The sequence below is a fragment of the Emydura macquarii genome, unplaced genomic scaffold, assembly GCF_026122565.2.
Source record: "Emydura macquarii macquarii isolate MOO-44397 ecotype Brisbane River unplaced genomic scaffold, CSIRO-AGI_Emac_v2 contig_2422, whole genome shotgun sequence".
Taxonomy (NCBI): Eukaryota; Metazoa; Chordata; order Testudines; family Chelidae; genus Emydura; species Emydura macquarii.
In genome coordinates, this window is record NW_027132559.1 from 7,801,565 (window position 1) to 8,089,922 (window position 288,358).

Sequence of the window (288,358 nt, forward strand, 5' to 3'; positions counted from 1 at the left end):
ACTAACAAACTCCAACAATGTTTCATATTGGAAAAAGGCAATATAGTTAAGATTATAAGATTGAAATGCAGTTTCTGACTACTGAATGATTTACTTAAATCACTTCCTTCTGAACATCTAAAGATTCACCATCTTGTCAGAATGCCTCAAATTCAAGATGTGTTCAGAATCACAACACCAAGCTGCTTTTATTTTTAAAACTAGTTTTCAGTTATTTACAATTTGTTTCAAGCTTTGATAAAATATTCTACATAAATAACAACAAAATTATAAATGGGTATTTACTTTTAAATCTCTCCTATCAACTTGAAAATATATTTTTGTTTTGTTAGCAATGTTATCAGTTAACATTTAACATTCAATTAAAAGAACTCTGACTTTATAACTTTATAACTTTACAAATTATTCATTTAAGAGTCTGAATAAATGGAAAAGTGGACAGAGAGGTTCCTTTTTTTTTTTTAAGTGCTACAAGCTATTTGGAATTCAGCCATTAAAGATTCTATTTCTTTAAACTTGTCTGTTATGTTTTCAATACACTCCCCAGCCCTGAAAGCTATCCCATCAATAATAATACAATCCTCGTGGGTGTAGTTTTCCATTGGACTTCCTTCCATACTCTCTATGCTGCATTTAGTTACCTGAAAAGCAAATACGCATTCTCTAGCTGCATTACATTAAAATTTAAAAACAACAATATTAACCAATATGCTTTGTTATCAAGTTCAGTCAACATATCAATAATCCATAGTTCAAATCTATGTAAAACTCTTATCACAAGCAATCAAAGTGTGAATTTGCCTGGACATACTTTTCTGAAAATGGAAAGCATCTGGAAGAATATAGTGGCATATCTACATACACACTTAGTGAGCAGCAAGTTGGGGTATAAATCTACAGCACTGCCATGCACTAACTATCTGTGTGGGCCCTGCTGATGCATAGTAAAAGTCCCCTAGTGCACGTTAATGTACTGCTGTTTCAAACCACAGCACGTCAGTGCTTGAGGAAACTTTTAGTGCGCATGTATACTTAGTGTGTGACATGCTGGAGCACTGTAGATTTACACTGCAGCCTACTGCACAATAAGTCCTCCTGTAGACATGCCTTAATATAGCAAAATCTCTTCTATTATATTGTCATTTTACTAAGACCTTAATATATGAACGCTTAAATGTAAGAACCACTTTCTATAAAGAATACTGTGAAACATATTTCAAATCAAAGGGAAACAATGTTACTCTGCATTATGCTACCTGGAGATTATCAAACTATAGATAAAGATCCCCAAATGAATGTTATGTGTCAGGGCACTGGCTCTACATCATTCTCCTCAACTCCAGATACCAAAGAGGCCTTTCTAAGTCTTAAGCACTATGGTTCTTAAGAAAGAATTAAAGAGGTAGAATAGCGAAGTGAGAAAATTTGTCTCACCTGGAAAATTTTGTTCTGTGTAGAGGGATGGGTCCATAAATTCAATAGTAATGGGTTCTGCAGTCTCCATGCTATAGGATGTGGAGTCAGGTGTTTCGATTGGCTGGCCTGACTCTAGATAATTCCTCCCGTTGAATAGCCCCTCCAGAGAGTTGCTTCCAAATCTGCTAACTATCATATGTGAATAAAACACTTTTCACATATGAAGAGTAGCAGAAAATCTGCCCAATAACTAAGAAGTAGAACTGTCTAACCTGACAAAAACACACAAACTGGGATAACCCCAAGGATCATTGATTAAATGTAAAAATACTGTTACTCATCATCTTTCCCTAAAAAAGGGGAAAAAAACCAATGTAACATTAGTGAGCAATCCTCTCCTGGAAGAAGGAGATGAAAAAGTATAGAGTGGGATGAATTCATGAGCCCATCCCTCATCCAGAACAAAAATTTCCAGATAAGTGAGACAAATTTTCTCATTCTGACTTTGAGGGATAGATTCATAAATTCAGTAGTCAGGGATTTTTTTTGTAGCAGTACTATTCTCTCACGACCATCACTATCAATTATTGGGTTGGCTAAGGGTGAGCTATAGCTTAGAAAACCCACCTGCCAAAGTCTTCTTCACCCAACTGAAGTCTATTAATCATACAGAAATTAGCAGTACACCCAAGATTGCTGCCAAAACTGTCCATATGGTGGACTGAACCCAATGACCTATGAAGCTGCCATTGCCTTCTTGAAATGGGCTTTAAACTAGAATGAGATTATTCTTAGCTTTACATTGCTTGGAAAATCTCCCCCCTTCCAATATACCTTGCTATGGAAGACCTGGAAGCTTTCTGTTCCCAGCTATGTGGTTTATTACAAAGAACGAAGTGGAGGTTTACTGACGGATTTTGTACTGTAAACATAAATTTTAATTTGCCCTCTAAATGTCTACAGTGTGCCAAACCCTTCTTTTTGGATGGCCTGGATTTGGGCAAAAAGAGGGGAGTGAAATCTCCTAGGATCGAGGGAAGAAGGAAATTATTTTAGGAATGGATGATGGGTCTGTCTGTTAAATCACCATTTCATTATGGAAAAACCATAATTTTGAGGGAGGATAGAGAGGGCTCTCAATTCTGTTACTCTTTGTGTGGATGTTATGGCCACTAGAAAAGCGACCTTAAGTGTCAGGAAATATAGTGACACTTCAGAGAGGAGTTCAAAAAGAGACCCGCCCGCAAAAAAGCATTTAATATTAGAAAAGATCCCATGGAGCTACCCTTGAACGGAAGGACTGATTAGGGCAGGACTATACATGATTTATTATTTATTTTGTTTTTTGTGGTGATGATGGGTGTGCCAGAACTGAGGCTATAACCAATGCTTGAGATGTGAGTGAATTTTAGAGTAGCCCCAGAGTCAGGCCTGCCTGTAAGAATTCTATGAGCAATTTAACCAGTGCTGATCCTGTGGTATATCCTTTCGCTGAGCACCAGAAATCAAATCTCTCCATATTACTGCATGTCAAGAGCTGGTGGAATGCTTTCTGGACTTCAGTATGACTGAAACCATGTCTCTGGACTGTCTTAGTTTGAGGATTTGTTGTATTTTGTTTGTTTTGTTTTGTTTTAAAGTGATCTCTCAATAAGCAGGCAATCAGATTGAGATGCCAGGTTGTGATGGAACAGATGGTCTTGTAACAGTGGATCTGGCATGGATCATAATGTTAGTGGAGGGGTCACAGACCTCTCCACTGTGGTCTGTGTACCTGTTAGATGGTGCATATTATGGCGACAAGAGATAATCCATATAGCAGAGCCCTTTGCCATACCCTGGAGAAACGTCAATTTCCCTGGGCTGACAATCTCCCCTCCTGGCATAGAAGTTTTTCTTCTTGGAACTGGATGCAAAGAGATCCCATGTTGGTTTTCCAAAGGTCTGGGATATGTGGTCAACCCCCCTTTGGTGGAGACATGATTCCCTTTTTGTGGCTGAGCCAATCCGTTGTGGAATCGTTTCCCTTTGATATGAATGGCTAGAACAGACAAAGTTTCTCACCCAAAGAAAGTTGTGGCTTCTGCCTGTAATCAGCTCAACTGTGTACCTCCTGTCAATTTATATATGCTATGGCAGTTGTGCTCACTATGAATACAAACATGTGTCTGGAATTTAAGCAGGGTAGGAGTGCCTGAAGGACTAGGTGAATCGCCTGCAGTTTGAAACAGTTTATGATGTAGTAAGATTCCATCTGTGACCACTGATCTTGTATCATGTTGAGATGTGTAAGCTCCCCATCCCTCCAAACTGGCATCCATCATTATAGTGTCTCTCAGTGGTTCTGCCAAGTGGACACAGTCTGTGAATCTTGCAAGTGTAACCACCGTCTGAGAACCTTTTACTGTGGAGGGAAATCTTACAGTGTGCAAGATAGAATTGTGAATGTGAGTAGGGAAGCTCAGTAAGTAGTACTGCTGGCATCTCAGATGAAATTTTGCTCACAAAAGTAGGCATATGTATGAAATGAAGATGACTAGGGGTTGTAGTAAAACTTTCATGTGGGGAGCATGGACTAGTAAGAATGTTTAATATTTGCTCCAGAATCCATGTTTGTCTTTTTCTGGAGAGAAGGGCTCTGCAAAGTGTGGTGTCCAGTCAAACCCACAGTTGTTCTACTGTCTATGTAGGGACGAGCTGGCTCTTCAAATTGAATATAAACCCATGTTGTTTAAGGATGTGTACTGTCAGTTGGGTGTCTCTGATTGACTTCAATAGGAAGGGAGCTCTTATCAGAATGTCATTGAGAAAAAAGGTACAGATGTATCCTTTCGAATATAGGGAATACCCCTAGGACCCTCAGCACCCATGACTACCCTGAGGGCAGTGGCACTACCAAAGAGAAGGGCTTTCGTACTGTGTGTGGAGTATCATAAACAAACCTAAGGTACTGTCTGTGGCCATAAGGAAAGGAATGTGGAGATAGGATATCCCCTTAGGTGATAGCTGCCAGGGTGGGCATGAACATGTAGAACTGAATCAACTTGTTAAGAGTTGTTAAGAGGGTTTAATGGGCCTGGTTTTCTCCCACCTATTCTTTGAAAATATCTTCTTTCTTCCACCACATAAATGAAACAACATAACACGAAAACAGCTGCTTAGAGTAGAAAAACTCTTTAAAATTTTTCTATTGGGCTTTAACAGAGAATGGCAGAGGACCTGAAAGCATCAAGTGAGGCATCTGAAACTAGAGCAGATGTTAGGGAAATTCTTTTTAAGGAGAATTCCAATTCCTTGGCCCTTTTCAGGAATGTCAGAGAGTAGGGACTCGGTATAAGCAAGTATGAATTTGCTTAGAAAAGTGGCCTCCACTGAGGCTTTAAGGGTTGCTGAGGCTGCTTTATAGTCTTTGCAGATAGCTGATTCTGTCAATGCAAGCTTTGAACAGGATTCTTTTAAAAATCAAATGCTTTGTCTTCACTGAGTTTACCATTCTGTCCTTGCAGCCCTAAGCAGATCTGCCAGGATGGAATTGTACAGGTCAGTTTTTAGCTTATTGGAAAAATATTTGCAGGTATTTTCTGTCTCTTTAACCTTATCCTTGTCCCCTTTTTAATCTCTTACAGCTGAATGCTCATGGGAGATACCCCAACAACAGCAACAGTCTTACACAGAATAGACTTGAAAACTGTGCAGTGAACAGTAGTTCCTGGGGATCTCTTGGATTTCTTTGCTTTATATCTGCATTTGTGACCCTTACTCCACTTATAGGGAGGAGTAGCAAGAGAGAGGGCTGAGGATCCGGAGCCATAGGAGTCCACAGAGGACAGCCTAACACTATCTTTTCCACTGGAAAGACTCTAAGATGACTGCTGAGAAGGCAGGCCCAGAGCTTATTCTAAAATGGAAGCCTGTGGCACATGAGCTCCTGACTCCAAAATGGCCACCGCAACCACTCTACAAAAGGAAGTGGGAGCAGAGTTGGGAATGCTAATTTATCTGTGCTGCCAGTGTTTCATGGGACCTCTCAGGAGCAGAGGGGATGTCCTGACCACAGCACACCCACTGGCAAAGAGAGAGGGAGGTCCTTGCAACACTCAAAGTCCCCCTGTCATGATCCCTTGGGTGGTGGAGGGGAGGGATGGAGAGAACTGGGAACAGAAAGTGGCTAGGGCCTTGCGGTTTTACCATGCACCAGTTCCATTGACTGGAGCTCTTAGGGGCTCCATAGGTTCACCTGGTGATGGGGCCTAGTTTGCATCAGTGGCTACAGATTGGGCCCCAGTGTCCTTGGCTGCTTGTTCAGCTCCTGGTGACTTCCTCAGCACATGTTCCTGGGGTGAGATACCCAGCAATGTGGCCTGGTTCGTGTCAGTAGCCTTTTGTTCCGGGGCACATTCTTCCGTGCCTTGTCTTACTGGGGCCCTCATTTGCCTGAAGCTACCCCATACTATCCTATGAGGCGAGCCAGAAGCCTGCTTTCCAATCCTGGTAGCACCAAGTTTGGGAGAGCAAAAGAAACTTTCCCCCTTCGATACACTCAACTGAGGGTGCTGAGCACAGGATTCAACTCCTGATCCTTCTTTCATGCTTTTTCAGCCAATATCAGGGCTAATTTTTGGGGAGAGCCTGGAGGTCTGCGAGGTAAAATTTAAGTCTTTAAAAGGTCAGTAACTCTATACAAAGAAAAAAAAAAGGTGGAGAGCTGAGGCAAAAAGAACCTAGAAAAACAGGAAAAAGAATTTTAAAATAATCATGTTATGGACAGACTACAGAGGTCCTGACTCTTAACCTGCTTCACTTGTGGAGGCACAGAAAATTCTGGAGGGGCTCTTAAATGGAAGAAGTTATCTGGAGAGTCAGCCCTGGCAATCAAACCATCTGGCTCTGCTACAGATAGAATGAAGACTGAAGAACCCATCACTATTGAACTTATGGACCCATCCCCCAAAGAGAGAACAACTATTTTTGTCTGAGCCCTGGTCTACATTTACCTGCAAATTTGACGGCAGTCGATGGGAGTTACGCAAGCTATGCAGAGTAGCTTGCGTAACTCCCATCGACTGCTGGGCTTCCCTTCTGTGCGCTGTCTTCACTGCACTGTGTCGATGGGAACCATGTTCCCATTGACACAATGCTATGCCACTTGAGGGGGTAGATTTACTGCGTCAACTTCCTGATCGATTGAGCGGGTCTACACTGATCGCTCAATTGATCCAGAAAGATTGATCTGACGGCGGCAACTTTGCCACCGTCACTATAGACATACCCTGACATACTTCTTAGGAATCAGATGGATTTAAAATAGAAATTGGCTCCTTCCTCATACTCCTAAGTTGGGTGACAGGCCACTGCGAAGGAGTGGAACTGCCATTGGGAAGGGGAAGCCAAAGGAACAAGAGACAAGCTCAGATGCTCCTGGCCCCTGAGGATACGCTGAGATCTATGTGGATTTCAAGGCATCTGTTATGTTAAGGGGTTGGAGACTTTGCTCCACAAGTAAAAGCTATCCTCCCTCACCTTCCCCATTTCTAACTGAACGATTTGGAAAGCACTCATGTCATTTCCAAAATTATAACTGGCATATCTGAGTTCACTCTCAGTAATTTTCATCTTGCTACAAAGTGACAAATTTGTAGTACAGACAGGATAACTTTTCAATTAAATCAAGTTTTTGCCTTGTTTTAATATTAAACAATCCTACAAATAATTTTAATACTTATCATATAATTTTAAGCCATTGCTTTTTAAGATTTTTCAACTACTGTTAAAGCAGAATGGAAATTTGTTTTGTTTACAGCCCCAATTCAGCTCTTCCAGAATTCCAGTGAGATTTAAGCTATGCACAAATGCTAATTGTAATAAAAAATGTTTAAATACTTTCAAACTCTTTATTCAGGATAATTATTTCTTACATTTTAAACTTGTAGACTAGGAAGCTAAACAGAATGTACAATTTTATGGTATGCTACACATACTGATATCACAAAACCAAAGCAGGAACAGAATGAGATAAAACATTCTTGGATGAGAGATTCAGGAATGTGCAAGAACAAGAGAGGCCACTGATTTGTGGAATATAATACATTTACAATGCTGGACAGAATTCTGTAGAATGCTGAAGGTCACTAAATAAAACGTTGATAATTTTACAGCCCATTTTTCATTTTAAGAGAATATTAAAACATTGGATAAATGCGTGTAGAACATGAGAGGCAGGTTGCAGAGCCTTCTACTAATGCTGACCTATTCCAGTTTTGTTACAGAGGCATTTAAGCAGCGGCCAACTTTCTAAACAAATTTTAAGTGACCTTTCCTTGTGTTGTTGCATAGCACATTCATTCTCAGGAAGCATGAACATAGCCTGAGGTATGTATCTTATTTTTTAATAATAGAATTTTAAGTAATATGAATAGGATGCATTACACTACTCTTGAAGACTTATGCCAAAAGCTGAGTTCTACATTATCATCTACTGGAGAATATAGTTTCAATACTTTATCAGATACTTATTTGACAGGCTCATCATATAACTAATCACCTTTTTCCTTTTAGGTACAAATTTTGTATTCAGTAAAAAGCCTTTCAGGAAAAACTGGAAAAAAGAGAACATTTATATAGGAAGCAATGTATTTAGTCAATATTTTTCTCTTCTTTTTGTTATTAAAATTTTGAGGGAGCTTTCCATGTTGAAAAATGAGGGGTTAAATGAAAATGTCTCCTTCTCAGTTCAGTTTACTTTGTGCTAGATGCTCCAATGAAGTCAGTTTTGTTTGTCATAACACAATCTGCTGCCACAGAAATGATTGTGATATCACAAATTCAGCATTTTAGATCGAATCCTTTCACCTGTATCCTGTATGTGAGTAAGTATAGCATGAAAGACTCCTCTTTCCTTGGCTTTATTTTCTGAGTTTTGGTCCCATATGCTAGACAATGCTCTAAGTCAAAATGCCTTCAGAACTACTGGTTTCACATAGGTATTGTGTACTTGTTTGTGCTCAGAAAAATGAACTATATATTTAGTGCCCTACATGACTTTCATTTTGTCCATATTTTGAAGGAGAAAATTTGAGATAAGGCTCTGTTGAGGCAATGCATTAGATCTAACTGCCTTTCATCAAAACATGTTGGCACTAATAGGCAGTGCACTGTATCTGTCATTTCTCTTGTAGAAGGCAGAAAAGAAGACATTCCAGTAACTTTAGAAAGTGCACTGACTAATCCATGGTATCTTTTGTGCACGTGCACACACAATTACTGTGTTGTGTGTTTGGGCAAGGACCAAGCAAGGCTGGCAGTTCAGAGATTTCCTAAATGCTATCAGGTCCTGGAGCATGCTTAAAGACCCCCTGGCCTTTTTCAGTAATTCAACTGAGCAGATGGCCCAGGAATCTCCAAAAACTGAATAAAAAGAAAGGCCTGTCCACGAAAGTATCCATATTCTCGCAAAAGAGAGCAGGCAATGGAGAATCTATCCATTGGGATGGGAGCTGAAGGCACATCCTGTGCATCCAAGTTATAAACAATGTAGGAAAGATAGACTAGAGCAAAGAGGTGTGGGAATAGCACTACACATAAAGCATTCCATAGAATCCAGTGAGATAAAAGTTTGGAACGGAGAAGACTCTTTCAGTTTCACTAATACTTCAGGGGGATGTCATATAGCAGCTATTAAAATCAGATATTTTAAAATCAGGGGGGCCAGATAACTTGTTTCCAAGACTTTTAAAAGAATTGGCTGAGGAGCTCACAAGACCTTTAAAGTTGATTTTCAATAAGTCTTGGAATACTGGGGAAGTTCCACAAGAAGCTAATACTGTGTCTAAAAGAGAGTAATTATAGGCCTGTCAGTCTGACATTCATCAAGGGAAATATGTGAAGTGGCTGACATAGGATTCAATTTATAAAGAATTAAAGGAGAATAATATAATTCAGGGGTTTTCAACCTTTTTTAGAAACTGTACCCCTACAGTCTCAAGGTTTCACCTGAAGTATCCCTTCATGGTTTTCCTGCACAGCTCCAGTGGCATACCCTGGGTCTCTGGCATGCAGGGGTCATGAGTGCATTTGGGCCCTAACCCAGGCCTCGTGCTCACTCCTCCTCCACACAGGGCAGGAGGGTTCCCCGGTTCCCACAAGACAGCGCTGCCCCCAAGCTGCCCCGAGGCAGGAGTGTCTGTACCTGAAGGGGCGGAGGGAACATGCCACTTACCTCCTCCTGCACTTATCTCCTCCTGAATCCCCAGCCCCCCTGGCACTTACCCACCACACGGCGCCTGGGTTTTACCGCTCCAGCCCCGCAGCCTGGCGCCGGCTTGGACGGGGCGACCCAACCCCCCAGCCTGGGTGTGCACCAGAGGGGCGCCAGGCTGCCCTTCATATCACGCAGTGGGGATGGGGGCACAGGAGAGTCCCAGTTGTGCATCATGAAGGGCTGGCCCAGCACCCCCTGCAGGCCAGTGCCTGGGGGCCTTGCCCCCTCAGTACATGACTGCCTACCTCCCACCTGGTCCGGGGCACAGCCAGGAGGCAGGCTGCAGCCACCCGCCTCCTGCTTAGTCCCTGTTCCAGCCGGGAGGCGGACTGCTGCCGCTCACCTCCTGCCAGGTCTGGAGCTGGGCTCCCCAAAGCATGGGGCCCGGGGTGGGCGCCCCGATCCTCTTATGTACCCCCTTCAATACTCTGAAGTACCCCCAGGGGTACGCGTACCCCCGGTTGAAAACCTCCATACCAATTAACATGGATTTATGGAAAATAGATCCTAACTTGATTATCTTTTTTTGATGAGATTACATTTTTGTTGATAAAGGTAACAGTTTTGATGTAATAGACTTCTGTACAGTAATGAACTTGGTACCATACAACATTATGATTAAAAAACAGAAAGGTATAAAATTAACAAGGCTCATGTTAAATGGATTAAAAGCTGGCTAACTGATACCTCTCAAAATGTAATTCTAAATGGGGAATCATCATTGAATGGGAGTGGTCTAGTGGGGAACTACAAGGATCTGTTCTTGGTCCTACATTATCTAACATTTTTATAAATTACCTGGAAAAAAATATAAATAAAATTATCATTGATAATGTTTGCAGGTGACACAAAAATTGGGGGAGTGCTAAATAATGAAGGGAACAGGTCTCTAATACAGAACAATCTGGTTTGCTTGGTAAACGAGGCACAAGCAAACAATACGTGATTTAATATGGCTAAATATAAATGTATACAACTATGAACGAAGAATGTAGGCCATACTTCCAGGATGGAGGACTCTATCCTAGAGATTCTGAACAAGATTTGAGGATCATTGTGGATAATCAACTTAACATGAGCTTCCAGTGCAATGCTATAGCCAAAAGGATAAATGCAGTCCTGGGGTATGTAAACTAGGGAATCTTAAATAGGAGTAGAGAAGTTATTTTACCTCTGTAGTGTGCACTGGTGTGACTGGTACTGGAATACTCTGTCCAGTTCTGGTGTCCACAGTTCAAGAAGGATATTGAAAAATTGGAGAGGGTTCAGAAAGCCACAACAATGACTAAGGGATTAGAAAACTAGAGTCAAGGAGCTCAATCTATTTCATTTAACAAAGAGAAGATTAAGAGGTGGTGACTTGATTATAGTCTATAGGTACCTACAAGGGGAACAATATTTAATAATGAGTTCATCAATCTCGCAGAGAAAGGTATAACATGATCCAGTGGCTGGAAGTTGAAGCTAGACAAATTCAGACAGGAAATAAGGCATACATTTTTAACAGTGAGAATAATTAATCAATGGAACAATTTCCGAAGTGTCTTCTCCGTCACTGAAAATTTTAAAATAAAAATTGGACTGTGATGCTGTATGATTGAATATGACTATTTATATAATTAATATTATCACTATTATATAATTGCAACAACTCATGTACAAAGTATGTCATATAAGGTGTCAATGGAAAAGTTATGACATGCTAAGTATGATTGTTCTGCTTATCTGCATGTATCATCTTTGTATCTTAAGTTATGAATATTGGTTACGTACTGGCATCATACACGTGTTGTACTCCTCAACACGTAATCAAATAGAATTTACATTCAATCCTGGCAGCTATGTGTTGATAGCTCATTAAAGACACTTAGCTCTCACAATGGGCCATAGAAGAAACTCATCTGGCCCAATAAGCCTCCTGAGGACACCTCAGCAAGAATATGGGCAATAGCTGCCTCTGTGAGCGTGTAAGGACATGTGATATGCTCATGTGACCCTGGACTCCAGTAACTTTCCACAAACAGAGGCTGTGAGCTGTGTTTGAGACAGTAAAATTCCATGCACATGACAGAAGCTATAAAAGACCCCCAAGAGATCTCCACTTTGCCTCTTTCCTGCCCCGATTCTCTGGATTGTGAATTTACAACTAAAAGGAGAATTTAGAACTATGGACTGAGGACCTTCCAGTCTTTTGGAAGTTACCATAGAGACTTTACAAGCCAGCAATTTATCCCATCACTACTACAAACCAGATATTAGAACTTTGCAACTATTTGTACGTATATGATCTATTCACCATTATTAATGCTCTTCTTCTTTTCTTCTGTTATTAAGCCTTTGGTGTTTAGTTACTAAAGGATTTGTATCAACATGATTATAGGGTAAGATCTGAGTTGCATATTGACCTGGCTAAGTGGCTGAGCTCTTGGGATTAAAGAACCCTATATTTGATTAAATTGGTTTTCAGTAATCACTCATCATAGAGTCCGATGTCTGGGTGTTGACACCAGGGTTGGAATGCCTAAGGAGACTGCATTTTTTACTTCTTGTGAATGAATGTGGTAAAACAAGTTTATTTTTGTTACTGGTTTGGTATAATCTAATGATAGAATAACCACTACTTTAGGGTGAATCTGCCCTATTTCTCAGCAGTTTGCTCTGAACTTGTCATTCTCAGTTGTGACCCAGTGAGACACAGTTACATGGATATTTTACTAAAAGATCTTCTCTACAAATTATTTTGGGGAAGTTCTATGGCCTGTGTTATACAAGAGGTCATACTAGATTATCACAGTGGTCCCTTCTCACCTTTCAATCTATGAATCTAAAACCAGGCAGTTTAATCTATAGGAATACAAATGCAAAACTACAACAACATAAATATAATATATTAGTAGAAAAACAAGAAGTCAATGTGACTAAATAGCAAGGTTTGAGGTTTTTGATCGAAACAAAAATCCTTCAAACTTTGGAAATCTGACCCTAGTGAAGCCAGAAGAAGCATAAACTACAACAGGCAACAAATTTGAAGGAAATTAGTAGGGCCAGACTGAATTTTGAAGAGCAAATAGCTAAAAGGTATAAAAACAAAAACAGGAAGAGACTCTTTCATTATATGAGAAGCAGGAAACTGGTGAAAGAATTGGTGGGTGTGCAATTAAGGGAGCAATTCAGGAAGATACAGGCATTGTTGAAAATCTCAATGATTCTTGCAGTCTTCATTGCTGAGAACTGTGGGGAGATATCAACCCCTTACTGCTTTTTTCTGGTATTAAAGATGAGGTACTCTCAGGCTTTATCTACACTACAAAGGTAAGTCAACCTGTTAGGTCAACTTATAGCCACCGCATTAATGACTGAGACTATCCACACTACCCTCCTTCTGTCAGTGGTGCGCATCCTCACCAGGAATGCTTACACCAACTGAAGAGGGACACCAGGATCCCAGGTGCCCCCTGGGGCTTCTCGCCTCCCTGCGCCTAGCCGGGAATGGGGGCGGGGAGAGCAGCCACCGAAGCTTCTCGCCTCTACACAAACACTGCATCGCCCTAACTACACTGACATAAGCCTTATGCCTTTTGTTGTGGTGGTTTTATTATAATCAGGAAAGCAGGGGGAGTTACTTCAGCGGGAGGAGCATTTCATTGTGTACCTCTCCACTCTTTTGTTGACAAAAGTGGACTTTTGTCGACAAAGCTGTGTAGTGTAGACAAGCCCTCAGAGACTGAGATATCAGAAGAGGAAATGGAGTACACTGATAATTTAAAATGTGTTAAGTCACTAGGCCCACTGGAGTAAATCCAGGAGTTCTGAAGAATTTAAGTGTGAAGTAGATGAGCTGTTAAAAACAGACAATGTCCTAGAGGATTGGAGGGTAGCAAATGATTTACCTATATTTTAAAAGACTACCGGTTTCTTGAAAGGAAAATAGTGTATTTCACTAAATGCTTAGAATGTCAATAAAATAGTGGATAAAGGAGAACCACTTGACATAGTTCATTTAAACTTCCAAAAAGCATTTGACAAGGTCCCTCAAAAGAAGTTACTCAAGAAGCTAAGTAGTTATGGAATGAGACACAAAGTACTGTCAAGGATCAAAATATGGCTAGGAGACAGAAAGCAAAAAGAAGGATTACATGGTCAATTTTCATTATGGCAAAAATTTAACAGTGAGTGCCTCAAGGTTCTGTACAAGGTTCTGTGTTGTTGAATATATTTATTAATGATTTGGAAAGTGGGGATGGGCAGTGAGGTAGCAAAATTTGCAGATGACACAAAGTTTGACCAGGACCAGATGGAACTGTTGGCAACTTAAGAGAGATCTAAACAAGCCATATGAATGAGCAACACATTGAAATTAAAGTCAATGTTGATAAATGCAAAATAATGCATATTAGAGGGGAAAATTTAAAGTATTGATACATCTGCAGGGTTCTAAGTTAACTGGGCAAGTCAAGAAAGTGTCAGTGTAGACAGCTCAATGAAGACTTCTGCTCAGCATGCATCTGTGGTCAATAAAGATAACAAGATGTTAGAATAAGGATCAGAATGGTGAAAAACACAAAGAATATTATAATGCCTTTATATAAATCTATGGTGTAGCCTTATCCATTTCAAAAAGGATATTGCAGTATTAGAGGAGTCTCAGATAATTGAAAAGATTGTGATTGTTTATCTTAGACAGGAGACAAATGATCAGAGACATGATAAAAGTATGTAAAATAATGAATGGTCTAAAGAACGCAGATCAGAAATTTCTGTTCTCCTTGTTTCATAACAAAAGAACAATGGAGATAGTCAATGAAATTAAAAGGTGGAAATTCAAAATAAAGAAAAGGAAGTACTTTATAAAACTAACCTCTAGACAGAGGAAGAAGTTGAAGTCAAGAACATAAGATTGAAAAAAACTCAATATTTACATGGCTATCAAGAATATCCAGAGTTTTCATGAATGATAAAAAGTTTGGAAAGGATATTAAACTTTGTGCTTCAGGAATTAAATCAATCTCCAGGATCAGGATGAGACCTGGGGCCTGAATCCCAAAGGTATTTAGGTACCTAAAGATGCAGGTAGGCACCATAGTGGGATTTATAAAAGTACCTAAGGAGCTAAGGTGGGAGTTAGGTGCCTAACCTACTTATGTGATTTTGTAAACACCACTAGGCAGCTATGCTTAGGTGCCTAAATACATTTGTAATTAGCCACTGTCAGAAGACAGGATACTGGGCTAGATGAACCATTGGTCTGACCCAGTATGGTCATTCTTATGGTTCTTATGTAATCTGGTCTCCAATGCAGGGGGCAGATTATCCCACATCGACCCACTACAGGGTTCTTACACCTTTCTCTGAAGCATCTGGGATAGGCCACTATCAATGGTCAGGATATTGGACTAGACCTCTGGTCAACTCCTATGTTCCTAAGAAACAGTTCTCCGGTGGGGAGTAATTGGGAGATTCCATCTTCCATCTGCAGTAGTCTGGCAGAGGGTTGGGGAGAGAGAGCTGCACGGATATCACCAGTGAACCCAAAATTGTATATAGCCAACCAGGCAAATTCCGCCCCACTATTATCAGGAAGAACTGTGACCATGAAGCAATTCTGTTGAGTGTCTATAAACAGGAAAGAGGGAACTGGAGGAGGGAGGCAACTCCATCCTTCCAGATTCCATGTGCAACTCCTATTTATTTTGCTCTCACAAAGGGGAACGCCTTTGGCCCTACACTATGAATTTATTGCAAGAATGAATAGGAGAATTGCTGTAAAGGAAAAAGCCCTTGTTTGTAAACAAATGATTTTGTAATTGGCAAGAATAATTAAAACAGACAATTTAGAGAGATGCTCAGTTTATGTCTCAACTGAATAGATTCGAAAGTTTTCCTATCATAGCAGTTCTTCTTTGAAGCTTTTATTCCATACACATTGCAAATTCTCACAAGGATCAACAGATAATTGTATACCATATCCCTATGAAGTACAAAGTTTCTAAAGAAAAAAAAGGATGTAATGAAGCTAAACTAATAATTTTTGCCTCAGTGCAACCCCATCCCAACTCCTCACTTCCAAAATTTGGCCAAAATAAAAGGTGTGAGGCGCTAGGCATATCCCATCATTCTAAGTACAAAGAGGTGCACAACTCTTTTCCCAGAAGAGAAGCCAATTAACAAGGCCTTACCAGTTCTGAAACGATTTTGACATAAATCATCATCTTACCTTGCACATGGAATCAAAACTCAGAAAATAATGGGGAGTTAAGCAGCCCAGAGTCCAAGAGAGTCAAAGGAACAGTGTTTTTTTGAGAAACAACCTTAGAATTAAAAAAGAGGGCTTTAAAGAAGACTTAATTAAAGCACTGTGTTCATTGGAGTACAAGATACTGTTGCAAGGAGAAGTGGGCAGAAGGGCTTTAACCTTAAATGCAGTGGCAATACAGATGACTAATGTTCCAAAGGCTATGAAGGGAATGAAGTACCAGGGATAAAACTTCAAAGGGCTGCAGGCTGAAGAAGAGACAGTATGCAAATAAAACATCCTGCAAAAATGTTTCCTTTTCAAATAAAAGAGATTAACACAAGGCATAACTAACAGTAAAGAATGAAGAAGTATAAAGGCTGTGATTTAAGAATATGTTGCTATAAATTGAGACAATCCTCCTGTAGGCAGGTGGCAGTTTTCCAAAAAGGGCCATATTTTTGGAGATTAATGTACCCACACTACACACACCAACATAATATATCAATTGAAAGGTTATTTTATACATGTTTAGATGAGATATGATGTGGAACTGTCTAGTTGTGCTGTAAGCCTGTGGGCAAGGTGAAACAATGAGAGCAAACCCACTGAGAGCATATCATTTTTTGCAGTTCCAGAAAGACAAGGTTACTTACCAGTAACTGAAGTTCTTCAAGATGTGTTGCTCATGTCCATTCCACTATAGGTGAGTGCACGCCACCGTACATGGTTCCCGGAACTTTTTTCCCCTTAGCAGACCTCATAGGGCCACCTCTGGTGCCCCCTGGAGTCCTGCATGCATACCACAGTATATGAGGCACTGCCGGCCCTACGGCCCCTCAGTCCCTTCTTTCTGCCAACTCTGGCAGCAGAGAGGGGGGGTGGGTTGTGGCATGGACATGAGCAACATATCTTGAAGAACAACATGTTCTGGTAAGTAACCTTGTTTACAGTACTTACTTACTGGTAAGTAACCTTGTTTTCTTCTTCGAGTGATTGCTCATGTCCATTCCACTATAGGTGACTAACAAGCAATACCTTGGAGGTGGGTCGGAGTTACCAGTGAGCTGCCCTCAGCACGGCTCTGCCGAATCCCACGTCCTCTCTCGCCTGCTGGATGATGGTGTAGTGGGATGTGAAGGTATGCACCGACAACCAGGTGGCGGCTTTGCAGATGTCCTGCAGGGGCACTCTCTCCAGGAAGGCTGTAGACGAGGCTTGAGCGCTGGTTGAGTGCACTGTGATGGTTCCCGGAAGCGGCACCCTTGCCTGCTCGTAGCAGAACTTGATACACGATGTAATCCATGAGGAGATGCGCTGGGTGGAGACAGGTGAGCCTTTCATCCGGTCAGCCACTGCAACGAAGGACTCATCGATTTCCAGAATGGCTTTGTACGCTCGATGTAGAAGGCCAGGGCTCGTCTCACGTCCAGCGAATGCCATCTCCTCTTCTATTCCGAACCATGCGGTTTGGGAAAAAACACAGGGAGAAGAATATCTTTGTTACAATGAAATTGGGAAACCACCTGAGGCAGGAAATCTGGGTGCGGCCTCAACTGCATTTTATCCTTATAGAATACTGTATAAGGGGGCTCCAAGGTCAAGGCCCTAGCTGAGGTAATGGCCACCAGGAAGGCTACCTTCCATGAAAGCATGAGCAGAGGGCATGAAGCCATGGGTTCAAAGGGGAGCCCCATGAGTCTGGAGAGGACCAGGTTAACATCCCAGGTAGGCACCTGCGGATACAGCCTCTCCACCCCTTGAGGAACCTAAGCAGCATGGGATGGGAGAACAGGGATCTCCCCTCCAGCAGCTGATGGAAGACCGAAATGGCCATTAAGTGAACCTTCAATGAGGCAGCGCCAGACCCTGGAGCTTTAGCTGGAGCAGGTACTCTAGGATTGCCTGCAGAGGCAAGAGGCTGGGCGGAATGCCCCAGGACTCCGCCCAAGAGGTAAACCGTTTCTACTTAGCCCAATACATAACCTGTGTAGAAGGTCTCCTGCTGCCCAGCAGGACTTGTTGAACTTGCACTGAGCAGGCTCTCTCTTCCTCCGTCAGCCACAGAACCTTCAGGTCATGAGGTGCAGGGAGTCCAAGTCCGGGTGCAGAAGGCGACCATGGTCCTGGGAGAGAAGGTCGTGTCGCCTCAGGAGCTCCATAGGCAGGGTGATTGAAAGGTCCAGCAGCATGTTGAACCAGTGCTATCTCGGCCAGGCCGCAGTGATGAGTATGACGTCCGCCCTGTCCCTATTTATTTTCAGTAGGACCTTGGACAGGAGCGGAATGGGCGGGAACGCGTACATGAGGGTACCCATCTAGTTGATGAGGAACACATCGGAAATCGACCCAGTCTCGAGACCCCAGAGCGAGCAGAACTTTGGGCACTTTGCGTTCCAGGTCAACACGAATAGGTCCAGTTGTGGAACACCCCACTTTCGGAAGACCATAGTCACCACCTCTGGCTGCAGCGACCAGTCGTGGTGGGGTAGAAATGACCTGCTGAGGCGATCCGCCTCGTCATTCCTCACTCCCGGGAGGTGAAAGGCAGTCAAGTGGAAGTCATGCCTCACGGCAAAGTCCCACAGACAGGTAGCTTCCTCGCAGACAGCCGAGAAGCGCACCCCTCCCTACCTGTTTATATAAAACATAGCTGCGGTGTTGTCCGTCAGCACCTGCACCACTCTGCCTGTCAGGGATTGGAGGAACACCCTGCACGCTAGGCGAATAGCCCTCAGCTCCTTCACGTTGATGTGAGGTGCCTGTCCTCCCCCGACCAGAGCCCCTGGGTGCTCAGGTTGGCGCTGATGTGGGCTCCCCATCCCACATCTGAGGCGTCAGAGATTAAGGTGACCGAAGGGACCAGTTCCCTGAATGGAACACACTTCACCACTGCCCTGGGAGACCTCCACCAGTCTAGGGAGGCTAGGATGGGTGGGGGAACTGTGACCACCCAATTCAGTGGGTGTCTGCTCGGCCCATACACCGAGGCCAACCACGCCTGAAGCGGCCTAAGCCTCAGGCAAGCTAGTCTCCCAACATACGTGCAGGCTGCCATGTGGCCTTACAGCTATTGGCAGTGCCTGGCTGTTGTCATTGGGCATCACTGCAGCTCAGAGATGATAGAGACCATTGCCTTGAAACGTGGCTGAGGCAGGAAGACTCTGGCCTGGGAAGCATCCAGGGTGGCCCCAATGAATTCTGTGTGTTGCACTGGGGTTAGTGTGGACTTCTGCTCGTTTATGAGCAGTCACAGTCTGCTGCACGTGGGGCAAGTGAGGGTCACACCCTCCTGCACCTGGGACCTGGACTTGCCCCTGATCAGTCAATCGTCCAGGTAAGGGAAGATTTGCATACCCTTTCGCCACAGGTGGGCCGCCACTACCGCCATACATTTGGTGAACACCCTTGGAGCCAAAGATAGGCCAGAGGGCAGGGCTGTAAATGGGTAGTGGGAGCCAGCCACCGTGAAGCGGAGGAAGCGGCTGTGGCTGGGGAGGATGGACACGTGAAAGTATGCATTCTTGAGGTTGAGGGCGGCATACCAGTCTCCTGGATCCAGGGAAGGGATTATGGAGGCTAGGGAAACCATGTGAAACCTGAGTCGTTTGCCATATTTGTTTAGATGACGCAGGTCTAATATGGGTCTCAGACCCCCCTTCGCCTTGGGGATGAGGAAGTACCTCGAATAGAACTCCTTCCGCCTTCTGCCTTGAAGAAGAAGAAGAACCACTGCTCCCACGTTGAGGAGGGTGTCCACCTCCTGCAAGAGGAGTTGCTTGTGAGAGGGGTCCCTGAAGAGGGATGGAGTGGGAGGGTTGTTGGGGAGAGGGAGGGGGGGATAGAGGTAAATTGTATGGTGTAGCCCCCAGAGACTATCCTGAAGACCCAACGTGATCTTTGCCCATTCGGGATAGAAGGGTCTTAACCCGTTTAGGAAGGGGCGGGGCGGATGCAGGAAAGCAATAGGGGCGCCACCCTCAGGCGCACCATCAAAATTGTCTCCTCTGGTTGCCTGACCTCTTGGGGGGTGCTTGCTGGAGAGCTGAGGATGAGCTGGGGGGCTGATTTCTCCTTCTAAACCTCCTATTCCTATCCCTATCCCTATAGGATTGAAAGGGCCTAGGCGGGGGCCTTGGCTGCTGCTGCGCCTGGGGCCGTGACTGACACCTGGAAAACTGGGGCGTGTACAGGCCCAGGGAGCAAAGTGTGGCCCTGGAGTCCTTCAGCCCATGCAACTTCGCATCAGTCTGGTTGGAGAATAGGGCCGACCCATCGAAGGGGAGGTCCTGGATTTATTGCTGTACCTCCTGGGACAGGCCCAAGGATTGCAGCCATGAGCACCTCCTCATGGAAATGGTGGAGGCTATGGCCCTACCCGCCGAGTCAGCAGCGTCACTGGACGTTTGGAGAGCTGCCATAGACACCGTGATTCCTTCATCCAGGATGGTGGTGAAGTCTGCGGCCTGGTCCAGGGGCAGGGCCTCAGCAAACCACCTGAGGGAGTCCCACAAATTAAAATTATATCTCCCCAGGAGGGCCTGATGCTTGGCAATCCTGAATTGCCGGGCTGTTGTGGAATAAATTTTTCTCCCAAACAAATCCAACTTTTTGTTATCTTCGTTCTTGGGAGTGGAACCAGGCTGAGCTTGCCTGTCCCACTGGTTGGCTGTGTCTACCACCACGGTTCCCGGGGCCAGGTGAATGAACAGATACTCGAACCCTTCGGCCAGGACATAATACTTTTTCTCAACTACCTTTGACGTAGGGGCAACCGAGGAAGGGGTTTGCCACAGGGCCTTAACAAATTTGAGGACCCTGTCATGGACTGGTAGGGCCACTCTCACTGGGGCAGCCGCCGCCAGCACATTGAAGAGGATATCATCAACCTCCACTAACTCTTTGACCTCCAGTCCCAAGTTAGAGGCCATCCTCTTGAGCAGGTCCTGGTGCGCCCTGAAATCCTCCAGTGGTGCCAAGTGGTCCCAGGAGACTGCCTCATCAGGGAGAAGGAAGAGGACTGCCTAGACGCATCCTGCGGTTGCTCCCCAGCCTGCCGAAGGGGGTCCCTCCATGGGGTCCGACTCCTCGTCTAAGGAGCGATGTCTATGGGCCTTCTCCTGTGCCAGGGCCACGGACTGAACCCCATTAACAGGGTGGATTGGGGCCCCAGACCCATCTGGATGCCCCATGGGGCCCAATAAGGCCATTGTTGTGGCCATTGTCCCGGGGGCCAAACCGGGGCTGACTGTGCCACCTGGTATGACGCCTTGTGGGGGCTCCAGTTGTCCGGACAACTGTCCCCTCTGTGGGACCCTGAGCCACTAGATCGGCAGTGCCGTGGCCGTCCTTGGTCCCGGGTGCCGTGCCGGGGACTGTCCTCTCAATGCCTCTGATGTGGAGGATGACAAGGACTGCTTCCGTCTCTGCGAGCGGTGCCGACGGACGGAGGTGTGCTCCAAAGAGCTCTTGATACCGGAGTGCCGTTTCCGTACTGAGGACTTGCGGCGCCACTTGCCCCTTGGTGATAGAGACCAGTGCCACTCTGAACTCCGCGGTGCCGAGCCTGATTCCGGCGACCGGGTTCCGCGTCGGGGACTGCGTGGTGCGGGGGTCTTCATATGGCGACCGGGTTCTGTGCCGCCTCGATGCAGGCGAACCCCTCGATGCTGAGTCCTCCAACAGTGACCGGGTTCTGTGCTGCCTCGGTGCAGGCGAACTCCTCGGTGCCAGGGATCTGGAGCAGGAGGTGTCTGAGCACCGCCTGGTGGACCTTGATCGGTGCCGCCTCTTGGCCTGCACTGCCTCCGGTGCCGGGGACTGACATCGGCACCAAGAGGGAGACTCTGCCTCCTGAGTCGAAGCAGGCCAGCTTGACAACGCCAACCTGGAGCGACTGCTGGGAGAGTGTCCTCACTCTACCCCCGGTGGCCGTCTGGTGGGAAATCTTCCTCCCCGTACCGGGGATCTCCACCATCCTTCAGGGGGACCCAACACCGGCTTGCCCCGGGTCACCGGCCCCTTCTCCTTCGGCAGGGGGAGTGGAGGTATCGTGGGCAAGGCCAACAAGGCTCTTGCCACCTGAAAAGCCTCCAGTGTCGACGGCATCGGCAGGGGGCACTCTCCCACTTCCAGGAGTCAGGGGAGGCTCCCTGCTCAGAGATGCAGGCATCGGAGAAGACCCGACAGACCGTGGCCAGTGCATCTCCGCACTTGACCCTGCCTGTACCAATGACGTAGGGGAGTGTCCGCACCCCGTGCACCGTCTCTTCTTCTTCGGCACTGGGGATGTTGCTCGATGCCGAGTCGAGCCCAATGCCGGCAGTGCACTCTGCACTGAGGTGACACTCGGTGCCGAGGTGGAGCGGGACGGCTCAGACACCGGGCAGAGTGCTGCCTCCATGAGCAGGGCTTTTAACTGGCTCTCTTGGTCCTTCTGAGACCGCGATTTAAAAGCCCTGCATATCTTACACTTCTCTTTCCTGTGCTCTTCCTCCAAGCACTTAAGGGACTGATTGTGGGGGTCGCTGAGCGGGAAAGCCTTCTTGCAGGAGGCACATGGCTTAAATCCAGACAACCAGGGCCCATCCACTCTAAGACCCTTAGGGACTTCTTATCTAACTACACTTAACAATACTTAACTACTTAAAACTAATTAAACTACTTTGAATAACAAAGAGTTCAAAGAAGGGGAATAGTACTTGCAGAGAGCAAGGCTAGTTCCAGCAGTCATCATGGGCAGAAAGAAGGAACTGTGGGGGCATAGGGCTGGCAGTGCCTCATATACTGCGGCATGCATGTGGGACTCCAGGGGGCACCAGAGCCGGCCCTACAGGGTCAGCTAAGGGGAAAAAGTTCCGGGAACCGTGCACTCTGGCGTGCACTCACCTATAGTGGAATGGACATGAGCAAGCACTCAAAGAACAACACTGCAACATTGCTATGACTAGTTTTTACTGTTTTAAGGAAATGTTAACACCGTAAAGTGGTGTCTATTGGTCAAAGCTACCAACTGACAAAATATTTAAGGATTTTTATTGGTTTTGCATGGGCAAGTATTTTTTTCATAAATGATGACACTTGTTTAGCATTTGGCAAAAACAGTGAATATCAACCATTTGCAATATACTAACATTAAATGTTTTCACATATTCTTAATTGTCAAAGTATCTCACAAGTGATTATAATAGTTTTCTATATTTTCAATTGAAATTTGCTGATCACATCAGTCTCACATTTAAGATTGCTCACCAGTAACAATAGATTGCCCATAGTTTTTATTGCTTAGTGGATAGTTATACACGTACATGAATTCCTAATGTAATGCTTCTCCATTTGTAAGCTTTTGTACATATAATGTAGTATCTAGTCTGCTTGGTAGAAGGTTTTAAACTTGTAATTACCTATGCATGCAGTATAAGCCTTTGAAATAGTCTAGAAACTGGCTTTTTAATTTAATGACACTTATGCATAGGTCAAAATTAGTGTTAGATATGACAATACATAGCGTTTGCATATTCATAATATGAAACTAAGAGAAAAAGAAGTGATCTAACAAGAAGTAGTGAAGACAGTCCACAAAGAAGTCCTTACCCCTGCACTGAAGAGGTGTGAAAAGCATATTACAGCTCTTACCTACTATGTTATCAACAATATGACAAACTCATTTGACCTTGAATCACATCCAGTGGTGATTATCAACATATCTACTGGACTGCATGTGACATCAGATGTAAATAATCTCTTCTGAAAATAACAGATGTTGGTGAAGAACAAATGGAGAGATCTGTGAGGGGCACACTTGATTCTGATGGGACGCGTAGTTTCTTCAGCTCAGTCAAGAAATCTACCATCAAAACATTTGATGACACGGCCAAGAAGACCAAATTTAAGTCTTGCAAGGGATGGACAATCACAGTAGCTATCATTCCAGAAATTGTTTTCCCATAGAGCCCTGTCCTTAGCAAGATACAGATATGACATTTCAATGGCAACTGTTTTTAGTCTCCCAGTAAGTCTTGTGTCTATGTCCCTCTTGCATGCCGATGGAACAATGAGAACAAACAAAACTGAATTAGAACATCAGTGGAAGATCAAATTGAAAGCATCCATAAGCTAAGAGAGCATGCAAGAAAGAAACCACAATGTACATCAGAGATGCCATGCTGTCATAAAAATAATGGCTGCAGACAAATGCCAGAGATTTGAGTTGGCTGATGAGTATTTGACCTTGGTCCTGAAAGGATTTGAGAAAGCTAATACTGTAATTGAAGTCTTTCACAGATATGACAACAATAAACTGCAGAAAGACAGTGATGGATACCATCTAAAAGGTTGGATGCAAGAAATACCACGATTGGTGGATGCCCAGTGACTCCATGGAAAAAGTTTCTAAATGTGGCATCCAACAAGCAGTCATTTATAAAATTCCTTTGTGAATATATTGTTCAAAATGCACCCAAGAGTGTAGGAATACACCCAATACAAACATACCTTGTAACTGGAGTCTTTTCCAGTGGTGAAGCAGCAAAGTCCATTACTAGTAGAGGTGTTGAAGAAGTCCAAGACTTACAGAGTACTCACTAGGAAGTGGACACAAAGATGCTTTGGTCTTCTGTATGTGCCAATATGGCTTTTAGGTCTCTTGTTGTCCAAGTAACCATAATAATTAGGTCACCTGAAACAGATGGTTTGGTTCTTGCTTGTCACTATTTTCCAAAAATGGAACACACAAATACATAACACGTGGATCGAAACAGGCACCATTATCAGCACAACTGACAGGTGTCGCTTCATACCTGTGCATGCAATTTGTGATGCATTCACTCCTGACTTTTGCAACATACATCTTGCTGTACACATATTAACAGGATGGGATTCTGTATCATCCCTATTTAGTATTGGGGAAAAAATCTATGTTTAATATTGTCAAAACAAAGGGAGATTACCACTTCAGAGATCCTGCCAAATTGGGAGAGACTCATGGACAACTGCAATTTCTGCAGAAAGGAAGTTGGTAGCAGTGCTGTTTGACCAAAGCGAGAAAGAAAAGAAACCTAAATTGCTTGTGGCTCAATCTAGCCATCAAAAAGGACAAGTCACTGGTCAAACTGCTACTGTGAGGACAATTTTGAGGAGTATGTCAAAAGAGCATTTGGATGTTTTCACACATAGGAAAACCAGATAAATTGGATGAACATTGCAACATGAATGAAAAAATGTGGATGATTAACTACTTCCTGTGTTCTTCAAGGGCCCAATGGCATCTGAGCTTCTACAAGACCTTATCTGTGTCTGTACCAGTCAGGGTCACTGTACAAACAACTGTGTCTGCAGTCAGAACAATATTACATGCACAGCACTATGTACATGCTAAGGCAACGACCACTGTGTATATGCTCTAGCAATGAACCCCTGCACCCTTGACAGAGATCATAATGATGAACAAGATAATAACGATGTTGACTAGAAATATCACTAGCTCGATTATATTTCAATTATACTTGAACAAATTTATTTTTAGATTTTGTTTTACCCTTTAGATTGTTAAGACACTTTGAAGTCACAAAGAAATCTGATTTTATGTCTTGAAATAATACATAGTCATGAAACAAAAACAAATACAATTTTTTTAAAGCAGTCATCTTAATGTGTTGATGGTGTCATTGTTTATCCCCATTTCTATGGTAATGGCATCACTTGATAGTTCCACATCTTAAGGTAGACATAATATGCTTTCAAATGATGTATGATGTGTATGTGTGTAGTGAAGGTACATTAAGTCAGCCAAATCTGTGGTGCCTGCCGCTTGCCTATTGAAGTGCAAGAAGTTATGTTTCCAAGAACAATCAGAAATGAGCTGTATTATGACTGAGTAAGACACTTTGAAAGACATTAAGACTCATTATGAATTCTTAACAGCTCAAATATTTGGAAACTTCCTTCCTGGTCATAAGTTGGAAGCACAGGCACAAGAGTGGCAATCCAATAGGATAAATACCTTGGAAAACACCACTTCTCTATGTCAGACATTACATTTGCCTTTCAACTCTGGTCTGCATTACTGATAGGTAAGCATGTAACTGCCATTGGAACTATAAGGTGATAAGTGATTTCATCAGTTTGCCAACAGACCACCATTCTTCCTTGTCTCTTTTGGCTCTATACTTTAGAAGCCCAATAGATATGGAGCCTATGAAGTTTATCATTCCTCTTTATTTACAATCCCTGAGAGAGTTTTCAGTTCATGTGAAAGTGCTCATGTTCAATCCAATTTGGATTAATTTTTCAAGTAAGATTTTATAAGGAACACTGTCTAATGTTTTAACTAGCGCTCAGATATCTTACATGGAATCAATTCTCTTTTACCACTGATTCTGTAATTTGATAAAAAAGTTATCAAGTGTGTTTGGTTTTTCTTCATAAATCTTCATAATTGCACATAGTTCTGTTATCCTTTAGCTGCATTCAGATTTTTCTGTTAGACATCTCTTCCATTATTTAAGTAAGAAATTAAATTAGATTTACTGGACAGTAGCTAGAATTACATGATAAGGTATTCAGCAAATGCTTCCTTAAAAATACTACCATGGTATAATCAGCCAGGTTTCCCATTGGTGTATATTATTTTGGATTATCCCCAGAGTGGTTACCTACCTGACAATAACTGTGGTTCTTCAAGATGTGCTGTCCACATGTATTCCACTTCTGGAGTGCATGCACCTCCTCTGAATGAGATCAGAATCTTTTTAAATGGGTGCTTTACATGCCCTTTAGGACTTCATAGCTGAGAGCATAAAGGGTGAGATGAATACAACCACTCCAGTTCCTTTGCCAAAACATATTGACAAGGACTCCACAGTAGCAGGGAAAGAAGGTGCATGATGGAATATACATGGACAAAACATCTTGAAGAACCACAGTTACTATTCTTTCTTCTTCAAGTGATTGTCCACATGTATTCCACTTTTGGTGAGTCACAATTCAGTAATTCAGGTTCCATAGTTGGAGTCAACTGAAACAATGATTGTAGTACAGCTCTGCCAAAGCAGGCATCAAATCTGGAGACCTCTATCAAAAAGTCATGACAAATGAAGGTGTGAATTGAACTCCATGCAGCTGCTTTACAAATCTCTGAAACTGGAACACCCCAAGAGAAATTGCAGAGGCTGCCAAGAAACCTGACAACAGCTAAGTGTTGAGATTCCCTCCAAGAACTCTTTCTACTCAGCCTCCCAAGAATTCAGTTCAACTCCAGACTTCATCAAGCAGGTATATTCACATGGCCTACAGCAATGCTACACTGAATTGATCAGACTCAAATGCAGAGGGGTGGATGCAGGGTACATCAAAGCTCCAAAATTAAACAGAAACCCTCTCCCTTTATATACATTACACATCTCATTGCATTTACTATACACTACATCACACATTTTTGGTTTGACTTGGTTACTTTGCAGGAACCAATCCCTGTGCAGCATGCTATGTCTACACATGATTCACACACAATATACTCCTTAACTTATCTCTGCATTGATAACTTATCTTGTCCATTATCTTATTTGCAGTAAATGATTCCCTGCGTGTTCTCCCTCTTACGTTAGATGGCTCAGACATTGTCTTTTTAGCCTATTTATCTATTTACTTATCTTATTTAGCACAAATGTCCTGTTTTCAGCCTGTTGATTCATTTAGCTCCCTAATACTATCTTCCAAAGAAGGAGGCCTCCCTCCATATGTTTAATTACTCATGTCAGGCCAGGGCTACCTACACTAAAGTGTGAACTTTGGCTTTCCGTTGAGTAGTATGATGTCTGGGAAAGAAGACTGACAAGTTGAGATGAAAGTCAGAGACCACCTTAGGTAAGAATTTCAAATGAGGTCTCTATGTCACTTTGCTCTCGTGGAATACCATATAGAATGATCCTTCCATAGGGGCTTAGATCTCTCCTATCTTACAGTCTGAGGTTATAGCCTCTAAGAAGGCAATCTTCATGAACAGGTGGTGTAAAGGAGCAGGTTGTTAAAGCTTCAAAGGGAAGTTCCATCAATCCTGTTAAAATAATGCTGAAGTCCCAAGGAGGCAGAGAATGAAGACATGAATGAGAAATCTGGCCACTGTTGCATGTGACAAGATTGTGTAGTCTTCAGTGGGAGGATGATATCTGCCAGATATACTCTTATGGACCTGAAGGAAAGACCTGAATGTTTATGGGCTAGCACATAATCTAGAATGGAGGCTACTGTGAACTTCAAAGATGGTCAATGATTTTGCATAACTCAAAGAACCTTTTCCATTTAATCACATCATCCAAGTTGAGTCTTTTCTACTGCAAACTAAGATGTTCCGGTTTACAATGGAGCAGGATCTGTCTGTGGTTGTCAGCCAGCATTCAGGCTGTGAAATGGAGGGATGTAGTGTCTACATGCAGGGTTTGGCCCTTTGTCTGCATTAGGACGTCCGGTGAATCGGAAGCATGATTGGAAGCTGTGTTGACAAGTTCATCAGATTCGAATACCAAAATTGCTTGGACCATGCTGGGGATATCATCCTCACTAGTGCTGTGTCCTTGTCTGAGCCTTCTCAGTGTCCTCAGTCTCAAAGTAATGGGATGGTAGGCATACATGAGTCTGTGTCCATGAAGTCAGGAAATCATCTGACAGAGAGCCTGGACTGGCTACTATTCTGGAGCCAAATCTCTAACACTTCTTGTTCTGGACTGCAGCAACAGGTCTATTCTTGGGCATCCCCATTTGTGGAAGATGTCTTGTAGAACAGAATTCTTGATGAATCTGTGACTGTTTGAGTATTGTCCGCTGATCTCCTAGTGTATTTTGTAAAGCCACTTGTGTGATGGATTGCTTCATGGCAATGGGGCAATTAGCATGCTCTGCCTCACTTGTTGCACTGTCCATCACCAGAGTACAGGACAGACAGGACAGATTGTTGTGCATGCTGTGCATGCAGTGGGAAGAGGCGGTGAGAATGGCACTCTGCTGTACATGTCTAGAGTGTCCTTCCACCAATCTAATGAGGAAAGAACTTCCTGAGGAATTGTGATCAATGTGTATGTGGTGTCTGCTGGGGAGATACACTGATCTCAACTACTCTTGCATGGAGCACAGGTGAAGTCTCACAAATTATGCCATATGAACACAGGAGACAATGTGTCCCAGGAGCCTGAGGCATGTCCTGAGTGATGTCTTTGAGTGGGCCTGAAATTGATCAACGAGTCTTAGAATGGTGAGAAACCTATCCTGTGGTAGGTAGGCCTTTGCCACTGTGAAGTCCAGTATTTCCCCTATCAACTTGATACTTTGAGTAGGACTAAGAGTGGACTTTCCTCTGTTAAGTCTGAGGCCTAAAACAGGCCACTTCCAGGGTTACTTGGACTGAGCTGTTTACCTATTGAGAGGACTGCCCTCAAATTAGCCAATCATCTAAATATGGGTAGACTTGAATCTCTTGTCTTCTCAGGTGTGCTGCCACAACTCCTAGGTAATTGGTGAAAATCCTCGGAGCCATGGAGACACCAAAGGAGAGCACTCTCTGCTGGCAATGAGATTTTTCCTTTAAGTAACCTGAGGTGTTTCCTATGAGATGGGTGAATAGTAATATGGAAGTAGATGTCTTTTAAGTTGAAAGCTGTGAACCAATCTTAAGAATCTAAGATAGGAATTATAGATATTAGAGTCACCATCCTGAACTTGAAACAATGGATAAATTTGTTGAGTCATCAGAGATCCAGAACATAGCACCTCCCCTTTTCTTCTTCAGGACTAGGAAATAATGAGAATATAATCTCTTGTCTTGGAATTCTACAGGCACTTCTTCCACTGCCTTAAGTTCAGAAGGAAGTCCACTTCCTTTCTTAGCAATATTTCATTAAATGGAACCCTGAAGAAGGATAGGGAAGGAAGGGTGTGTGTCTGTAGAGAGGGATTAGAACTGAATGGAGTACCCTTTGTCCACTGTTTCCAGGACCCATTGGTCTGAGGTTTTCTGGTTCAAGGTCTCCCTATAAGAAAATAGTGGTTCCAAAAGAGTGTGGGGAGAGAGAAGGGGAAACTATATGTTCTAAGAGACTCTCAACTGTACCATCAAATCTGCTGGCACATCATGTATGCAGGATGTGTGGTGGAAGAGGAAGGGGCAGAGGGCCTTCATCTCTGAAAGTTCTGCCTCTTCCTCTGTGGCTTAGATGATCTGTGTTACCATAATATCATGGGGAAGCTTGTGTCTGTCATTTCTGAAGCTGATGCTGTTTCCTTCTGAGAGCCAGCATGTGCCTGCCCAGTAGTGTAAGGTGGCTCTCAAGCCCTTTAACTTGTGCAAGGCTTTGTCTGTTCCTGTTGAAAAGGCTGCAACCCTCAAAGGGAAGATGCTTGTTTGGACCTATGTCAGTATTTCCAAGGACTGCAACCAGGAGGTCCTGTGCATCATTATTGAGGTTACCATACAACAACTTGTGGTATCATAGACACATTGAGGGCAGCTTGTAATAAAATCTTTGTAGCTAGTTGCTCCTGTGCTGGTACAGTAGTGCCATAAGAGGATACCAGGAATGCTTTTCTTGAGTGTCTCTGTGCCCTCTTCAGTAAGTGTGCTCATTGGATTCTCTATCTGTGAAACTTGGTTCGTAGGGAATCGACATCCCATCCAGCCCCACCAAAGTGGAGGAGAAGGGGGTATACATCTTACATTGGTAGAGACTATCTTTCAAGAGTTCATGGGGGTCCTGGAAATTTCTGTATCAGTAGCAGGGCTGGGATCAATGTCTGAATGAGTAGTTTCTTCTAGGAGGCCAGAAACACCTAGGTAAGTCTGATTAATTAGGTACCATTAGGTATCTGGTACTACAAATGTCATGGGTACCACAAAAAGAGAGGGTGGTATTCCCTCCATCTTGAGAAGCGAGGTTGGTACCATAAAATGCAGTGCTTGGTGCTCCATTGCCGGTGCCAAGGGCTTGGTAACAGGACTGACAGCTTAGGTTGCACTGGATTCTTTGGTGCTGGCATGGGAAGCTCTACCATTGAAAATTTCAGTTCCAGTTGCTTTGGTGCTAGATGCTTTGATTCTTGTTTATCAGTATCAGGCATGCAAGTAGTTTCCCCAAGCTGCACTAAGATAATTTAGTGACACTTCAGTGTCAAAGCATCAGCACTATCCAATTGGAGCCTTGAACTTCCTCTTAAAGTGGATCTGCTCAGCGCCAGAGAGGAAGATCTGTATCTGTGGTCACCAGTAAGCTCTCTCTCTTCAGAGTGTTGAGTGGAGGAGAGTAGGGAAGTTCTGCCTGACTCCACAATAGAGGAATGGGACTTCCACAATGCCAAATGATATCTGGTGCCCGGGGTAAACACTCGACTTACTGGAGCACTCACAGAGCTGGTATGATCCAGTAAGATGGTCTTCTCTCTTTCAGGAGACAACAAGACCATCATGGACTTCTCTAAGAGGAAATGCTTCAGATGGAATTCCCTTGTTTTTGGGTTCTTTTGGAAAAGGAGCACATATAGAAACGTGCATGATATAGGTACTTCCTCAAGGCAGAAGAGGCATTTAAGGGATCCATCATTGATAGAAACAACTGCCTTCCAAGAGGGATAGGTCTTGAATCCAGGGGACTTTGACTCCACCATGTCTGGGGCAAGGTTTGGTTCCAAAGCATGCCCTTAAGATAAGGAGTTTCTTTTTTTTCTTTTTTCTCTTTTGTCAGTGGGCTAAAATTACACCAACTATAGCTAGAGCACTAATTAAGAACTAACTAGAGAAAATCAGTTGCACATTGCACAAAGACATAGATACTGCAAGTGTTCCATCTTGCAGACCTAGGCAGTAAGAAGGAACTGAAGATAGCTTTATGAACTCACCCTTTATGACCTCAGATATAAAGCACTGGAGGGTCGAGGCATGGCCCCAAAAGACACTGCTATTTAAAAAGACTGCAGTCCCACATGGGTGCATGTGCACCAATAATTGAATACATGTACAATCACTCAAAGATGATCTGATACAGTGCTTTTTTTCTGTACACTTAAGTAGAGGAGAAATAAAGTAAACATTAGTTAAATGGGACCTTGAATAAAGAAGGTAACTTATTAAGTATGCTGCAGACACAAGATTAGCTGTTTGATGATCCTGGACCATGTGCAGGAAGAATGTGGATCTCTAGAGGCCATCTCCTACCTAGATATACAACACCCAAATTTGAAATATAGCTAAAGGAGTATTTCAAATAAGATCTGCTTGTCTGCCCACATGCAGATATCTGCAGTATAATTAATAATAGGGATATCCATGGACGCCTCTCCCTGAGTCTGGGATTTCAGCCATGAATATTAATTTCACATATCTTCTATTTAAATGTAGGATATGGTGAAAATGGTTTGTATTAAATTTGCTCTTTTAACAATTTTATTCTATGTCATTTTTATAATTAGTTATTCCATATATAGCATTCAAGAAGTGGGCCGTATACATTGTTTTCAGAAGTACATTATGTACTCAATACAAATATTTCAAGGTGTCTTTCTTAAGCACTAACATAAATTCTACTAAAATTTAAAATGTTTCCAGTAACTATTAGCAGCAAAACCATGTATCATTCATACCTTTTCTCCTGTATCTTTTCCCTCTTCATTTCCATACAATCCACAAGCTGTTTTAAAAGGGTCTGCAACATGCTTGAGAATTTGTTCTAGATCTTTTAATATAACTTCTGTCTCAGAGACAACTAATAAAACAACAAAATTATTAATTTAGCTAAAATACAGATATATATTAATGCAATATTATTATTAGGTTAATTAGAAAAGCAGGTGAGATACAGAAAGTCTGTAGGGAAAAATAATTACTCCAAACATGGAAAAGAAAATGGGTTTCATGTGGTAAAACCTTATGGAGCTAAATTCTGCTATCACTGATACTGGTGTAAATCAAGAGTAACTTTATTGGCTTCAGATTGGCTTCATTAATTCATCTTTTGGTCTTTGATGATTGAAATAAACATAACTCTCAAGATTAAATGAAGAATATTAAGAGAGTTATCTTGGCAGGCAAAATTCTTGCAATTTGTACACCACTGTTATACCAGATATACAGTATATCTTATATGGACAGAAATTTAAGAACATAAGAACAGCCATACTGGGTCAGACCAATGCTCCATCTAGCCCAGTAACCTGTTTTCCAACAGTGGCCAATGCCAGGTGCCTGAAAAAAATTAAAAGCAAAAATAAAAATTAACTTTTTAACTTACTTTTAAAAATATTCCTTTTGAGATTTCTGGATAGAAAATCTGTTAAAGAAGATACATAATGCAACAAGATTCACAATGTCAGCAGGCTCTGCTTCAGCAGAGCTTTTTGGAGACAGGTGGCCTTTCTTCTCCTTTCTACATAGATAGGTGGTGGCAGCTGCAAGCAGCCCTTTCCAAAGGCAGCAGGAACATGGGGGCAGAAGGCCAGATGAGGTTATCTCCCACATTTCCATAAATGGACAGAACACAATTCTTCCATGAGAAAGCTCATGAGAAAAGTCCCTCTTGATCAGCCTTGTTTCTTTCCAGTGTGTAACAAAAATGTTTTTTTCATTGTGAATGTTGATATGAAATTAGGTAAATTCAAATTAACAATATTTGACGCAATGCATTTTTGTTTGTTTCAACATTGTAGGTTTTAGGGAAAAATATTAGAAAGCATTTTATTTAATGTAATTATTTTTAAAGAGAAGCTGGAAGAAAAAACAATACAGGAAGCTGTTCTAAAGCAAGACATTCTGTAAACAGCTTTGATAAGATTATAAAGACATTCTGTTTTTCTAATAAAGTATTAAGTGCAACCTTCAGGTTGGAGGTTAATTGAACCCATGTAATTTCTAGGTAGGACTATTTCATCTCATCTTACTGAGGCTTTAGAAGTTGCCAAAAGAAGACCTTCTCAAGTAAACTTATTACATAGTACTCTCAGAAATTACTAAATCAATAATTGGATCAACTTTTCTGGTCAAAAGGTGCAGTAAAGCCTGCATGGATGTTTGCACAACAGTACCAGCATAACAAACCATACAAATATCTTTTCATGGAAAGTCTTCCATTACTTATATATAGCAGTGTTGTAGCCATGTTGGTCCCAGGATATGAGAGATAGAGAAGGTAGGTGTGGTAATATATTTTATTGGATCAGTTTCTGTTGATGAAAGAGACAAGCTCTTCTCCATATAAGGCAGAGTGGGGAATTGAACCTGAGTCTCCGACATCCCAGGTGAATGCCCTAAGCACTAGACTAAAAGTTATAAGGATTCGACCACTGCTACCACCACCAAAAAAATTTTTACTGAAACTATTTAGTAAATTCATGTCAAATTTGTGAATAGTTTTGAGTCAACCAAAATTGCATTTTTTTGGTCAAATAAACTATTAGTCTGAAAAAATTTACCCAGCCCTAGCTGCAACTCCTATCGTTCAGGTTATCTAACACATTCTATTATAGCCCTTTGCTTTCAGTTTCTTTTTCCTTTGTCCTCCTACACAAGAAATGCACAAAGCCAAAGCTCAGGACAAGACACAGACAAAATACTTCTTGGCTTAGGTGAAAGTGTACTGACTTGGCTGGGAACCAGGCCATGATGATTTCAAGTCTCACTACTTCCACTGATCTTTGTTAAAAATTGTGTCCTTCACAGCCCCTATTCACTTAGGTCATTACCTTAAGAGGTTAGATGAGTTAACGGATAATCTGAGAGGCTGCACATGATCATTTCCGACAGATAATTTCTGACAGAGCTGGGAATAAGACTCAGGTCTCGGCTATGGTAGATCCAAGTCTCATTAATTTAGCCACATTGTCTCTCAAATAGATTAGGCTACATTTATGTATTTGGTTATTCTCTCTGATAAATGGAGCAACTTTTGCACAGCCATCTCAACAAAGCACTGTGAAAAACACAGATGAAAGATAGTCTTTAATTATATGATCAGATGCTATGAGACACTGACTGGGACCCAGGAGAATAGGTTCTGTCCCGTTCTGCCACAGGATTTCTATATCACGCTGAATATGTCATTGCATCAAAGCATTCAGATGTAGATGCTAACTATTATGATCTTTACTTGCTTTTGTAATTGCATTGTATTAAATTTATTAAAATAATAATAAAAAAGTTATTTATGTGTATAGTAACTACTGTTCTTTGAGATGTGTGGTGAACATATACATATACACATTCCAGTGTAGGTGTATGTGTGTCCAATGCACTCAAGTTGGAGACTTTTGCCAGCCTTATCAATGGGTGGCATATGTGCCCCTGCCATCCTTGTGCCTGGAGCTGAGAGTATAAAAAGGCTGTGACCCTGCCTCCCTCCCCATTCCTTCATATCACCACCCAAAAAAAGACAAAGTAGTGGGGAAGGTGGAAGAATCATGGAATGTATATGTGCACAACATATCTTGAAGAACAATAGTTAACTGTGCACGCATGTAACCATTTTTTCTCCTTTGAGTAGTTGTGCACATACACGTTCCACTGTAAGTGACTCAGCAGTAATTACCTTGAGGATGGTGGGACTCTGATTATTTGAAGAGAGTTTGCAGCACCATCTCACCAAAGTTCACATCAGCTCAGGAAGCTTGGGTAAAAGTATGATGTCTGGAGAAGGTAGATACAGATGGCCATGTTGCTGATTTGCAAATGTCTACTATAGGTATATTGTTCAAAAAGGCTGATGAATTGAAATGAATCCTAGTGGAAAGAGCTGTTATCCACAGAGGATGAGACACTTTAGCTAGATCATAACAAAGCTAGATATAGTCAGAAATCCAGTGGGATATATACTGAACTGTAAGAGGTTGCCTTTAATCCTTTCAGCCCAGGCTACAAAAAGTCTAGGAGTCGTCCTCAAAGTTTTCGTATGTCTAGGTAAAAGAATAAAGCTCTCTAGACATCCAAGGTCTGAAGCCTCTCCTCAGCTTTATTAGAGTGAGGCTTCGAAACAACACCAGAAGATCCATGGTTTGATTGAGGTGAAATGCCAAACAAGCTTTGGTATAAACTTAGGGTGCAACCTGAGAAAGACTTTGTCCTGGTGGAATATCATGAAAGGAGGGTCTACTAGTAATGCATGAAACTGTCAGACTCGCAAAAGTAATTGCTACCAAAAACACTATTTTCATAGCTAGTAATAGTAAGATCCTTACCATTACTGTTGCCAAAGGTTCAAAGGGGAATCCATTAAACATGACAATACTAAATTAATATCCCATGGTAGAACCAGATCAGACACAAATGGATAAACATGTACAAATGCCTTTCAAAATTAAGTTACCAGAGGAGGAGAAAAGATTGAAAATCCTTCCAGAGGTAGGTGTAATACTGAAATGTCTGCTAAATGTACTGTCACTGAACTAATCTAGAAACCAGAAGATTTTAAATAAAATAAGTGGTCTACTATGTGTCTGATCTTTCTTTGACATGACGATAATTGATCAGTCCAGACCAAAAATCTTTTTCATTTTGCCATGCAAGTGTCTCTGCTGTTAACCAAAATGGCCTGGACTTCTTGAGAGCCGACTTTTTCAGCATTGATCAGCTAGAGATGAAGCCACGAAATGGAGAAATTGCAGGTTGGAGTGCAGAGACTTGCACTGGATTCTAAGTTAAGAGATCCTCAACCACAGGTAGAGCTACAGGTGATCAAATTTAGAGTTGATGTTGGTCAGTGTATGAATACTGCCTTATCCAGGCAGGGCTGTGAGCATCATGGTTGCTTTGTCTCTTTTCAGCTGCCTGAATATCCTCACAATTAGTGAAATTGGAGGGATTGCATACAGTAGATGGGGCAACTGCTTCGAGCCAGCAGCTTTATAATAAAAGGTAGCCAGCTGCGAATGCTGTGAGCAGTAAACAGAGAAGCAAATAGAGGGAGTTTGCCTAGGGGAAGAGCCCACACAGGGTTTTTGTCTTTCTGGTTTTTGTGACCAGTAAATACATCATCTGAAGAGGCTCTTCATACATTACAAGATAGGAAATATGGATAGTGAGGGATCAGCTTTGTCTCTACAAAGGTATCCCTCACTATCCATATTTCCTACCTTGTACAGACTTTGTTGAAATACGAAAAGTCTGTACAAAGTCTGAACAAAGTTTTGAAGAAAGTCTGTATAAGGTAGGAAGAATGGATAGTGAGGGATCGGCTGTCTGTATGGGATGTGCCATGTGTGTCTTTCTCCTGGAGGATAGAAGTGACTTTGTCTGTATGAAACGCAAGCTGTTCTCCATACTAAAAGAAAAGCTTAAAAGACTAGAGACCCAAGTAACAACCCTGCACTGCGTCAGAGAAAATGAAGACTACCTGCATTGAAGTCAGGATTTGGTACTTTGGGCACAGCATGCCAAAGAATCGGAGAGGGCAGTGCAGGGAAGACTGAAGAACAAGGAAGAAAATTGGCAGCATGTGTCCTCCAGAAGGAGGAGGAGGAGGAGGAGGAGGAGAACCAATATATCCCCAATGCAGATAGAGGTAAGCAACCACTTTAGGCTCTCTGCACAGATATTATTGCTGAGAATGCCTTTGAAAAGTCATCTGAGGGAAGGGACCATAAGAATACCCATTGACCTGAAGCATAGGATGCATTATCCTAGGGATGGGGGTTCCACAACCACCACTCCCAAGAGGAAAAAGGTGGTGGTGGTTGGGGATTTCCTCCTAAGGGAGACAGAGTCCTCCATCCAGACTGGGAATCCCGAGAAGTGTGCTACTTGCCTGGATCTAGAATTCAGGATGTGACTGAGAGTCTACTGAGATTCATCAAGCCCTTGGACTGCTACCCCTTCATACTTAGCCACATGGACACCACCAGTACAGGCAAGAATGACCTTGAGTGAATCACTGCAGACTATGTGGCTCTGGGAAGAAGGATAAAAGAGTTTGGGGAACAAGTGGTATTCTCATCCATCCTCCCTGTTTAAGAAAAAGACCCAGGCAGGGATCATCAAATCATGGAAGTAAACGTGTGGCTACACAAGTGGTGTCGGTGAGAGGGCTTTGGCTTCTTCGACAACGAGATAATGTTCCAGGAAAAAGCATTACTGTGCTGGGATGGGCTCCATCTATCAAACATTGGGAAGAGCATCTGTGGACATCATTTGGCTAATCTGATGAGGAGAGCTTTAAACTAGGTTCTATGGGGGAGGGTGACAAAAATCCGACCAATGCACACCTAGACTCAAGTAACAAAGACAAGGAGAAGGGGCTAATTTCTGGAAAAGGGTCTAAAAATAACAACTGTGTTTAAAAGGCAAAAAGAAAAGCAACAGGGAAATCTGCAAAATATCTTTGTTTCCTGTTGTGACAGTGTCTGGATTAGGGGGACCAGTTATGATATTATTTAACATCAATATCTCAAAATTGCAATAATTTATATGAGATATTCCATGTTAGGTACCATTAGAAAGGTTACAATTTGCTAAATATGATTATATTGTTTATATGTATGTGTCATATTTGTATTGGAAGTTATGGATATATTTGATGAATCTGTATTTCAACTTGTGCTGTATTTCTGGGTGATAACGCAGACAAGATGGCAGCAGCATAATGGCCCATTAAGGGAATACAAAGATACAATAAGCCCAGGGAAAGAATCCAAGGGCTACACTTTATGAGTCACCAGGTGACTTACTCATGTGACCCTGGACTCCATCTTATTTCTGTAAATTTCCACAAGCAGAATGGCAAAGAGACATAAAAGTCAGCTGCATCATATCCATATTGTCTTTAGTCTCTCTTCAGTCATCATGCCTGCTTCCCTACCTCCGGATCAACTCATCTACAACTGAAGCTGTGAAACAAAGAACTGAGATCCATCCAGGTACTAGATGTACACCAGAGGGACCAAACAAGCTTGCAGACTCCACAATTCTAATGAAAACCTGATATATATGGACTTTCCAATCATGTGTATGTATCTGATTGCTTTAATCATTTAACATTTGTCTTATAGTTTCTTTCCTTTTATAATAAACCTTTAATTTTAGCTAATAAAGGATTGGCTGGCAGCGTGGTATATTGGGTAAGATCCAAACTTATATTGATCTGGTAATGTGGCTGACCCTTTGGGGATCAGGAGAACCTTTCTGGTAAAGGGCATAGAGTTTTAAATAACGTATCTCTTTACTGAACCTAGTGGCTCATTGGGAGCCTGAGACAGAAAGGTAGTAAAGGGGGCTCTGTACATTTTGTTTTAGCTTCTTGATAACCAATGTGGGGCATCAGAAGCTCTGTTTGTGGCTTGTTAGGAAGTCTAGCACAAGTGCTACCCACCAGTGTGGGGAGAATCTGCTCTCCTTTTGCAGCCTGCCCTGACCTTGGCATTATCAGGTGGTCTACCCAAGGTACAGATGGGTCACACCTGTATACAAATGCAAGGAGTATGGGGATAGAGGAGTATAGAGATGTGGCCACCCTCCTCATGAGACCGTAAAAAACCTTAAATGTTTTCTGGAGGCAGTGAGGAAGATTCTGGTATTACAACCTCATCAGGGGGAAGAAACATGAGGAGGTAGATCTGTAGGTTCCTCCCTGTGTTCTTCTTTATCAGTTGGTCCCAATGTTGGGGTGGCTGACAGACAGAAGGGGGTCTTCCCTAACAGGAATAGGTGCTTGAGATGCAGACTTTCTTCTGGATCACGTTGCAGCCTGGGATCTAGAAGCTCTGGGAGCAGTTCAGGGTGCCCAGTACAGCCAGAGAGGGTAATTCAATCTCTGAACTGGACACCAAACTGGACTATCCCTATAAGAGTAGTGTTCCTGTTTCATGCCACAGGTCTGAGCAGTATCCCTAGAATTTGATCTGTAAGATGACCTAAAAGTCCTTGCAGGAGAACTAGGTTGGTCATGCTTCAAATATGAGGAGAAGATGATGTGGCTCTCTTCAAGAAATGGAGGAGCTGCTCCAGTGAGTGTCAGCAGAGGCTTCAGCTTTGGTGATGTACCAGCAGTACTATCAGTGTCAAAGCAAGCTCTATTGGTCAATGTGGAGCCTGCAGCAGAGGATGAAATGCTGACTCCTATATGGATTGCATCAGCAGGGCAAGCATTACAGGCAAACAAGGTAGACAGTGTGTACAGTGCTGATGTGGATGAAATTGCTGCCATTGATACCAGACAGTGAATTGGGCACAAAAAGGCACAATAAGCCTTTTGTTGCAAAGAATGCTTGTGGCATCAATGCTATTGTAATTGATGGAAAGTGCTCCACAGACAGCACCTGATAGTGCTGGAGTAGAAGTAACTGTTGACAGAGATGATGAAGGTACCTGTCTTGATGGCCCCACCAGAGTTGCCAGTGCCATGTTGGATAATACCAATGAACATTGGTGTTTATGACCAGACTTCAACTCATTAACGAAGGACTTTTAGATGATTTGTCCCATCTGTGTCACAAAGTATGAGACCTATATGGTCTATCAGCCTCAGATAGTGAAGGAAACTTCCTCTGCTTTGAGGAGGCTGCAAGAGAAGATCTCTTTTGTCCAGATTTTGTTTTTGGGGCCAGAGCAACCAGAGGTGCACTCCTCGTAGAAGAATTCTCCCTTCTCTCGTAGTCAGGGTCAGGCTCTGAAGAGGGATGCATTGACTTCACAAGTAAATGCATATTGAAATGAAATTCTCTCAATTTCTTCTGTCCTTGCTGGGAAAGAAGTACATATGGACATTTGTCCCTAACATGTCCCTCTTCCAAGACATCTTGAGTACCTATCACTCTTAGATATTACTGCCCTGCAAGTGGCACACTGTTTAAATCCTGGGGATCTCTGCATGGTAAGAAATACCTATCACATGAAGAGTGAACTATCTAACTAATTCTAACTAACCTACAACACTAAAACTATGAAAAATATGTACAATATATTTTTAAAATATAGCAAGTAAAGAAAATCGAAGCTCCAGATTAACAGGGAGCCCTTCTGCATGTGGACAGTAAACAGGAACAGAAAGAGGCAGCAGCCATACCTCTTTCATATCCTCATCTTGGAGCACAAGGATGGCAGGGGTGCATGTGCCACCCACTACTACTGCTCTGAGTAGAGTGCATTGGGCATACATACCTGCAGTGGAATGTATACATGCACAATGACTCTAAGGAGAATTTAATGTTGCAGCAGCAGATGGATTGGGGTTTGTTTTTTGTTCTTTATGTTTATACATGTGGCTTGTGTGCTAAACTGTTATTTGTTCATCAAAGACAATCTTTTCAACACACAAGAGAATCAATACCTTAAATATATTAGTATGTTAAATGTATTTATATTTACCATATTAATAATAATATGCTAAATATATAAATATAAATGTATTAATATTAATATGATAAATGTATTAATATGCTAAATGTATGTAAATATTATATAAAGTAACTGGTGACTTGTAACTAAACAACAGTTTATACATACCCAGATTTTCTTTTGACAGGAAGTCATCTGAGTCCACTGTTTCAAGAGAGCATCTTAACATACTTTTCCTAGAAAAAAATTTCAACATATGTGATGCCAGTCACTAATGACGCATAGTTAAGGACATTTTAAAATATAATATTTATTCATTCAACATTTTTTCTAGGCTCTTTCTTACAGTAGATAGTTGCTACATATTGATTTGTGAAAAAGACCTCTCTAATTTATTTCCTGTTAGTAATACTTATTGTAGGTACAATCCTCTGCTTATCGCATAGCAATAGATCATTTATTAAGAGGGTTATGGTCCCATGGTTTGGATAAGCGGTAAGAAGAAATGTGTTATGAGATGCAATTTCTATTTATACACAAAAAAAGAGTCAAATTTAGACACAAAATGAACCAATTTTTCAAACTCTGTCCCACAAAAATTGTCCAGGCTAAATTTAGCTAATATAGATGTCTGATATAGATATATGATGGCTATAAATAGTACTTTTTGCACCCACAAATCAGGTACTTCAATATCTAAGTGACCTATTTGTGCTTCCACACAAATAAACTGTTTTTATTATTTGTATCTGCATAATGGCAGGAACAAAAATGAAAACCAGCTGAAAATCTCGCCAATCACAAACAGTAAATTATTTAACAAGGTAAGTAGCAGTAAATTTGTGAAAGAAGACTGAAATCATGCTTAACAATGTTTCGAAGCTCTGAAAAAGAGAGTGTTTGTATTCTTCCCTGATGGTCCTCTTGAATTCTCACTAATCCATTACCCTTGGTTTACACATTTTTCCTTCAGGATTCCCTGTTGCAGCCCTCCTGGCCACAGAGGGCCAAACTTTCTTTCCTTCAGCACTGCTCTTGCATGGACTTGGATATTGTTAGTGAGAGAAATTAGGTGCTCTTCCTACTCCAGCACCACATTCTCAGCAATGACGTAACAGTCTCACATAATAGCATGATATGCTAACCACACTGCTACCAAACTGTTGGAAGTTATTTAATTACATAGTAAAAACATTTTAAAAAAAACCCCTCAAATTTTACTTTCTTTTTTGTCCAATTCCACTTCTATTTTTTTTGACAACTTGCTTTTTCTGAGCTTTTATCTGAAAGACAAAAAAAAAATAACTTGGTTTGTGAGAGGTAATCTGCTTTAATATTTTAAAGCCATTTTCCCGCTATATATTAATACATTCTGTAATTAAATGAAATTTTACAGGAGACAAATTTAAACTTGTAATTACAAATATGAAAAATTTGTAAAAACATTTTTTTTTAAATCCAACAACAGTTATAACTACTCAAGTAATGTTTTGTAGATCCCATAAGTGGATTCAGGCTTTCATTATTATCCTAAATATTAGTAGACTTCTCTGACTTTTATAGTTTGGTTATAACACAGGTTGTCACATGTTCTAGGCATGTGTATACACAATTTATATAAAAATATCTTGTATTGTGTAGAGTGTATGTTTTGTGTGTATGAATAAGAAAAATATATAATAGATTAATCCATGCTAAAGTACTCGTGAGGGAATAAATAGACTGTCATCTCAAAAAGATAATATATGTTCTTCATAAAGCCTCTATTTGGGGTTGTTGTTTTTTTTAAATACTAAGGTTTAGTGATGATAAAAGGAAAGCAAACACTGTTCTCTTTTGGATAGGGCACTGGAGTGAGGGTCAGGAGATATAGGTTCTATTGCTGGCTCTACTACTGACCTACTGTGTGACTTTCGGCACGCCATTGTATCTCTCTGTGCCTGTTTCCCTTCTGACTTTTCCAATTTTTCAAGTTTTGTCTATTTATAATGTAACTAGGGACTGCCTCTCACTACATTTGTACAGTGTTTAGTCCAATGGGGCCCCAAATATTAGTTGGGGATCTTGGACACTATTGTAATAGTTTAGTAAAAATAGATTTTAAATTAGGCTTTTCTAAATAAGTATATATATTAAGGTAATGATGCAAATGTACTTTTATGTTTTCCATAACTGGCAGATAGTATCATATTCCAAAACAGCAGTACTTTTTAGGGATAATCATGTTAGGATCAGATATTAAGTAACACAAACCAAAAGATAACTTTTTATGTAAATGCTGTGCTACTACACTAAATCTAAATACCTTTGGCATTTATCCATATTTGTACAAATATATAAATTCATTCTAACTCTGAAATTATCTCAGTTACATTGGTAATATACACAAATGTGTTTGCTGGATTCACTTTGGCCCTTGAATTCTGCCATTGTATAAGAAATGATTTGTTAATCTTTTTTCTCCAATGAATTTCAGACCTTTATTACTATTGAAATGGGAAATTTGACATGATTGCCAAAAATGAAAATTTCATCCTTTCTGTATTTGACAGAAGTGATCAAAAAGGAAACTTAATACTCCATCAGACTTTCCTCCTACTGGGAAGTCAGAGGGAGAATTAAGCGAAATGCTGAAAGTACAGTTATTCTGAAAGATGATTGTGTAAAGATACTGCTTATTGTGAGTTGTCAGTCATATTCACTTATTTTAGTGGCTAAAAAAAGTTGTATTGCTTTTCACTCCTGTGACAATTTGAAGAATCTGTCTAGATACAGCTAATGAATTCTGGTTGATTTTATTAAATTGCTGTATTACTGAATGCCTCAATACACGTGGAATCCACCATCTGATATCAGGGCTTGTGTCATATCTCTCCCAGACCAGGGACTATGGAGAATCATTAACCTGAATGTCTCCCATTCCAATGGAAACACTATAGAACAATAGGATTGCTGAAGCCTCGGTGATCTAGTTTGACCTAACTTGTCTGCAGGGAGGAAGGGGACAAGCAGTGGAACTTCCCCAAAAGGAGAATAAAGAGGCTGATGTGATGCTATAGCCCTTTTAAAACACAGAAGGATTCAGAGACAGAGAGGAAAAAAAGGGACAGGCTTTATGAAGGAGATGAGTTCTGTTGACTGTGGGACCAGTCAAAATTGAAGGCAGCTGACTGCAGAGGTCATATAGACTCTCTTATTTGGAGGAGAAGTCATGAGCTGGCAAAGAGTGTCCCAGCAGATGGAACCTGGAATACTGGAATGACACTAACCCAATTCCCAAAAGAGTGGTAAAGTAACTGAGGCAGGGAATGGCACATAGATATTTATTGCTTTACCTAGATCTGTGTCTCTCTTGTGCTGTCTAAAGTAAAGAATGATTCTTTTCAGAAATCCTTTGCAAAGCCTATGCCTGTTTGTTCAATCATCAAATGTCCCCAAAAAGGTAAACTGTAAACTGAGCCCTCAAGAGTGGAACTCTGGAAAAGGATGTTCTTAAGCTACTGGAGTGTCTTGGCAGGTTCAGCACTTATCTTGTGGGCCGAGGGTAGCTGATCTCCTTCCAGAACAGGTCTCAGAGAGTTTGTGCCAAGAGTTAGAGTGCCAGAGAGGCCAGAGACAGTGTCGCAGCCTACCCAGATCAACGGAAGCTTAAAAAATGAGGTCCAAACACAGCAACCTGAAATATCAGGCAGGGAGAACTTGACCAAGGATGTGTCATATCCTGTTAATGAAGAACATCACAGCTAAGAGAGCATGAGCTGGATTTTATTCCTTCTTGTATCATCAGAATTGTTTAGTAAATTCTCATCACTCACACATATTCAGTTAACACCCCTCCCCCCCACACACACACACACAAACCCCAAAGACAATGGTTTTTTATGGGTGTTACTGAGGGAATAATTTGGCCTGCCAAACCTTTCTTTATTGATGATGATTATAGAAATGACCCAGCCTGACTTGCTGTTTCCATGTTGAGTTTAAAGGACTGGCTGTTACAAAAGTGTTTTTGTAAACTTGTAAATTGAGTGCATTTGTTAAAGAAATAATTTAGATTCCTGGTTTGTATCTCTCAATGTTATTTTATAGAATAATTTTTCAAGGTGTCCTGACCTGACCTTTAAACTGGAAAGTACAAATGTTTGCTGCCCAAGCAAAAGAATTTTTAAACTTTTTATTTTTTTCAAAGCAGGTTTTCTAAAATGATAGTGTGCCAAAAACTTGCTCGCTTTTTAATTGTAGAGTAGAAACAGCTACATTAAATTAAGGTATTTTTTCATTTTAATTACATTGTATATTGTTAATAAGGAACAGAAATAGAACAGAATGCATATATAGTTACGAGCAGCACATTGCAGGAGACTAAATAAAAAATCTTTTGAGCATATATTTTAGATACAATTAATATGAAAAATACTACTTATACATAAGTATAATGGATTTCTCTTAAGAAGTTCCTTCTTTATGGAGCTGGTAGGTACAGTGAGAGATTGCTGTAGCGTTATGCCTCTACTGACTAAGGGTTCAACATTTCAAAATGAATTTGATAGTAGAATTGTAGTCCCTAGCGGACAGTTGTCAAAAACACCAATGTGGCATGATTCAGCATAATAGGAAGATTCTGCTGTGACTTGATTAGCAACAGTGTTGCAGGTTGGGAGTAAAGGACAGATAATGTACAGAACGTAATGCATCCTGCATAGTGCCTACTTGTACTATTACTTTAATGACCATCAAATTCACATACAATTTTAAGAAAACTTTAAAGAAAAAGATCCCTTCATTGCAACACAGATCACTGAGCTTCCAAAAGTCCTGTGGCTAAAGCCTAATCTTAATCTGTAATCACACTTGGTCATCAGCTCTAACTCTAATAGCTCTTGATTTTGTCTCTTTTGCTGTAAATTCTGCTCTTACAGAATGATATTATGTGATATGTTATGATGTTTGGTCATAGCTGATTTCTAAAATGAATTTACACTAAAACACCTTTATGGCCAAACAGCTAGTCTGGCCTCTGATTCTTTCCCATCACCAATACAAACTTGCTTTAATCTCTCCCAGTTTAAAAAAAAAATTACCTTTGACCCCACTTGACTCTCCAGCTACAACCCCACCTCCCTTTCATCTCTAAAATCATTGAACACACACTATTTATAATTGCTGTCTAGACTTTTTCTCCTCCAATTCCATCCTAGGTAGTCTTCAATCTGACTTCAGCTCCTTGCATTCCACTGAAACTGTCCTCAAAGTCTACAATGACCTCTTCCTCACCAAAGCTCAGAACCGGAGCTCTAGCTCATCCTCATTGACCTGTCAATTGCCTTCGTCATCATTAATCATGCTTTTCTTGAAATCTTGTCCTCCCTTAAATTCTGTGACAATGTCCTCTCCTGGTTCCCCTCCTACCACTCTAATTCCTCGTTCAGATTACCCTTCAGAGAATCCTCCTCCTCCCCCTCAAACTCTGGAGGAATTCCACAGGGGACCATCTTTGGTACTCCTTTTTTCTCCCTCTATACCTTATCTCTGGAGTAATATCATCCATAAATTCAACTACTATCTCTATGTGGACCATTCACAAATGTACCTCTTTACTGCAGACCTGTCTCCTTCCATCCAAATTAAAATCTTGGCCTGTCTCTCTATCATCTCCTTGTGAATGTCTAGCCATCAGCTCAAGCTCAACATGGCTAAAACAGAGGTCTTAATCTCTCCCCATCCCCAATACATCTCTATTTCTTCCTTTCTCAATCGCTGTAGACAACACCATCATCACTCAGGCCCATAAACTGGGCATCATCTTCAACTCTGAACTCTCTGTAGGGCCTCATAACTAGACTATGTCTAAGTCTGGCCAATTCTGTCTGCACAATATCTCTGAGATACAGCCTTTACTATCCAGCCACACAACTAAAATTCTCATCCAAGTTTTCATCTTCTCACATCTTGATATTATTCTTTTCTCCTACCTTGACAAATGCCCCCCTCATATCAATTAAGAATATGGCTGCAAATATAATTTTCCTAGTCTGTTGCTTTTACCATGTCACCACTTTCTTTGTACCCCTCCACTGGCTCCCTCCTACTATTGTATCAAATATTTCAAGGCCCATCACAACCTATCTTCACCTTATCGATCGTCTCTCATTCTGTACTAAGAGGTCAACTCCCACTTCCAATTGACCCATGATACTATCCTGTACTACCCACTTGTTAAATATTCAAATAATGACCATCATACTTTCTTCGATACTGCTCCTCACACTTTGGAGGAACTCCTCATAAACATCCGCAAAACTAAATCATTATCTTTCTTCAAAACTCTCCTCTGCCCAGATGCTTACAAGAAAATTGACAATGGTAAGGGTGCTGGCATGCTGAGACCACTGCCTATCTTGCTGAACAATACCGTCTCATCGTTTCCTTGTTCTCCCTTATCTATAATCTGTGGTCTCTTGTCATATACTTAGCTTGTAAAGTCTTTGGGACAGGGACTGTCTTTTTGTTGTGTTTGTACAACACCTAGCACAACAGGGTCCGGGTCCATGACTAGAGCTCCTAGTCTCTATGATAATACAAATAAAATAGTATTTCCAGCATAAGTAAGTCACTGAATAGCATATGCTATTGTTAACTCCATTGATGCTCTATTACTTCCTCCATTTCCTTCTGAACTGGTTATAGGCTTTTGCAATGGAATTCTACAACATTATAATACATGAAAAAGAAACATTTTTTTATCAAATATTAGTGAGTCTGAAATTATGTAATTCAGAAACGTCATTGAACTCTTATTAAGTTTCTTCTTATCTAGTACTGAAAATCATTTCTGTCAGAATTGCATTAAGTGGTGGGGAAGTTTATTTTGTTTTTTTCAGTCTGTCCTATTTTAATGGACTGCACTTGATAATCTAAACCATCCACCTTTTATATTAATATTTCTATTTTCTTTTCTATCGATGAAATAGAATTTTTAATTAATCCATTTTATATTAAAAGTCTCCAGGGAGGCAATTTATTGACCCATCTGATAAAAATTTGTCAGGCACACAGATACCATAGTTAGCAATTGTGGTATAAATACATAGACAAAATTATTTCAGTATTTCTAGTAATAGTGATGAGAATGTTCATGGAGCTTGAAATGCAGACTGAGTCACCAGCTTCAACAGAGTGAGCCCTTTCATTTTTAGTCATCTCTTCTGGACCACAGTCCTCCATTGATTGAAGGTATAACCTTATAAAATCAACTCAGTATATTAGCATTATTTGCCATCTAGTCCAAGAGTTCTCTAAATTGGAACCTGGCTAGCTGAAGCCTCTGATTTCTGCTATTCTGCATGATGCCAAGGAATGTTACCATGGTAAAGTAATTAGTAGTTCTGTTTTTTTCAAGTGAAAATGTTCCCAAACATGAGATCCTATGTTAATCTCTTTTTTTAGATTTTTTTCAATAAATTTGTTAATTTTAGATTGTTTACCCTGGCATACAAAGTCCTAGAAGAAAAAACAAAAAGAATGAGGAAAGGAAAATGATGTACTGCTGTAATTCAAGATGCCAAGTGCAGACTACATATAGTTCTGGAAAACCTGGTACCCACAGCACCAAAAGTCTATAAGAGAGGCTGGAAAAGAAAGCCTTTTTACTGAAAAACTAGCAAACAATCAAAATATCATTGCTCTGAATCTGGTGAAACCTGACTCCATTCCAGAGGGAAAGAATAGCCACAGTCTATATCCAGGTCTTTCCTTTTGTGAGAGAGATGGACCACCCCATTTCCCAAGTGGTTGAATAGTCTGTATGTGGTGTTTCTCAAAATGGGGTCCCAGCCACAAAGGGAGTCGCAAGACTATTAAGGGGGATTGCAGTATTGTCACTCTTACCCCTGTGCTGCCTTCAGAGCTAGGTGGCCGAAGAGTAGTGGCTGCTGGTCAGGCACCCAGCTCTGAAAGTAGTGTTGCTGCCAGCAGCAGTATTGAAGTAAGGGTATCATGCTATGGGGACATCATCACTTTTTGGGGGGAGGGTTGTCACAGCCTGAAATGTTTTCAAGGGGGGGGGCCCAGCAAAAAAAGTTTGAGAACTCACGCTGTAGATGCCCCAGGGGGAGGCAGGTTGAAGAAATAAATCCCAGTGTGCTCCCAGTCTTGACTGAATTTTTGATTAATTCAAGGAAACTTAGTCATTCCCACTCCTCACAATGGTTAAACAATACGTTAGCTAAACTTTTTATTCCCCAGGAATATGCAATTTTCCCTAGCTAGCTGTGCTCTCCAGGCCTTATAGAACCAGAATATTTTAGGCCTAAAGGAATTGTGTTCTCTTTTTACTCTCATTTACTATTTCATCCAATTATTATCTATAGTCAGACCACCTTTCCTATAGGTTTGGCACTTCTGGCAGGAGTTATAGAAGAGAGCAGATTTGAGCACCTGTCTTCCAGGCTGACCGTGAATCCATTCCTAGCCTAACCAGTATAATGTTTTATACACTCCATTTCTCCACGTAAATAGGCCATGTACTCAGACAAATGTGCTCAAAAGTGATAGTGAAAAATAGAATTCTTAGCCTCAAAAAGCAACTGCACTGCTTACTACAAAATATGAGGGGGAATGATGTACAACATCCTTTTTCGGTTTGGGATACTTTCCTGTCACTCTCCAGGACTGCTCACAATCCTCTCAGAACTTGGCTCCACAAGTCCAATATCTCCATGTACTGTCTAATGGTTGGGTTCCCCCATGCAGTATAAATGCAGCGTTTTGGCTCTTAGGTGCCCACATACAGGAAATCAAGTGGTTAAATCTAATGTTTTTAGGAATGTCACACTCTTTATAATATTCAAGAAAGGTATCGTAGTGCAGAAAAAGTGAAGCAACTCATTTGATGATGGAATGAATAAGGGATTGACTCAAGCTTTAGTTATGTTGGCTAAAAGAAAGGAGACGTAACTGTTTCCATATTCTTGGCATTATAAAACATTTCTCCAAAGTAAACAGGCATTGTACTCGGACAAATGTGCTCAAAAGTGAGAGTGAGAAATAGAATTATTAGAATTCAAAAATAATTTTTTTAGCATTTCCATGTCCAACAGTCCACAACTATAAGTTGTCTTCTACATTCTGTCAAAATGGGAGAGAGATGAGATCTCTTACTCTGCAAGGCTTGTCTGTCTTTGAGAAGAAGCGGTGAGCTGAGGATCAAAATGTATGCACTGAAAATGAGGATCTGATGGGAGTGGAATTTTTCTTCTAGTTTTTGGGGAGGCTACTCTTTTTATTTTAAACCCAGAAGGGACCATCATGACCATCTAGTCTGATCTCTTGCATAATACAGGCCAAAGAATCTTACCCAATAGTTTCTGCATCAGGCCCATGACTTCTGTTTGGCTATAGCACAATCTTTTAGAAAGATACCAAGTCTTGATTTAAAGACTTCAAGTAATAGAAAATGTATCACATCTCTAGGTAAATTTCAATGGTTAATTACCCTCCCGGTTAAAAATGTGCATCCTAATTCTAATCTGAATTTATTTAGTTTCACTTTCTAACTACTGGATTGTGTTATGCCTTTTTCTGCTAGAGCCATCTCTTCCTCCTGTACATACTTATCAATATCCTTTTAACCTTCTCTTGGATATACTAAATAGATCTAGCTTTTTAAGTCTCTATTTATAAGGCTTGTTCTCCAGATCTCAAATCATTCTTGGAGTTTTTTTTCTGAGCCTGTAAAGCTTTTCAAGATCCTTTTCTTATTGTGGAAAACAGAACAGGACACTGTATTCCAGTGATGTCATCTATAGAGGTAAAACACCTCCCTCTTATAATGCTCCCAGGCTGCAGTAACTAGTTTGTTCTCCACTTCCCATGACCTGGTCTGGACACAGACCTGGGGAAGTTTCTCCTCAAGAGTTTGACAGACAGCAGCCTTATGGCTCCTTATCCCCTGCCCTACATAAACTAAAGGGACATTCCAGAAGTGTCTAGGCCACAGTGTATAACTAAGTTACCAATCACCACTCCACCAATGTCTGTCTCATCTGGAATCCTTATTAGCTTACTACTTAACTTTATTATAAGGCACCTGGAGCTTTGAGTGGATGATTTTTTAAACAGTTTATATAATCTAAACAATAAATATATAATTTCATTAAATATGGCAAAGCTACTTGTTCTCAATGAAAACTAAAGGACAGCAGATTTTCCAAAGAATTCGTCACCTGCAGTTACAGCCATAATTTCAAGACAGCTCAGCTCTCAACATTCTGGTCTTTTGGTATCTGTGGGTGTGTCTACCCTGCAGTTAGAGAGTGTGATTGCAGCACACTTAGGCTTACCCTACCTAGCTCAGGTGCTGATAGCGGTGAAATCACAGGAGCATGTGCTTCACTGCAGTCTGTACAAACCTGCCTAGGGCCCTGAGTGCTTACTTGGATGGCTAGCCCATGCTGCTGCCATTCACTACTATTGGTACTGTAAGCCGGTGGCACGGTCCAGCCGGGGCATCGTGACCCTTCCTTGGGCCCAGGCTCCAAGGAAGGCCACGGCATCTTCCTTTAGGGGAATAAACGGTGCCAGTTACAAGTCTTCAGCCCCAGCCCCCAACAGGGTGGGCTTCCTTCCTAGTCTGTAGACCTTCGGCCCTCCCGTAGGGCAGGGCTGATACGGGATCTGTAGCCCCGGCCTTCCAATAGGTGGGACTAGTGAAGCAGTCTGGTGCCCCCCACCCTCAAGCAGGCAAGCAGGGAGGGGCAGGCAAGCAGTTTACAGTCCCTGGCCCGCAAGCTGGGCAGGGCTGATGCAGCAGTCAATAGCCCCCGGCCTTCTCACAGGTGGGGCCAGTAACGCTTGATATCCTCGGTCTCCAAATCCAGAGGGTGTCAAGCACTCCAGGGGTGGTTAGGGAAGTGGGGTGGGGGACGCAGACCCTCCTGATTCCACTGCGTCCCAGCCCAGAGTCCTAGCAGTGGCAAAGCAGTTTGCCACTGATTCAGTGGGGCTCCAGCCACAACACGTTGACAGGGTTTAGCCCGACTCAGCCACTTGCTAGTCGGCTGTCCCTGGGCCACTTCCTCCCACCCTGTCCCCTGGTACCTGCAGGTAACAGTCTCCCTCCGGGTCACTGGGGTAGAAGGCAAGCGGCAGTCCCACAAGTTCCTCACCGTCGACTGGCGGCAGGTCTTGAAACTCCTATGGCTCGTCAGCAGAGGGTAGCTCCTCCAGGTCCCAGGGTCCCAGGGGGTTCCTCCAGTCTACCGGGTTCAGTCAGCTTCAAGGGGTCCCCAGCATCAGGCAGCTCCTCCAGGTCAGGGCCAGCCTCAGGGGGTATTTCCCACCAGGAGTCTCCGGCGGACCTCTCCAGTCACTCGGGCCCGTGGCTCTCTCCAGTCAATCGGGCCCAGCAATCCGGGCAGGTTTTGGATGCTCCACTTGGTGGGGTGGTTGCTCCAAACAGCCGCAGGGTCAGAGTCAGGCCGCAGCCTCCCAGAAGACACGTCTGCCTCTGGCGGCAGCTTCCCCCTTACCGAGTTGCTAAGCTGGCCTTTTATAGTTCCCCTCCCTGCCTTGGCTCCGCCCCTCTGTCTTTGGGCAGTTTGGCCTGTAGGGCCCTGTTCTGCCCAGCAGGGGCGCTGCGACCCTTCCTTGGGCCCAGGCTCTGAGGAAGGCCACAGCGCCTTCCAACAGTACTTGAGCTAGCTGGATTAAAGCTAACTCAGTTATTTCTACATGCACCACAGTCACACCTCCAACTGCATGGTAGACATACCCATAAACATCAAAATAAGTGACCAGATTTCCAAAAGACCTGAATGTTGGATGCTAACTCATTTGAAAATGGCCATTGCTTCAAGCCATAGCTAAATTAAGAAAATGGCTAAAACATGTTAGCTTAGTTTTTAAACATGACTTATTTTCCTAGTATAGACATAGCCTAAATGGGAGTTGAACTCTTTAAAAAAATCTGGCCCTTAAAGATCTGATGGTCTAAGAATTAGCAGGACTCACTATTAAGCACAGAAAAGTTCCTACACATACTAGTGTATCTAAAATCCACTCTAGATCTTAGCTTTTTTAAAAAATACTTCATCTTATATTTGACTGTACCTACTGGAGTTTTCCACAATTACTGGCCTCAAATCTCAGGCTTTAGAGGCCTACACTGGGGAGCTTGTAGCTAGGAGGTAGTGCATGTGCATAGGACACTAATTTTTTTTCCAGTGTTTTGCTTTGAACTGTTAAATTAGATATTTATTTTTCTAGCATTTGATAATCAAATTATCAATGCTTATCAAATGCTAGAAAGGCAGCCTGTAACATATAACATAACAGATTTTAACAGCTCAAACCCTAAAAAGGCAAAGTTTAAAAAAACTCTGCTACAGGGCTAGCTGACAGGCTACTATGCACATACATACATAAATAAGGTACTTTACATCCCAGTTGTTAGAACACATTCATATATAAGTTTGAGGGGTGAAATAACTCCAAATAATAAATACACAAAGGACTATGTATGTGGTCTAGATGAAATTATTGTGATGTGAGTGCATAACTGGTTGAAACTCTGCACTCAGAGTAATCATCAATGATTTGCTCTCAAACTGAGGGTCTTACCTCATGGAGTTCTGCAGGAGTCAGTACTAGATTATATTTTCATTAATGACTCATATAACAGAATGGAGAGGATTCTTATAAATCTGCAAATCATATCAATTTGGGAGGGGTTGAAAGCACTTTGGAGGACAGGATTAGAATTCAAAAGGACCTTGACAAATTAGAGAATTGGTCTGAAATCAACAAGATTATCAATAAAGACAAGCAAAAGTACTTCACTTAGGAAGGAAAATCAAATGCACAACTACAAAATGGGGAATAAATGGTTCTGATGTAGTACTGCTGAAAAGGATCTGGGGATAACAATGGATCACAAATTGAATGAGTCAATGATGTGATGCAGTTGTAGACCAGGCTAATATAATCTGTGTACAAGCACTTATGTTGTACCTAAGGATGAGAGGCAACTGTCCTGTTCTACTTGGCACTGGTGAGGCTTCAGATGGAGTACTGCATCCAATTCTGGGCACCACACTTTAGGAAAGATGTGGACAAATTGAAGACAGTCCAGAGAAGAGTAACAAAAATGATAAGGCTATGAGGAAAGATTAAAATACTGGACACGTTTCTTCTTGAGAAAAGACAGAGGAGACCTGATAACAGTTTTTAAATATATTAAGAGCTGTTATAAAGAGGATGATGATCCATTGTTCTCCACATCCACTGAAGGTAGTACAAGAAGTAATGGACTGCGGCAAGGGAGATTTAGGTTAAGTATTGGAAAGATTTTCCTAGCTATAAATGTAGTTAAGATCTGGAATAGGCTTCCAAGGGAGATTATGTAATTCCCATAATTGGAGGTTTTTAAGCACAGCTTAGACAAACACCTATCAGGAAATGTCTAAATTTACTTGGTCCTGCCTCAGAACAGGGGTCTGGACTTGATGACCTTTTGAGGCCCTTTCCAGTCCTACATTTCCATGATTCAATGAAACCTATAAAACAGATAGAAAAGTACCAAGCAGAAGCTTCAATTCCATGTTATCAGCACTAAAACACATGACTGAAATCACTGAATTTTTAAAACAATTGTATTTGTAGATTATTTAAGAACAAAACCCCTGAATCATTGCAGTAGTGTATGTGCGGCAAAGAATTTTTTTTAATCCTGCTACAAGAAAGGCATGATTCAACATTGGCAAGAAACATCAGATTTTCAAGTACGTGAAAATTTGAGGGCCTAAGAATGGTTGACAGTGGCTAAACTGACAAAGTATTTCAAATATATAAGTTTGAAAAAATGTCTTGCACATGGCTTTTTAATCAAAAAGGAAATGGGAATCGATCTATTAAGCTTATTTTTTAAAATATAAGGTCTTACACTTCTCTTGGACACCACTGTGTCATTTCTGGCTTCTGTGTTATCCTCCAGCATCCCTGCCCCTGAAAAACATTGTATAACCAATAAAAACAAATACTGAATATTATTCTTGGCAAACAGAATATTAATTATAATAGTTGTTTATAAACATTTATATTTATACCATTGAAATACAGAACAGTACTGTCATAATTGATTTAGTAGGTCACATTAACATAACAATAATCAAAAGGTTTGCATGACATCATTTTGATTCTGATTTTCAAGAAAGAGCCTCTCTTATGGACACAATTTGTATCCACAGTATATTACCCAAAAAAAGTAGGGCTCTTCACATTGTTACTACATATTTACTTCTACAAAATAGATTATACATATGAGGGTACAAACAAAGATGGATTTTTCGTAAATAAAGATATGAACCAAGATGTGAATCTGTTCACAAACATACAATATATTAAGAAACTGCCATTTGGAAACTTTCTTCATAACAATGAATGGATTATCTGTAACTATAGTTTCTTAATGGATTATTCAAATACCAATCCAATTAGGATATCTGTATGCAATCACATATAGATATTAAGCTTTCATTATGAGTACTGTTTCTCTTCCCTAAAGCAAGCATTCATTACATGAACATTCCACCTCAGTTGTAGTCATCACTGTCAGACCTCTAAGCAATTTAAAAAGTGGGCCAGTAAGTGTGTGTTACATGATAGAATATTACCTCATTAGCTTTGTTACTTAAATTATCTGTAGTTTACTCACTTATGAGTTGTTGCCTATTGAAACACTCAATTTTGAGACTGAAGAATAGTAGCTAGGGTGGAGTATCTGAATATTTTTTAAAAATCCTTTTATAAAAGGCTGCCTATACTGTGCTACAAATCCAAGTAATATTGTTCACAAAGTGCATATAAGAACTTCAGCTTATTCCATAATAGATTTCACTAATGAAAATATGTCCATCATAAAACAGTAACACTCCAGAAGTTTTGTTTACAAATTTGTTTAAAAATAAAGTGTGAGCTACAAACTTAAATTACTTAACAGTTTCAGGCAAAATATGTCTTTTTTTTTTTGGTTACTCAGCTTTTACAGCTTGCTGCCATAAGAACTGATAGACAATCTGAAATTTCCTGTAGTGGATGGAGAAGGCATACCTTGTAATACTATTTCTCTGGGCAACAGCAGAACACAGGCAACTCATTGTTCAGACAAGTAACAAGAAGGTTTACCACTTATTTCCTCTACCACAGGGAGAGCTGAACATATTCTCCCTGATCCAGACCCTCTATGAAGAACCTACAGAGAATTTTGATCTATTGTCTTTATTTTGTAATAAGTGAAGAGGGATGGCTAAAAACAGTTCGCGTGATGGTCCATTTGAATCTAGGTACGCTTTCAGATACAAAGACTAAAAGGAACTTCAGTATATTTAGGACTGCCTTTGTCTCTACTAAAGACAAAGTGGGCGAGGTAGTATCTTTTATTGGACCAACTTCTGTAGATGAAAGACACGAAGTATGTGTCTCTCACCAACAGAATTTGGTTCAATAATATATAATCTCATCCACATTGTCTCGCTAATAGCCTGGGATTGACACTGCTATAACTACATTGCATACAAATTGTCTCTAGCACATAGATGTGTGAGACTTAACTGGAGAAATCAAGTACTGTTGGTGTGAAGCTCTAATGCATGAACTACTCATACAAGTATGGACCCTCAAAGGTGCAACACTTTGAATGAGCAGTGTAAGTTGATAGAGTTCCCACCTTGCTCTAAACAGAATCAGAAACAGAATTTACTCTTGTTGGGTCTTCCACCGGCGTAAATCAATATAGTTCCATTGAAGTCATCTTCATGGAGTAGCTTTATCACTAACTCAGATGCCAATAAATATGTAAACCTCAGCCTGAGCTTTATCCCTAAAAGTTCCTGAACAGATCTCAATATACTAGACTCCAGTTGCTCCTGTCCCAAGACAAATCTGCAGCATAGACTCAATGAGCTACACTTGCCACAGTGAATCAGCAGAACTCAAAGAGCATCTCACAGCAGAGTTTCAAAACTGAACAGGGCAAGTCAACAGGAGAACTCTACTACTCTGCTAGTGTCAGTGTTGGGAATCCCTTACCAGAGAGAGATTACTAACTGGTAACTACTGTTCTTCAAGAGTCATCTCTGCCCATTTGCACTTGCGGAACTGGCAGCCCCTGGTACTGAGCTCACAGAAACTTTACCAAAGCTGTAAGCCTGCATGAATGCCCCTTGGTGACATAAGTGTTTAACATCTGAGTATATAAGAGAGTGCAGCCCCCACCAACTGCCTCAGTGCCTTCTCCTGAACTGCAGCATCATACTCTAAGAGGACAGCTCTGTGTGAATACACAGGAATAACTCTCAGAGAACAGTTACTAGCAAGTAAATTTACTTTCTTTCAGTGCATTCCCACTTGTAAGCGGGTAGTGGGCAACACTACTCAAAATGGAGCGTGGGCTGAGAAGTTCTTTAGTTAAACAAGTAATGAAGCACCGCCTGCCTGCACCTGACATCTGAGAGGAAGTGAGGTATTAGTGCTTGTTGAAGCTGTGAAATATGGCTACCATACATATTTCTCATATATTTATCTCAAACATACCATTGAGGCAGAAGTAGCTGGTGTGGAATGAGGTCAATTCCTTTTGGGAAGGAAACCTTAGTCTTAGGATAGCAAATGCAAATGCCCAAGGTAATTCATTTAGACAACCTCTGAGCATAAATAGCCCATGTCCGTTGCATCTCTCTTTCTGTATACCACAAATAATCTGTTAGAAATATGATAGGGTTTAGTCCTGCCTAAGTATAAAGAGAGAGTTCTGCTCCCATCCAATGTGTGAAGAGGGGTTCACCAAGTTGAGAGTAAAATTTGGGGAACACTGAGAAAGAGACTGATCGACTGATGTGGAAGTCCATCATCACCTTGAGTATAAACATTTAAAATGATGTGACTGAGTGTATAGGCCCCACGGAAAAGGAAGGGGCCAGGGAGGCCCTGGCAGTAGGACTAGCACCACCCTTCTGGCCCTGTCAAGCATGCATGATAGGGAGGAGGCCTTTAAAAAGGAGGAAGCTGCAGTCAGCGGGTAGAGCATATGGGAGAGGGGGTCTGGGTTGTGATCATTGAGGCTATGTCTACATTGACGGCAGCAAAGTCGCTGCCGTCAGATCGACTTATGTGGATTGACTGAGCAGTCAGTGAAGACCCGCTCAGTCGATCCAGAAGTCGATGCTATTAATCCACCCCTGCAATGGCGTAGTGCTGCGTAGATGGGAAACGCAGTTCCCATCGGCGCCATGCAGTGAAGATGGCGCGCAGAAGAGAAGCACAGAAGTCGACAGGAGTTACGCAAGTTCTTTGCGTATTTTGCTTAACTCCTGTCGACTGCCGCTGAATCGCCGAGGTAAGTGTAGACCAAGCCTAGGTGTAGCTAACTGGGTGTGGTCAGGTTCTCCCATCCCCTGAGGGAGGAACCATCAAGGACTCTGTTACTGGTGGGTTCACCATCAGAACCTGCAACTCACTAGTTTTTTTAAATTCAAGTAATAGGTATAAGGAATACAGTATTGAAAGAGAGAGAGTGTCCAGCATGTAGTCCTCAAAATCACTTGTGGGAGACAGGCTCCTTTAAGGGAAAAGATGTTTACAAGCATTTTAGGAATTGGGTAACCATGAAGTGGGAAAACATACTAGATGCAGGTTTTCTGCAGTGTGACAGGAGATTGAACATTGAGACCATCTCCCCAATGATGCCATGGCTTCATTAGGCAGGTGATGCCATTTCTTCTCTTTTTCTTCTTCTTCTTTTTAGGGCCTCAGAGTCCAAGCTAATCTTCCTCTTCTCTTGCTTTTTGTTTAAAGGCTGAGTTTTGACAAAAGATGTTCCAGAAGTCAGAGCAAAAATAAACTATGGTCAAGGACGTGCTTTCAATGGTAGTGTTTGTGGCTTGCATCCAGAAGAGGTCGAAGGAAAGTAAGGTGCTATGAGTGTCTGCTAAGCAGACCTAAGAAAGAGGGTTCCTAATGTTCTTCACTGAAGAAGAAAGAACAGTGGAGCTTGAAGACTGACATCTGAGGCTGTGAGTGCAAACACTTAAGTCAGTAGTCTCAAAAGTTAATGACTTCAGCAGAGGTTCCATGAGCGTGACTCTAGCAGCACCAAATCCGCAAATGCACAGAGATTCTGGAAGAAGAAAGAATGGTTACTTACCCTACAGTAATTGTGGTACTTTGAAATGTTAACATGTCGTCCATCTCTGGTACTCACGTGCCCGATGCAAATGAGATCAGAATCTTTTGAATGGCAGCATCCACTGGAGCTGCACCTGTGCCCTGCATGCTGTCCAGCACTCTGCAGCCAATGGCTTAAAGGGCAGGGCAGCCACAACCACTCTCCAGTTCCTTCACCAGAAGGTAATCCATATTGACAAGGACTCCACAGAAACAGGGAAGGAAGGCAGGTTGTGGAATATAGGTGAACAATACATCTCACAATTACTGTAGGGTATGTAACTTACTTTCTTCAAGTGACTATCCATGTCTATTCCACTACTGGTAGCTCACAAGCAGAAACTCGTGTCCTGGAGTTTAGTGCTCAGATTCTTCTGAAATAATGACTGCAGGACAGCTCTGCCAAAATGGGCATTGGATCTGTACCTTTTACCAAGCAGTAATGCTGAATGAAAGGGTTAGCTGAACTCCAGATAGCTCCTTTACAATTCTCTGCACTTAGAAAGCTTTGCAGAGATGCAGCAGAGGCTGTGTGAGCTCTGGTGGAATAGGTCCTAACCTGTCCAGGTGGGTCTAAATAAGCCACTGAATAGCATGGTTTAATACAGTCAGAGAACTATTTTGACAGTCATTGAGAGAAGACTAGTTCACCCTTCATTCTGTCAGCAATTCATTCTGTCAGTTCTGAAATAGCTTTGTTCTGTAAAAATATTATGAAAGACCTCTGACAATATCCAACATGTGAAGTTCAGCTTCTCCCTGAGTGGAATGAAGGGTTGGAGAAGAAGGCTGGTAGGTGGATCATCTAATTAAGATGACAGTCAGAAACCACTCCCTGTAAAAAAAAAAAAAAGCCCCAACTTGAATGAAGTCTTAAAGTCATTTTGTCCTTGTAGAACACTGGATAAGGTGGCCTCTCCCTAAGCACTTGTATCTCTCCTATCCTTCTGGCCAAGGTTATGGCCATTAAGAATGTGGTCTTCATGGAGAGGTGGTACAAATTGCAGGTCACCAAAGATTCAAAAAGAGATCCCACCAACCCTGTTAAAATAATGCTGAGGTCTCAGGAGTGCAGGGTCTCTCTGACTGGAAGGTAGACATAAATGAGTCCTTTGAGAAATCTAGCTACTGTTAGTTGAAAGAAGATGGTGTGGTCTTCCACTGCGGGATGATGAGCAGAGATAAGCATCAAATGTACTCTTAAAGAGGAGTCTTGAACAGTTTAAGGTGAGCAGGTAGTCCAGGATGGCAGTCAATGCCCAGACAGAGAACCTTTTCCATTTAGCAGCTCGAGAAAGACTAGTGGAAAGATGTTTTGCACTGTTGATTAACAGAATCTGTTATTAGATATTAGTCAGCCAGCATCTGTGCTATAGAGTTATGGTTCTCAAACTTTTTAGTACTGCAGCACTGTTACAGATATTTTAAAAACTTAGTGGCTCTCCACAACCAAATACCATTTTCTTTACCAACTCAAGACGCTAGATTCAAGAGTTTAGGACACTAGAGTTCAGATGGTTTTGCAACTTTATTCATCTACATACAGTTTAATTATATAATTCTATCTAATCTATCTAATAATGCTATATAATCTGAAAAGATGGATTTTTGGCATGCTCAGAACAAGCTTAAGACTTTAGTGAATAGAATAGGCCTGTTAAGTAAAAGTTCAACTATTATACCTGCTTTGACAAACCTCACATAACACAGAAGCTGACTATGTCTATGGAATCATCAAGCTGCAATACAAAATACTGACTCTTCTTAACATGTTCTATCAACTGGTTCTGGATGTTTTCTGTAAGGTCATCAATGTGTGGAAGGATATTATTTGACATAGGAATGGTTTTCAGTGCCATGGCTGCTTGTTCCCCAATTCTAATTCTACACGTCTATTGCTGCTGGAAGTAGAAGGGTCTCACCAATGCTGTATGCTTGTTTGCATTTTACACTTTGTATGGCCACACCATAAGGTGGTTCTAAGACTTTCTGAGGAACAGTTGCTTCCTCAGACTTGACATTTTTGCCACTTTAATTCTTCTTGTTTCCAAAGGAAAAGAGTCACAGTTCTTGTTTATGAATTCTCGAGGTGTAATCTTTTTTAAAAAAGATTAATTGAGAACTAGACAAAGCAGGTACTGACCAGTCAGTACCTCATTGATCATCATATTCAGCGATCCCAGATTAGAGCAAAATCTTACTGAAGAATCGTAAACATCTGCTCAAGATATCTGACAACTTGATCGAGACAAATGAAGTGAGAGTAAACATGCAAGTTGAAAACAATTTTCCAGCTGACCCATTATTGACCATAAACCTAAACAGTCTGTTACAGACAAGGTTGGCCTAAAGATTTGCAATACAGCTCAAGGAGATTGCTGAAATGCTCTAAGAGACTGATCAAGGCATATTAGGGTGTATGTAAGCAACCAAAAGAGTTGTCACGTTGTGTATTTGTAATAGTTTGATAGTTTAATTTAATAATGTTTTAAAAAGGAAAGATGTGCTATAGAGTAAGTCCTCCATGAAGTTTAGAGATGCCCCACTTCCTGTACACTCTAGATACCATCTTTGGTTCCCTGGAACACACCTTCTTCTGGGGCAGAAACAAAGAAGCCCAGGATGGGGCAGATGCAGGCTGCAGCTATACAGTAGTAGAAAGTTGTGTTATCTCATTTCTATACATAGTTCCTGTTTCATAATAAAGAGCTTATCTTGAAACCAGTCTGCTCATCAGTAAGTTACTACAGCATCCAGGCCACAAGTCTCAGCATCCAGGCCTAGTCCAGATGCAGGACTTGTCCTTTCCACAGAGTGATCACATCTGGGTGTATTGGAAGTATAATCAAGGGCTGGGTTGACAGGTTCATGAGATCAGATTATCAGAATTGTTTGGCCCATGCTGGGGCTGCCATCACTAGGGCTGTGTCCTCCCTAATCTTCTTGAGGACTCTCTTTATCAAGGAAATTGGAGGGTAGGCATAGATAAGCCCCGGTGTCAGAAACTCAGCTGATTCTGGTCACATCGCTTGGCAACCCAATGAGACCAGCTGGACCCCATAAGCCCTCACTAAGTGCCTGTGCACCATGATTAGACAGAAGAGCCAGCATATCATTGTTAAGCCTTGTAGCAAAAGCAACACAGTGGCTGCTCAATGAGTTCTACACCTGCAGTGGTGCCAGACCTGCTTCCTATACTGGTCCTTGCTCCAACCCACACCTCTTCCCTCTCCCACTCCTCGTCTCTCTCTACCTTCTTCCAAACCCCTGGCTTCAACCACTGGCTTGTCTACTGACCACAATTCCAGTTCTGTTCTGTCTCCTGTTCCAATTAGGAGCTCACAATGCCTATATCCTGATGTGTGACACTGTAACTGGTCAGCACAGCACAGCACAGCACAGCACTCCCCCTGCTGCTCCAGTCTTCTGCTGCAAAAACTACGCACAGACCTCAGCTTTCTACTCCCACCGGTGCTCTTTATTCACAGGCTGTGACCCACCATCATCTATTTACATACACAGTCCAGGCTCAGGGGCCACACAGTTCCAGCCACTAACACAGGGCAGCTCACCTCCAACTGTGGCTTCTCCCTCTCAGGCTGATCACTCACCCCCCTGCTCCTGTTACATCCCTGCTGTGAGTCTCTGGTGAGCCCCCTTTGAGCTGCTTCCTGTGAGTCTTTATAGGGCCTGTCTAATGAGTCTAACAGCTGCTCCCTGGTAGCCCAGTCCCCGCAGGCTCACTCAGCTGGCTCCACTTCCCCTTTGATTATGGTTCCAGGAGCAAAAAGCTGGCTTATTCTTCAGTTCTCTGCCAGCATCGTGTCACAGACACCCAGTGACCATGGGATAAGAGAAGCATCCAACAGAGAGCTGGGATTGGCTCTCCCTCATGGTAGAGAAGTGGGACTTCCACAATGGCAAATGGGCTCTGGAACCCAATGTGGACCATCAGCTTTCTGGAGCACTCTGACAGATGGTAGGGTCTGTTTAAGCAGTCGTCTCACATTCATAGCTGAAGAAGCCTTCATGGATCTCTCAAGGAGGAAGAGTTTTAGGTGAGACTCTCTGGCCAGTTGAGTTCTTTTTGAAAAGGAGAAGCATGTACAGCTTTTGCATAGTATATGTGCTTCTCCAGACAGAAGAGGCACTTAAAAATGTCCATCACTGATGTCCATATGGACCCTGAGGCTGCACACTAACAGTTCCATAGAGAGCTTTAATATATCCTACTTAATCTAGTCTAGATTAGGACTAAATTATAGTGCATATCAGCAGGATCCACATGGACACTTAGTGTGCAACAGGCTAGTGCAGCGTAGATTTACATCCCTACTTGCTGTGAACTAAATGTCTGTGTAGAGAAGCGCACAGATATAGGAAGATAAAAATAGAATGTGAATTTTAAGACTTCTGCAACAAAATCTGTATATTCCTCCTTCAAGGACAGCCAAAATCTGCTGAGTAACTGGCTAGAAAAAAACAGATGCAGGACCTTGTCACATGAGAGGACGGTTTGTCTTGTAATGTCCCTGGCAGTACTTACCAAGTCAACAGCATGTAGTTGCAAAATATTCAGAGGGGAAAATCTGAAAGATTGGATAATCCTGCTTCAGAACTTTCTTCATTTTGCTGTCCTTAAAAGGGTACTGACAATCTCTATTAGAAGTCTTTGTCCCATTGGCCCAGGAAAGATATGGGTCTAAAACACAGATTATGGCAGGCCTAATGCTTGTTACATCAAAACCTAATTTAAATGGGGAAGAGTTATTATGGCAGCGAGCCTCTAATCTGTTTCCATTAGAGTTTTGCAAAGCACCAATAGTTATCTGCATATACTTACTAAGCATTATTACTTAGGTTTGGCTTCTAAACAGGAGTCAAGATTTAATTTACTAGTGTTACAGAATCTTTTCCTGGTCTAAGGAGTACACAAGCTCCCCCTTCCCATAAAGTGATTTAATTGGCTAATATGAATCCCAAAGGAGAAAAAGATACTCAGGGAGTGTATGGAAAAGACTTGTGCAAAATTCAGTCATAGTTTTGTCTCTGCGGTTCTGAGATGTTAACATTTTAGTAATGGAAGAAAAGTTCCCATGGCAAAATAAATGGCACTATGGATATTGTTGGAGTAAATGAGTGCAGACAGATCTTGAAGTGCCAGAATAAACAGTACAAAACATAAATATTCAATGGAGTGATGCTGTGATGCATTTAATATTACACAAACTGAAACTCTGCATTTTGAGTAAAATACTTAGAGATCAAATACAAATACGGAATGTTGACTATGCCCAGTTTTGTGCAGGTATACAAGGGGATGGAGGTAGAGTACAAGGATCCTTCACCTACTAGTGTCCCCAGTCTGAGGATGAATACAAGGACTGCTCCAAGATAATGCTGTTAATAGGGCTAGCTTCCCAGAGTGGGTGGGAAGAATCTAGGTCCTCCAATGTTTTATACACTCTGCTAGCCCAATTCAGGCAGAGTGAGCATCTTGTCAAACAGTACTGCAGTGGCTGCACTCTAGGAAGTATTATATATGCCTGAAAAACAATATTACCTGAGGTCCCCACTGGGGTGGTAAATCTCCTCATAGCTGTCTAGCATGAGTTGGGGCTTAGAATTACATTTGGATAACCTCAAAATATGTTATCTATTTGTAACAGCAACAAATGTTTACATCAAAATTTTAAGTCTGTTGAGCTCCTAGGGTATTAAATAATATAGGATGCACAATATATAAATGCATCTACAATGCACAAGATTCCTATTTTTGGTGCACATGCCTCACTCTTCGTAGCTACCAACTACAAAAGAGCATATGCTTGTTTTTCATGTAATTTAACACTATACTTTAAACAAAAATTTAGACCAATTATCTAAAACAAAAACAAGCTAAAAAGATAATTTTTAAATATTGTTTTTCTCAAAAGAGTGCTAATGTGATTTGCACAGCTTTCCTAGCCAGTACAGACTAGAACTAACTGTGCTATAACAGTTTGTAAAGTGATTTATAAACTACAGCCTGGCTCTGAAAAAAAAATCAATAGTATACTTTCTTGGTCAGAGTGAGTGGCATCAGAATCACAAACATAGATAGGAAGATTATCCCATTCTAAATCCATATTTTTCACTCTTTCTTCAAAACATTTCTCCAAGATTGAAATTTATTATCCTTAATCCTAGTCCTAAAGTAAATTTGTTTAGACAGCAAAGCAAAAATTAACAGGAGCATGGAAAAATGTTTCCCTTTATATGACACCGTTTTATGCTTAGATAAAACAGGTTAGTTTTTAAACTTCAGACTTGTCATAAACTTAGCCTTACGAATGGCAATGGCCTTTTAAACAATTTTTTTTTAAATATCTTACAGACAAAAGTAATTGCACATCACTTTCTCACTAGCCATGAAAAGCATTTTAGTTTAATAATATTCAGTTATAAATTATTTGTGAACCAACATCTCTCTTCAATAGAAGAGAAAGAAACAGGGAAGAATTGGTAGGGGAAGTAGAAGTGGGTGGTAACCTGGGCAGCAGTGACCATGAGATGGTTGAGTTCAGGATCCTGACAAAAGGAAGACAGGAGAACAGCAGAATATGGACCCTGGACTTCAGAAAAGCAGACTTTGACTCCCTCAGGGAGCTAATGGGCAGGATCCCCTGGGAGAATAATATGAGGGGGAAAGGAGTCCAAGAGAACTGGCTGTATTTTAAAGAAACCTTATTGAGGGTGCAGGAACAAACCATCCTGATGTGCAGAAAGAATAGCAAATATGGCAGGCGACCAGCTTGGCTTAACACAAAAATGAAGCTTACAAGAAGTGGAAATTTGGTCAGATGATGTGGAAGGAGTATAAAAATACTGCTCGAGCATGTAGGAGTGAAATCAGGAAGGCCAAAGCACAACTGGAGTTGCAGTTAGCAAGGGACATGAAAGGTAACAAGGAGGCTTTCTGTGGGTATGTTAGTAATAAGAAGAAGGTCAGGGAAAGTGTAGGTCCCTTACTGAATGAAGGAGGCAACCTAGTGACAGAAGATGTGGAAAAAGCTGATGTACTCAGTGCTTTTTTTGCCTCTGTCTTCACACACAAGGTCAGCTCCCAGACTACTACACTGGGCAGCACAGAATGGGGAAGAGTTGAGCAGCCCTCAGTGGTGAAAAAACAGGTTCAGGACTGTTTAGAAAGGCTGGATATGCACAAGTCCATGGGGCCAGATGCAGTGCATTTGAGGGTGCTGAGGGAGTTGGCTGACGTGATTGCAGAGCCATTGGCCATTATCTTTGAAAACTCATCATAAGTGGGGGAGGTCCCAGACTGGGAAAATGGCAAATATAGTGCACATCTTCAAAATAGGGAAGAAGGAGAATCCAGGGAACTATATGTCAGTCAACCTCACCTCAGGACCCGGAAAAGTGATGAAGCAGGTCCTCCAGGAATCCATTTTGAGGCAGTTGGAAGAGAGGAAGGTGAACAGGAACAGTCAGCATGGATTCACCAAGGGCAAATCATGCCTGATCAACCTGATTGCCTCCTATGATGAGATGACTGGCTCTGTGGATGTGGGGAAAGCGGTGGACATAATGCATCTTGACTTTAGCAAAGCTTTTGATACGGTTTCCCACGGTGTTCTTGCCAGCAAGTTAAAAAAGTATGGGTTGGATGAATGGACTATAAGGTGGATAGAAATTTAGCTAGATCATCAGGTTCTATGGGTAGTGATCAACAGCTCAATGTCTAGTTGGCAGTAATCAGTAGAGTGCCCCAAGCGTTAGACCTGGGGCCAGTTTTGTTCAACATCTTCATTAATGATCTGGAGGATGGAGTGGATTGCACCCTCAGCAAGTTTGTAGATGACATTAAGCTGCAGGGAGTGGTAGATATGCTGGAGGGCAGGGATAGGATATAGAGTGACCTAGACAAATTAGAGGATTGGGCCAAAAGATATCTGATGAGGTTCAACAAGGACAAGTGCAGAGTCCTGCACTTAAGACGGAAGAATCCCATGCACTGCTACAGATTGGGGACCGACTGGCTAGGCAGCAATTCTGCAGAAAAGGATCTGGGGGTTACAATAGACAAGAAGCTGGATATAAGTCGACGTTGTGCCCTTGTTGCCAAGAAGGCTAACGGCATATTGGGCTACATTAGTAGGAGCATTGCCAGCAGATTGAGGGAAGTGATTATTCCCCTCTATTCAGCAATGGTGAGCACATTTGAAGTATTGTGTTCAGTAATGGGCCCCCCACTATACGAAGGATGTGGACAAATTGGAGAGAGCCCAGCAGAGGGCAATAAAAATTATTAGGAAGCTGGAGCACATGACTTATGAGGAAAGGCTGAGGGAACTGGGCTTGTTCTGCAGAAGAGAAGAATGAGGGGGGATTTGACAGCAGCTTTCAACTACTTGAAGGGGAGTTCCAGGGCGGATGAAGTTAGGCTGTTCTCAGTGGTGGCAGATGACAGAACAAGGTGCATTGGTCTCAAATTGCAGTGGGGGAGGTCTAGGTTGGATATTAGGAAAAAAAATTTCACTTAGAGGGTGGTGAAGCACTGGAATGGGTTACCTAATGAGGTGGTGGGATCTCCATCCTTAGTGGTTTTTAAGGCCCGGCTTGACGAAGTCCAGTTGGGGTTGGTCCTGCTTTGAGCAGGGGGTTGGACTAGTTGACCTCCTGAGGTCCCTTCCAACACTAATATTCTATGATTCTATAGAAATCCAACTGCAGGGCATAGCCCCCCGAAACTATCCCAAGGACCCAACGGTCCAAAGTGATTTTGGCCCATTTGCTGTAGAAGGGGCTCAGCCTGTTCAGGAAGGGGTGTGGCAGATCCAGGGGAGCAGTCAGGGCGCCACCCTTGGGCGCACCATCAAAACTGCCTCCTCTGGTTGCCCGACCTCTGAGGGGGCCTCTGCTGAGGAGCCGAGGAAGAGCTAGGGGACTGATTCCTCCTTCTAAACCCTCTATTTCTGTCCTGTTGTCTCTAGGACTGGAAAGGTCTGGGCTGAGGCCTTGGCTGCTGCTGCATCTGGGAGCGTGATTGATGCCTAGAAAACTGGGCGTGTAAAGGCCCAGGGAGCGAAGTGTGCAACTTTGCATCAGTCTGGTCTGAGAATAAGGCAGACCCATCAAAGGGGAGGTCCTGAATGGACTATTGCACCTCCTGGGACTGCCCCGAGGTCTGCAGCCCTGAGCACCTTTGCATACAAATGGCAGAGGCTATCGCCCTGACCACCGAGTTAGCAGCATCCCAGGACGTCTGGAACGCTGCTCTTGCTACCGCGGTTCCTTCCTCCATGATAGTGTTGAAGTCTGTGGCCTGGTCCTGGGGCAGGGCCTCAGTGAATTGTCTGAGGGAGTCCCACAGGTTAAAATTATACCTGCCCAGGAGAGCCTGCTTCTTGGCAATCCTAAACTGAAGGCTTGCCGTTGAGTAAATCTTTCTCCCAAACAAGTCCAGTTTCTTATTGTGCTTGTTCTTGGGAGTCGACCCTGGCTGACCCTGTCTATCCCGCTGGTTCATAGCGTCTACTACCAGGGTTCCCAGGGCAAAGTGGATGAACAAATACTCAAACCCCTTAGCCAAGATATAGTATTTCTTCTCGGCCTCCTTTGTCTTCAGGGCGACCTAGGAAGGGGTTTGCCACAGGGCCTGTACAATCTTAAAGACCCCTTCATGGACAGGGAGGGCCACTTGAGCTGAGGCAGGTGCTGCCAGCACATTAAAGAGGCTATCTGCAGCCTCCTTTAGCTCCTCCACCTCCAGCCCCAAGTTGGAGGCAACCCTCTTGAGCAGCTCCTGGTGTGCCCTGAAATCGTCCAGTGGCACAGCATGGTCCTAGGAGACTGCCTCATCAGGCAAGGAGGAGGAGGATTGCTGTGGTGCAGCCTGCGGGTGTGCCACCTCCTGTCGGAGGGTTGTACCCGCTGAGTTCCCTCTAGGGGGTCCGACTCCTCATCCAAGGAGTGATGCTGATGGGCCTTCTCCTGTACAGGAGGCACGGACTGCACCCCAGACGATTTAATGGATTGGGGCCTAGGTCCCACCTGGAGACCCCATGGGGCCCAATAAGGCCATTGGTGTGGCCACTGCCAGCCTGGGGCTAACTGCGTCACAGGCTCAGGAACTTTATGGGGACATTGACTAGCCCGACAACTGTCCCCCCAGGAGACCCCGAAGCATCATCGGAGTCAGAGGATCTGGACCTGCAGTACCGTGTCTGACCCTGGTCACGAGCACCCTTCCACGCCGGGGAACACCCCCTTGATGCCTCCAACCTGGAGGGCAATGAGGACTGCCTCTGTCGCCGTGAGTGGTGCCAACAAGCGGGGTTGCGCTCTGAAGAGCTCAAAGTACTGGAGCGTTGTCTCGGTACTGACGATTTACAGTGCTGCTTGCCTTGCGGCTCCGTAGTACCCTTCAGTGACCGAGGTCGGCATTGACCTAAACTCCTCGGTACCGAGCCAGACTCCGGCGACCGGGTTCTGTGCCGCCTCGGTGCGGGTGAACTCATCAGGGCCAGGTCCTCCTCCTCTGACGACCCGATTCTGCGCCGCCTGGATGCGGGCGAACTCCTCAGTGCTGGCAAGCGGCAATGGGAGTTGTCTGAGTGCCACCTGGAAGACCTCGACCGGTGCCACCTCCTGGCTTGCACTGTCTCCGGTGACAGGGGTCGACGTTGGCACCGAGAGGGAGACTCAACTTCCTGCATCGGTGCAGGTCGGCTTGACAACACCGATCTAGAGTGACTACTAGCGGCTCTGTTCTACCCTCGGTGACCATCCAGCGGGAGATCTTCCTCCCTGTACCGGGGATCTCTGCAGCCATTCAGGGGGACCCAACGTGGGTTTCCTCTGTGACACTGGCCCCTTCTTCCTTGGCAGAGGGCAGGGCGGAGGGGGCGGAGGCAAGGCCAACAAGGCTCTTGCCGCCTGAAAAGCCTACAGTGTTGACGCCGTCGGTAGAGGCACTCTCCCACTCCCACATGGCCGGGGAGGCTCCCTAACCGGAGATGCAGGCATCAGAGAAAGTCTTGATGGGCCGAGGTCGGTGCACCTCCCGTACTCAACCCCGCCCGTACTGACGGCGCAGAGGAGTGTCCACGGTCTGTGCACTGCTTCCTCTTCTTCTTTGGTACTGGTGATGTTTCACGGTGCTCAGTCGCGGGTGGTGCCAACGATGCACTCTCTACCGAAGCCACACTCGGTACCGAGGCGGAGTGGGTCAGCTTGGACGCCGGGTGGAGCGCTGCCTCCATCAGCAGGGCTATCAACCGGATTTCTTGGTCCTTTTGAGTCCTCAGTTTGAAAGCCCTGCAGATCTTGCACTTGTCCTTTCTGATGGCTTCCCCCAGGCACTTAAGGCAGCTGTTGTGGGGGTCACTGAGCGGGAAGGCCTTCCCGCAGGAGGCACACGGCTTGAAGCCTGGCGACTGGGGCATGGCCTGGCTGCTCGAAGTCCCCACAGGGACTGTCTTATCTCTAACTACATTTAACAACTCTTAACAACTACTTAAGTAAATAAAACTAAACTCAGAATACAAACAAGTCCAAATAAGGGGAATAGTACTTGCTGTGAGCAAGGCTAATGCCAGCAACCATCACGGGCAGAAAGAAGGAACTGAGGGGGCATAGGATCAGCAGCGCCTCATATACCGTGGCATGTGCGCGGGGCTCCAGGGGGCGCCGGAGCCAGCCCTACGGGATCTGCTAAGGGGAAAAAGGTTCCGGGTAACAGTGCACGGAGGCATGCACACACCTATAGTGGAATGGACATGAGCAAGCACTCGAAGAAGAACATATATTATAAAACACACACACAACACATTTTTTCTATTATATTAGCATGTTCTTAAAAAGAAAAAATTCCATCATTATGACTGAAAAAAATCTCTGCAGATGACTATAACTTTATTTACAAACAGTGCTGAAAAATATGGATTATACCATTTTCTGGTAGATGGCACATTTCAAGTCTTTGCTGAGCAGAAAATGTAAGTAATTTGTTTGCTTCTTCCAATGCACTTTTATACCATTTCTTTTTTCTCTTGCATTGTTCTGGCTATGGAAATAAAGAGAAACTTTTACTAAATACTCATCATTTCTCCATTTTTCTACACTATGCATGAGTCAAAAACCAAAACAAAAAAGTAGTACTTCAAAAATATTAAATGACTTAAAAGAATTGTAGATTACAAAGCATTTAGATTAATTCAGAGAGCTTCTGTTCAAGATTAATGCACCTATATCCATTTCTGGTAAATTACTCTGGGTGCAAAGGATACAAAAAAAAATACTATGAAATTTGTAACTGGGCTCCTTTCAACACAGAACATGAACTCCCAACGTGCTGCAGAGAGCCCAGTTCTGCAGCACTTTATTGTCTTTAACTTTCGACTTAATAAAATCAACATTTTGAGTTTATAAGAACTGCTAATTGAAACCCAAAATGATCTTCATTCACCAGAATACTTACAATATAATTCATAAACCCTTTATGAAGCACTCATATAGAAAGTTTACCCTGATCTATAACAAAATGTGACTATGTTTAATTTTATCTGAAAGACCTACCTTACTACAGTATGAATGCATGTATGTAGTGAGACACTTCCACTGAAATTTTATTACTCTAAGGAAATTGATCTCTTAGAAGAAAAAACAATTAGAAATGTTTTGATGTAAGAGTGAAAAGATATCTGTGGCATACTTTTCTCAGTCTATAATGCATATATCCAGATATGACTGAATCATGTTTACAAGGAACATTTGCTTTAAGTAGCAGAACAAAACCATCCTGAAAAAACTGGTTTTATCTTGTTGCTAGGCCCCAGTATTTAAATCTGCATCTTATCCATGCATATTCAGTTGTAGGGTTCTCTCTCTGTGACAAAGAATATAGATTATTGCTGATGAATGTCTTATCTTATTTTCTACCAACATCCAAGCTGTTTATTGGAGCTTTCCTGACTGTTTTGGGGCTTTTTATGACAACAGATTTTTCTTTATGGGAATATGCAGAAGTGATTGAGAAGACAATATTATGAGGTCTGAGAACCAAGACCCTCAAGTCTAGCAATGAGCCACTAAAGAAAAGGGTCTTCTGTCTGATATTTCTCACTGTTTTGGGCAGTATAGGAAATGGAGGGAAGGCACAGAATAGCTCTACTGCTTATGAATGAGAGTGCGCTCCCTTGTTCTTGCTTGTGCAGAATCACCTGTGAACTTCCATATTTTTTTATAATCTGTGTGTCTATTGAATGCCAAGAAAATATGGCACCAATGCAACCCTTTTCATGGCTAAGTGCAACTTAGCCACTGAAGCAGTTTATTGAAGTAGGTTCCATGGACTTCCATGTCATATCTAACTGTCCCCTGAACATTAGATGTGCTTCAACAAATCAGGATTTAGTTAGTGCTGCAGTTTGCAGATTTCTCAGAAACACTGTCACTATTATTGGCTCTGGGGAAGCTTCCCAGTTAACAAGTAATTTCTGAATGTAGAGTTAACATATACCATCATAGGGAAAGTGCACTGATTCTCTGAAAGGCTCTCCAGTGGTCCCCTTTCAACTGCAATGTTTTGGATTTCCATGAATTCAGAACTGTGTTGAAGGACTGATCCAGCCCAGACTCTTAAGATTAAGGCTTTAGACACAAAATCTTGCCTCCTGGGAAGAAAAGAATGCTGCCCTACAGGCTTGTTTAAGGCTTTCTGCATAAATTCTGTCTTATTAGCTGGAAGTTTTGGGAAAGATCTCAAAAATGACATTGAGCAGATCTAGCATTACCATAGCCTACCACAAAAAAACCCAGCATATTCTGTATGCATCCAGTGCAGAATTATAAGATGTTCAGCTGCTTTCCTTTTGCACTATACTCCCTTCAAAAAGAAAAAATTGCCTATACTCAAGAACAGAGAAAAACAACTACCCAAAAGAAAAACACAAACAAAAATAGTAACAACGCATTGGAGACTGCTCAAATGGAGTTCTCACACAGAATAAAATACTTTTTAATTAACTACAAAGTTTACAGACAAGGAACTAATGATAAAAGGATTGAAAATCTGGAAAAGCATTTAAATGTTGAGATAAAAACATTTTCCTGAGGACAATACTGGAGTTCCAAAATGGAATTTTTCACAAGTTGGTTAGAAAGAAAACATTTGATATTGTTAACCAATGTACCTTGTCAATAAATAGGTGTGTGCCAGTTAAGGGTGAGAGAGCTTACCACTTTTAAAACTCTCTGAGATGCAGCAGTTAGATCTATCATATATACTACGTGCAGAGAATCTGAAGTGGGGATCAATAGCAAACTATTTGTAATCTGGGAATGAAAGGTGTCTGTTTCAAATCAACAGTATATGTTACATTTGTGTTTTTATGCATACCAGCGGTACTTCATGTACATTTAATTTTCTTCTTCTAAAACTGCTACAGAAATGCATTAGTACAAGTATCTTCTAGGTCAGACTAGTTAAAACTGCCAACTTTCATTCATTGTCAAATTCTGGAGAGCAATCTAACAGAGGCAAAAGCATTGAGTGTTCAAGATATTGTACTAAGATCTGAAGAGACATATCTGCAGCAATGTCAAAAAAAAAACAAAAACCATTCTGTATTCCAAATGCTGATGACAATAGAGATTTACTAACTGTGGGTCTAATCTGGGCCTAATCCCATCTCAGGAGTCTACACGGAGTCCGAAGGTTATCTGCAAACTGTCTGGTTTTAGAGTCATGAAGGATAATACAGATTACACCTCCTGAACTATTTATAGTGCCTATATGACCATTTAACTTCACACTCTCCATAAGGATTAAGACAATGGCTTCACTTCAAACTGCCATAAATAGCGGCTAAGAAGTTGATGAATGTCAGGCATCCTGCCACTACAGAGGCACCTCGATATTATGGCAATGGGTACAGTAAAAGGTCTACGTGGAGATAGAATGGGGCAATCAGTGGCTCTGCAGTAGTCCAATAGGGGAGAAATGGAGTGAGTGGCAGCTGAAGAGAATCTGAATGATCAGTGTAGGTGTTCCAGTGGGCTGAGTCTGAAAGAGCTATCAGTCAGGGAGAGGGCAGACCCATTAAACAAAAGATTCTCCTTCTCCCATTGTGATTTTAATAAGACCAGTCTTCAGTTTGAAACTGCTTTCCCATATTAAGGTCTAGTGACTCAAATTGAAAAGCACTTGGGAGAATCTTTGAACTGAGTGTCTTTTCTCACTCAGAATAATTTTTCTTTGGAAAAATTTTAATCAGATAATTGTTTTATTACCAATAGTCAAATCATCATCAGTCAGAACAAAAAAAGATGGAAGTTGTATAGCAAGTCATTTTAATTGACAATTTTTCATATGATGACACTTTGGATTACAGCCTGAACTTTTTCAAGGTTTTTTAAAAGTGGCTGAAAGTCGTCTGACAAACTTCATAATTAACTGCAAAAATTTTCAAACATAGTACATAATACTGACTTGCAAAATTTGTCATGGTTCATAGATCCATTCACATTTTAAAATCTTGAGAACTTTTTTCCCCCTACAATTTCCCAGCAGGTAATTGAAATTAAGCAATAGCAATAATAAAACCATACACTTACAACACCATCTGTTCCAGGATTTCAAAGTACTTCAAACATTTTGATTAAGCTTCACAATGCCCTTGAGTGAGAAGAACGGGATAGTAACATTTTCTATTTTACAAATGAGGGAAACTGAGAAACAAGGAAGCTAATGGCTCGCCACAAAACCAAACCAAGCCAAAACGAACACCTGACAAAAATACCATTGCACATGTTCCAGAGCAAGAAGAAAAGATTCAGTTTTTGTACTTTTATTAAACTATTTTAATAGAACATTTTCAAGAGTTTATGAACCTTATAAAAGTTAGTGAATATTTTTAAAATGTCAAGTATATAACTCAAAACTTCTAAGTGAATGCTAACATAGCCTTTATTTACCAATGTTTAGGTTTCTGAGATGATTTGGCTATTCTATTTTATCATAAATACTTTCAAATATTAGCTGGACAATGCCAAAATTAATATACACATAAATAAGGTGAAATTGACAATGTTCTAGCACACATTTGAAACACCTATTTTTGCAAGTTAATTTTTTCAAATGAATCTTCTAACATGATAAAAAATTAATAGGAATATTATTTTATAACAATATTTCTGGAACAATCATATGCATCAAAATGTCAAGAGTTTTTTACAAAGGAAAGTGTTAAATGGAGTCTCAATTTTAAATTCAACATGCGAGTGTGTTCATGGTGTATTTAAATATAAAATCTCCCCAGTCTGGATGAGATGAGTGATGGCTTCCGTCATGCACCTCTGATTAGATAAAGCAAGTATTTAGGATGTCTTAGATTTCCGTAGAGCAAACCTCTTCTTAATATTTCCATGACCCACTTATTTGAGGTGGTGGATGTTCTCCAAGAAAAATAGGCATCCGTCTCCTGACTGATGATGTCAGATGAAAGGCCAGGGTCATGTGGTCTTTTGCTTGTTACAGGCAACCGTGGAAATCAGTTTCTCCTGGAAATGCTACACTAGAAGGCTTTGTTCCATCTTCTGCAAGTCTAGTTTTCTATAACTTTACTGTTATAACCACCGAAAGGTTGCTGAAATCTTTTAACAGATCATACAAATTTTTTTCTGTCACTTCGACAAAGGGATTTTATTTTTCTTCCAGAGTCTCTACTACTTTAAAAGTTTTAAAAGTGTTAAACTATGTCGACAAAAAGTTTTAAGTGTTTCAAATCATGTTAGCCAGCTCAATTTAGGTAGCAACTTTTAAAAAGCACTTTTCCTAATCTAGATAAGGCTGTAGTGCTATCCAAATAAAATAATTAATGTCCTCTTACGTCTGAGTTATTGAATCTAGTTTTCCCATGCTGAGAATGATTTTTTTTAGAAGAACATAGATTAAGTGAAATGAAGATTAGCCATTAAAGCCTGAAATTCACTCACTCACTGCAGATGTATTTGTGATTAAAAATGCTGTCTTTAGTAACCCCTATGATACAAAGAGCACATTCCCAAGGTTTCAGAAGGAGTGTCTATCAACTTCTCAGTACCAGGGTAAAGCCCTATGACTGAATGGGTTCTATGACTAGGAGGGAAATATAAGAACATAAGACTGGCCATACTGGGTCTAACCAATGGTCCATCTAGCCCAATAACCTGTCTTCCGACTGTGGCCAATGCCAGATGCATCAAAGGGAATGAACAGGGTGATTATCAAATGATCCATCCCCATCATCCAGTCCCAGCATCTGGCAGTCAGAGGCTTATTAATACTATAATTCCTTTTAGAAAATCTTGTGATGGTGAGATAACTGACATGTGGAAGCCTTTACTGGCAGAGAATATGTTGCGATCTCACCTTGATGGAAGACAAGGAAAAATTGAGATACTTTAAATACAATAAATACTCCAAATAAATTATATGGATGCTGAAAGAGGAGTGGACTGTTTTCCTTTGCCCACCGAGGAAAATTTTCTACTTCCAAATGTAATATTTCAGAGTAAATAGATTTCTAGATAGCAGCAGAATCGCTTGTACTTCCACAGCATGTGAAGTCAGATGTACTCATTGTTTTTTGAACCAAGGCACAAGGTGAAGCAACTCTGTATTAGGATGCAGGATGCGACGGAATTCTTGAAAGAGAAAATCAGTTAATACCATTTAAAGAAATGGAGACTCCTTTGAGATCTACATCTTTGCACCAGTATTGTCTGGCCCATACTGCAGCAGCCAGTACGACTCAGCTATGTTTTGTTGCATCCTTCTGATTACTAGTTGGATCAATGAAATCAGTGGGAAGATGTAAAGAATTCCTTTGTTCCAATCCAACAGAATGCATCTGTGATCAAGTTTCCTTCCATCCCTGCTCTGAAGCCAAACCAAGGATATTTCTCTTCCCATCAAGCGGTAATACAGTCTATGAACAAATTACCCCAATTTTTTTTTAACAGCAGATCCACCATTGTCTTTCCAGTGACTACTTGTGTTGTCCCTGAATCCTGAACCGGCTAGCAAATTTTATTTGCAAATACTTCAAGAGCCAGGCACCAGTCTCATACGGCCACCAGCTGCTGACAGTTGTTGAGTATGAATGTTAATGTAACATATAGCTACCATATTGCTCTCAGCACTTGAATAATATAGCTTTTGCTATATAGCAACTGCAGGAAATATATCTGTATTAGTGCCCATATATAACTGAGTTCCAGAACACTTATATTGAGCTTCATAATCCACAAGGAGTAAAGTATGTGGTATATCAACCTCTTGTAGGTGAGTGCCCCAGTCCAGAGATCAGATGTGTCTGTGATGATCACAACAGTTGAGAATGAAAATTGAACTGAACTTCTGCAATACCTTGTCTGGGAATTCTCACTAGCAGATGGCCCTGAAGACTTTTGGAGACATGTACTGCAAAGCTCCTATGTAGTTCATGTTTGGAGTGAATTTTGCTGCCAATCAATGCTGTACCACCCTCATTTAAATAAGCATAAGGTGGCAAGTGGAATTGCCCAGGAGTCCCAAAGCCTCAGGTGCACTATCACTGTTCTGGTAGGGTTGCTTAACAAATTTCCCAGAAACTGTCTGCCACAAGATATGCCTTGGCCTAACACAAATTCAGGATAGCCCCTATGAAGATTTGTTGGGCTTACACAAGTGTAGATGTGCCCCAATTTATCAAGAGACCTAAAAATCGAAACTGTGTGCCCTTTACGTTGGACTTCTACATTCAGGAACACCTTGATGCTTAAGATGGATGGCAACCATTACTAGGCACTTAGTAAGTACTGTTGGTTTGGTAGAAAGGCCAAAGGGCAGCATCTAGATAATGGTTGACCCCACACACAAAAAGAGAGGTATTTTCTGAGAGCCAGTCTGATAACTATGTTAAAGTAGAAATCCTTTAAAACTGAGAGCTCTGCTCCAGTCTTGAGAGCATAGGATGGGAACGTACTAAAGCCTTCCTGCTGCTGTCAACATGCTGGTCTTTAATTTTTTGAGTAAGCTGTTTAGTTTCCAGGGGTCCATGATAAGACAAATGCTACAGTCTCTTTGTCTAGAGAAGTCTGAAAACAACAGAGAAAAGGTACACTCTGTGGTGCAAAGACACCAAATGACAAATGAGCTATTTGATAGTTAATAGGAAAACCTAATCTACAAAGTGGACAATCAAGATTCCCTCTCAAATTACATACTGAAGAAGTGAGGCAATTTTTCCAAAGACATGTAAATAAAAGAGGAACTTTGCAGTAAAGTTTATGAAATATTTAAAGTTTAATTTTACTGTCTTACCAAAAACTTACCTTTATAAAGGCTAATTCCAATTTGTTTTTAAAGTCATTTCTTAATTTCTGTCAACCTTTGAACGGGTAATATATATATATATATATATATATATATATATATATAAATAAATGTTTTTTTGACTTATTGTTCCAGCTAATTGACCATTACTTCTCACAAAGATTTGGAGAAAATGAGCCAAAATCAGTTTGAAGATAGGATTAATTAGCTAAACAAAAGCAGGATAGTAGTTTTGAACCTACCATGTGTTATCCAATTCTTTAAAAGAAATACAATAAAACTACATGTTTATCTTCCAGAAGAAAACATGTATGCAATGAGGATTAAGTGTTGACGAGGCAGTGAAAAATGAAAAAATGTTTCAAATCTAAGGACAGTAAACAAAATAAACTCCCTCTTCTTTAATTCAGATCAAAATATCCTTATCCATTGTACATTCAGAACTCCAAATTAAGGCAGTGGGTCAAGTTCACCCAGATTTCTGCCAGCGTAAAGAAATCTACAAGGCCACCACACATTGCAGCTGCAATCTCACCTCTGTCAGGTGACCACAGACAGTCAATACAACCCGCAAAGTGGCATCTTTGCTGAGGGGAAACATGGCCAGGGCAGACAAGAAATACGTTGACAAGGCTACTATGAATTCATGATGGGATTCAAATCTGCCCTGTCTTGGCAAGAGCAAGAATATATTATTCCACCGGGCATTCTGCATGTGGAAAAGCTGCAGGTTTGGAGTAGCCTGGAGCGAGGCAATTTTATGACAAATATTTCTGACTATATTTTTTCTCGTTCACATTGACAGTAAATGCATACTAAAGTTTTTGTTTTCTATGCTCATTTTTTTAAAAATACAGCAAAACAGATTAACTGCAAGTTACTTAGAAAATAGGACATGTTCTTTTAGGTTTGTTAAATCAGTTGTACATTTACCAGGGTGTTTTTGAGGTTGCCTGTGACTTTTACCTGTATAGTGCAAAACAATTTTGTAAGAAAAAAAGTGGAATACTCTGTATGAAAGTTGTAAACTGGTTACACTCCTTAATGTATTTCTCCAGGAGGCTATTGCTATATGCGAATATTCTCTGAAATATATGGAAATTGCTATAGAGAACAGAAATGTGTTTTTAAATGCAACTGCATAGTCTCATCTGAGTCTATTTTTAAATATAACATCTATCAGAACAAAAAATAATTTCATTAGCTGACTCTTAATTTTAATATCCTTAATCTCTTAAAAGTGAATCCAAGATTCCAAATAGTTATCACAATGTTATTTGTAACTATTATACCTAAACAAATATTCTGTTATTGATTCAGATCACATATCCATTTTCATTCACTTTAACAGTGAGTATATGAAGAAACTGAAATTATTTTAGAATATTTAATATATGGCTATATATATGTCAGCATTATGAAATGTTAATATATTATTCTACCTACCTTAATTGAGATAGGGTAATGGCTAATATATTTCACTGCAACCCAACCTCTGGAATGGGGATCACCTAGGAATTCTATATGATTGCTTTCAACATATCCATCCAAGTCATGTGTCACATGTTGTCCATTAAGAGGATCAGGACAAAGAATGCCAGGCCATCTTTAAAAATAAAATTTTTGAGACACTTAGAGATGTATATTTTAAAACAATAAGCAGTATCCTCAGTTACCACCAAATATTAATTTCTTTCTCTGAATATCTCCAATATCCTAAAGTGCCTAGCATATTTTTAGTGCTGTATAAATAACATAAATATAATAGTAAGTAACAACAGTTTGGCACAAAGGTCAGTTTAAGATTAAGATACATGCCAGTATCTAGTGATCCTAAACTGATACAATTAACAGGATTTAGCTCTTCATTTCATTTGGGTTCCAAGTTGTCCTTCTAGTTCTCTTCTGGAGTTTGGGGGTAAGAGATCACCTTCTGATCTTGTTTGCTTGAAACCATCCTTGCTAACTTGTCAAACATAATTATAAAAAAAAATATAAGAGGAATGTGAAAAGGACAGATAAGAAGGGAGATGAGAAGATTACTCACCTGGTGCAGTAACTGAAGTTCTTCAAGATGTGTTCCTCTGTGGGTGCTCCACTTCAGGTGTTGGTGTGTCTCAGTGCTGTCAATCAGAGATTTTTCACAGTAGTGCCTGTCTAGGTCACGCATGTGCAGTGACTGTCTCACAGTGCCGTTGGTGCCTCAACCACTGCGTGTGTGACCCAACTCCCTCAGTTCCTTCCCTACCATAGAATTCTAGCTACAAACTCTGAAGTAGAGGGGAGAAGGGGGGGTAGTGGAACACCCACAGGGACACACTTCTCGAAGAATCTGTTACTGCACAAGGTGAGTAACCTTCACTTCTTCAAGTGCCATCCCTGTGGATGCTTCATTTCAGGTGACTAGAGTAGTGCCCTGTTGTGGTCAGAAGGGACTTCAGAATGGTTCAAGTAACTGATGTTAAAACTGTAGAGCCGAGCAGTGTATCAGTGCCTGAGCTCTGTGTAATTGCATAATATCTTATGAATGTATGTTCAGAAGCCCAGGTCACAGCTGTACAAATGTCTTTAAATGGTATATTGTTCAGGAAGGTGACAGAATTCGCCCTCACCCTAGTGGAGTGAGTTCTAATCCCTCAAACAGTTATTTTATTTTGCTATTCTCATAGCATAGGTGGATGCAGCTAGAGATCCATCTGGAGAATCGGAGTGAATATTGTGGATCCCTTGGATCATTCTGTGATAGAGATGAACATTCATGGGGATTTACGGAATGGTTTGATTCTCTCCAGATAGAATGCCATTGCTCTTCTGAAATGTAATGTATGCCACCTGACCTCCTGTTCATTCCCATGTGGTTTGGGGTAGAACGTGGAGAGATGGATTGTTTGGTTTATATGAAAGGACGACGTTACTTTCGGTAGAAATTTAGGGGGAGGTCTCAATGTTATTTTATCCTTAAAGAATATGGTGTATGTAGAGTGCACCATGAAGGCTCCTATTTCGCCTACCCTTCTATCGGAGGTGATCATGATTAAGAACACTATTTTTATTGACAGGTATGTGAGCATGTAGCCAAAAGCTCAAATGGGGGTCCTGTGAGAGGTTTTAATACCAAGTTTAAATCCCATGTTGATGTGGGGTCACGGACTTCCAGGTATGTGTTCTGTAACCCAATAAGGAAATGTTTGGTAATGGAATGTGTTTTGACACCCCTTGGATGTTGTGGTGAAACATGTTGATGGCTGCAAGGTGTACCCTACTGGAGCTCATGGAATGTCCCAAGCTTTTTAGTTCTAATATGTAGTCCAGAACTAGCGGGAGGGGTGTTGAAAATGCGTTAGGTTACTCACCCTAAGTGCGTTAGTGTGTTTTGATTGGCACCATATATAGAACCTCTTCCATCTATGAGTATAGGTTTTACATGTGGATGGTTTCCTGCTGTCGAGTAATGCCTGTTTAACCTGTTCTGAACAGTTCAGTTCCTATTGGTGAAACCACATAGGAACCAAGCTTTCAGATGATGCCTGTCCAGATTGGGATGGAGAGTCCTTCCCTTGTCTTGTGACAGAGGAAGCTGCTGTGGGATGTGGATCGACATTCTCATCAGGTAGGAGTACCACGATTTTCTGGGCCATGCTGGGCAATCAGTATTACTGAGGCTCTGTCACGGCATATCTTGTATACTATTCATTGAGGAGGAAGGCATCCCCTAGGGATTGGGGTCCTAACTTCGCTCTGGAACAAAAATGTGGGCATTTTCAGTTCCTTGCTGTTGCAAACAGGTCTGCTGATGGGGTTCCCCATTGCTGGAATACAGACTGTAGCATGGTTATTTAAATTCCCATTTGTGCTCTTGAAAGAATTTTCTGTTCAATACGTCCGCCATTGTGTTCAGGCAGCCAGGGAGATATGAGGCTGAGATGTTTATGTTGTGCCCTATGCACCAGTTTCACAGTCTTATGGCTTCTGTACATAATGAGTGGGACTGGGACCCACCCTGCTGATTAATGTAGAACCTACAAACGATGTTGTCGATCATCATTTGCACTGTCCTGTTTACTATCTGCAGAAGAAAGTGTAAACATGCATTGTGAACTGCCCATAACTTGAGTAGATTGAGTGCAGACGAGCTTCTGTAGGAGACCATTGTCCTACAGAATAGATGGTGTGGTGTTGCATGTAAGCTCCCTACCCAATTAGTAAAGCATCTGTTGTGATTATTGATGATGGTTGTTCCCATTGGAATGGTATTCCATTGCAGATGTTTTCTAGTTTTGTCCCCGAGCTTAGAGAGTACTTGACTTTGGGGGTAATATCAGGCATCTGTTGAGGCTGTGTTTTTCGGTATGTATACTGAACACACTCATCCTTGTAGGCAGCACAGATGTAGTTGTGTGTGTTGAACTATGAACGTAGTGGCCACCATATGTCCCAACAGCCGAAGGCAGGTATGTGGTACAATAAGCGGGTTGGTGTAACTACTGATATGAGATTTGTTAGTGTGTGGAATCTGTGTATTGGTAACGATTCTTTGGCCTCCGTGGAATCCAGAGGTCCACCTATGAACTCCAGTTGTCGTATCAGTGTTAGTGTTGATTTCTACTAGTTTATTTGCAACCCTAGACTTTGAAAAAGATTGATCGTCCTCTGGGTACTGTGTAATGCCTCTAATCATGTAGGGCTTCTCAATAGTCAGTCATTGAGATATGGTAATATTATTATCCCCTGGCCTGCATAAGTGCGCTGCCACGACTGCGAGGGTCTTGGAGAAAACCTGTGGTGCAGTAGAGAGGCTGAACAGTAGTACCCTGTATTGATAGTGTTCTGCTCCCAATGTGAATTGAAGGAATCATCAGTGTGCTGGATTAATTGCTATATGGAAATATGCATCTTCCAGGTCGAGGGCTGAGAACCAATCTCCCTATTCGGGCACTGGGATTATTGTGGCTAACACAATCATCTTGAACTTTTGGACTCGAACAAATCTGTTGAGCTTTCTGAGATCCAGAATGGACCTCCTAACTCTCCTTTTTTTCCTGTGCTAAGATATAGTGGGAATAGAATTCCTTCCCCCTGTACTGTGGTGAGACATATTCCACTGCAACTAACTGTAGGAGATGGTATACCTTTTGTTGCAGGAGGTGGTCCTGGGAGGGTTCCCTGAAGAGAGATGGGGAAAGATGTTAGATGGGTGGTATGGGTATAAAAGGGATGGAGTAGCCGGTTCGAATGATCTCTAATGTCCATCTGTCTGTAGTGATTGATGCCCAGGTGTTGTAAAAAGGGCGTAATCAGTGTCCAACGATTCGTGGGTTGATGGTCATTGGCACTGAAATGGTGGAGTGGTGTCTCAGACCCTAAACCAAGACTTCAAAATGACTGTTTAGCCTGCGATGATTGCAAGGATATCTGGGTCTGAGTTGGTCTGTCTTGGAGGTCTCTGCCTTTGTTTGTATGCATCAAATGGTCTTTGTTGCTGGAGAGGAAATGAGGATTCCCTGCATTGGTATGGCTGGTATTTTTTATACTTGGGAGCAGGTGTGTATATCCTAAGGGTTCTCAAAGTTGCTCTGGAGTTTTTCATGGAGTGAAGTACCTTGTCAGTTTTCTTGGAAAATAGTTTTTCCCTGTCTAATGGTAAATCTCATCTTTACTTGTGGGTCCTTTGGGGTGCCCAATGACGCAGCCAGGATACCTTGCGCATGACTACAGCTGCTGATGTTGAGGGATGCTTGTAGCAATGTTCAAGCGACCAACTGTCCCTCGGTTATAATCGACTTGAATTGTTGCTGTTTTATTTCTGGTAGGTCATTAGCAAAGCTGCTTAGTTTGCTGTAATTATCATAGTCATATTTTGCCAGAAGTTCATTGTAGTTAGCTATCCTAAACTGCAAGGTTGCAGACAAATAAAGTCTCTTGCATTCTTGCATCAAGTCTCTTGCATTCTTTATCCTGCAGCGTGGATTTTTACTAAGCATTTGCTCCATTAGTTTGCGGTGTTGACCACTAAGGAGTTTGGAAGAGGGTGGGTAAATAAAAATTCCACGCCCTTACTAGGGACATAGTATTTTCTATTCACCCTTTTGCAAATTGGCAGAGCAGTGGCCGGTGTCTGCCACATGACCTCTGCACTTCCATTAATGCATTGCTTATTGGCAGTGCAATCTTTGTGGTGAACTATGTCTGTAATATTTGGAGAAGCTTGTGTTGGTTCTCTGAGACTTCTTCCTAGGGTACCTTTTGGCTTTGTGCCACCCTTCTAAAACATTCTTGGAATTGCCCGAAGTCATCCACTGTGGTAGTATTATGGCCTTGTCAGGTGATGAACAATTGTGCAGTGGCATCGTGTCTTGCTGTGTCCCTTTGTTTGTTTCCTCTATTGGGTCTTCCTGTGCCACAGATGATTCAGGCCTAGGTGACAGAGGTGATGATCTCAATTCACCATGGGGTGGCGTCACGGGGCAGCTATGTTGGGCCCTATAAGCAGGTCCCACAGAAGCCATTGCATAGAGAAAGGCATTTGTGGGTACATCCATGGTTGTTTGAACCATTCTTTCATCATTCTGCCAACTTGGAACCTTAACTGTGTGGTAGATGTTGACTCGCATCTGATGGGGGAGGAGTGGTGTGGTGAAAGACTGACTGCAGGAAGGTGCCTTTTCTCATCGCTTGTGAATGGTGTAGGGAAGGGAAACTGTGGAAGCTCCAGTGCTGTATGTCCTGGCGAAATGTCAGTACTGAATAGTGGTGAGGGTGGTGTGAAGAGTATGGTGCAATCCTTCGCATTGAATCGCTGTTGTTGTTGCTTCCGTACTGTCGGCAACGGTGTGGTTGTCTCAGTCAGCATGGTGGGTGGTGTCATGGTTTTTTGCCCAGCTTTTCTTGGTACCGTCTCAGTCAGTGCTGATGATGGGGGCACAAGTGCTGTGGAGGGTCTCGGTGCCATTTTCACCGGTGCTGTGGAGGCAGTCAGACTTGCATCTCGGTTTTATTGTTTTCTGCTGGGACTCAACTGAGGTCCTGGTACAGATGGTGCCAGAAGTGCTCAGAGCATTGAAAGTGCTCACCCATGAGACTGTCGGCATGGAGGGTAGCATCCTGGCCAGAGACCGCTTCTTTTTAGGCACATCTCTAACTGGTGGGGTCAGGGCTCTTTTCCTCGATTTTTATGGAGGACTGAGCCTTGTTTTTATCCTGTTTTTCACTGGACTTTCCTGGAGCTTTTTGTGCTGGTTCAGAGATAGGTTTGAGGGATTTTTCCATCAATATGAGCTTGAGGCAGAAGTCTCTATCTCACCTAGCTCTCGCCTTTAAATTGGTGCAGTATATGCACTTTTGTGCAACATGTCCTTTCCCGAGGCATCTGATACACAAATAGTGACCATCTGACATGGGGATCATGTCTCTACAGGATCCACATCTTTTAAAACCTGGGGAACCAGGCATTATTGAATAGTTTCTCCTTTGTAGAAGGGAAACTATTTAGAAAAAAACAAAGAAAAAAAATATATATTTTAAACTAACTAAGACTTATTAAGCTACTCTAAAACTAACTTATTCTGACTAAACCACTATTGGTAAACTCTTTCTATAACTAATAAAAGTGTTTTTGCTGATTGTGTCAGTGACAGTGCTGCAGAGCTCTGTCTTAGGCTGGGGACTGTTGAGAAAGAACTGAGGTGGTTGGGTCGCACACACAGTGGTTGAGGCACCAATGGCAATGCGAGACAGTCACTGCACATGCATGACCTGGACAGGCACTGCTTCAATAAATCTCTGATTGATGGCACTGGGATGCACCGACACCTGAAGTGGAGCACCCACAGAGACAGCAATCGAAGAAGGGAGATTTACTATCTGCCTACAGTGTCAAATTTCCAACTACCATTGTCCTGATGGACATTTGAATTTATTGGATTCCCCTCTCCACAATGCTATGGTTTCGAAAAAACCTCTCATTAGCACTGAAAATCTATGGGCTATGTTACATTGATACATTACACACATGGACACCTCAATTCCTTTCATTCAGGTAGAAATGAACTGATATTTGTTCAGTCTGACAAAAAAAAATGGTGGTAATGTACTTGTAACAAGAGACTGAGAAACATCCATCATAATAAAAAGGATGGGAAATATGGTTGTGATAGAAAAAATTAACATTATTTTTTATTCATCCATGATAACCTCTACATGTATATACAATTAGAGAAAAAATGTTAAAAAGGAAGTAATAAAACAACAAAACTGACATAGGGAAAGAACACTTTCCTTTATCCACATTGTGATGGACTGCATAGACCCAACCCTGGTGTTGGCAGGAAGAGTGTTAACCTTTCGCTTCAGGAAGGATCACAGCTCCTTGCAACAATGCATACAGACTCAGGAGAAAATATGTGACTTAGGAGCATGTGGCTATCAGGACTATATAAAGCAGTGCTCTAGGCTAGTGGTTCTCAACCAGGGGTAATGTATCCCTGGGGATATGCAGAGGTCTTCCAGGGGGTACATCAACTCAACTAGATATTTGTCTAGTTTACAACAGGCTACATATAAAACACCAGTGAAGTCCGTACAAACTAAAATTTCATACAATGACTTGTTTATACTGCTCTATATATTGCTCTATATACACTGAAATGTAAGTACAATACTTGGATTTATAATTATATGGTAAAGATGAAAAAGTAAGCAATTTTTTAGTAATAGTATGCTGTGACACTTTTGTATTTTTATGTCTGATTTGCTCCTCCCTGTCTGTTGAGATAATACAAGCAGGCGAGGTTGTCTGTCACCAACCTTACTGTTTGGTTTTTGAGAAGTGGTAGGAAATGTCGACAAGCATTGTGAACTGCTCTTAGCTCTAAAAGGTTGCTGTGTAGAGTGGATTCAGTGAGTGTCCATCTGCTTTATATCTTGTGTTCCAGTAGATGCACCCGCCAGCCGATAAGGGAGGCATCGGTGGTTAGAACCATGGCTGGTGAGGGTTGAAAGAAGAGAACGCCTGCACAAATGTGGTTGGGATGCGTCCACCAGAGCAGAGAGTCCTTGACTTGTCTTGGCATGGACAATGGTTTCTGGATGTTATGTTTGTGAAGGAGGTACACCCTGCGTAGCCAGCAGTGGGGACAGCACATATGTAGTTTCATACATTTTACCATGAAAGTGACTGCTGCCAGATGTCCCAGGAGCTGAAGACGTGTGTGCTGATATCTGCGGGCACGTGAGAATATTCGAATTCACGTCTGTTATAGCTGTGAATCTGGAAGGTGGTAGAAAGGCTCTTGTTTGTATGAATCAAGTTGAGCACCAATGAATTCCAGTGTTTGAACTGGCTTTAGGGTGGATTTTTCTAGGTTGACAAGGAGGTCCAAGTTGTTGAAAGTGTTCATGGTCGTGTGGACCACTTAGAGCGCTTCAGCCTTGGATGGAGGTTTGTGAAGGCAATCATCTAAGTACAGGGAGATAGTGATTCCTGTCTTTCTTAAGTGGGCCGCTACCACTGCGAGTACCTTGGAAAAGACTCATGGTGCTATCATAAGGCCAAAAGGTAGAACCTTGTACTGGAAGTGATCATTGCTCAAGTTGAATCATAGGAAGCATCTGTGAGCAGAATGTATGGTGATGTAGGCATCTTATAGATCAAGGGCTGAGAACCAGTCCCCTTGTTCCAGTACTGGTATGATAGAGGTTAAGGTGACCATCTTGAAGTATTGCAGTTTGGCAAACCTGTTTAGGTTGCGATGGTCTAGGATGGGGTGTCACTCAGCAGATTTCTTCTGAACCCAGAAGTAGTGTGAGTAGAATCCTCGGCCCCTGTTTTGTGCAGAGACCGGTTCTATGGCTCCCAGTTGTAGAAGATGGTTTAATTCCTCCCTGAGAATTGTCTTGTGAGAGGGGACCCTGAAGGGGATGGGGGGATTGGATGGTACAGTTATGAAGGGGATGGAATATCCTTCCTTGATTATTTCCAGGACGGATCTGTCCAAAGTGATAAGCTTCCAAGATGTAGGAATGGAGCCAATCTGTTGCCAAACTGATGGTCTCTTTGTGGTGTTGCAGATGGTGGAAACAGGTGGAATAGACAGGGTGTTCTTGGGCCCTCAACCGCACCTTCAAAAATGTTGCTTATTAGAAGGTGCACAAGACGTAGCCCCTTGTGCAGCAGGCTATCTACGGTTGTTGTGGTTGTTAGGATGTCGGCGTTGGTTGTCAAATTGTCTTTGTGGGTAGTATGGTTGAGGCCTGGATCTCAGAGGAAGCTAGAATTTCCATGACCTTCTCTTTGGTTGTGGGGTATATATGCCCAAAGATCTTAATGTGGCTCTGGAGTCCTTCAGAGAATGCAATTGTAACCTATGGGTCTAACCCCCTATACTGCCCCTCTCCCCTTGTAAATAGTTAAGTGACCTTGTATATAGTAGACCATAGAGAACCTAAGGACACCTGTCGATATTCTGATGTAAGGTGAAAAGTTCAAGGCAGTTGCCAGTTAGACCCGGAAGGGATTTAAATATGTATAAGGTAGGAGCCAATGAGAATGGCTATAGGAATTAGAGGGCCGTGTGCAGAGTCTCTCTAAACGCGGGAAAACCCGTCGACCTGATTGGATCACAGGGGCTCCTGTGAATCTATATAAGGTTGGAACAAGCGACAGTTGGCTGCTACTGTTTGGTCGCTACTGTTTTGATTGCTGCTTACTGTTTGGCTGCAGCTGCTTACTGTTTGGTCAGAGCAGTGTGGCACGGGTTGGTATAGCATTGGTTGTAGGAAGGGTAGGATCATCGCAGACAAGGACGAGAAACAGACGCATACGAGGAAGAGAAGCAGACGGGAAGACGACAACACCAGGAGGAGAAGAAAGACTGTGAGAATTGTTAAAAACACCAGAGACACTCGGCCCGGGAATATTTTATTGGGACCTTGGGTTTACCTCTATTCTGTTGTGACCCTGTTTAATCCCTTAATAAATTGATTGTTGTTTTCGAAGAACATTGAATTTGAATATTCTTCCAATCCGAAAGGACTCCGTCGCTACGGGGGTAAGAGGACCTGTACCTGATAAATTGATTTGGTTGGCTTAGGCTAGTTTAGTCCTAACACAATGGGTTATCCATGTGCTCTGAAAAGAGTTTTTGCCCTTTGAACTGTAGATTGTCAACTGTTGTTTGTACTTCTTTTGGGAATTCTGAGAGGTGTAACCAGGATTCGTGTCTCTTAACTACAGCAGTAGCAATGGATCTAACTGCCATATTGGCTGAATCCAGGGAAGATTGTAGCTCTGTGTGGGCTATGAAATGGCCTTCCACTATCAGAGGCAAAAATTGTGTTTTTTTTGGCCTGTGGGAGGTCCTGGCATAACTCCTCCAGTTTAGAGTAGTTCTTGTAGTTGTATTTGGCCGTGAGGGCCTCGTAGTTAGAGATCCTAAACTGGAGTGTTGCAGAAGAGTAGGACTTTCTTCCAAATAAGTCAAGTCACCTCCACTCCCGATCAGAATGAGACAATCGAGGTTTTTAGGGATGGTTCTCCTCATGAACAGCATTCACCACCCTGGAGTTTGGAGTAGATGGGAAAACAAAAACTCCGCATTTTTTGCTGGCGCATATTTTCTATCCACACATTTGTACGTGTGCAGGATAGAGGCTGGGGTCTACCATAAGAGGCTGGATGGTTCCATGAGTGCTTCATTTATGGGTAGCACAATTTTTGATGTAGTGGAGGTGTGAAGAATGTCAATGACTTCGTGTTGTTGTTCTTTAGCTTCTTCTAGTTGTATATGTAGGTTGTCGGCAACACTGCAGAACAGCTCCTGGAAGTGTTTAAAGTCATAGGCCGCCAGGTGAAGTGGTGGAATGATGGCCTCATCCAGCGAGGATGATGAAAAGTGTAGTGTGGGTGATACTTCCTGATCTTATTCACCATCTTGTTCTTCCTCCTGTTCCTCCAGCTGTTCTTCCTCCTGTTGTGTTTGTGGAAGTTGTATCTGTGGAGGTCTGGAGAGGAATGAGGATGGAATGGACAGTGGACACTGTATCTGCTGTGGAGGGGGGTTGCCAAACTGAGCTTTATATATTGCTCATGGGTCCCAATAGGGCCACTTTGGTGGGAGGGGAATGTGAAGCTGCATCCAAGGAGGACCCTGCCAAGATTGGGTTCCCTGAGATGTTGAAGGGCAGGCAGGTGAGACAGGTGTTAATTGACCTGATGTTGATGGCGCGATGGACTCAGCATATTCCTCCTCTACATCACTAGGAAACAGAGGAGCAGTCCCTGCAGGAAAGAATGAAGCGTGGCTAGAGTCAGGAGATGGTGAGACTTGTGGTAAGGCTCATCTCAAGAGTGGAGAATCTAGGGTATCAGATACTCTTAAGTCCGAGATGTATCTGAATTCTTGAGGCACTTAGGGAATCCACAGTGCAGAGATATATGCTGTATTATGGCCAGCAGGTGGCACCTAGGGTTTCTTTGGAGCCACTGGTGCAGTCGGTGCCGATGCCGGCGCCAATGTCTTTGTCGGTGCCAACATCTTTGCAGTCAACAATTTTGTTGGTGCCAGCAGTTTTGATTATGCCAATATCAGTGCCGATGGTTTCTTTGGGGCCAAGAATGTTCTCAGAGCAGAAGATGAGGTAGAGGGCTCAACTTGGTTACCACAGAAAGAGGTAGTGCCGATAGTTGGCAGTCAGCACTGGTGTGTTCCTCAGATTTTCTGTCAGAGACTGAGGGAACAGGTCTCTTTGTGGAGCCATGACCCGTATCAGAAGTTGTTGATACCATGGATCTAGCCAGGGAAGGCATTCTGTAGGTTTGTGCCTCAGAAGCTGGGGGGGTGACTTTCTTCATACCCTCAGCCTGGTCAAAGGATGCCTTTCTCTTGGTTGGCCTTGAAGCAAGGGGGTCGGTGGATGATCTTGCCAACCATGAGGGTCTTTCCAGGGAGGACTGAGAACCCGATTTGATGCTGGTCGAAGGGACTTTTCCATTAGGATAAGTTTTAGCCTAATGTCCCTGTCTTTCCTTGCTCTTGGTTTGCAATTAAGGCAGTAGGAGCACTTGTGATGAACATTTCCCTCTCTCAGGCAACGAATACTGCATGCATGGCCGCCTCTAAGGAAAAAGCAGCCTCGCACAATAAGCGCCTCTGAAACCTGGGGGAGCCGGGCATAAAGGTGAGGAATAACTTCCCTATCGGAAAGGGGGAAATGAAAAAAACTACACTATACTAAAACTGTAGAAGTGGAAAGTCGAAGAAAAGAGTAGAGAGAAAAGGGTTTTGTTTTTGTTTTTTTAAATTAGAAGAAAAGGAAAAATGGAGAACTAGCTATTTAAGATAGAGGTAAGTATTAAAGTATCTGAAGAGAAGGAGAAAGAAACAGGCTGTGCTAAAGGTTCCATTCCAGATTACAGCAGATAAAGAAGAAACTGAGGACGGTTGGACTGCACAGCACTATTTATACTTCCCACGCAATGTGCAAAGCAGAGATGTGCAAATGCGGTCCGATGGGCACTGCTATGGAAGATCTCTGACTCCACACTCAAAGGTGCTGCTGCACATACAGTGGAGCACCCTTGGGGATATCACACGAAGAAGTGTACGTTTTTATTTGGAATTATAATTTTATTATGTGTAGTTACCTCAAAGGCACAGAAGAGTAAACTGAGGCAGAGATACACACCCAAGGAAGGGTATTGGTGACCCTTTTACAATACACAAACACTCATCCCACCCAAGTACTATCCCTCAAGCAAAGGCATAATGGCCAGAATCTGCCACTTTTACTCCTGATGAATATTACTCTGCAAACAGTCCTACTGAAATCAATCAGACCACTTGCAGAGTGAGGTACTACTCCATATGAGTGAAGGTAACTGACTCAAGCATGAGGTAGAGAGATATCCTTTACATTGAGCAGTGAAGGTCAATGGACTTGGACTTTGATGAACCTTCCTTCTTGGGAGGAAATTTCAAAGCAAAAGACTCCTCCTGTGCCAACACGTTGACATTTAGGGTTACCTAATGTACTTAAATGGATCTCAACTGTTGATAGTGCATAGAGAAATAATCTCTGGGGAAGTCAGGATCCAAAAAAACAATCTGAAAATTTAGATTTAAAAAAAATCAATTGAAGCAAATCAATAACTACTGTAGTCTTCTGAACATAAGTACAAAATGTTGCATTTGAGAATCATCATTAAAAATGAACTGCAATGGTTTTTTGAAAAAGTGAACTTGCCTCTTTATGATGCATAAAGAAGGTCTAAAGAATTTCCTATTTGTTTTAACCTTAGAAATGTCAGAAATGTCAACACTGGTCTTCTGTGGCTTAGGGTAAAGAGTTGTTGTGGAAGGTGAGTTCCCCAAAGGATATATTGCTGACATTCACTCTTGAACAAAGAGTTCCCTTCTCCAAAATATGAGTTGTTGAAGTTAAACAGTTATTCACAACATAATGTTACACAATCTAAGAACTTAAACTGTTCAGCTTTTGCTCTCTTGGCTTTTATGATGCTTTCACTTCACTATTTATCCAAGATCCAAGTCTTCCAGGTCAGACAATACCTGAATATCTAATAAAAAACAAGCCACAAATATTTCAATCTCCTAACCAAAGAAAGACAGATAACTATACTACTAGCTGCTGCAGCTACTTGGGAATCCAGTAACGCCAAGGATCAACAACAACTTTAGATTGTGAATCTCACTAACAAAGGGCACATACTCCTCTCCAGAGAGGGAGTGGCTATCACCTTCCACACCTTCTGTGGGTAATTACATCTATACAGCAGCATGTCATCTTATCTGGACTGATCTTTACTTAACTTGTTCTCATGCGGGATTCTACTTGGCCAGACATCAAGAATACAAAGACAGAGCATTATATCGTTCCAATGAAAAGGAGACACAGCGCTTAGTCATCTACACACAAATGGCACTGAAGTCCATATTGCTTCTTTCTCTCTGTATCCTGTATACACATTCAACAGGACGGGCAATAGAGCCCTAAGGTTCTCCACATCAGAAAGCTTCTGGAGCAGATAAGCAACTGTTCAGCAACCACCTCTGTGATATCTTCAAAAGGCAGGAATGGAGCCAATGCAACTCCATCCATTCTCTTCCAGACCCATAGGTGAGTCAGCTTTATCTCCTGGTCAGTGACCTGAAAGGCTGATCATGTCTAAAATACTCAGTGTGGACAACTAGGAGTAGCCTTTGTTCTTTGCTAGACAATCAGCGAATGAGAACACCATTAGTACTGAGACCTACTAAATTGTGAGTGAAATAAAGTGATATATTTCAGAGGCAAGTTAGAGATAAATTAGGACATAATCCCAAGTCATATAAACATGCTTTGGCCTAACTGGTTTTAACAAGAGTTTTAGACAAAATGTGAATGTTTTGGAAGAATGCTATCTGTATTGACAATTATTGGAATAGCATTTATGCAGATGTTAATTATGTTTAATATTATATAGCCAGTGAGGGAGAAGGTATTTTAATTGCAGTAGCATAAATATAGATATGGTAAAAGGCATGCTTAATGCTAATTAATTAAGGGATGTTGTTATAACTGATTATAAAAAAGGTAGTACACTAATTTTCTATTAACGTGCTCATGCACCATCAAAATACCATTAGAGAAAGAGATTATACACCATTTTTCTCATCCAAAGACTGATCATCCCTGGATGCACCATTTCACCTTGGAATGCAAGTATAAAATGCAGTGTATGGTTATACTGTAATGCCTGTTTGCTTTAACTAATTATTTTATTTTAAATAAAGTTTTTAATTCTATCACTCATGTCATTCACAGTCCTCCACTACATTAAATTAATCTGTAACTGCCCCAGAGACTCAAACCTAAAGAATTTAATTTAGTTATTGGTATTATTTATATTTAAAATACTAACTGAAAATGTTTAAATCAAAGGCTACACTGGAGACATCTGGTAAAGAAAAAAAAATTTTTTGGCTTTTACAGAGAAAGACCTCAAGCTTTTCCCTTGCAGTAGTCTTGTAGTAAGACTTCAACTTTTTAGAACAGGAACTTTTCATCTCTTCCCCAATATCTTTTGCACACTAGCTGTACATATGAGAGGCATTTAGAAGCCATAATGGTCAAGGAAGCGATATGATAATGATGTGTGATTAGGTTATCAACATGGCTATCAACACTACTGTGCCTTAGAGATCTGACACCCAACCAGAAGTGAAATAGGAAATGAGAAAGTAGAGAAAAATGCTAGCACAATACAATAGCACTTCTACTTCAAGATATGGATTCTACAAGGATTTGTATCCCAAAGAAATTCAGGAATCCATTTAACTCCCAGTGCATTTTATAGTTCTTGTCTTTCCTCCTTATATAGTTTCACCTCTCTCTCCTTCCTTTCTCCCTTTTACTCTTCTCTTTCTAGTATCTTTTTTTTACAATTAACACCCTGAGCTCTTATATACACAAACACATTCATATATATTATAACACACAAAACTAAGCTGAAGTGTCTCCTGTAAATTGAAATGAAATTCAGATGAACTACTGAACACAAGTGAAATGACTAAGCTAATACTTAGCAAATTATTTGCCTTGCCATATTTCGATAGACACATTAAATGAACGTTAAAAATAGTTTAAAACCCTCTATGTCCATAATAGGCCTCACTTTGCTCACACTATAGTTAATCTATGAGAATTCACCACTGATTTCAAAAGTGCAGGGCTAGGCCCCAACTAAGCAAGTGTGCCTGGTTGCAAACCTGAGTTTGTCTAAAACAAACCTTAAAACAAATAAGACAAACCTTGCCTACAAAGATGACTACAAGAAAATGTATTAAAATAGCAAAAAACCCCAAACAAACCAAAAACCAAAAAAGTCATTTTTAAAATATACACAGTATTTCTGAAAATATTTAAAATTTGCAGATTATATTAGTGGACAATGAGTCTTAAAAATTTCTATAGTTGTATATGCAGATTGATTTTATTTCTAGAGTTCACTCATCATCCTTCTGATGCCAAGAGGCACAAAGCACAGAATTATTTTATTATCCATAAACAGTGAGCACCTTTTACTATTGCTGCTGCTACCATTTGCTCAAAACACCCTTTAAATGAGAACTACTACAAATCTATATATCTCACTGACAAAAAAGTTATTTTGTGCTTAAAGTAAACTGCAATTCACTAATTACAAGTGTATATTCCATGCTGCATGTGATCGATTCACTAATTAAGATCTGTAATCAGTAAAGGAAACTATCACCTTTCTTAAATTTAGAAAAATTAGCCTATCATAAATTTCAGGATCTGATTTATTATTCAAAGAATTATCTGGTAGATGAATTGGTGACTAAGATTAGAAAGTTAGGGGATTTTGGCTTGTCACAGGAAGTTTTAACTGTTACTATCATTAACACTAAAAGCAGAGTAACAGTAAGCAAGAACAGCTTATAGCTAATAAATATTTTATAACAATGGGTCTCATATTCCTAAACTATAACTGGATAAACATCTTACCTGTTACTCTATTTTCTGTAGTCAAACACTAACAGTGTTTGAATTAGGTATCTTACACTATCCATATACTTTACAGAAGTGGGTATTATTGTATTTAATACATTGGTCCAGATCTGGCAAAGCACTTAAGCATGTGCTTAACTTTAAATTCATGATTACATACTTTTCTAAAGAAGAGATATTGTACTATGAGTTATACATGAGCTATGCAGAGACATTATGCTGTCAGTTTGTAGGACTCTGAAAATTGAAGCTTTATAACCGTTTCAAATTAATCTTAAATGAAGTTCCACATCTGTTAAAGGATATTACCCTTAATAGATTTTTAAATTGCAGGTTGATGACCAACATTATGATATTGCAAGCAACACAGAGCTTGAGCTGTCTTCTTGGGTCTCTGGACCCAAGAATCTCCATGGCTGCAGGTGCCAGACTCTGGAAGGAGCCCATAATGTCATGGATTACAGAAAAAGCAAATTTGTCTTTGTTTCTGTTGACAAGAAAAAAAAACTACTCTATATATAAATAAGAAATAAAATCCTAATGGGAAAGAAAAAGGACAAACACACACACAAACAAAACTGATAAAAAAAGCTTTGAGATCACTCAACTGGGCTCACTGGGGTCAGAATGAAGCAAGGAGCAGTTGTGGATGTGGTCCATTTCATAACTTCATATCTCAGTGCTTAGAACAATAAAGGACAAACATGCAGCACCAACAAAGAGTACTTGCTAGAAGTTTCCAAGCTGGTGTACCAGAAGCATTCCTCTTGCTAGTGTGGGGATCCATACACACAATCCGCAAAAGAGAAACTAACTAATTTTGCCTCATATACAGTTTTTTCCATCTGTGTTTCCTCACTTCTCCAGATCAGTAAGTAAATATATTAAACACCAGGCTTAGAACAGAACCTGGAGGCAAACCATTATTAAACTCTGTTCATGTCGACAACTCACTTTTTATTCCTATTTTTTGTTTTTTTATCTCTTAGCCAGTTTCTAATCCATGCTGGAACTTTTACTTCTCTATCTGTGACTATTCAGTGGCCTTAGTAACCTCTTGGGGAGGCCTTCATCAAATTGTAATGGTTGTAGTATTAAGACAGCTCTTTAGAGGTCTGTTTCATTTCAGTTGTGACAAAAATAGTTGTAAAACTTCTTTAAAATAGCCTGGGTAGCTAGGCCAGTTTCTCCATTTTGAATTTTTGACAGCTTATTTTGGCTTTAAATGCTTTGAAGTGGAGTAATCATCTAAATCATCCTGTTTCTCTGAAAGAGCTTACACCCTATAAGCATTCTCCTTGCACATATAGACCACTCCCATCAGCACATATCCTTGGTAAAATAATAATTGCTTCAGTTGAAGCAACAACAGCTCTGACAATCTTGTGTGGGGACAGAAAACCAGGACTCTTAGGGTAAAATTCACTTTTAGGAAGGCTGTTCTTTCAATCGATTGGCAGTCAGAACCACTACTTTGGGGGCCTGAAGAATGGGTATTTGTGATTATCACAGTTTATGTAACTCCAGTGTATTACGGTCTTTTCAATACCTCATTTTTGTGTATGTGTTTTTTAAACAGATGGTCTTTTTGTGGTTCTGTTCTTGAACTACAGTAACTTTGATGCACTTTCTATAAAACTTCCTGCAATAGCTAGCTACACTCCCTATATTATCTGCACTTTCTGAGTTTAGTTACTTCTGTTTTTTTTTCTTCCAATCAAATACAGAGGTAAGGAGTGGCTGCTGCTACTCACTGTGAAAGAGAGAAAATCTGGATAATTCAGTAACAAAAGAGTGCAGCAGATACTGGTACTGTTGCATGTGTATTGAGAAAAAGGGGAGAGATGAACTATTACTTCCAATTTGAGAACTGACAGTACAGAATCCACTTTTTATTAATTGACGCTACAACTGTTAATTGTAATACATTTTTAGAAAGAAAGTAACTTCAAAAATTGATAAATAAAAAACTGGTAAAAATCAAAGCCTTTATAATAAACAGTGCATTTTTACTCAAAAAAAAAAAAAACAGATTGCAAAAATGGCACCTTCTTTCTCAACGCATCTATTCTTTTGGAGTATTGAGATGTTAGTTACTTTAAGTTAAAAAGAAAAGGTTTTACTACATCTTATTCTTACTTCTGTTAGTAATACAAAGCCAACGCAGCTAGGAGAGAGTAAGCTGAATTCTATTGTCCTTGTCCATTATCTACAGAATTGTTTACGAAGTACTAATCAGCTACGCTTGTGCAAACTTACTGAATGCAATGGGGTTTACACAGGCGAAAACAATAGAATTGCACAGTCGTAAATGAGGACTTGTTTTTTCCCATAGCTACTTTGATTATGTGTAAAAATGAAAGACCCCAGATTGTTTCTCAAAATCCAGATAGTGTTTGTAGAACATTAGATCTGGAAGTCACTTAAAAAACGAAAGTATTACAGTTCTACCCCATTCTGATCTTTCAAAGGAGAATTTAACTTTATAGCTCAAAATGAAGTGTACATTACAATATGAACAGATGTCTTACTTTTCTAGTTAAGCTTGTAAAATTTTAATCTTACCTTGGCCAACTGCGCATTTTCACCAAAACTAAACTTCCTATAGGAAGTTCTGAGTAGACATATTTAAATCCATTTTTATTAAACTCAGACTCTTCAGGAAAATATTCTTCAGAAACAGAACAATTATTAAACCATGGGTCAGTATTCATATAGCAGTACCATGGCTCACTTTGATCAACTTGTGCAGCATCATCACTTGATAGTAGTCTCCATTTCAAACAACTGCCAATCTCACACTGAACCCACACTTTGTCTAGATAAAAATGGTTTTCAGTAATAACATCCATAGCAAAAGCTCCAAGATTTTTCCAGTCTTCTAAGAGTCAATTTTTGTAATTTTATTTATTCTGAAATGTAAAAGAACAAGATTATACAAATGAGTACAAAACAAGGTAAATTTACAATTCATATAAAGAAAAGTAAACTTTTTCCAGAGTTGTCCTTTTCCCATTCAAGGAAAGGAAACAACCTGAATGAACAGCATTCTGTCTCCATCTATCAGTAAACAAGGAGGCCAAAAAGATATAGCTCACCCCACCTGCTTCCTTCTCCATTAATAAACATCTAAGGCTGAAGATAAGGAAGAAAGGATAAAGATCAAGGAATTAATATGGAGAAAGAGGGTGACCACACCAAATATGTTTATCAATATTTCTTCTTTATTGTACATCTCCTCTTCCCCATCCTACAAAGGAAACATTCCGAAGTAAAAATAGATGTAACAAGAATAAAAAACCAGAAAGGTGGGTTATCTTAAAAAGACAGGTTGAAATAAGCTTCTTTTGCTTATTTCTGTCCTTTTATCTCCCAATATTAACCCCAATATTTACTCAAAACACTGTGAAGCTAATTTTTTACAATGTTTTAATTTTTGTAAGAAACAATGATAAATTCCCAGGAAATTTTAAACACAATAGAAACCAAAAACAGAGGGCCATGCTGATGAGAAATACATGAATGTTCACTCTATTTCCTGAGCTACAAAGAGAGAGGCCCACAGGTCCCGGCATGGAATTCTCCAATAGAGTTGTTTGACTGGAAGACAGTTTGAAGGCAGTACTTGTACTATTTTTCAAGTGAAAATGAGTCTGAAAAAAAGCAAGTTCCCCAGACCTCAAAAGGAAAAGAAGAAATAGAATGGGGGAAGGCAGAGAACATCTTCTCTTCTCTTTCTAGCTTGCAAAAACATCAAAAACTATAGATTGGATAATAAAAAGGGGCAACACCGTGATGTTGACAGTTTCTTGGTCACCTTTCAAAGAACTTGAGGCTTTAAAGGGCAAGACTGCTAATTTCAATTTAGCTGTATTAGACTCATACACTATAAGGTCGGAAGGGACCATTAAGATCATCTAGTCTGACTTCCTGCACAACGCAGGCATAGAACCTCACCCACTCACTCCTGTAAGACCCCTAACCTATGACTGAGTTACTGAAGTCGTCAAATAATGGTTTAAAGACTTCAGGGTACAGAAAATCCACCAGAGAATCCACCAGCAAGTGACCCATGCCCCATACTACAGAGGAAGGAGAAAAACAGGCCTCTGCCAATCCCCCTTGGGGAAAAATTCCTTCCCAACGCCAAATACGGTGATCAGCTAAACCCTGCGCATGTGGGCAAGATTCACCAGCCAGCCACCTGGAAAGAATTCTCTGTCGTAACTCAGAACAAACCCCATCTAACATCCCATCACAGGCCATTGGGCTGTATGACAGATATAAAATGGGAACAGCCTAAATTTGGGCAAGTACATTTTGAGCCCTGTGGCTGAAAAGCGGGCTAAATTCCCAAGTCTAAGTACTCAGATAAGTGAAAGATAAGCAGCTTTAGACTTCCTGTTCTACATTTGGCCTGCTGAATAGCTAGGTTTGGACATTGAGTAATTCAGAGCATTACACATAAGTAAAAATCATGCTGATGGTTCAGGATGTTACATTTAGCAGATTCTAGGAATTAAACTGTCATGGTAAAGGGCACTTTTTTTTTTGGTGTGTTTTATTAGACAGTAATTTACTGCTGGAAACAGCAAGAGAAGCCACAAAAAATACTAAAAGAGTTAGCGTGCATGACCTCAGAAGAGAGATTAAGGGGAAAAATTATTTTAAAAATGACAATAGTTAATATCATTACCTATAAATACATGACTGATATCAGAAAAGACAGAAAATAATTACTTAAGTAAATAAGGGTACTGTTATAAAAAAAAGAAAATGTAATTAGACATCAGAAAAAAATTCTGATAGTAAGATCAGTCAAACAAATAGGATAATTTGTCAAAAGAGATTGTTGGATCACTTTAACAGACTTTTCTGCATCATCTCTATTTTAAGATTTCCCTAAAAAAATTCTAGTAATTGAAGAGAGATGGCCATACCTTTAACTTAAGACATATTATTTGCCTAAAAAAATGGAGTCAAACTACCATGTTGAGAGGGGTAATATTAGCTTAGCTAATTCAGTGGTTCTCAAACTTATTTGATTGCCCCAAGAACATATGCCGTCTCTTAGCTCTTAAGGCAGAGCAGAGAGAAGCAGCTATTGGCAGCTCTGCAAACCAGCAGCAGCACAGAAGGGTGGCAATGTAAAAGTGATATTAATCAATATCACTTTTCACAACAGACTTGGTGCCCCATTGCCACCCTTACTTCTGAGCTGCTGCTGCTGCCACCCTGGGGCTGACAGCCGGAGCTCCGTCACTTCCAGGTGAGGGAATGGGGAGAGGTGGAGGTGCGGAGGAAGAGAGCCTGTGCCTGGGCTGCCTGCCAGTAAGGGACTGGGGGGTGGGGGGGGTTGGAGAGGAAGAGAGCCTGATCCCAGGTGGCGAGGCTCCGACTGTCTGCTTTATCCCCATCTTCTGGGTGTGCATAGCCCTTCTGCACGAGCCCCAACCACCTGGAACTGACAGCGAAAGCTCTTCCCTCTCCCTGCCACCACAAAAAAAGCACACAACTTGTACCTCTCTGGACACACTCCCACGCCTCCCTTGGGAGGCCTGCCTCATAGTTTGAGAACTGCTGATCTAATTTATAAATCATTTTGCTTACACAGAACATACACCCAAAATTCTGATAGATGATTTACAGGCAACAAATATGCCAAGTTCCTGCCTCAAACAGATTATGATCTAATCAGTTAAAGACAAAGGAGTGCAGTAACACACATACACATTTTATTTTAAAATTAAATCTGTTAAAATACTAATCTGACTACTTGCCTGATTATTCTATTGAACCAAAACTTTAAAACCTATCTCCTGTCTCTTCCCAATTGTACGTTGCACAAAAAAACTGATGGTCATAAACAGAAAGAAAAAAATCGAGGACGGGCTATGCAGAACGTTAAGTAAGGGCCTGATTCTGTGCCCATTAAGTCAATGGCAAAACTCACATTGACTTCAATGGAGCAAAATCAGATCTAAATTTCTTCTAAAATCTTTGTAATTCAAAAGCCACTTCCCTAAGAGTGCAATAATAATAAGCATAGATGTCAATTGCAGGGTGGAAATAACTGTAACTCCTTAAGAACCCAATATGTTTTGTTGTCTAGGTCTAATGTATTTTTCAGAGTTTCATTTCCTCCAAAAAGCCTGAATTTTCTTTAGCACAATGTTTATACTGCTGGATTAATTTTGTGCAGAAGCCCACACATTACATGCTGCTATCCTAAAAACTTATGAAAATTTATCTTGCAAGAATCTTTCCAGATCACCTGTAAAAACTGTCACACTTGTAAAATTCCATTATATCAATTTCGTCTCAATGATATTCCTACTCTATATCTCTCTAATTAATACGTTTGCTATCTCTTTGTGTGAAAGTGGAATTTTTCACTCCTTTGCATTACTGTGGTGTTGCATAAAAACAGAATTGCAAACAATCTCAATGTAGAAAACATTTTTCCAATCTGCTTTAGCATATCTAGGTCAAAACTCATGAATTGTAAATGTTTGAGCTGCAGGTAATAAGAATTGTTAGTAAAATGTTTTGAGTATGGATAAATAATTTTTATGCTGCAGACAGATGGATAGGTGCTAATTTTTAATGTTTTATATTTCAAAATACGAAGAACAAACTAAAAGCTTTCTGTAATTAACACTTGTTTCAGCATAAACAAGCTACCTTCAATTTTAGGAATAGGCAACTCTGTTTGAGGGAAATAACGACATTTACCAAATATGGGGAATAGTCTTGCCCATTAAATCTCATCAGATGAATGAAGTTAAATTCTCCACACACAAGAGGTTAGCAATTACCTTACCCTTCTTTCCTGATTTTTAACCAGATGCCACAAAAGACAAAGCTACAAACAGGCTGCTTAATAGTCCCAATTAGGAAATACTATAATATAGGATTATAATGTAAGAGTTTGTAGCAATCTGTACATTAAGGCTAACACTTCCAATTATACGCCCATTTCCAAGTTTATAACTTTGCCACACTTTAACTATTTAGACAGAAATTTTCCATTTTTGATCTCTTCATTGTTTTAAATGGTCATATTTTCATTCACAACAAAGTTCATTCAATTTTGCTGACACATTCAAGACAGTTAATCTTTTCAAAAAACTTTGGCCTGTGACTTAATACAAAGAAGTGAAGTCAGTGGGAGTTTTGTTATTACTTTCAATGGGGCATGATTTCACACAAGAAATCAGTGCCAGTTTTAGGGGCAGTCAAGCATGCTGGTCACCCTGAGCGCCATCTTTTAGTGAGCACTACACAATTGTGCTGTTCAGCTTGCTGTTGTTGTTGGATTTTTGGGGGGGTTGATTTGTTTTGTTACTCTACTGCTGATTAGCTGGCTATTTTGTTTTTTCTTTGCTCTGTAGCACTGAGGATGGGGAGTCTGGGGTGGTGCTGAAAATGTTTTCCTCTCTCTCCAGCAAAATCCCTAGGCCCAACCCTGTAAGAAACATAATTGTTTAGTTATGAAGTGGTGAAAAAAGGACTTTAAAATGGAACAGTTATTCCTATTTATCTTTATGGTATTCTTTAAGTGATGGAATATTTTCTTCCCTTTATTTTAGGCTTAGACATGAAACCACTTTCTACAATGATTATCATTATTTGTTATCGGAGCTATCTGTGACTTTCAAACAGTAGCACTACAACTAAACATACAGCATACAATCCATTTACACCCAAAGAAGCATTCATTTGTCTACAACCAGAAGAGTCACTGACAATTCTGTACTCAACTACTCAAGACTAGCCTCTAGGTGTAAAGATCGCTCAGTTCACATGTGGAACTATTTCTTCCTTTGACCTGTTCCAAACAAACACGTGGTCAGTGAAGGAAAAATATAAAATCTGGTTCTAAGTTGTGACAGCTATACTATTTTCAAGCTTAAAGTGTTCTTCACAGAAGGTTATGCACATGCATTGTTCCAAATTTTAAAAGAAAACTATTTTTAAAGATTTTTTAAAAATGTTTGTTTTTTAAGATAAAAAAAGAAAGCCTGGTTGAACACAGCACACGCTTCAAAAAAGTTGTCAAAAGTGGCATCGGTTCTGAGTGACGGGTGCAGTACGCGACAGAGGAGAGGGCACAACGGTCTCATGAAGATTCAGTGGGCAGTTTTCAGAAGCAAGCTTCCAACGTTATGTCTGTGCAGCCTCAAAACCCCATGAGAGAAATCAAGGCTGGATGAAAACGTGCTGGGGGGGGGAAGAAAGGGGGCAAAGTGCGCCTTCATGTATCACCACCACCATGCTGCATACACCTACTCCTCTTTTGCAGCTCACCCACGACAGCTCTGCCCACCCTGAACCCCCACCCCGCGGGAACGGCTAGAGGGCCCACCCACCTGCCATTATACTGCCTGCCTCCACAGGCCTACGGTCACCCCCGTATCGTATGCCCCCCGCCACAGGTCACCCCCATACCGTACGGCCCCGCCCCATATAGCCCGGATGTGTGTGGGACGGGGAAGTGGGGAGGGGGGTGACTCCAACTTCTCGCGTGACGACGGTGCTCGGGAGGAAGGGGGCGGGTGGCCGCCGGACTCAGGCCCAAAGAGCAAAACGACGACGAGCCCTCGCGACCAACGGAATTTCTGGCCAGGGCTTCTTCTGCTGAGCAGCGCGCGCCGGTTCTAGCCCCAGCCGAGCACGTAAGCGCGCGGGGCAACGCACCCGCGATTGGCGCGTGGCTCTTCGTGGGCAGCCGGGCAACTCTAGGAAGCGACCTGCCTAGGACAAGCACCCGAACCCGACCACTTCTTCCCGCCCTACCCTTTCTGCTCCCGCTCAGATCAGGGCCGTTCTGCCAGTGCGGCCTCCCGGCGGGGATCAGCGCGCAGTAACCGCCCAGCTGCTTCAGGAATTGTTAATCCTGGGAAACAGGGGGAGAAACCCTCACACAGCCGCCGCGGCCGCCAGGTCCCCTGCACGCTAAATCTGTAGCTTTGATCCCACGAATATTCCCTCTGTCCTGCCTAGGGCTGACTGGCCTTTAGCTCAGGCAAGACAAGCTTCTGGCATGGGCATGGACCTGCCTTCTCTCCACAGGGCCAAAGAAAGCACGCAGGAGCCCTGAGTCACAAAGCAGGAGACAACCTTTAAGGGCACACAAAACACAAGCAGCTTCTTGGGGTTACCCGCAAACCTCGGAAACCTCCCCTGCTAGGCACCTGCCTTGGTTGTGTTCTAAGCGCCAGCCTACAGCACCGTCGTGATCCTGGTTTGACCTGAGTGGCGATCTAATTTTCAGGATGTAGCAGGTTGTTTCCAATAAGAGGAAAAAATCAGGTTGAAGTCGACGGAGGCCTGCCAGCTACTGGCAAGCTAGGCGATGCCTGCCCCTCCCTTGTGACAGAGGGACAACCAGCTGGCCAGATGTGAGTGGCATGATGGCTTTCTGACTCTGAGCCATGATTTTCTTTTGAGCAACTACCAAAAAAAAAAAAAAAAAAATCCTAAATCTCATGAAGGAGATTTTTTTATTTTAATAAAAAATAACACGTGTGTCTTCTAACTTTCTAGACACTTTATGGAGAGATGTGCCTGCTTGTCCAAAGGCAGAACTTAGTTTGGAATATTTCAGTCATTGTGTGACAAAATAAGTGATTATTGTACCATGTACTTCATTTCCATTTCCTTTATTGTTATAACATTGTGCATATGCAGTAAAAATGATGGTCACAGTGAATCATTGTGATGAAGATACTGCATAAGAATTAAAAAAAATAAAAATGCCAAAGCTGTTCTGCTTTATCAGTCACCAAGAAATACTACTTACAAAATGCTCATCTGCCAAGCACAAGTTTCCCTGCAAAAAAGAAAGATTTTTTATGGATTGATTATATATAGAGAGGTCTATTTTACACTGTTAGATGCTCTAAAGAACAGATCCTGATCTTGTTAAAAAGCATGTTAAAAAGTGGGCTGGGCAGGCATGGAAAGATACACAGCGGAGGCACGCAGGCTGACGCTGGGCTATGGGCAACGTCCCGCACAGGAACGCAAAGCGCCGCGGATGCTCCAAGCAGGGAACAGGAATACCTCATGGGCAAAGGGATAGCCGTCACTCACAGCACGTGGGCGGGCAGGGCGCTGCTGCCTGCGTGACAAAAAGGAGAGGTGCCTTAATAGGGGGTGGTCGCCACGCAGCCAGCCGAGCACTTTTTCAAACGCTATAGAAAGGGATGGAACTACAACTCCCGGCATGCTGGGTTGCGCCGAACCCACGTCCTGCCCGCGCACTGCATGCCGGGAGTTGTAGTCCCGCCCCTTTCTATAGCCCGCCCTCCCTGTCTTTTTCTGGGACCTGCCGGTGCCCTGGGGGAGGGCGACGTAAGACGTTGGAGTCACGTGAGGGGTTTGTTGACTTCCTGGAGGGGGCAGGAGGCCCCGGTAGCGGCGTCGTCGTCAGGCCGCGCACCAGGTGGAGGCGATGGGAGCCCCGAGGAGGCCGAGCGGAGGCCGCGGCTTCTTCGTCGAGGCCGCTGCCCGCCACGGACGCCTCTGAGTTCGGAGCCGAGCGGAGAGAGCCCCGGGCAGGTCAGGGCCGCTCCATCCCTGGGGGAAGGGTAGCGGTGACTTCGCCTTCTCAGCAGGTGACTCGGCTGACGCGGCCCCCGGCTGTCGGGCCTCTGCGCCCACGCGCTCCCTCTTTGCCCCGGTGCCTGCTCTCGGCCCCAATCGCCTTCCGCGGCTTGTCCGTTTTAGGACAGTTGGCGCCTCTCTAGCTAGCGGAGGCGATGAGGGGCGTGAGTCGCACGACGTGCTCTGGTCCGCACTGACCGCAGAGTCACGGTCAGCGCGTTAATGTGCCGCCGGCCAGCCGGTGACCCCGGGCCAGCATTTTAAGTTGCCTCCTGTGGAGAGGAAGCTGGCAGGATGACGGGAAAGGAGCTGCGAATAGCTATTGCTGCTGTGGTGCTTCCTGTCCGGTTGCCCCCGGAGCAGAAGGGGCGTCAGGGGATTGTGCAGGGGAAGTAGCAGCCTCAGAATGACACCAGGAGAAAGCTCCATGCAAGTGAAGCCCTGTCAGATGAGGGAGGATACATGGCACTTCACAGTTCCATAACATAGGTCGTGAAGGGGAGAAAAATATTATCAAACATCATGAAGTCATATAATGCAAACCCAAATATAGCTGTCCTGAATGCATTATAAAGATGTAATACTCATAAGTGTACAGGAGTGTTTATTGTAATCGTGTGAGCTTGAAAAACTCACTAGCAAGTAGGGAATGAACATATGGAAAAGATTGAGGAGTGTAAATTTGTCTGATAAACTTACATTTTTGGTCCTTCTAGTTGCCAAGATACTCGCCTAAATGTGAGCTTGTGCAGTGTGTGTTTCTGAGTCTGCAGATAAATCTTTCCAGCTTCTCCACTGCTTCTGTTCCCCAGCAGCAGCAAAATGAAATTGACAAGGATGTCTGGTTTCTTTGCTGCTCCTCAGAACCCTCTGAGCTGGGGTGAAACTGAAAAGAATCATGTCCAGGTCACTGCTAACTCTTGGGGAAAGTTGTAAGCAGCAGCTGCCAGTGCTGAGGATCCAAACTAACTGAGACTTGAGAGACTACAAGCCCTGCTCCCCCATAGAGCTCATGTTAGTACAGTGTGAGAAATAATTTTTTTTAATTGATCTTGGAAATGGATGAAGGAATCTCTTGTTTTGCACTCCTATCAAGTCTATGTGATGGAATGTGCAAAAAAGAGAGAAAGTATAGTTTCTTGTTAGATGTTCAGATATGATGATGGGGAAATGGAACCCTTTGTTAAAAAGGAAGTCTAGTCTCAGCACAGGATTAGGAACCAGGAACTCTGAAGAGTTTTAATTTTGACTGCCACATGAGTCCTCTGTGACCTTGAACAACTTGCTTAATCTCTGTTTCAATTTCCCCATCTGTAAAATGTGTATTATACTTAACTACTTCATGTGGTGTTGATGATTGTGTAATATTTATAAAGACAATTGAAGAAGAAAAGAGTAAGTGCCAGGTATTATTACTAAGCAATGAGGAAATGATTATGTCCTAAGACAAGTAACATGTTAAATCTTAAAAGCTGTTTATTACCATTTAATATAAATTAAGGAACAACACAAAATGCTTTCTATAAGCCCACAACAAATCTAGGGAGGCATATAGAGTGTATTATCTATAGGTATATGCAGGAAACATTTTACTGTAATGTACTCTTACAAATATTTGGTTTAATTACTTGTAAGAGGAAAGAAAAGTAAAATAGGACTGGATTTTTCATACACAGACTTACTTGGGATATACAATAACACTTTTTTATTTTGTTTTACTTTTTCTTATCTTTGGAAGTAAGTAAAAATGTGTATTAACATTGAGTCACTTTTTTCATGAAATGCACGTCATTCTGAAAACTGATATAAACTGCATAAATCTGTGCCATGGACAAAGAAAAGCAATGCATTGTTTCTTATTTTAATGAGATATAGTAGATGAACATAAGGAGAACCAATACTATCTGACCAGTTAGTTTTCTGCAGACTACCAGCAAGCACTCAGTAGTCCGTGGATTGTAGTTTGAGAACTACTGACTTGTGGAATAATACATATATTAAACTTCAGGAAACACTGTCTATCACCTATTTAAAGTCATAAATCCTTCTAATTGCCTCAAAAATAGTATTTGAGAAACTGGACTAACAAAAATAGCCATACGAGGTCAGACCAATGGTCCATCTAACCTAGTATCCTGTCTTCCAACCATGGCAAATTCCAGAGGGAATGAACAGAACAGGCAATCAAATGATCCACTCCCAGCTTCTGGCAATCAGAGGCTAGGGACATCTAGAGCACAGGATTGCTCTAGTCTCTGAGTCACATCTCTGAGTCTTGGCTAATACCCACTGATGGACCTATTCTCTATGAATTTATCTAATTCTCTTTTGAACCCAGTTATAGTTCTGGCCTTCACAACATCCCCTGGCAATGAGTTCCACAGGTTGACTGTGTGTTTTGTGAAGAAGTGCTTCCTTTTGTTTGTTTTAAACCTATTTATTAATTTCATTGGATGACCCCTGGTTCTTGTGTTATGTGAAGGAGTAAATAACACTTTCTTATTCACTTTCTCCACATGATTCATGGTTTTATAGCAGGGTGGATAAAAATCAATGATTTTTTTAAAAAAATAAAAAAATTGGATTTTTTTAAATTTAAATCAGTTTTTTTAAATTTTTAAAAAAAAATCATCAATAAAATACTAAATTTCTTTCTCGCTTAAAAATAACAGTTACAATTAAATCTCATCACAAACATGCTAAACCTACACTTAGTCTCATAAAAATGGATTAATAACTCTAGTCTGTCCAGCCTAACTACTAGCTCTTGCTTCTTGACAGTTCTGGGCTTTCAGTTTCTGTTTCTCAGCAGACTAAAGTCACATGCAAAGAAAGACACAGGCTGGATAGAATTGTTGTTCTGTGCTTATGTGGTGGTGGAGCTGGGCCAAGCAAGGCAGAGGAGTTAGTTAAGACACTGTCTTAAAGACAGAGAGACAAAGGGCGGAGGCAGAGTAGCAAGAAACAGTGGAGTGGACTGGAAAGAAAAAGGGAAGACATTATTCAGTAGACACACAGCTTCCTATATTCCCCCACGCTTTTGCCACAGAAAAACTGTCATGGCTTCTGGATGTAAGAGAGACCTTATCTGGGAATATTTTGAAGAAATTCCTTCCCTGGGTTAAAAAAAAGGAAAATGTGTCAAATATAAGCAGTGCAAGAAGGAGATGCAGGGCCTAGTTGCAAGAATGAAACATCATAATGAAAACTGCTTATTAGGAGAAAATTATGTGGATGAAAAAGTGGATATGTCTGAAGAACAATGTGGATCAACTTGTTAGTTGTTAAATAGTTCACTTTGCAATGCATCATTCTTTAAGATTCTCTATGCCTTTTAGTTTAAGTGTGATTTAACAAGTAAATTCCCAAGCTGTTTGCTATGTTGGATGTTGCTAGAAAAAAAAGGTCAGCTTAGCTAATCCTTATGGTTTGCTTAATTAGCTAACTAGGTTTAGAATCTATCACCCGAGTGAGTATACGGCACAGAAAGCTTCAGTAAGAGAAATCTAGAGTTCCCAGTTGCCACTGGGTGTCATTTTCTTATTTTATATTACATAATACATGCCCTTTATTTTGGAACATCATGGCCACAGACCATAATGGTGATGCCATAAGTCTATTCCCTATTTTACTCCAGCATAACTCAGCTTTCCTAAGGGAACCCCATCCTATACTTGTTTTCTCAAAAAACAGAAGTGCCAGTGAGTTCTATGGGGCTTACTCCAAAATTAAGTGCACTTTAAGTATAGTCAGTCTTAGCTTTTTTGGTAATTTGGAATCGGATCTGCATCCTTGCTGGGAAAAATGTAAATGATTAACTGGAATAATAGAGTGGGAAGAACTTAGAAGAATGACTATTCAAAATCATTTTTGAATTTTGTTTCAAGATTTCATTTAAGCATAAGAGACTTTGACTGTGACTGTCTACCTTCAACAACTTCAGAGTCATCTGTTCGTACTTTTAGCAGCAGTGCTGCAACTAAACGTATTTCAGACAACAAAGTATCAGTAGCAAGCAAAAGATTTCAATCATCCAGTAAAACTACCGCCATGGATGGGTTTGTGGTAAGGACCAGCAAATACCAACAAGACACCATAGATGAAAAGATTGCTCGGTTAATTTATGCCACATATTCTCCTTTTCACATTAACAATTAACACTTAATTGACATGGTTGGGTCCTTATCACGAGGCTACACTCCAACTGGTAGAGCAGACATTGGTGGAAGGTTGTTAGCGTATGAGAAGGAACTTGAACAGTGTGCAGGAAATATTGAGGGGAAATTTCCCAGTTTAAGCCTTGAAGGGTGGAGCAATGTAGCAGGTTTAAAACAAACAAAAGAGAAAACTTTTATGTAACATTTAAGATTTAGTTTAATAAAATATAAGTGCTGTTGTGTTTGTGTGTGAGATTTAGTTCTTACCATTCCTAATGTACTGCTGATGCATCTGCAGCTTGACACAGGTAATGAGGATTATGTACTATTTCCTAAATTAATAAAAATCAGGTTAGCTAAAAAATTACACAAAGTATACTCTCCTAGATGTTGTAAAATGCTGTATTGAGTTGTAAATTAACATGTTTTATTGATCATGTTTGCACCATTGTTTAAGAAATATGTGAAGAGGTATCCGTGGAAAACTTGATTTAAATCAATGATTTTCTCTTGATGATTGAAATCATCGCAATTTAAATCAATCCACCCTGTTTTATAGACCATTATCATGCCCCTTCCCCCCATAGTAGTCTCTTTTCCAAGCTGAAAAGTCCCAGTCTTTTTAGTGTCTCCTCATATGGAAGCTGTTCCATACCCTTTTGTTGCCCTTCTCTATACCATTTCCATTTCTAACGTATCTTTTTTTGAGATGGGGAGACGGGAACTGCATGCAGTACTCAAGGTTTGGGTGCACTGTGATTCATTTAATTAATACTGCTGTTCAGCTGGATCCCTCTTTTATTTGTTCATTTCTATTTTAAATTGTCCTTTCTTACTATGCCATTTGGGACAGGTTTCTAATATTTCTCTCACTACTTTATCTCCAGCCCAACTGTTTCCAGGAAAATGAAACTGTCTCAGAGCATGGATTCTGTTTCATTTTGAGACACACAATTCCTCCTAGCCATTCATTGTGCTGTTTCAGCAATAGCCTTTATAACGTAGCTAATTGTGTACTGTGTAAAGGACACATTTTGCCCTTGCATTTGCTTATAGTTCCCATCCTTTTTAGTAAGAGCTTAGTGTGTTAGCTGAGAACTCGGTCCCAAATCTCTTTTCCTTCAGCCAGTTAGTTTAGAAGTTTTTCGCATAGTGTAGACATAAATTAATCAACAGCTGATCTTACCTACTGTGATTATCCTGATATCTTTCATAGTGTTAATTTATTTCTTAATTATGATTCCTCCTCTATCCCAAACGACCTTGTATTGCAGCTAGAAACATTAATGAGGCACAATGCACTTCTTGGTCAGCTGATAGCAGTTTAATGTAAAATGAATCCTTGATTTCAGTATCATTTTTATTAGTCAGGAATCCATATCACATGCAACTTCAAAAGAGACACGTTTGTTGACAGGTTGAGTAAAGAGAGAATTCTCAACTGGCACAGAAACAGACCAACATTTACAATTAAGGGAATCCATGTTATGGATACAGCTAGACTATATGTAAACACCTTTCTTTCTTTTTTTTTTTTCTGTCTCTTCTCCCTCTTTGTCTATAATTTTGTTACTCATTTTGCATCGTTTCTTAAATTAGATTGTAAACTGTTTGGGGCAATGACCACATCTTCCTGTGTGTGTGTGTGTGTGTTTATTTTTTAAGAATGCTTAGCACAATTGAAATAATAAATATACCTTTAAAAGGTGGTTCCTTTGAGATCAGCTTTGAAGAATTTCAGGGAGGCTTATGCTACCACTGTTCAGTGGGTAAAGAGGACTTCAGTTTTCATGGATATCCTGCTAATTTTCAAAAGCAGAAAACTCACTGTAACAGACAGGGCGACTTCCTGCAATATCTTTGGGAGACCATATTGTATTAAGTGTATGAATGATTTATGAATCATTTGTGGGCCAGGTGTTGTATACACTGTATGTGGGGGAAGGGATACCACAGCTCCTCCAGGAAGTGAAAACAGTAGGGGATGATTAAGGCAAATCACTCAGGTTATAACATCTTCAGAGAGATACCATCTCCTGGGGAGGCTCTCATATTCTGGTTTAAAGTAGATTCTGCAGTGACTAACAGACAAAAGACTCAGAGCCTTCTTCTTGATCTAGCAAACAGATAGGACCTTCTGTCCCAGGGCCCCCCCCTCCGACCCTTGTGGAAGGGTTAGAAAGATTTTGGCTTACTGGGGCCCCATAAGACTGATGGATGACCTCTGGTAAGCTGTTAATGTATATAGGAATGCTTATTGGTTTTTATATGTTCTTTCTGAAATGCTTTTACTTGAAGAATAAATGTGCTTGCTTAGAAAGAACTCTGTCATAACTCGTAACTGCTGGCAATTACACCGAGATAAAACAAAGAGCAGGCACTAGCCTTATTAGGAGGACTGGTTTGCTGAGGATATCATAGTGTAATCCAGGGGGCTCTGCAGTCTTAAAACTTCTGGTCAGGAGGGAATGAGACATGAGTCTCCACCTAGGAGAGGTGACATCTGGGAGCTGGAAACCTTTACGTGAGTGCCCACAGATGGGGAAATACAGGTGCAGTTACCCTGAAACTGTGACACTCAATTTGTTTCCTTACCTAGCTTTTTACTTTAAACAGGTGCCTGCAGACCTCTCATGTGGAATGTATACAAATGTCATTTCAATGGTTTAATAGTAGATTGAACATCAAAGTCTAGCTTTTAAATCACTTGATTTCACCTATCTGTACGTGTTATGTAGATGTTTTTAGACTTGAGGTTTCATTAAACCAAATTTAGTTTTCTATTTATGTAGCTTAATACGTTTGCTAATTTTGAAAATGGAGTCAATCTGGTATCTTGGTTTTATTTGCAGCTCATGTGCATGGGCACTGTGATTGGGCACTGTGTCACATTAATGTGTAGGTTTGGAACCTCATTTGTGCCTCTTCCTTTCACATGGTAAAGGATCAGTATTTTTCCTGGTTATTGTGAATGAAGATGTTGTTAAATAGACCTGTTATTAATTGAGATATTAAAAATTAGGTTAATGTTTTGCTTTAATTTCATGCAATGAGTCTGTCAAGGCAGATGTCTCCTAACTCTAACTTTCCATCCCTTGGCACCTAGAAATCCCCACTCAAATAGGTCACTGTTACGCTTCTTTCCTCCTGTCTGCCCTTGTTAATTCCTCTTAGAAGCAAAGCATCTAAAATCACACTTGTTCTCGTGAGCTTTATACTTCCTCCTTTATTCATCACCCATTCACCAGTTTTCTTCCCCAAAATAATCTGCTAGTAAACTCTCCCCACCCCCAAAGGGGTGTAGCTGAGGGTAATGGCCATCCTAACAACTTGTGAGATAGTCATCAAGTCTGCTTATCGTAAGCGGAATTGGTCTTCTTTTGCAAGCGGCTTGTTTCCCACAACCGCTTGTTTTGTATATATATATTCTTTTTAAACCAAAGATTTTTTTGAAGCACAAAATTTTAGTGCAGCAAAAAGCCTCTCAACAGGTACAGGAAAAATGTACAATACCTGAATTTATAAAGCACCATTTGTATGTGCTATGTTATTAGTACACTTTTTGAAAGAGAGCCCAAAGACAATAATATTTAATTAGTTAAGAAAATAGCATGGGAATAAATATTGGACATGACAATAATGAAAAACAGTAGAGCATATCAGAAGTTAGTAAGAGATTATCAGAATTGTTGCTAAAAAGGATAAGGAAGATGCAGAGCTGAAGGTGAGGAGCTACTTGAGTATGCAGAGAGAAAGAGAACTAAAAGCTGACTAATGCATATACGTAGTTATCCAGTTATACTGGCCTTTCCTAAAGGGATTGATAGTTGGATATGAAATTGTTCTGCTAAACTTGAGTCTAGCCAAAGTCCGTGCTATTTGATGGCTGTTGGAAAGGAGCTGATCTTAGGCCAGCTCCAAAAGCCCAAATCCCATGGGATGACTGATATAAGCTTTTCTGTCTCTAACATCTGATTTTTGTAACCATAAAATCCTTTCATTGGCCGAGTAAAATGAGGTCTAACGCTTCAGTGGTGTTTGTCTGTAAGCCAATAACTATAGAATGCCACATCGCAAAAATTAAGAGAATGTTCTAGGCATTGATGGGCAGAAGTCTATTGATTTTGGAGCAAATTGGAACACCAGAAAAGTTTGATTCAGGGCCCCCAGACTTCTCATGCTGCAGGCTTCAGTGGAATTTTCTTCTTCCCCGTGTTGTGCTGACACATCGCAAGCAGCAGCTTGTTTTGCTGTATGGGGACGTTGGTTGTAGCCTGGACTCTATTGGAAATAAGAGAGGTTTACAGGGAGGGTTTGGAGGGGGTTAAACAGGGACCTGCAAGGAAATGGGGGTGGAGGGTGGTGGTAAGGGTAGCAGTGACTTAGAGGGTTGTTGGGTGTGGAAGCAGGACCGAGAGAGGAGATGAGATGGGGAATGTGGGATTCTAGGGATGGGAACACAGTCTCTGGCATGGGGGGAAGGGGGAGACAAAGTAATCCCTGAGAATGGGATACAGGTACATAGAGCCCCTGGTGTGAGGGAGTGGGTGTGGGGGTTGCAGGGAGTCCCTGTAGTAGGGGAGGATGAGAGGGTGGAATGCTTCTTGTTGTATCTTTAACTGGGGGGAGGTTGTTGCACACTTCATCGCTTCTGTATGCAGAGCACTATAAAGGGTCTCCTTTTCCCCCCTCCCAGTTAAAAGTACCAATTAGTGCCGTTTATTATTTCTATCAAAGTAGCACCTTCAACCTCAGATACCTTGGAATAATGAGTATGCTTTTGACATTCTCATGGGACAAAGAATGTAGTAGGAACCTATTCAGTCTTTTGTAGTGGTTCTTCCAGATTCAGTATGAGGCACAGCAATAGCAGTTGAGGGAAATTTTGTGCCACTTGTAGTTAGTTAATGTTTGTAGGTGCTTTGAACATATGCACCATTATATATGCTTTTTGATTTTTGCAGATGGAAAACTTCTATCTTATTGGCTGGACCTACACAGGTTTTCTTCAAATTTTATCACTATTGAAGCTTTTGTGGTGGTATAGTGTGCACCAGCTGCCAGTGTTTTTTACCATGTAAACCTGCTCAGAGTAGATCTGGACAAATATGGTAGTAAAAATTGGTCTATACAACTAACTGGTCAATATAAAGGCTCTCACTGTGGTTATGTAGCAACACCAACAGGATCAACAGTGAGAGAATTTGAGGAAAAACCTGAATGTAGACAAATGCCAGGACAGTCAATCCTGATAACTTTCACCAATACTAAATTAATTTGAATGGAAAGATTGATATAGTCTGGTATTTAATATTGAATGTAAAGTACTGGGTCATGTTGCATCAATGTGTCTACTCAGAAGAGTCCTGTTGATGGACATCAGACATACCATCTCTACCTGACCTGTGATATGAGGTGCCTTCATTGCATAGTTAGTTGCATTCTCTACCAGTTCCCCTCTTTTGTTTGTTTCAGAAAACAATCTGTCACTAGCAGTGTACTGGGAGGCATCTTACTCTAAACACTTAGAGCAAGTAGTCCAACCAAGATGTGTGTTTCTCAACATGAGCTTTTTCTTTAAAAAAAAAATGTTTTTTGAACAGCAAGTGTCATAAAACAGCTACAAAATAACTGCTCCTAGTTTTGCATAAAACATTATTTTTCATAAAGTTTTTAACTAATCCAAAGCCTTGTTTATGTTAATAATCATTAATCAGAATTAACCTTACCTCCCCTCTGTAGTGACATAAAGAGGGGGGGAAATTTGTGTTCTGTCCATAGCTCCAGAGTGCACAAAACTTTCTTTAAATGTGCTATTTAACCGTGCTTGCAGAGTAAAATGCATGAATCCAGGATAAAATATAGATAGCTAAGATAAATTTAAAAAAAAAAAATTTTTTTTTTTTTTTTTTTTTGCATTTGTCATACTGATGTACTCTAGTCTGTAGGGTGATATTTTTCATCTGATTTAGTTTTTCCATATACATTAGGACAGAGTCTGCATGTTACTAAGTGTGTTCTGCATCTCTTCTTGCTGTTGCAAAATAAAGAATGGCTTTTGAATTGCTGTGCAGTATGTTGCCATTCCACCACTTAAATGGCCAATAATAGATCATTTCAAATTTTGGGTTTGGGAATGGTAGTATTTTTGGGTTGAGAATGTGGATTTAGGTTTTTCTAGAATAAAAGTTCTTTCTGGACAAAACAGTGCTTTCCTTTTGGCACTGATGCTCAGGTACAATGATAATTGGTGGGGTGAGGGACTATATAAGTTACTAGATTCCTTAAATCCACACCTTTTTGAAAATGATGATAATTTTGTGTAGTGAGATGGCAGCCCTCATTGACTTGCAAAAGATCCAAAGACTTTTTTCTCCTTATGATCTAAATATAACTTGGAACAGCCAAGCTCTAAAACTGCATTAATAGTTATTTTCCATAAGAGTTCTATAAACACATGAGATGATGGATTTTGGTCAAGGGAAAATATTGCAAACAGTGGAAGTTGATGAAGTTTGTAAGTATAGAGGAGTGTAAATAGGGAACGAGAAGTCTAAGTATGGAAACATCTGATGGGATAACTTGAGCATTTTGATGAAGAATGGGTTTCACGGATTCTCTGTGAACTTAAGATGACATGGCAAAGATAAATAAATAACAAGGAAATATTTTTTTTAAGTGCCTGTGGCATTATGCCTGAAGGCTTTTTTAAACTGAGGTGCTTTTGACATGTATCATGGTGAGAATTTTTTTAACACTCTTATGTCTTTTCAAACAGCTGTCATGGATGAGCTAGGAGAAGATGACATCTATATTTTGAATCATGAAAAAGCAGACAGTACTCATAGAAGAGACAGAGAGATGCCTATTCCATCATATACAGGGGATGAGTCTGTTGCTTCACATTTTGCACTGGTTACTGCTTATGAAGATATCAAGAAACGACTAAAGGAGACAGAAAAGGAGAACTCCTCCCTAAAGAAAAGAGTAAGATTCTTAGAAGAAAAAGTAAGTGTGACTTTTTTACTGTTTTGTAATAAAAAGATTTTTTTCCTTAAAACGTGGATGGATGGATGTCAGTTCATAATATCATTAATGTGTATATCTTTAAAGAAGAAATACTATTTTGTAATAACTTTTATTTAATTTTATATAGGTAGATACACACACAGTCCTTAAAACACAAATTGTTTTCCTCTGACAACCTAGTTTCCTGATAAATAGCCTTTGACTCTTGAGTTCTTTAACCTCACTTTTCTGTGAACAAAGTTGGTAAATAGCAAAATCAAAAAACTTAACTAGAAATGTAAAATAAAAATATTTGACTCAAGTTCAGAGCCTCAGAAAAAGGGCCAGATTTGGTGTCAAGAGTCAAACAATAGTTGTTCTTATCCTGATCTTTTAAAACTTTATTTAAGAATGTAAAACTTTACCAGGTGTGTGTGTGGTATTTTATTTTTGATTATTTAAACTACCCAGGCTAAGAATTCCCTCTAAAATTTGATCAGGTATATGATCATCATACCTCCATCTTCCTATAAAGCTCTGAAGTTGCAAGTGGGGAATGTCATTGCCAGAAGAATGTGAATATTAGTGAATATTTTGTTTCACTGACCAGAGAGAGTGAGATTTGAATAGACTAAAAAGATTGTCTTCACATAAGGTAATGACAGACAGTTTCTAAATGAATTAGGAATGATCTGATGTATTCAAAGACACTCATTTGCCTTTATCTAGCTTTTTATAAGGTAGAGTAGACCTAAAGGCTGGACTGCTGACACCTAGAACTTTTTGAAGCCTCAAGTTATGTTGGAAAAAGGAATTGAGTCATGCTTAGGGCTTCCAAAAAAACCAAAATATCTCAAGCTAAGAAAAATTGTCATTTTCTCGAGGGGTAAATCTTGAATAACATTAGTTATATTTACAAAACTATTAAATTAGTGAGTTTTTTTCCTGAGTGAGGTCATAATGATTTAGCCCTGAATTTGTGTAAACTTCTTCTTGAGAAATTGTAAAATATTTCATTTGTTCATATAGACCTCAGGATGGATTGATTTAAATCAAAGCAATCTAAATCATCCACTTTAATAATGATTTAAATAAGGAGGCAGGAAATCTTGCTTTAAATAATTGATTTTAATCCTGTTGTGGATTTGTACTTTAGTTATTTCCCTAAAGAATGGTTAGTTCATATTGGTTGGTAACCATTAAAAGATGTTGATTTGCAACTAAATGTAGCCTTCACACTAAATTTGGCATTGCTTTTTTAGCTAACCAGGAGAGTACAATATATCTATCCACATTTAAAGCAATGATATAGCTTAATTTACATTTAATTCAGAATACTAATTTTTAGATTTTTTTTTTTTTATGATGTTAGAATATGATGACTGATGCATTTCTTACTTACTAGATGATAAATCACAAGTCCAAAATTAATCAAGCTGTATTTGGATTGAAATTCAATTAAATGCACAAAACAGGATATTTATTTATTTAATTTTAATTATTTATTTAAATTATTTAAATTTTTATAAGCAGCTGGCACAGAATTCTGGTTGCAGTCTGTAGTTGTTGACAGGATAACTGGATGAGAAGGAATATATTAAATGTCTTTTTTTTTTTTTTTTTTTTTTTTTCCCCCAAATGAATATTAAATTCCAAAATTTTGAGATAAGTGTGGCAAATTTTACACTTGGTTAAATTTGGCACAGATTTGGCACAGATATTTTTAGTTTATAGCTTTTACAAATTTTTAACTGAAAAATTCTTTGTAGCTGAGGAACTAAATTTAAGAAAACTTAAACAAGGGAGAAAAACAAACTTAAATGCAGTATACAATATAAATTCATAAAGTAGGCAATGTAAAAAACAAGGGCAGAGGTTTACGTCTTGTGAATTGCTTTCCAGTTGGTTTTTGAGGTAGGGGCCTGAAAGGGTTCACCTTAGTCAATAAACTTTTTTCCTCCTCCTGTCAACTCCTGTATCGCAGATACTCTTGAAATGTTGTTCTATACTTTAGAGGACTTGAACTAAGCTGCATGTTAAGAATAACTTTTAACACCTGGGTTTTAAGAAAAACTCCTCTATAAATCTTATGAACCTCTGTTTAGAGGTCACCATTTCCTATTGTACAGCACTATGGTGATACTAGTGTAATTTAGAAATCATTTAAGGGTAGAAATATTCAGAAGTACACGTCACTCACTATCTTTAGTGTGCCATCACTTTTTACAAAACAAACTATTGTAATTAAACCATAAAAGGCTAAATTTTCAAAAACAGATTGGATTGGTCATAGAAGGGTTTTGAAGGCACTACTCCCATGTACAACTCTCTAGAACCATGATAAAACAGTGTATGTACAACTATTTCCTGTGGGGTGCTGGGCTTTTCCTTAGTGTGTGTGCATGCATGCATGCACAATTCCACTTAAAGCAAGTTATGCATCTACCTAGCAACCTGTAGGATCAAAACCATGCACATTCACAATTTAATCTTGAGTGCACATGCATATCTAACGGTGATTTTTCTTTTTGTATTGATTATTATTTTGAATTACAGTACCTGGGTGCCAGTCATTGTGGGCATGCAGTCTTGTCCCCATATATTAGAGTATACCAATAGTTCTGTTATGTTAAATATTGCATGTGTACAACCTGAGTCCTCTGTCAGACGGGGTAGCCACCTCTTCTGATAGTGGTACTGATTCATTCTAGGGAGACAAGGTGGATTGATATAAATCAGTGATTTTAATCTTGATTTGATACTCACTAGTTGCAAATCAACATGTTTTTTTAATGGTTACCAGCCAAACATAGCATTTACACTAAGCTTGGTGCTTTCTTGTTAACCAGGAGGATACATTATACCTATACACACTTATTCAGGTAATTGTAGAGCTTAACTCACATTTATTCAAATTCTTAATTTTTACATTTATTAGATAATAGTGAATGATGCATTCATTTACTATATCATCCTTCATTTTTACTTGTGATTTGTTTCAAGTTTTACTTAGCTGGAAATTCAATTAAAAATGCATAGAAGTGGCATTTTAGTTTTCTTTAATTTAAAAAAAAAAAAAATTAAAAAAAAAAATTATCGTAGGTGCATTGATACATATGAAAAAAGCTTATAAAACTATAATCAAAACATGTTTTGTATTTAATTTATTAAACAAAGGCAGTATTATCTGTAGTTACTGACTTGAACTGATTATTTCTGGTCACTATGTCCTTCAAGATTTTAGAAAGAGTTGATTTAATCTTTTTATCTAGCTTTTATTCATAAATTGACAGAGGAGAAAGCAGGAAAGCTTGTTTTCAACTCCCATTTTTTAACTCTGAATTAACTAATCATTGAATCAAACTAGTTGAATAAACTGAAATGAAGAAAATATTCTCCTTGCATCTGCAGAAGAGGCTATTACTGTCAAAAGCTGGTTTAGTGCTTCAATAAACTCTGGTTCCAGATTCTTAACCAATGACTTCCTCCAGTTCAGTGTTTTGATTTTCTTTAAAATGTGACAGCAAACATGTACTGCTTAATATTTAAATTTGTATTTAAACTGTTATTTTAATAACAAATAATTTCAGGCCTTAACATAAATTGTCAATTTCAAATTCAATTTTAAATAGGTTTATTTTTTTAAGAAGCCTGTATTGAATTTAAATGAAGTAGCTTTTTAAAAAAATAAATCAATTTAAAAAAAAAAAATCACCAATTTTTATTCCATCTTGGGAGCAGGTAGTGTTACGTTCCTAGAAGTTGGTCTTGAGCAACGAGGAAATAAACCTTCTGCTCGTGGACATTTTCGCTAGAGAGTCTGCAATACTCAACTCAATTTGCGACTCATGGACTTTAAGGGTAGCAGAAGTCATTGTGATGTTCCAGTCTGACCTCTTGAATTACACAGGCTAAGGAACCTTATCTCATAATCTCTGCATGTATCAGAACCTTCTGCATAGTTTTTTGTTGATGCTATGTTCCTGAAGAAATAAGTTTTTGAAAAGTGTTTCTAGGAAGTGATCGATGCTTATACATACCTGGCCAACCTTTGGTGCAAATGTTCCTCTGACAGTTCAAGAGACAGATGTGTAACCTGCAAACCTTGTTTTCAGGATACAGGCTTCTCTTGCTAAACCTTGCTACTAGTAGATTCAGTATTTCTGCTCATTCTCTTGTCTGCTGGCTTTTTCCAACATCCTTCCCCCCTCCACCCCACACCCCAGCCAAAAAACAAAAAACCAACAACAAAACATTCTCTAGATTGTATGTCCTTGCTTTTATCTCCCTCTTCCCCAAACTGAAGTGCGTTGTGTCTTGCCTCAACAGCTGCCTCTTCTGTATGGTATGGAATATATTGTGAGTTAATTCTGCTTGGGTTCCTCTTTCCTGTACACACAGGAAAATCTGCTGGATGTTCTTAAGCTGGGGTTGAGAAACTAAATTAATGCCCACAACCTGCACCTAGTTTTAGGCATTTCCATAAACAGTACTCCAAAAATTATCTACCCAAAAGAAGTGGCTTACAAATCATTAAAAAATTAAGAGATGAAGGGATTAAGTATTTGATTGTAAATGTGAGTAAAAGCTAAAGCAATGAAGTTGTATTGTGTATATCTAATTGATGTTTACTGAACTTCATTTTGTCTTATTTTATGCCGTAAAGAGGTTATGGCTCTTATAACTAGAACTGGGTAAATGGTTGGGTTTTTTGCTTCAGCCAGCAAGCTGAAAATATATTCACTTTATTTCTGCAAAGGTTTACAATTTGTCAGTAAATTGGAAAAATCTGTTTTAAGCCAGCAGAGTGTGTCTGAGTCTGTGTATGCATCCCCTTTTATAACACTTAGCCCAGTGATTAGGGTACTTGCCTCAGATGTGGGAGATCCAGGTTTGAATTCCCACTCTGGAGCAGGTACTTGAACTGACCTCTCCCTTCCAGGTGAGCATCCTAACTTCTAGGCAGTAAACAAATGTGAGGTGGATAGCTCTCATTCTCTCCTGTTCAAGCTGTTCCATTGTGTATAAATACTTAAATATTCATTGGGTGAAAGAGAGAGAGTGCCTGACCCTGTTTCGGTGATTCATTCACTCATCTGGGAGGTAGGAGATGTGAATTCACATCTTCGCTCTGCCTGATTCAGAGAAGAGATTTGTAGCTTCATGCCTGGATTTATAGGACCTTCAACAGGAGAGACTGAGAGCAACCTGTCCCTGGTGGTTAGGATGCTCATCCAGAAGGAGTGAGGAGAGCTGAGTTGAAGGTCCTGCTTCAGTGCTGAGATTCAAACTTGGGCCTCCCACATTTCAGGCAAGTGGCCTAGTCACTGGGCTAAAGATTATAAAGGCGTATAGATAGACACACATGCACATGTTCATTCTTTTCTTTTCTTCTTCTTTTCCAGCTAAACTAATCAGGTCAAATTCAGGATTAGTTTTAGTTGGCTGAAACTGCATTTTTTGGCAAATAAACTATTCTTCTGAAAACTTTTGCCCAGCTCTACTTCTGATAATACACTGAAACGTCGGGTGGTTTGAGTTATGTTTTTAAAAGAATCATTTTACCTGTAATCTAACCTTCACTGATGACTAGAAGTAGACTGTACAAGATATAAGTAACTTATTACTGCTCTCTAAAATTTTGGTGCATGTAAATATAAATGTATGACATGACTTAATTTTCCAGAATATAAAACTGCCATTAATTTAGTGGTTGCTGGCTGTAAAATATCAATAGTTTGATAATCAGACAACACTGACAGTATTTTGTATTTATTTCAAATCTAAAATGTGAGGATTATTTCTCTTGCTTACTAAACTCAGCTCGTTGGCTCCCGTTTGGAAGAAGAAACAAGCTCAGTTGGACGTGAGCAAGTAAACAAGGCCTATCAAGCCTATCGCGAGGCCTGCATTGACAGAGATAATCTGAAAAGCAAACTGGATAAGATGGTATGTCCATTTGCATAACAAATTAAAAACAGATGCACATCATGCAAATGTATTATCGAGTAAATGTATAAATAGAAGGAATTCTTGGATTTCTTTTGCTGACTTGCTGAAGACTTGTATTGCTTTAAAAATCTAAACAAGTGAGCATACATATTAAATACATTTTGGTGGTGTTTTATATAGGAATAAGAGGTAAAGCTTTTAAACAATGCCTCTTACTGTGGGCCACCTTTGCTGATTGTCTAGTTTAACATTGTGACTAATCACCAAAAGAATGCAGGAACTTTAATTATAGTTTTGTAAATAAGAGTTAGCATTAGAACTAGCAAAGTGCAGAAAGAGCCTTGACAATTTTTTTCTTAAACTAGATTAAAGAGAATACAGAGACCGTGAAGATCTTGAGTGAGCAGTTGCAGTCTAAAGAAGTGGAGCTTCTACAGCTAAGAACTGAAGTGGAAACTCAACAAGGTATTCAGTTTTGTCACTCTCTGCTTGTCTAAATAGTATATTAGTCTGCACCAGAGAGGTGTAAAGTCTAGTGTGCACAGCCTTGTTGCTCACTAACTGTCTGGTGTGGATCCTGCTGGTGTGCAGTAAATGTTTCCTAGTGCATCTTAATGTAGTTCCACTTCAAACTACATTAACATGCACTAGGGAACTTTTAATGCACACCAGCAGGATCCGCATGGGCCAGTTAGTGCACAAGATGTAGTGAGCACTAGAATTTAGTACTCTAGTACACGCTGAAGTGCCGTGTAGACAAGCCATATGTCTTAGCATACGACTAAGTGTGTCAGCATATGCAGTGCAGACTTTTCAGAGCTTTAACACTATATTAATGAGTGTAAGATTGCAGTGCACTATAATAGTGGAGGAACTTTGAGTTAACATGTGTGACTGTGTACATGGTTATCACGTTGGATTGCTGTACTGCAAGTCACTTGTGTGAAAGAGCTGAGGCTGACAAATTTTTTCACTACTTCCATTGTTCTAATTTTTATTTACTGAGAATAAAAAAATTCAGGTTTAACAAAGACACTGGTAAATACATAACTGTTCAGTTTTTCATAGACATCATGGTAAAGGAGAGAATTAAGAGATTTGAATGAGAATAAGGTAACATTGTGTGTGTTTGTGGGGAGCTTTTCTCAAGCATGAGGGGCAGCATTGGAGAAAGCATGAAGATACTTGATGCAGAATTTAACAAGTGCGTGATCAGAGGCTAATCTCATGGGCCAATCGAAAACAGGAGTCGACCTTTTGATACTGAATGACAGAGGAAAAGTAGGGTGGGGATAGGTTGTGAAGGATCTTGAAAGTGAAGACAAGTGTCTTATGTTTGGTGCAGTACGGAAGGGGGAGCCAGTGGAGGGATTCGAGGAGAGGGGATATATGGTCAGTGATGGGCTGGGAAAATTATCTATGCAGTGGCATTTTAAATGGACTGAGATTGCATTTCTCAGGGGAGCCAGAGAAAAGGATGTTGTAGTAATCAAGACAGGATGAGTTTCAGTTAAGAGGGAGGGTAGGAAAGACCATAATTTAGAGGTGTTATGCAGAAGGAATCAGCAAGACATATACATAGCCAGGATGTGAAGATCTAGAATCTATCAGAGTCAAAGATGACATCCAAGTTCAGCGTGAATGTTGATGGCGTTGTCCACAGTGATCAAGAAATGAGCTACCAGGGAGATTTGCTTTTTTTTTTGCGCTGGGGATGGGAGAGACTAAACTGTTTTTAGCCTTGCTGAGCTTGAGCTGATGATTAGACTGCCACAAAGAGACGTTAGGCCGAGATTTTCGTTTTGACAATAGGAGACAGGTCTGGAATAGAGAGGTAGATCTGTGAATCATCTGCATCGAGATGGTATTTGAATTTGTGTTTTGTGGATGAGATTACCCTAAAGTTAAAGTGGAGAAGGGGGACCAAGGACTGAACCTTGTGGAACCCCCACATAATGTTGGCTTGTAGGTGAGGAGGATCTACTGAAGGAACAATTAGAGAGATAGGAGGAGACCAGGAGAGGATGACGTCACAGGGGAGGGCAAGATTTCAAGAAGAGCATGGTCGATGGTATCAAAGAGGATGAGGATGGAGTGCTGATCCTGAGATTTGGCTAGGAAGATGTTATTAGCAACTTTGGTTTCAGAGGAGCAGGTTGGAAACATAAAGGGTAAAAGCTGGTTTGGAGAAAGTCTATGGTGGAATTGGAGGAGAGGAATTCCAGAGAGCAATTGTAAAATGTGGGGTAGTAATTGGAGAAGCAAGAGGAGTCAAAGGTGAGGTTATTAAGATGGAAGAAACTAATGTATGCTTATATTGTGAGGGGAAAGAGCCAGAAGAAATTGAGAAGAATATAGGAGGGGATGAGAGTGTGCACAGGGAGATGAGGAGAGCAGAAGTGGTTGGGTTAGAGAAGGAGAAGAGATTAGAAGCTTCTGCGTCTGACTGTTGAAGTAGAGAGTTGTAGGAGGCAAATGGGGAAGGGAAGATAAGCTGAAGACAGGGGAAAGGCTACATTATATTTTTCTCAGGTTTCCCTTGAAAGAAATTGGTGAGATCCTGTGCAGAGGGAGAAGTGGAGGCAGGAGGAAGGAAGGATTTGAGGAGTAAGTCAAAGATGACTGGGAATGTGGGCATGGGGTTCAGTTAAGTGGGAGAGGTAGAGTTGTTTCACTAGGAATATGGCAGAAGTAAAAGGAGAGATTTAATTTGTAGAGGAGGAAACCTGGTGATGGGATATTTTCCAGAGATGCTCCACAGCGTGAGAGCAGGAGTGGAGGAAGTGGATGTTGGGGATGAGCCAGAGCCAGGGTTGGCAGGGTGAACTTTGTAATGTGGAAGAGGGGCAAAAGAGTTAAGGGTGGAGGTGAGCAAAACATGGAGATAAACAACCATATCAATGGAAGAAAGGAAGAAGAGCGCTGAAAGTGGAAGAGACATTAGAGATATAGAAGGGTATACCCTGTACAAACATTTGAAAGGCTTATATCAAAATATAACTGGTATATACATGAAACATAGGAATGCTCCATTCTTCCATATTTGACTTGTGCTACCTTCTACGGGGAATAAAGAACATTTTGGGGTATTTTTTTAAAGTGATGCTTAGGGAATTATAGTTCAAATCCCAATTTAAGAAAGTTACTTACGAAAGCCATGTCTGAATTTATGGGGACTATAGCAGCATAGCTACAGTACCATAGCTACTCTGGCATAATCCCGGAATATAGACACAGCCTACAACAACAGAAGGTCTCTTTCTATTGCTATAGAAACACCATCTCCCTGACTGATGGTAGCAAGGTTGATGGAAGTATCCTTCTACTGACCTAGTTGCATCTACACTGGGGGTTAGGTTGGCATAGCTATGGTGCATAGGGCTGTGGATTTTTCACTCCCAAGTGACATAGCTATGTCAATCAGCATTTCAAGTGTATACCAGGTTTTAATGTGGATGATTTTTATACTGCACTGTAACGGCATTCACTACTCACTGCTGGTGTGCCTCCTGGTGACTCATCTGGGGATTAGCTCCCCACTGATGGGATGCCCCCTCCTGCAGTTGCTCAGCCCATTCACTCTCCAGGACTCTGGGTCGTTATATTCGTGACTCGGCTGCTCCCTCTTCGTGACTTGGCCCTTCAGACAGGTCACCATAGCTCACTCCTTCCAGGATATGTCAAAGTTTCTTGGGACAAGATGTCCCTCTGCTATTGCGGGCAGTATTCCAGTCTCTGTCCATAAGCTGTGCCACTTGACCTATGGTTGGTAGGGCAACCTGGGCTCACCCTCAACTCTGTGTTCCAGTCCAGGGACCCTATAAGGGTCTGCAGCTATGGTCTGCATACTCCCAGACCTGTTGGATACTTCCCTCGGCTCTGACCTACTATCCTTTGGCACCTCTGTCTGAGGTTACCATTTGTCAGAGCTTCCTCTGCTTCCCAGGGCTCTCTCCTTGCCTGGCTTCTTGCCAGATCCTATAATCTCCAACACAACTCTCTCCTGTCAAGGAGCGACTGCAGACTGCTTCCTCCTGCAGCCTCTTCCTTGTCTCAGCTTCTTAGCTTCATAGAAGTCCTTGTTCCTGCCTGGGTGAGCTTCATCCTTAATTAAGCATTATTGAGCCCTGGCTCCCCCTCATATGCAGCCTACATGGCTAATTGGCCCATCTACCCCTTGAGGAATGGTATGGGGTGAACATCCTATCACATACACACTTTGATAATTCATCAAAAACGAAATCATTCACTTTATCTTGAGTTTGGATCAATGTTATGTGTTAACTTATTTAGATAGATAATCTTGCAGTGAGAGCCTGTATGCTATGAAAAAAGTTGTTTTTCCGCCTGCTGAATTGATATTAGAATGATCTGTACTTGTGATTAAAGAAACTTGCATATTAGTCTTTTATGTATGTCAAGGCCATCTCTGGATATTTATTTATTTGTTTGTTTTGTTTGTTTCCAAATAAGAGGTAAACATGACTCAGGGTTCTTTAGCTAACCTTATTGCTTGGTAATGTCTTCTGCACTTCTGTTTGAAGCTTCCCAGTAGGCATAATTGGGGAAAAACTTCTAGTAAACCTAGCATGTATAAAACTGAGGGAAAAGGAGCAATATCTTCATAAGCATGCACGTTGGGCATGTGCCAATTTACGTAGTTCTACATCTGGATCTGAACACTTCCCAGTATCAAATCTGTTTTCAGGTGTTTTATGGTGTGGGGTTTTTTTTTGTTTGTTTGTTTTTTTTCCTTCCTTCAATCCTGTTTTTGTATGAGGCATTTTACAAGGTGCTTTTGAGAAGTTAAGTAAAAGAAAAGTGGGACTACATATGTTAACTCAGAAAATAGATTGTCCCTTTTTCTTCTGTCAACAAGTTGATTAGGTTTCTTGATAAATAACCATTGGGAAACCTATTGCGTTCATTTCTTATAGTGTAGAATGTGATCTTTGTACAAGAAAGGCTAGCCAAGAAAACTGCTTAGGAAAGGAGATATGAAATATTAGATGGTGAGTAACTCGGTATTATACCAAGCAAGACGTCATATATATTAAAAATAGTGATACTAAATGTTTTAATTTACTTTATTGATAAAAACAAACTTTGAATCTTTGAGCCTTTTTTATTTTGTCTGGTGCAGATACCCATCATGGAGTTATGACACGGTGTCTTACTCTAAAACCGAATAATGGGAGTGGAAATCAGTCTGTTGCTTATCTTTTTTTGTAGTGATGAAGAGTTTAAACTCAACTCCCTCTAGCTGGGAAATAGAAAAGCTGAATAGTGACCTGAAAGTTCACAGACTGGAACAGGAACTAGAAAAGCTGAAGAAAGAATGCAACTGTCTCAGACAAGAACAGCAAAAATTCATGCAGAAGGTACTATTGAATTCTGGTATTTCCTAACTTTTGAGATCTACTTGATTTTACAACCTTAAAAATTCAGATTTGTCCAGCACCCAGCAAAGGGGGACAGCAATCATAATTAATTAACAGTTTATATAGCACTGTTAGTTATCTCTAGTACAGACTTGCTATTCTCTTAATGTTCTTTTCCTTGAAGATGACTCCAGAAATGCACTCTTGTTAATGAAATGAGAAAGCAGCTCATGCATCTTAAAGGAAAGGAGCTCATGTCACCTTAACTTCCATCTGTGTTCTATATTGTGCCTCATTTTAGGTCTCAGAAGGTTGAAAACTATGACTTTCCAGTATCTTTTATACAGGACTGTATTAGAAATGTCTGTGTAACTAATGGTAATATTTAGACCTTGTTTTTATGCCCTGCCATCTTAGAAAAAACAAGGGCTGCTAAAGCTTTGCTTGATCTCATCAGGAGAGGATCAAGGGATTGAAGGCTTCATGTAACATTTTTTTCATTCTCTTGGTACCTTCTGCTTAGGAGAGCTGAATGACAACTTTGAGGTTTTTCTTCAAGACCAGAGCCCAAAATCTGATTTCTTTTGCAGTGATGAGGGCACTATTATTATTTATTACTTTTAACATTTGCTGTGGATATATTGAGTTAGTTTGTCTTGGTCTTTCAAACTTAGCTCATAGTTTTTTATAGCTGTTTGTAAAGATACTGTTTTGCAGCACTCTGCAGTCATGACTGAGCTCTCAAATTTAAGTTACTGATGTGCTAAATGCAGCTACATGCTGCAGATCTTAAATTAAAATGTACCTACAATTTTAAAAAGGAAAACAAAGAGGCAAATTAAATAATTTGATTTTCCCCCCTTCCACCAACAGAGGACATGCTAATTTACCTTTATCAGTAGACTGAGTTCTCTGTTTTTCTAGTATGTATTAATACTATTAGGTTAGCCCTAGCTGCTAAAGATTAAGCATTATTTTTTTTTGTTAGTCAGTTGGTGTATATCAGTCTTTGGGAACTTGGTTGGGCAGCCTGATCAACTGATTGCTATCATCAGTCATCTTGTAAAAACATGACATGGTTTAAACTTCAATGTTTTAGAGTGCTTGAGCTCTTCTTACTGAAAGTGTTTTATTTCTTCAGTCTCTACATGCTGCTGTATATTTTCTCCACTAGATGGTGCTAAAGGAAATTGATTATCTTAAATTGAGAGCATATTCACTGTTAACTTTTCTCTCCCTAGGCAGTGATTCTTGTTTTTTTGTTTTTTGTTTTAAATATCTAGAGTTCTATCTTCGAGTGATTGCTCATATGCATTCCAATTAGGTGTGTGTGTGCCCCGTGCACAGATTCCTGGAACCTTTTTACCTTAGCACACCTGCAGGGCCGGGTATGGCGCCCCCTGGAGTGCCGCGCTCATATCGCGGTATATAGGGCACTCCAGGCCCCGCGGGTCCCGAGTTCCTTCTTTCCGCCTCTGATGGTTGCTGGAACTCCTGCCCCTTGCTATTGCAAGCAGCAGTCCTTAGCTTATCGTTCTTGTTTGAACACCAGTACTTGTTAATTTAGTTTTTGTTATTCAAAAAAGTCAATTGGTGACTGTTTAGTTGTTAAGTGCCCTTAAGGGCTCCTGCGGAGCCATGCCTGGCTCCACAGGCTTCAAGAGTTGTACTCTTTGCTCCAAGCAATTTCCAGTGAGTGACCCTCACGATTGCTGCCTTCGTTGCCTCGGAGAGCAGCACCGGAAAGACAAGTGCCGCATCTGTAAGTCATTCAAGCCCTGTACCCAAAAAGAGCGGGACACGAGACTGAAGGCCTTACTTATGGAGTCCGCGCTGCGCCCGGCCTCCGAGCCGTCGAGATCCCCGGCACCGAGCGTCTCTTCGGTGCAGAATGCATCTCCGGCACCGGCACCGAAGCCCTCCGTGCCGACTAAGAAGAAGAAGCGGTCGGAGATGCCCTCGACGGACTCCTCCCTGCGACCAGCTAAGCAGGGAGATGTTCAGGAGACACCCCAGCCGCGTGCTGTGGAGGTCCCTCTGGCACCGGTGTCTCCTCGTAGGGAGCCTCCCCCGACTCCTGGGAGTGGGGGAGCACCCCTACAAGGACCGTCAACGCCGGAGGCGTTCGCCGCAGCAAGGGCCCTCATGGCCTTGCCTACGCCTCCGTACCCCCCTCAGCCGAGGGACCGGGGACCTGCGTCTCGGGGCAAACCCGCGCTGGGTGGCTCCGGTGGGTGGAGGAAGCATCTCTCCCGATCCTCACCCAGACGGTCACGGAGGGTGGAGAGCCCATCCCCTCCGAGCTCCAACTCCCAGTCGTCGAGCGCCTCGGCACCGGGGGCGGTCAAGAGGCCCCAAGAGCCGACGCAGAAGCTGCAGCGCCGACTCCGGCACCGACCGCAGCTCGGGCTCGAGCACCCCAGTGCAGGAAACATCTCGGCACCGCACCGGCTCGCCTACAGATAGCCCGGGTCACCATCACAGAGTGACGGCACTGGGCCAGGAGGTTCTGCCGGGCCCCTCTGCTACGGCACCGACCACGGCTGCGTTGATATCGGCACCACCACCACCTGTTCTGGCACCAGCAGCCTCCCTGACGGGGAAAAGCACCGATGCCCCCCAGTGCTCCTAAGTGCTCAGGCACCGTCGGGCCAAGTGACTATGCCCTTGATGGGCCCGGCACTACCGTACCCGACACCGCCGTACCTGACATCATTGGCACCGATGAGACCGGCACCGGCGCATTCCGTAATGATGACATCAGCACCGTCACAGCCGGAACCGATGATACTGGTACCCACGTGCTCGGCACCGGTGGCACCGGCATTCTCGGCACCAATGAGACCGGCGTACACTACGCTCAACCCTGTTGCGGTACCGAGCGGCGCAGCGATGGCGGGAAAGCCACGTTCCCACTCAGAGTCTCCGGCACATAGCCGCAGACACCGCCGTTCACACTCCAGAGGTGGCAAGCGGCACTATAAGAGGTCATGCTATAGACATAGGAGGTCCAGCTCCTCTAGCTGGTCTTTCTCCAGATGGTGCCGCAGGCGTAGACACGTCTCAACCTCCTCTTCTTCACAAAGCTGCTCCCTGCCTAAGGGCTGTAAGAAGCGGTCCGCGGACTCGGGCCACCGTGACCGACATGGGGAGGCCTTTCAGTACCCCATTCCGGGTTGGCCCCAAGGCAGGGGCCATACTGGGGTCCATGGAGTACCCATCCGACCCAAGGGGTGGAGTCGCTCCATTCGGGGGTGGTTCAGCCTCCACCACCCCCAATTCAGCCAGCTCCGCATGCTCCCTCCAAAGCGGAGTCTGACCCGGAGGAGGGTCCCTCTACAGGCCCACTCCCTTATCCTCCTCGTCATCCCCAGAGGAAGGGACCTCGAGGGATCATAAGTCGCCCCTTTTTGATTTTCGGGTGCATCAGGACCTCCTTAAGAGGGTAGCCAATAATCTAGGCCTACCCCTTAAGAAAATGTCCGAGGAGGATGATCCCTGTCCGACGCTTTCCTAATAGAATGGGTGGGGGGCCTGATGTATGCATTTCCCCCCATTCCGCTCCTCCCTCATGTCCTGTTCAAAATCAAGAGGGACAGAGCGAACATTATCCTGATTGCCCCAGTGTGGCCGAAGCAGTACTGGTACAGTACGCTGCTCAACCTCTCCATCACCACTCCAATCACGCTCCCCAGGCGATACGACCTGCTTTCCCAGGACCAGGGGCGCTTGCTGCACCCGGACCTGGACTCCCTCCATCTGACGGCCTGGAGACTCTCTGGCTGACAGAGGGAGAAAGAGCCTGCTCCTTACAGGTCCAACACATTCTGCTGGGTAGCAGGAAACCCTCCACACAGGTGACATACCAGGCAAAGTGGAGGCACTTTACTGGTTGGGCAGAGGCCAAGGGTATCTCCCCAGACAGCTCACCCATACAGGTGGTTCTGGAATACCTTCTGCGCCTTAAGATCCAAGGCCTAGCCTTGGCCTCCCTGAAGGTACACCTGGCGGCCATCTCGGCGTTCCATCAGCCGACGGAGGGGCGTTCCCTTTTTTCTCACCCCATGTCTATCAGGTTCCTTAAGGGGGTTGAGAGGGTGTTTCCACAGGTTCGGGACCCCATCCCTCCCTGGGATTTAAACCTGGTCCTTTCCATACTGACAGGACCTCCCTTCGAGCCCATGGCCACATGTTCCCTATTGGTCCTTTCTTGGAAGGTAACCTTCCTGGTGGCCATTACTTCGGCCAGAAGGGTCTCCGAAATAAGAGCATTGACATTGGAGCCCCCATACACTGTTTTCTATAAAGATAAGGTCAGGCTGTGACCCCACCCAGCCTTCCTGCCCAAGGTAGTCTCCCAGTTCCACTATAATCAAGACATCTTCCTCCCTGTGTTTTTCCCTAAACCGCATGGGTCGGCAGATGAGCGGAGGTGGCACTCACTGGATGTCAGACGGGCCCTGGCATACTACTTGGAGAGAACCAGGCCCTTCCGAAAATCCACGCAATTGTTCGTAGCAGTGGCAGATGGCGGATGAAGGGCTCTCCCGTCTCCACCCAGCGAATCTCATCATGGATCGTAACCTGTATTAAGACCTGTTATGAACGGGCGGGAGTGCCCCTGCCAGGTCCCGTGAAGGCGCATTCGACCAGAGCCCAGGCTTCATCTGCGGCCCTCCTAGAGGGCGTGCCTCTGCAAGACATCTGCAGAGCAGCGACCTGGTCGTCGGTGCACACCTTTACGACCCACTACGCCATTGTTGAACAGGCGAGGGAGGATGCAGCAGTCTGCAAAGCCGTGCTGAATAGAGCTGCTCGCCAGTGACTCCTACCCGCCGCCAAGGGTATGGCTACTTAATCACCTAATTGGAATGCATATGAGCAATCACTCGAAGATAGAAAACAGGGTTACTTACCAGTAACTGTTGTTCTTCGAGATGCGTTGCTCATATCCATTCCAAACCCACCCTCCGTCCCCGCTGCCGGAGTCGGCAGAAAGAAGGGACTGGGGACCCGTGAGGCCGGGAGTGCCCTATATACCGCGACATGAGCACGGCACTCCAGGGGGCGCCGTACCCGGCCCTGCGGGTGTGCTAAGGAAAAAGGTTCCGGGAATCTGTGCAAGGGGCGCGCACACACCTAATTGGAATGGATATGAGCAACACATCTCGAAGAACAACAGTTACTGGTAAGTAACCCTGTTTTATTGTAGGTGCCTTTTCTGATTAACTTAATACATTTAAAAAAAATTACCAACCAACTATTTTGTTGAAAATGTTTTTGAGACCTCCAGATTGAATAATGGCTATTCAAATAATGGGTATTTATTGGTTGTGTGATGCATGCTGAGAGGCAAGGTTTGTGTAGATGGTGCACAGAACTCTGTTAAATCAATTATGTTATGGTAACTGTTTTGTCTTAAAGAAGAAATACAAGAATCTTCCCGTCAAATCCACTGACAGATCAAGATAGGAGGCACATATGAGCAAGCTTTTAAACTAGTAAAAACAGCACGAGTTCTGTGGCACTTTTAAAGACCAACAAATTTAATTTACACTAACTTACAGTCACTATTTTTATAGCACTATAAGACTGAATGTCTTGCAAGTGAGCAGTAATCTTTGGAGGAGGAGGAAAATGACATTGCCAGGTGAAATATTGAGAGAGCTGTGGGATTTCTGGATACAAAGACCAGTTTAGCAAACAGTTTAAAACCTAGCAGCCATTTCTCTTTTTAATGCTATTGTGGCGTTCTGGTTGTCATTTGTATATTTTTAGTATTCTAGATATTCTTGTTTCAGTTTTGCATCTTCAGTGTATGGGATATTCAACCTGCATCAATTAAAAGCTATTCTAATAATACAGTGGGTCCTCTTAAAGCCACAGTGACAATCAATAGCATGTTTGCCAGAACTAAAATTAAATACCAGTTCCATAAGCTACCAGCCCTGATATTTAGAAACGAAGGTAGGATGAGAATATTTGGATATACTGAATGGAAAAGGCCAAAATAAAGTAAATACCTATCAAAAGAGAAGGCATGGTAAAAGCACCGGTAAGATCCAAAAAAGCTTTATTTTGGCGCTTGTTCATCACTATTTTAGCTTGAGATTTTGTTTAATCCCTTCCAGTAGAAGGCTCCTTTCTGGGAGAATCTTTTAAACTCTTCAACCAGCATCACTGGAGAAGGTCAACTTTTGACACAGTGGAGTGATTTTAAATTATTGATTTAAGTTTGGTTGAAGCTTTTTAAATCTAATTTAAAAGTTTTTGCTCTTATGACTTTAGATTATATTTAACAATGAACTAAATTATAAATGCTGTTTTTAATGCCACTCTGTGTAGGGTAGCCTACTTGAATTTTATGAAACTGCTACAGGAAAAAACAAAATGTTAAAAATTAAGGCCCTGCTACCTGAAACACTACAGGAAGTACATTTATCTTATGCAACATCTATTTTTCTTCTTAAAATATTTAGGGGGATGAAATCTTGTCACATGAAAACAAAATTGATTCAATGTTAATAGAAAAAAGTCATTTAGACTTTCAATAAGTTGTGAACTTTTTATACAGAAGCCAGAATTTTCAAATGCAGATGTCCAAAATTAGGATCTTTAAACCAATACTTAGGTACCTAAAAGTGGGATTTTCCAAAGTACCTAGGTGATGTAGCAGCACAAATCCCACTGATTTTAATCTGCAAATTCTGATAGAGTATAATCTGGTTGAAACACTTCAGTTTACTTGTTTTGTGGAAACTTGATATATTAAAAGATAGTGCCTGCAAGTATAGCCGAGACTATTTAGTTATCAGTTTTGTGGTTGGTTTGTTCTCACAGAAATAATGTTAATGAGGCTCTGGATTTGTCTTTTTCTGTCTAGATGAGCATTTTGTGTGAAACTTCTTACAAGAAAATCTCTAGATTCCATAACTTTCTGAAACATTCACAGTGTGGGATAGTACTGTTGCATTTCACTCATTTTCTCAACATAGAATTTGACCCTCTTGTTGGTCAAACATTAATTCAGATAACCACAATTTATGTAGGAAACTTTTGTGAATTTTACAAATTTTCCATTGTAAAATGGCACATCAATTTCTCATCAATCTCTTCTTCCCTTCCCAAAGTACATCAGCTAATGAAACTGAAGACCCTCATACTCGTAATATTAGATGCCACAAAATTGACTCTGCTTTTGTTTCAGAGGTTTTGGCTGCTAGATAAAGTTAACTGTTTGCTTTTTTTTCTTTTCAGGACCAGGCTCAGGAACTAAATCTGTTAAATGGAGACCTTTCCCAGAAACAAAACATTCAGAGGTATGAAGATCATGTGGCTCTTCCATGTTTCATTTTGTTGTTAGTGTGTGTTTGATTTAGAAATGATACATTGAGCTGGTGTGGGCAGATGGTTCTGTGAGTGAACTTATTTGAATAATATGCTAATTCAACCAAGGTAGCTCACTGTATAAATAGTTACCAACTCAAACGAACTTGACATTTGACAAAATGTATTATTTTTATTCATGTTGATAAATGACAATGAAGTTAAATCTACTGATGTGAAGAGCTCTAAGACAGAGAAGACAGTGGCTAAATCAGGGGTTCTCAAACTGGGGATTGGGACCTCCTCAAGGGGTCACGAGATTATTGTGGGGGAGCCGTGAGCTGTCAGCCCCCACACACGCCATGGCTGCGGCTGTCAGCCCTGTGCATGGCTGACAGCCAGAGCCCTTCAGAGCTGGGTGGCTGGAGAGCAGCGGTTGCTGGCTGGGTGCTCTGAAGGCAGTGCTGCCTGAAGCAGCAGTGCAGAAGTAAGGATGGCATGGCATGGCTGAGGGTGGCATGGTGGGGATTGTAACTTTTTGGGGAGGTTGTCACAGGCTGAAATATTTTCAAAGGGGATCCCAGAAAAAAATGTTTGAGAACCCCTGGGCTAAATCTTCTGGCTTGTGTCCAGATCACACAAATTAAACACCAGATTTAATAGGCAGTTTTTAAAAAATAGTTAAGAGTTTTTTGTTTTTTTTTCATCGTTGACTGTAGTAGAGTCAGAAGCGTAAGAGAAATGGAGGTGGGTCAGTACAAATTAGAGATCCAACACCCAAATATAAACTGAGTGAACAGACGTGCAAAATGAGAAGTTGATTTGAGGGAGTAAGGGAGTAGATAAGGCTGTAATGTCAGAAAGATTGTGTAGCCAATGTTTGGAGAGTTTTTTGCAAACTTGTATTGTGATTTTGAGTTTGCTTTGGTAGCAGCTTCAAGACTAAATGTGGTGGAAGATAAGATGTGGAAAGTAGGACCATATATCCTAATAGTATATCTGGATTCCTTTATGTTTAGTGACCAGGAGTTGCCATTCCTTTTTTCTTTGGTATTGAACAGCCAACTTGGGACACTATCATGGAGTGAGCTGGCCCTTTAAATGCACTGGGCCCAGCTCTACTTTTGTCTGATTTCTTCTGATTCATAGGACTGGGGTGTCCTCAGGTGAAACATCTGGTGGAGGGAACATGTGATCAGGACGAGTCACATGACTAGGGTTGGGTGACTAGGCTGAAAGAGGAACCTTCTAGAAAAGAGACTGTGTTCCTCTTAGACTGAGATACATCAGGATTTGAGAAAAGTTTTGGATGAGTTCATCCACAGTGATAAGACAAAAGACTTGTGAAGGACTTAGCCAGAAGAGGAGTGGGAAATCCCCAGGAAGGGGTGGCTGCAGAAGCAGGACACAGGCCTGAGCTGGTAAAGGCCTAACGGAAGTGCTACTTGAGACATGCAGGAAGTAGCCTCAAAGAAACAGTGATGTGGATGGATGCACTTGGAGCAGATGGCTGTTTCACTAGTTGGGTCCTTGAAGCTGAAGCCTGGCATAGAGGTTGGGAACATGTTCCCCTTCACCTTTCTCTTGTGCCTCTGAGTGGGTAATCCTGACGAAGGGTAAAGGATTGGTTGTGCTCCTAGTGAATGGGCTTTGAAGATCTCCTGTGTGAAGGGGAGAAAGTATGTTGTTGGAGTCCTGGACTACTTAACCCTGGGGAGAGGATGGAAGGACTGAGTGGACTGTGATCCAACTTCTGTGATGAGGAGAGCCCTTGCATTAAGGGGCCAAGGACTAAATCCCAACCATAAAGGAAAGAATAGTGATCTTGAAGAGAACCAGAAGCCCACAATAGAGGATGACAAGACTTGCACTTCTGTTTTGTGTAGACTTTTGCTTATCCCTAGAAGAGAGGTTTACGATTTAGATGGAGGGCCAAGTCACCTCAACGCACCTTACCGCTTTACCAGTAGTGGGAGATGGTGAGTCTGAATGGAAATAAAGGTGCAGAGCAGGGGTACTAAAACACACATCAGGACAAGGGAAGCCAACAGTGTTACAGATGTGATCAAGTCAAGAAAAAGGAAGTCAGTAGAGGCAAGGTGGAGGTAAAGACTAATTCTGGAGATGGTGATAGGGACTTGGAGATAAGGGAGATGGGAGAGGGTCTTGTGTTAAGGATAATGCCAAAATTTCTGGGCTTGAGAGCAATGTTTCCTTTTTATTTGAGAATAATAGTGGAGTCATGATACGGGATTAAGTACTTCAGTTTTTGGAGTATTCAGTTGTAGTTAGAAGCCATTGAAGAAAAGCAGATGGGAGATGAGGCATTGGAATGTGAGTCAGTAGACCATAGTTGTGTGAAGCCACATAGAAGTGGTGGTGAAGGTAGAAGATAAAGGATCAAGAAATCAGCTGTGTGGTGCTCTATCTTGGAAAGTGTAAAGTCTCCACCAAAAACTTAAAAGGGAGAAGTAGCATTCAAGCAGGAGAAGAGCATACTGGAGAATTTAGCTGCTTGTTCAACCCAGTTGAAAAGGATAGAGTGAACAACACCTGAAAAGCCACACTGATATCAGGGTGAGAAAAGGAAGCTGTGATCAGAGGTAAGAGTAAACTAAATGCTTCTAGTGGTGATATCAATTATGTGCAAAATGCTGTGTCATCTGAGCACATTATGTAAACTAAAAACATCAGGCAGAGCTGAGCATATTGTGGAGCAAAAATAGCCACCCCTCCATTAACCACCATAACTTGCCACTTGGTCTTGGTCTTAATCTCCACAGTTTTATAAGAAGGTGAAACAAACTTTTGAGCAAAAAAATGAGTCTCATGCAGCACCTTAAGGTCAGACATTTTTCCAGTTTTACATCTGGAAGTTCTCACATATTTTAACAGTAGTGAAATGAAGCATGTAGAAGATTCTCAGATAGCTAGACTCCAAACTAATCTAGGATTTAAAAGATTAACACCTTGCATCATTCCAAGAAAGAGATGCAAGTTACCACAAATTAATGAATCACAAGTGTAATGTAGTGATGGGGACCTACTCCACTTAAGCATGTGGCCCGCTGCATTTTGCATTGGCTGAAGCTTAAATGGCCTTTGTGGCTTGTCCCTTATAGTGAGTTGGAGTAATGCAACCTGTAGATGACAAGGGCATAAGACCTTAATTAACATAGTTCCTGACTTTCCTATCTACTCTTCTCCAACAGCTGAGAGACATTAGCAGACACTAGAAGAGGCTTGAATGGTAAAGGAAATTTGCAGCTGCTAATGGGAAGGAGTTGGGTCCTGCAAGTAGTACTGTAGCTTCTGAGATTGAAGGTTTTCCCTTGTACTGCAGAAATAGCTGTTTGTGAATGTGCTCCCAGTTGCAATTTACCTTTTCTCATATAATGTACAACACTTAAATATCTTCAAGCTGACTTCTTAGAAGATGGAAGCAGAGGTGGAGAATGCAGTGACCCACCCTAACCTTGCTTCCAGTGATCAGTGCTGTGCTGCATGCCTTCAACAAACAGGAAATAAGGAAGATGTTACAATTTATCCCTTCTATTCACTTGACAAAAATACATGGGAGTCCTCTTGAAAAATGTCTGAATAGCCCCAAAACATCTGTGCTCCATAATCATGTTTGTATTGTAATCTGATCAATTGTTATCCTGCTTGACTACAGGGATTGCAGTATGGGGAAGTTCAAAAATACTTTTGAAAATGCCATTTAAAGAAAATACTTAAGCTTAAAGGAATGTAGTGGTTATACCCATACATTTGTGAACTTATTTGTAACTCTCATCCCCACATACCCAATTTGTGTACTTACATTGTTTTCCACAAGAGGGGGGAATAGTACTTACTAATAAGAAATTGTTATGGAGTTATATCTTGTTGTTGCTTTGCCATCTGAGAGGGGGAAGGAAACATATTTTAAAGAATGAGTAGTGCTATGGGTGTTCCTTTAATTTGTTCTATAGTATTTTTAGTACAACTAATATAGCGTGCACAGTATCTAAATTCCTGCTACTCAACTTCATCTTAAAGTGGTCACATAGCAAACACTTCTTTCATGTTGTTCCAATTGCAGCCTGATAGTCAATCTTGCATGTCTGACAATAGAGGTGTTAACTACTTTATCTTGAGATCTGTCCTTCAGTTTAGTAAATTTGTTTTTTAAAAAGCAGGTAGCAGCCCTTTATATGAATTAGCACATGTACAATGTGGTTTTATATTGTAATGTGAGTAACTATTTGTAATGCATATTGAATATACAGAACTGTACAGAGCAGTCAGCAACTCTCTCTTCACACTTAGACAGGTTCTGTGTAAAACGTTTACTGTCGCAAACAACCTTATTGTTTACTAGGGGAGGACATGGGGTTAACTAATTTTTTGTGACTTAATTATTTCACACTTATCAACAACTTGCAAAATCTTCTGTGATTTAATATAATACCTGGTTTGCATATCCAGTTTGCTGAAGACTTAAACAGTTATGTTGGTGCTAAGAGCTTTCCAAGTAGTATTTGTAAAAGGATTGTATAGTGATGGATAATTTTATTGGTGGGATGAACATTTTAGTAAAATAAGCTGTAGTATTTCATGTATGTTTGTAGTTAATATATTTTTAAGATATTGCAGTAATGGGATTTATGTGTAGTTAGTGGATTACATTTTTTGTGTTTAAACAATTAACACATCTGAGAAGATTAAAATAAGTGTGTGTGTCTGTGTTTATATATATCAGTACAGTTACTTAGTAATTACAATTTACAATCTGGATATATAGAATCCTTAATAACCATGAAGAAACTATTTGTAGTAATTAAATAGTTAATCAATACATGCAAAGTTCCATGTTGCACATTCTCATCTGGAGGAAAATTGTACATATGGTGTAAAATTTCAAAAGCACTTAAGTTCCATTTTCAAAAGTGATAGGCAGTTCAAAGTCCCATAGACTTTCAAATGAGACTCAAGCTTTTAAGTCACTTTTGAAAATGGGATTTAAACTCCTAAGTCATTTAGGCACTTCTGAATATTTTACTTTTAGTCTGTGGCAGATTTGGAGCTGGTTTTATGTTTTATGTAACTTGGAGACTGCATAGTTCTTGTTTGGTAGAATGGTTGAACCAGTCTCATTTTCAAGATTGAGAGCATCCACATAAGTGAAGCATAAATTTGATTTGTTGTCCTCTGTTTAAAAAAAAAAAAAAAAAAAAAAAGGTTTAACAAACTTGAGATAGTTAATTAGTTTGAGTTTTCAGGTGTCCCACAGATTCTGCAGTAGATATCCACAAATTTAAGATAAGCTTTTTTGCTCTCAGTGCAAATGTGTCGATAACATTAATTTCATACCTGCTGACACCACTGATGCCCAACAATCTTAGAGCTGAAGTGAAAACTATTGTGCTGTCACATCTATAAAGCAATTTTGAATGTGGATTCATAAATTCAGTATAACAGGGATTTTTGTATATCATCTAGTGCAATTGGGGTCTCCATCCATGACTTAGGTGCTATGATAATTAATACAAAAAATAATTAACTCCACAAATAGGTTTGTATATGTGCATATTTACTGTTAAGTGATATTTATGGCCATACTCTGTTTTGAAAGAATCAAATTTTAAACATTAATGGTGTAGTTTCCTTTCTAAGCAACTTGTGGGGATCCAAGGATTTTGTTAGAGCAGGATTCTTAATTTAAAAAAAAAAGCTGAGGGTTTTCTATAGCCAGCAGTTGACTGATTAAAACAATAGTAGCCAAGTGCCTCTACATCAAAGGTAACAGTGAATGCATATTTAAAAATATTGCAGTAGGGCTGTCAAAATGGTAGTTGATATACAGTTGCTGTTCAATATGTGTAGGCTCATTCATGCTTCTATCTAATGATTCCATTTGAAATTACAGGGACAGGTTTTTAAACAAGGTTGAGTCTTAGCTGCTCTTATTGTTCTCAATAAGAGCTGCAAGGTACTGAGCAGTCTTTGAAAATAGTCACTCCATGTACTTGCATAAACAGAAACTGAATTCTCTTGAAAATCTGGCCCCAGTTGTGGGTGCTGAGCATTTCTGAAAATCTGGTTCATAGTAGTATGCTCTGAAATAATGTGGTTCAGCAGGGCACTAAGTGTACCTTCTTCAGCAACTATTAAATATTGGAAAAATACTCTGGAGCCTGAATAATCTTCTTGTGTAGATTAATAAATAGCACTTCATAATTGATATTTTGTTTGCTTAGACATTCTCATAACTATTTCTTGGCAAAATCTGACTTGCTAATTATCCATGATGACTTAAACAGGTAACAACTGCCTGAAATAACAGAAACCTTTATAGGACAAAACTGCTGTACCTGTGCCCACTCCATCACCCCTTCTCTGTCCACCACCAAAAATGAGAACTGGTCCTTGGTACCTTATACTGTCTTGTCACACTGATTTATACTTAACAGCATGAGACAGCCTAGTGAGACATAAAGCAATGTAATGCATTATTTTAATTTGGCCTGGGTATGTGTTCAGCAATTTGGGCATCAAGTACCTAATTAATCTGAATTTTCTGTGGCAAACTGAGTGGTGTGAAGACTAAAATACCAAGTTTGAAATATCAGACACTTCGTTTTTGACTAATACTGTAGATCCATTAACGTGATCTGTAATATTATGTTAATAAAGTGTGTGTGGTAAAATTTGCTAAATCACAAACAAAGCAATTCATATTTGATTCTTTACCACATCTACTTCATAGTATCCATTGTGTGTATTAAAAATAAAACCAGCCTCAGTTCAAATTTCTCAGGGGGTACTGCTTTTGTATCAGGATTGTCACTTATTTTTCAGATGTGAAACTAGCGGAATATTCTTACTTTTCCATTTGGAGAGTTTGAAATTATTGCTTTAGTTCAGTGTTTTAAGTACTTGTATGCACAGGATTAAGAGCCGGATAACCAATCGGGGTTTCTGACTTACTGTCTATACCGTCCATTGGCAATGTCAGATTGAAATGATTCTTTAGTAAAACTGAAAAGAGAATAGATTCATTAAGCAAAAAAGTCTTTGTTCAGGGTTAATGTTTTCAGTGTTAATCTTAAGAATTACAATAGAGTCAGGGTGGGCAGTTGCAAGGGAAGCAGACATTTAACTTTTTAATATGTATTTCAGTGAAAATGTGCAGCAAGCATACTGGGAACTGAAGAGGGAAATGTCTAATTTACATCTGGTGACTGAAGTGCAAGCTGAGGTTCTACGAAAACTGAAAACAACCCCAATTGCAACCAAGAAAGGCAAGTCAATGTTTGCAGGAATAAGTCTTACAAGTACAAACCTCTGATCCAACCTATACCATTTTAAAGCGAAACTAGCTATCATATCTTATCAAAATCTTATCAATTGAAGTTGATAAGCCAGAGTGTATTGTAGTTCCTGCCTACCCATTTACTGCTTTGGCTTCTGTCTCATACTGGTCAGCTTCACACATAAAGGTGTTGCTGATGTGTTTTTTCTTCAGTACTGTATTCTGTTCCCCTTGTGGCTTTTTTCTCAGTCAAGTGTCGCTGATGTGTACAAGGCTGAGGTGTTAAGTTTACTCATATTTGACCTTTTACCACAAGTACTTCATATTAAACAAAAAACAAGGATTTCACTTTTCAAATGCATTCTCTTACTTTAAGAGTAAATATATAAAGCATTTTGGTAGCATTTCAAAATTCAGGAAAAGATTTTAAACTCTTTCCCTGTAGCTATAATTTTTCTTTAATGATGAAAACAGTCATAAAACTTTTATCTCCTAGTCAGATAAAACACCAGAAGATGACATTCCCTGTACATCAAAATATTGATGCTGTAAAGCTGGTTTGCCTTCAGCAAATTAAAAACATTTGACAAAAATTGGTCATTTCCATTGCTCTGGGTTTAGTGCAGATTTTATACATTAATGACTGAAATTATTTCTATTTCAACTCCTGTAATATTTCCTTCCAATGCAGGGGTTTTATAAGAGATGGATATTTGGCACTGTCACCTGTGATCTAATGATTGAAAGCTAAAGAAGATAATGTTCAGTTAATGAGTAGCAACATCCCTGTTTTCACTGGGTAGGAAATTCAAAATGTAGGTAACAAATAGGATAAGCAACAGTCACTTGGGTATGGTATGTTTGATAATTTGATGATGGCATCTGATGATGCTTTTCTTTGATAAAAGATATAAACGGATCAAAAGTTCAGATGACAGTTCCAAAAGGCTAAATGTTAGAGGAACACTTCATTGCTAAAACAGAATTGGATGGCTCAAGAAACTGATAATGGCATTCACCTCTAGGTCAGCAGTTTGAATTTGGTCCTCATCTGTGACTGACTGATCACTATCTGAGATGTTCTAGAAAAGGAATTGGTAGCTTTAGTCCAATTCCTACTGAATGTCTGTCTACATTGTAAAGTTTCAGTACTGATACTTTTGACATCCAATTTCAGAAGAGAAATCAAGGATTGCCCGGACTCTGAATAATTCTCTAGCCCTAAGAAGTCTGTTTTGGCGAGGGTTGTGTAGTGGTGGTGTAGGGAAGCATGCATTTACTGTGCTGTGCTGGTTCTGCAGCTGTTGTTTCTCATATTTGCAGAAGTGCTAATAATGCACTTCTCCACTGGATAATTCATTGCAGCAGTATTTTCTGTAGTCAATAGTGGAATTGTGCATCAAGGGATATAGGACGCATCATTATAAATTGGTCTGTTGGGCTGTGTGGATTTTTGCCAGGTTTATACTGTAAGTTTCTTTGCCCATGGTCATTGGTACATACAAGCATCAGGCTTTAAGACTGGAAGCTTGCAACAGAGTAAAGCTGGACTTGGCTTACGTGATTCATCTATGTCTCATATTAATGCAGTTCAGTCATGATGCACCTGCATCATTTACATGCAGAGTATAACCTTGATTTAAACCATGTCTTGAATTATTCATGGAAGAAAATAAGTTTGCCTACTAACTGTGTTAGAGCAATCCTCATCTCCTCCTTCTAAATGTGAATTTGGCTTTTAGGGGTCATGATGACATGATCATAAAAGAAACTTCTAGAGTTAAGATAAACAGGATCCTCACTTTAACAATTGTGTCTAAATATTCCATGACCTTCTAAAATGATATCCTTGCATATGTTAGGGTTGACTTGAGTCACAAATTGGGGAAGTAAAACAGGTGATGTAAAGGTGGCTGGATTGTGAATATATATAACTGAAAACCTATGATGATATCAAAGAATTGAATTGCTTTCTCTGCTTTCTTCTTATAAGGACCTCTGTATTTTCAGAATGTTTCACACATATAGAATAGTTTTTTTCCCAAATAGGCACATTATTATGGAAAAGGCTGGTAGAATCTGGAATGTTTTGGGAAAAATTAATGAGTCAAGGTCTACTGCATATTGTTTAAGTAGTAATGGGCAAGGGTAGAAAGAACTTCCTCTCCTTCCCACAGTGTTTCACTCACTATTCTAAGTTCCATTTTTGAACACTTTGACGTTAGTTCTATAACTGCAGTGAGGCATTTTGTTTCAGAAAGCCTTTTACTTTTCAACACCATGGTTCATTCTCCTCAGAGAAATGGAGAGGGTAAGCAATTTTAGAGTTCAAAATAATTGTTGCTACATGTTAATCTTGCCAACAGAATGTCATGTGTAACCTGTATGTGGATTCCATTAATCCATATACAAGACACTAGTCATGAAAAGAAGCTCATGGCTTCTTGAAGCATTTTGGAAATCTTTGTAACTATCTATGATGGTGGATGGAAAAACAAAAAGAAACTAAGGTGTTTTCTGATGCTTTACAGTACCTTAACATAAATAGAGCATGAGTACATTTAAGATTGAAGATTATATAATGTTGTAGCTCCTTGCATGAATTGGGCATTATATGACTCTTAAATGTTGAAACAGAGTCACCCTAGGAAGCTGTTTGAATTGACATGCGTTAGCTGTTTGAAGTGGTTAGAAGCAAAAATGTTCCTGCATAATGGAGTTGCTGTCTCAGAAAAAACTGACAGTCTGTTCCTGTATTGAGTTGTTGCTTGGCTGATATAGTTGGTCAAATCTTGACCACAGCAAACTTATCCTGTTTACTATTCAGTTCTCTACAACATGTCAAAGGTATGAGGAAATGGAACGTTTCTCTTTCATAGCTGTAACTTAGAATGCTCTCTGTGCAAACATAAAAATTTTCCTCAGAATTTATCTCAGTAGTTCAACCACTTCTTTCTGGCCTGAACTAGCTTCAGACTACTGAGGCTCTGTCATCATACAGAAGCCCCAATAAAATGCACTGATTTTTTTTTTTTAATGCATTTTTTCATCCACATAATTTCATTTAGTTCTCCAGTAGGCCATTTCCTTCAATGTGAGTATTGCTCTCTTTGCTTGTGTGCACATGTATGTATACACACTTATAAGCAAAGTATAGCAAGATCCTCAACAAAACAATAGTCTCTGCGCAGTTTTTGTTTGTAGAGCACCTAATACAACCGAATACCAGTCCTGACTGGGCATACCCACTCCTACAAAACAAACAGATAGTATATGTTGTGTATGTAACCTACTCTCAGTAGTAGGACAGGGCTGCCTAAGTGGCCCTGAGATCTTCCCTTGTCAAATAATCTTAATCTTAAAGTATAGAAACTTGGATCATTTTATTAAAATGTTAAAGTACTTTCCGGTTGAACATTAGAAATATTGATCCTGAAATTTGTATTAACTAATTATAACCCAGATTGTTAGTCTCAATAGACAGTTTGCACTGTTCCACACTTTTTGAGATGAGCAGCCATGCTATTAGAAGGTTCAATTTAACTAGAAGTATCCAAGGAGTAATAATATACTTCCTTTCTACGGTTATGAGTGAATAGTGCCTCATCTGTCCTAAAGCTTCAGCAATCCCAGTATTCACAGCATTTGAAGTACAGTATGTGGTTGCCATTTGTCCTTGTACCTATGAATAGCTTGCAGCTCAAGCACTGCTTTTTACACCTATCAACACAAATGGGGTGAGTCACAAATTTTCTAATATATTTTCCAGATGTGACAAACCAGCCATTGGAAAGTGCTTTTTACTGAACTTTGCTAATTGGTCACCATTTTTTTCACTTTCCCTGGCAGTGTGCTGTTACGTCCTGCTGCAAGAGCACCGACTCTTGTGTTTGTGCCTTATGAGCGCTGTAGTTATGAATAATTTTATATTCAAGATTCATAGCTTTTATATTCAAGATTCATTATCGGATGTGGATTGCTTAACCTGTAGGATCCAATTGACAATCCTCATTTACGAATCCTCATAAATTTGTAGTAAATGCTAAAGAGAAATATATGTAGTATAGGCAATTTAGCCTTGCCCACTCCCTGTCACATATTCCCCCAACATGTGGCGAGCCTCTTTTCCACTTTAGGATAGTTGCCTGTTTTCAAAAGGTCATCTTCACCTTCTTGTCCTTGAGCAGTGGGCCAGCAAAGCAGTCGGCTCTTCAGCAGAGAAGCAGTGAGCTCCATGCCCTCTCCCCATTGCTGCTTCATGCACTGAGGGGGGGAGTTCAGGACCTGGCAGCAGGAGGAGGCAGCTCATTAAGAGACAGTGAAATAGGATTATTTGCAGACCAGCAGGATTCATAGATTCCAAGGCCAGAAAAAGGGCCTTTGTGAAACATAGGCATTCCTCTCAGCCTGTTTAGGTCATCTGGTGCAGCACTCTCTATTAGCCTCACCAAACTCCCAAAGATTCACCTGTTCCTCCTACACCTATGTTGGAACTAGTTGATTTGGTTTTTTGAGAGAGTGCTGTTTCAGGAATTATGGTGGAACTTGTCAAATATATTTGAATAGAGATTGTGTTAACTCAAGTTAATGAATTAATGTGCACTCAGAAGCAGGATTAGGGATCCATTAGCTGAAAACTCTTGTCCTGTTACACTAGATACAGTACATTTGTGAATGTGTATATATACTGTATCCTCGTTACATAAATTAAGAATGACATTTAGTTGTCTTCTCTATTCAGCTTCTACGTGTGCACCAGTACAGTGTGTTGAAGACGTGGAGAAGGACCTCACAAAGTTGTATTTGACTTCTTCTGGGGCAGTCTTCAAAAACATCTCTCTTTCACAAAGTGACAAACTTCTCTGCAATGCCATAGCTCCCCCTCTCCCAAGAGATGTAAAAATCCTGTCTGAACGGGCAAATCTCCAGTCATGGACAGATGAGAGACCCATCCCTTTTGGTGGCACAACCTGTCATGAACAAAACTCCTACGGAAAGAGCTCTTTGGAAGATAATTCTTGGGTATTTCCAAGCCCTCCAAAACCCAATGATGCAATGTTTTGGGAAATAAAAAATAAGGCATCGTCAAACTATCCAATAAATTACCTGGATCAGTGTAATCAAAACTGCATGCACAAGAGCTAATTAGCTCTTGAGAGACGGGCTGGTTCTGAATAGGCACGAGTGCTATAAATTTTTAAACAGAAAAGTAACTATCTGAAATGTGGAGGTAACTTCTTTTGTCTTGTTCCAAGACAGAGCTTCTAATTGCTCACTGCTGTAAATCAGGAGTAAGTCAAAGGATCTATACTGGTAATATAGGTGTAAGCAAACCAGAATCAGGCCCTAAATGCTCGGTTCTCTTATACCAAAAATTATGCACACTTGCAAAGATTACACAGACTGAATATTTAAATCTTGGAATAAATCAAAATAATCCAGCTCTGCATTTCAGTTGCTGTATGTACATAACACTGCTTATAAAGGCATTTGGTATCCTGTGTTAGAAACTTCTAAAAGCTGTGAGCTTACCTCTGACAGAAATGTCTTTCAGATTTAGAACTCTCAGGTAAATAATGGAATTGGAATGTTGTTTTTCCCCCTCTGGTTCAGGAACAGTCACTGGATTTAAAATGTGTGATATATGCCAGGAAGAAAAGGTGAGATTTATAGGTTTGTTTGGTTCCCCCACCCGCCCACCTCCTCCAAAAAAAAAAAAAATGTTTATGTAACAGGTGTAAACCAAAACTGCTAGGATGCACTGTTTAGACTGCATCTTTATTTTGGCCTTATTGTAAGTATTTAAAGATCATAAAGAGATGATGCTGAAAGCTATAATTCCTGGACATAGTTTTTGTTTTTCTCTACTCACAAAAAGGAAATGAATTGCATTCTATGCACATTGGTGCCTGTTATAGAATCACCCTAACCAAAATGCAATGATCTTTGTGTGCCTCCTTTGTACATCACCAAAATCTTCACTTTCACTGTACGGTTTCTATGGCCACCAACTTTTTTTGTTTATCACAAGAACATTCAGAAGCCTTAATTTGAGCAGATCAGATGTTAAGTATAAGTGTTTGAAATACATGACTGTACCATGTCAATTGGGTTTTTAATCTTTTGTCAAAAATTAAAATGTTTCAAATGGTAGCTGCCAGCTCTATAAAAGTGTGTCCAAGTACTGATGTATGTGGGTGACCGGTATAAAGATGTATTTCTCTTTAAATCAAGGTCACTTCTAGGCAGTTACAAATCTCACTATTTAGTAGAGCGGTGTTAGCATTATTTGCCTTCATATACCAGGCTTACAATGAAATGGTTGGAATGTACAATACTTAGGAGGAAAATGCTACATTAGATATTTCATACTCTCAGTGAATATAAAGTTCTTTAATTGGTGGTAAAATTATTAGTCTTGTTGATTGTTCCCTATATACAGTAAACAAGCATCCAAATTCAGAGGTCCAACTTAAGGTCAGTGTAAAGAAAAAATGGGTTTCACAACAGTAAAGCAGTAAAATATAAAAAAGTTCCAATAACTTCTGTGGAAAAGTTATGAATCTGTAATGCAGCCATATCAATGATGCACTATAAAAGTGTGATGGAACTTGAGCACTACGTGACTTGTGGTTCCACTTTTTTCCTTCCCTGTGCAGTCAGTGCTTCATGTGATGTTCATTTCCTTTTCATGTATTGGAGTTTTGTGTATGTTGAAGTCAAAAGAATGTCTTTATGTCCTCTACTGTGTTAGTGAATAGCGTACGTAAATAATACGCCTACCATTCACCAGATACTGTTTTTATCTTTCTGTTATCTTGCTCACGTATCCTGGCTTGTCTGTGATTAATGGAAATGGTGTCAGATGCTGGAATTTGTTCTGACCAATGAACACGGCTGACTCAAGGGAGTACAAGCTCTTGCAAAGTAATAGAACAAACCCCAATATGCATAAAACAAATCCAAGTCACTAGGCTTTAGTTGATAGAACCAACTACCTGTGTAATAACAAAGCAGCAGAAACTATTTCTCATGTGGCTGCATAGACTGTATTGTATCTAATTCTAATGTAATTTACTGGGTCTATTCCCTTGATTACAAAGATTTTTGGTAAGTTCAATGTATTCAACAGACATCAACCTGATTAACATTTGGAATTATGCAAGGAAGGAATCCTGTTATGTAAAATTTTAAATAAATTTATTTTTGTTTGAAATGGACTTCACTTATAAATCTCCTTTTAGGCTCTGACAAGCACAGCTGTTTTCTTTGTTGCTATCGAATTCCTTATTTTTAGATTGTGTGCAAAGCAGGAAAGAATTTGAATGACCACAAATCAATGAAAATATAAAAGATTAGATTCTAGGTACCCTTTCATAGCCCTTAAGAAGAGTGTACACCTCCACCAATGGTTCTGACATGTGGAGGAGTAGTCTACTGGGCACATGGAGGTAGTGGGGGTTCTCCCTCCCCTCTTCCAAAAGTGCCCCTTTCCAATCTTGTTCTATTGTTCACCTTTTGTAAACAGTCAGGCTGCACTTCAGCATGAAGCTACTCTGTTCTCCATTCAAGGAAGTCCCTGGGCGTTGGCCTCTGCTACGGGTATGTACTGAGGGAGATGACAGCAAGAGAAAGCAGCACTCACGGAAGGGAGATTGCTGGATTCTGACAGATGAGACGGTACGGCTTGCTGAAGGAAGGATTTCAAGTCCAGTAATTGCAACAAGTAGCCATACCATAACCCTTGAAAAGGAAAACCCTGGGTTTGGAGTCATTTGGGAACTAGCCAGTTTTTGAAGTGGCAATGCATTTGTTGGACTTAAAGTCTACAATCAAATCTTGACTAAGGGCAGGTCTAAATACCACTTGTCAATCAAATTTACATCGCTCAGGGGTGTGAAAGACACCCTGTTTAGCAACACAAGTTACAGTGATTGAAGCGATGTCCAGATCAGCCCTATGCCAGCAGGAAATTCTCTCCCACTGACACAGCTTCCGCCTCTCACACGGGGAGTAATTATGCCAACAGGAGTGCGCTTTACCATCAGCACACAGTGTCTTCACCAGACACACTACAGCGGCATCAGTGCAGTTATACTGTTGTAGCACTTCTAGTGTAGACTTGCCCTAAGAAGAGCAATTTGAATCTTGCTTTTTATGGTTTAAGAATTTTTTTTTCCCATTTTCAAAAATAAAAGGTTTGTATGGACATGTCACAAATTGCATGCTCATGCCATAATGAGGTAAGGAATGGCTGTAGGTTTTTTTTGTATAAGAAAGTTCAAAATTCAGTCTAGCTGATCAACATAAGTGGCTATAGAAAACAAAAATCCCCACAAAACAGAAAAGTGAAAATTCCTCTGAAAAAAGGAAAAGTGAATTGAAAGTAAAAACAAGACTTTTTGAACATTCAAATTCCAAGTGTTTAAAATGTCATGTCCCATATGAACTGGCCATTACTGTCTCTCACAGCTCTACTTATCCTTAATGGAAGTATTAGGAAAATGCTATTGAATATTGAATTTTTCTTAGAAAAACACAGCATTCTGGCATAAACATGATTTGTTTTGCTTTTTCTATCAAGAGCAAAAGGCAAGCTAACTGCGTACTGAATATCTGGAAAGTCACTTAATTCCCAACTTTTTTTAACCAATCATTAAAACTGGAATAGTATAAACTTAGAGGCACTCTCCATTTTAAATTTAAAAGGTAAAAATAGTTTCAGAACCTTGTATGCTAACTGTTTACTGACTGTGATATTCTCCTCTCTTGCTGCTGTGTGAAATATCCATGCCAAGGAGGGAAGAAAAGTGAAGCACCCAACTAGCTTCCTCTAACATGCTGTCAAACGTATAAAATGAACAGATGTTTTTTCTCATGTTTTCCAATTACAATAAGCTTGGTGGTGGTTGTGACAATAGTAGGTTTAAAAAAAAACCCTTTAAGTTGATAGTCCCTTTGTTTTCAAGGCATAGTACAAATACAAACTAAAATCACTCTCACTCATAAACATAAAGCAGGGAACAGTTTTGTTACAAATACTGATCAATGTTTGTATGAAGATCTTACACAGCTTTGATTCTTTAATACTACTGCTGTTTTGTAGATCTAGTAAACTTAGTTATGGAGAGAAACCCCAATTCAGTTAAGGGTTTTGGGCAAGCAAGATGGGGGATCATATACTAAAAAAAACCTCAGGTTTTACTTGAAGGACAATATTTTTTGATGAGTAAATGCAACTGTTTGTGTTGCTCAGACCAGCAGCATGTGGAAGGCAAACATGCCTGTATAAATTGAAACATGAGAGGTTAAAGTTACAATTTTGGGGGTGGAAGAAATAAGGTGCACACTTACCAGTACTGGTGGTGTGAACAACTCAGGGGGCTCCTTTAAGTTGAGGAGGAAGCATGCTTTTTCTACCCATTCCACTGAGAAGTATCTGGCCTGAGGAGCCTGAGTGCTTGAATCGTTTCTGAATCTGTTCCATTCTTTCTGCTTTGAGTCTTCAAACAGGAACTGTGGGGGGGGAAAAGGAGCAGGAGGGCTGTGGCATTGCTCCCTGCTTCTATTGCAGGTAGGCAAAGTCTGGAGGGGGGAAAAGAGACATCTAACTATATCGATCTACCTTGTTGAATGACAGTTTTTTTGCCTTACTTCCTGGTAGGTGGTGATTCACTGCTGAGTGAGTGTAGGATGGGGGAAGAGAGCACGCTAGACAAAAATTCTTCACTTCAGCCTTAATGTTTAAACATTTTAATATGTTCACCTTCCATTAAAACTGAATCAGATCCAACCCCTCCCATTTCATTGACTGATAAGCAGTTATGTTAAGCTTTAAATAGTGGAATGGGCTCTCTGGGGGCAGGAACGATGCTGCTACACACAGAGCCTGAAATTTGCTCCTTTGCCTGTTGAGTTCTTCCTGGGCCAGCAGGAACTGAGCAGTCTGGAAGGCTACTAGGTGGGGTGAGGGGAAGAAAGTGGGAGAGGCAGAAGTACTGAAAGTGGGTCTCCAGTTAATCCATAACATTTGATGCTTGGAATAGCACTGAGGGGCTTTGGAGAGGCAAAATGCAACAATTGCCTATGGTGAGGGTAATGGAGTGGGGGAACCTTTCAAAGGCAAAAATTAACTCTATCTTTCCTGATGTGTGGTGGTGGTGGACGCCACTAGCTTGGCCTGAGTTGCCTGACACCTAATTAGTTGTTTGACCACTGTTTGAGGCCTAGCCTCCACAGCCTGACTGCTTTTTACAATTGGGAGAGACCAACAGAGTGCTAGGTAACCTTGTGGTATCTGTTTCTCCGCACCACATCAGATAGTAAATAGTGTGGGTTTTATACAACACAGCAAATAGTTTTAGTTTAGAATTGCATATAGATAAAGATGAACAACAGTTTATACATTTTACATTGAGGCATGTTCTTTTCCACCCCCTCTTCTACTACCAGATGCTGTTTTGCTCCAATTATCATGGTCAGAATATAAATATGTAGTGAGTATTAACAATGAAGTACAGAGAAAGCAAACATAAAACTATCACCCAAGATAAGCAAATAAAAGGACAATGTGTACAGAAAAGTATAAAAAGTCATCACCCAGATGAGGGGGCATGCTTCATCGCCACCTGATTCCACAGGAGCTGCTGTTGGCCTGATCCCCTGGCAGGGCTCCTGCAGTAAGCCATTGCTATATACAGCCTCTTGAGTGAACACAACCCTTTGGGTCTAGTGAGTGTGAGATGATGATTAATTTTGGGCTTTGTATGGAACTAGCTAAGAAATCCTTATACATTAAACCTTACTGATCTGCCTACTGGGTGTACCGTATATCTCACTGGTAACTTCACACTGATCATAAAGAATGCCCCAGAACATGTGGTACCTACTTACTCCTCAAGCCATCCCAATGGGATTTCAACCTAACCCCTTACTGTAGTGGAGGCTTGCATCTCTCTGCCATAAGTGCTCAAAAAAAGCTCTTATTTGACATGGTTGGTGTGGTTACCTCTTTTATTTTAAGGTAGCCCTATGACCTCTTAAGCAAAGTTTACTAAGTGGAATTAACATGTTGGAAAAGCATACAACCAAATCTTCCACTGTGAAAGGAGGAATCTGAATCTCCCACACACTTCTATCTTTATGTAGAATATGAAAGAGGGTACAGCTACATTGTCCCTTCAGTGATGTACAGACCTTCTGTAGTGTACTTCAGAGATGTAGGCAAAAGAAAGTAAACCATAGGATAAGACCAAGTCAGCATAGTTCCATTGAGTGCACTGCTGTTACTCTGTTGGTATTAATTACTGTATATAGCTCACATCAAAAGAGATGTAACTATAGAGCTGCAATCAAGTATCCAAATTCTATAAACGCAAAGTGTTGTAGGTGCTGCAAAAAGTGTTAAAATTTAAAATCTTCATAACTCCTCATTAGGCCAAGTTTTGGAACATATTGGACCTGATTCTGATCTCACCCTGGTTTAAGTCCCCCTGAGTTGACATACTCCAAACTTATACTGAACTACCTGACATTAGAATTAATCTCCTTTCTTCAGTTTAATGCTTTATATTGTGTGTTTCAACTTAGCTGCTATGTTTTCAAAACACAAAGATTTACCTGCATGAATTCCGCTAGAGTGCATTTATACACAATCTGTTTAGGAAAAACATCATGACATCTATTAGAGAGTTTACATGGCAGCCTCTGCTATGTTTAAGATGTTGAAACTTTTTAGGACAGCTGATTTTAAAATGCACCCCTCTCCCTCCCGGATTCCTGATAAGGACAAAAAACTGCCTTATATTTAAAAGATGTAAGGCATCAAGCTAATACTGTCACCATTCAAACACAATTTACAAGCACTAGTAATACTATAGCAGTCACATTTTTATACTGATTCAAATCTAAAGTTGTTTCCTTCCTGTTAATTTCAGAAGGACAGTGACAAACACACTACTAAACTTGTGGTTGGGAGTTTAAGATGCTGTTTCATAGTTAATTTAATAAAATACAGCCACTTACTGGATATAGTGACATGAGTTCTATGAGTGGCTATATAAAGTATATTCAGATACACACTAAACAAGTAATAGACTTCATAAGGACAGCATTGTAATTTCTACATATAATTTAAGGTGTACACATTTTCCAAATTTCAAGGGAGCATATGACCAAGACGACTTTCCATTTCAGAATTCTGGAGCAACCCATACTTTGTGGTGATAAAAGATACTGACAGGCAAAAACTAAATACAAATCTCTTCAATGGGAGAAAAGCAATAGAAACTTCCTGAAGCCTTGTTTACTCAAGTAATTTTGTTCACCTGAAATGTTCTCAGTGTTTTGAATAGCGCATGCAAGTCTCCTGCTATAAGAAATGTATGCTTCAAAAAGCCGATTATTTACAAAGGACAAACTGCCCAGTAATGCTTACAGAGGACACCGCTGTTTAGAGTTTTATCTTTTTAACTAACACACGTTTGTAGGGTTTTTTTTCCTTCAAACAGAAAGAAAATGCTACCTAAGATATCTAGAACCAATTCTGGCTTTGTCTATCACTTTCATTTCCTTGGTTTATTACTAGACCCCTGTCTTATCCATAGATTCGTTCTTTATACAAGTCGTTTTGTTGCTTACTTACCACTACGATCCATAATAATTTTGCAAGTGCAGCAACTCAATTCCACTATGTAAACTGGGTTTTTAATCATATAAGCATTATCACCTCTTTTGAAACAGGAAGGTAGTGGAGGAAGGATACTAAATTAATTGCAGCTGTTTTGACCCTTCATAAACACCCTCCCCCTTCCCAAGACAGCAATGTTCTTGGTCTTGATCTAAGTTTTTCTGAGACCAATTTCAGATTGTGGCAGCTATTTTATTATTCTGTGAAGCCATATCTTATACTAACATCTTCTCTTCCAGCTGTAAACGCTGAGTTGAAAAATGAATGAAAGAGTAACACCGCCTGGCAGGACCCTTCATTCCATCATGCAAACTTCAAAGTAAACCCTACTGACTCTTGTTGGCTCTTCTCTACCACCCTTTTTTACCTTCTAGTCTCAGCTTGTTTGAGGCATTAAATCTGCCCTTTCTTTGTTTAAATGATGGTTAAAATTCCCATTATACTTCTTGCCTTCTCTCTCTCCTGGAGACTTCTTCAGCCTAGTATGTTCTTGTTCCTTTTCCTCTCTTCCCAAAGGCTTTTCTCACAATCCAGCTTTTACAACAAAAATCTCACATGGAGAACACCTTTTCCTTAAACTAGTCTCTTGCCAGTGTCTCAGCTGCATTCCATCTGTCTCTGAATGTGGTTTCCTTAAGACATGAGCTTCCTGAGCAGGGGAAACTCTACTCTATAGGGCTCATGAGTAATGGAGCAGTAGCCCTAGCTCTAAAATTGGGCAGATGAGATTGTAATGAAGATCGAGATGGCATGCTTGCAGGAGCAGAAAGTTACCAGTGCTCTGTATGGGCCTGATTATACTTTTAGTTATATTACATACTCCTTTTAATGATAATATAATTCACTGCGGTAGAAATTATCACACACAGGGTAAACTTTAGCTGAGTAATCAAACAGGCAGAGACATTAAAATCCATTTGATCATAGTTAAATTAGTCACAAGTAGAATTTTAAATATATTGTGTTTGAACAGTTGCTGGGAGAGGGCACTTTTTCCAAGATAGGCTTGAAAAAATATTCTGTACTTAATTGGTTCATACATCTACAGTGTTTTGTTGTACAGCCTGCTGTGGCAATGTTAAGTGATAAAGGCACACCATAAATTGTTCTTTTACAGAGACATTGGCTGGAATTTATTACCATGCGTAAAACAGAGGCAAAATGTCTTCCTTTGATTAAAAAAAATCTAAATTCTACAGAGAGGAATATTAGTAGAGGGAGGGTAATCCAGGAGAAAGTTCAGTAAGAATGGAGTGTTCTAACAACTTTTTTCTCAAAATACACTACATGAGAGTTCTTCCAGCCCCTGGAACTGAGCATGTCAATATATTCTAGTTATTTTGGATTCACTCATAAAAAGTTGTTTATTCCCAATACACAAAATACAACATGAGCTATATTTATTTCAGTCAAATCCTGCCTCAAAGACAAATTGATTTTTTTTAAACAAAAATTAAATCTCTGCTTGTTCCATTAATTTATTCCACCAGATAGAAGTATGTGTCGATAATTGAAGTGAATTTCCAAACTTCATTTTAGGATTTAGCTACATGCTTGTAGGAAGCTTCTGTTTTTGTTTAGTACGAATTCCAGTTGCTCTGAATTCTTCCCTTTGCTTCAAATATTCTGTTTTACATTCTTCATAAAATACTGGATCATTATAGCTACAAGAAAAACAAATGATAGTAAATCCTACCTTAATCAAAAAGTTAATAGCATTTGTGGAACTGAGAAACCACCTACACATTAATAACTCTTTACATGTTGAGTTTATAATGGTACACAAGTTGATTTTGAATTTGCCTCTTTCCAAGAGCCTTTAGCTTAAATTTGCATGTCTATCTCCTCCTAAATGCTGCCTTCCGCTGGAAAGTATGTCCTTTTCAGACCTGAAGTATGCCATTACGGCTGAAGGACAAGCAGAGGAAGCACTTCTGATATCACAATCCCACCAACCACTGTATTTTTCCTGGATACCAGCTGCTATTTTCTAAATGTTGCTTGTTTTAAAATTAAACCACTTTTGTAACTTGTGTCCTATGTAATAAGATACTTATTTGTAACAGGAGCTGAACAAAAATAGATTACTAATAAGTTTGATTTGTGATTCAATTATATAACCCAATGCTAATAATATTGTTAAATTAAAAAAAACCTACCACTGCAGATCAGCTTATCAGGTGGTACATTAGGACTTGTCTATACAGAAAAATTAGTGCAAAATAAGCTAGGGTCTGCATTCAAAAGGCAATAGCTTTTCTGCACTAGAAGATACTTATTGCACACACAGACATGTAAGGTATGTCGACACTAGAAAACATAAATCAACCTATATTAGGTCGATGTACAGCTATGGCAGTACATTTCCACACTACCTTCCTCCTTGGTTCAGTGGTGCATGTCCTTACCAGGAATACTTCCACCACCTAAGAGGGGCACTGTGGGAAGCTGAGAGCCCTGTCTCTCAACTCCACTGGCAGCTCCCTACCAGGAGCCCAGCTGCCCCACAGGCTCCTGCAGCTGCCCTGGCTTCTTGGCCCCTCCCCCCACTCCCTAAGGGGAGCCAGGCAGCCTTGTCAATTGGTGAACCATGAAATTGACAGGACGGCCCTGCTCCCAGCTCCAAAGTCACCCAGGCTTCTCACCTGGTTCCTAGCAGGGAGTGAGGTCCATTCTCCCCCCCCACTCCCAGTTGGGAGCAGTGTCCAGCCACCCAGCCCTCCAGGAGAGTGCAGGTCAGGTGGGCTCTAGCTGCCCAGATTTCTTATCAATTGACATGACAGCCAAGGTAAGGGATGCAGTGTCTACATAGACACTGTGTTGCCCTAATTACACCAACACCTCTTGTGGAGGTGGAGTTATGTTGATGTAGTAGGGCACTTACAGTGGTGAAGGGCAGGCTGTAGTGTAGACACGGACATAATTAGGTTGATGTAAACTGCTTTATGTCAACCTAACTGTTGTGTAGACCAGCCATTAGTGTGGTTTAGCTTTGGAAGTGGACAAAAGGTACTCTTAGTGCAGAATAAGTATGTCCCCAGCGGGAGCTAATACTGAACAGTTAGTGGGGGCTATTCTCCCATGTCAACAAGCCCTTAGTATCTGCAGGAATACACAATTTGTGCATCTTTTTTCAACTAAGGGCTTGTCTACAGTGGGGGGGAGAAGGTAATGCATTCTACAGGGGTGTGACTTCTAAAGCGCACTTATGTTCTTCTAAAGTGTAATTTCTAATGTGCACAGTAATTGGTCAGTGTAGATACTGCGTTGTACTTTAACATAGTGCTGTACAAACAGCATCACATTAAAGCCCAATGGGAATATTTAGTGTGCACCAGTAGGGTCTACAATGACCAATTAATGTGCAACACCAAAGTGTGCTTTAGAAATCACACCCCTGAAGAGCACATTACCTCATCATGTAAACAGGCCCTAAATAACCAATTCTGCCCTAAATTATGGTGAAAGGCACAGTGTGTTTGGTCCTGTACAAACAAGACAGAGCCCATACAACAGAAGACTAACTTTTCCAATTCACCTTACTTTAATTTTTAGAAATATCACTTACAATTTAGCAATAAGATGAATTTCACATTTGTTCTATACTGGTTCCTACTGTAGAACACCCACTATACACCCAACTCTCAGATCAGAGCTCTACACAGAGACTCAGGAAATGAAGTGCTTACACAGATATATATATACACACATCTCTGAAGGTAGTTATCAAGGTTTATTTTACACAACTTCCATAAGAAAGTCCACAATTAAAATACAGATTAATATTTACAGTAATGCAATCTTTCACTACATAAACAGTGCTGTTAATTTGTGCCTGGCAACACATACCTATAATTTGAAGTTGTTATGAAGCAGCACTGACTATTCTGAATCCCAACAGAGTAATTGCTATAGTTTTCGGTAATGATGTTAATGTATTTCTTTCCTTCAGTTTCAGATTTTTGACCCTAGAGTTACATAATTATTCCTCAAAACAGCCTGGCTGCAGGTACGGACACCTAATAGAGTATGAGAGACGGACTAAAGAAATTTCCAGAGTCATTGATCACATTCAGTGGACAAGCCAGAGCTTCAAAAAAAGAGAAATGAGATTTCAGTGCAGGTCTCTTTGACACCATGGTAGAATATTAGTATCTACCAGCACTTTGCCTAATATAGTGCTACCACCAGCAGAGCTGCACCAGTGTTCAAAACTTTGGGAAAGTTTTAAGAAAAAACGCTAGTGTAAAAGCCCAAGAGGCCTTACTTCTCCTGATCCATGAAGCTGAAGACAGAATTGCTTTCCTCCAGAAAATACCCCAACATAGATTCAGCAATGGAGGACCCAAGTCATGAGACCTCACAAACTTGCCTGAAGAGGTTTAGCATCTCTATTCACTTCTGGAATTGGCTGAAGATACGTCGTGCCTTTTCTGAGACCACTGTGAAACTACATAATGAACTCAGGCATTACCTACAGGACTTGTTTTTTTTAATCAGTTTCTCAGTGGCATCATGACTGTAACAATTGTAGTATAGCAACCCCCCTTGGTCTTGCCTATTGGCAGCAGTCTCCTCTGGCAGTGGGGCCTGAGGTAACTCTGCCTCCACCTGGTCAAGTCTTTTCTCTCTTCCCTGCAGCACCTCTCACATGGAGCATTTGGTGCAGGCCTTATTTCAGGCCTGTGGAGTGTCCTTCAACCTCACGGGGAAGGAGAGGATAGTCTCAGTCCATGAATATGACCCAGGGAGGTACCTTGCTGTGGCTCCTTCTCAGGGCTGTAGAGGTGGTAGTAAAGCCCTGGAGGATTGGAGAAACACTGGTCCTTCCTTCTTTGATTCTCCGGCTGCAGAGAAGCACTATCTCCTAGTTGGGGGGAGTCTTTCCCGCAGCTACCAAAACCTGCTGGCAGCTCCTCTCTCTCCCCTTCTCCTTTGTTTCCCCCCTACCCTTAAGGGAAGGCAGGGTTTAAGTACACCTGGAGTAGCCCTTAATTGGGTCCAGGTGTCCCTAATTGACCTGAAGTAACCTCTCCTCTGCCTGCAGGGAAAAGGACCTTTAGCATTCTAGGGCTCACATTCCGGCCCTGGTATACCCCTTTGTAGCCATCTGACCTGACTTTACCACACAATATACATATATTTTATATTTAAAGTCTCATGTTGACTTACTAGGCAGTTAGACATTCTTTCAATGCTGCATTTTCCTTTCGACACTTCACCACCATAAGAAAGCCAGTCTCGTGGCAGCATTTAGTAAAAGCTGCAATAAAAAAAATGGATAGTTTAGATATTTTTACTATGGATCAATATTAACTAACGCAAGTACAATATATTATTTTACAATGTAATCTGACCCCCAAATATTTCTGGCATTATGGCAAGCTTGGAACTTTTGTAAGTTCAATATATCTAAGCATTACACTTAGGTCAGCGAAGAACTTCATGAATTTTTTAAGAGACAACTGAAATCTGGCAGATGTCAAGGCTTCTCATCGCTCTTAGTTGAGCACCTTAAAAACTGTCAGAAAATTACTATTATTTTAGCTGTTGCAAAAGCAAGCACATACATTGTATGACTATGGGTATGTCTATGCTGCATTGTAAACCTGGATCTGCAGGGCACGTGCCCTTGGACTTGGTGTTTCCAAGCCTGTGCTTGAGCATCCACACTGGGTTTATAATTGCTGGACACAAGCCTCGCAGCTGTGCTAACACATCCATGCTGTGCTGTGAAGATCTTCTGACTCAACTCTGTGATGTGAGCTGCGTCCACACTACAAAAAAACAGGGGTTGGGACTCCCACTCCAAGTCAGAGTGGGACTCAAGCTCTGATCCACCCCATGAGCAGCATTCTAGGATCTAGGTTCTGAGTGCTTGCTGCTCCAAGGCAAACTGATGTGTGTGCATGTGTGTGGACAGAAGGTGGGCTTAGGCTCAAACCTGAGTCAGCGTCTGCGCTTAGTGTGCAGTGTAGACATACCCTAGCTAACTTACCTTTGATGTGGATAATAAATAACTAAATCCTGATTCGCCTCTCAAACCAGTTGTATACCAGTTTAATGCTGTTTATTTCAATGGCTACACTTGAATTTTACTGCTGAAAGTGAGACGACTATTTATTCCAAATTACACATTTTGAGGACACTAAGTTCTGCTTTGCCAGGGTGTTTTTTGAGCAAACACCTTGTTTTGAGCTCGGGGGTCCTCTGCCAAATGCAGACCTCACAAACGTTCAGCCTGAATGACAGTGAAAGACCTTTAGTAACCAACTAATACTTTAAATGGATCAAATGCAATGCAGATGTATCTATTCTGGTATTATCTAATGTCTAAATGATATGGCTCACTCCCCAGCCATATAAAATATATCCAGAAAATGTAATATGTTATATTGACCTGATAGATATTTGTGTGTGTAGGAGAGAGAGAGAGACACACACACACAATAAGCCACATTATAAACATTTTCTCACTCACTGACCAAATCTGATCTTCAAGCCTAACCTTGGCTGGCCTGGAGCCTCAAGCTGTTTGTAAGGTCTTTCTCACTTGTTTAGCAACAAGATTTTAATTAGGATCTTCCTTCATATTATATAACACATTAACACACTCATATAGAGTGATGTTGTTAATACTGCCAACCAATTTCTGAAGCTGTATATTTTGTGAGAAATCCCATTTAAAACTCCTCTCTCTGCCTTTCATACTGATGTCGATGTTACTGTGGTGAAATAGCTTGTGTATGTTAAAAACACTAAATCAATGACTCCATTAGTGTTAAGTGTTAAATAAAAGTTAGGACTGTTAATGCTGTGTTTCTTGTATGACTAGGGCTTCCAAAATTTGTTAAGCATAATAATTAATATAAACTAGTGTAGTAATGACAGTAATTACTAAACCAAGTAAACACCGCTGGCTGGATAATTTTTTCTTGTGAAAGAGCCCTTGGAGAGGAGCTGGGAAACACTGAGATGAGGTTTACGCCATGGAGTTTCCAAGCAATCTCCCTCCCCCCCCCCCTCCTTTGGGTGACAGGTCCTAGGGGATCTGGGAACAAACGGTCTCCCACCCTTCTAGCTCCTGGGGCTGCACGAAGAAGGAAACCACTAGTTTCATGGAGAAAATATGCTACTTTGCTGATTCTACTCCTCTGCAGGAGCACAGCTCAAAGGAGCCCTACCAAAACTAGCTGCATCTTCTGTGGGCTGTGCAGTAGCCTTTAGCAGCATTGACTCCCGAATGCATTTCCTTTTTAAAATCCAAAGGATCAGCAGGGGGTAATGCCAAGGAGACTATGTGATCTACTGCAGTACTTCCTATCCCCAAATCCCACTGATCACTCTCAGGGGTGTCTCGTGGAGGGGAGGACACAGAGTAGGCACACCTGCCCAGGAGAGAGGTGATGGACCTCAGTTCCAGCTGTTTAAAGAAGTGAAAGGAGCCACCCAGCCTTAAGAGAAGTGTCTTATTTTGTATAACACAAACTAAAAATGAAATGTATGAGGTTCTTTAAATATCAATATTTAATATTTTAAATATATTTAATAAATTTAGTAAATATATTTAAAAATGCACTCTAACTAGTTTTCTACTAATTGATTACTCTAAATAGAGTGTAATTTATTTTCTTTATATTCAAGTACTTTACAAAAAATCTAAAGAATTTGATAGAAAAGATGTTACCAGTAATTGGCATTTGCTTTAAAGTACTTATGATTAGCCTAATAATTTGTTGTTAACAAGAGGTGGGTTTTTTTAAATGCTAAAACAGAAAGCTACAACAACTGGAAAAATAAAAGTCATTGTTAAGCTGTATTTTTATTTATGCTCAACAATGAGATGTATTTTTAAAGGCCAGCCAAATGTGTACAGTTATTTTAGTGAATATAAATGATAAACTGATTTTTCAGAACAGTTATTTCATGCCAATATGAGCTTAGGACACTTTAAAATACCCTCCTTTATTAAAGCTGTTTAAGAATATAACATATATCCTGCTAATTCATTAACAGCAAAATCTATCAAACCTAAACACGACAAAGGATAAATTAAATTAGGTCATTTGAAAACTGGAAATACACTCTTTTGTTGATAAATGCAAAGTAATGCATATGGGAAAACATAATCCCAACTATACATACAAAATGATGGGGTCTAAATTAACTGTTACCACTCAAGAAAGAAATCTTGGAGTCACTATAGATAGTTCTCTGAAAACATCCGCTCTATGTGTCACAGCAGTCAAAAAAGCTAACAATGTTAGGGACCATTAGAAAAGGGTAATAAGATAACAAACAGTAAATAACATAATGCCATTACATAAATCCATGGTATGCCCACACCTGGAATACTGCATGCAATTCTGTTTACCTCATCTCAAAAAAAAAATGTATTAGAAATGGAAAAGGTATCAAGAAGGGCAACAAAAATAATTAAGGGTATGGAACAGCTTCCATATGAGGAGAGATGAAAAAGACTGAGACTGTTCAGCTTGGAAAAGAAATGACTAAGGAGGGATATGACAGAGGTCTATAAAATCATGAATGGTGTTGAAAAAGTGTTATTTACCCTTTCAGATAAAACCAGAACCAGGGGTCACCCAATTAAATTAATAGGGAGCAGATTAAAAACAAACCAAAGGTGGTACTTCTTCACACAACACAGTCAACCTGTGGAACTTGTTGCCAGAGGATGTTGTGAAGGCCAAAACTATAACCAGGTTCAAAAAAGAATTAGATCATTTCCTGGAGGATACATTCATCTATGGCTATTATCCAAGATGGTCAGGGATGCAACCCTATGCTCTGGGGGGTCCCTAACACTCTGACTGCCAGATGCTGGGAATGGACAGGGGATCGATCACCTGATAATTGCCCTGTTCTGTTGATTCCCTTTGAAGCATTTGGCATTCGCCGCTCTTGGAAGACTGGATTACTAGGCTAGATGGATCATTCATCTGACCCCATATGGCCATTCTTATGTTGTTGCTCTGATTTTGCATGTTTCTCCTCCACATCTGTACACTGTGTTCACTCATGCTTTTTTGCATATGGTGATCCATGTGAAATAGTTACACAGTAGCAAGTCACTGGATCAAATACATTTTCAAGTTTAATGTACATAAAGGTACTTTTCTTAGTAGAGTGATGTTAGAGGACAAGTTAATACAGAAGGGAGCTCAAGGCTAGATCCAGGTTCAAGTCATTGACTGTATGTGCAAATGTAGCTGCATCTCTCTCTATTTGCATGCATAATCGCATTAAGCACATTTTTCATATAGGTGTACATTTGTATGCGGATCCCCAATGTAACACCTTAAAAATTTGGCCCTCTATGTTTGCTGTGACACTATTTCCAGTGTTTCACATTAACTTACTGATGATGATGATACTGGTACGCAAGGAGTAAATATAGGGAGACAAGTCTCCACAAACAAAAGTAGTACGGCAAAATCTTGCTATTTTGCTCGAGAGGAGGCTGACTGTGGGTTTGATCCTGATCCCATTGAAGCCTGAACACATGATAAACTGACTATACACAACTTCCTAAAGAGGGAGAGGGCTGCCAGTTAGATTGTGTCAAGCCGTCTGAGCAGGCTAGTTTTTATACTGACGTTTCCAATTCGCAGGAAAGCAGAGAATCTATCTAAAGTCCCCCCAAATATTGATGGGAGCCTTGTTACAGGCTCATCTTGAGATAAGAGGTCAAGCTTTACAACATTTTCTTTCTCTTTACAAAAGACCTATGAATGAAAAATACAGGAATGATGCACTGCCTACTCTGACCATTTTGGGGCAATTTTCTAAAGGGCCTCAGAGTGGTTTCTAAAATGTCACATGCTATTTTGTAGTTTTCCAGGGGCAAACTTCTGCGTGGGCAAAACTGAGAAGTGTGTATGCAAATCACTACTTATTCTGCCTATACAGTACTCATTTCATCAAATTCTCCCTGTGAGTTGGGGAAATATTCATGTCTAAGGAAGTTACATGAACAATATTGTTCAGATGTATAATTACCAATATCACCAGAAGATGGTCAAATCTCAAGGCAGTGCAGGCTATATATATATATATTGATATACTGCACTTTTTAAGGGTGAATGAACACTGGAAAGCTTTCCAAAATAAGTGTATTTTAAACTGGGATTTTAGTGAAAAGAAGGTGCCAATGCCCAAGTGAACATTTTCATGCAGAAAGTGAGTACTTAAAATGCCAAACTAGTTGATATATGTACACTAGTTTCAATTTTAGCAAGTTGAAAAAACTTAGAGTTCACAAAAACAAACACAGTTTAGAGGATGCTTTTGAACGGTTGAACCTACATGTATTATAAAATGGTGTTATTAGGAAAATCAGAGCAATATAAGATATGCAAAATATGCTGTAACAGCATCAAGGTATTTATTTAGCTTCTTTTTTAGGTAATGTTATTACTGAATTAAAATGTATAGCTTTTTTTGTTATTTCTTGGAGTATTTTTACAGTGTGGCCCTATGTCACCATTTCATATCAATGGTACAGTATCATCTGTATAAAAAAATAAAATGTGGTTCTCTCATTAAAGGCCTCCTAAAGCTTAAGACTTATCTAGAGAACCCTTTGATTTCTAGTCCCCATAGGCTCATGCCTAAGTGCTGTGCTGCTTTCTTGTAATAATCAGTCCTTCTGGAAGCTGTGAAGTTTAAAAAAAAAAAAAAAAAAAAAAGGGCTGGAGCCACCAGGAGGTCCCTCTCACTTGTTAGCTCACCAGTCTGGATTGGTTAAAGGCGTGATGTCCCAGTGAACAAAAATGGAACTGCATAGCAAGCATTCCCTAGCTACAGACAGCCCTGCTTGTGGTATAGGGCCATGCAAATAGAAAGCATCATTACAAAGTGATAAAACTGCTTCAAGCTATATAGCTTTAATGTTGCTGACACTTAACACAGAAGGAAAAAACGGAGCAGGTTAGAGCATATTAGACATCCCCGCATGAGCACACACTACTTAATTACTCCTCTCTCCTTGAATTTCTAGCACTTTAAAATCCCTCTGATAATGGTGTAAGGGACTAACTACAGTGCAAGATCAATTTAGTTAGAAATATTTACCAGCAGCTTTCCAAGAGCCAGGAGAGCATTGTTTTAATTTTAGTTCTATTCCATTTTATAATATTTCATGAAATATCTTATGATCTCTAAATGCAGAATATCAAAAATTCCATTGTTAAATGTCTAATTTGGGGAATAACCACACAAATTGAGTGCAGTGTTTTCAGATGTAATCTCAAATTAAAATCTACAGAAATAGATATTAGATTTAGCTGTCAACCCAATTTTCTGGTTCTAGCTGTTTTCATACTGCAGACTGATAAGATACATTATGGGCTACCTCAAAAAAAGTAAATATGTATGATCTGATTAAACTCAGTTTAATATTTTCATATTTTATTAACAGCTACCAATGTATATTGTAACTCCAGGGGTCTAACCTTTTACATTCAACAGACTGCAGCTTGTTTCTTGATATTACATGGGGAGTGAAGAACAGTTGCTCTTTCAATAATGATCTCAGCTCTGTGATGGGAGGCATCAGAGTATGGAAATAAAGACAGACATTTGACTTTTTTGTTGGTACAATAAAGCATTTTTTAAAACCTGCCAATTGGTTTTGTGTGGCTTTATGAACCAGTGTAGGTAATGAGCGCTTACTCTCTTATGGACATCAGTCAGGCATCAAAGGACCAGGAGCAAGCATACTTCTCCCATTTCAGGCACTCTGGGTGCAATCCTGGCCACACTGAAGTCTATTGTAAAGCTTCCATTAACCTCAATGGAGCAGGATTTCACCCTTTATTTCCGGAATCCCCAGTTAATGATTTCCAAGCTGTCAAACAAACCTGGTTGGCTGACACTAGTACTCTACACTAATCACTCTTTGCCCAGCTCGTCATCCCAAAGGTCAGCCAGGGCGGATGTCCACCCTGGCTCACTAACCCAAAGAAAGCCAATTAGCAGGTATGAAATGTTGTTTGTCTGTGGCTTCCCTCCCCCGTGTGGATGATGGATTTGGCTGGCAGTAGCAGCCCAGAGAGAGAGAGAACAGGACATCAATGATTAGCTAGCTGGGCACAAGTGATAGACAGCGGTAGGAAAAGAGGGTGCCTTGTTGACAGGACAATGGGTCCTTCTTCCTAGGAAAGCAGGCAGGAGTGCGGCAGAACAACTGGAAGGCTCTATATTTAAATGCTACACCCACTAATGAGGGTAGATCCAGTGGAACTTGAAGATGTAGATAGAGTTGCAGACAGCTGCTCTGCAGAGCTTGGCCATTGGAGTCCTCTTCTCTTAGTCCAAGAGGCAACTGTCTGGTTTACCTATGCTCATCAAGCCTGCATAGCCTGATCAGTTTAAACCCCTGTGGCACATGATTTAAACTGATCAAACTACAGAGTCTTGCTGAGGCACAGACAAACCAGATTCAGGAATTAATCTAATGGGAGGAGAGCACAGATGTGAACATTTTAGGTTTCCTGTGTGGGCCCTCAGAGTGTGAATGGGGACTAGGATCTTCTGAACTCCCGTATCCAGGACAAGCTGGCCAGGTTGGGGGGAACCTATGAGTCCAAAGGACTCCAAATCATTGTCCTCCTTGAGGGGTTCTGCTTCCCAGGTGAAGGAAAAGGAGGAAAGATTTTCTTTGGCAGTGAGGCAGCAGAATGCTCTTTAGAGAAAGTGAGGGAGGAGAGAACCTGTGAAGGAGGGGCCCACTTAGAGAATTTCTCAGGGAGGAAGGTGGAAAACAAGTCTGGTCCCTTCAAAGGGGAAAGTAGGGAGATATTGTAGGCTCTGTTGCTGCAGGTAATGGCTCCAGAAATAAGATTTTGTTTTGAGGGACAAGCAAAGTGTGAGTGACTATGGGACAGCCTTGGAAGGAATCTCCTACTTCCTCCTAAATCGGAAACAGAATATTGTTAAATGTGATATAAAACTCCATTTCTAGTGTGATACCCTATCCTTGGCAAAGACACTTTGAGGTAGCATTTGTTTTATCATGCCAATCGAGTTACTAAAACTGTAACCACTCCAGTTTTACTGATATCTATCTAAAGATAGCATCTCCGACTCACAAGTAGTGAAGCCATAGGAGAATAACAGGTCTTTTCTCTTAAAAGTACCTCTCAGAAATTCTTCATCACATGTACAATGGCCATCCCTCACTTTCAACACCAACTTACTACCTCCTTCCATTTCAGACAAAACTGATTTATCTTATTTTTATTGTAAAGAAATTAAACCCAAATTAACTAAAGCTTTAGACACATTTCTCATGTACATCTCATTCTGAATCTCAGATCTGGGCCCTCATCACACCGAGATATGATCTCAAATGCTAGGATAAATGTACTGTCCAATTTAATATACTTCCTGATTCCCTTCTTTCATTTTTACACTTATTAGACAACAATTATATTTCACTGAAACAAATCAGCATTTTAACTGATTATTAAAACATTTTGTTTCGCTTACAGTTTTAAAAATAGATAACCTAGTACACCATTCTAGATGTCCTCAGTGTGCTGGTTTACTTGAGAGAGAATGAAAATATATTACAATATGGATAGTCATAGTATATAGTGCAAGTACTTTTATTTCAGAAGGGTAGGGACAGGCTTTTCACTAAGATCAAAGTTCAGCCAGAAAAAAATGCATACCAAATATAAATTTCTATCCAAAATATCTGTGCGTTTTAGCACACAACATACACATTCTGTTTAACTGTATAGAGTATAATTATTTTTAGTAACAAATTATAAAAGAAGCTGGACTATTATTTATGTGGTTTGCTAATATACTGTATTGCATTTCTGTGTTGACAGATTTGGTACTTGAAAGGGTTTGGACTGGTCTGACAATAAAGGGTAGGAAATAAAGTATGTGCAACTATCATTTTAAATTTTGTATTGCATCAGTTTCTTCAATGCTACATCAAAATGAAAGGATGGGGTTACATATTGTTGCAGTATGCATAAGTACACTAAACAGTTCTGATACACAGTAAATGTAATAACTGAATACAAGCGAGTTTTAGTTGTAAGCTTATATTACTACCAATAGAGAAGAAATGCTTTCTGTGAATAGTTGACAAGTGGCATGTAACAGAATCACCTACCTATTGAATTATTTTTCAAAAGATCATTGATCTGTCAAGGTAATGTGAGAGAAAAGAGCTTGAAACAGGTAAAAAAAGATCGAAGTACTGAACATTATTGTTAGAATGGAGAGAAAAACTCTCAGATAGGTTCGGTTTGGGATACGGGGGGTCAGCGAAGCAGTGATGATTCTCGAGTTTCGCTTAATCAAACTTTTTATTCTATAATAAACAATGACAGCAAAAGGTAGGGGAACTCCGTGCGCGAAAGGACAAAGTGCGCCACCCAAGACTTCTGCGTTCGTGATCTCTCCGGATCAACGTATGGCTGCCAGCGTGTGACACTAGGGTGCCCGGTTTGGAGCTCCCCGAAGGAGTTACAGTACAAACACAACAGAAAACAGTTACTCAATACTCACAAACACCATGAAAAATATACCATGTTGGCCAAATTCAGTTTGCCGTTTGCTTTAAATCCTGCAGACGGGAGAGAGCCGCTCCGAGTGATCAGTTCACAGTGAAGCGGGCCGGGGAAGATGCGTCAGCCCGTTGATCCAACACGACCAGGAGATTTGCGGGGTGCCGGGTAAATCCAATTCCTCTCTGGCCTCCGCTACCTGACTTTAAACTTTTATAGTTTCCCACGGGTAACATTGGCTGTTATTTGCTGCATGACCTTTTAAGGTCATGCCTTAGCTTTCAGCCAACCAGGTGCTTACAATTTGCCTGGGCAGTTGCTGACCACGCACCGGCAAGGTGAGGTCGCTCCATCCCTTATAAGGTGGTAGATACGTGTGGGTCATGCGGTTCGTGCCGCTGAGTCAACCCTCTCCAGGCTGCTTCTTTATCCGCGTGGCGGGGTGTGGTACTCATGGCGCTGCGGACGCCACTATGCAATTTTGTCTCCACAATTGTATATAACATATCATGGAAAATTAACATAATCATGAAACTCTTCGGTCCCATCTCCACAATCCTTAAAATATGGTTTAACGCTGTTTAAAAAAGGTTCCAACTAAACTGATTGCCAATGCTACTGAGACAACTAACATAGGATCAAACTATCAAACTGCTAAAAAATAGTGCTGTAGCATAGTTTGGAATTCATGTTAGAAACTGACTTTAATGGAACCACATTTAAAAAAAAATGTGAACATATTTCCTTAACTTTGGGCCCCAGTAAATAAAGGCCTTTGTTTCTTGCTAGATGAAGCAAAAATTCATACTAAAACACTATGGATGTGGGTGGATTGGGAGGGGGTGAGTGTTACATAACACACAGATTTGAATTACAAACATTTATTTCCATTTAGAAAAGGTCACATTCAGTGAGACAAACAACATATTAACAAAATACATTATGAAGTTTGAATACATAGAATTTTTTAGTTTGATGATATAGAAAAAATCTGAACTTGAAGGAGTGCTCTATTCTAAGAGGAAGAATTGCCTTGACTTCAATTTAAAGGGGCAGATCCATATCTGATGTAAACTGCCATAGTTCCATTACACTAGATGAGGATCTGCCCAAAAATCTTTAAACAGGGCAAAGGTTGATTTTACGTGATTATCTTGCTGTCACACGTATTTCTCTGCTTTTACTGACTGATGGCAGATACACAAACAACACAGCAGATAATGTCAACTGCACAGTGTGGAAAATAAGAAACTATTTGCATTTTCTTTTAATTATTCTATCTGTCCTATAATATTCAGGAGTAGACAGATTTTCCCATGACTTCATATACAAAGTGATGTTCTAATATTGGTTTTGAATTTATTTTTAAATGTTCACTTTGTAGTAGTTTATGAACGTTTCTGTTAAAGGTACATAACGGAAGGTCTTTTAACAGTAAAAAAAAAAATTGTTCAAGCATTCTTTCCCCCAAAAAGTAATTTGAAAATTAATCACAGAAGAGTAGCATTCTCTGGCTTTAAATAGAGAAGGCTACTCAAAGCTAAAAATAAGTTTATGATGAGCACTGTTGCTTTCTTTATTTTTAGTGTTCATGATTGAATAATATTATGGATTGAAGAGCTCCCATGTACAAAGACAGTGAATATTAAGCAGATTATCTATTTTAATATTACAGTTTATCATGTCTGGACAACAAGATGCATGGAAATACTATGCCAATATAGAAATACGCAAACAACAAGTTTTATTCTTAGTGTTCTGGCATTATGAAAAGTTACATTAAGGCGTGTGTCTGGAAAATTTATTATTTTGCATATTCATGACAATGAACGTATAAAAATATCTTGCTAATAAACTGTTATACTACTACTACTTCGCACTTACCTAGCACTTTGCATTGTCAATGTGCTGTGAAAGCAAATTAACTAATATATCTCAATCACAGCAATTATTGTACACCCATTTTTAATATCCATTCAATATATGAAGTATTCCCTATTATCAAGGTCAATCGATCCTCAGCTCTGGCTGTAGTTTATTTAAAGACTTTACAATTTTACTACTTAAGATCAAGTCCTATAGAGGTGTTATCGCACCATTTATATTTTCTCAACACTTATGATACCGCTATCACACTCTTAAAATAAAAAAAGCCTATATCATGATCCAGACCAGGTTTAATGTTCTCTCCTTTTTGGGGAGGGGGGAGGTAAATAGACAAACAAACAAATAAATAAATAAAAGAAAGTACATTTTTCTAAGATTTGAATCATTCTCTTAGCACTACCCACAGAGGAAAAGCATCAAAGCAACTATGGTGTTTAGAAAAAACAGCAGCAGCAGAATCTAGCTCATATTTAGAAGAGTACACAGACAGAGCTTTAAATCTCATGTTTGTAAAATGTGTAGAAGGTATTAAAACGATACCATATTTTATAATATCAATATTTATTTTATGACAGTTATACTTTTAATTTTCTATTAGCTTGTTACTTTGAAGATCACTTTGTGTGCATAGAATGGATTTACTGGTGCATTTAATGAGCCAAGAAGGCAGCAAGATGAACATGAAAAGATTGTTTTTACATTGTAGTGCATGAGCTATTTGATATTTCTAACACAGTACAAAAGAAAGCTTCTCTGTAGATTGATCATGGTTCAGTTAACATCACTGAATATCTAATACCTCCAACTCAATTAATTCTCACCTGATTAAGATCAGACTGATATTCAAACTAAATCATCTCTCCAGTCAAGTAGAAATCAATATTTCTGATTTTACTTTTAAATTACAATAACAAATAAAATATATGCATCTCAGTATGCCAAGAGTGGCTTTCCTATTCTAGTCTACTATGGCATGCATAACGCAGTTGATTAAAGAATTATTCTAATTTGAGCACCAACATATATATGAATAAGATTAATTTTAATACAGAGAGATGGAATGAAGTAATTAAATACATCTTGTATAGGGCAAACAAAATTGACATAAAATAAACCCTGACTCTTTAAAATGAATCTCTCTGTTATCAGATCAAATATTTTATTTGCCTTCACAAACGTTCATCTGTTATAACACACTAATAATATTATATTTATATAATGCTCTTCCTCTCAAAGTACCCTAAGCTGTAGACCAAAACCACCTCCAAACTGGGGGTGGCAGCCAGCAGACAACTAGAGCATAGCACTCTCCCCAGGAGTGGCAGAGGGGAAAACCGATCCTTTAAGGGGGGGGGTTATTCACCATGTCAAAAGCAACTTTCCCTATCCCAATAGTGTTCTCTCAGCATGGAATGGCAGCCACCTCTTTAAGTGACAACATGATCAGTGGATCCTACAATAAGTTGGAGAATCTCTCTTATTCTCCAGTATGAAATGTTGAAAAAAATTACATCTCATGGCTGAAAGGGAAACATGGTCATGGAAAACGGTTAGAGCGAAAACCAGGCTTAAATCTCAGTGTGTAGAGGAAAGTTGCTGGAATCTTCTGAATTAGATTGCCTCTCCACATCCAGAGTGTAACAACTGCATGCACCAAAATTCTGGAACCTATCTGAAGTAGTTTAATTGTTAGGGACATAGATGCTGCCATAATGGATCAGACCAATAATCCATTTAGTCCAATATCTTGTTTCCATCAGCAGCTAGTAACAGCTGTTTCAGAGGAAGATGCAAGAAACCCTGTAGTAGGCACCTATGGAATAACTACTCCTCAGGGGAAGTTTCTTCTTAACACTCATCTGATAGACGCTTGGCTTATGCCCTGATGCATGAAGTTCTCTCTCTCATCTAAAACCTGGGGACACATCCTCAGGTGACGTAAACTGGCATATCTCCACTAATGGTAATAGAATTATGTCGATTTACATCAGTTGAGGATCTAGTCCTTGGCTATTTTAAATCCTTATCCATACAAACGTCTAATCCTTTTTCGAACCCTGCTAGGCTGTGGGCCTCAAAGATATACTCAAAGCTCTAGAACATCCTGCCTGTATAATCATTCTCACTTCCTCCCTGCCTGATCTTTAAAGTATCTATGCAATGCCAAAGAAGCAAGGAGAAGACAACCCATATGGATCTGCAGAGACAATATTTGCACAATACTTCAGTTACTGATAAACAAACTTTCTCATATAATTGCCTCTGTGAAACCCCACCATAGGAGATTAGCAGCAGTAGTAACCACCAGAAGGAGGGCTGAGAAATTAACTAAATAAAGAATAAAAGACAGCCCTCCTGGCATTTGCCTGAACATCTGAGAGAACAGTGTTGAGTAAAGAAGTAAACTGAACTCTAACGGTGGCCTTATGAATCTCAGAGACCAGCTACAGACAGGGCTCTAATGTCCATCTGGTAGCGTTATACTAAAAGCTCATAGCAAGGTTGTATGCAGAATTGTATTTGGGTTATTTGGAAAACCTCTGTGCTGATACAGATTGTTCTTGGTTTTGAATGGTCATTTCCAAGTAAGAATTCAAAGCTCTTTTGACATGCCATTGAGGCCACCTGCTGTCTTCAAGCATACTAAGAGGCTTTTGTTTCTTTGTCTTGTACTTCATAAGAGACATAAGTCAACATGGCATCTCTTCTTTACTTCCCTGTTTGCTTACCAGTATCATCTATGTAATATCAGCATAGCTCTGGGAATAGGATTGGTTATTTTTTGCTTCCTCTGCTTACTGCTTCCTCTGCTTACTGGCTCTAGCATAGCTGGGTATAATGAAACCCTACTTTAGCTCCTAAAAATGCAAAGACAACAATTCTTTGATCATGTCTACACTTAAAATACTACAGTGGCATAGCATAGCTATTCACTACAGTGACTGGAGGGAGTCTCCCGTTGCTGTAGTTAATCCACCTTCCCAAGAGGCTGGAGCTAAGTTGCATTAGGGGTTAAACTGTCATAGCTAGGTTTCTCAGAAGTGTGGATTTTTCAGATCCCTGAAAGATGCAGCTATGCCGATATAAGTTTTAAGTGTAGACCAGCTCTTAGTTTTTTTTCCCCCCAATAAAAAAGCATTAGGTATTTTAAAAGATTTATTTTTTAAAACAATTCGGAGAATTCTCTTAGCCTTACTGTAGGGAGTTTTTTAAATTTAACTATGATCTTAAAACAAGTTGCCTTTAGATAGACATTACAATATAATGAACATTCTATACCAGTGGTTCTTAACCTTTCCAAACTACTGTACCCCTGAAGCCTGAGTCCCACCCCCACGGGGTTGAGGCATGTAATTTAGTTTCATGGCGCCCCTGTGGCTCCAGGCAATTGCCTTTCTTGCCACCCCCAATACCAGCTCTGCACTTGCGACCCCTCTAAAACCCCAGGTTAAGAAACACTGTTCTATACAATGAAAGAAAACTATAATGTCCATAAAGTTTATTTTTTTTAAAAGTCAGATTAACTTAAAAGATAACAAATCTGAAATAATAACTACCATTCAACTGCTTTTCTACTTCTCTATTTACAAAAAGTTTGAGCAAATGTTAAACTTTTCAGGGACTCAAATGATTAGAGGCATGGAAAAACTTCCATAAGAAAGGTTTAAAAGATCAGGATGTTAGAGTGGAGATGAATACGAGTGGACAGATAAATATGTACAAAATAATTAATAGCAAAGAGAAGGTACAGTGTGAACTTCTGTTCTCCCTGTCTTATAAGACAAGAACAAGTGGATATTCAATGAAACCAGAAGGCAGCAAATTTTAATACAATGAAAGGAAATGTTTTCAGACAATGCACATTCAGCCTGTGGAACTGATTGCCACAAAGTATCATTGAGGCCAATAATTAAGGAAATTCAAAAGGAGTGGACATTTATATAGATAACAAGAATAACTGCAATTATAGAAGTAAGGATTTTAAAAATAATTTAGGAAGGGCTTCAGATTAATGGGGTTTAGAAAGAACCTTTTGGCAGGGGGAGGTTATTCCAGAACTGCCTGCTGCAGCATTACTTGCATCTCCCCCAATTCAACCTGTGCTGGCTGCTGCTGTCATCGATAGAACAGTGAACAAGATGGATTAAAGGTGTGATCCAGTATGGCAATTCTAATGGCTACTTTTTACTGTTTTTGTACAGCACCTAGCATAACTGCAACTGATAATTACTGCTGTAATATTAATAAATAATTCATGTTTATTTTTCCCACATTACTTGCACACTATGTTTATCCTGTGTTCCATACCATCACAGTACACAGGTGCTGAAAAACATGAAAGCTCTTAACTTTTTAAATAAGTTCTCAAGAAAGAAAAGGAATAGCCCAGTTTCACTTGTGTCTAGAAAAGCAAAATATTTAAAAGACAAAATGTAATGAAAAGCAATCTGATTCAAATTCAAAATGTAAAATTGAACACGAGTAGGGATGTTTTACTAAATAATGAAATAGCTAGAACAAAGGATTTATAAAAACGTTGTACCTTAAAAATGTAAGAAATTTACTTGTTGACTACAGCTGATTATTCAAGGGACACCTGGCAGACACGCACCTTCAGTGCTGCCAAAAGATAACTGTTATATCTCAATAGCACTACAATTTTAATAGAATTTCAACTTAAACAGTAGCAAAAGAGAATCGGGGCAGGAGAAGTGATAAAGAGGGCAAGAGGCAAATAATAAAGTGCCTCATCGGGATTAGCAGGCACAACTTTTGACCTGACCTGATCTCCCTCTTTTATCTGTTTGCAGAGTCCTTGTCATTCTGTATGTGGTTTTTGCACAAAACAAAATGCTATCATATATTTTTTTTCTCATTTAAAACAAAACATGAGTTCCACCACCCCACCTACATGTGCAAAGAACAGTGTAAAAAACAAAAACAAAACATGCCCTCAATAAGAAAAAAGATTTGTGTGTCAAATCTTTAAGGCTCACTAAAGGCAGGAAGAAAGGCTTTTAAAAAATATTATGAAAAATATCTTGATGTTCTTTGAAGTGAACATAGTCTCCTGTAATTTACTTTGCCCTTAATTAATGGGTTTTTGTCCTCTCCAGAATGCCTGCTTTACAAATAGATTTCTCAGGTCAAAATAGCTGTAAAAAGTGAGCAGGCTTTGCCAGGTTGCATATATATAGTATGCAATGAATGTAGTCTCCTTTAGTCTATTAGCGCAAATTGCTTCAAACAAGTGCTACCTTTAAGAGTGTTGATTTAATTTAATTTTTCTCCCCATCCTATGTTAAGAATCCTTGACATCAAATGTTACAGTATCAGGCGCTGGAAGAGGCAGAACTGGAACAAATGTAAGTTCCCCGTGGCTACTGCCCATCAATGCCTGGTTCTATATAAACAACCGACATTGGATTTGAGAAGTGCAACGTAGCCTCAGTACTGATTTTCCCATCTCCTTTGGGAGAAGCTGTCCCACGCATAGAGAGGCATCTGAAAGCAAGTGTAACATAGTTGATAAAATACAATCACTTCATTGTGACTGATTCCTTAGCTGAACTCCCTGCCTAAAGAAAGTCAGTCTGTAAAAAAGGAGAGATTCACAGTGAGTTGCTACGCTGGAAAGAAGCCAGGAACATGATCTGAAGAGAAAACGTCTTTCCACCACAAGATGGAGATAAAGCAGCCAATTTATTCTCCTGGAGAGGCAATCATATACCTGAAATCTGTACAGCTATCGCAGCTGAGGCTTAAAGATGACTATTTCATCTTTGCTTAATCAATTTGCTGTACTTTCCATGGGAGGATCTCCATTCAAAATTAAATAGAACAAGCAGAGAATATAAAACTGTATTTCTTTCTTGTCTGAATAAAGTAAAAAGCCTTCCACAGTTGGAGCCAGCTCGTGCCCTGTGTCACTGCACAGGTGCAGGGGATGGCCAGTGGGTGAGGATGTGTAGCTGGCTGAAAACAGGCTTCCACAGCCACTTCGTACCCCCATGCAGGAACAGGGCAAACACAATCCTCCTTCTGCTCAGGGGGCCACAAGCCACCCTGAAGGGTTGCATGAAAAAGGCAGGACCATAACTGCAACCCAGGCAGTTGATCAGGCCCATTGAGGAGCATGCTGCACCATCCTAGAGGTGCAAACTCCTCTTGTGTATGGGGAAGCGATTGGGCATCCCAAGTCCCCCCTGGAATTCCCCTGAATGGTTATGGCTCCATCCCCAATACAGGATGTATAACATGTTATTCATACCATCTTGCTCTAAACATACAGAGCCAAATATTTACAAGCAGCCTTTAATTTTACAAGTGTATATGGCTGTGGGCTGGAGTGCTTGTGAAGTAAGATACAACTCAATGGGAGTAAGAGTGATGGATTCTAGATCATACATCTTAATGTTTCTTTTTCAGAAGCATTCTATGCTGTGCTTACATACTGAAATTTGTCATTAAAGAAGAGTATTTTGGGTACTTGTTACAACTGTCATGTTGAGATAAAATATGCATTTATCTGTACTTGAAAAGAATGTGTATGTTGGATTATGTAGGGCAGCATAAGATGTGTGATTTATGATAAGCTTTCCTTAACTGTTTATTTCCATGTTTTTAAATAGTTGGGTATTTTACATTTAGTCCTAGGTGATTACACTATCACATCTTTGCTTTTTGAAACAAAGTACTTTTGGTTTGGAATTTCTTTGGTGGAGGGTTGTGGGTTTTTTAATTATACTTTCATTTACAAACACAAAACAAAGGTGCAGTTTTAAAAATTGTAAATACATAGTTTGGAGTAGCCAGACTATTAAAAAAGAATGCACAATATTGGCCAACTTAATAATGGTTGAAAGCCAACATCCAAATTCCCCCAGTAGCTTTGAAATTGTTATGAAAATAATCTTTCGGCAAAAAAGCATGAGAGCAAGAGCGATTAGTATTTTACAAGACTCGTGGAAAATTCTCAGTGTGACTGCACTGTATATAAGCAGTACATCACAAATCTTTCAGATCCTGATTCAGGAAAGCACTTTAGAGCACATGCTTAACTTTAAGTATGTATTTAAGTCCCACCGACATCAATATGCTTGAGTGCACTCCTGAATCAGTGCCTGAATCAAAAATGCTCTGAGTACGTTCCATCAGCCTTCCAAAAAAGTCTTATTTGTAATCACAGTGCACTTGGCTTAGTTACCACATATTTTCTTCAAATATGGTTGCTAATGAGTCTTCAAGGAGATGTAACCAAATGCAATCTTTGAAGGGATAACAAGCTATTTCTGATCTATGGAGTGACAATGACATTAGACAAAAGCCAAAATTTCAAACCAGTGTAATGTTTTTGAGTTATTGGACACTAAAAAAAACCTTAATTTTTTTTCTTCAGACTTTTCAGAAACATTTTCCTTCAGCGTAAATCTGGCTATTTTCAGGCCTAAGCAATTTTCCAAGGCAAATCCACAAGGGTTTTATTAATGGAAGCTTGTGACCAACTTCACCATGGAGGAGTTACCACTGCTCCATAACAAGTTTAATTATCAGAAGCTTGTGTAAAAATAGGAGTTGGCTTGAGCTCATCTACTCGGTGACCTTGAGGAGGATCTTCCCTGGTCAGCAAGACTTCCGATAAGGGGGGCAAGTCCCCTCTCATTTGGGGTTTCATCTGAGCTCAGGGTGCAGGGGTTTCCTGAATCACTAGCGCCAGGGTCATAGTCTGGGTATGAACTTCCAGGTGAGGATGGATGGGAGAGACAGAAGCAGGAAGAGGCAAGACTATCACCACAAACCAAGGGTCTGCAGCCTAAGGTCCCCTGCTCAGAGCGGAGTTGCTGAGGGAAGTTGTTTGATGTGACTGGTGGACAGATACAGAAGACTGAGGCTGTGCTGCTATGCACAGGCTTATATGGCATACCACCACACAGTCTATCAATGGCAGCTTCTGTAGCATTAGTGCACATGGTAACCAAACAGTTAGTACCAGACCAAAAGATTATATGTATAGGGTTTATTAATAAAACCTGGTTTTAAATTAGCTACAGAGGAGCTACCACCTTCTCCATAATAACAAAATCGGTTATTAGAAGCTTGTATAAAAATTAAGTAAACTGAAATACTTCAAGACAAGACAAGGGTTTGAAAACAAGCCTTTGGCTGAAGAAAACGTCTTAATTGTGAAAGAACTATATTACAGAAAGACTGGGAGTCAGTATGTCAATGCATGGCACAATGGCCCTGATTCTGATCTCAAATCAATATGAAACCAGTGAAGTGCCACTGATTTTAAGAGATTTATACCAGTGGAGGCAATAGCAGAATCAGGACCTACAGCTGCAACACCTTTAAACCCCCACAACAACATACAATTACCTGACCTGTATACAAACACATTAAGGGGAAAGGAGACAAGTGCTTGCATATTTATTGTGAGTGTGCCTAAACTTGCTTTGAATGTCTGTTTCCAGTAGGCTTTTGAAAGCTTTATCTGAAGTGTGTTTTTTCCCCAAAGCTTTTAATTTGAATGACACAAATAGTTTTAAAAAATAATGCACCACAAAAACACGTATCTTTTCATAAGAGTAATGAGACAGAAAAAGCTAAAAATGTTTGCATCAACACATAACATTTTGAATATTTAATATTTAAAGAATATAATTGAAATATTAGCTATGCATCCCATTAGAAATCTACTAGCAAAACCTGCATGTTTATAATTTAGACAAAGAGATGGTATAGCTTTGTTTTAGAAGAGCAGTCTGGTAATGTCTCTTTCCACAGCAGTAACATTCAACACTAGACAAAAATGAGATAGGACTGCTCAACTCTGATGAATTGCTCTCCAAGCAGTCTGGCAATGAAAAGTCAGTCATAATGATGTCAGTGCTGCAGTTAAACTACAAAAATGAACACTAACAAGTTGAATCACAGGAGCCAGCTAGCAGTGTTGAAACTATGAGGTAAGATTCAGAGAAAGTTCTCCATATAATGATTTCTGAAACCATAAGGTATCGTTAGTTCACTACAGATCTATCTGAGACTTAATTTTTGGTAGATTGTAGCTGTGAGTTGATAACTGGGTTTCAGAAAGACAAAGATGAGAGGCAAATATGGACGGGAGAGAAGATGACCCAAAACAGAACTAAAAAATATGGGTGAAATGGGGTTGTTGAGCAATCAGATCATGAACTTGTGAAAAACTGAGTGCCTTTAATTCTCAGAGTCAGTGGGAGCTGAGGGTTCTCAGACCTTTGAAGGATTATAGAGACAGCAGTATCTAACAGATAGGACACTAGACACACAAGACCGGAGACCAGAGTTCTCCACTGCCACTGACCCATTGATTGATCACGGTCAAGTCACTTTAACTCTGTGACTCTGTTTCCCTTCCCACCCTTTGCCAGTCTTGTCTATTTAGATGGTAAACTCTCTTATTACGTCTCTTACTATGTGAGCTTCAATCATAGTTGAAGCATTTTGGTGCTACCATAATACAAATAAATAATAGTTGGGCCTCAACAGAGGTTGAAAACAGAGCAATATTCTGCACTCATTTATAGTTGGATAATGTGGAGTAACTCCACTGATGGAAGTATAATTACCATAGATGTGTTCTCCACTGGAAATGAATTCAGAATCTAGCATAAGACTTTACTTAACTGCTTCTGGGCGCTGAACCAGATTAGCTATTTATTAAAAAACCAAAACCAGAACAGCTTCTTCACAAGGTAGGTATTTCAAGGATCTCTCATACCTTTACTTTAAAACACCAAAACCAAAACCTAGCATGTGCTGTATTAACGTAAAACCCCTAGAGGGCAACTAAGCTTCAATTTCAACCTCCTTAAATATTCAGCTGCTTAACTAGTTTACAGATTATGTAAACTATTTCCTTCAACCTTGTATTTTTTCATTTAAAAGAAGTGAGCCCTTTTCATGCTCAAATCACATTACTGCTGCCCATTTAATATAAATTAATCACTACTGCCCATCCAGAGACAAAGTTCTCAATTTAACAAAGCTCAAAATGTGGAATCAACTCCTTTCAACTGCAACAGCGAGCCACAAAATCAAGGATTTCATTTAAACAAAAACACACAAGAAGATTAAGTCATATTGGCATCATTTCTTTAATATAAAGGTTTCCACAATACAAGATTTCTTATTCAACTCAGATTATTCTGCAGTTTTGTTTTCTTTTAGAGGTGGTAGCGGAGTGAAAATATATTTGCCTGAGACTGTGACCAGCGTGAATTTGAGTCTATAATGATGGTCTTGCCTTGGAATGAAATATAGTTGAGAGGAACAGATGGAGGACATGCTGGGATATTTGTCTGGCCCTCCTTGCACACCACCCATGGTTTAAGTTTTATATAGCAAGTATTTTGTGAGCACTGAAAGGGAAGAGGGGGCAGCAGGTATTAAAATGAAAAATTATTCTAGTCCTAGAAAAAATAGATTAATCTCTTAAATGACATATGCAATGTTGTTGTAGCCATCTTGGTCCCAGGATGAGAAATGCAAGGTGGGTAAGTGTGACATGCTGTACCTCAAAGAGGCACACTGTAGACCCCATATTCATCATTTGTATATGGTTGTGATAATTCATACAAAGCATGCCATGTAAAATACCATATGAAAGATTATAATCTTCTGAAATTTATAGTTCAGCCAAAATATGTTTATCGTTAGTGTGAATTTCACTATATGGCTTCTATTGAAACATGTTTGAGTTTGGGAGTCACCCATTGCTAGTTCTCCAGAGACAACAGAGGCAATAACCCACACCTAGGCAGGTGTTAAACAACCATTGTCCGGCAGGGGAATGGCGAACAAGAGATTTACAATTCAATAAGAGACAGTTGCACAAGCCCGACACAATGAGGACGCTCAACTCTATGACTCAGCAAGGCCCACCAGAGCATACCTATGCCAGTTTCTTTCCAGGGGCTAAGAGTATAGTTCTCAACCTGCGGCCCAATCAGCACACAGCTATGGCCCATGTGACATCCTCAGGGCCATAGTATTGGATGCATCCCACAATGGTAAATAGGTGGAGGACCACTGGTATAAAATAAGGGACAGTGGCATCCTAAGACCACCTCTCTCCTCCCCACCTATGCTGAAGGTAACAAGAATGCTGGGAAGACAAAGACTTTGAACTGAGGAGATTGGTCCCAGGCTGAGAAAGAAAGTCAGCCTGTGTATTAAGAACTGTAACCTACCTGGCAACATCCAGTGGAGTGAGAAAAACTGCTTGATTCAAATACTGCTTAGTTTAATAAGGTTTAGAATTTAGACTGCATGTTCACTTTTTATTTTCTTTGATAGCTATCTCTGACCTTTATGCCTACCACTTATAATCACCTAAAAATCTATCTTTCTGTTGTTAATAAATTTATTTTAATGTTTTATCCTTACCAGTGAGTGTGTCTAACATACTTGGGAAATCTGCTCAGATTACAAGGGCGGGTGCATGTCCACTATCCTTTGATGAAGGGTCGAACTAACTAATAAGTTTGCACTGTGCAAAGGAAGGTCTTGAGCAGTGCAAAATGGTATATTTCTGGGGTGCAAGCCTGGGAGTTTGGGAGATTTGCTGGTGTTTCCCTACGTATGGCTCATGAGTGGCTCGGGCAGCCTTCATGCAACTTAGTTGGGTGTGCCTCTGCATGCTGGTGGCTGAGTGATAACAGCTGGAGGGGTTTTTGCTGCTTGTCACTTGCAAAGTATTATGAAAGACAGCCTGGGTTGGAGAGTTAAGGTGGCACAGTGGTCCCATAGTTCCAGGTTGTACCCCGAGGGACCCATCACAGTAAGGTAATATCTTTTATCGGACCAACTTCTGTTGGTGAATGAGACAAAGCTCTTCTTCAGGTCTGGGGAAGGTACTCCGATAATGTACAGTGAGCTTGATCTAGTCCCATCATTAAAGATGAACTGAAAAACTTTGGGGGAAGGAACTCTAAAGATCTGGAATCTTGGAGAGTCAGATTCTGATACCTTCACTTTGTACAGGTTGGTTTCTGTTACTGACTAGGGAACAGAACATTCTCCTGAGTTTGGTGAGGGGTGAATCCTTTCTGTGCACAGATGAACCCTGTTGATGAAGGAAGTAGAAAGATTCACTTGTCTCTGAAACACCATTCCCACTTTCCACCCAACTTTGCTGCGCAAGGGAGAAGCATGCCAGAAGGATACATGTTGTCTTCCCAATCCACCTTGCAAGAACTCTGCTGACACGTTAATGTAGCTGGAAGATGTATAACATTTCACTGGAGCCCCCTTCACACTGTGGAAGATCCTTGAGGTTGGGAGGAAAGGGCAGCTCACTAAGGACTCCTTCAGCTGGTGTCCCCAGAGCTCAAGGGCCTTTCTGTAGATTCTAGGTCTATGATGGAGAAGAGATAGAAGGGCAAAACCTCCCTCTCCAACCTGGCTCCCATTACCATAATATCATAGCACATCACCATCTTTTTCATTAGTTATCCTCAGAACATCTTGTGTGATGTAGGGAAGTACTATTATTATTATTTTACAGATGGGGAACTGAGGTACAGAGACACTAAGTGACTTGCCAACAGTTGCACAGGAAGTCTGTGGCAGTGCAGGGAAGTGAACATGGGTCCCCTGAGTCCCAGACTAGTACCCTAACCACTAGACCATCCTTCCTCAGAAGAGTCTCAGAAAAACCACAAAAGGGCTCTGGATCATACCCTTAACAAGGTTCTGACACTGGAATTGGATAAGGAAAAGGAAGGTGCGAAGACCTTTACAAAACTTCATGAGCATCAATTATTGCCAAATCAGTCATTAACTGAAAAAAAAATTAATCCTCATTACATTCTGAACTGGTACCAGGGATTCATGCAAAGCTTCAATCAGTGTAGATTTTAAAGACCTTGAGAGCAAGAAGACTGGACAGTTCAGAGTATTGTTATTGCAGTGTAGACCCTTTGTACTGTATAAACCACCCTATAGAAATAATTAAAATCAGATGCCCATTTAATGGCTTATATGAAACAAGCTGATGAAACATTCCAGTTTGTAGTGGAGAGCTGCCCATATCACCAAAATCACTATTACAATTCACCCTCTTATTTAAAAGAATAAATGTGGAGGGTAAAGAATTGGTGAAAATGGACACTGAACTCCTTCTAATCCCTGGAGATGATCCCTTGAGATAAGAATTGAGGTACATTGGTGGGACAGCCTAGGAAAGCTTGCATTTTAGTTTCCAAAGCTCAACCTAATGTCAATAAACAGAAGACTAATTTTCTTGTGCTGTCAATCTGGCAACTTTTATCAGTGAAATAAAGACCAAGAAAAGCAATCTTTCCATTTCCATGTTCCCCCTACTCAAGACAATAAAAATCCTCCAGTGACACTAGTGGGATATTCCACTGAGAGCCTTGATTCATTTAAGCATGCGAGTAGTCCCAATGAAGTGAATGTAACTATTCATGTGCTTAAAGTTCAAAACATGCTTAAGTACGATCTCAAATAAGTATGTATTTAAGTTCATCCCTAAGCCTTTTTCCTGAATTGGGGCCTAAATGAAGAAGGGCAAAACAGCAGGGAAGATGAGGGTTATTATTAATCTGCTGGGAGGGAGGGGTAAACAATATAAAAGTACCAACCCTGATCCCCACTAAGTAAACATCTTCTAGTGATTACATCAATTTAACACCGAAATCCAAACACTAGACATGTATAGTCATCGACCCTGTTCAATGAGCATTTCACGCTAACATAGGGCAGGATCTTCCAGAGCACTCCAGATTTGCGTAACTCTGCTCCCACAGAAATCAATGGCACAGTGTACAACCCTGAGCACTTCTGAAAATCCTACCAACAGTTGTCTTTAACTATTTGTCACTGTGAATTATTCATCCACCAACTTTAACTGTAAGATTATACTACTAACATGGTATTTAGATTATGGCTTGCTACTTTGATAACACAAACTGTCTGGATTACGTGTAATAAAAGTCTATATGCAAAAAACTAAAAGCTGTACTGTTCACACAGAATTATTTTCTTCTTCTTACACTAGGAAGTGACAAAAATTAGGCATCAACACAGACCACCATAAAGAAATCAAAGCGTAATGGGAGTACAAATTAAAGAACAGCATCAATATTAACAAGGAATACAGGCTAGTAATCCTCCCCAAATAAATATAAGAGCCCAATTCAGCAAGGTTTTTAAGCACATATCTGAATTTAAGGATGAGAGTAATCTAATTGATTTAATATCACAATAGATCTGCTTGAATGCTTAAGTTAGGCACATGCTTAAGCATCTTGCTGAATCAGAAATGAACAGAACTGCTTCCAGTTAAAATAGCTTCATTTGTGTGAGAAGATGGAAGAAGTAACTAGATCCTTCTTTGACAGATGCTGGGCATAGATATGAAATAACAGTTAACCCACAGAGGGCTGCATTGAGAGGTGTGTGCCATCTCCTTTGGTAAAGCATATATTATAAATATCCTCTAACTGAAAATCAGAGTGGGAAACAGACATCCCAAACTTAATGAAACTTACGTTTTAACCCATAATTTAAAGTAAAATGAGAACGTTGGCTCTTCTCTATCATTGTTGATAACTGCACATTCTGCCCACTTTCTCACCAACACTGACTCTTCTCTTCATATCCTCTTACTGCCATCCAGGTTTGATCTTGCTGGGTTCTTCCTCCATCTCTCCAATATCATTCTCTTCCTCTCTATCCCTACTACTAAACCACAGGTCATCTCTAATCATCTCTCATCTTAACTTCTGCAACTACCTCCTCTTTTACAGCTAACCTGATTTTTGCATCATTCCCTTCAAAACTATCTAATATCTAAAATCAACTTCCATGCTCCCCACTTAAATATTGTAAAACCTCACCCTCACAGGCCGAATTCTGCCTGCCCAACTTCTCCCAGTCATTCATGCCTTCTTGCCAACTTGGCAGTCCTTCACACGAATGACTCCATGCCTTCTGTCACACTACCTCCCCAAGCTGGTGGTATCCATCCTGATCCTGTGTACTACATAGCCGCGCACTCCTTGAGATCCTTATATTTTACTTTTGGCGGGTCTTTTCTTGATTAAAAAAATGAAATATTCTTTATAAAAAATGAGGAACTAACAAGATGTTTATGCATCATAAAGCTACCAGGGATTTTATAGTCTTGTAACCTTTGTCCTCTCTGTATTCCCTCACCTTGATTACCATCATATCTGAGAGTAAGACTGTACATTCTTTGGGCCAGAGACCCGTCTTTTTATTTTTCTTTAAAGTGACATATATATTTATTGTACCATATGAACAATAACTACAGTAATAATAATGATAAATGTATTCACAGGTTTTATAAATGGGAGGCATAACTGGAGTTTTAGTCAATAATATAGAACACATTTTCTTTTTAATATATAATATATATATATAAAATATAAATTCTTTTTAAGTTTTGTAGCTATCTGGTTGCCATGGGCTCCATTAAATACTATGTCAAGAAGGACAAGCACTTGGGGACATTGGAAGGGTCAGATGACCTCACCCAGTCAATCCCAGAGTTAATACTGGGCAATTATTTAAATGCCCCAAGAGCTCTGTAATATGGCATTCCATAGGGTTCTGTTGGGTCTTCCCTCCATTTAAATGAGGTGGGCTGCAGGGGAAAGACTGGGGACAGTTCAAACTCCAGTACTATCAGTATGTGGATGACACACAGCTCAATTCTTTTTCACCTGACCTGAATGGTAGAGTGTCTTCGTTCTCTTCGTGTCTAGTGGAGACTGGGACTTGAATGAGAGTGAGCTACAGTCACAACTAGGCTACATAAAATTGAGATCTATTTATTTATCTGGGATATGATTTGGCTCCATTGCTGTGGTTATCTGATGCTGCTGGAGAGGCAGAAACATCTGAAAAGGATGGTAGTAGTGCAGTGTCTACACATTGTTATTGAGGGTTGACCAACCTTTTGTAAAGGATCAAGTTGATGCTTCTGGATACCCAAGAACTCCAAGATTTTCAGGTAAAAGCTCTAGATGGAAGCATCCTTTTTACTGTCTGAGTTTGGGTGCATTATATCTGCTTTATGAGATCAACTTGTAAGGTATTTGAAAGCTCCTCTGCTATTGGTTCGTAGTTTTGTGAGAATCACTTAACCAATGGCTCTTTTGACCACAAGCATAGTCAATTTTCCACTGCTGAAATAAATCATTTCCACAGCAGACACATTGACTTCAACAGTAGAAAAATAACCTATTTCCAGTGTGAAAGTAACCTCAGGGTAATATTTATAATTTATAAAGTATGTAAATATTTATGCACATACAGAAGAAATAAAGCATGACCTCTTGAAATTTTAGGTATATTTACACAAAGTACTAACTGCATTACTTTTGAATGTAAAGTGAAAAGGGGGAATTACTGTTTAAGTTGCCAAGGAACAGTTTTATATAGTTAAGCAGATGCATTTAAGATAGTAGTTACTGTGGAAATCATGTGTTGTATTTCTATAGCACTGTAGCATTAACAATATGAGTTACTATGGAGTAGCCGCACATGGTAACACATCATTCCAATGTTATTTTCAGAGTAGCTATATATGACATATGCTTCATACGCCATAGTATCTGTAGATTTCTATTCTCACCAATGCAAGGTGTAATATTAATTACCCTGAAAGAAAACCAAGCTTGTACTCTCAAATAGTTGCTGCGCAGACATACCCAAAGTGACAGGGAGTAAGGCAGTAATGTCAACAGCAATGGATAAGGAAGGGAAGAGAGGGTCCTCAGTTTTCACCATGTTGAGTTTAAGCCAGTGTTGCATTATCCAAGTAATGACAGAAAGACAGTCGGAATTGAGAGACTGGACAGAAGCAGGAAGATCAGGGAGGAGAAGCAAGACTTGTGAATCATCAGTATAGAGAGAGCTGCTGAGGCTCTGTGAGTACTTGAGTTAAAATTACTGCCCAGGAATAATGTGTAAAGGCAAAGGAATATTTTCCCACTAGTTCTCATTCTCCCTTCACTGTTTAATAATTGTTAACGCCATCTCTGATACTTATGCCTTCTACCAATCCAACCATTGGAGAAAGATGGGAAAACCGAATACAGCTACTCTCCCCCTCTCTTTTTTACATGATAAAAATGCATCAGTTCTGCACATGTCCATGCACTTTCAATCAGTCTAAGACCTGGAAGAACAACTTCCCTCCTGAAACTGGATCTCCAAGGAAACACCTCAACACGCTGTTTATATCATCACAAAAGCTGAGAAGAAAACGCATGCGTAAGTAATTTACTGTTTAACCCTAAGGAGTAAGCTGGGTCAGAGTCACTGCCCTGGGCATTAATGCAAATACATTAGAGCAATGTCTCAGGCTATAACATCTTCCAGTTAAAGGGTATTTGTTAACATGATGGTTTAACTAGTTACAGTGCAAAAGTTACAGTATGTATGTTGTGTAAGGAAAAAACTATGTAAGATTCTGAATCTCAACTATAGATCAAGATCAACTTCTTAAAAAAGCCAAAATGAAAGATTTAATAAATGAAATGTAAATAATCTGCCATCAAATGCGTCAACTATGGGCATTAAACTATCAATATAGATAATTAGGTATAGATAATTAAAATATGATAGAAGGTAAAAGAATCAAAATGAAGGCAGTCTTGGTAGGAATATGGCAACCTGGCTGAAATTGATATTCATTAGGGTACTCTTTTCTTGAATAGGGAGCATTTGGACTCTGTGGTCTTTATCAGAGCCCCAGCTGGTAAGAGCTGAAGGTTAATGCCTTACCCCATTCTGTTCAATTTTCTGTCCTAATTAGTCCTCCAAATCTATAGCTGTGAACACCAAGTGTCTGTGCTCAAAAGAAACTAATTAATGCTAGCAAATTAGATCAAGTCCAAAGATCCAACAGCCAAACTCTTAAATGCTCCTTGTTAATAGGAAGTGTAGCTGTCAATAACTGCTGTTGGTGGCTATAATGAGGCTTCTTTCTTTCATTGAAAGTGATTTCATTTCTCTTTGTCCTTGTAAAAGCCGTTCCATCCCCCCTCCCAAAAAACAAAAACAACAACAACAAAAACCCTAAGTTGCAGTGGTGAAGCTAGCAGTCTGACCCATTTCTTGACAAGCTGGGTTGAAATGACATGAAAAATCAAATAGGAAAAGTTCCCTCCCTAAATTACGTTTTATGCAAGTCTTCTAGGAAGTCCTATCATTAGTTAGAATATCTATTTTCATTAATGAACACCACATAATATGCTCTCATGTTTCCTTAAAAATTTCTTAATTAAACGGAGCTAGGCCTAAAAGCATCAGAAGTGTCTAGGTCCCATTTCTTCAAATTGTAATTTACATATAGCTGTTCTGTTTGCCTAGCTTGTTGGAGCAAAACTCAATAACCATAATCCCTCTAGAGGTTGTGTTAATTCACATAGTTAAATGGGATGAGACTAAATGTTCACTGGAAGTATATGGGGCTGAATCAGTATTTCCAAAATAGAAACTATTCTGCATAAAGGGACAGTATAAAGAGTCAGCATCATATTCTCAATAACTATGTTGAGAGAAAAAAGTTAATAATTTATGACTCTCACAAACTAAGACTAGACACTACCAACATAATCCAGATGAATCAATTATACACACAGAACTCCAACACAATATATACCATACCATTCACAATAGCTACATATATAAATATGATGGCCACATTAAACATTATTCTATTCCAGGCATTTTAATATTCTGGATAAAAAATAGAGCAGCAGAGGATAAAGATTTTCTCCCTCTCTCTACCTGGCAGCTTTGTTGCTGGATTGAAATGAAGTTCTCAAATTATATTGATTTTCTTTTCTCACAAAAGTCAGACTGTAGATAATAAGGCAGCCTACTCTTTTCACCTTCATATGGAAAGCTATATCAATCATATAATCCATGATTTGTCTAACTTAACCAACCAGGCTTTGCATCCAAATCTCAATTATGTGTCTTTCAACCAGAGTCAAAAAACAAATGAGCTACTTCAGATTTGATAGAGAGAGAGAGAGAGAGAGAGAGAGAGAGAGAGAGAGAGAGAGAGAGAGAGAGAGAGAGAGAGAGAGAGCTCTATCTGCACAATCAAAAAGTGGCAATGTCAGCTGGCTTATCAGTTTTTGTTAAATAATTATCTAGATATATTTATTTTTTATCAGCCAGAATGTCTGATGTTGCCATGCAAGTTACTCATTTTACTGATAATCTAAATCCTGAATAATTCCAGTATTTCTATTTTTAATGAATATACAACAGTTCAGTGTTAGTAATGCATTTTCACCTCTACATAAGGCAAGTGAGCAAATTCCATTTATGATAATGGACAGTGTATTCCTTAACTTTAAAGTCATTATATAGCTTTAATTTTCCCAAAGGAAAAAGAATCAATAAAATTTTAAACATGCTAGCTATTGGGCAAGTGTATCGTAAAACTCTTGATGCTGTCAGTCATGGACCAACCAAGCAATATCAGCTGCATTTCAGAACCCTGACTGCAGGAACCAACAGGTTAATCTGTCCCAACACCTGGAGAGTGTTTGCATTGATTAATGGAACTTGGTCCTCTTTATTACAAAAGAGAATGAGCAATGCCGGTGAATAGCATCAAGCTGAGATCCACTAAGTATTTCACACATTTTCCTACCTACAATTCTTATAAGAGAACATAATAAGCCACTTATTTATATGGAAGGAAGTGCTACTTAAGGTGTCCTTGGGCATTTATATATGCAGCACACGGTGCAGTCCAAGCTTAGGAACTGCTGTCCTTTTGTGGTTCTTGATATGTCAGGTGCAAGGGTCATAGTCTGGAGCAGGTGGCCCCTAGAGGGACAGAAATTATCCCAGTGACAGGACTGTTGAGTAAGTGTATATAACTGAAACTATGGTTGACATTGGCCATGCTCTACTGTAGGGAAGCCTGCAGTAGTGTTGCATCCTATCATCTTCACTAAGTATCATTGTGGGCCCTGGGGAGAGAAGGGCTAATGGGGAATTGGGGGAGGGGAATTAGGAAATGCCCTTTGCCAGCAACACTTCCCTAACTCTTTGATAGCACTACCAACTGATTTTAAGAATTTGTTCAGTCATATGTATCTACAGTTGCTCTTCCTAATTATACACTTTTTACTGACCACAGAAATCATTTTGAGATTTTTCACATTATAACATTTTGTCCCAGGAACTCTTAAGCTCACAATGGGTGGAAACATCTCTTCCTCACCTCTTCCCCTGTGATACTACTCCTTTTCTCCCATCTCCAGTAAAATAAAGTATAACCTCTCACAAAAATGAATGTAAGTTCCAGTTCACAAAGACAAGCCTGTGTGGCAGGCAGAGAAAATTCTAACTTGGGCTGTCCAAGTTAGACACACAAAAGGGTTCTTCCCAGCAACACTATGACATGGAAACTAATCACATGTCCAATCTTCAAAATTTGCCAATACAAATAGGATCCCACTTCATAAAAACTGTCTGCATAGATTCATGAGTGGACCTTGCTAATGGAAGAAACACCTTGTCAGAAACTAAATCAGGTTTGGATGAATTAGTCTGTTGCCAGCTGGATCTGTGTTCAAAAGGTTTATTACTAGCTCAGTTTCCTGACTGAACACTGCAATTATTAGCAATGTATCATAATTACATAATCATCTACACTCAATATCTCATAGCTTGTTGAAATCACCGTTTTGAAGTGGATTGCAACCAAAAAATGATTCTATTTCTTACCTGTGTCATAGTGGATGTGTACAAGACAGTAACAATCAATAAGTAGGGGCAAAGTTTGACTGCTGCCCCTTGAGACTGGGAGTGAGAAAGAAGCCCATATTTTGTTTTATACAACACACAAATGACATGAATTTTGGCCTACATTTTCAAAAGGGACTAATGATTTTGGGTGCCAACATTTTTGGGATTCCCAATTTCCAGCAACTGAGGCTTGATTTTAAGTTCTGGGCATCCACCTTCTGAATATCAGGCCACTTTAAGTTCTCTCAAAATGGGCACCCAAAAGTCACAAAATGTAGGCATATATAATACATACCCTACACATATAACTATTCAAATACTTTTGTCTTTAGAACTCTCTATGCCCATCTCTGCCATCAAGTTAAAGTATTTCAGACTCCAAGACGTATAGACCTAATTCTACTCTCTGTTGCACTGGTGTAAATACAACAATGCAGAATCTGGCCCTCGCTGTACAGTAAGTGACCTTGAGGCAATGATATAACAGGTCACAAATTGCAGTCACGGAAATTTATAAAAAGTTCTAACACCATTACTGCTGGGTATTCCTTGTTCTGATAGCAAACAGGCTTCCAACTCGCAGGAACCATTGGGATTGTCAGCTGAATTGTCAGAATTCTTCTCAATTTCAGCTGTTACAAGTAAATATAACATTTCCAACATCACCTACAGACTTTGAGTGCTAATGGGTTCCTGAAATACATAGTGATTAAACTTTGAAAAACATATTAAAAATTTTAAGTTGTAGAATTAGCTTTTTAAATTCATTTTAAATTTCATTTTAAAAAATTAGGAAAAATGTGTTTTGCTTAAGAAAACCATTTTTATAAAAGCAATAGCTGCAGTCATACTAGATAAAGAGTCTTCTGAAATCACTTATTTCTGTATGATACCCAGAATGCACTGTAGCAGAGGTGTGTGGATCTTATATAATTTCACACCATGTTACATGCTACTGAATGTAATGTCAATGAAATAAAATATCACATGAAAATAGGGATAGTTGTATGAGGAGGGATTTATATTCAAAATAAGATACAATAGTTATGTGATAATGTTCCATTATGAATATATTTCTATTCAACAAGATGACACACACATAGATTTAACTATTTTATCTGATGGATGTTGGTACAGTAAAGTAGATTTACTTATTGTACCATTAGGTTCATTCTCTAAACCACGTCACTATGTATATTTCAGACAGTCGGAACATCTTAGCTGTAAAATAGTTTTTCAACAGAATTACATATTAATTCATACAGTACCTTTTACCAGAAACATTCTTTTCAGTTATCTATACGGATCACAACCCACCACCGCCAGCTCACGAGAGATACACAGCAGTCAAAGAAGTATTAGCAATGTCAAACTCTAAGAAAAAGCTAGAAGTGTCTCATCTAATTGACATGCCAGAAATGTAGATATGCAGTGTAGCTGTTGCTGCATCGGTCCCAGGATATTAGAGAGACAAGGTGGGTGAAGTGATATCTTTTATTGGACCAACTTTGGTTGGTGAGAGACATTTAAACAAGCAAATGTAATTAACGAAATTGAAATATGACCAGCTGAGATGCCACTACTCTTACAAAAAAGCTGTAAAATTAGTAGATACAATCAGGATCTTGTATTTTCTCTCATCCAAAAGATGGGAATTCCAGCAATATTGTGCCTGATAGCCCCATGATGGGGCATCAGGTTAACTGTGATTCAGATCAAGATGTATTTAAGCTCTGACACTCTGAGTAACTTTCCCAGATCTAAAGAAGAGCTCTGTGTAAGCTCATCTCTCTCACCAACAGAAGCTGGTCCAATAAAAGATATTACCTCACCCACCTGGTCTTGCAAATACATGAATGAGGACTTTTGAGTACTCAATGACACAATTTCTGTTCAAAAAGAGCTTATGTTTTCTTTTTATTACAAGGAGTACTATTTACTCTGATTAGCACCTCTCCCTGTACACTAACCAGACATATACTTTTGCCCCAGAACTAATTTCACAGTGGAATTTTAAAAAAAAACAACTAACCTTAGTCCCATCTCTAGAAAATATTAATTTAAAATAGATTACACTTGTTTTGCTTAATAATGAGACTGCCAATACACTGCTTCTAGCATTTTGTTTTATGATGTATGAAAGCAAGAAAGTAAAGAAGGAGCTTCAGGATGTACTAGAGGGGCTTTTGAATCTATATTCGGGAGGAGGGGGCCTATGTGTAATTGCAGCTTTGCTTTATTTTACATAGAGCAAATTCTCCAAAAATATCATTTCTTTGCTTTGTCCCCAACTCTGAAGATTAACTAAAAGAAAATGATGCAAAGCATCTGCTATTTGAAATATTTTTAATTGATATTCTTCTTTGGGAAGAACATATTAAAAATTGTTACTCTAATTTTATATTGTGTGTGAGCGCTCTCCTCCCCCCGCCAGGACAACTAGTTTGTGAGTGAAACGCAACCCTAAAAACAGTCACATCACAAGCATACTGAATTACTATATTTGGGTTTTGGTTTTTTTAATCATCAATTGTACTTTAACAAAATTTGAACAATTTTTACTTTGAATTCTCACTTTCTCTTTCTGTGATGTTGTTCCTCTCTTGTTCATAGAATATGGGTTCTTCTTGTACTTCTTACAGCATCACTACCCTTTTCTCTGTAATTCCCAAACACATATGGAGTGGTCTCTCAGGTCAGGGGTTTGGCCAAACTGACAGGTGAGATGCCTGTGCCAGTTCCTTTTCTTTTCTCAACTGTTCTCTCACAACTGCCATCCACCCTTAAAGGAACCTCTTCACTTTAAAAGGGACATGACCTCAGAAAGTACTGTCCTGTTGTTTTGATCAACTGGATTCCAGAGAAGGCTATTATTCAAAGAGTGGCCGCATATCGTCTGCCATTATTCTCCACGTCCTCAAGCAATGACAGTTCATTTCCTTGCATCCTGTCTACTGTGATAGTGGTTGTGCATGGCTTGGGGTTTTTTTGGTTTATTTTTAAGATATCCTTTACACTACTCATTTCTTATATTCTAATGTTTACTTCTCTCCCCTTAATCAGACCAGGCTACCTCTCCATACACAACTTATCCACCAATGAAGGTGATCTTTTTCTAACTCATGGGTCCCCAAGGCTCCTCACAGAATGCATTCTTCTTTGGGTCTCCTCCTAGTGGATTCTTTCTTGTTATAGAACTTGATGACAGCAGTGAGCTCTCTCTGTTCAGACATATTCTCTATTCTCTCTTTTACCATGAACACTCATTCCAGATGTACTGTATATCAGATCTATATTTGGGCTCTGGGGGTGGCAGTGGAAGGGAGGGAATGGGATTCCTAGACTCTCCTGGGGAATTCCCTATATGTGGGATTTCCACTTTTACTAAAGGAACACAAAAGAGATTGTTTGGGGGAAGCGATTGCTGTGATTTTCCTCTTCCATCACAGACTTGTAAAGTTTTCCCTTAGTCTAACTGAGTTTCTATGCAAGTTGTTACACCACATTATGTTGGTAAACAGTTTACATTGTAAATCAAGTAAAACAAGTCTGATGGTTTTGTAAGCTACTGTACTGGTCTCAGAGCAAATGGATGAGAAGCAGATTATACATAATAATTCACTGACTATCTGACTGAGGTGAAGGATTAAATTCAGGTCTTCTGATGAATATTTGAATCTTACCTTGCACTTTATCTGAACATAGCTCTTTGCCCTTCTCTCTCATCATTTTCGGAATTAAAACATCTTTTTCTACATGTCTCAACTTGGGTTCCTCTGCAAGAGAGCAAAGACATTGCTATATTTCAGAGAAAGTCATATTTCAATTTGTGGAAACAACGTAACACTGTATATACATGACACACTAAATCGGTCACAAAATCAAAAGAATGGCGAGGTAAGAAAAGCACATGAGATATTAAAATCAAGATGCAAGTAAGTCTGATGATCACAAAAGATGCAAAATTACATCAGATATAATTGTGAATATTATCTTAACTTTTTTTGGGTTGGTATTATTAACTGTGCATAATGAAGATGAAGCAACCACTGGTCAGGCTGGTATCAGTTTCTTATTAGCTAGCTTGTCAATATGGTCTGGACCTACACTATATAGTAGTTCAGAAAAATATTAGTAAATTGAAACAGAACATGATGTTCTACATTTACTTCCACACTTCATCATAAAGTTATATTCTATGGATTTTTCACTCAGGATCATTCAGAGTGGAGAAATGTAACACATACACTCAAGCACAACTTTAAACTGCGTTTTAGTTTACTGCTTTTACTTTTCTAACAGTGTTGGTTTTTTAAACAGACTGCTTGACCTAAAATATCCTTTTTTGGATTAATTTAATCCAACAGGAATAAATATGAACGACAAGAACTCAATGTTTAAAATAATGACTCAGTTCTTATTTAACTCTCTTTAATGATGGAATTCAGATCTCCAATTATAAATAGCATTTCTGACCATGATTAAATCAACATCCGCCAATTAGGCCTGATCTATAGTGCTGGTGAAATTTGGCGGCAGTCAACTGGAGTTATACAAGCGACGCAGAGTAGCTTGTGTAACTCCCGTCGACTTCATAACTTCTGTTTAGCGCGCAGTCTCCACTGCGCTGCGCCAACGGGAAATGCATACCCGTCAATGCAGCGCTATGCTTTTTTTGGAGGTGGTTTTAATAGATCGACTTCCAGATCGATTGAGCGGTCATCACTTCCACTCAATCGATCCAAATAGATTGAGCTGACGGCGACGAACTTTCAGCCATCAGTGTAGACAGACCCTTAGTAATACTATACTGCTTTCAATCCCCTTCCCCAAATTGAAAAAGAGATTAGAATTCATCAATCAAGCAGAGCTCCACTTTTCAATCTTTGAGTGACTTTAACCGAAAGAAATTTGTCAAGAAAAGCCTACTGTCCACTATGGTTCTACAAACCATCCTAGTTTGTTTCCTTAAATGCACAGTTCTCAGTCTGCATAAATTATTCTTCAGAATACCAGAGCTGTTAAACTCACATTTCACTATCATACTTGCTCATACTCCAAGTGAGTGTATCTGATTTAGAATACATATTACGTAAAAAAAGAAGTGAAATAATGAAGTATTCAAAATAGGTATCCTTGATTAAACATTACACAGATTTTCAAATATCAATTTACTTCTCAGATCGTACCCTTGGTTACTTTGTAGATTAGATATAGAGATCAACATTTGTCAAAAGCTCTCCTCTCTTTCCTATCTCACCATCTCCTGAAGTTTGCTAACACCATGAGGTTACAGAGTATTGAATCTGTGATATTATGGTGGGAATCTGGCAATGAAACAGAGGATTGGGAATCTGGCAATGAAACAGAGGATTGTAATACAGCAATATACAGAATCAAAGATAAAGACAGTTATCCTTTTGCTCACAAAGCTCTCTTAGCTTGGAGTTCTAGGGCAGGTATAAAAACAAATCCCAAAACAACCTTCTACAAAGGTGGAGGGGGGAGTAAAAAACCCTTACCATTTAGATTTGAGTCTGTGTTCTAGCGTTCATGACAAAGATCACCATTACAGCTAATATTTTAGCTAACTCAATATTCTCAATTTTAACTCTGTTTTGTATACCAGCACTATTCTTCCATATAAGAGACCATTTATAATGTTACTCAGTACAAAACTGACATTTACGCACCATGAGAAATCAAATTGGTCTTGTCTACATGGACAGTTATTCTGGAATAGCTATTGTTAATTAAGTATTCCGCTTTGAAAGTGGATTAAGCTAATTCAGCATAAGGCACTTTTATTCTAGAATAAGAGCATCCAATCATGGAATTAATCATGAATACTTAATTTGCTATAAATTCACATATCATCTTATTCCAATTAACTTTCATGTGTAGACAAGGCTCAACCAATCAAAATCTATTAATATAACATTCGGCTGCTTGACAAAGCGTACATGAAGCAATGTAGCCCTTTTCAGCATTTTTTCAAAAACTACCACAAGTCAGGTAGTGCTGAGAATGGTACTAGTTCTGATTTGACAATATTTAATATTCACTTTGTACAGTTGTAAGTAACCATACAAATGCAAGGCAATGGAGAATCAAGGCCCAATGTCTCAAATTTGAGTAAAATCTCTAACTTCAAGCATTAGGGGAAACTTCTACTGACATCAATAGCTCCAAGATTTCACCCTAGGAGAACAACAAAAATTCCCTCTCATATTTCCAAGAATTTTCTCTCTCTCCCCGTCCCTCGCCTTAAAAAAACCCAAACAAATAAATTCCTTTTCTTCTATAGACCATAGGAAAGCTAAATGGTCTAATTATGATTCCCCAAATCATATTCAACACAGCAGCAAACATGGAGGAGATAATGTTACCTAGCTTTGCAACACATAATGTTTCTGCACTGCCAGCAATCAAATTAATTGCTAAAAATTCTTGTTACATACTACATTTCAAACTCTAGAACTTTAATACAATGACCACAATTACGTAGTGTATGCTGCATATGAATGAAAAAAGAAAAGAAAAGAAAAGGAAAATTCTAAAATTGTTCCTTAATATATCACATGTAAGGTCAAAGAATCACTACGCATCTATACGATATTTAACCTTTAAATAGAACTACAGTACTATTTTTATTTGAACAAAAATACAAACTGGCTTGGGTTATTAAACCAAAGACATAGGACAAACCAATAAACAGAGTTGCTGTATATTAATTGACTGCAAAATGTACCAGCTATAATAATGAAGTATAGGTTAGTGTTATTTCCCCTCCTTTTAGGAACATGATCTCTATATAACAGTCCTTCGTTTTGTTAGGGTTTGGCTCTTCTCAATTACATAACTTGTTCTCTTGGTGTCATCAATTTCAAAGTCAGCCTGAAGTTAAACTGCAGTTTCCACATTTTTAAGTTCCATGGACATATTATACAAAGACAGTTAAACCACTTATTTGTGCTCTCTCCAACAAAAGCCTAAGGCCTCATCTACATACAATTTGAACACCCATTTAAGTAAATCTATAAATTGGTGCAATCTCTTATCTATGGAGACTCTTAATCCAAAATTATAGTATCTGCATCAAGGGGTTGCATTGATTTACCTAAACCAGTTTCAAACCAATTTAGTTTTGGTGCTCTAATTGAGAGGACACCAAGGATGGTCTAAGTTAGAGTTTTAAGGTAGAAAAAGTGGCAGTTTAAAGTAGCTGAGAGACAACATCTAATTCATATTTTGTGACAAGGTCTAAGAGAAATGACTTTCATAACTATTACACTTGAAAATCTCTTTTTGCTCAAAAAAATAATTCATTCATGTTACTCAAATCTTATTCACATATTATGCCATCATACTTAGTTCTTTGTTCTATAAGAAAATTAAGTAGTTTTCTTTGAACAGGCAATGAAAGTTCTGACAACACTGATCAACAAGCCCTTCTCAGTAAATTGATGTGCAAAATTTTGACCGTCTCCCCGGCTGTATCCCTTGTCACTCTGTATCAGAATTTTTAAGTTATTTGTCTCTAAAATAGACAGGGTTATATCGGCAAAAGGACCTATGTGCCTAATTGACACTTAGGCACCTAAATCCAACACTGAGATCCCCAAAACTTCCACTCAGCTGCCACCTAACTGTGGAGATGCCTAAAGTCCCGAGATGAAATTTCCACTGTTAAAAGTCCCCTAGGTGCTTATGTTTCTGACAATGAGCATGCTCACAACTACCTACCTCATTCCTAAGCCCCAGCGGGATCTTCAAACTAGGCATTCAGTAACTTTCTAAATGTCATCCAGCAAATCTGTTGTATGTCTAGCTCTGCCACTAAGATATCTGTCTCCAATTCTAACCATTATACAGTACACCATCCAACATAGTAAACCTATTGGGGCAGATCCTCAGCTGGTATAAATTGTCATAAATCATCTATCGTAGAACGTCAGAGTTACGAATACCAGAGTTACGAACTGACCAGTCAACCACACACCTCATTTGGAACCGGAAGTATGCAATCAGGCAGCAGCAGACAAAAAATTTTAAAAAGCAAATACAGCACAGTACTGTGTTAAACATAAAACTACTCAAAAATAAAAGGAAAGCAGCATTTTTCTTCTGCCTGCTAATGTTTCAAAGCTCTAATACAGCTTTGAAACATTACAAGTAAATGTAAACAGTACAAAGTCAATGTAAACTTTTGAAAGAGCAAGCACAACATTCCCAAGGTGTTCATAACTGTGAGGTTCTACTGTATGATAATTTATGTCAGCTGAGAAGCTGCCCAATGTGTGACACAGTATGCACTTCCAGATAGGTTAGTGACTAAAAGGCAACTTTAAGAAAACTTACCGCTTTAGTATCAATAAAGATAGCAGTTAACAATAAAAATCAGTTGAACAATGCTTAGAAAAAAATATTCACTTATTAATATAACAGAAATAGTTTTTTTGACTTCAAGTATGACAAGTACAATGAAAAGATAACTTGTGTCCAAGATCACAATCTACCATACAGAACAGCCAGCAATAACTACAATGAGCTTTTACCATCAAAAAAAATTATGCCCTCTGAGACCACTTCATTTCCCTTCCTTTCACTTCTTCCCCCACACTGTAGCCACTCTCTCTTTAAGACTTGTTTACTCCAAAGACCATTAACATCCAGCCAAGGAAAGCCAGCTCTGAAATAGCTTCAAATTATTTCTTGAACAATTGCTGCCTTATATGAAATGCAGGACTTCATAAGGGGATATCTGAATGTAGAGTCACAACCCATGCTGTGTAATCCCTGATGCCTTTTGCCATTTCCAACAATATTACACTTTCCCAAAGAAAATGTACTCACTATTCTGCAAGTTCACCATTCAGCACTGAGAACCAGACCTTACTTTTTTTCTAACATGTTAATTACAGAACAGTCCATTGGTAACCATGTTATGACAACATCTTACTGTTTTGCATGATGTGTTTGCTTTACAAAGAGACATGGGAAATCCCACAAATAGTGTAAATGAAACTGAATGCAGAAGCTAACCATATGTACCTAAAAATTAAGAAAACTAATACCAGAGCATCAAAAACACATTTGCCCAAGATGAGTGGCACTGTCAGCTCCTTCACATGAGCGGGAGGAGGGAGCCCAGGAAATTGTGTGCCTGGAGCTCCTGGCTCCTTTCAACAGCGTAACCAAGCGCTATTCCTTCACCTAGAAAGTAAGGCCTGGTCTACACTAGAGAGTTTTGTCAACAAAACAGTGCTGGTGTACACACTGCAATCATTCCCTGCCAACAAAACTGCCCTATTTTTTCGACAAAATAAAACCACCTCAATGAGACATGTAGGCCTTTTGTCGGCATAACTAGGGCAACGCAGTGTCAGTGTAGACAATGCGTCCCCTTACAGCGGTGGAGGAACTGTCATTCTTGTCAATTTCACCACTCCAAATTGACATGAAAGTTGAGACAGACTAGGCAAGCCCAGGGCGGCTGCAAGCCCAGCTCCGGGCCGCGACATGGGCAGCTGCGAGCTGGGACTGGGTGGGACACAAGCGGCTGCCACCCAGCTCTCAGCTGGGACAGAGAGTGGGGGGACAGCCCATAGGGAGCCTGGGAGCCTGTGGGCTCCCAGCAGGGAGCTCAGAGATGGGTCTGAGAGATGGGTCTCTCAGCTCACCACACTGTCCCTTAGGTCAGTAGAAGTGTTCCTGGTGAGGATTCACTCCACTGACCCAAGGAAAGCAGTGTGAACATCAGCGACCACAGTAATTATAGCATTAAAGGAAGAGATCTACAGGGGGAAAACAGATGTATTGCTGAATCAGGGCCTAACTTTATTCAGCAAAACACCTAAGCAGGCACATAACTTTCTTAAGAAAGAAAAGCTGTGGGTTTTGTCAAATCTCATTGCTTGAATAGGTTCTCTTGTCACATGCAATAGCTAGGGCACAAGATAACATTTATAATAATCTCCTGTGGTTGAGTAAAAGCCTCAACTGCAAAAGCCATTTACTGCCTTGGATGGCAAAGGGCCATAGCCATTTGATTTAACAGTTTTCATTACTTTTATGAAGAGAGAAAAGAAAACCAGGAGGGAATAAAAGAACCAGAGTATCAGGACTAAATCCTAGAAAAGCTCTGAAACCATATGGAATTCACTAAATACAGAAATCGGGAAGGAGTAGAGTACTGGTTACTCCCCTGTCCTTCCTACTCACAGAAGCCAGGAAGCTCTGGAGGAAAGAGTATTGTTGCAGGGACCTTTTGCAATAGTAAGGAAGCTCTTGAGGAGTGAAGAAGAGACAAAAAGCTTCTTTCTGCTTCCAACAGGTAAAGCAAAGAGGACTGTCACATTTATTAGACAACTACTACTAGCCAAAGGCTGATTTGATTATGAAGGTCCTGCAAGAACAGCATCCTAATAAAATGGTAATAGCCTGCCCCATTTCATTGCTGCTGTAGGTTGCATGGGAGCAGCTCACCAGGGTTTGGTCCCTGTACCTTGCTGGTGGCCTCCCAACCTACCCATGCCTTTCTTATCAACCTTCAGCTGACTGGGTTCTGAAAGTGGAAGAGATGTGTTTTTGGAAATACAACCCATTAACTGTTGTCTTCTTCCTGCTTAGTTAGAACAGGCTTCATGGGCTGCTCTTTAACTAACCTCACATCTTTCTTTCCTTTGTTCATATAAAGGAGAATTGAGAGAAAAATATTGATCCATCTACACAAGTATTTATATAGTTCTCATTACTTGAGTATCAAAGAGGAAACGGAAGGAAGCAAGGAAAAGGAAGAAAAATCTAGCAATACTGATCTCTCTCTCAAACGCATACACATGCACACACACACAGCAACTTGGAGTTCATAGTATCAGACCAAAATGGCTGACAAAGATAAACAGAATAGGGAAAACTAAGTAAATTAATCTCTAAGAGGAAACAAGAGGACCAGAAGAGTTCTGAATATTTTAAATGACTTTGCATCATGGTAAAAGGAATGAGGAAAGGTAACACCAGTGTTAACTCTCATGATTTTATCACGAGGCTTACAAAATTTGAGGTTTTTCCTGAAGCCCCAGTTCCTGGACTCATTTGATGATGGGCAAATTTCAACTTTCATTTTTTAAAAATAAGTAAGTTGCTAACACTTGAGGTTGCAGAGAAAAAGCTTGATAACATGAACCCTAAAATGCTCAAAAAGCAAGAAGAGAAATAAAAGGAACCACAATTTGTTGTACTAAAAAAAATCTGTTTTTATGTGAATTTCATCATTTTTTGGGGACCTGGGTCAGGATTTTTGAATGTTTGGGTTTGGCAACACTGTAGCAGAAAGGTAAGTGACACTGTTTCCACACCCTGCTTCCTATCAGCTGGCATCCAAGCATCTGCCAGTAGCTAGTCTTCTGGAGGACAAGCTGCATTTCATCCAATTCTTGCAACCATCCAAGGATCAAAGCATGATAAACAGATTAATTAAAATGACAGACTTTAAAAATATCTGCATTAAAAGAAATAAGATTAATTTTCCTGCTTACTTGTAGGTTATGAAAAAAAATGGAAAAATTCCCCACACACATACACATTTTAAAGCTATACATTTTTCTGGGAAAAGGGGCTTGCCTTCATCCGCCTCTCACTCCATTCCTTTAATTGACCTCTCTCTCTCCCATTTTATATACAAGAATACATAATTTATACATAATTTTAAAGGATTACATTATGAAATATATATTATTTTAAGTTAAAACTTTCCCATTTTTAACTGAATTACACAAGCTTTCTACATAATTTTTTAAAATTATTTTTGCTTGGCAGAATTTGAAAATTGACTCAGCTAAAATAATTCCTGAATCATAAGCCTCAATATTAGGTTTCAGCCCAGGGCTTTGTTTGTTCGTTGGGGGTTTTTTAACCACTATAACCATAATCTAGTTATAAATCTTTTAAAAACATGGTTTATTAATAAACATGATAGTACAATGTTAATTACAGACATACTAGTGGCCACTTCCTTCCTGTTCCATTTTGCTTAAAACACATCATCTGTGTTATTAACATACTGTATTTAAATTTGGGGGGAGGGGATTTCAAAGCCCTCAACTTTTAAAGCTACCAAAGAACTCAGATTTATTGTAGTATTCTCATTACAATATTATTGCATGTAGAAGGATGGGTATGCCTTGCTATACCCTCCAGGGAAATAACTTGTTCCTCCAAAATTCTAATCTCCTGTTTATTATCTTATCCGTATCATTTTAAAACGACCAATTTATGTGATTCTTATGTTGAAGAATTTGCCATGTTCAATTGTTTTAAAACATGTGGGATGGGGAACTGCATGACAGTGTTATGCCAACATTATAATTTTCATATAATTATGTACAGTACACACACATTAGTAATTAATAAAAATATGTACATCATTGTATTAAAAAATCTCTGCTATTGATAGTAATTAATATTGAGGAAAATGGTGTACAATAGATTTTTTAAAATAAATAATGTTGACTAGATTAGATCGATTTCTTAAGGATACAGAATATGAAGATGACATTTCTAAAGTTAGGATTTTTTTCCTCTTCTACAGTAGAGTCATTAAAAATCATTTATGTTTGAACGTTAGTTGAATACATAGTTGACACACCTAGGTCCCAATTGTACAGCCTGTGTGCGGATTGGTGTACCCATAGAGAGCCACACTGAAGTCAGAGGGACACCATGTGGGTACAGAGATCCTCCCATGTGCTATCGGTTACAGAGCTGGGGCCTTTGACCCTAATTCTGCAGTGAACTCTATCCAGAGTCCCACTGAAGGTAGTTGGGCTGAATTGAGTTCAGAAGTCTACCTGTGAAGAGCTCACTGCAGAACTGGGATCTTAGAATCTGATCCTGCAAACACTTACTAAGTGAGCAACTTTGACATGTGAGTAATCCTATGGAGTTCAGAGGGCCATGCATAAATGTTTGCCAGACTGGGATCCTAAACAGCTTGCTCTTTACTAAGGAAATCTTGATGATTTCATTACGTACAAAATATAAAAACAAAATGAATAGTAAATGACATAAAAACCCTGAAATGCTAATTAAACAACAATTTTAAACAGTATGGTTAGTGCAGCTGCTCTAGATGGTATAGATTTAGGATTTTCTTAAAACCTATGATAGTACATATCTTTATATTAAAAAGTTACAGATTTTGAGATTTTTCTACCCTATATTCACATCAATTCAAATTAAGATAGAGTACTAGGATGACAACACCAGGGAAAATTTCTGAAACTAACTTCTCACGATTCTATCATCACCTCGAAGTCAATTTTCACCTTTTTCACTGACTGAATTTGTTATCTTACACTTTGCTTTGGGGCTCATGTGTTCTTGCAATATGGCAGTACTAGATTATGAGAATACTGACAAGCATGTTTGCTTGAAATCCACAATTGCTATATTACAGTAAGTCAGAAATCAGTTTCAGCAGTACTATAACACTTGGAAAGAAATAGCAAAACAGACTAGGCAAAGTGCCATATTTTTGTTAATTATGGGGGTTTCAACTACCCAGGTATTTGCTTAATAACAAGTACAGCCAAACATACTTCAAAGAAGATCATAAAAAGACAAATTCACGATCCAGACAACGGAGAACTGTCAGAGCTGAAGCCATCCTCTATTTTTTTCTTGTTAATAGTGAGGAAATAATTAAGGGCCTGATTCTGCAAACACTTACTATAGGGCATAATGCTTACTACTGCGAGTAGTCCCATCTGATCAGGTTCATCAACAGCCACCTTAAATTGATGAAGCTGCTCAGGTCTTTCAGATCAGGACTCCTTCCTAGAAACTAAGGAGAGGTGAGGGGAGAGGAGAGATGGCTGTTTGAAGTTTGCATGAGCAGCCTGAAAAAAGATGGTCCATCCAACCAAACCACTGCTCATATGGCAAGGAATCCATAGGGAGCAGGGCATTGAAGTTGGTCTCCACCATGTAATTCCATTCTCTCACACTGCCTCCTTGGCCCCTTTGCTCTTCTTGCCTTCATGAGGGGTAGAGATAGGAAGCAGAGAGGTAGGCTAGACAGCAGGACTATGGAGTAAGTATATCTCAAATGCTAACAGATCTATCAAAAGAAGCAGATGCCCCATGGAAAAAAATAGCATGAGATCATGTAATCAAAGATTATCACAGTGAATACTCACAAGAGGTATAATTAAGGTAGCACAGACAACCTTAATTCTGACATTTGCTAACTTTTTACTTTGTAACTTAAAATTCTTTTAACATATTTTGTATTATATGTATGACACAGACACACTCTCTACATGGATGATATTACAGTAAAAAGATATACACAAATACGACAGCCGGAATAAAATGACAGCATCAGTGCAGATCAGGTCCCAGGTGCAACATAACATTCCTGAAGTCAAACCTGAACACTTCAGCTTCTCCTGCCAGAACAGCAGTCCCAAGAGTAGCATCCCTATTACCCATATACCCTTGATACATTTGCCATAGTTATTGTTGCATTTATCAGCTCATCACCACCTCCAGATGAGAAATCCTTGGCAGAATATGGCACTTAGAACTCCCCAAAGACAAGATGATGGTTTGGTAGTGCAGTTGAAAATATGAAAGAGATGCTCTTTGTCCAGAGTATGACAACATAATTGAAAAAAAGGAGGTATGCAAGTCATGTGAATTAATTGGTGTACATAAAACATGAAGCCATTCAGTTTCCATGACGGTTAGGAGCAAACAGCCAACCTGGACCAGAGCCTTTTAAAACCAGTGACAAGAGAAATGCTATATTTGTTTATGACAAATAAACAAAGGAAACAGGAACAAAATGAGAATATAGAGTAAAATTAACATCCCAGCAATAAGTAAAAATAAACAGCATCTGGATAAACAAAAAAGCTAACTTACAGGAAATGAAAGCCAAACTACTTAATGGCATCAGCACTAAGTCAGAAATATATTGTTGGAGAAGGTCTCAACACGCAACAAATCAAATCAGGGACTGAGTTTAGTGTTGTATGCGCATCCTTCTTAACATATATAATTCTTTATGATTCATACCATTTATCTTATTGGTGGCTTTTACTGATCACTTTTAACCCATCTTCCAAATACCTTTTTGCGCAAAGAAATCCTGTCTGAAGAACTGAGTACTAGATCCTTCAATTTCAGCCAAAAACTGGAAGGGTTCTTTCTTTTTTAAAATAGTTTTGTCACTAATCTATTTCTTTCAAGATCCTGTAAAATACTGAGAGAGCCCTCCTACAGCATATTCCTTCACAGCGCAGATAAGGAGTGGTGTGAGTAAGTTAAAAAAATTAAGAGCAAGGAAGCGAGCACAGAGGAACTTGATCTTGTTATTTCTGCCTAGTAACAAGAGTAAGGCCTAAGAGGGGAATTTCATAGCTACGTGCTTAACTAGCTCACACCTAACTTTGCTTGCACCTACACACAGCCTTCCATCTCCACAACAGCACAACCACCTTAAATACCCAGTTACAAGCCGCAGAAAAATGTAAAAGACCAAGACTCCCAACAGTAACTATATATGTACACATGTGATATAGTTTAAATGCTCAAAACACACTTTGTTGTGACCACCTTGATCTTCACATATTGCTATATGGAAAGTGATCCTGAGATGGAAATGGTTGAGAACTCTGGGTTATATTATTTTCAGATGTGAAGAATCTTTTTAAATTGTTCAACATTCCAAACTTCAGTCCCTGTCCCAGGTACTGATATAATTTATTTGCCATCTTATATCCCAGGGCAGTTCCCACAACGGTCCATCAAACACAGCTCCAGCTAATCACAACCATCCTTTTTTTGTAGGTTCCCAACTGTGGCCACGGGACATAAACAAGACCAAAAAACAACAGCAAGGTTCTTATCCAATTCTCCTTCTTGAAAGTGAGCTGTTCCTGCAGTTCTTCTGTACACTGAATCTGTACACTACTTAACAGAAACTAAATAAAAATGCAAAGCTATTAAAAAAGGCTATTTCTTGAATTTATCTTTTGCACAGTTTTTCTCCTTCCTTTTTATCTTGAATTATCCTTTAGCTATAATTCTCCAGTTCTATTATTTACCTGACTTGTTAGAACTGCTGTAACTTCTTACTCTTAGGCCATGTCTACACAACCACTTATGCCGGCAAAACTTATGTTGCTCAAGAGTGTGAAAAAACAGCCCCCTGAGCAACATAAGTTTCACTGGCATAAGTAGAAGTGTGCACAACGCTACGTCAGCAACAGAGCTTCTCCCACTGACATAGCTTCCACCACTTGTTGAGGTGGTTTTTATTATGTCGACAGGAGCACTCTCTCCCATCAGTATACAGCAGCTACAAAAGCGGTCTTACAGCAGAGCAGCTGCATCAGTACAGCGTTGCTGCTGTAACTTCACTAGTGTGGACATGGCCTTAGCTTCCTTGTCTTTTTCCTACCTCTGTAAATACATTGTAACTTCTTTCCGTTCCTCCATTATCTTTTTAATGAGTCATAACTCTCAATTATTTATATACTGGAGTGCTGCAACCAGCACTCTACAAATCAGGTTTTGTAAGTCCCCCAAAAGGGGCTCATTAACAGAACCTAAAACTAAGTGCAGAACATCAACAACAGCAAGAGACTCCCTTGAAAAAGTTTTGTCTAAGTAAATGACTTCATACAATGATTAAACTGGGGAGGAAATGGGGATAGTACTCTTTCAAGCTCTGAACACAAAATAAGCTCCACCCATACGAGTCAGCAAAATGGGACACTGCTCACTATAAATTGCTCTACTGGGCTCCTTGACCTTGCCTCCCCCTCAGCAGGGCTTCAATACATCCATGGGTTCTGCTGGGCAAGTTGGACTTAGTTTCTTCTTAAGGGTGGAAAACAATATGTGGCAAACCTATACCACCACCACTTGTGGTACTAAAATGAGACATCTCTCAAGGAAACATTGTTCAAATGTGTGATCCTCCCTCTCCTTTCTTACATGCAAAATTAAATAATTAACTATGTTGACATTTAAAGTACCACATTGGGATCTGAGTTAACCCAGGTAAATGAATGGGGAGTTCACACCTCTCATAGCTATTGTTCCAGTCTCTTTGCAAACATGTAGATATCTCTGCACTGGTTACATCTGGTTCACATTTTGATGTTTTCTTTGCAACCTAATAGCCAGCAAAAGAAGGCTTCTCTACATTGCCCTGCAGTTTGGACTATAGGGGTGTGAACAGCAATGAGGACCAAAGTGCTGTGCTGTAACTTTCCCATATGGATGAGAACTAGAGTTCCTAGTTTGTGTTAACATACAGTAGTCCTTTTCAAAGAGGACTACATCAATGAGAAGTAGGAACCTTTTAGTTCACGTCCATAGTGTCCACACAAGGGAATTCCTGCATAGCACTTTTGTCCGGTCTGCTATTTACACACCTATAATCCAAACTGCAGAGCAGTGTAAACATAACCTGAGTTTTATTTTAAAAAATTAAAGCAGAGATACTGAAAAACAAAATAGCAGTCTTAGAGAAGTGCCAGTGTGCAGTGACGCTGAGTAACAACTGAATCCAAGCCCTGGCCTCGTACAGCATAGCAATTCCCCAACTGCATCCCGAGTTTTAAAATGTGTTCATCACAATCCAACCTATGTAACTGTAGAATAAGGACACATATGAAATGCAGGTTTCTATGACTGATGAAAAACAAAAACTGACCAAGAACAAAATTTTATTAATCTAACAAGGAAGATGCAATTGTATGTCATTATTTTCATTTACTGTTCATTTTAAAAATTATGCCTGTCTATAAGTAACATTGGATTGCTGCTGAATGCTAACTTGTGGAGCTGCCCTTACCGCACGTACACTGACCATACTAGAGTTGAAACTGAGCCAGAAACTATGCTTAAATATGGGTGTTGCTATCAAGGTTCTAAAACATTTTCCATGACCAATGTGTGACAAAGGTTATTTTTTCTGAGCATTATGCTATCAACAAACACTATCACCACTGGGAAGTGTACAGTAAATGTATTACATGCTCTTAAAACCCATTTACACAACGCTTTCTGCTGAATTTAAACTTGATTTATAGCTGTGTGTTTATCTAAAGTAGGACATGTGAAGCCAAACTTCTAGCAAGAGCTATGAACTCAGTTGTTGCTAGCACATTTCAGTTGTTGCATAGACAAGGCCTTAGGGCTTTTCTACACAGGAAAGTTTTTATCAATTGAGCCAGGTCTACATTACAAACTTCTGCCAGCACAACTACATTGGTCAGGGCAGAATGTGAAGAGGTGTGATTCCTAATCAACACAGCTGTGCTGATAGACGTCCCAACTGAAAACACAGCTATACCGGCAATGCTGCAATGTTATTGGTATAACTTATTTCACTTGCGGGGGGCAGTATTCTTACTACACCAATACAAAGTGCAGATTTGCTGATTTAGCTGTGTCCACACTAGAAGTGCTTTGCGCCACTATATACTATAGATACACACATACTATACTGGTAAAGCACTTCTACTGTAGATATGGCTCTATATTTAGTTCAACCAATATAGTTATGCTAAAATAAACCTGTGTGTGGACATTATTATTCTAGTACAAGAATGGCTTTTTTGGGGTTTAGCTTAAACCCCTTCTCAAGCAATATAAACTAAACCGGGAAAAGGCCTTTTTATGCCAGAATAAGAGCATCCACATGGGGGTATTCTGGTATAAATATATATGATTATATTTAAACCAATAGGTTTAAATATATACATGAACTTTTACTAACATAATTTTCCTGTGTATACAAGCACCTAGTGACAAGTAGCCAGCAGCTATTGTTTATACTAAGTGTTCCCCCTTACATTCCCCAGTATAGCTGCCTCTGGTGTGAGCAATGGGAATGCTAACATAGAGCAAATGCTGACATGCCGGCCACATTGTCATCGAACTCTGCCCAAGGATGCCTGGTTTACATGGCACAGTGCCTAAGAGGCAAGCAGTGGCCACCAGTGTCTACACTAGGACTTGACCAGTTGGTGGTGGTGGTGGTAGCAAGTGACAGCCTAGCGGGCGGGTGGAAGGAGGCAGGGATGTTTCACAGGCTGGTATCCGGAGATCATGCCTATGCTGCCTTCCCCACCTTACTAGACGGGAGGGGGGCAGTCCTGCTGTACAGCAGATTGAGAAGCACGCGTCTAATATAAACAGGGTCAGCGAGGGCATCAAAATCCCAGGCACGGAGCAAGCTCATACCAGCACCCACTCTGAGCCACTGATTTTGCCCACATGACCCCCCCCCCTCCCGCAGGCGGGGCAAGATGCAGGGTTACTTTCACTTCCCAGAGCGCCCTTCCGGCTGGCAGGCTGACCTTTAACGCCAGCTGCCAGCGTCCAGCCTGCACGTTTCCCTCCCACCACCCCCAGGCTGTGGGGCGCGCAGGGCGGGCGCGGGGCTTTCCCAGCGCCCACAGGACGCTCTATGGGGCGGTGAGAGCAGAGCAGAGCAGAGCATCAGGGGGCGGGGGCGGGCGCTTGCTGGTGCTACTGCCCCCCGCACCACCAGGAGTCACGCACGAACCGGGGGAACGGGGGTGAGGCCGCCTCTACCTGCTGTGCCCGGGGGCGGCTCCATGTGGGGCTCCTCGCTACAGCAGCCGCAGCCGCTGCCACAACACTACATATAACCACCAATAACGCTAGCGTCAGACCCGCCCCCTCTCTCCTCGCGGGCCCGACGCTCCGCTGTCGGCGCAGACGCAGAAGACGACGCGAAGGCTCCCGGGGCGGAGCTCAGAAGCCGCCCGCCGCGCAGATGGGCCGAGCCGGAGAGGAGACAACGCACCGGGCCTCCCTCCGCCATGGCAGGCGCGCAGGCGCGCGGACGGAGCGGAGTAGCCAGCGCGAGCGAGAGACGTCACTAGAGAGAGAGAGAGGCCACGAGTAGAAGCACGCGCACTGGGGCGGAGGGAGGCAGGGGAAGGGCGCATGCGCTGGCAGCCGGCCACCTAGGGAGAAGCCAGAAGAGAGGGCATGCGCCGGCAGGCAACCCAGGCTCGGGGGCGGGCGTTGCGGGGTCGCGTGCTGCGAGGAGGTTGTGGCTGCTTCCTCCTCAGGCGGGCGGTTGGTGTGCACGGGTAACGGGGACAGACCGTTACGGAGCCTCGTTGGAATCAATGAAGTACAAGGGACTTGTGGCGTGGCTGGGTGTTGTTATGGGGCGTGGAGCTGAGCTTCTCTGGGGAACGTCCAGGGGGCTGGGGGCTGATCCCACTGCTGACACCAATTCAGAGCCAGAGTGTGGGCAAGCCACTTATCCTCTCTGTGACTCAGTGCTACATCTGTACTATGGGCTTAAAAACACAGTTCCTATGTGCAGCACATCTGTGAGGGTGGCCATAGGGAGATGCCAACTAGAAGGAGTTACTGAAGTGTGTTTAACTATTACCACTCATGACTAGTCAGTTTAAGTGATACCCCCAAGTGCACACACCTGAGCACAAAGGCCTGTGAGCCCATTCCCTGTTATTTAGTACTTGTACAGTTGGAGCTGGGATCCCCTTGTAACAAGCACTGGTCACACAATGAAAAGAAAAAAGATCAATGATTTTACAACTTAGTGATACCCTGAGAGATGGGTGGATGAGCAGAAGATAACAAGGAAACAGGTAGATGATGAAGATATGTCTCATAAGTAGTGGTCATAATCAGTGTGAAGTGTTTTGTATACATTATAGCATAGGCAAGTTTTAAGGAGAGATTTGAAGGCAGACAATGTGGATTCTTGAAGGGAGTTTCTTCCATGCGTATGGAAAGGCATGTTAAAAAAAAGTGCTTGTTGGAAAATTAGATTATTGAAAAGCAAAGACATTTGTTCAAACTCTCTTTGCATCTTGTGTGGGCTGAATTTGAACTAGTGTGTCTTTTAAGAGTATTTTTGGGATATACCATTGTTTTCTGAAAGGTAAATGATACCAACACAGTGGATCCACAAAGTGAAAATGATGCTGTGCTGTCCTCATGAGTGACTATTGTCAAAAGCTGCTCTTACTTTAGTTATGGTAAGCCTGAGTTAGGATTTCCAACTTTTAGAGAATGAAATATGGAACAATAAGCTGTTATAAAATATAACAGATTTGGGGGCAACCAAGGTCCCCCACCACAGAGTGTGCTGGAATTGCAAGCTATCATTTTAAGAGTAGGTGGTTCCCTGGTCCTGCTTGCAGGGTAGAGGCAGCCTAAAACAAGATAGAGTTAACTGTGCCTCTCTTGCCTTAGGGAACAGCCTTCTTTGGGTTCTTGAGTGTTATCAGTCTGAATTCCAAAATACTATTATTTTGCAATCTTCAAAGAGTATTTTATGTTTTTATCCAATTTCTCTGTGTATGTCATGAACATAACACCCACAACATTCAGAAAAATTAGATATTAGGGATACAAGGCAAGAGTTGAAACTCCAAGAACTGTTGCCAAGTTATAAAATCCTGGGCTTTCAAACAGGCCACTGTCCTCCCACTGCCAAACTGACCAGTTTTTTCACGGGGGGGGGGAAGGAGTATACTTGTGCAGTGCTGCAAAAGTGGATTTTCACTTAGCACGTCTTCCATTGTCTTGCATGCTTATATATCACTCCATATAGAGATTTCAAGCTGAAGAATTATATTTCTGAGGGCTTTACATTTTCAAGCAAGCAGGAAATCCAAGAGTTTTCCCAACAACAATTTTTCAAAATAGATGCAGATGTGGGATCATTTTCATGATAACCTGTGTTTTCAGATTTTTTTGATTTGTTTTTTCCTTGCTATGGAGGATCCTCTGTATCTTTGTCAGAGTTGGAAGAGTCCAACCATTTCTATTTCTTTAAATATCCTAATTAGAGACCATGTGTGCTTCTGGAAGGGATCTGGAAGCAGATGATGAGGGAATCAGTAGGAAAAAAAATAGAACAAAGAGTTAGAGCAGAGGGTTATCCTGAACGTTAATGTTCATTAAGGGAAAAGATCTGAGGCTTAGAACAGCTCTTATTTTTTTCCAGATCCGCTTCATTCTCCTCTTATGAAAAACCAAGTCCTGTTTTTTGTTGTTGTTGTTGTTGTTGAAGTAGATTGTTTCAACTTATATGGCCACATTGAGGATCAAATTCCTCCTACTTATACATTCAGAATAATTAGCAGAGCATGAGGTAGACAGAATCTTCCAGCTGATCGCTCATGGCCTTGAGGGTCTAGAGCATTTCTGTTGAAAGTATTATGTGCCCTGACACTTTCTACATCTACGAATTTGAGTTCAGTCCCTCAAATTTGAGTTTCATGTGTCCCTGTAAAATATGAATGTCCAGCCAAAAATGGTACCATAGTTTTATTGTTTCAGATAAGGTACTGTGAACAAAGATTGTCAGCTCTGCAAAGTAATATGTATTTTGCTGTGATGTGATGTACTGTCCACTGAGGCTAAATATTTGCCTAGTCTTTTACAACAGTCTACATAAAAAACACTAGCGAGGTCAGTACAAAAATAAAATTTCATACAGATGATTGTTTATAGTGTTCTATATATGATACACTGAAATGTAATACAATATTTATATTCTAATTGATTTATTTTATAATTATTTGGTAAAAATGAGACAATAAGCAATTTTTCAGTAATAGTGTCCTGTGATACTTATGTATTTTTATGTCTGATTTTGTAAGCAAGTAGTTTTTAAGTGACTAAAACTTGGGGTACGCAAGACAAATCAGACTCCTGAAAGGGGTACAATAGTCTGGAAAAGTTGATATAACTGCAGTGCAAACTAGTGACTGACACTGTTTTTGTAACCATTTCATGACATTCATCTGACAAAGTTACAACAAACACTGTTGAGTTTTATCCATGCAACATAAAAATGTAAGCCGTTTTTGGATCCACAGCTTCCATTTTACCAAACCGCGTGTATATCAATGCATTCTGTGAAAATTTGGACAGCTATCTCATTAGTGTCTGTAGAGCATAGTGCCTGGAGGACATTCACACAGAATGGCGTCAGCACTATATGAGGCTGTTATCTCTTTTTTTGGTAGTGTCTAGTGATGGTGTCTATGGGCCCGAGTCAGGGATCAGTGTCCCATTGTGTTAGGCACTGTACAAATACATCACAAAAGGGCAATCCATGCTCCAGAGAGCTTACAATCTAAGATAAGAGAAGAGAGGTGCATACCACAAACAGAAGTGAGAGAGCACAAGTTAACAATGAAATGATTATGATCTGCTGATAAGCAGTGATCACATCACATCTGCTGTGTAGCTATTGTTGAGTTTTTTGTAAGCAGAGAAGAGTTTTAAGGAGGGATTTGAAGGAAGCAGTGAAGTAGCTTTGCAGATATTTACTGGCCACTTCTCCCATGCTTGAGGGACAATGTGGGAGAAAGTGTAAAAGTGCTCAACAGAAAATTTGACAGATGGGCAGTCAAGATTGACACCACTTGTGGAGCAGAGTCATGGGATTGACATCTCCATAGTGTATATGAGACAGTAGGGTGGAGATTGAATGAATACAAGCAGTTTGTTTTGCTGTAGATGGGGGAGCCTTTGGGGTGATGCAAAGATTGCGGGAGGAGGGGGAAGTACAATGGTTGAAGCAGTAAACCAGGAACATGACAATTGCAGCAGCATTTTGAATGGACAAAGGTAGGGCAAAATGGCATTTCTGAAGGTCAGAGTGGAGGAGATTGCTGAAATCATGACATGAGATGATGAGGGCTTGGCAAGCATTTTAGCAGCCTAGACAGAGAGGAAAAGCCATCTTTTAGAGATATTGTGAAGGAGGAAGCAGCAACATTTGGACATGGCCTGGCTGCATGAGTCTAGAGACAGGTCTGAGTCAGAGGACACCCAGGCCTGGGTGACCCAGAGGATGGTGGTGTTGTCCATAGTGATTGAGAAAGGCAGAGTGGGGCAGGCTTAAGGAGAAAAAGAATAAGAGCTCTGTTTTTAGCTTAAACAGAACTCTTGATATCCTCAAGTTGATATCAGAAAGACAGACCAAAATTTTAGTTTGGATAGGAGACAGGTGAATATCCTACAATTCATTGGGTGGAGAAGAAAACTTGGCCACATTATGTACACAGACATGGCTAAATGGCCGCATCAATGCTGCAAAAAGTGAATGTGTTCAACTGGTTGTCAGAATCAACCATGTGCCAGCCAATATCACTGGCAAGGGTGAAACACTGTTAGGGGCTATAATTAATTGAGCTAATTATATTGTGTGTGGTCACAAACCATGCTTAAGGATAAGACAGGAGAGATTCAAGAGGATTGGGAAAAGGCAACTATAGTGCCAATCTATAAAAAGGGGAATAAGGACAACCCTGAGAATTACAGACCTGTCAATTTAACTTCAGTACTCAGAAAGATAATAGAGCAAATAATTAAGCAATCAGTTTGCAGACACCTAGAAAAGAATGTGATAAGTAACAGCATTGATTTATCATGAACAAATTGTGTTAAACCAACCTAATAGCTTTCTTTGACAGGGTAACAAGCCTTGTGGATATGGGGGAAGCAGTAGATGTGGTATATCTTGACTGTACTAAGACTTTTGATACTGTCTTGCATGATGTTCCCATAAACAAACTAGGGAAATACAGTTTAGACGAAGCTACTATAAGATGGATGCATAACTGGTTAGAAAACCATTCCCAGAGAGTAGTCATCAGGGGTTCAGAGTCAAGCTGGAGGGACATATCAAGTGTGGTTCTGCAGTAATCAGTTTTGGATCTAATTCTGTTCAATATCTTCATCAATGATTTAGATAATGGCATAGAGAGTACACTTATAAAGTTGCAGATGATACCAAGCTGGGAGGAGTTGCAAGTGCTTTGGAGGATAGAATTAACATTCAAAATGATCTCAACAAACTGGAGAAACAGGGTGGATTGATTTAAATCATCCAGAAAATCGTTGATTTTAAATCAAGTTTCCCACTGATACTTCTTCACATATTTCTTAAACAATGGTGCAGATCTGATCACTAAAACATGTTAATTTCCTGAGTTGACAGCTGTCCTTAAACTTTTTTTTTTAATTTTCAGATTTTATTAACTGTAACAGACAAATCATCACAACACTGAACATACACTGTCCTTAAAACTTCTACAAGTAGTGCTCATCTTCCCCACTCCCACTGCCATTTTTATTCATAGACTAACAGAATTACGGTTTTCCTGCTTTTTCAACTCCCTGTCGATTTCTTAGCTTTGAGTGAATAATACCAAACGATGAAAATGTTCTCTCTCTCTACCTGCAGAGGTAGCTGCTGCTGTGAAAAGTTGGCTTAGCAACTGAAACTTTGTTTCAAGGTGCCTGGCTAATGATTTCCACCAATTCAGGGAAGTGACTTTGTTTAAAACATCATCAGTAAACATGTACAGTTTAAATGGTTCTGTTCCAGCCCTGAAATTTATTATGACTGGTATAACTGAGGAGTGATTTTGAGATACCCATGCCATGGCAGCAGCATCTTCTTCAGAAGTTAGGCATCTATCTTTATATCTGGGGTTGAGAATGTTCTCAAGAAAATGAGATGGAGTTAGTGCTTGATCCATTTGCTTCTTTATTGCCTGCAGTTTAATTTTCTGGTGAGGTATTTCTTTCTTCAATGTCTCTTGAAGTGCCTTCCAAATTTCAACAGCATCAGCAATGCAGCAACAATTTCTCTGAAGTTTGTTTAAGGCTATGGATATAGACTTCAGTATACTAAGCATATCCTCTACATTTCTCTTTAACCCAGTGTTAGGTACTTTAAATGAGATACTTCCATTTATTTTGTCATGGTTTTCTTCACAAAGTTTTATGAGAATAGGCCAATTCTTAATAAATTGTTCAAAACGATCAACCACAGAATTCCATCGAATATCTTGAGGGAGAATTAGTTTGGATCCTCCTGCTTTCTTCAGTGAAGCTGAGGCAAAATGGTTGTTACGGAAGTATTTTGCGACTTCAACAACATTTTCTTTTATTCCTGGAGAAGATGTACTTAAGTCTTTGGCTAAAAGATGCATTAAATGGGCACTGCAGCCATATGTTATTAAGGAGCATCTTTCCATTTCTTCTTCTAAGTATCTTCTCATCTTTCCCATGTTTGCAGCATTGAGTGAATGCTACCAAACGATGATAATATTCTCTCTCTGCCTTTAAGACAGTGTCTTAACTAACTCCTCTGCCTTGCCTGGCCCAGCTCCACCATCACATAAGCACAGAACAACAACAATCCTATCCAGCCTGTGTCTTTCTTTGCATATGTGACTTTAGTCTGCTGAGAAACTGAAACAGAAACTGAAAGCCCAGAACTTTCTAGAGGCAAGAGCTGGTAGTTAAGCTGGACAGACTAGAGCCATTAATTCATTTTTATGAGATTGAGTGTGTAGGTTTAGCATGTTTCTGATGAGATTTAATTGTAACTGTTATTTTTAAATGAGAGAAATTTAGTATTTTATTGACGATTTAAAACAAAATAAACTGATTTTTTTTTTTTTTTTTAAATCATACATTTTTATCCACCCTGTGGGGAAATGGTCTGAAGTAAATAGGATGAAATTTAATAAGGACAAATGCAAAGTACTCCACTGAGTAAGGAAACATCAGTTACACACACACAAAATGAGGAATGACTGTCCTAGGAAGGAGTGCTGCGAAAGGATCTGGGGTCATAGTGGATCACAAACTAAATATGAGTCAACAGTGTAACACTGTTGCAGAAAATCATTCTGGGATATATTAGCAGAAGTGTTGTAAGCAAGATACAAGAAGTAATTCTTCCACTCTTCTCTGCACTGATTAGGCCTCAAATGGAGTATTGTGTTCTGGGTGCCACATTTCAAGAAAGATGTGGACAAAATCCAGAGAAGAACAACAATTATTAAAGGTATAGAAAACATGACCTGTGAGGAGAGAGTGAAAAAAATTGGGTTTGTTTAGTCTGGAGAAGAGAAGACTGAGGGGAACATGACAACAATTTTCAAGTACATAAAAGGATGTTACAAGGAAGAGAGAGAAAAATTGTTTGCGTTAACATCTGAGGATAGGACAAGAAGTAATGGGCTTAAATTGCTGCATGTGCGATTTAGGTTGGACATTAGGAAAAACTTCCTAACTCTCAGGGTAGTTAAGCACTAGAATAAATTGCCTAGGGAGGTTGTGGAATCTCCGTTATTGGAGATTTTTAAGAGCAGTTTAGACAAACACCTGTTAGGGACCGTCTAGATAATACTTAGTCCTGCCTGGAGTGCAGGGGACTGGACTAGAAGACCTCTTGGGGTCTCTTCCAGTCCTGTGTTTCTGTGATTCTATAACCATGTCATTAGCAAGCTTTGTACTGGTTAAGTTGAAACTTAGCCAAGGCCTTAGAAACAAGTCACTTACAAGTTTTGGCTCAAATAGCATACAAAAACTGGAGCATGACAGGTGTATTATCCTCTAAGCTAAGTAGGTCAAATAACTGTTGCCAGCTTCTGATGAACCAGATAAAAAAGATGGTAAAAAGTTTCAGTACTACCCGTGTTTGATAAAATCTGACTTACAGAGAAACCCATATGAGCACCGATGATGATTCACTGGGGGAAGCTTTTAATTGAATCCATTGAGATGCCTCACTAAAACATGAAAGTTAACTGAAATGTGATTATTTTTTCAGCATTCACAATATTTCCTGGTAGACAAATTAGTTACAAGAAACTTGTGTGATTGATGGAAATATGTGATTCCTTTAGTGAAAGTCTTTTTTCTACTAAAACACAAGATAAGTAGTCTTTAAGCACTGCTTGCTGATAGCATCCAGCCACATATTTTGGAAATGACAATAGGTTGCATTTTAATAAATTACATTCTGAATTTAAATAATAATCACCTCAGGTATATGAAAGTATAAGATAATATCCTAATACCCTATTTCAGGATTATCACATTTAAATGCCATACATATAGCCAAGGGGTTTTTTTGAATGATATGACAGTGTCTCATGTTAGAACTCCTTTGTTAATTGTGATAATTGTCAACTGTACACTAGTGCTAACCATAATTGAAAATTTCCAACAGGTTCCTATTGTCTCCAGCTGGCACTTAGATTTTGGTTAAGAACACTGATCTATAGGTCTATTGATTGCTCATTTCTATTGGAAGACAAATATACCATGGAGAGACCAGCAGAGATTAAAAGAAACCAAAAGAGTCCAGTTGAAGGGTCAAAGGGATTCTACTGGAATTTCCGCTGATGTAGGTTAAACGGACATTGTTAATGTGAAATATCAAATTTTAGTCTGAAAATATTGGCCCAACATTTTCAAAGGTGTCTAGTTATTTTGAATGCCTTCATTCTTGTGTGCCCAACTTGAGAAACGTTAGCAGAGATTAATTTTCAGAATATGTATACTCAGCACTTTTGAAAACCACGCCTCTTTTGGTAATTTTTTGTTGGGCATCCAAAATCACTTATCTTCATGCTGTTTACATACTAGAGTTACAAGTAACACCTAAAATTACCATTAAGAAATTAGCAGGAAAAATATTTTTCTACAGGTTTTGTACTCCATCTGACAGCACCCAGTGTGTTTACTTTACTGTTTCCCCTGTATAGTCAGTCAGTTTCTCCTTCTATTAATTATCTTCACAAAAAACAACAGGAGAACAGAAAAACACATAATTTTATTGCAAGGATTAAAAATATCAGTGCATTATATTTAAAGGATGATCTATTAGCAAATGGAATTTTAAAAAACTTAAAGCAATCTAGTTGACAGTGTCTCTTTAAATATTATAAATAAAAAAACTACTTTAATGGGAGAGATTTTTACATGTTCAGCAGATACTTTCCACAGCAACTGTAACTTGCCCCCACCTTCAGCATAATCTTTGTAATAGTATGATCCTACTGTTTCGATTTTACCAGGTGCTTGGTTGCAGTCAGATATAAGATTGCAAAATGTTGTTATCTCTTGCTTTCACAAAATCAAAACATACACACACGCTCATTTTCTGGACTGAAATTTAGTATGCTTAGTTTCTGCCCAAAGGTACTTTAAAAAAAAAAAAAAAAAAAGCTTTTTGTCAAAATTTCTTCAGCTAGTAACGTTAATTCTCTTCCACTTTCAAACAACTTCTGCAGTAGCCCTATTAAAAAAAGTGTGATTAAAATTTATTTTACAGTAGGAAAAAATGTATGTATTTTTTTCTCTCCCATAAGTCACTAGTAATTTTGCCCGTGAAAAGATCTATGTCTAGATCAAGACATACGTCACTAAATAATGTAAGTGTATGTAATGTAATAAAAAGAAATACTTACTAATTAAACACCAGACTGTCAAGATAGCAATTTGATTATATAGTTTATCAAACTGTTAACCAAAAATCATTTCTTAACAGTTGCAGAACTTATCTTAAAACAATTTTATAATTTTCTTGCTTTTAGCATGCATCTCAGTAGTGACCTGCATTTACTATGTCTCAAACTATCTCATCAAACCAGACTTCCTGCTGGAAATAATCAGTAAAATTGCTAAGAGAGATCAGCACTATTCATATATAGAGAGCTACTGGAAAATTAGTAGGTAAGAAATTAATTTGAAAATCATATGTGAAGTATATATTTTATTTGAGCATGAATCCACCAATGAGCTCTGCACCCAGTGGAACCCTGTTAAAAAGCTGTAAGGTTTTAGCTGCATAGAGCTCATATATAAACATATTATAGTATGCTCCACTTAACTGGGATATACTTATCCAGGAAATCTGCTTAATTGAGAAATCTCCCAGGGACCTGATTTAAGATCAATGATACTTAATGGCCACAACTGTTTTAACAGAGTCTCTGTGGGGCAATGACTGCTGCTTAATAGCATCTGCCTTCTGGTGATTTGATGGTGCTGAGGTCATCTATCTCATGGAACTTGTCTACGGTAGAAAAATTCTTGCTAACACCAGTTTATCTCCTCTGTTGGAGCCATGTTGGGAGAACTAGTATAGACAAACAGCTGGCTGCTGTTCTGATTGTCAGCATTGTGTGGATCACATTGGGAAAAACCTGCTAATTTTCCCCATATGTTTGAGGAACAATGCTTTTCAAAAAGTTTGAGAAACTGCTTGAGATGACTGAAAAGTACAGGTTTTAGGGTTTTTTCCTAAATGTTACAAAGAAAAATATAGTCATAAATAGCTCTAGCTTGCAGTCATTTCTGTGTTTCTGTCTGAGATTCATATTGTCATTTGATTAGTTAATCACCCATTTTCTAAGGTGTGAATGTGTTTTCACACGTCTACCAAGACAGTGTTAACTATGAAACTATAGATAGCAATAGAGATTAATTATCTATTGCACAAGTCTCCACACCTTTTTTTACCAGATAAAGGAAGAGAGAGTATATGTCTGCACACAGGTGTGATTTTTAAAAAAACCCAAATAACCCTGGTCAAATTAGTTCAAAGGAATATTTTCAAATGGCATCTCTTCAAAATGTGAACTATGTTTGACACCTTTGATCTTGTTTCATAAAATATTTGATTTCCAGTTAAAGGCTGTGATTCTTGACAAAGCCTACTTATGTGAAGTATATTCACTCATAGGTGACATGTGGGAGAGCGAAATGAAAATTAACATTTAGTGGAATCAAAGAATAAAAATGGCTTCTCTCTTTAGGGGACGAAAAACCCCACTGAAGCCACTCTAAAATTGCTCATAGGACTATTGCACTTTCCCTCTGAGATTTCATAGACTGGAGATGCCCTTTTCAAAAGAAGAAAAAAGGGTTAGTAGCTTAGTCACTAAACATTTACCCTTTCATATGAGTGTAAATCCTGACCCCGCTGCCTCTGGTTCTTGGAGGTCCACAAGTTCAGGGTCTTTACAGGAGAGATTGCTGAGTTCTGAGGTACACATTAAAGACTAAATTTTACTCCACCCTTTTGGCTCTGGGTCAGGAATCTCTGTGATCATAGAAGTTGGTGCGGGTATGGTCCTGAAAGGATACCACAGGCTATTAACTGCTGCTTGAATACAAAAGAACAGGCACAGAGCTCATCAGCAACAAATCTAACACAGACTTTTTAAAAAGCAGTAGATCCCTCTTTAGAGCTGTAAATCCTGTTTTATTGTGAAACAGTTCTCTGGGATTATTTTCTATTTATTTAGTTCTATAATTAACATGGTGCCCCTAGTGTCTGGAATAGTCGTTGTCCCTTGATGTTTAATAATAATAATAATAATAATAGTAAATAATAATAATAATAAATTAATCTTTTCATCTGTAGATTTCTAAGTGCTTTACAAAGGAAGTATGGCACTGTTTTCCTCATTTTACAGATGGGTAAACTGAGGCACAAAGAGGTTAACGTGACATGTCGTAAGTCATATAGCATGTCAGTGGCAGAGGCAGAAATTGAACCCAGGTGTTCTGATTCATAGGCCACTGCGATAGGCACTGGGTGACATCACCTCTCGACATTTAAGAGCAAAAAAGCCTACTTTAGTGTGATCTTGGCCACCTGGATATGGTTCTAAAAATAGTTTATTGTCCCTGGAAGAGATAAATGGTGATATAAGTATCAGCCATCAGTAAAAGAAAATAAACGTGATGAAACAGAAGGAATGCATTGGTGAATAGCAAGAGAATTTTGAGGAAGCTATTACAAGTATGTTCATTGACTTGGTGATTTCAGTAATTGGATATTACTCTGATGTATTTCTCAAAAGTCTGTTTCCCTCCATTACCTTGTGACTTCTTTTTCATCAAGTGAATTTTTGGATGAATAAATGCAAATCTACACCTATCTTTTCCTAGCATATAAAATTTAAGGGAGCTTTGCATCTAGCAAATCTCCTCTGTTACCTACATCTGATCTTACACAGTGGCTGTGGCATCATATTCATCCTATGCACATCTCACTAGATTTCATATATGAAAGAAAGATATTGCTGTTTCCTTCATTTTTCTCATCAGAAGGACAATCTATGGTTTTGTTTCCTTGTTCTTTTATTTGTTTATTTATTTATTTCTTCATTTGATTAGATATATTCACTGCATCTTATATGTTCCAAATTTAAACCTGACACCTAGATAGAAAACTGACAAACAGGATGTGAGTAGGGGAAGACGCATTTCCTACTGTGGCTGATACGATCAAAACATGTTTTTATAAAGCCTATCCTACTGCCTCTATTTTCTTTGGGTGTACAAGGGTGATGCAACAATAATAATGCTGAACACCTATCTCTTCCACATTCACCAGTCTGGAAAATTCAGTCTGACTTAAATTCAGCATTTCTCTGCCAGCAACCTCTGCTGACCAGCATTAATTTCAGCATTTTTGCTTACTAGAATGTGGACCTCATCAAGAGCCAGTATTGATAATCATAAAACACCATAATTTCAGTCACAGTTGAGCAAAATAATTTCTGTCTCTGTGTACTTCTGTGTGTTTGGCAGGACATTTCAACCATTGCTTTTGAAATTAACCTACTGGGGTTTCACTGTCTAGCATGTTTTATATTCTGCATTTCTAAGGCCCCAATTTTAGTAAGATACTTAAGCACTTGTCTTATTTTAAACAGATGAGTAATGCCACTGAAGTCGATGATGTTGTGAAAAGTAATATATATGCTATATAAACCCAATTATTATTACTGTTGTTTTTATTTGTTGTTAGTGTGGTAAACTATGGTACTGTTTGGAAAAACAGATACCAAGATATTGTTCAGATTACATGTAACTGCATCTAAAAATACAAAGCTTCTTTGAGGCCAGAGGGCCTCTAGGTTATAAACCTTTAGATTTTTTTTTTATTATTATTATTTCTAAAGAAAGCCCAGACAAATTAAGCTGTTTTGCCTTCTTACCTTTAACTGTGTGAACAAAGCCCATTAAGTGCATATCGCATTATTAAGAGCCTAATCAGAGTCCCCAAACTTTTTTGGTCTGCGCTCCCTCTTATGTGCTCCATGCCGCTCCAGGAGCCAGTGCTGTGGCAGGGCTGAGGGCTTGGCCATAAGCGGGGCTGGGAGCTGGGTGCCAAGGCTGGGGTCGGGGGTAGGGTCTGAGTGGAGCTGGAGACAGAGTGGGGCTGGGTGGAGCTCCCTCCCCGCCCCCAGGTGGAGGCTGGCCTGGACTCTGCCATGCCCCCCGAACATTCCTCCATGGTGCGCCCCACAGTTTGGGGACCACTGGTTAACCCAAAGACTAAAAGAACTCAATGGAAAAATTCCCATTGATTTCAGTGGACTTTAAATAAGGTGCTAAGATCCCAGCTACTGTAATGCTTAAATCATAGTTAATTTTTTTTAATTCATCAAGTGTTTTGCTTTGAATGGATAAAGGGTAAATTCCCCTTTTAATTCTACCCAGAACTGAACAGCGTATCAAGAAGCGTAGTTGAGTGAAGCTGACTAAAATCAATAGTATTTGGAAATCCTTGAAGGAATTATTGAAAGAATATTATGAGGTTTTGAAACTGCCCAAACAGTTGTGCATCTTGAGTCATGGTGGCAAAAACTTAATCTGTGACAAACTGAAATTAGGGGATAAGTAAAGATACTGTGACTTGGTGTCTCATAGTAAATAAATGGTGCTTAAATAGTTCTCCTTTTTATCCAACTAGCAGCATTGTGAAGGCTGAAGATGCCAATGCACTTCACTTTTCCCCAATTCAATCACTATATTATAATGAATGTATTTATTTATTTGTGTTGTGGTATTGACTGCAACCAGGAATCAAAACCCCTTTTGCTATGCACAAAAGAACATCTCTGCTCCAAAGATCTTGCAGTTTAATCATGTGACAAGACAGCAGTGTAAAACAAATGGGGAGGGGGAGGGCAAGGTAAAACTAAAATGATCATATTTGGTATAATAAGGAGCAGTCACAGTACACCAACCACCTAGCCATTATTATATCATAATGTGTGTGTACATTTGAAGGTGTAATTAGCCCTCCTCTTTTCCCTTACACACCACAGAATGGAAAGGCGCATAGGAGCCAAAGTCTGTAATTTAAAAGTGACATATATAGGAAAAAAACAATTGAGCATTTGCCCTTTTTTTGCTCTTGATGTATAACTAAGGCTTTGCTTTTTGGCTTTTTTTTTTTACATGAAAAATTAAATTATGAGAGCTAAGAGAATGAAAATTAAAAGGGCAAGAGATTTTTGGTCAGACTATTTACAAAGGCAACTATTTACAATTCTTTGTTTCTTTTTTTTTTTTTTTTTTATTAATTCCAGTGACTAATTAATATTCTAGAGAAAGGAATGCCCACCATCTTCACCTTTTAAATGAAGATGTTAGAGCTGCTGCTAAGAACATCCCTAAGACATCCCACAGGTTTTCCAGCAAAATTAGGGAAGACCAAACTTGATATTCCTGATAGTTCGAATATAAAAAAAATGAGCAGCCGGGAGGAGAGGAGTGCAGGAAAAAAACAAAAAATGTACAGACTAAACAAACAAACCCTCTCCCAATGTTCATCCTTTGTATGCAACACAAAGAAGAGCACAAGCTCAATTTTTTAAAACTCCTTCTCAATTCAACTTTAAGGGAAGTTTATATTGTACTAAATCCACTGCACTTGATAAATCAGTTTTTCTGAGCACTGTCTTCTACAACACAAATATGTAAATCTCTTTCAGTATCTTAATTTGTATTCAGATAAGTACCAAAAGGATTGATTGCATTGTGATGAATCAATTCCCTTGATGAGACCTAAGCTGCAGCATAAGGAAGATCATGCCTGAATTTCATCAGTGTCTGATGTATAACATCAGATTATGGACAACATCTAGATTTTAACCCCCTGTGTTTTTAAAAAATGACATTTGGCATTGCAACTAAGTAACTCCCTTTCACTTTAAGGGGAGTCACCTAACTCATCACTGCTTTGAATCTTTAGGAGTAGGTGCTCTGTTCTGAGATCACTGTCTGTGTGAACATGGCAATAAATTAGAGGTTTAGGGATTGGGAAGTAGTTTTGGGACATTGGTATCTCAAGTCATAGAAACCACGGCAAGAATGATGGAACGAATCAGAGCTTTTGGAGAAATCAAACTGCCTTTGCAGAATTACACTTCTAAATATATTTTTGAAGATGATTTGGGGGTTCTTTTGGGTGCCTAAGTGCTGTTTCCTGCTCTTTTACACCCAGGCTTCTAATTTTTCATTCCACAAGTAATATTCTGCAATTTTATGTAGTACCTTGCCATTATATAGGTTCTTTCACCAAAACATCTCAAATAGTCTTATACTTGTTAGTGCTTCACCCTGTTTTACAAGCTCGACAGTCTGGCCCTTTTTGTCTTTGCTTTTCACCTTGTGTCAAATTCAAAGGAAGTGTAAAGCTACATATCAGTAAGTCAGTGGTGTTAAGGTTCAATGCTTTATTACAGTCTCTTGACAATTATTTTTTCCTGCTAGTGCTATCACCCAACCTCTCCACCCTTGTCATGTTGATTACACTAATTTACACCTGCAGTGAGTTATCAGCATACAACTTAAACCACAATTTATATCTTCTCTGAATTTGGCCTATTTATTGGCCTCCTTTGTAGGCTGGTAGATGTCTTCAAATTTTAAACTAAGAAACAGATTTCCAAAAGTGCACAACCCCTGATCTGCATGGGTATATAAGGATGTATGCATGCAAATAAAGTTGTATTAAGGCATTGGAGTTTCTGCGTGTGTACTTTTTCTCACTCACTTTTGAAAATCTGGTCCAGTGCAGGGGTATAGACAACTTTTTTTTGTGGGGACAGAGGATAAAGTTAAAAATAATAAAATAGGAGCTGTTGAATATCCCTTTTAATGAATAGTTTTGTACCATGATTAAATCTGTCCCTTTTTCATAAGATGAGATAAATTAGCGTCTATTCCCAGGTCAGTGGGTTTTTTCTTATTTCTTAATGCAATCCCTGCATTTTTGTGGAGCTAATGATCCTTCTACCCCCCCAGTTCAACACTTCACCTTCACCTGTAGTCTCTCTCACCCATTGTGCTGAGATGTACCTCATCTTCATGGCCCCTGCTTGAGGCCCAACTGTTCTGCTGCACTTCAGCCCAGGAAACAGTTATCTGTGAAGAAGAAAGCAACCATTTTGGAAACCATCGAGATCTGGTTATCCAGCAGCCTGAAGGGCTGGGGACCAGCAACAGCCAATCAAGGCCCAGCATACGAAAATAAAAGGAGCTGCATGCTTCCAGAAAGTCAGTTCCTATCTGAAGCCAGAAGAGTGAGGAGGGATGCTCCCTAGCTGTAGCCACAGGAACCAGGCTGAGCCAGGGACTAAGAAGGAATCCCTGCTGATTCTATCCTGGAGAGGGAATTTAACCTATAAGAGATTATTTTCTTTATAATTGACCATAAAGGGCAAGGAACAGTTTCTGGTTTTGTTTGTTGTACTCCGGAAAGGGTTTTGGACTGTGTGACTTGGCCAGAGGGCTGAGTCACAGAAGACCCACAGAGACCAGCTGCCAGCCTTCAGTGGGTGCTGGTAGCCAAAGAGAATGACAGCACCGCAATTGGGTGTCAAGGGTGTGCTCAAGAGGTAAGTGAAACCCACCACACCCATTTACTCACCAACTTGCTTATTACCTCCTCCCCCCACACACACACAACAATCCTAATATGTCAAAAGTCATTAATGTGTATACACGTTCATGACTGGACAACTAGCAAAGTTACCAGATTGTTAAACCCTGAGGCACACTGAGCAGTACCAGGGTCTACAAAGTGTTCCATTGATTTCAGTTAGACTATTTGTGGAGTACAGTGCTAATCAATGGGAGTAAGGGAATTAGAATCTAGTCCATAACTAGGACCAGCTTAAATTAAGAGATGGAGGTTTGTTGCATACTACTTAATAAAGCCGCAACTAGCTGCTACGACACAGCTCTAATTCAGGCCCCATTTATTCCCAACATGTTTTCTACAAGAATAGACATATTAAAGATGTCCTAAAACCAAAAATCCCAGCTTCTTGTTTCTTCACATGGCACTTAAAACTAGAATAAACAGTTCTTTGCTGAATTTAAAATAACCTTTTTTTTGGGAACAAACGTATATCCACTCAAAGGAAAATACTTTTAACATTAAACATTATTTACACTAAATTAGAGTTTATGTAGCCTTAGTTCTGATTGCTTTAAACTCAACTAGAACGTGATGAATTTCCAGACGTAACTGTTTTTCCACCAATGGAATATAAGCTAGCCAGTTTATTGCTTAAGTTAAATCAGTAGACAAAAGTTCAAAGTCCTTTGAACCCAGATATTTCAAATGTGGAAATGTCCATAGGTAATTTTTAAGACATCATTATTAGTAATAATATAGCTCCATGGGAGCAGCAGCAGTGCACAGCCATCTGGAAGTCCTGAACACAAACCAGATTAGGGCACTGCAGGTTTCCAGCCAGTGAGATCTGGTTCCATCGCAGAGGTGACATTCTTAGTCCCTGGAGAGAGGGCCACAAATGGTACATTAAAGACACCTCCTACTGGCTGCTCTGTGAACGAGCCCTAGAAAGCAGCTGCAGAGAATGCTGCTCGCCAACCTGCCTGGCTGGAAGTATGGTACTATGGCAGCAGAGAGCCTAGTAGAAAGAAAATGGGAGCTTTGATAAAAGGGGCAAAATCTCAGTGGCAGGGTCTTTGGCAGGTTAGGGAATGTGTAACTGAGCAGCTGTTGGATATACAATGACAGTTACTACCATGGTTTTGGCTGCTGACAGCATGGCTCCTAAAGGGCCGGGGGTGGGGGGGGGGATATATGGGCTTCTCTAATCAGATGTTCAATGGGGGAGGGGGAATGAACTTCCTGTCATTCAAATCCTTGTGGGTCCTGCAAAGAGAACAAAAGGGTACAGTCATTAAAAACAGACAGGTCAGCAGCCAGTGACAAACAATAAGCATTAGAGAAATATAGTGCTATTAAGGTGAAACTATCAAATTTGTTTTGTAAAGCCATACGTACTAGTGTCCAATAAAGCAGTTCAGTCTGTAGCAATGCTGATTTGTGAGGCATATCAGGATGATGGAAACCAAGAGATTCTTTTAAGCATTATTTTGTATGTTAAGCTTGGGGGTTCCCCTGGAGACATCACCCAAGATATAATTGCTCTGGAGATGGAAAAGAGCTGCTGCAGGAAGTGGGAGAGAAAAAAGGTGATTTTCATTTAGGCATCAGTATTTTCTGAAAGCTTACAACAGTAAATGAGGCATTGGCATTAATATCTCAGGTATTTCTACACTAGCAACTGACCACATGCATTGTTGTGCCACAATCCCTGTATTGTCCATATCTAAACCTGCAGAAGCACATGTCTGAAGGTGAGGAGAGGGCAAGTAAGCTGGCACCCTGAGGGATGTGGGTAAATACACACCTCATCTGTGGCACAGCCTAATACCTGTGCCAGTTTACAGTGTGGATGGGGATAATGGGCCTGTACCAGATCTCAAGTTTCAGTAGTCCACCCCCATTCCCACAATGCACTGAACCCTTCCTGACCTTTACCCAATCTTTAAAGGTTCCTGTCCTCTCATTGTGACTGGTAGTAAGGAGCTGCGCTGACCATATCAGAACAGCTTTCCGCTCCACTCTTGAGCAATACAGGTGAACGTTGATTCTGCTCCAAGAGCAACCACCTGGCCTGCTGACCACACCCAAGTTCTCATCAATGTGTGGTTGGATTACATCATCAATGACTTTTCCCAGAGCAGCAGGAACATACACCTCTACTGGGTTGTTTCTCAGAGACGAGGAGGTGGGGATTGAGCAGTTTCCAGCCCCGTGCTGAGAATGCATAAAGCACTTGAGGCTCCTGTACCAGAGGGCAAAAAATCTAACTGTTGCTCTTATCATACATGCCCCTTTTACAATGAGCTGGAAGGGGTCTTGTCAACACACTCAGTGAAATGGCTCATGACCCCATCCTCAACGCCGCTGGTTCATTGTCTGCCAGGATGCCAATGAGGGCCAAGGCAAGGAATCCATGTGGGGTGCAGAACATGATTTTTGCACCTCTGCCTGGAGGAAGTGGTTGATAAGGCCCTTTCCCTCCCCCCTCTTGCCCTCCCTCCCCCCATGATCCGGAGGAGGACCCTAAGCCACAGCAGGAAGCAGAACCCAAGGCTGGTAAGTATAAGTGGATCCCCACCCAATCTGCTCTGGTGCTATGTTCCTGATTTCAAGTCCCCCAGGCATTTAAAGTACTGTGTACTGATTTTTCCTCCATGGATAATATGTCATGTATTGCTGTGTCTCCTGGAGTTTGAACTGCAGTGCTGAATCCACAGCATTGTCATGCACCATCCCCTTACCAAACCCCTCTAATATTTCCCCCTTCATCCAGCCCCTGCTCTGCTCCTCCCCAAAATGGTTCCTGAGCATAACACAGATACAAATCACTGATTTTATTGCTTTCTGATGGACTATTACACATTTGACAGAAGCTGTGTCTTCAAAACAGATTATTGGTGAAAAATCATTGTGCCCCTGTGTTTGTGTATTTCTTAGCCAGCATTCAGGCAAACAATGATTCTGAGGCCTAATGGACTGGCTAAAAGAAGGATGGGGATTTAAAAAGATCCTGACTAGGGATGGCACAGTTGTCAAACAAACAAACAAAACTTGTTTGTTTAGTGTTAGTAACAGCTGTCTCTGTGCCTTGGAAGATTACACAGTTTCTGTGCTTCTACCACACACCCCAATCTTATCATCCTCTTACAGACAGGAACCACACAGAATGGAGGAGGTTAGGTCGGGGAGAGGAATGGAACACTTTAATTGTCTGAGGAAAAGCTAGTCACAGCAGTCCTTCCTTGGAAGATTACAAAATTGGTACCATCCCTGTCCTGCATGTCTGGCTTGTCCAAGCACTGAGCCATAATGCACAAGCGGGAGTGGGAGAAGGATACAATCTGGCTGGTTGGATAAACACAGTATCATGTCCCTTTGCAGTGGAGAGGTGAGGGACTTGTGGTGCTGATCTGAAACTTCAGGGAATGAAATGAAGTTGTGATAGTTCTTTCTTTCCCTTACCATTTCACTGTTAAGCAGGCACAGGATTTTCTGGTGATCCTGGGTGTGTGTGGGGTTGGGGGCTGTGGTTCACATCTCCCTTTATATGGAAATTCTGTATGCTAGCTGAGAGTGTAATAAATTTCCAGTCAAATTGCCTTCCAGTCCTGTAAGCATATTTCAGCAAATTTCTGGTGTAACAGAAACTTCAGCTGGACCTTGAGGTTCAATGGCAGTGCAAATCTGATTGGTCATAAGAACATAACTGCCATACTGGGTCCATCTTGTCCAGTATCCGGTCTCTGACCATGGCCTGTACTAGAGCTTCAGTGGGTATGTACAGAATGGGGCAATTATAGAGTGATTCACCTGTCTTCCACTCTTGGCTTCTGGTAGTCAGAAGTTTAGAGTGACCCTGAGCCGAGGGATTGCATCCCAGATCACATGGCTAATAGCCATTGATGGACTTATCCTCCATGAACTTATCTAGTCCTTTTTTGAACCCAATAATATCGTTGGGCATCACAACATCCCATGGCAATGAGTTCCACAGGTTAGTTGTGCACTGTGTGGAAAAAGTACTTCCTGTTGTTTGTATTAAACCTGCCCTCATTTTTGTGTTGTGTGAAATGATTAAAAACACCTCTCTATTTACTTTTTCCAAACCATTCATGATTTTATAGTCCTCTATCATATCCCTCCTTAGTCATCTCTTTTCTAAGATGACCAGTCCTAATGTTTTTAGTCTCTCCTTATATGGAACCCTTTCTTTATCTCTAATCATTTTCATTGCCTTTCTCTGAACCTTTCCCAGTTTTACTACATCTCACTATAGTGTCCAGCCCTCTTCTGCAACAGTCATAGAAGTTCTTAAATTCACTGCTCCTTTAAAGAGACAAGACACTTCAGCTTATTAATTTAACTGGGGTTTGACAAACATTCTTATTTCAATCACAGCAGTGAATTGGTTTATAGTAAAAGTAAATCAAGTTTATTTAACAAAAGAACATAGGATGAAGTGATACCAAGTATAAGGAATAATGATATAAATGGCTACGAAGAAACAAAGTAAAAATACATGCTTCTAGGATTAAAACTTAATTTCAGCAAGCTACAATCCATGGTAAGTAGGTTTCTCACCTAAACTCAGTTCACAGAGACTTCAACCCCCTTGATTGAAAGATCTAAAATGCTGTGATTTCAAGGGCTCTGGCATCTTGAATCCCCCCAAGTGACAGATAGCTCAAATGTCTTTTTACCACCCTTATGTCACCCCAAAGTTTACTGTGTCTGTTTCAAGCATGGGGAAGGCTTCCTGCTGTTCTCCTTTCCTGTAGACTTCCTATGTCCCAGCTGATAGGTATGTAAATTGGGCTTCCATTGTTTTAATTCCACACTGCTTAATTTACATAGGAGGGAAGGCAGCTATCTACTTGTCTTCTATTTGGGAGAAGATCTGTTTCTCCTTTTGTTTGGTCACAGACTTGAAAGCATAATGTCAATTAGTATCCATAATTCCTCATATAGTTTTAATACATATATTTCACGATGATATTAATCACCAGTGTAATAAAATATCTTTCTTACTCAATACACCTTTAAAGTACAGTAGCATTGTAAACAATCAGTTGATTCAATTGCTTGTTCTTTGGAGTTCAGTCCCCTCTCTGTTTTCCCCTTGCGGTGTCTGGACCCTTAGTGTCACAATATGGCATCCCTTGCCTGCTAGGAAACAGGACCAGTGTGCATATGGGGTGTAGCTGACTGTAGAGAGTCCCCACTCAGCATGGAAGCTTTCCCCCTCATCCTCACAAATGTTATGGAGTGTGCAGCAGGTGATGATAATATGAATGGCATTTGCCATAATGGCACTCAGACAAGTGCATAGGCAACACCAACAAGATTTCAGTCTATCAAACACTTACTGCATGACTATTCTGCAGCTGTGTAAGTCTCTTTTTCCAGGGTCATTGATATTGGGATGCAGTTTTATGAGCCAAGTTAGGGATGGGTATGCAGGGTCACCCAAAATAACAGTGGGCACAGACACACCAAACAGAATAGTATTTTTTCTGGGTATAAAGTCCCTTCTTTCCTCTTCAAGTACAATCCTGATCTCTGCAGCAGCTTGGCATCATGAATCTTTCCAGTATTAGAAGCAGTATGTCTGTATTCATGAATTTGCTTCTGTGGCTCACTAAGCCTTTCAGAATAAATGAATAGTAAGGGATCTTTTTGGTTCACATATTCACTTGGCCCTTGCAGTGGACAAAATATTAGGATATGGATGCCATCAGTGGCCCCTGCACGGTTTGGAAACCCCATCCTCTCAGATCCAACTATTACTTTTGGGACTTTTCTTATGACACCAGCTGTGGGCATATCACAGTGTTAATTGCCTCGCAAACCTGCACAGTCATGATCCCAGCTATGGACATTCCAACTCCAAAGTAGTTTGCAATGGACTTAAAGCTGTTTGGTGTAGCTTCCACAGCTTTCCAGCTTCCACGGGGGAATAACCACTCACTTCTGCACCAATATGAATCCATGAATCTAATGTTCTGGGGCTGGAGGTTTGATGCAGGTGTTATACTTAGAAAAGACTAGCAGGATCTTATTCAGGGGGACAAAGGCAATATGCCATATTTATTGTACATGTAAGAAAATAAAAAAGCATTCACACACACATTCATAAAGTTCTGCAAGCTGATGTGATATAATTACCAGTCCTTTTAGGCGTTGCTCGAGTCAGCCTAGCGGCCAACTAGGCTGAATACAAGGAGGGAGCCAGGCCTCTGTCAGATGTGAATCCAATCCTCTGAGATGACAATTGCAGAATGAGACCCAAAGTTTCCATGTTTTTACCTATCTTTTATACTTGCTGGCTTTCATGTAAGTCTATGGGCCTTGCTGTGTCATGCTGCCTTTGTGTTCAGTATAGTTGTTAATCACCAGCTAATTGAAAGCATAACTATTCTCTTATATCTAAACTTTCTTTGTCCCCAGGGTGGATCCTTCTGTACTTTAGGGTCATTAATTTGCACTTTAGGGTCATTGATGGGTATTCTTCGGCCTTCAGAGTTAGGATGGCAGTTGGTGTCTTCACTCTCCTTTCTGTTGTTCGAGCAGTTTACGTTGGTGTCTTTTTATGCCCTGCACATACATTCCTCACTCACACAAAGAGAATTTATCAAGATATTTTTAGGTTCAATAGTACAGGTTTCAGGAAAGAGTTCACTTCAAGAAACTAACAAGATGCAGTCCACTTATGCCACACTAAACAGTACTATACCATTATCATAAACATTTTTCTCTACCTCTATCTCATTTATACAATAGAACAAAGAGTCTACATCAGATTAGTTTGCACAGCTCCTGGTTTGTCTCCTCGTTTGAAAGTTTTCAAGCTACTATTGGTCATCACAGGTTTCCAAAATGATGTGATCCCACCACACCATGCTGGTTCTCCTGCATGAAAATTGACAATCCACTGAAGGTTATATCGCAGCAATACTGGAACTCACCATATCTGTACCATGTGAGCTAAATGAATTGTCATTGACCCTAAAGGTCAGCCGAATTTGACATGTCAGAAAGTTCTGCCCAAATTCCATCCAACTTCTTGCTTATAACCTGATCCACAGCATAACCATTTGTCCCACAATAAAGACCAGGAGCAGAACCACATCATCCTCCCATTACTTCATGTCTTCCACCCAGTTTGGTAGGAAATAACAGTGAGGGAAGATGTCATCAGGAACTGCCATTCGCAAATGTATGAAGGTGGGGGGTCAGTGCAAATAACACACAGCAAAGCGCTTCCTAGAGTGTCTCCCTGACTTCACAAAACCCTGGGATACCACCCCTAAAATAATAGCACTAATGTCACATCATAACAGCAGCAGTGTGAACATAAAAATAGTCATATGGGGTCAGATCACTGATCCATCTAGCCCACTATCCTGGCTTCAGACAGTGGACAATGCCAGGTGCTTCAGAGGGAATGAACAGAACAAGCAATTATTGAGTGACCTATCCCCTGTTGTCCAGTCCCAGCTTCTGGCAGTCAGAGGGACACCTACAGCATGGCGTGGCATCCCTGACCATCTTGGCTAATAGCCATTGATAGACCTATCCTCCATGAACTTATCTAGTTCTTTTTGAAACTCCATTGTAGCTTTGGCTTTCACAACATCCCCTAGCAATGAGTTCCACAGATCAACTGTGCATTCTATGAAGAAATACTTCCTTTTGTTTGTTTTAAACCTGCTGCCTGATTCTTGTGTTATGAGAGGGCGTAAATAATACTTCCTTATTTATTTTCTCCACACCATTCACGATTTTATATACTTCTGTTATATCTCCCCTTAGGCATCTTTTTAGCAAGTTGAAAAGTCCCAATCTTTTTAATCTATCCTCTGTTCCATATCCTGAATCTTTTTTTTCCCCATCTCTGTACCTTTTCCAATTCTAATATATTTGTTTTCAGATGAGGCGACCAGAACTGTATGCAGTATTCAAGGCATGGGTGTACCATGTGTATATATATAGCAGCATTATGATATTTTCTGTCTTATTATCTATCCCTTTCCTAATGGTTCCTAACATTCTGTTAGTTTTTTTGACTGCTGCTGCATACTGAGTGGATGTTTTCAGAGAACTATCCACAATGACTCCAAGATCTCTTTCTTTTAGTGGTGACAGCTAATTTAGATCCCATCATTTTGTATGTATAGTTGGGATTATGTTTTCCAATGTGCATTACTTTGCATTAATCAACATTGAATTTCATCTGCCATTTTGTTGCCCAGTCACCCAATTTTGTGAGATCCCTTTGTAACTCTTCAGAGTATGCTTTGGACTTAACTATCTCAAGTAATTTTGTATTATCTGCAAATTTTGCCACCTCACTGTTTACCCCTTTTTCCAGATCGTTTATGAGTATGGTGAACAGCACTGGTCCCACTACAGATCTCTGGGGGACACCACTATTTATCTCTCTCCATTCTGAAAACTGACCATTTATTCTCATCCTTTGTTTTCTGTCTTTTAATCAGATACTGATTCATGAGGGGACCTTCCCTGTTATCCCAGGACTGCCTACTTTGTTTAAGAGCCTTTGGTGAGGGACCTTGTCAAAGGTCTTCTGCAAATCCAAATATACGAAATCCATGGGATCACCCTGGTCCACATGTTTACTAACCCATTCAAAGAATTCTAATAGATTGATGAGGCATGATTTCCCTTTATATTTACATTTCCCTTTGTTGACTCTTCCCCAACAAATTGTGTTAATCTGTATGTCTGATAATTCTGTTCTTTGCTATAGTTTCAACCAATTTGCCTAGTACTAAAGTCAGGCTTACTGGCCACGTAATTGCCAGGATCACTTCTGGAGCCTTTCTAAAAAATGGTGTCATATTAGCTATCCTCCATCCATCTGGTACAGCAGCTGATTTAAATGATAGGTTACATGCCATAGCTAGTAGCTGTGTAATTTCATATTTGAGTTCCTTCAGACCTTTTGCGTGAATACTATCTGGTTCTGGTGACTTATTACTGTTTAATTTATCAATTTATTCCAAAACCTCCTCTACTGACACCTCAATCTGGGACAGTTCCTCAGATTTGTCACCTAAAAAGAATGGCTGAGGTGTGGGAATCAATTTCACATCCCCTGAAGAGAAGACCGAATGCAAAGAATTCATTTAGCATCTCTGCAATGGCCTTATCTTCCTTGAGTGCTCCATGAGCACCTCGATCGTCCAGTGGCCCCACTGATTGTTTGACAGGCTTCCTGCTTCTGATATACTCACAAAAAATTTTGCTGTTACTTTTTGAGTCTTTGCTAGTTGCTCTTCAAATTCTTTTTTGGCCTGCCTAATTATACTCTTACACTTGGCTTGCCAGAGTTTATGCTCCTTTCTATTTTCCTCAATAGGATCTAACTTTGTTGTGCAAAATTAAGCACTCAGGACTTTTTCAAGGGGAAAAGGCAGTATGCCGCATTTATTGACAAAAACTAAAGCAATAACTAACTTAAACCTATACACACACACACACATACACATACACGCGCCCAAACGCACCAGAAAGCGTTCTATAGTTATATATAGCTACCAGTCCTGGTCGTGGCTTGAGATCGTAGCTTGGGTCCGTTGCTGGAGTTCGTGGCTCGTGGCAGCTACCTGGCCAGGGAAGCTGGACACGAGGAGAGCAGGGTCTTTGTCGGGCGCGCACCGACGTTCTTCTTTAGATGATGTGTATAACGCTATTTTCCCCAAAGCCTTGAAATCTCACCCAGTCTTTTATAGGTTTTTCAGTTTCACTGTGTCACGTCGCTACTCTGTGACTGTTGATTGATGGCACAATAGCAGACGTGAAGTTCATCTTGTTCTTTGATGTCTTTGATTAAGTTTGTTCTTTGTTTTCTGGGGTGGATTCTTCTTTGCGTTTTAGGGATGTGTTCACACTCTTCAGCCTAGGGTGGACTTCACACTTCATCAGGACAAGCTGGCAGTTTGGGTCTGACTGACACGCACATACACCCTCCATTCACACCTTGTTCAGATAACTATCTTATTCATCTAAAGGTTTAGAAAGGGTTTGACACCAGATGGAGTACATAGGTTCAAAATGGGGTTTTACATTCACAATATGGAGTATGACTGAGAGAAGTTCAAATGTTACAGACAAAATTGTGAGGTGGTGATTATACATATTCCTACAACTTCCAATTTCTAAAGGATGACTTTTTGCCTGTTACCACTTCTTTTACTTTGTTGTTTAGCCGTGGTGGAATTTTTTGGTCCTTTGACTGTGTTTTTTAATGTGGGGTATACATTTAATTATGTTGTTTTTAAGAAGTTTCCATGCGGCTTGCAGACATTTCACTTTTGTGGCTGTGAGTTTGAATGTGGGTATATGTGTGTACACTGCGTCATACCCATGCACAGCACAGCATATGAGGACTCTCGGTGTGAGTCTGGGAAGCATGCGCTAATAACTTAGTATGCACGCCAAAGTAGACATAGTCTGGGAAAGGAAGGGCATAATGAGTAGAGCTGGGTAGGAAGTAGTTTTCTTGTCCTGCAAAAATGTTTCAGATTTCAAAATCTTCTTTTCTTCTGCATCAGGATGAATCCAAGACTTTTTGAGAAAGAACTCCGCACCAGAACAGCTTGGTGATGAGGATGCTTACCTGGGACATCAGAGACCCAGGTTCAGGTCCTTTGTTCTAAATCAGGGAGAGACATTTTCCCACATCCCAAGTGAGTGTCCTAATCAGTGGACTATTGGCTATTCTCTCTATCTCTCTTCTTCTTCCCCCACACCACCAAAAATCTATCCTTCTTCTGCAGAAGTTTTGTCAAAACTGATACATTCACATGAAAAGTTTTGGTTTTGATGAATTGACATTTTATGTCCAAAAACTCTTTTGTTGAATAATTTCCAAACAGCTCTAATAATGAGACAATGGTTTTCATTTTAAAGGGATACATTCCTTCTGACTCATGGAGTTTAGACATTAGGAGTTAGAGTCTGCTAATGGTCAAAGAATAAGAAAGATTTATATTTTACTTTACAACTATGTGTTTGTCACATCTCATAACAGGGGAGAGGGTTGTGCTGCTGTAAAAGAACTTGAACTAGGAAATGTGTCTGTCAAACTCTCATCCATGGAAGAGATGGTACAGTGGTTTTATTTCTACAAAGCTGAATTTCTGTCCTCGTTAGGAAACTTGGTGTCTCTCATTCTGACTGGCTTTTGTCCACATCAGAAAACCATCCCTCTTCCCCCCCCAAATTGTAGTCTGTTCTGAGAAGAACTTCAGCATTATTTTAGCAAGAGTGCTGCACTGCTCTGGGAATGTTGCCTTGGCATGAGCCCCCTGGACTGCCACCTAGCTTTTCTTACTGTTCTCAGCTCTTCCTCCAACTATTTCAACAAATTTGATTCAATATCTGATCATGTGATAAACTTGTGCTATATGTAAACAAGCACAGTACTTGTTTAAAATAAGTTTCTTTAGTTCTTTCCATTCTGTAGCATTCTTCTGGTATTGTGATGTCAAGAGACCACATAAGACTTTTGGGCCTCTGGGAGAGATTCTTCATGCATTTCATGTGAAAACAGGTCACTGCTCTTATTGATTTCTGTGGGCCTATCACACATTCTGTGTGTGACTGTCCAATTTTTGTTCTTTTCTTATGTTGGTATTGATAATGAATTGAGGTTAAAGAGTACTCTTGTTATATAGGGACAAACCTAGGTAATTTTACCTATGCATTTTTTTGAGTATCAAGTACCAGAGAGATCAGAAATGCCCTATTGCTTTAATTTTCCAATGTCATAATGTTGATAGAATATCTTTTAAAAGTTAATTCAAGGGTGTGGAGTTTTTTTGTTTTTGTTGTTTGTTTGTCATTTCTGATAGAAGCCCAATAAAGACGGTATTTCCTGTATTATTTCTGTAAGACCCTGGAATCTTAAAATTGAGGTTACCAGTGTCAGACAGAAAAATAGAAGCAAAGAGAGGCAATAAAATATTCTTGCAGGAAATACCTTCACAAAGAAAAGATAAAAATGTTTTTTGGATATGCACAGCACTGTATAAATCTGAAACAAGAATACTCAGTAATAAGACATTTTTGAGTAACCATCCAGTAATATGAAAATCTTCAAAGAATTGCCTCCCATTCCTGCCCAGCTCTTTTGTACAGGATGAGCCCAGTTATGGAAAACATATTTTCAAAGAAGGACCTTGGTTTTTACTTACTAATGTTTCTGATATCTTAATATTACCAGAAAATGGTACTATCTTTTATGGGATTGTAATTCTTATACAATATTTTGGTTAGCAAAAATTATGGAGAATTGTTGGACACTCCAGGTGGATTTAAAATTGCATTAAGGCAACTTGGTGGCAGTTTAACTTGATTAAGTTGCAGGTAATTATATCACATTGTAAAAATAAGTTAATTATCTCCTGTGCATTGGTGGGCTCCGAGCCTGTAGGATTCTTGGACAAAAAGACTTGGGATGAAATCTCCTGGCCTTATTGAAGTCACTGGAAGTTTTGCCACTGACGTCAATTGAGCCCTTAAGAGTTACAAGGTATGTCTAAAGTGCAATCTGCCATTGCTTGTAGCCTGTGTAGACATACCCCAGCCAATGTTAATTTAGCTAGTGTGAATACCAGTAGTAGTGAAGCTGAGTCAGCACCAACTTCAGAGCAGGCTAGCCTCCTTAGTAAGTACCCAGAGTCCTGGATGGGCTTATAAAGCCTGCACTGAAACCTGTGCTGCTGCAGCTTTTCTGCTGTTACTACTTGTGCTAGCTAGATTAAAGCTATTTTAGGTATGTCTATACATGCTGCAATCACACCTCCAATTGCAGTGCAGACATACCTATAGTGTCTAACTCACTGACGATATCTACCTGTATATAGCAGCAGCTAAAGGCGCAGTGCATTTAAAAATAGAAAGAAATTTGTATGAAGAATCCTGTGATGACATTATTATATATAGCTAGAATTTTCAAGGGCATTATAATGGGCTTTGGAAACTAACTTTTTCAGCCTCTTTTAAAAATCCCAGCTTGTATCATAGGTGGAGATGGTAGTGTTGCTTACATGAAGATTGCTCCACACTTTCCATTATAAGACCCTGATTTGGGTAGCGCATATCTTTGCAAAACTTTAACTGTTTGGGTTGAAATTTCCCATGCAAGGTGTCTACCTGAGGCTGAATTGCTTTGGGAAAGTTTCAGCTAAAGTGATTTAGCCACTTCTGAGAATAAGATTAGGGGAAAATACATTTTGTCCACATTAAAAAAAATCTTTAAAACATGTTGTTGAGAAGCTCTAGCGCTTCAGTGCTCTGGAACACAGACTTTACATTTGACATAGGTTCATGCTAGTGTAAGGTATCTGCAGTTTACCATCCCTGTGAACATTTTCCCAAACTTGACCAAGTTATGAGCCTCTGAAAAATCTCAGTACATACATGCTCAGTAGAGACTTCAGCAGCTAAATTCTCCATTCATGCTCCTTCCTGGAGCTGCAGGGACTTAATAGAAGTTTCCCAGTAATTGCCCTTCCAAGTTGCCAGTGGCTGCTGTGGTGACAGACCCAGGAACTAAGAGCAGGATAACTGCAATGTTGGGGGTGAGTGGAGGCTACTGGGGGCTGCAGTGAGTGTCAGGGCTGCTGGGATGTGTGTGTAGGCTGTCGGGTGAGTGGTGGGGCTGGTGGAGGTTTGTTGGGATACATGTGGGGTGGGAAGGGCATTTGGGAGTCTATGTGGGCAGAGTTTGCTATAAGGACTGGGGGGGAGGGGGCCTGCAATTTCCCTAGTGCACTGGGCCCCAAAATTCTTTAATGTGGGCCAGTATTTGAGAATAAAAAGGTCTAGAGAAGGGCAGTAAAATTTGTCAGAGATATGGCTGGGTTTAGCTACTATGAAAGATTTAAAAATTAGAATTATTTAGTCTGGAAAGGAGAAGAGTGAAAGGGTTCTGGCTTGAGGTAGTCAGAGCTATGAAGGATGTAGTGCATGTGATCAGTCCCTCCTTTTTGCAATGTACTATATAATAATAATTAATAATATGTTTTATTGCCAAGCTTCAAATGGCCAAAGGCATTTGAGCTCCCTATCAAAATCTAATTAAATAACATTACCAAAAACTAACATGAAGTTGATTAACTAGGAAAGCTTTTTGGAGGGTCTTTTGGCAAGAGGGTTGTTTAGAATGTATTTTATGGACTTGCACAGAGGTAGGATATTTTTGTATTAAGACAATCAGGTTAATTAGGAAGATTATTAGTAAACTAGGCTCCTTATGTTGAAAGCAACACAGGTGAAAAACACCTTCTTATGGGAACACATACAATTTTTCCTCATGTATGTTTCACTACTCTTATGCAGATATGGGCCAGTGACGACCCATACCTGTCTATAGTGGGGAGGCAGAGTGAGGGCAGCAGCTTCAGCAGATGTTTCTGAGCATGCTGTTCAGTACCGGGCCTGGGCTGGAACCCAGAGTAGCGTGTGGGACTGGGTTTCCTTTCTGAACCCCAGGAAGGGGGAATACAAGCCCATCACAAGGGTTATCAAGCCCAGCAAGGGGGCTAGAGGCAAGACAGACTGAGGAAGAGCCCCAGAGAAGGGGAAGGATTTTTTATTTGTATTAAAGATATTTTTGAAACTTTTAGTTTGGATAACTGTGACCCTAGAAGTAGTGGACTTAAGATGGTGATCCAGCTGGAGGGTTCAGTCACTGGAAAAGGAACTGCTGGAGCAACCATCAACAGGGGCACAAGCCCAACAAAAGAGCTGCTCCACTATACCTGGCCACCTGGAGGTGGGGGTGGGCATGCCACATAGGGGTGAGTGAACTTCTTTACAGTACCTTATTGTACCACACAAACTAAGAGTGAAATTCAGACAGAAAACATCTCTCCATAGACTGTCAAACTGAGAAAAGTTTCCTGGGAAAAATAAATGAGGAAGGACAATAAGCTTGTGAGGGTATACCACAAATAATGAAAGCATTGGAAATAGATAAAGTTCTTCATATTAAGACCAATAATATTTGTGACTCAGTCTTGATAGGCACAAAGTGTTGTTTTAGGTTTACAGTTGTTTGAAATATATGGCACTTAAGAGGGATGACCTATGTATATGTCATGTCATCCATAGTTCTTGATGTGAAATATATTTTTACTGTGCCCACATACTTTGTGTGGTCAAGAATCAAGATTAAAGGAGATTCTACGATGCATGCTGAGCCCTATTGTAAATGTTGAACCCTTTTGGGACAAGTTGCTTTCCAGACTGCTCTTTGAATCATTAGCTGTGTCCCAAAATGACAAACACACTGGGTCAAATTCTGCTCGCCACAACACCAGTAGAACCCAGTACTTGAAAATCAGATAATTTTTGTAGGTGTTGCACTGCTTTAACTGAAAGCAGAATTTGTCCCTTTTTGCTTTTCTATATTATTGTCATTCCATGTTCTTTACGATTGTACTTTCAGAGCATAATATGAAGGCCTTAATTGATGGCACATGTGTAATGAAAATGTGCTTTTGTTTATTCAGTAAATAAATAACTTATTATAATTTTAAGAACCTAACTGTCGAAGACTCCTATTGAGACAATTGGTTATATTATACACTACTGTGAAGTGCGGAAAATCCAGACTACAGCTAAGTACCAAATTAAAAATAATTTTAAATAAAAAAAGGGGGGATCAAAATAATTGAGACTCAAAACAAATTGGTAGGCTATGGTGTGGAAATAAAATGACCAGCTAATTGTATTCCCTAGTGAATCCAGTCCAAATGGACCAGACGGGTTGAGTGCATAATAGTACACATGCACAACAGTTTGAAAATCTCTGGGAATACTGAGCTGCCTTGTGCCACTGAATGGAGCTGGAATTGTAGTGAACAGAATGCTGGAACTATGTTGTATTATCAGAGGACATTGAACCATTTATTTGAACTAAACATTTAGTGCAGTCCTGCTGGTGTGACAGAAAATGGCACTAAAGCACAGATGAGTGACTATTTTAGTCTGGATAAATATTCCAGTTTGTCAAGCCACATCCTCAGATCTGCTAAAGCATATAGCTATAGTTCAAAATCAGATGTTAACACTTCACTTTTTGTAAGCTCAGGAAGAGGTATTGTCTCCAGTTTTCTTCTGACTGCATGCGGTTCCAAATATATCGAGCTAAATTGGCTTTTCAGACTATTTCCCTCAAAGTGATTAATTAAACATGCATTTTGCTGATTTTTTTTAAAAACATTTTAAAATTTTGTTTAAATCTGCTGTAAATCTATCAGTGTTTTCAACTTCTGGCCTTACTGTCTGTGAACATATGCCGTGATTCAAGAAAGCATCCCTGTTCTGGACAGTGCTTAAGTATGTACTTAAGTACCATTTTTTATTAATTTACTATTTGTGTTACCACACTGCCTAGGACCCCACTGTGCGAAGCTCTATACAAACACAGAACAAAAAGATAGTCCCTCCCAGCGGCGTGCACAAGGGGGGAAAACAGGGGCACAGGCTCCGCAATAATTGGCAGGGGCACAGAGCTTCTCCGGCCCCCGAGCTACTGCGGGGAGAACGAGCTCCCCTGGGGTCATGGCGGGGGCACAGAACGTGCAAAGCAGTCAAATTTTAATTCCTGCGCATGTCCCCGTCTCTGCCCTAAAGAGTGTACCATGTAGAATACTGTGTCCAGTTCTGGTGTCAGTGCTTTTAAAAGATTGTTGAAAAACTTGAGAGAGTTCAAAAAAGAGCCAGGGGAATGACTTGAGCTTAGGTAAACCTGCCTTACAATGAGAGTCTTAAGAAGCTCAATCAGTTTAGTTTATCAAAAGAAGAGGTAACGGGTGTTTTGAGCATGACTTATACATGGCTATGTGGAAAGAAAGTATCTGTTGCTAGAGAGCTTGTTAACTTAGAAGATACATGCAGAACAAGATCTTGTGACTGGAAGTTGAAGCTAGACAAATTCAAACTGGAAATGAAGCTCACATTTTTAATATTAAGGGTAACTAACTACTGGACCAACTTATCAAGGGAAGGGGTCTTTTTTCCATTACTTAGGGCTGGTCTACACTTAAAAATTAAATTAATTTAGTAATGTTACTCAGGACTGTGCAAAATTTTGTGCCGTGGTTAGGTTGAACTAATCCCTGGGGTAGATGCAGCTTTCTTCTGTTAACCTAGCTACCACCTCTCTGAGAGATGGATTACCTACATTGACAGAAAAACCCCTTCCGTGGATGTAGGAAGCATGTACACTGCAGCTGTGCTGCTGTAATGCTTGTGGTATAAACATAGCCGTAGTCTTTAAATCAAAACTGTAATTCTTTCTAGACAATATTCTCTAGCTCACCCAGAAGTTATGGCATGTGTTATAGATTCGAAGGACAGAAGGGACCAATCTGATCTGCTGTAAAACACAGGCCATAGAATTTACCCAGAATAATTCCTGTTTGAGCATATCTGGGGCACATATCATGCAGAAGATTAGACTAGATGATCAAAATGGTGTCTTCTGACCTTAAAATCTATTTGAATCAATACTAATAATGGAAGTTATGTCCCCACTGGGAACAAATTCATGACACAGCTACATTGGGAGACTGTGACCATACTGAAGAAGGGGCCAACGGATCTGCTAAAGTGCATTCACATTTTAAATGGCTACACCCTTGTCCCCATGTGTATGAGTTTGCATTTTTCTATATGGAATTTTAATTGTAGTATTCTCTGTCCAGTCTTTGAGGTTCTCTGTTTTCACAGTAGCACCAAGACAAGAATTACAACTCTATTATGTTATATGCTGTACATATCATAAATTACATTGATAGTGATGCCTATAGTTAAGGTTGCCTGACAGTTTATATTATAAGAACTTGTTTTCCATTGTTTATAGCTTTGCCAAACGTAAACTGCTGAAATTTTCCATGCCAGGTGCCTGCCTCAGGCTGATTTTTATTTATTTATTTTTAAAATTTTAGCAAAACCAGTCAGCTGTTCCAGAATGAGTTTAGAGAAAAAAATGTTTTGCCCATGTTAAAAAAACCTTTACAGCTGTTTCACTAAGAAGCTCTAGTGCAGGGGTGTCAAACATACGGCCCGTGAACCTTTTTGATTTGGCCTGCGTCCGGCCATTTTTTTTGAGATGTGCTACCGCAAAGTGAGAGCATTGGCACTTAAAGAGATTTCTCTGCCTACGGCATTGCCGGTTTAAGAGTCCGTGAAACGTCTTAAAGCGTTGATGCTGAACGCAGAGAAGTCCCTTAAAGCGACAATGCACTCAGTCCGGCAACACGGTCCCCCGCAAAATCCCGCCGCCGAAAAGGGCTGATGCCGCACCGCTGAAAAGGAGAAGATGGCCCGAATTTTTCGGTGGAGGGTATTGCATAGCCCCTGTGAAGTGCAGTTTATGAGAATTTGGCCCGTCACCATCAGCGAGTTTGACACCCCTGCTCTAGTGCCTCCATGTTTTGGAGCAGGGACTTTATATTTGGCAGGGGGGTCATCCTAGTACTAGGGATGTGCCTTTTGCCGTGTCTGTAAAAATATTCACCCAAACTTGGTCATATTATAAGTCTCTGAAAATTGTAGTTCACTCATGCTTATGAAAATTGCATTACCATATGCATGTAAATTGTGCCATGCTTTCACTTTCTTTGCCTGTTCCATTCTTAAGATCCATAAAGGACTGAAATAGACAAAACTTTTGCTCTCTTTCAGTTAAATTCAACCCTCAATTAGCAACTCCATGTTGCAGACAGGTAACTGAAGGCTCAGTTTGGCTGTTTGAGTGCTTCAGAAAACTACATCCCTCTCAGCTTGAGCCGCATTGGTTCATAAGATCACAACAGCATGGGAGAGCAGGATAGTATGACATATGCATGTACTCAGAATAAAAAACGGAGTTTACTATTAATGGTTTGCCCAGGTCTGCAATTGGAATAAAAACAGTAGTTTAATTCCTGTTAATTCCTTTATCTGAAGAACATATTTACCAAATCATTTTTAAGGGAATGGATGACCAAATTTGGGCCCACCAAATTTGACAGCGTCCCTTTTTAATTCAAATCTTCATTCTAGCCTTAGAATAAGAGATGATCTCTTCGGTTACTTGGCTGCATACTCTGACTAGTAACACTGACAGATACCTTTTCAGAATGATTGTATCTTCCCCAGGACAAACCCAAAGCAAGTGTAATCTTCATTATGTGCTGTGTCTTGTACACACAAACAGCTTTTCCACAGGCTATGCAGACATTTCAAAATGAATTCATTCTGATGGTGCACTCGAGAATAACATGATGCCATCCTAGAGGATCGACAGGGGGCATATATTCAAATTCTGTTAAATTTTTAATTTTTAAAGAACATTGTTATGTATTTCTCTTCTAGGTAGGATAAAGCATCTTACCAGCAATACTGGAATGCCCTGAGGTTCCCCAAAAGCCTTTTAAAGAATATTTTATTTACTGGGAGGAAGATTTGAGGTAAACCTTTTAGGTGCCTAAAAGTTTTGTAAAGTTGAGGTGAGCCCAAATTGATAATGGCCATCTTCATCCCAAACTTCTTGCAAATGGTTTACTCCTTTCCAGTTTCTTGATAATGCCAATGTAGCTGGCATTAAGGATTTCTCAGTAATATATATAGTACTCATGACCAATGTTACCTAGCACCCAGGACTGAAGTTGAAACTGATAGGCACTGATTTATATTGAGCAGTGAATAGCCCTCTGCCTCCTTTCAATCAGCCCCACTCCAAAACTGAGGAACAGAATTCTATCCTCTCCACTGCCAAATCTACATTTTTACACATTAAATACTAGGAATGTGGGGCTAACGTGATAAGTATATGATTATGTACTGCTGCTGGCTCAAAGGGATGATTGCATTTTTTCTTTGAGATTTTAAGTAGTTGATCGGGTACCCACAATCTATTTGAGTGCTTTCTGTTTTTTTTAAATTGGAAAAAACCAAAAAGATAACTTGTTTCTTGCTTCATCAAGAAGCAAATCCTATCCCCAGTGTCCAACCCTTGGCTGCTTCTGTGGGATCTCTAGTTTTTTAGCATGGAAGTACTATTAAATCCTCCTAAATTTCAAACAGGGAGTCTGTTGATCTTGTTTTTGTCAAATAGCTTCAATAACTGCATGATTTCTTAATCCAAATCCCTTTAAGTATGCTCAGCCCCAGAAGATATAGGATATAGAGTGTGTTGATTCGTTGTACACTCAGGGCAATTTAGGTTATTTATGAAATCTATTCTGTTTCTCAGATGGTGTATAATATAACCTCTGAATGCTTTTATAGGGCATATGAATGTGATGTGCACAAATTGAAGTTGTGTGTTACTGAGCAAATGTCTTCAGATTCTGATTATAAAATGCTTTCACCTAAATCTCTTTCCCATGTAACTTTGATTTTTATTGAGTACTTTGGAGTGTAGTAGTTTACCAAGCAATTGATTTTTGATACCGCTTTTTTACTTGCTCTTTCCCCTGCCCTAATTATATGTCTGAAGGAAAACTAGCACTAGAGTTTGGAAAGGAGGTGATTCAGATTGATTTGATAGTAGTATAAATACGTTGTTTAAAAAGGTTGATCTGGTGTAGGTTTCCCTTCTTCCATAATACAAAAGGCAACTCATCCCTGAAAGAAATTAAAAACAAATAAATAAATAAAATGAATAAAAAATACTTCTTATGCAACATATTATTTAGTGGAACATATTCATTACCACACAATATTTAATTGTGACATATAACAGGAGTGACTTAAATTAAACAGTCATGGGAATAAGTCCTATCCTGTTATGTTTCCAGTATAAATTTACAATGACTAGCTAAACCTCATACTTCAGAGTATAAGATGATACAGTGCTATGGTGTCATGGTTACAGTCACTCTTGAGTACATCTTTTGGGGAAAGATTTTGCTATCTTTAACCCTCTCTGGGTAGAACCATGTGGTCCTTCCACTGTTTGACTGGATCTCTGGGCTGCAGCTCTCCCCCTCAGTGTACCAACCATGCTAACATGACAGACCCAACTGGATTTAGCACCTATAAACCTTTTTCCTCCAGGGATCTGTGACCAGCAAGTTGATTGAAGTGGCTGAAACATAGCTTCTTCAAAACAACGCGTTATTTATTCACACAAAGGTACGTAGCATGCAGAGCAACAGGTAAAAACAATAAAGGTCTATACACATATTTCCTCTTCCTTTAAAACTTAATCTTTGCCAGCTTTATTGACTCTCACTCAGACCAGTTACCTCCATTTCAGGGGTGGGAGATGCAGACTGCCCTCCAGCAGCATCTCTCTGTGTCCCAATGAGTCTGAGTATGCCAGGAACCCACCTTTTATCCAGTTCAAACATCTTTGTCCCTGGTTTCCCCCAAGACTCCACCCTGCAAATCGGTCAGTTTGCTCTTGGTCTGAGCAGAACTGGTTTATTCCTTTCCCTTGAGGGATTTCCCCCGTCCCTTTGAGTTGCCTGACAGACTTCAACTGGAGATGAAGCTTCAAAAGAATTCACACTTGTATTGTATTTGCAATATAGTGATTGGGTTTATCTTAAATCATTGTCTGCGCTTCCTGCATATGGCCAGACCACAACTTGGGTCTGATTTAACCCTTTGAGCTTGGGTAGGTAGCTATACACAATTAAGCTGGTAAACTGAGGCACATTGCATAGCTATAATATTTTTTATTACTAACTCCCTCATTCTCCATATAGGGTGAAGGAGGAAGTGTTTTACATGCTATAATTTTGTGCAATCTGGAGTCTAATAATCCAGCATCAGCTAATGTCAGAAGTACACTTTTTGTGGATTTGTTCTGACATTGCCATTCCTATGGGTTTATGTTCTAAAGTTGTCTTCCCAATGCAAATGTCTTTTCCATAATTCATCTGGCAAATAAAAACTTGCACCCAAGGTATTGGTTTTGAACATCAGTCTCCATTTGAATAATGCCCTTTTCCAAAAAACAAATGAGACAAAATTGCCAAATTTAAATAAATATCCTACTGCCTTAGTTCCTTTTTTCCTAAGGAAACCTGTCCTTCAAGACTTCATTCTAATCTAATTTTATCCAAACTTCAACTGTTCACATTAAACTTTCTGAGATCAGAACAGCTCTGCTCTTTCGAATGCTTTTCTTTTCTCATGACTGGGGTTTTTGTTAATTTAGGGTGCATTATTTTTGTTGCTGTTGCTGTTGATAGCTTTAAAAATGTTCTTGATATTTGGACTATGTTGAAAAGCATTCAATAAATATATATTTTGATGTAACTAGTACACTGTAATGAACCTTTTTATCTAAGCAATAAGAGCCACAAACTTCTAAATCTGATAGTTCTCTTATGAGCGTGGATTACATAATGTTTTTGCATAAACTGAAGCAACCAATTTTGTAAATGAGCAGAGACCACAGGAAGATATTTGATTACGTTACTGAGATAAATCTACGTGAGGTTTAGCCATCTTAGACTTTGTGTGTGGAACAGCACACATACTGATAAGGTAGCCCACATTTCAAAAGTATGGAACTGCTCATCTTGAGTGTGCATAAAATCAGTGGGTTGATTGGGTTTGTGATATGAAGAGCAGGGAAGAATGAACCCATACAGATAACATGTCTGAAACCCTTGTCCAAAATTCAAAGTAAACCTGGCCTAAACATTTTGAGCTTTAAAAAATATATGCCAATCTTTTAAAATTAAACTTTTAGTTTCATATAACTCTTTTTAGATCTGACCAGGATTGGAAGTGGAATCAAGGCTGTTCTTGTAGTATGTCTGACTCGAACAGAAGCAAGAAGTACTTGCACTCTTACTAGAATGCCTGTTTCCATACAGATTTCAATCCAGCTTTGTAGAAGTTCGCGCAGCTTGACTGAAGTTTACAAAAATGCCTTAGCTCCTGAGTGTTTAACTGAACTGAACAGCTGAATTTTCTGAGATTTGTCTGTCAGTTATTTCCTAACTTTGGATACCATCATAGAATTATAAACATTAGAAATGTAAACACAAAGTAAATCATCTGGTCCGCTACATATCTCTGCAAGATTCTCCTCATAGTGTGTTTGAAAAGACTATAAAATATGGGTGGAATTTATGTCTGATTTAATTGCACTCTGTTCAATTCAAGCACTGAACTCAGTGACTTTACAGAAGGCATGAATTTGGTTCATGATCTTCAGTCTCCTCTTTCAATATATAGAAGTTATCAAAACATATTTTTGGTTGCAGTCAAAATAATTTTAATGCATCTAATTATGGTGATACTAGTAATCAAATATCCTTTAAACATTTGACAGAAAAAGTTAAGAATTTTTTAAATGTTGATCACGATTATAAGAAGACAGGATCTGTATACAATTATTTAAGCTTATTTAGCTTAAGCGTCTGACAAACGTTTGGGAGAAAAGTGCTTTTAAAGTAACAAACACCCTTCAGTTGAGGATGGAGAATTCTCCCCCTCCCAGTGCTCTTGTCCTCCAAGCGGTACTTCAGCAAAAACAGGAAGGCAAGACTTAGTAAGATGGGAGGGGGGAAGGCCAGAAAAATGTAAAACAAACTCCCATTATGAATCAAAAAATCAGCAAAGAAGGGCATAAAAGCATTTTTCTTCCTTTGTATTACAGTAACTCTCTGAACCATCTCCACTTCAGATACATGCTATCTTCATTGAAGCTTCAGTTATGCTGTCAAAGCTTATAGGTTTGGGGACCTCAAACATTTTCTACATATTTATCTTCATTTAATATAGAGGTTATACATTCCATTTACTATTTTTTCTGAAAATTAATAGAGGGAGTAATGGTATTAGGTAGCTAAATTGTGTCATTGCAATAATTCATAGCTTGGTGCCATCTCTGCCAGTTTTCCTGTCTTTAAATATGAAGTTTTATAGACACATCTGTTAATATTTTCTTTCATAGCAGCTGTTCATAAAGTCTTTCATTTCAAGATAAATTCCACTATCAGAAATAATTCACCAAAATAGTCTTTAATTAAAATTGTTAAATAATTCCAAAATAATAGTAATAACTAACAATTGTATAAAGTATTTCTTTCCCTTAGCTGTGAAATTTCATCCATGCCCATTTACATCTATGTGGCTACTGTGAGAGTCAGATTCTTTTAAAATAATTTTAAAAGCAGATATGCAAGTTATCTGACCCAGGCTGTACAGCATACGGCTGAAGTAAAGAACATCTTCTCCTTTGTTCAACAGATGATTTCCCCTCCCTCTCTCCCCCCGAGTCTTCTACTTTCCTAGTCCTCAAATAAGGCTAATTACAAAGGGAAAAAAAAGTTGGAACTGCTAGAGAGAGATCCTTTAAAGCCATTCCTTTTGCAGAATGGAACAAAAGAAAGTACCAAGGGCATGGATAGGCCTTGAAAAAAAGAAAAGAGAAAAACCATCTAATGAGGATGTTGAGATAAGTGCTTGTGAAGAAAACTGGCAAAAAAGAGCTTTTAGTCTAAAATCCATAAATAAGTGGGCATCGATGGGTACTAGAACATTTTTAACAACAGAGGCCACCGAACTGTATCCTCCTATGCAAGAGCTACAACCCTAAAAAATCTTTTTCATAGCAAGATACTTTTTTCTTTCAGATATTAATTTTTAAAAAGAAATACTTGAAAATTAAGGAGTTTTATTCATGTCTTTGAATCCGTTAGAGAGGGGGACACCATCAGACCTGCTTTAGGTATAAATTATGAATGCTGCAGACTTTCTAAAGGTCAAAAATCTCAAGCAGTATGAAGAAATTGTATGCTGGCTCAGACAGGATTTGTCCTTTGATCTCTTATTGGGTCTTGAAAGCTGGGGGAAAGAAGCAGCATGTAAAGCATCAACCAGATAGGAGTTCAAGAGTCAAATAACTTGCTCCTCCTCCTACCATTCCCCTTAATACTCCTGGGTAATTGGGTACTCTGGTCTGGTTGGTATCCAAAGATGTGCAGGGCAGTGTTTGAGATTCAGTCTAATTATCTGAGAATGACTGTCAGCTAAGCATTATCTGATTCAGCACTCACTATTGCTCTTGTAAGAAAAAAGAAGGAAAAAAAAACAAATCTGAAAGGGAGAGAAGATAAAAGGATAGACAGAAGAAAAACATAGGGCCTGATGCAAAGCCTATAGAAAAAAATGGAAATAGTCCTGTTAGCTTTGATAAACTTTTGATCAAGTTCCTAGTTCTTAACCATGTGGATTTTCTCTCCTACCATGTATTGGATCCCCTTCCTCACCCACTGTTTGTCAAGCAATTGGCATGTAGTACAGATGACTCTGTTATGGGACATATGTATAGATAGCTTAGTTCACATATCAAATATGTGATGCCAAGACTCTAGTTCAACTTCTGTGACAGAGAAATTGAGAACCATAAAGTTTACTGTATGTGGGTGCTTTGGGATGAGACCTTAAAAGCCCGAGTTCAGTATGACTGATGTTGACATTAAGGACCAAAAGAACATTTTTTTTCCTTTGTGCTGGATGCAGCTCACTTGTCAATCCTTAATACATTAAAAGGTCTTTTCTGATACCTGTAGACCTTCCAACTTGGAATATTGTTTGGCTAATGTGAATAGACTGAGATTGCTGATATAATGCCATCATGCCCTGGAGTGATGACAAAAAGCAATATGTGTAGCTATGTAATGGTTATGATAATTTTTTGTGTACCATGCTTTTAAATTTCTAGAAGTCTGCTAGAGACAGCTGCCATTTTGTGTTCTGTTCAGATGCACTCTGTTCTCGTTACCTTTGTTCTCAGCTTGTTTCCTGTTAGTGTAAAAGAAATCATTCAGATTGAATGTGTATGGGGTCACTTTGTATATGAACTAACACTGCAGCACGGTGTTCAAACAGCATGCAGGGCAATCCTTTCCATCAGGAATCTCAGCTCAACACCAACGTTGTACTCCCAGGGAAAAAACGCTGCCTCAGGAACTAATCAGAGACTAGGGCACAGAGGAAACTCTCCTGCTGCTCACACAGCTCCTTCTACATAGAATCTTGTATAACCAAAAACTAACAGCATGTCTTCCAAGTCTAAAAATGTGTTCACATGTGAAAAATTTGGAATGTTATGTGTAACATCAGGACTTGGTGCCACTTGCCTAACAATGCTGGCGCTGCAATTGCTAGCGTTGTGGTGGCTGATCTGTTAAGGTACTTGACTACAATCATGAAGGTTTGAGTTTTGTGTGATCTCACAGTGAAAGTCACCTCCAGTTTACCTAACTGCAAAATGGGTACCTGATCTGTTAGATTAGGGTAGTCAAAGGTGGTCAGACTTGATGCTGGGTATGTCACTCCCTTGTGTACCATTGGCTGTGAAACTGATGTGCCTTAACTGTGCCAACCAGATGAACCACTAACTTTGGGAAACATGGATGCTATTACTGCCTCTTTTGCTGTTGTAGCTGCAATTGATTGCAGGCAAAAGAATCCAATAAAATAACATCAAAGACCTATACGAAATATATTATGTTTTATGCAGTTGCCTGACTTGTTCTCTGGAGCTGGACAAAAGAAGGTAGTGAATGGTATTAATGACTACATTGTCATGACCTACAGGTTCACACATGTAGCCGTAGGGTTTATAGGAGCAGCCACACTCCAGCCCTCCATCTGGCAGCCTGCTGATGTTTGCTTACCTAGTATCCATGAAGCCCAGCCTCAGTTTGAGGCTCTGCCCCTACAGTCGTATTGATGAAGTCTCCTGACTCTGACCCCCTGGTATCCTGGCCTGACCTGACTCAGGTTCCTGACTCATGGCTCTGGTCTCCTGCTTCTGACCTGCTAGTATCCTGACCCAGCTGATTCCTGACTGTTGTCTTGTGACTGTGGACTCTGGCTATGACTACTAGGTCTGGCTGCCCATGACCTGGCCATGACATACATGAGCTAATGAGGAAACTTTGTAGTGCTACTGTGTATGTCCAGAATTAGCCATATTCAATTTATTTTCAGTATCTCTGCTCTCGAGGTATGTCATGTGTAAGTGAATTTAATCAGTGTATAATCACAGTGCTGTGTATAATAATGGTGCTTTTCCTTTCTCTGTATGATATATTGGTATCACTGTTTTATTAAAATAAACAGAGGGCTCAGAGAAATGGCTCTAAGTCACTCTCCATCGTAACTGTTTCCACATCAGATGGAGATCCTTTTACATAGAGTACTGTATGTATCCTGATTTTAGAGCTGGGCGAGGTAGGATTATCAAACTGGCAGATAATCCTCTGGGCTGTAATAGACATGTAGTTCACTACTGACTGCTAATTCATATATATGGTAATTTGAAGACCTCTTCTTCCCTTACATGAGACTTATGATCTTTCATAGGTTTTTAAATCCATCTGTCATAGCTTGAATCTATGTAGGGTACAGTTAATTTTGGCTGGAATAAAAGAGGTAACAAAATGCTCAGTGCAGCTCTTTGAAAATATGTTTCCTAAATGTAGTGTACACATAGTTCCTTTCCTGTTCACCTTAAGTAAAGTAGCTGACCTATGTGTACTGCAGATGGACCAGCAAAATACACATATCTAATGCTCAGGTTTTGAACTTGACTGCCAACTAGCCCGCAGCTTCTATTGTGTTGGAAGATTCACCCACAGGTGTCCCACACATAGGAAAGTAGTCTCTTGGCACTAATTTTTCATAACTGTCTCCATGCTTGGTCTGCAGCCACTACTTCGGTTTTCTTGGCCTTTTTATCTCATAAACTACAAGATTTTCTACCTTTATCATGGATAAAATGACCTAATATGGTACCACAACACTGAATGGCTTAATATAGCTCATCCAAGTAATTCAGTTTTTTGTTCTCTGTGTCAAAGGGTGCATTCATTGCTTGTAGCGCCTCTTGCTGTCCATCCAGGGGATTAGCTTTGCCAGCTTATGCTCTCCCTCTGGTGGTGTCTTCCCCAACCTATCTCTTGCTCTTCAGCCTCACTTACTCCTGGATCTGCAGTTTCCTTTTTGTGGCTTAACCATCTGGCCAGGTCACTAAAATCCTCTCCTTCCAGGGAATTCACAGTCTCTCCAGACCTGCTGTCTGGCTGTCATCTCCAACACCCTTTGACACTCTCAAGTGGCTGGTAGGGGAACCCAGGTCCCCACCCTCTTACACTGGGTTCCAGCCTAGGGACTCTATAACAAGTAGCCAGAGTCCCTATGCAGTCCTATCTCTTGCTGCTGTTTCTCTGGGCCTTTTCTATGTCACTGACTCCCACCCTTTCTGGGTTTGCCAGCCTCCAACTGCAGCCTATTTCCCTGCAACCTTTCCCAGCAGCAGCTCTTAGACACTTATCCCTCTTCCCAGGGAGTGATTGCCCTATTTCAGCAGCAGCCTTTCCCAGCAACAGCCACCACTTTCTGCAGCCAAGTACAGGGCTTTATACAAGCCCCACCTATTACTGCACAGGTGAGCCTGTTCCTCTAATTAGGACTTTCTTCTTAGCCTCCAATCAACTAAGTTAATGGCCCATTTTTCCTTCTTAATCCCTTTCACTCCTGTTGTGGTGGACACCCCATCACACTCTACAATAATTCTTCATCCTTTAACTGTATAATCCGTGAATTTGAGGACTATGGTCATTGGTGCTTTTCACTAGTATCACTGGTTTTCTCAGGCTAGGCCATCAACACTGACATTTTCATAGATTCCATGGTCACAATGGACCTGTGATCATCTGACCTCCTGTATATCTTTATCTCCTATAAAACTTCTCTGGGATAATTGCTGCTTGAACTACAGCATATCTTTCTTTAAAAAATATCCAGTCTTGATTTAATCATTGCCAGTGATGGAGAATCCCCACAACCCTTAGCAAATAATTCCAGTGGTTATTACCCTCACTGTTCAAACTTTATTCTTTATTTCCAGTTTGAATTTGTCTAGCTTCAACTTCTGGCCATTGAATTGTTATAGCTTTCTCTGATAGATTAAAGAGCCCATTGTTAAATATTTATTCCCCGTGTTAGTACTTATAGACTATGATTAGATCACCCCTTAACCTTCTCTTTGTTAAGTTAAATATATTGAGCTCCTTGAGTTCTGGCATTATAAAGCATATTTTTCTAATCCACTAGTCATTCTTGTTGCTCTTCTCTAAACCCGCTCCAATTCATCAACATCCTTCTTCAATTATGGACACCAGAACGACACAATATTCCAGCAGTGGTCACACAATGCCACATACAGAGGTAAAATAACCTCTCTACTACTACTCAAGATTCCCATATTTATTTATCCAAGGATAGCCCTCTCGACTAATGTCTGTCACTGGGAGATCGTGTTCAGCTGATTATCCACCACAACTCCAAAATCTTTTCTAAAATCGTTGCTTCCCAGGATACAGTCCCCCATCTTGTAAGTATGATGTACATTCTTTGTTCCTAAATGTATACACTTACAGTTAGCTGTATTGAAAGCATATTGTTAGCTTACCAAGCAATCCAGATTGCTTTGTATCAGTGACCTGTCCTCTTCATTATTTACCACTCTCCCAGTTTGTGTGTTATCTGCATATTTTCAGTAATTGTTGTTTTCTTCCAAGTCACTGGTAAAAATATTAAATAGTGTAGAGCCAAGAACTGATCCTTCCAGGACCCCAAGAAACACACCTGCTCAAAGATCATTTCCTGTTTGCAATTACATTTTGAATCCTATCAGTTAACTAGTTTTTAATCCATTTCATATGATCTATATTAATTTTAATTTTATAACATTTGAGCTTTTAATTACAGTGTCATGCAGTACCAGGTCAAATGCCTTGAAGTCTAAATATATTACATCAACACTATTACCTTTATCAACCAAATGTGCAATCTCATAATAAAAAAGGTTAGTTTAACAAGATCTAGTTTTCACGAACCTGTGTTATTGTCGATTATATTATCGTCCTTTCATTCTTTATTAATTGAGACTTTATTTAATTGGGATTGAGGTCAGACTGACAGGCCTATAATTATCCAGGTCTTCCCTTTTACCCTTTTTAAAAATTGGCACATTAGCTTTCTTTCAGTCTTCTGGAAGTTCCCAAGTGTTCCAAGACATACTGAAAATCATCATTCTTCTTCGAGTGCTTGCTCATGTACATTCCATTGTAGGTGTGTGCGTGCCTCTGTGCATGGTTACCAGAATGTTTTTCCCTTTAGCAGTACCTGTAGGGCCAGCTCCAGTGACCCCTGGAGCCCTGCGCACATGCCATTGTATATGAGGTGCTGCCAGCCCTATCCCTCCTCAGTTCCTTCTTTCCACCTGTGATGGTTGCTGAAACTGCTACGACTTACATCGCAAGTGTTCTCAATCCCTTTTGTTCTCCTTAATCGGTTCTTGTTTGTCTTAGTTAGGTAGATTAGTCCTTAAGTGATGTTAATAGTGGTAGTTAGTCGCTTAGGATGGACCCAGCTGGGACTTTGCCAGGAGCAGGGCATGCCTCGGTCACCGGTCTTCAAACCTTGTGCCTCCTGTGAGAAGGCCTTTCCACTGAACGACCCCAATGATAGTTGCCTAAGATGCCTGGGGGAAGCTCATCGTTAGGAAAAATGCAAGATTTGTAAGGCTTTCATACCTTGAACCCAAAAAGACAGAGAGATCCACTTGAAAGCCTTACTAATGGAGGCAGCACTCAGACCAACCTCCGAAACAACCCATTCTACCTTGGTACCAAGCGTGGCATCTGTGCAGAGTACGCCGTTGGCACCAGCCCCACCTCAGCACCGGACTTCTTTCTCTCCCTCGAGGAAGAAAGAGCGAAAGCAGTGCACAGAGCAAGTTCGCTCCCTTGCACCATCCAAGAAAGCAGGGCTGAGCACGGGGCTACAGCGAGGTCAGACAGTGGAGACTCGGTTGCCACCGCCGGAGCCTAAGTCTCCAACCAAAGAGCCACCCCTGACTCCTGGGTGTGGGAGGGCATCTCTGCACCTGCCGGTGCCATCGACACTGGAGACATTTCATGCAGCACAGACCTTGTTGGCCTTGCTCACGCTGCCGCTGCTCCGGCCTCCGCCAAGAGAGAAGGTGCCACCGTCGCAGCAGATGCTCGTGTTGGGATCCCTTGGTTGGCTTAGGCGATCCCTGGGCCTTGGGGACGATATCCACCAGCCCAGTCGCCCCGAGTGGAGGGGTCGACATGGCACTGCTCCCCGAGACGTCACTCCAGGTCACAGTCACTGGAGCACCCCACACTGGTAGGGCACAGAGTGAGGTCGCCCTCTCGGCACCAGCCGTGGTCCCAGGCACCGGGTGAAACTCTTTCCAGAGGCGGTGCCTGTCTGGGTCACCTGCAAGAGGCCACTCCGCAGAAGGAAGTCTGCACTGCTCCCGCTCCCCAGCACCGAGAAGTTCATCCACACTGGCAAGGTGCAGAACCCAGTCGCAGGAGGCAGACTGGGCACCGAGGGGGAAGTGGTGCCATAAGTCACCGGTGCCCAGGTGCCACTCCGGGTGTTCTAGTTTATGGTCAGAGCACAATTCCCCCGCATCAGCACTGGTCGCGAAACCGGGACCGTGACTTGTCGTCATCACGATCAATGATGCCAAGAGGTCGTTCTCCAGAGCACAGGAGCACCCACAGATCGAGTCATCACTCCCCCTCCACTCAGCACTCAGTACAGCAGGAGCCTCCGATGCAGTTCCATCGTGGTCATCTGACAGTGAGTCGGCATCTTCTTGAGAGGATGGCCACAGGGAGAGCTGTCACTGCCAGCAAAAGATGCTGGAGCACCCCTCTGCTCAGGCAGCCCTGGGATGGCCTCAGGGATAGTGGCCACCCCAGTGGCCGTATTGGGGACCTTGCGGGTTTCTGGTGGGGCCAGGTCCGCAGGTCGTCTGGGGTGCAGTCTGCACCACCAGCGCCGAAGAAGGGCCAGCATTCGGCCTCCAATGACGATTCAGACTTCCAGAAAGGGACTTCTGTTGGAGCCCCTCGTCAGTGGAAAGGAATGCCACCACCCACCACACCCCTCCAGTCCTCTTCCTCTTCTCCAGATGAAGCAGTCACCCAGTGACCATCGGTGTCTCTTGATGATTTCAGGATGCATCAAGACCTTCTGAAGAGGGTGGCTTCCAACTTGGGGCTGGAGGCGGAGGAGCTGAAAGAGGCATCAGACAGTTTCTTTAATGACCTGGCAGCGGCTGCTCCAACCCAGGTTGCTCTCCCCGTGCATGAGGGTGTATTCAAGATAGTGAAGACTCTGTGGCAGATCCCTTCATCAGTGGCCCCAACCTCTAAGGAGGCCGAGAAGAAATATTATGTCCCAGCCAAAGGATTTGAGTATCTTTTCACCCAGCCCTCTCCTGGTACCCTGGTGGTAGATGCTGCCAACCAGCAGGATAGGCAGGGACAGCCCAGTTCCACGCCCAAAAATAAAGACAACAAGAACTTGGACCTGTTTGGGAGAAAGGTTTATTCGACGGCAAGTATGCAGTTTCAAATTGCCAATCAGCAGGCACTTCTGAGCAGGTACAATTTCAATCTCTGGGACTCTCTAAAGCACTTTGCAGATGCTTTGCCCCACAACCAGGTGCTGGACTTTAGCACCATTCTGGAGGAGGGCATTACAGTGGCCAGAGCAGCACTGCAGGCGTCTTTGGATGCAACAGATTCAGCATGTGCAGATGCTTGTGGCTGCAATCCTCAGGTCTGTCCCAGGAGGTCCAACAGTCCAGGACCTTCACTTCGACGGTTGGCCTTGTTTTTGGACCAGACAGATGCGAAGTTGCATGGTCTGAAAGAGTCGTGGGCCACACTCCACTCCTTAGGTCTTTATACGGCCCAGGCCTCTAGGCTCCAGTTCTGTCCTCAGGGCCAACAACAGCAGAGATACCAGCCATCAGGGAGCCTCTCGTGAGCAATTTCTCATGCAAGAGGTAGAGACCCTTCTCAGCCTGGGGGCCATAGAAGGGGTTCCACCGGACATGAGGTGAAAAGGTTTTTACTGGAGGTACTTCCTCATCCCCAAAGCGAAAGGGGGTCTAAGGCCTATACTAGATCTGCATCGTCTCAACAAGTATCTCAAGAGACTGAAATTTCGCATGGTCTCCCTTGCCTCTAACATTCCATCCCTGGATCCAGGAGACTGGTATGCTGCCCTCCACGTAAAGGACACATACTTTCACATTTCTATTTTCCCCAGTCACAGACGTTTCCTCCTTTCGTGGCGGCTGGCTCCCACTACCAGTTTGCAGCGTTGCCCTTTGGCCTTTCCTCAGCCCCAAGGGTGTTTACAAAATGTATGGCGGTAGTGGCGGCGCACCTAAGGCGCAAGGGGGTCCAAATTTTCCCCTACCTAGACGATTGGCAAATCAGAGGCAGATCCAGGGTCCAGGTCCAGAACAGTCTAAATCTGACATGCGCCACCTGCTGCCGGCTGGGTCTGCTAATAAACGAGCAGAAGTCCACATTAACTCCGGGCCAGGAGATAGAGTTTATTGAGGCAGTCCTGGATGCATGCATTGAGGTGATGTCTGCCATCATCACTCGCCTGCACCTCTACCCGACTACAACAGCCAGACACTTTCTGCAGCTGTTAAGCCACATGGCAGCCTGCACTTACGTGGTGAGGCTGGCTCAGCTAAGACTCAGACCACTTCAGTTGTGGCTCACCTCAGTTTATTCCCCAAGCAGATATTCCCTGGACTGGATGGTCACAGTACCCCCAGATCCTGGTTGCACTAGACTGGTGGTGGAACCCTTGGGCAGTGTTGAGGGATGTGCCATTCAAGGAGCTAGTCCCCTCGGCCACTCTGGTATCAGACGTCTCAGATTTAGGGTCAGGGGCCCAGATCAGTGCCAACCTGAGCACACGAGGGCTCTGGTCGAGGGAGGAGAGGCACATGCACATCATCGTGAGAGAGTTATGGGCTATTCGCCTAGCTTGTGGAATGTTCCTCTGCTTTATTATGGGCGAGGTGGTGCAGGTACTGACAGACAGTACAGCGGCTATGTATTAAATCAACAGACAGGGGGAGCCCGTTCCTCAGCCCTCTGCAAGGAAGCAATTTGTCTGTGGGACCTGGCGGTGAGGCACAATTTTCACATAATAGCCTCTCACCTCCCTGGAGTGAGGAATAACAAGGCGGACCGCCTCAGCAGGTCGTTCTTATCCCGCCACGACTGGTCGCTTCACCCAGATGTGATCGCTATGATTTTCCAACAGTGGGGCTCTCCCCAGGTGGACCTGTTTTGCATCAGTATGGAACTGGAAATGCCTGCAGTTGTGCTCCCTCCATGGTCTGGAGACTGGGTCGCTCTCCGACACCTTCCTGCTGTGGTGGTCGGGGAGCTTCATGTACACATTTCCGCCCATTCCTCTTCTTCACAAAGTCCTGCTCAAAATCAAGAGGGACAAGGTGGATGTTATCTTAATAGTACCGCCCTGGCCACGCCAGCACTGGTTCAGCATGCTGCTAGACCTACTGATGGTCCCCCCACTGGAGCTACCGAGATGGCACTATCTCCTGTCCCAGGACCACAGTTGCTTGCTACACCTGAACCTGGACTCCCTATACCGCACGGCATGGAGGCTCCATGGCTGAGAGCAGACGATCAAGCTTGTTCAGCACAAGTCCAGCAAATCTTCCTGGTTAGCAGGAAACCTTCCACACAGGTCACGTATTGGAAACAAATGGAAGCAATTTACCTGTTGGGCAGAGTCCCAGGGAATTTCACCTGGGTTGTCGCTGATACAGACAATCTTGGAGTACATGTTGCAATTAAAACTCCAGGGACTAGCCGTGGCCTCCCTGAAGGTCCACCTACTGGCTATATGGGTGTTCCACTAGCCTTTGGAGCAGAGATCAGTTTTCTCCCACCCTATGACAATTAGGTTCCTGAAAGGGGTGGAAAGGCTCTATCAGCAGGTCCGTGACCCAGTGCCTCCCTGGAATCTCAATCTGGTCCTCTTATGGCTTACAGGGCCCCCCTTCAAGCCCACAGCTACATGCCCTTTACTGCTGCTGTCATGGAAGGTGGCCTTCCTGGTGGCTATTACCTCAGCAAGGAGGGTCTCTGAGCTTAGGGCGCTGACCTTGGAGCCTCCTTATACTGTGTTCTATAAAGACAAAGTTCAATTGTAGCCACAGCCGGCCTTCCTGCCTAAGGTGGTTTCCCAATTTCATTATAACCAAGATATTTTTCCCCAAACCATATGGTTCAGAGGAGGAGAGGAGGGTAGCACATGCTAGATGTTAGACAGGCATTAGCTTTCTACATCGAGTGCCCCAGACTGTTCCGGAGATCTATGCAACTCTTCGTTGCAGTGTTTCCGCCCAGCGCATCTCATCATGGATAACTTCCTGCATCAAGTTCTGCTATGAGCAGGCAAAGGTGCCCCTTCCAGGGATAATTACAGCCCACTCAACCAGAGCTCAAGCTTTGTCCACAGCCTTCCTAGTGAGAGTGCCTGTGCAAGACATCTGCAGGGCTGCCACCTGGTCATCTTTACATACCTTCACGTCCCACTACGCCACCGTCCAGCAGGCGCGGGATGACGCAGGCTTTGGCATAACAATGCTGCAGGCAGCTCATCCATAACTCCGGCCCACCTCCAAGGTATTGCTTGTGAGTCACCTACAATGGAATGGACATGAGCAAGCACTCGAAGAAGAAAAGACAGTTACTTACCTTGTAACTGGTGTTCTTCAAGATGTGTTGCTCATGTCCATTCCATGACCCCCCACAGCCCCACTGCCGGAGTTGGCAGCAAGAAGGAACTGAAGGGGCGTAGAGCCAGCAGCATCTCATATGCTGCAGCATGTGCGCGGAGCTCCAGGCGATGCCGGAGCCAGTCCTACGGATACTGCTAAAGGAAAAAAGTTCCAGTAACCATTCACGGAAGCGTGCACACACCTACAATGGAATGGACATGAGCAACACATCTCAAAGAACAACAGTTACAAAGTAAGTAACTGTGTTTTCCGTGTCCCTTGCTGACACACATTTTTTGTCTACCCTCCGATTGATCGATGGGATGGACGTGGGGGTCTGCCATATCCAGTAGAGCCTCATTAATAAGGGGTGCCACGCTGGAGGAGGTGGAGGCATGTAGAATGTCCACCAGCTTGTGGTGCGACTCAGAAACCTCTTGTAAAGATATCTGAAATCCTCTGCCACTTTCTGTGCCAAGTCCTGGAACAGTTTAAAGTCATCTGCCGTAGATGGCAGAGAGGGCATCACCATCTCCTCTTGCTCTGTTCTACTTTTCTAGTTACACCCACCTAAGGCCTATCTACCTTAGGAAATGTTATCACAAGACTATGCAAATATGCAAGACTATGACCATACTGAGGGAGCCTTCTCCAGGACAGATCTTCTATGCTCCTCATGCTCTTGCAGTACTAGTGCTTCTTTGCCTGTGCCCTTTAGGTCTTTAGGCATTCTAACTAGTCCTGTTGTTTCGGTACCGCATGTGCCCTGGGTACCAGATCTATACAGCTTCAGTGCCATCGGTACCGATGATAAGGACCAAGGGATCGTTTTCGGCTCAATTGGGGATTACTATGGGAACCCATGGACCTTTTCTTAGAGGCCTTACATGAGTGGCTCACAGACATCTCTCTGAGCTCACCTCCCTTCGCAGTGGAGGGTTGCTGTGAGGGCTCTCACCAGGACTCCAGAGGTTGAAGGGCTGACTCCAGGAGTAGGTGTTTGAGCTTCAGTTCTCTGTCCTTCCTGGATCTGGGCTTCAGTTGCTGACACATGCCACACTTCTGTGGAATGTGTTTCTCTCCCAGGCTGCAAATGCACTGCAAGTGTCTGAGAGTCACTGGGATAGATTCCTTGCTACCGAGGCACTTTTTGAAGCTCTGGTAGCCGGGCATACCCAAAACCCTCGTTCCCCAAAGGGGGTTGATGGAAAACAAAGTGCTTTTCTTTTCTTCTTCTTTTTTTTTAGGCAAAAGCTAAAATAAAATCTAAACAAAGCAAAGAAAGAAAAAGGGCTTCAACAGAAGCTAAAAAATTAGCAATTCTAAGAGAGTTAATGATCTGCAAACGGACAGCTCTAGCTCCATCTCTAGCCCAATGTAGTTGAGAAGGAACAGATTGCCCACATATGCTGGCTAGTCAGAATATGGGTAGGGAGCAGCGCATGTGCAGGCGGAATGGACTGCTACCAGTTCACCAATCAGCAGCACAGGGAAGCAGACACACCTACATAGGGACATTACTCAGAGAAGAAGTTGTTCTTACCTCACATAACTCCTGTGCTAGATTTCATAATTAAGGACCAGATTCTGCCACTGTTGCTCCTGTTGAGTAGTACCTTTCTCCATGAACACAATTCCTCTGTTAAAATAGACCCATTTGATTAATACAGTGGAACTCAGCTATTAAATTCATTGGTTTCCTTTCACAATAATGGGAATTGTAGTTTGCACAATTAAACAATTCAGGACTTTCATTCTACTTTTTGAAGTGTTTGCAGCCATGGTGCAGGCTGCTTTGGATGAAGGTACACATCTCCAATTGGTCAATTCAGTTCATAGCTAGGCATGCTCCTGGATTCCTCATGATAGTAAATTCTCACACAGCAGTATCCATGAGCAATTCTTTCTACAGTCTCAGGTTAGCTAGGAGACTACATCCCATTCTGGTGAATGATGACCTGGCCTCAGTTATTCACCTCTTTGTTACCTCTTGGCTAGTCTACAGTATAGTTTCTCAACCTCTGGTACGCGTACCCCTGTGGGTATGCGAGACAAAGGCAGGGGGTACCTGGGGAAAAATAGAGTGAAGGGGAGGTGGGTGGCAGCTGCTGACTTCTGGGGAAGGCGGGTGGCAGCAGCCCGCTTCCTGCCCTGTCACAGCTCCCAGCTGGGAGGCGGGCGTCACCTGCTACAGTCCCAGGAAGCTAGGCTGCAGCCACCCGCTTCCCGCCCAGTCCCAGCTGGGAGGCAGGCAGCAGTCCCCAGCTTCTGGGGAAGGTGGACGGCAGCCCCCCACTTCCTGCCCGGTCACAACTCCCAGCTGGGAGGCAGGTGGCAGCCGCTAGCTTCTGGGGGAGGCAGGCATCAGCCCCCCGCTTCCCGCCGGGTCCCAGATCCCAGGTGGGAGCCTGGTGGCAGCCTCCTGCGTCTCTTGAGCTGGGCTCGCAGCTGGGTGGCAGCCACCCGTGCCCCAGCTCTGAGCCGAGGGGCAGCCTCCAGCACCCCGAGTTGAAGACAGGCAGCAGCCGCCTGCCCACATCCCTGGGTCCCAGCCAGTGCAGAAGCTTCCTCTGCCCCAGCTCGGATTGGGTGGCAGTTGCCCACTTCCTGGGCTAGCAGCCAGGCGGCAGCCGCCTGGAACTTGCCCAGGTGGCAGTCCCCCTCCCTGGCTCAAAGCTCAGTGCCCAGAAAACGTGTCAATTTCACTGCTGTATCTGAGCAGTGAAATTGACAACTACGACAGCCCCAGATTTCACCACTTACCCACTTTTCCTGACTCTCTCTCTCTCGTCCTCCTTCCCTGTCTCTCTCTCACCCATTCCTCCTCTCAAATCTATTGCAAAAAATTTGGCCCAGCACTTTATATTCCCCAGCACTGGCATGCCACTCAAAGCCTCCTAGCTTTGGCCAACATCACCTCTAGCCCAGGTACATACTTGAGTTGCGCACCCTTGGTGTAAAGGTAGTAACCCTACCCACACTAGATCTGACATCTGTCATATCACGGCCTTATATACTCAGTCCTTCTTCCAACATATGGCTCACATTAGTCTGTAAATACAAAATCCCATGGAAAATTCAGTGTCGGGTACTTATTAAAATTTTTAGAAGTTAGGGGGTACTTGCTACTTAAAAGATTGAGGAAACACTGGTCTACAGCAATGCAATATACCTAGGCATGAAATCTTCAGCACTAAGGGAACTCTAACTAGTACGTAACACTGCAGCATGTCTCCTCAGCAATGTTGGCTACTATGAACACATCAAACCTGTCCTTAGCTCTCTACAGTGGCTTTGAATGAAGTTCAGTCTTGGTTTTTATCTTCAAGATGTTCAAACAGCCTGGACTCAGGGTATCTAAAAATTTAATAAAGCTCCATGTGAAGAATGATCAACTACTTTCCTCTTCTGGCACAATGGAACTTTCTACAATAAGGTTAAAATTAGTCTGTGCAGAGATGAATCTTTTTCAGGGGCCAGCCCAAGACTGTGGAATGAAGTCAAGTATCTAAGGAAGTAAGGACCCATCACAAACCTCACCACATTGTGCTCTAAGTGCAAGGCGCATTTCTTTGACCTTGCCTTCTCTAACAAACATACACAGACATGTAGACTATATATATAAAACATTCCACTGCACATATTTCTTCTCCTAGGGGGAGGATGACAGAACAAACGTGACAGATGCTAGTCACCTTGCTTAATGCAGTACTGGAAGGTGCTCAGATACTATGGTGATAAGTGCAGCACAAAAACCTCAACAGAACGGAGTAGAATAGAATATAGTACTTCAGTATAGATTTTCACTTATGAATGAGCTGGAAGTGAGTTAACACTGTGTAAGGTGAAGACAGAGGAAAATATAAATTCAAACCCTCAGTGCTGTGCATAGTAGAGAATAGCTGTATCTAAAGCACCATCAATCACTGAAATAGAAAGTGGTTATAGTTCCTGTAATACTTGTGAACTTTTCACATAACCACTAAAAACAATACAATGCAATGCACACTGCATTTGAAAAACAGAGGTGAAGGATTTTAGAAACAAAAAAAAAAAACCCAACCCAAAACAAAACAAAAAAACAGTTAAAATCAGCAGTAATAATACATTTTCCTGATTTACATTTAAAAATGAAAGAGGAATGTGAACCCAGAGAAGATTCTGCAAAGGTGGAGCCTAATTAGAAAAAGCTACAAAAGCTACATAACTGAGGAAGTTATTAGGGGAACCCCATGGCTTCCAAGGACTCTTATTAAAAGAAGAGACTATGTAAACTTTAAGCAGGCCTCCTGAAAGCCACACTGAATGTGAAGAGACACAATTTAGAGTACTCCAGACACAGGTACTAATGAAAGCAACATACTGTAATACATGCAGATTATATGCATAGATATGAGTTCAAGTTAGTAATCACACTTCATGTGTATTCTAAGAACAATGATGCCTACCATAAACCTTTGCCTTTGTTAATCTTTGTTTCTTGTGTATTATGTGGACTGGAATGTTGACTACATTAAAAATTAAACTGTCCTCAGTTAATTTAATATTGAAATGATCTGTTGGACTGCATAACCCCTATAATTGGAGCATCAATCAGGCAAGGCCTGGGAGTATTTCAGAGGAGGCATGCACAGCCCCTGATGGGAGGATTCATTTTGCATTACTTTGCAGTGATCTCTGTGGCTGATCACAGAGGGTTCTGTGGTGGGTTCTGATGTGAGTCCATGCAGCCCTCAATAGACAAACATAACAGCAGTGTGTGTGAACCCTTGAAGAGGGAGTGTGTGGGGGGAAATATTAAGTTTTCTGAGTATCAGAGGCAATAGAAGGAATTGGGCTGTTTCTGGTAAGGTGGGTATCTTAATATTCAGAAACCTCACACCTCAGTAGGAGTGAGGCTAGCACCCAAATTGACAGAGTAGGAATGTTAAAGATTTCCCACTGGTTCAACCACTTCCAGTGTTGTGGTGTTAAAAATAACTCACAACTCTGCTTGTAGCCATTTCAGATTGTCTCTGGCTGTGAAAAAGGTGATTTCTCTTATATGGAATCAGGTTGATAAAGAACCACCCATCACAACAACAAACTGTTGGTAAAACCATATCGTGAAATTAAACGACTTATCATGATAAAGGGGTTGGGACTGTAAGAAAAGAATTTTTCCAAATTCTGCAGTTAGCCAGTTGGTTGGAGAGAAACTTCCAAAAGTGGCAAAAGGAAGTGAAAAATGAAGACACTTTAACAGCTGCTTAAAACCATTATAGGCTCATTTTGTTGTTGAATGAGAAAGGAGAGGTCTAAGATTTCTGGCTTTTTTAGATTCATTACAGTGTAATCAGTAATGTAGCATAAAAGTGATTTCATGGCACTCTGTTAGCTGTGTACTGAGGGTATCTTAAGATAAGGCAATTTTATATATTTCACTACTTTTTGCAGCAATTCTATAAGACAAGGTATTTTTCATTATCCCAGCTCTTTCTACATTGTTATTTTTAAATGTGGTGTCACTGTCTAAAGTCAGTGGACAAGTATTTAATTTCATTACACCACACCTACATCTCTGAACTAGCATATACACCTAAGCTAAAATAGCTACCAATATCTGTGTAATTTGATATGCTGACACATTTTTGTTTGATAGCTCACCAATCTCTCATTTTACCATCTCATTGCAATAGGCTACAAACAAATCTCATTCCCTGATATGTCATTGTAGCAAGATGCTGTGGCCTTCTTCGAAGCCTGGGCCCGAGGAAGGAGTGACGCCCCTGCTGGGCAGAACAGGGCCCTACAGGCCAAACTGTCTGGCAACAGAGGGACAGAGCCAAGGCAGGAAGAGGAACTATAAAAGGCCGGTCTAGCAGCTCAGTAGGGAGGAAGCTGCCACTGGAGGCAGATGTGTCTTCCCGGAGGCTGCGGCCTAGGCCTGACCCAGACCCAGCAGCTGTTTGGAGCAACCACCCCACCGAGCGGAGCCTCCAAAACCTGCCTGGATTGCTGGGCCCAAGCGACTGGAGAGGGCCGCCTGCCCCAAACGACTGGAACGAGCTACCCAAGACTCCTGGGTGGGAAATACCCCCTGAGGCTGGCCCTGACCTGGAGGAGCTGCCTGATGCTGGGGACCCCTGGGAGCTGACGGAACCCTGTGGACTGGAGGAGCTGCCCTCCGCAGACAATGCAGAGGAGTTCCCGGACCTGCCGCTGGTCGACGGGGAGGGACTTGTGGGCCTGTCGCTTGCATTGTACCCCAGCAACCCAGAGGGAGATTAATGCCTGCAGGTACCCGGAGGCAGGGTGGGAGGATGTGGCCCAGGGGCAGCCGACTAGTAAGTGGCTGAGTCAGGAGCTAAAGCTGGAGCCCCGCTGACTCAGTAGCAGACGGCTTTGCCACTGATAGAGCCCTGGGCTGGTATGCAGTGGAGTTGGGTGGGCCTGCGTCCCCCTTCCCTAACCACCCCGGGAGGGAGTGCTAGCCTCTGTGTTTGGGAGACAGAGGATCCCGAGCTCTGCTGACCCCGCCTGTCTGCAAGGTGGGGGGCCCCAGACTATTTTACTAGCCCACCTGTGGGAAGGCTGGGGGCTGATGACTGCCCAACCAGCCCTGCCTGGTTTATGGACCAGGAACTGTAGGCTGCTTTGCCTGCCCCACCCTGCCTGAGGGCCAGGGGCACCAGACCACTTGCTAGCCCACCCCACTGGGTGCCGGGGCTAAAGACTTGTAAATAGGCATTGGTTATTCCCCTAAAGGAAGGCGCTGTGTTCTTCCTTGGAGCCTGAGCCCAAGGAAGGATTGTGACGCCCCGGCTAGACCGTGCTACTGGCTTACAGTCATACATAATTAAAAACAGGGAAAATTACAGAAGAGAAAGCTCTCCATAGCCATTGGACAGGCCATTATCCTTTGTTTCCTATCCTACCCTGTTTTGTACTGTTGATGTGAATTGTGTCATCCCAAACGTTAGCTGCGTTTCAGTGGTAGGTGAGATGGTTCTTGTACATAGTGAGTGAGATTTTAAAACCACTGGATGTGCAAATATGAATGTAAAATGCAGTTGAATTTGCTTGGCTAAATTGCAAACACATTCAGTCAAGTGGATGTGCAATTGACAATTAGTCATCTACATGCTCAATTCCACAACTAGTTGCAGTAATGCATACTCATTTTAGGCATTCAAATGCATCCACATTTTTGCAGATTTGTTCATGGAACAGTCAGAAAATCTCTCATTTTTGTAAAATACTATGGTATCCTTAGGCAGGAATGGCACAGTATACACCTAAGATAGTTATTATTATGAATGTAATGTTCCCACTTTCATAGGAGCTAGGTCAGATGAAATCATCAACCAAACCTAAGTTGGAGAAAACAACCTATCAGAGTAACACCTTCTGTTATTAACCAGCAGCAGTTTAATATATGGGGCTATGAGATACTTTTCTAAGTGAGATTAACACTCGTACTTGACTATTTTCAGAATTGGGCCCATAGTCTGTTTAACAGTTCTAACATTGAACACCATTAGAGCTTGACCTTGCATTGGAGTGTGATGTTGCAGGAATCAGTGTCTCTAGCATCACCTGCAAGTAGTCTGTGTCTGTGTGCAATTCAGCCCCTCAGCTGAGATGTGTCTAAGGCCATGTCTACAATATGGGGACTAGAATGTCATAGCTACAGTGTGATAGGTATTCCACTGTAAACCTGTAGTGTCGACACTGATGACAGCCTCTGAGGGTTTTTTTATTGCTGTAGGAACTCCATCTTTCCAAGCGACAGTAGCTAGGTCAATGGAAGCATTATTTTGTTGACGTAGCTGCCTCTACACCAGGGATTAGGTCAGCATAACTATGGTACTCAGGGGTGTGGATTTTTCACTGCCCTTAGTGCCATAGCTATGTCAACGTAAGATTTAAGAGTAGGCCAGGGCTAGAGTCCAACCTCTTTCATGGCAACAAAAGCTCAAAACTAGTAATCACAGTCTCTCAACAAATCTATCCTTTTCTGGGCTGTCTTTAATTTCCTTCTTCAGCTACTGTGGAGTCTTTCCCCTCATCTCTGGCATTGAGCACTGGTCCCTCAGAATGAGTCTGTCTGAGGTTTCTGCTTTCTTGCACACTCTAGCTCAGGCTCCTTTACAGGAGTCCTTCTGCTCCCAATGGTTCTGTTTCCCAGGGTTTTCAGAACCCAAAGCAGTGATAACTTAACTGCTGCTCTCCAGGTGGTGTCAGGAATAAATCAATGGGGACACAGCTCCTCCTTCTGATAAACGATTGGCACAAACAAAAGTTCTTTTACTAAAACTATTTTTATTAGGTCTCAATTGTGCGTGTGCACACGCTGTAGCAGTAGTTTCAGAGCATTCCATACATTTATATTTACCAAAGTCTAACATGGTTTTGAGGAATCAACAACCAAGCTTCCAGGGGCCCTCCTTCCATCTGGCTGGTGGGGAGTATTAGGTGTCAGATCCTTGCCTAAAGAAAGGCTTCCTCGGGCTGCTCCAAAGTATTTACTTTTACTTAATCTTTTGTAGTTAACTCTTACAAAACACATAACTCATAATAACCCCACTGGGTTACCATAGTAACCCCTGATGAGTCATCAATTCTCCTGATTTCACCAAACTACTCATTATCTCTTGTTATCAAAGCATTTCTAGTCATAACAATAATATAATAATAATAAATTATATGTCAGAGGCTCCTAAAACCAAGGTCTGTCCACTGTCCAAACATTGCTTCTATTTTCATGGAAAATTAACTCCCTGGCCTAACCTCCGAATTTGATTAGCAGAGTTGCAAACATGCAGCTGCATGGCCTTGTGCCTCATGGTCTAAAATTATTTCTAGCTATGTGGTGTTTGGTTTTCAGCTAGCCTTGGCTGAACATACAAGATGGCTGACTGCAGTACTGTCAAATTCTAGGGTACACACAGAAATGTCAAATTCTGGGATTACAATTCTCCCTTTCAGACTGAACTCTCCTGCCCTTTCATGAGGTCCAGCTGTCCATTAAGTTATCACTTTATGCTTCTGACTTTTGGCTGGGAAGCACCTAATTAGATACCTCTTGCACCTGTGCTGTAATTAGTTAATTAACCCCTTTCCAACCTAGAATGGGTTTCCATTCCCTCACAGGCCCACTGCCCCTTCCTCCTCCACTCAACTAATGGTTAAAAGATCAGGGAACCCAAAGAAATTGCAGAACTCCTAACAATGGATCTTGCAGCAGGTGGTACCACCTGTGCCCATCAAATACCAGTGCCAATAATTTTTCACTCAGCAGGGGGAAAGAATCTGACCAGGATTCAAAATCATGGAGAGAGTGATGAAAATTATGGTTCAAGTGTAAGCATTGAGTCTGTTATGCAGGTTGATTACATTTTTAACACTAAAGACATGGAAAAGTCTCTCTTTCTCTCTTTGTGATGTAACTGTGGGTGACTACCTCCCTCTACTACAAAGATAATTCTGTCTACTTGATGGCTAGTTAGAAAATAAAGCTCAGTTGCTTCCCAGTAGCTCCTTATTAGGTGTGTTGGGAGATAAATCCATTAGAGAGAGAGATCTCAGAAGCATTTTTATCTGCTCTGTTCTCTTTTGGTTTTGTTATCTTACTTATACTTTAACTCTGGTTCTCAACCCTGATGGAACAATGCTTATTACAATCCCTTGGCACCATTAGAAAAGTCTAAATTCAGAAAGTGAAAACCCAGTTCACACTTTGAGCACCAGCTAGGTAAAGTTATCTAACTAACTGCAGATATTTTACAGGTGACAATGTGTGCTAGACAGCTTAGACTATTTTTAATAAATGAAACTGGATTTACCAATGAAGTAGACTCGTCATTGAACAAATCTGGGGAGAGCGCAGCCTCACAAAACACTAAAACAGAAGTTCAGCATTTCTAAGAGACACTTCCAGCAAAGGTGGAAACTAATAATGCTGCTCTGGATTCTGTATTAGACAGCAGAGCACCAGCTGATGGATCAAAGGGAGCCTAGTCTCCAACAAGACCTTAAAGGAAACTGATTCCAGTTAGTGGGAAAAGGAGAAGCACTATCTAAAGTGTTCACACTGCGGGTGTGTCTATACTGTCGGCGGTAAAGTTGCCACCATCAGATTGACCTTTCTGAATCAATTGAGCAGTCACTGAAGACCCGCTCAATTGATCCAGAAGTTGACACTCTAAAACCACCCCCTCAAATGGCATAGCGCTGTGTCAACGGGAACACGGTTCCCATCGGCGCAATGCAGTGAAGATGCCGTGCAGAAGGAAAGCACAGCAGTCTATGGGAATTAGCTTGTGTAAGTCTTGTTGACTGCTGCCAAATTGCCAGGTAAGTGTAGACCAGGCAGTCTGTCTGCTGTCCACACACAATTAAAAATCACATTCTATCTCTGCAGAGTAGACTTGTGTTTTGTCTTCTCTGGATGAAATTACAAATGAATATACAGTGGACAGTAGCTGAATTTTAATCGTACAGAATATTAATGCATTGCTTCACTGGAAAAAGATAGGAAATTTCTAAATAACTGTTTTGGGAATTCTCTCCTATGGTCAATATAGGGAAGGGCTTTACTAAAAATTTGCATCCCAAGCTCAATATGGCTGTAGTCACATTATGCAGTAACAACATATTCTTTTTTGCAAAATGTTAGTGTTTTAGATAAATTGCCAAACTGGGAAAGAGATTAAAGTAGTCATTTGATTACACACATTCAATAGAATTTTTAATTAAAAAAATTTAATTAAAAATTAATTAAAAAAAAAAGCCCATGCTTCAGAATCAGAGCAAAGTTAGTAATTATTGAGTATTTATTCCAGTCCAAATTCAAATAAAACCTGAATGGAAACAAATTGGATGTTTCTTCATTTTCATTTGTTTTAACATAAACAAATTATCATAGTCCAGGATGAAAATAATCATTAGACTGATTGTTCTTTTTTGGCTTACAACTGAAACAGCAAATAAGTTGAACAGTCTTGAGAACCAAGCTTATCAGTTTCCTCTATTAATACAGTTCTACTTTCCACATCAGAACAGATTCTCATCTCTTTTTTGACAGCAGGTATTTGAGCTGAAATGGAGTGAATCTTTATTCCTTTGATGTGCGCAGTTATGCTGCATTACATCAGGTAATGCCACCGTGTCAGCTAAGATGAAGGAAGGGAACAAGACACAATGTGACAGAAAACATACTACTATGTAGCATAAAATGTAAAAACACAGCTTGCAATGGGATACATCACAATTAAATACCCAGTTTTAACAAAGATGTAGTTGCTGAAAAAACATGTTTACATGTTTCAAATTGACTGAGGATTGCATCAGTAACAGACTACACTTGTATTTCAGAATTTCTTTACTGAATGACTCACAAGACAGCTTCTACCTGTACATAACAGTTGTGTTGTATATTATTGATACTCTAAAATATATCCCTGATTAAGAGACTATGCACTAGCAAAAGGAGAAAAGGGAATAGAATGACATAAAATGAATTATTGTTCCCTCAGCAGAGAGAAAAGGCATTGAAAACTGATTCCAGCACAGCTTCCTGTAATATCTGCCAATCTTTACTCCAAGAAATGTGACTAGGACACAGAATAGCATTGCAACAAAAGAAAAGTTGTATTATGCTTTACACAAAAAATTTCACTGTTTGATTTAAGGCTGGCTGGCCTACACAAAACATAAAAAGCAAAAGAATAAGAAGATAATATATTTAACATGTCCTCTATACTTCACTCATCAGTTTCTCTGTTCAACTCCTTTCCACCACCTACAGCACAGATATCATCTTCCTCATCCTGAATAACCAACATTCAGTTAAATATAATACCCCAGATCACATACAAATGCATCCGTGTGTGGGGAACAAAGCTGGTCAGTAAGCTTCTATGAATACAAAATTATCATGAAAAATGGAAATGGATCTTTCATAGAAAATAGAAGTAGTTAATAGATCTGAGCAGTTTCATTTACTATTCTTGGCAAAACAAGATTAGGTTATGACGAATAAGAGAGATAACTGCTTATAGTTTTAAAAGTTCAAAAAGTGTCCTATGGCCAAAATATTTTTAGAGTGTGGTTAAGTGTTGAAAGTCTGAAGTTCATGGAGACTGTGATTGTTTAGCTAGAGAAAAATCAAAGATATATTAGGAAAATGGGCAAATATTCAAAAAAGGAGCATTTTAAGTGTTTTCTCTGCTACAATTGGTAAATAGTTTTCTTAAGTTACAAAGAAAATTCAGTCATCATCTGATGAGTTGTGCCAAAATTGGAGACTAAACTCAATTATCAAATCATTAAATGGGGATTATAGTCCTTCTTTAAGTGTAAATCTCAACACAACTTTAAGGAGTCACTTCTGATACCTCATTAATATTGTATGTATTACATTGAGCAAAAAACTGTTCATCTCACAGGAAAGGCAGATTGTATAACATCAAGTCAAACCTGAGTTAAATGGGTATGGTAAAGAGCACTCTGATCCCTGCTGCAACCGAAGGTGATTTCAATTGTGTCCAGCAATTGTCAATCAAAAAATGCACATGAAAACCAGTAAAATGGATATAAATCAGAAGCTAAGAATGGCAGAAAATTGATAAAGGAAGCAAAAGGACACAAGTAAAAACCAACTGCCAGCAGAGTTAAGAACAATAAGGAGATGGGTCTTTTAAGTGTATTGGGAATAAATATAGACTTAATAGTGGCACTGATCCATTATTAGATGGAAATGATAGAATTATCAATAATAATGCAGAAAAGGCAGAATTATTCAATAAATATTTCCATTCTATATTGGTGGTAACTGATGATGTACTCCTATATGATGATGACATTTTTCCATTTCACTAATATCTCTGGACAATGTTAAACATCAACTACTAAAGTTAGACATATTTAAATCAACAGGTTAAGAAAACTTGCATCAAAGACTTTTAAAAGAAATGGCTGAGGAGCTCACAGACCATTAAAAGATGGTTACTTACCTTGTAACTGTTGTTCTTCGAGATGTATTGCTCATGTCCATTCCATTGTAGGTGTGTGCACAGTTACCTGAACTTTTTTCCCTTTAGCAGTACCTGTAGGGCTTGCCCCGGCAACCCTTAGAGCCCTAAAGAAATGCCGTGATAGATGAAACACTGACTGCCTTATGCCCCCTCAGTTCCTTCTTTCCGCCTGCAATGGTTGCTGGAACTGCTACGACTTGCATCGCAAGTGTTCTCAATCCCTTTTGTTCTCCTTAATCGTTTGATGTTTCTCTTAGTTAGGTAGATTAGTCCATGAGTGTTATTAATGGTTGTAGTTAGTTGCTTAGGATAGTCCCGGCTGGGACTTTGCCAGTCTTCAAACCTTGTGCCTCCTGTGGAAAGGCCTTTCCATTGAGCGACCCCCATGATAGTTACCTAAAGTGCCTGGGGGAAGCTCATCGTAAGGAAAAATGCAAGATTTGTAAGGCTTTCTTACCTCAAACCCAAAAAGACAGAGATCTGCTTGAAAGCCTTACTAATGGAGGCAACACTCAGACCAGCCTCTGAACCAACCCGTTCTACCTCGGTACCAAGCGTGGCATCTGTGCAGAACACGCAGTTGGCACTGGCCCCGCCTTGGCACCGGACTTCTTCCTCGAGGAAGAAGCAGTGAAAGCAGCACACAGAGTGAGACCAGTCCCCGGCACCATCCAAGAGAGCGGGATTGAGCACGGGACCACACCGAGATCAGACAGTGGAGATTCGCTCTCCGCCACCGGAGCCTATGTCTCCAACCAGAGAGCCACCTCCGACTCCTGGGAGTGGGAGGGCGTCTCTGCATCTGCCGGCGCCATTGACACTGGAAGTGTTTCATGTGGCACGGACCTTGTTGCCTTGCCCATGCTGCCCCCACCCCGGCCTCCGCCCAGAGAGAAGGTGCTGCTGTCACAGGGGAAGCCCGCATTGGGGTCCACTGGTTGACTTAGGCAATCCCCGGAGCTTGGGGGACGATCTCCAACAGCCCTGTTGCCCCGAGTGGAAAGTCGACATGGCGCCACTCCCCAAGAAGTCGCTCTGGGTCTTGGTCGCCAGAGCATCCCGCATTGGTGGGGCACAGAGTGAGGTCACCCTCTCGGCACCAGTCACGGTCCCCAGCACCGGTTGAACTCATTTCAGGAGGTGTCACCTGTGTGGGTTGCCTGCAAGAGGCTGCTCCCCAGAAGGAAGTTGGCACCGCTCCTGCTTCCCAGCACCGAGGAGTTCGCCTGCACCAGTGCAGTGCAGAATCCGGTTTCTGGAGGCAGACTCGGCACTGAGGGGGAAGTGGCACTGTAAGTCATTGGTGCCGAGGCGCTGCTCCAGGCGTTCCAGTTCGTGGTTGGAGCATGATTCCCTGCGTCAGCACCGGTCGCGGAACCGGCACCGCAGCTCGTCGTCATCACGATCAATGATGCCGAGAGGTTGTTCTCCAGAGCACCGGAGCACCCACATATCGGGTCACCCCTCCATTTGGCACATACAGTGGGAGCCTCTGATGCAGCCCCACCGTGGTCATCTGACAATGAGTTGACATCCTCACGAGAGGATGGCCACCGGAAGAGTCGTCACCGCCCTCAGAATATGCCGGAGCACTACTCTGCTCAGGCAGACCCAGGATGACCTCAGGGACAGTGGCCATCCCAATGGCCATATTGAGGACCTTGTGGGTTGCCGGTGGGGCCAAGTCCGCAGTCGTTCAGGTCGTCTGGGGTGCAGTCCGCATCACTGGCGCTGGAGAAGGGCCATCATTCGGCCTCCAATGAGAGGGGGGCCGAGAAGAAATATTATGTCCCGGCCAAAGGATTTGAATACCTTTTCAACCAGTCCTCTCCCGGTACCCTGGTGGTAGATGTTGCCAACCAGCGGGATAGACAGGGACAGCCTGGTTCCACGCCCATAAATAAAGACAACAAGAAATTGGACCTGTTTGGGGGAGAGGTTTATTCGACGGCAAGCATGCAGCTTCAAATTGCCAATCAGCAGGCTCCCCTGGTGGGTGCAATATCAATCTCTGGGACTCTCTAAAGTGCTTTGCAGACACTTTGCCCTACAACCAGGCGCTGGACTTTAGCACCATTCTGGAGGAGGGTATTACGGTGGCCAGAGCAGTGCAGCAGGCATCTTCAGACGCAACAGACTCAGCAGGGAGAGCCATGGCCTCTACCATCTGCATGCGCAGGTGCTCATGGCTGCAATCCTCGGGTCTGTCCCAGAAGGGGACGGCCCATCCAGGACCTCCCCTTTGATGGGTCGGCCTTGTTTTCGGACCACACGGATGCGAAGTTGCATGGTCTGAAAGAGTCAAGGGCCACACTCCACTCCTTAGGTCTTTATACGGCCCAGGCCTCTAGGCTCCAGTTCTGTCCTCAGGGCCAGCAACAGCAGAAATACCAGCCATCAGGGACCCCTCTCATGAGCAACTCCTCATGCAAGAGGTAGAGACCCTTCTCAACCTGGGGGCCATAGAAGGGGTTCCACTGGAGATGAGGGGAAAAGGTTTTTACTGGAGGTACTTCCTCATCCTCAAAGCGAAAGGGGGTCTAAGGCCTATACTAGACCTGCATTGTCTCAACAAGTATCTCAAGAGACTGAAATTTCGCATGGTCTCCCTTGCCTCTAACATTCCATCCCTGGATCCAGGAGACTGGTATGCTGCCCTCCACGTAAAGGACACATACTTTCACATTTCTATTTTCCCCAGTCACAGACGTTTCCTCTGTTTGTGGTGGCTGGCTCCCAGTACCAGTTTGCAGCGTTGCCCTTTGGCCTTTCCTCAGCCCCAAGAGTGTTTACAAAATGTATGGAGGAAGTGGCAGCGCACCTAAGGCGCATGGGGGTCCAAATTTTCTCCTACCCAGGACTGGCAAATCAGAGGCAGGTCCAGGGCCTAGGTCCAGAAAAGTGTAAATCTGCCAATAAACGAGCAGAAGTCAACATTAACTCCGATCCAGCAGATAGAGTTCCTCAGGGCGGTCCTGGATGCTTCCCAAGCCAGAGCTCTCCTGCCCCAGCCACACTTCGTGGCGATATCTGCCATCATTGCTCACCTGTACCTCTGCCTGATTACAACAGCCAGGCATTGTCTGCAGCTCTTAGGCCACATTGCAACCTGCACATGTGGTGAGGCTGGCTCGGCTAAGACTCAGACCACTTCAGTTGTGACTCGCCTTGGTTTATGCCACAAGCAGACATTCCCTGGACCGGGTGGTCACAGCCGTGTCCTCTGCCCCCCAGATCCTGACTGCACTAAAGCTCCCGGGCAGTGTTGAGGGGTATGCCATTCGAGGAGCTAGTCCCCTTGGTCACTCCGGTATCGGATGCCTTGGTAGGGTAGGGGTCTACTCAAGGGAGGAGAGGCGCATGCACATCAACGTGAGAGATTTACGGCCTATTCCCTTAGCCTGTTGAGTGTTCCTCCACTTTATTACGGGCAAGGTGATGCGGGTACTGACAGACAATACAGCGGCCATGTACTACATCAACAGACGGGGGGGGGAGCCCATTCCTCAGCCCTCTGTGAAGCTTAGTTCTTTTATTGAACAGCTCTCTGATTCTCACAAGGACCAATTTAAAGCCTTGGTTAATGAGGGCCAGCTGGTTCCAAAAACGCTTCCCCAGTATGCACTTGATGCAGCTGACCCCCCTGCAGGTTCTCTGCCAACTACCATTGTGATGAGACGATCCTCATGACTTCTACTCTCTGGCTTCCCCAAGGAGGTCCAAATTATGGTAGAGGACCTCTCTTTTGAGGGGATGAAGTTATTTGCTGAAAAGACTGATGCCTCCCTCCACACATTAAAAGATTTGAGGGTCACTCTTCAATCCCTCAGGATCTTTACACCTGGGTATAAAGAAGTACGGCCCTCATCTACCATTCAAGCCTCGCTCACAATACTCATGCCAGTAGTTATCCCAATATCTATTTCAATATGCACAGAGGTTATATGAACCCAAGAGTAAGAAGTCCAGATTCCCTAGGCAGAAGACACCGGGATCTCAGCAAATTTCCTCTCAGCCTCCACCTTGAAGAGACAGTTTTGACGGGTTGGTTGAGATGCCCGTAGAACTCTCCTCACTTCACACTGGAAAACCCCACCCATTCCTTCAGAGACCATCTCGCCCTGTTCCACAGCACCTGGGAACAGATAACCTCTGACAAATTGGTGCAGGAGGTCATCCGAGATGGATACTCCATCCATTTCTCTTCCCTCTTCCCTCCCAAACACCCTTCCCCATCCCTCTTCGTGGATCCTTCACATGAGAGCCTGATACGTCAGGAGATAACCACCTCCTCTGCATAGGAGCCATAGAGACAGTGCCCACACATCTGAGGAGCAGAGGCTTTTCTCTCTCGTTACTTCCTGATACCGAAGAAAAAAGATGTTTGGAGACCCATATTGGACCTCAGAGCACTCAACAAATTTATCAAAGCTCAGAAATTCAAGATGGTCACATTATCAATAATCATTCCAACATTAGAAAAAGGAGACTCGTTCTCAGCCCTCAACCTTCCACATGCATATTTTCATATCTCGATCATACTACTGAGCCACAGATGTTACCTCAGGTTCATGCTAGACCACTACCAATACAGAATACTCCCTTTGCCTCTCCTCGACCCCCAGAGTATTCTCCAAGACCTTCTCAGTAGTGGCAACCCATTTACACTCTCAAAGCATCATGAATTATCCTTACCTGGACAACTGCCTTCTCAGGGCACGGTCCTTCACAGATACCCAATGAATAAGTCAGTCACACTGGACCTGTTTCAGAATCTGGGCTGACAGATCAATGAACAAAAATTGACTTTAACATCAGTACAGAGGCTAGAATTCAGAGAGGCTCATGTTGACTACATTTAGGCAAAGGTTGTACTAGCACATCACAGATTTCTCAGTCTCTCCTTGTTGACAGAGAAAGTACAGTCCAGGCCCCAAATTTTCCTCCTGAGGCACATGGCTGTGGGCGCATTGATTATTGCTCATGCCAGACTATGCATGAAATGCCTCCAAGCATGGTTTGGTTTGGTTTGGTTTAAAGGCTGAGAAGAGACAACATAAGCAAACTACTATCAACGCCCACAGGGTCAAGCAATCCTTGGACTGGTGGAGGGACCTACTCCTGACCACTGATGCATCCCTTATAGATGGGGTGCGCATCTCAATGGTCGCATAATACAGGGCACATGGTCTGCAGCCGAGACATGCCTCCTCATCAACCTGCTCGAACTCAGAACTGTCAGAAATGTGCGCTCACTTCCTTCTGCTGATTAAAACATGCACACAAGGGTCATGACTGACAATATTAAAGCAAGTTAAAGAAGTATGGGTTGGATGAATGGACTATAAAATGGATAGAGAACTGGCTAGAGCATAGGGCTCAACGAGTAGTGATCAATGGCTCCATGTCTATCTGGCAACCGGTCACAAGCGGAGTTCCCCAGGGGTCGGTCCTGGGGCCGGTTTTGTTCAACATCTTTATTAATGATCTGGAGGATGGGGTAGATTGTACCCTCAGCAAGTTTGCGGACGACACTAAGCTGGGGGGAGTGGTAGTTACCCTGGAGGGTAGGGATAGGATACAGAGGGACCTAAACAAACTGGAGAACCTAATGAGGTTCAACAAGGACAAGTGCAGAGTCCTCCACTTAGGAAGGAAGAATCCCATGCACAGCTATAGACTGGGGACCGACGAGCTGGGCAGCAGCTCTGCAGAAAAGGACCTGGGGGTAATGGTGGATAAAAAGCTGGATATGAGTCAGCAGTGTGCCCTGGTTGTCAAGAAGTCTAATGGCATATTGGGCTGCATTAGGAGGGGCATTGCTAGCAGGTGACGGGAAGTGATTATTCCCCTCTATTCGGCATTGGTGAGGCCGCATTTAGAATATTGTGTCCAGTTTTGGGCCCCCCACTACAAAAAGGATGTGGACAAGTTAGAGAGAGTGCAGCGGAGGGCAACCAAAATGATTAGGGGGCTGGAGCACAGACTTATGAGGAGAGGCTGGGGGAACTGGGCTTGTTTAGTCTGCAAAAGAGAAGAATGAGGGGGGATTTGATAGCGGCCTTTAACTACCTGAAAGGGGGTTCCAGGGAGGATGGGGCTAGGCTGTTCTCGGTGGTGGCAGATGACAGAACAAGGAGCAATGGTCTCAAGTTGCAGGGCGGGAGGTCTAGGTTGGACATTAGGAAAAAGTTTTTTACTAGGAGGGTGGTGAAGCACTGGAATGGGTTACCTAGGGAGGTGGTGGAATCTCCATCCTTAGAGGTTTTTAAGCTGAGGCTTGACAAAGCCCTGGTTGGGATGATATAGCTGAGGTTAGTCCTGCTTTGAGCAGGGGGTTGGACTAGATGACCTCCTGAGGTCCCTTCCAACTCTAATATTCTATGATTCTATGAATATGGCCTGCATGTATTATATAAACCATTAGGGAGGCACCAGATCTCATTCCCTGTGAATAGAAGCAGTAAAACTATGAAACTGGTGTATCTCCCACAATATCTTAATATCAGTGGCCTAACTTACTAGGAATACACAACATGACAGCGGACAGTCTCAGCCGCAAATTCCCACACAACTATGAATGGGAGATAGATTTGGTGGTACTCAGCGATGTATTCTGACAATGGGGGACACTGATAACAGACCTATTCACTACTTACCAGAAGAGAAACTGTCCACAGTACTGCTCCAGAGCAGAGATAGGATGATGCTCTCCTCCTTCCAGGGGACAAGAGCCTTCTTTACACCTTCTCCCCATTATCTGATACCAAAAATACTGTTGAAAGTGAAGAGAGAGAGAGCAAACATCATACTGATTGCTCTCACCTGGCCCAGACAGACATAGTACCCTTACCTATCACAGCTGATACTATGTCCACTGATGACTCTTCCGATCACTCCTGACCTTCTATTGCAGAACAAGAGACGCACTTTCCATCCCAACCAGCGGATTCTATAGCTTAAAGCTTGGCTCCTTCATGGTTCCAGCACATAAAGACATCTTGCTCTGAGGAGGTACAGGAGGTGTTATTGCACAGTAGTAAAGGAGCTACTTGTTGTACCTATCTACAGAAATGGAAGACATTCCAGATCTGGTGTCATCCCAAAGGTGTCATCCCTCATACATCCACCCTGCTGGTAATCCTAGACTACCTGTTAACTCTCAAGAAATCGGGAATCTCTATCAGTTCACTGGAAGTTTATCTAGCAGCAAGTGCAACCTTCCATGAGCAGGTAGAAGGATCTTTACACATCCGACTATGAAGAGGTTTCAACTTTTTTCCACAGCCCAGACTTCCCATTCCTCAATGGGATCTCAACCTAGCATTAAAAGATCTGACTAGGCCACTATTTGAACCCATTGCCACTTGTTCATTAATTCACCTTTCCATGAAGATGGCGTTCCTCAGTCATCACCATCAGCTCTGCAAGAAGGATTGGGGAAATAGCGGCTCTGATGGTGTATCCCCCTTTCATTGTGTTCTTTCCTGACAAGGTCACGCTTAGACCACATCCGAAGTTCACTCCCAAGGTGACTTCCATATTTCACATAAAGCAGCTTATTCAACTTCCAGCCTTTTATCCCAAACCTCATCAGGATAACAGGGAAACCATCCTCCATACATTCAATGTGAGGAGAGTCTTGGCCTTCTGTTTGAACAGGATAAAAGCTTCAGAAAATCTCCGAGATTCTTCCTCTCTGTTGCAGATAGGTCAAAAGGTATAGCAATTTCCACTCACAGACTCTCTAAGTGATTCTCAGGCTGTATTAAACTCTGTTACCAATTGCATAACATAACACCCCCATCTTCAATATGCACACATTCTACGAGGTCAGTCTCCTCATCTGTTGCCCTCTCCAAGGGTATCTCTATATCAGAAATCTGCAGAGCAGTTACCTGGGCATCTGCATACACCTTTGCAGAACACTATGCCATCCTGGGGGGATTCAGCTGCAGATGCCAAATTTGGTGCCACAATATTATCATCCATATCAGACTTGACTCTGAAGTTCCAGCCTCCAGGGGTGGGCACTGCTCAAGCGTCACCTACAGTGGAGCACCCATAGGGACACTATTTGAAGAAGAAAGTATTAGTCATAGTAGTAGTTACTAATCTTGTGCAGTAATGATGGTTCTTCGAGATGTATATCCCTATGGGTGCTTCACGATCCATCTTCCTCCCTCTACTCTGGCGTTCTAGTAGTTGTCTCTGCGGTAGAGAAGGGATTGCCTCAGCATGCTGGCTAGCCTCATGGCAGGCAGGGAGCAGCACATGCGAAGGCTAGATGGACTGCTTCCAAAGTTCTCCGATCAGCAGCGCAGTGACGCAGACACACTTCCAGTGGAGCACCCATAGGGACACACATCTCGAAGAACCATCATTACAGCACAAGGTGAGTAACTTCTTCTTTTGGACATCGTGCTGAAACTGCAAGAATTTGGGCATTAGGCAAAATTTTGCTCTTAAAAATACAAACAGTTGCAAATACTGTATGTGCTATATAATGGTTTTAAAAGACCTATGTATCTTTAAATCAATGTGAAATAAAAGAAGTATTGGGACTGTATGGCAAGCATCAGGGCCTTTGGCAAGATGAAGTGATCTCTCACTCTCTTTCCACATTTATACTGAGCTTGTCAATGTGGTGTGAACCACCAGGGTAGAGGATTAACATGGTCTGTATTCCATATAACAAACTCCAAAATGGAGCATGTTTTTGTCACAGGCATGTGGGAATAGCTACAAAGACTATGCTTCTCCATAGGCTCTTGCTTACTCATTCTTTCTAGTCCTTTGTGACTCATGGTACACACGCTATTTCACTCTTGTTCTCATGTCGTCTTTCTCCTTTGTTACTGTAAATGTCTTCTTGTGGTCTTATCCTGCTGTGAATGAGCACTGCAAGGTGTTTCACCTCTCCATGTGTAGGTCCATAAACCAATTAGTGCTCAGAGTAAATGATATGTTTAGTTTGCAGGGCACTGTGTTCAGAGCCAAGTCCGCATGCTCAGAGCTTTCAGTCCTTATGAAAAAAATATAGGCCTGCATTATCAGCATATTGATTGAGAGAGAGGGCTTTTCATT

At 40.8% G+C, this 288,358-nt stretch overlaps 3 protein-coding genes across 5 annotated transcripts; 1 reads left to right on the forward strand and 2 right to left on the reverse strand.

Moving 5' to 3' along the window:
* Positions 1–443: 443 nt before the first annotated feature.
* Positions 444–105,368, reverse strand: ZCWPW2 (zinc finger CW-type and PWWP domain containing 2). Its single transcript, XM_067561875.1, has 9 exons — positions 105,095–105,368; positions 98,861–99,207; positions 80,216–80,375; positions 71,362–71,476; positions 55,133–55,194; positions 42,415–42,476; positions 41,362–41,429; positions 32,523–32,644; positions 444–641 (listed from the first exon to the last, which is right to left on the reverse strand). Exons 2-9 carry the CDS (start codon positions 99,145–99,147, stop codon positions 462–464), a joined length of 1,056 nt encoding a protein of 351 aa, XP_067417976.1. The 5' UTR covers positions 99,148–99,207; positions 105,095–105,368; the 3' UTR covers positions 444–461.
* A 775-nt stretch (positions 105,369–106,143) lies between these two features.
* Positions 106,144–151,243, forward strand: AZI2 (5-azacytidine induced 2). Of its 2 annotated transcripts, none has more exons than XM_067561873.1 (8): positions 106,144–106,861; positions 117,842–118,071; positions 123,895–124,020; positions 124,389–124,488; positions 129,256–129,404; positions 136,662–136,723; positions 143,895–144,016; positions 148,769–151,243. In XM_067561873.1, the coding sequence occupies exons 1-8, from the start codon at positions 106,507–106,509 to the stop codon at positions 149,170–149,172; spliced, it is 1,548 nt and encodes a 515-aa protein (XP_067417974.1). In that variant the 5' UTR covers positions 106,144–106,506; the 3' UTR covers positions 149,173–151,243. The 2 variants fall into 2 exon arrangements, with proteins under 2 accessions (XP_067417974.1, XP_067417975.1); XM_067561874.1 differs by having other exon boundaries at positions 106,726–106,917.
* Positions 151,244–158,060: 6,817 nt separating this feature from the next.
* CMC1 (C-X9-C motif containing 1) lies at positions 158,061–213,953 on the reverse strand. 2 transcript variants are annotated; one of them, XM_067561877.1, is made up of 4 exons: positions 213,592–213,953; positions 197,652–197,744; positions 161,888–161,978; positions 158,061–158,379 (listed from the first exon to the last, which is right to left on the reverse strand). In XM_067561877.1, the coding sequence occupies exons 1-4, from the start codon at positions 213,614–213,616 to the stop codon at positions 158,262–158,264; spliced, it is 327 nt and encodes a 108-aa protein (XP_067417978.1). In that variant the 5' UTR covers positions 213,617–213,953; the 3' UTR covers positions 158,061–158,261. The 2 variants fall into 2 exon arrangements, with proteins under 2 accessions (XP_067417978.1, XP_067417977.1); XM_067561876.1 differs by lacking the exons at positions 197,652–197,744; positions 213,592–213,953 and adding an exon at positions 191,989–192,122 and having other exon boundaries at positions 161,888–161,983.
* Between the last annotated feature and the right edge of the window lie 74,405 nt (positions 213,954–288,358).

Bases quoted from the DNA above. Each gene is read 5' to 3' on its own strand.
- CMC1 (XM_067561876.1), bottom strand. From the start codon at position 192,122: ATGGATTATATGATTGATATAGCTTTCCATATGAAGGTGAAAAGAGTA. The intron at 161,984-191,988 runs TGCCAGGTAGAG...CATTTTTTTTAT, and splicing joins TTTCAATCCAGCAACAAAGC to TGCAGCTTTTACTAAATGCT. The intron at 158,380-161,887 runs GTAAGTCAACAT...TTTTTCTTGTAG, and splicing joins AAAGAATGTCTAACTGCCTA to CTATAATGATCCAGTATTTT.
- AZI2 (XM_067561873.1), top strand. From the start codon at position 106,507: ATGGAACTACAACTCCCGGCATGCTGGGTTGCGCCGAACCCACGTCCT. The intron at 106,862-117,841 runs GTCAGGGCCGCT...CTTTTCAAACAG, and splicing joins GCGGAGAGAGCCCCGGGCAG to CTGTCATGGATGAGCTAGGA. The intron at 124,021-124,388 runs GTATGTCCATTT...TTCTTAAACTAG, and splicing joins AAAGCAAACTGGATAAGATG to ATTAAAGAGAATACAGAGAC.
- ZCWPW2 (XM_067561875.1), bottom strand. From the start codon at position 99,147: ATGGATGTTATTACTGAAAACCATTTTTATCTAGACAAAGTGTGGGTT. The intron at 41,430-42,414 runs GTAAAATTTGAG...ATTTTTTTCTAG, and splicing joins GGAATTGGACAAAAAAGAAA to GAAAAGTATGTTAAGATGCT. The intron at 642-32,522 runs GTATGAATGATA...TTTGCTTTTCAG, and splicing joins GAAAAGATACAGGAGAAAAG to GTAACTAAATGCAGCATAGA.